The sequence below is a fragment of the Miniopterus schreibersii genome, assembly GCF_964146895.1.
Source record: "Miniopterus schreibersii genome assembly, chromosome: 5".
Lineage (NCBI taxonomy): Eukaryota > Metazoa > Chordata > Mammalia > Chiroptera > Miniopteridae > Miniopterus > Miniopterus schreibersii.
The window spans coordinates 60,479,345-60,767,579 of record NC_138106.1 but is presented as its reverse complement, the minus strand read 5'-3'; the positions used below and the strand labels follow the sequence as shown (position 1 = coordinate 60,767,579).

At 37.4% G+C, this 288,235-nt stretch overlaps 1 protein-coding gene across 2 annotated transcripts; it reads right to left on the bottom strand.

Moving 5' to 3' along the window:
* Positions 1 to 71,017: 71,017 nt before the first annotated feature.
* On the bottom strand, positions 71,018 to 260,685 carry CBLB (Cbl proto-oncogene B). 2 transcript variants are annotated; one of them, XM_081138560.1, is made up of 19 exons: positions 260,557 to 260,685; positions 259,112 to 259,293; positions 244,906 to 245,156; positions 173,678 to 173,824; positions 155,094 to 155,250; positions 150,034 to 150,155; positions 147,183 to 147,320; positions 144,283 to 144,370; positions 141,084 to 141,215; positions 130,142 to 130,345; positions 114,484 to 114,669; positions 112,408 to 112,761; positions 105,618 to 105,712; positions 94,640 to 94,783; positions 91,565 to 91,662; positions 91,318 to 91,449; positions 88,702 to 88,842; positions 79,172 to 79,291; positions 71,018 to 71,763 (listed from the first exon to the last, which is right to left on the bottom strand). In XM_081138560.1, the coding sequence occupies exons 2-19, from the start codon at positions 259,277 to 259,279 to the stop codon at positions 71,507 to 71,509; spliced, it is 2,934 nt and encodes a 977-aa protein (XP_080994686.1). In that variant the 5' UTR covers positions 259,280 to 259,293; positions 260,557 to 260,685; the 3' UTR covers positions 71,018 to 71,506. The 2 variants fall into 2 exon arrangements, with proteins under 2 accessions (XP_080994686.1, XP_080994687.1); XM_081138561.1 differs by lacking the exon at positions 260,557 to 260,685 and adding an exon at positions 259,978 to 260,054.
* Positions 260,686 to 288,235: the final 27,550 nt, after the last annotated feature.

Genomic DNA, 288,235 nt, shown 5'->3' with positions numbered 1-288,235 from the left:
GTCCTAGATTTCACCCGTAATTGGTTCTATAATGTATGTGAGAGGATCATCCTCACTGCGTGGGTGTCCCCTGTGGCTCTCCTGGGAACTCAGTTACGAGGACACACTCGTATCTTTACTTCCATCAACACACCATTCGGTTTACTACTGGAAATTACCTAAGCATGACCTTTCATAGAAATTCTTTACCTTTAAAATAAGGTAAAGTCGGCTATGTACATCAGATAAGAAAAATAATATTTATTAAGCCCATACTATGTGCTAAGGCCCACCATACATTATTTTATTTATTCCTTACTAGTTGAAAATAGTATTAAATATCCCCCCATTTAATAGCTGAAAACTAAGGTTCAGAGAGGTTTCGTAACTCCCAAGTGCATTTAGCTTCTTAGTAGGTAAGTTGGGTATCAAACCAGATCTGCTTCTAAAAGCCACGCTTGCCCCAATCTACTATAGTTTCCAAACTTCATTGATCAAGAAACCCTCCATTTTATAACATGTAAAATTGGAAAATATTGACACATGAACTGGTTATATAAATTCATCTATAAAGGATTATTCTAAGATGTTCAAATAATAGAATAGACCAATATTATAATATAATTTACAGCTGTGTTTGGATGATTAGATACCTTATTAGAAATTATATATATATAATTACATATGTGTTTGTTTAAAACACATATGTTTAAAATGTGATGTGGATATGTGATACATTTTTAAGCACACTTTGCTGTCCTACACTAAGTACCTATAGCAGTATGTTGGGGTGTTATTTACCCTTTCATTTGAATCCTTTCAATATCCTGCCACAGGAGGCACTATCTCCATTTTATAGATCAAGACAATAGCTTAGTCTTCAATCACAGACATGGGACGTGGGTGAGCCTGGACCTGTGCTCAAGACGCCAAAGTCCAAGTTCTATTCACTATATTGTTTACCTTCCCTGTTAAGAATATACATCTATTTATGGTTGGGAACGCTACCAAAAAGATAGATGTGCATTGAATAACTTATTTGATCCCCTTAGGAATTCATGTCATTCACCTTCAAAGAAAGATGTGAAAACTGCTTTGAAAAAAATTATTATATAAATATTAGTTCTGTATTTTATGTCTAAAGAATCAAATGGAAAATCTCTACTATTAAAAAAATCAGTACAGTAGATTTGACTTTAGAAGTATCGTACATTAACAATAAAAATACTTCAGTTAAACAGAGAATGAATATTTTTCATCTGAGCTTCTTAATAAAAAATATTTTTTAAATGTGCTGTGTTTGGGAAACACAAAGTCAAAACACCGGAGCTCACTGTTTCCCAGCATGCTTTCTTCACCCATTCATTATCCCTATTCTAACCCAATTTGCTTTCTTTCCCACACCGTCCCTCGCTCGTTTTCCCTTATAAACGTTTCCTACTCACGCCCGAGCGCACTGGGCAGCGAGCACGCAGGCTCCACAGCTGGTCCATTCTCAAGGTATCTGCTTCGTTCGTTTTTATTAGCTCGGGAAAGGTTTCACCTTGTGATGGCCAAGCAGCTGAATGAATGAGAGAAAGGTATCCAGTTACATAGGTGTGTGTGTGCAGGCACGCACATTGTGGGCTGGTGCACCCCGCTTTCCTTATTTAAAAAGTGATTGCTTGAATAAATACAAAATATTTGTCAAGTAATAAGCAGCTATAGGGTGAAAGTATCCATGGTACTTCGATGTGAGGCATTCATCAGTGATACAGTTCCAATAGCACATAGTAGCCTCAATAATTGCAATGAAATTTGAATGAATAACGTAACTGTATAAACTCCATAATACCAGGAAGTAAATGAGGGCCTCAACATCACAGAGGCTCAAAATAAATTATTAGATTTTTGAGAAAACTTGTATATTCAGAGAGCAGAGACTGTGGTCTCCAGAAGGTACAGCATTTGATAAAATGTGCCTTTGGAAGCTGACAGCAACTCAGTTTAGGCTACTTGAAAGATAAATCAAAATTAAATATCAGCTCCCCATAAATAGTTTCTTTCTGATTTTATTTTCCCGGGTAGGTCAGATTAAACTGAGTTTCAAATAACAGTTTAAACTGATGGTTTGATTCATATACCATCTGAGATGTTCACTTCCACAGAAATAACAGCTGAAATTTGGGCAGCCCTATATAATTCTTTGAATTCTCATCAGTAAGAAATAATATGTAGTGAAATATTAGTGAAATGAGATATAGTTACTGCTTGAAAGACCTCTCCCTGGATGACATATTAAGGAAACTGAATATTTCTGTTAAAAAAAGGATTATGACTAAGTATTAGAGTCATTCCTTGGAAGCTAAATTGTTACTAAAAACCCAATTTACCCAGAAATTCTCGGCTTCTACATTGTTGGCAATAACAATTAAGTTCCATTTCCTTAGCTTGATTAGAATTGTCCACCAAAAGCTTTAAAACAGTCTTTGTATTGAGAGACAAAAAGATACTACCCATTGTTGAGTCTGATTCCAAAGGGAAAGCTTAATGTTTTAAACTTTTGCAGGTTCATTTAAAGGAGTCATCTTCGTGAGTTTTCTTAATTTGGAGAGCTTTCCTTTTCATATATAACAGTTGCACACAAGCTGTTTAAGAGATGATGAATTTTTGGTCACATTGGCAATACCACAAAAACAACCGCTAGACCTTCCAGCTCATTCCTAACTGGTAATCCGTTAAAAAGTTGCCAGTAGTGACTTTGTCACTCATTCACTGTTTTGAGCTATTTTTTTCTTGAATGTAATAAAATGCCATAAAATAGAATTATTAAAATATCAACCATGCACTTCATAGTTACCATGACAGGACTCCCATTTTCTGTTGTCCTGATGATAATGGCAATGTATGGAATCAGTGTTCAGTTCAAAGATTGTGCACATTCATAAGTATTAACACTGTTGTTTTTATGGGATTTCTGCAACAGAGATGGAGTTAAAGTGACATTAGTACCCACAGCATCAAAACCCAGTGACTCTTGGCATTGCACTGAAGAGGAACTGGCGCTGAGGCAGATTTGGTTGGCTCACCCTCACCATTCCCTACTCTTACTGTTGAAAGCAGGGTATGTGTGTGTGTAAAGATTGGGGGTGAGAAATTTACTTCTCAATTTCTCTTTTGAAATTATTTTTCCAAGCATTTGATCCAATGAGGAAATCATGTGGTTGGGAGCAAAGTCGAATGGTCTTTACCAAAATTGTTTACATTTCAACTTAGAAATGAAAGACCAGACCGAAGCAGCAGAGGTTTAGCAAGTTGGGTGAGCACAGGAAGCTGCTCAGTTATGATATGTTTTGCATATTAGCTGGAGTTTCCAGATTTAAAGCATATATATTTATAATTGCAGTTTGGCTAAAAGATGACTTTAAGGGAGGAAGCATGTCAGCAATAGTTCACACAGTCTTTGATTTTGTTCTTGGCTCATATTTTCTTCTTAGACAAAGCCACTACAGCGATACCACAGTGTAAGTCCCTTATACCACAGTACAGGCCCTTTCCTCCCAGCTCCCTCTGTGTGTGTTTCCGAGATGCTTCCTAAAGTTAAATGCTTTTGCAAAGAGCATCCCTGCTCCTGTTTCTCTCATGGCCCATTTTTTGCATTAGATGCCCTAATTCTTTACCTCTATCTGTCTCCATACCCTTTGCATGTGACTTTGCAGTTCTTCCCACAAGAGGGTTAGAGCATATTTTCCCATCCTTGACACTAGGATCATCCAGATGATTTTCTTTAGCCAATAAAAAAATGTGAAAGTAGAGGTTTTCAGTTCTGACTCTGGGTCTCACGTGGCCTACCATGTTTCTTCTTGACCTCTTGTACTTCCCTAATCGCCCTGGGAAGGACAAGCCGACGCAGGCCTGTTCATACCAAGAGAAGGTTAAAGGCACGGAGCAGATCCGCACCAGGTCAGGTGCCTCCTACAAGCCCAGGCTGGCGCAAAGCAAGCCTAGCCAAGGTCACCGGGTCCAGTCTGCGTCAGCTGTCAATCAGATGATCCACAGATTCATGGGCTAGAATAATAAAGGAGTGTTTTAAGCCACTAAGCTTTGAGATTGTTGTTATGCAACTATAGCTAACTGGTACACCTCCTCAGGGGCAACGGCTTCCTGATTGGCCTATTAGGTCAGGATAATAGCAAAAACATTCCTTGCACACAAAAATAATCAGATATGCTTTATTAAAGCTGTAAGGACTAAACTTTTGTACTTTTGAAATGTCCCCCTCTTCCCTGACGTTTCTGGGATCAATATTCACTACCCAGGGCCCCCAACCCCGCTGTATGCTATTAAATATACCTTAGCATCAACATATACGACTTATTTGTACTAATTCCAGGTAGCCGTTTAGAGATGCTTCTTGAGCATATAAATCATATACAAGTCTCTTGGCAGTCTGGGCACATGCTGAGTTCTGTCTGGCACTGGTCCCCATTTGTCCTTTCTCATTGTTCTGAAAGTTCAGCATTCATGACAGGTTCATATAATTGCTCTCTGTATGTCCACATAATTACATGCCAATACCTTTCCTCAAATTAGAAATTACATTCAGGCTGGATATTCTGCTGACACCACATTCCTCACCAAATGTCAGAGTCCCTTAAAAATATTCTAGGCTCAAAAGGCCTAATTAGATTTTCAACTATCCATGTCATTGGTCATTAGGGCAATCATGCAAATCAACAAGCACTCAGGTGTCCAGGTACTAACTAAATCAGCATATCCTAAAAGAAAGCAACGTTTTCTACCTGCATTTATTAACCTTTTCCTTGTGTTTTTACATTTCAACCATAGGTTCCCTAGACCTATAAAACTGCTCAGCAGGAAGTTTCCCAGTAAAAAGAGGGAAATATGAGTAGAACTATTTAAATAAGAAACAACTGGGAAGGAGTCATTAAACAAACCTACACATACATACACCCTCAGCAACTTTTCCTGCAAGCGGTGCAGGTCCCCTCTGTCCACTCCACCCCGGATGAAGCAAGGGCGGGAATGGTGCGAGGGCAGACGTGGGTACTTCATTTTTTGTGTCCCTCAAATGACACAGGGCATTCCTGAGGGAAAGAGGTACTTACTGGTTTAATGAAAAATGACAGTCTTTAGAAACAAGCAGACTTTGAATGATGGAAAAGAATGGGGATCTGCAATTCATTAGCACTGAGGCCTTGAGCATAACAGGAAAACCCTTGAGCCTCAGTTACCTCATCTGTAAAATGGCACTAATTAATTACATTAATTACAGCACTAATTACATTAGATCACATTGTCCTTAACAGAATAAAATGCACACAAGTTAAAGAGAAAATGCCTGGCTCCCACTGTTGAGTGCCAGTTAGAGATTACCGCAGGGCGGAGTAACCCGTGCAACAGAGCACAGGTTTCAAACGTAGGCGGCGAGCTAAGGAATAGGTATGTTTTTAAATATGAAAACGATATAAGCAGTACCTTTTCCCACACTGGGAAAGTGAAGTCTCTGAGAACCGCTGACTTGCTGGGGGCATTTGGTCTAATTCCTGAAGAGTCTTCTCCACGTATACGAAATGGTTCCTGCCTGTGGCTGAAGTCAGATCTGCGCTGCTCAGATGCTGCCGAAGGGGTCACAGTGCCCGGGCACAGCGAGTAGAGCTCGATGTAGGCTTGTCCATCTTCCTTCGTCCCGTCGAGGACAGTTCGCAGCCATGCGGAGGTAGGTGACCCCATCCCCCTAAAACTGACTGAGATGTTTGGGCTGAGGTCGCCTCTCCCAACTCAGTTTAGTTACTTGCTTCCTTTGTCTATTAGTCTGTTTCAGCTTTGTGAGCTGGTGCGCTGTGGTGCAGAAAAAGAATTATAATAAAATAATTAAAAGAGACAACTTTAAATATTTTCCAATGCCAGAGACTTTGAAGCCGTCAGCAAATAAAAACCTTTCTACCTCCCTGGGCTTTTCTTTCCTCCTTTCCCACGCCCCAGGTCCAGAGCATCGAAACTGCAGACACCAAGCAAGGGGAGGGCAGGAGCGAAGAAAGCAAGCAGCCACACCTCACTTCTGGGCCCATGTCTTAGGACAAATCGGAAAAGGAAAGTCTGCCCTCGGGGTGAAGATTGAATTATTGATTAATATCTTGGGCTAGACACTCTTACTGAATTGAAACTGTTTTGTGATTTCAAGTGACAGTGGAACTGTCATCTCTCATGAGCCAAAAATTCCCGAGTCCTTCCCAAGTTCCTACCCAAGGACAGGGAACTTAAAAAATTCTCTTCACCCGGGTGTCTGGTTCTTTAGACTGAAACCATTGAGTAAACAGTACAGCAACCAACACAAGCGCCGGTTTTCCCTCATTACTGCGTGTATGCCTGTTTCCAGGCTTAACAAAGGGAAGATGATCGTGGGCCCCATGGAGCCCGTAAGTCAGGCTGCTGAAAGAAGTCAGGCGATTGTAGGTAAGGACTGTGTCACTGCTCATTTCTTTCTTACCATTCCTTCCACTTTTCTCCTCCTTCGCAAGTCTTACACACACATCAAAGACAGGATGACGCAAATTATCTCAGCACCATTACAGCTAATGAGATGAGTTTTCTATTGTACACAATTACAAATTCAATTTTGCTAACAAATCCATCTTCCGTTGTGTCCTGGTAGAAAACATCGTGAACAGTCTTATAGAATCCTCCCAATTACTGCCAGTGATAGTGGCTTTAAAGGATTTGAGGTCATCGATCTAAATTAATGTGTTGTCTGATTAGAAAGCACATTGCACTGCAATTTATCCTTTAAAGGCTCTTTTCCAAATTAAAATAACACATGGTTAGAGTATCATTTCCCTGAACTTCCTCAGTATCTCAGGCCCCTAATAATTAACATGCAAGGACAATCATTTCAAATGCAACCTTTAATACCACTGACAGGTTCCTCCCTTAGAAGCTAGCAATTTTAATCCCTTTATTATTAATTTGATTAATGCAAACCACTATATGCAGCTGCAAAGGAACAGAGGCAAATCAAAGTTAGCACATTGATTTATTTAAATTTAAATTGCAGAAAATGATATGCTCTTTAGCCTGTGATATCAAGCAAAGGGAAAATGTTTCCTGTACAAAAATAATAGGTTTGTTCCTTTATGAAGAATCCAGGGAAATATTTCAAATTGAAAATGACTGTGTGTGTTTTCGGAGGATATATAATTTCGTGGATTTAAAAGAGGGAAAACAAAACCTGCAACATATAAATGACAGCAAAGTACTCCAAAGGCAATTTAGTTAACCAAGAACTCATGCGCTAAATGAGAGGGTCACCTGGGCTGCACACAATACCTTAGAGAAATATAACCAAGATAATTTTATAAACCTCATTTATGTTTCATTTTCCATGCTGCTGCTCTTTTTGCATTTCACTGATCATTTTAGGAAGAAGTTTATTCTCCTTCACTTTGAAGAATGTGACACGTATTTGTTGTGTCTTTAGCAAACTGTGTGCGCCTACTATGTAGATATTCTGTAGAAGAGAGCTCTGTCTGCATTGTGATTTTAAAGTTTAACACACATAACACACAGACACACACAATTTATTCATGTAATATGTAAATAAAGAATTTGAAGGTCAGAAAAGTAATTTCTGAAGAGCCTAAGAGTAAGGAAAATACATTTTTATTTCAACTTTGTTGATTTACCTGTGATATTCCACTTATCTAAAATGTCTTTTTCTCTGCAATCATCAAATGCTTATCTTTTGAGCTTCTTTAAAATCAAGCTGCATAAAACTGTGATCCTTTTTATTTTCTAATGACTTGCAAGCACCTGTGCTAATGTCTAGTTCATGAAGGACACAACAAATATGTATAGGAAAGAAGGCGGGGAAGATGGTAGGGCAAGAGGGAAAGAGATTGCCACTGGACACAAATAAATAATTCAAGAGAGAATTAAACCCAGGCAGTCTACTAGCAAGCTACTCGGATTAGATTCTGTCTCCACACAAGCATAATGTTGAAGTGAAGCTTTTATTTTTAACTACCATATTTAGCAATCCTAAAGCCTGTGTTTTTCTTTCTCATATTTTAACATCTCAGTAATCAAGATACAAGTTATCATCGTCAATAACACCTCACTTTGCCTGGCAGCAGTCATGATATTGTTGTCATTTTATAAGAAAATATGTAAAGCTTCAGCATTGAAACTTGCAATATTAAATTTCAGTACATTGAAGGAAAACAAGTACTTTTTTAACTTGTAGGATATAAACAACTGCAGGAAGAGATGGGAAGGGCTTGGATTTAATGGGATGAGTAATTTCCAAATGGAACTCAAAGGTAAACTACCTCTATATCTTTTCAAAACCAACGTAAGAGCCCAGCACCAATGAACTTTAATTATATTCTGGCTCTCAACGGCCCAGAGGAAAAGGCATGAAAAAATATAGACCTTGATGAACTGAAAAGCAATGTGGAAAGGTCATACTCTGAATGGTAAGAAATTTCAGGAATTCTTAGCCAACATAGTTTGCTAATTGTTGATTTTCTGTATGATAGTAGTGATATATAATTCAAAATGAATAGCTTAATAATCCTATAGAAATTCCTTCATTAGGCCGCAAATAAAAATTCTAAATGATAAAACATTGTGCCATAGGTTAATCGACAGCATTTTTTTTCTTAGTACATAAAATAATTGTGAGTCTTGCAATTGAATCAATAAAAGGAAGTATATGACAACTAAAACAGCCAAGGACAAATCACAAAGGGTGATTTTTATTAGCTAGAGAGGTGCAAGCAAAACTCTCTCCAATGAATTTGCTATATACTACAATCAAGAAAGCGTTGACATTGAACTTACGAAACCTTCTGTTTGCATAAGTGTTGGGTGTCCTTGGGGAAGTTATTTAACCTTTCTTTATCTGTGAAACAATGAAAACAATGCCTCTCACCAAAGTTTGTTGTGAGAACTAAATGAGTAGAAGAAACTCAGTGCCTGGTCCCTAGCAAGCACGTATAAGGGATTTCAGTGTTTTATTTGTTTGTGTCTACACACCTGCCAGCCAGATATTCCAGGTCTTCCAGAACACAGCCCAATGCCTGTTATTTCCCATAGAAACTACTTGCTCCTCTTGCTCCTGTGGTTTGGTTTCTGCTTCATGCTTTCCTCTCACCGCTCCTTCCTTCTGTTAAACTTCAAAATGCTGCTTATCATCTCAAATTCAACTCATTTGTCACCCTGTACTCCTGGCAAACTGATAGCTAAATTTGGATTTAGGTGCAAAGTAAAGTTTGTACAGGATCAAAACAACAGATATCTGGTTTTTTCTTCCTCAGTTTTTGAAGAAATGACGTTGGGTCTGGACGTTAGTGATCTCCAAATGACGACCAAAGAGTGTTGTTTTTTTCCTTAAGAATCTTAATGAATTAAAGGATTTTTATATATTTTTTGTTTCAGTCCATGGTAGTCATTATTATTTTTGATGCTCACGTTGTCTCATTTTAGGCCAATAGGAAGGAGCCCTTTTCATTTCATTTATGTTTTCTTTTCATATAAGGCCACTGATACAGATATATTCCTTTTCTGGTTACAATAAGATGTTCTATGTTCACCTCTCCATTTTCTGCCCAGGTCTGACTGGAATCAGTTGCTTCATCAAGATTCCTAGAATATTTCAGTGGAAAATCATACTTACACACAAATTCTCATTGCTACTGGGCATTTTCTGTAGACAGAGTCAGGAAATATTTTTTTAATAGAAAAAATTCCCAATTCAAATGTAAGGTTGCAGGTTTTTGTTTTTGTTTTACTTCGGATAGGTATATCTTTCCTCTGTTTTCTCATGATGAAAATTTTTTTCCTTAACTACAGTAATGTAATTACTTATTTTTATCTTAAATATATCTATTGCTGTTTTAAAATAATATGTCTACTACTAAAAATAAAACTTGAAGTTTTTTTAACCTGAATAACTTTTGTCTCCTTGTCATTATACAATCAGCAGTTGAGTTCATTTGTTTCAGCTTTTTTTAATTTAATTTTTTCCTTCCTATTTAATATATTTTTCTCAATTACATATAAAATATTGACATGGTTCCAATGTAAAAATTGTAACACAAGTTCATAATGCAATCCTATCTCTTCCTCTGCCATTTATGTTTCCTTTCTGATAAATAGTCATTATTATCGGATTTTTAAAATTATCCTTCCATTGTTTCTTTTTGAAAATACTATAAATAAATAGGTATATATTATATATACAGGTATATACATATATATGCTCTCCATATTCCCTCCAGTTTTGCACAAAGGTAGCATACAATAAAGACTATTGTGCTCCTTGCCTTTTTCCACCTGACAAAATACCCTGACAATCACTCACTAAATAGAGGTCAGACTAATCCCTTTTTACACCTGCGTAATACTCCATTCTGTGACTGCACCACGATTGAGTCGATCAGCTCCCTCTTAGTGACTCTTTCGGTGTTTACGACTGTTTTGATATTACTAACAAAGCTTCAACAAGTAGTCTTGTGTACACTTTACATTTTTTTGCCAGTGTACCTCTGGAATATATTTCTAGAAGCGGTGCAGGCAGACTTCCTAAATATTACCATGCACCCGGCCACAGGGTTGGGTTTTTTGTTTGTTTTTTGGTTTGGTTTGGTTTGGTTTGTTTTTGCAACAACAGAAGAGACTGTTTCCCCACAACCAACGAGTGTGACCAAGCATTTCACTCTTTGTCATTATGATATGCAACCATTGTATCTTAATTTAGTTGTAATGCCAATTCTCTCATTTGAGCAACTTTAAATGTCTTTTGTGTTTCTTTTTCCGTGAACAGTTACAGAACAGTAACTTTCCTTTTCTTTGAGAAGTCTGTGCCTTTACGGGCCGGGCTGGCTGCTGGAGCAGAATGACGCGGGCGAAGCGGGTGGCGCGTGGCGCGTGGCCCCGACGCCAGTGCCAGACGGACGTGCGTCACGGGCTTGCGGGTGCTGGAGAGCTCGCCCAGGTAGCGGCCACCCTGCGGGCCTGAGTGCAGCTGGCGGGGGTCCCGCGGCTGCGGAGGTGCCCACGCCGCCCGCCCCCCGCGGCGGGGCGCACGTGGCCCACAGCTGCGCCTCCGCCTCCCGGGCGCCCGCTCCTTGGCTCCGCCCCCGGGGCCCCGCGCATGCGCGTCCGCGGCGAGGGCGGCGTCCTCCGCAGGCGGGTCGGCGCCGGCTGGTGGCGCTCGGCGCCCGCCGCTCCTGCGACACGCCCAGGGCTGGCCCGGGTCCACCGCAGGGTAGGTGCGTTTGCGGGACGTCCGCTGCTTCTGCTCTGCTCCCACTCCTTTTGTTCTCGGGTCGTTGGCCTTCCTCCATTTGGAATACTTTCTATTTTAGGGCTGTTGCGTGAGTCAGGAGTCTCTAGGGACACAGAACAGGGACCAGAGGACAGGAGAGACGGCGGCTCGGCTGCGGGGCTGCGGGGCTGCGGGCCCGCGGGGCGGGGGCGTCGGGGCCGCCGTCCTCAGGCCGAAAGCCGCGGGCGGGACGCGGGGTCTCCGGGCTGTGTTCTGCAGGCACGGTTGCTTCTTGGAGAAACCTGTCGCTGCTCTCAAAGGCTTCAGCTGGTTGGCTGGGGCTGCCCACATTAGGGAGAATAATCTGCTTTACTAAACCTACGGAATTAAGTATTAATCGCGTCTGAACAGTGTCTTCACAGCAAGAATGGTGCTTGACAAACAACTGAGCCCCGTTGTCTGGCCACACGGACACGTAAAAGTAACTGTCACAAATACTAAGGATGTTTCCCCAAGTTGTCAGCTATCTTTTGACATTGTCTAGCTCAAATCTTATACGTAAGAAGCAAGCATTCAAGTATTCGTTGAGTTAAATTGACATCTATTTACATATATTAGACATTTTTATAGAGCCTAAGATGTCCATCGTGAATTATTAAATCTTAGTCTTCTGTGAACTTCAGTTGAAATATTAATTTCTTTATGTGAGGGTTATGAATAAGTAATAGTTTGCATTAATTTTTTAATTGTAGGACTAAAGTTAAATGAAAACTTTTTACATATTCATAAAACACTGGCTATCTTTAAGAAGTATCTGTCACAAGATATTTCCACAAGAGGGAACATTATTTTATTTCTCAGATCTGTAGATATGTGGTTCTACGGTGAATGAAACATTTGAAAATCTGAAAATGTCTCACAAAATAGTCTCTATGTGTACATTTTGTCTCCTCAGAATCACACCTAAGCCTCTTCCCCCCCCCCCCCAGGAAATTTTTGTTGTTGTTTTCTTTTGTTTTTCCCCCTACTTTATGTTATACAAATGGTCCCCACTAGCATCTTATACACCCTGCCACTTGTTCCCAGTGATTGGTTCTGATCAAGACAGGATGACCAGTGTTCTTTCTTGGGACATAATTTGGGAATAGAGAAAACCAGTTTCATTTCCTCTCTACTATGCGTGATGTCATTGTCTGAGTCCATGCTCCCCACTGTGTTTCAGAGAGGCTGGTCAGCTGTGTAAAAGTCAGCAATGCCCACCTCAGGGAGAAACAGCCACTAGAAGGAGGGAGAAACTTGGCTCTATCCCAAGCCCTGGTTCCACCTGTTCCCAAGGTAGCCAGGTTTCCACCTGTACTTAATTTATTTAAGTTCCTTTTTGAATATGTTAGTATGAATTCAGTTTCTGCCACTTGCAACCCAGAGAGCCCTAACCTGTGCAGGCGCCAGGAAGTTTTGCACTTTGTTTCAGAGGATTCATGGACTTTCTGAAGAAACCCATCTTTGGATTCTTGGCCATAGTCCTCAGACAGGAACTTCTGTTCAAAGATACCCTTCAATTCTTTGAACACATGTCTCTCTGCTATTTTTCCAGGACAACACTAATATCAAAAACTTTTTCACCTGGTAGCTTTCATGTACTTGATCACATTCAGTTCTTATAAACCACAGTTCATCCTTGATCTATGCCTAAAGACACGAGGCTGGTCAGGTGAAATAATAATTTCTAAAGTGCTACAGCTAAACTAAACCTATTTCTGTCTCAAATCTAGAGTTCTTTCTCTTATACTAAAGTTGTTCATAAGCATGATTGACTGTTGGCTGTTTTTAATTATTGTTTTAAGTGACAACTTTGAAATTTGCCTTTAAAAAATAAATATAATTTAATTGAAACAGGAAAGTAATGTGCTGGTGGCAATATAAGAATGTAATAATGGAATCATGTATAAATGTAATTTAAAAAGAAAGTTTTAGATTGCTTATTAGCATATCAGCTCACTCCAATGTTTAAATAAATAAGCTGTGATGAATAGCAGTAGCCTTCTAAAGCTTGCTGAAATCAGAAAATCCTTACGAGAAAGGAGCCATAGTAATGAAAGTGTCATTATAAGTAATTAGAAATGCCTGTCACACATCCACCTTCAAAGGTTGTATAAAATGACTAACACGAAACCCACCTGGATTAATCTTCCCCCTTCAGTTTCGGTTTAGTTTCTACAAGAATTGAGATATCTTGGGGAGAGTGAAACCCACAGAAACAAACCATGAGAACAAAGCCCAGGACTGTGTGGAAGGACTTGGTTTTTTTCCGAAATGCGAGCACGTGAATCAGCCCTTGCAAGTTTGCATTTCAGAAATAACTGAGACGGCAGGGGAACTCGTGCTCCGCATTGTCTTCGAGTGGAACAGCCTGCTCTTCGGAGTGCTGCTCCCGCCAGGCAGAGGAGCGAGTCCACAGCAAAGCTGAACAGGCCCGCGCCAGGCCCCGGCCATCCCCAGCCCCTCTCTGGTGAAACGAGATTTTCCTTTTGATCAGGCAATATCCACAAATGACAAATCAGAAAATTTTAAAGGGACGGAGTAAATAAAGACAACAGGAGGACTTCAGCTGAGCTGTGTCTTTATTGTATCTGCTGTCCTAGTTTCTGTCCTGCGAAGAGATTGCACAGCATCTACCTTCACTCGGTTTACAAAAGGCTTCTGTGCACCTTTGTGGCTGGAACACATACTCTCACTGTTCTCAGCAGAGTTTTTAGGTTGTTCAGCAGCTCTGTGATTTACAGGGCCCCCTGGGTGCTCTGGATCTGGTTAACTCCCGATTCCCTGACTCCAGGAATGAATATTTCTGGGCTAACAGATAGAATACTTGCCAGTTTAAAATTAGCTCCTCTTGAGTAGAATGCATTGTGATGTGACATCCTTTCAGCTAACCTTGCCTCCCCTGCTTCCCTCAGACTTCTAAGCAGTTGGCAGACAGAGCAGCCACGCGGAAGGCCCATCCTCTCCTTCCTGTGTCATCCCTCACTGAGCCTAATCAGGTGCTTCGAGCCCAGTGGGTGCCCCAGAAATGTTCTTGTTTGGCAGGCCAACTGTGGTCTCACAGAAGGTGGGACCATAGTGTCACCCAGTCTTCCCAGGAAATCCCTATTCTCTTCCCCACAACCAAGGACTGAGGCTTTGGAATTACCTAGCTGGAGGTGTTCTCTAGCCTCTTGCTCACCTCCTGCATCTTTGAGGCTGTCACAGGGCTAGTTGAAATGGGCCATGGGTTCAGAGTAAGTTTTAATAGAAGGTGGGTCAAGAAGATAGGATGAGCAAGTCTGTGTGTCAAAAAAAAACCACATTAAAAAGCTAAGCATGAATTACGTGCCAGAAATTTCCCATTCATGCATTCGCTTCAGCATCAATAATTATTTACCAGAGTGCATTATCATCTCCGTTTCACAGTCAAGAGAATTAAAGCGTAACTGATGTTGGTCCCATAAAGATAGACAATAAGGACTGTTGCATACTGTAAAACCTGTGCCCTGGTCTACAAGATCACTCTGCCTCTGAAGAAGTACTGGTACAAGACTCGCATTAGTATCCACTTCAAATGTTATGGCCAAGGTCTGGGAGGAAATAGAGCAGGGAAGGGCTGTGGAAGGAGACGAAAAAGCTATATGATAGCTTAAATCCAGAGAGTGGCTCGAAATATCCTAGAAGGAAATTTGCAAAACAAATTTAGGAATAGATGATTGGCTTTAAGGATTCACATAAAAATGGGGGTATCTTTGGGGTGCAGTGATAATGAATGGGCATTTCGGTGCTGTGTGGGCAGGCAAAGTTGCTGGAAATGGGGTATTAAGGATGTCATCACTCTTGTATCCATCCAGGACCACATTCTGAATTGGTTGACAGCATTGGTTCACACACTTTATTTGGGTTTCTCACTCCTCCAGAGAAATGGTCAGCTGACCTTGGGCAATAAAGCATCACTATCTGCTAACAACACATTCTAGGGAACACTTGTGTGGCAGTCAAGAGCAGCTGCTGCTCGGAAAGAGATAACAGGTTTCCATCAATCACTCAGAGTAGGAAGGAATGTCTGGGGCTACAGTCCACGCTTTCAATCCTCTTGTCTAGAGTGGAGACTCTCATAGGGGAGGCTTAGGAGGAATTGGCAAAAGCATTGACATTTATCAGTTTTCTTCCACTTTCTAGTTACTTTACATTCATTCCTCACAACAATCCTGAGATAGATGTTACTGCCCCATTTTGCAGAGGAAGGACCAGAGACGCAGAGAGGTTGAGGTAGCCAAATCCTCGTGGTTGTAAGTGTTTCAAACCTAGGCTGATGTGATTTCAAGATCAGCTCTTTGCATTATACCACAACTGACTCATTTGCATAATTTTTAATACCTAAATGATATATTGCCTTGGAGCCAGACAGTAGCAGCAGCAGTAGCAATTTTTATGAGATTTCCATGTGCTAAGCATTTTATGAAGATTGGCTCATTTAATAATCAAAACAACCAAATGCGGTAAATATTTTTTAGTATGCTTCAAGACATGAAGAACTTTGTCTTTCTTCCCCTGAAGGCTGGTGTGTGTGTGTGTATGTGTGGGTGTGGGTGTGTGTTGAAGGGATACAGATGACTGCTTGGGCTGGTGCTGATAGCAATGGAGTGGATCTTATGAGATCCAGGCTCCAAGATTGAAAATTAAACAACAGGGGGATATCTTTTTATAAAAATTTGGGCTTCCAGTGAATCTGTGGAGCTTTTCTAACTTGGCATGTCTTTCTTGTCATGTAGGAAGGACAGTGATAGTCAGTTGGGTGTGTACATATCATGATCTTGTTCATTTTTTCCCTACATTCTGGGCTGTGTTCATTAACCTAAGATTCTTATTACTACAGATTATGTCTTCTGGCATTATCTTAGACCAGTGTATAAGCTTTAGAATAAATATATTTCTGAGGGCCATTTTCTATATAAACAGTACTCATTGAGCATACTCCTACAAGCTTTGACAGGCATGTATGAGAAAACCCAGGGGTTTTGTGAAGCTTTTCCCTAGTTTGAGAGACGGTAGAGATTCCCATCAATGGAGATAATCCCTCTCATGTAGCCCAGCTCATCACTGTAGTGGTCGCATTAGATCCCGTGCACAGTTAGGGCTCTGGCTGTCTTTCCCTTCCAGGTGTGTGACACTGAGAAAGCATCACTCTCTTTAGGTCACTTGTGTTTTTCTCAGCTAATGTAGCCGTAGATTTGCACTCAGTTGTGTCAGTTGTTACCCATTTAAAACTACACTATAGGTCGTGTCCTAAACATACACGTATCTGTCACTCTGCCCTAAATTTAGCATCTGCCTTCTGCTCAGAGATAGGAACTTTCCTGAAGGGACAGAGTCAATACCCCTCTGAGACTCGTTACAAAATTGACTTTTACTTCCATTCTCAGCTTGCCCTCGAAACACAGATGCTGTGCTTAAAAGTCTAATTGATCATTTTATTTCAATTGCACAGAAATGATGATGAAAAAGTAAGCAGACCTCAGGCCATTAGAGCTCAATATTGGCAAATAGCAATCGGCTTATCAATTATAATGAGAAACTCAAATCCCCACTGTTTCACTTGTCATGGTAATAAAGAAAAATGTACCCCCAAATGGTACAGTATCGACTACCAATTTAATTCTTATGAAACTATATCTAATGCAATGTTTATAATATTAGCATTGCCAATTACAGTAGAAACCTGCTGGCTCTAATAGCTAATAATTTATATGTATTCCCCTTCACCACAGTCCATAAGTTAAATGTGATATTTTTATATGCAATAGATTTCATTCCCCTTTCTACTATGTACTTTACATGAAACCATTTGCTGTTATCACTGGTGTAATTTAATAACTTCCTCCCCATCCCATTCTTTACATTTTACCAATGAAATGGCATTTGGGTCATTAGCAGTAAAAGAAGATCAGGAAATCCAAACTACTTAGAGCAAAAGGCAAGAAAATGGGACTTTCATGACTCAGTTATCACATCTCTTTTGTATTTAATTCCTACTTCCAGTCAACAATTACTCATGTGCCTTGTACTGTGCATAGCAAAGAAAATTAAGTCAAGGAGTGCAGATAGAAACAGATGTGAAAACTGAGCACAATAAAAGGTCAACTGAGCACAATTATAAGGTGGTTGTTGGAATGCAGAGGAAAGAGGGATTGCTTTTGACTAAAGGATGCTGACAGGATTCATGGAGAAAGTAATAGAATATAGTTAAGAAACAAGAGAAACTTGAATACATCAGAAAATTCACCAGGGTGTAGAAATGCAGCAGTGTTTGGGAAATGGGTTGGGAGCTCCTGGTCATTGGGCCAGGTGGCCTGGGAGCTGAGCTAGCCGATGAATCTGGAGAGGAAGGTTTGGCAGCTTTTGAATGGTTTTAGATGCCGTGGTAGATTGCAAAAGCAGTCACAAACTCTTCTCTTCCCTTTATACATACCCCCTCCTTTTTAAAATAAACTATTTATTAGAACATTTTAGGTTTAGAGAAAAATTGTGCAAAAACTTCCAGGTTTCCCATATTCTCCCTTGACTCCTTTTCTCACACACACAGACACATGCATGTGCACACATAGTTTCTCCTATTATTAACATCTTGCATTAGTGTGGTATAGGCGTTAAAATTGATGGACCAATGCTTAAATCTTACCTGAAGTCCATAGTTCACATTAAGGTTCACTCTGTGTGGTTTATTCTGTGCGTTTTGATAAATGGATATTATCACATGTTGACCATTGAGTATCGTACAGAACGTTTCAATGCTCTAAAATGCCCTGTGTGCCACTCACTCATTCCTCCGTGCTCATAAACCCCTGATATCCATTGATCTTTTACTGTTTCTGTAGCTTTGCCTTTTTAAGAATGTCATATATTAAAATCACACAGTATATAGCCTTTTCAGACAGGCTTCTTTCATTCAGCTGTATGCATTTAAGTTTCCTCCACGTATTTTCATGGTTTGATAGTTTATTTTTATCATTAAAAGCACTGCACTGTATGGATGTACCGTAGTTTGTTTATACATTCACCTATTGGAGGACACACTGTTTGCTTCCAGGATTTGGCAATATAATGTTGCTATACACATTCATGCATACCCCTTTCTAATGCCACTTTGCAGCTCCTCCCAGAAAGACATGATGTCTGCTTATCTCTTGAATCCAGGCTTGACCATTGACCAGTTTTGGCCTGTGGCCATTAGGAAACAGGACAGACACACACTGGGACGGGCCTACTTGCCTACTTCTTAGAGCCGTGCTGTGTCCTGCATGATAAGACATGAGGATCGATTGTCCTTGGCCGCCGTGGCTTACAGCTAGTGAGACCATCCGAAGTCATTCAGCCACAGGCTCATCTGCCAGCTGATTTCAGACATGTGAGAGATCGGCAGAGATTAGCAAAACTGGCTCAAACCAGAGGAGCCATTCAGCTGACATAAGAATCTTTTAATTAAATAAATGGTTGTATTTTTAATCACTACATGTTTTTTGGGGGTGGTCTCTTATATAGTGAAAGCAGATAGTTAACAGGCAGATAAATGGAATTGTGTTGGTGATCAGGTGACCTAGTTACTGAAAGCCCACCCACTGGGTCACTGGATCAGATACTGGGTCTGAGAGAATAGCTTAATCCTAAGTCCCACATGGCCTAAAATGCCTTCCTCCATGTATACACATGGGCACCTGCTTCTATTAAGTAGCCGCAGTGTCAGAGAAGGTCTCTGTGATGGGTGACTGTAGATTCTAAAATGTTCCCCACTCCCCACAGAGAAACCTCTTATCCTGTACCCTGCTCTCTTGCCTTTCACACATCACTTCTGGTACATTTTTTAAACTTTATCATTGAAAGTGTTACAGATGTCCCCCTTCCCCCCCCCCATTGACCCCTTCCACCCTGCATCCGCCCCACCCCAGGCCTTCTCCACACTATTGTCTCTGTCCATGGGTTATGCATATTCTGTTACATTTAAAAAAAAAATTTATTTTCTCCATCACATTGTACCCAAGAGAATACAGTATCCATGAAAGTAGGGGCAAGATCCTTTGGTGTATTCTCAGGGCCTAACAGAGTACTTGGTCTTAGGCATGCAATAAATATTTTTGAATTATTGAGTAAATGGAAGAATAGTAAGTTAATGAATAAGTGGGTTGAGTCCAAGTGTGGCAGGGCATGGAGTTCTGTCCTGCCTTAGTCATGAGGGGTCAGGTCCTGCGGGCCTTGCAAGCGCACATAGAGGCAGCATTTACAAGTCATGTATGATAAATTAAGGAAAACAGAGTCAGGGGCAGTTATGATAGTGAACAAGTAATGATAAACTTCTCACCAATTTTATTGATAATACACATTATGTGAAAAGGTGTGTGTGGAGGGCTATGCCTCAGATTGGATAAAATGCAGTGCTATCAACTTCATGATAATTGTCTTAGTTAATTATTATTAACCAAAGGTTGAAAATGGAGAGAGAATTGAGATAGAAATCAGGTACCCAGCTGAGACTCCTATTGTCCTATGCAATATCCGTTTTCCTGTCCTCCCTAGTGATTAATCCCTAAGTTTTTCCTTGGGCTCATTGCCTCTCATAATTGAAGACTACATTCCCCAGATTTCCCAGCTACCCTTATAGTGAGATGTAGTCATACTGGGTTCTGACCAGTGAAACCTGGATGGACGTGTTGTGAGGACTTCAGCAAGTATTGCTTAAAAAGAGCTGACTCCGTTAGGAAGGCACTCATTTTTAGTAGTAGTCTGCACTTCTCCATGTAATCTTCAGCTAGGAGGTGATGGTTAGAAACCCTGGGAATCCAGCAGTCCTCTTGGAATACAGACTGATATGGAGGAAGGAAGCCATGAGCTAAGATAGTGAGGAAGAAAGATAGGAGCCTGGTCCCTAATGATTTCACAGAGTTACCCTGGCAGCTCGAGTCTGCCCATCTCCAGATAGAAGCGTAAGTGAAATACAACTTCTCTCCCGTTGCTGCTGTTACTGTTGGTATGTGCAGCTGGACCTGATCCTAACTAACATACCTGGCTTCAAGAATTATAGCAAATAGATTATTAATGGCAAAAATACTGAATTTACATTCAGAAAACATGAGTTTCTGTTGCAGGTTTTCCTGACATCGTTGTCACAATTGGGAAAATAATTTAATCTTTCTGAGAATCTGTTCCTTCACTTTAAAATTTGGGAAAGCAATACATGCTTGTAAAGGCATTGTGAGAATTAAGTGTAAAAGTGTTTAAGATGTGTATAAGATGTTTTAGATACTTTAGAGTATTAATAGGAATTTTGAATAAAAAAGGAGTCCTCAATTCTGGTGGCCTATTTCAACATTCCTAAGAAGCAATGAATCAGTGCCCCATCATACCATTTAATTGACAATTAGAAACCACCTACTCTGTGCAAATCAGAATTGGATGCTCTGCTAAAAATACATAAATTATCTTCCAGACACCAATCACCTCTCATCTAAATAGAAAGGAGAAAAAACTTTAAACAACTATAACCCAGTCATGAATTACCACCCCTCACTAACAGAGTAAATAATGCCAGTAACAAAAATTAATTTTGGTTTCTATCCACCACAAATCTATCCCTGGCTAGCCCTTATCAAACCTTAGAATAAATGACTGGGACAGACCAAGAATCTGCTGGCTATTTTCTAACAATTCTCATGCAGGAAACTTTGCGACCACAATTTAGAGTGAATTTGGCGAAATTCCACATTTCAACCTCAGGCTCCCCTAGAGCAGCACATGGATAAAATATTTTGTTGGTAATATTTAGAAAAACACAGCTGGAGATTAAGAAGAGAAAAAAGGAGGTAATATGGATGGCAGAGTGTAAAATGCTGTTTTTGCAGTGCATCCTTGCAAGAAATAAAGTAGATGGACAAGGGATAAATAGTGCCAAAACCTTAGAGCTACACTTCTGCATTTTGTGGAGAAGAAAAATGAGAGGTGTGTCGAGAAGTTACTAACACACTGTGGTCATCAGTAGTGATGTTTGCAAGTGCTTGTGCCTTCCCACCTCCTGGGCTCATGGAATACTGTGCTTTTGGCCCCTTTGTGGATGGGTATGAGTTAGGGAAGAAGATATAGATCACTTCCAAGCCTCAGCGTTCGGTTATTGGTGCCAGACCTCCCAGCACTCTCTCTTCTTTTGCCAGGGTGACCAGCAGTGTTTTTATTTTAAAATACATATCTTTATTGATTTCAGAGAGAGAGGAAGGGAGAGAGAGAGAGTTGAAACATCAGTGATGAGTCGTCATTGATCGGCTCCCTCCTGCACGCCCCTAACTGGGGACCGAGCCCTCAACCTGGGCCCTCACCGCGGATCGAACTGTGATCTTCTGGATCCTCGGTCGATGCTCAACTGCTGAGCCACGCCCGGCCAGACACCCAGCAGTATTTTTAGATGGTGGTTGCTTCACCAGACTGGGTTCTGAAGGGTGAGGTGAAAGGCACAAAACCCCAGCTGATCCACATAGGTCTATGGAATGAGCAAGTCATATATTTGGATGTGTGTGTTTTTCTGTTGCTGAGATATTTTGGATTTCTTTGTTACTGCAACATAATCTAGCCTTTCCTGACTAATCTATAGAATACTAGAAAGTTTGCCATGATGTACCATGGAGAGGCCATAGGTGGAGCTAGGGCTATCAACTTTATAAGTAATGAAGGAAATAGAAAAAATATAACTGGTTGTCAGTAGAGATTTGCTCCATTAGTTATGTGAAGCTAAGTAGGTTTAAAATATGATAGAAAATTTATGACAAACTGTTTACTGACTTCTCAGATGAATGGGTTCTATAGGGAGGTTGTATTCTTTTTTATTATTATCATTGATTTCAGAGAGAGGAAGGGAGAGGGAGGAAGAGAGAAACATCAGTGATGAGAGTCATTGGTCGGCTGCCTCCTGCATGCCCCCGACTGGGGATCGAGCCCGCAACCGGGCCTTGAGTCCTGGCGGGGAATCGAACCGTGACCTCCTGGTTCATGGGTCGATCCTCGACCACTGAGCCACGCCGTGCCGTGTGGGAGGCTGTATCCTTTAGGCAAATCATGAGGCTGGGGAAGATTGTTAAATTGCTCTGTACCTAAGGAAAAATGAAAGGAAAAATTACAGCAAGACCTGAGGGTAGGAGTGGTGGGGAAAACTGAAGACAAGAGCTGGAAAAACGGTTCCAGGAGGGAGGGAGGGATGATGTGAGTAGATGAATTAGAGCTTTGGAGGCAGAGCAGAGATATCTGATGGAGGATTATATTAAGTGGTTTTGCCTGGCATGCAAATACAACTCTCCTTTTCCCCACAGAATTTTTACTTTTCCCCCCTCAAAGCAAATTTAATCTCACCAAGTCTTAAAGCGACTGTAGGTTATACTGAAGTAATAATTCCTTCTTTAAGCAAGGTGTGGGGTAAGACTATTAAGTTTCTGTGGAGCCCAGACCTAATTGAAATAGGGGTAAACAAACAATGTATCCCTGTCTCGAGCATCCACATTACTCTGTGCTTCCGGAACTGCACTGAGACTTTTCGAGGCTGCAAAAAATGAGCCAGGAGACTTATAACTACAGAGGTTGTCAAAGCGGCGGGAGAAGAATTTATAACTACCCTTTTTATAGTTTTCAAATACACTTTTCGGAAAACTTCGGTTGTCTCCCATTCTAAGTCAGTATTATTTTTTTAATGCAGCAGTGATCTCGCTCTCAGTAAAAACTTGGATAAACAGCGTTGGTTTTCGAACCAGTGGCAGCTTCAGGGTAAGGAGGAGACTAAGACAGGGGAGCTCTCAGCTTCCGTCATCCCTCCCATTCCATCAGAGTGCTTTTGCTTTTATGTATTTTATATAATTACAGATAAAAAATTCATAGTTTTTTAAAGAAGAGGTTTAAAAGTTCAGTTCTTTTGGGGAAGTTTGAATACTTCTGCGTGCATTCTCTCTACTAGATAAAACATAATAATATACAATGACACCCCAGTTTCAAATACTTGTCTGCCTGGTCTCTTCTGAAAAATCTACCTTGTAAGTTCTTTCTGTACCTTTTCTCCCAATCTACTCTACTCTGCCTGTCGTGAAGCTCCCTGGTACATTGTATTCTCAAGACAACTGCAAATCGGCCACGCTGACCTTTGTGCTCAGGACATCTGTGGCATTGATCTTGACTTGTGCCTCCCTCTCTATGTTCTACTAGCAATTTTTATTTCTTGTTTTGATTTTAGACTTTTATTCCAAGCTTGGCATTCTCTCGTGTGGCTCTGACTCCTTCAGCCTTTTGAGTGGTCAGTGAATTTCTCAAGTCAAGTACCACAACTTCAGATACCTCATCTTCGATTATAGAAACAAACAAAATCAAAATGTGATCTTAAAGCTTTAAAGCAGAAATAAATTATCAGTGGGTTCATACCTGTGTTTTATGGCTTAAGTTAGAGCTCTGAGAAGGGATTGTACTGTATTTGAATTATAAACAGTCCCCATGCCAGGGCAACTCTGCCAGGAGAAACAGCAGTGCAGGGACAGATCTTCTAAGAGAGCATCGGTAAAGCAGGCTGCCAATTTTTATTCTTTAGTCAACCTGTCATAGGGAACTTTCTCATGTAACCAAAAATGTGGATCAAGAGAGAAATGCGTGCATCAGGCTTAAGTGCACTATGAGGCTCAATCACCTGCATATTCAGGTTTCTTGTGCCATTAGGAGGTGCTCAAGCCCAATCTCATCTATACCCCTCCATTAAATAATGGGCTGCTGCTTCCCATGCCCAGAAATGTAAGGCGGGTAAAAGTTTCTGGTCACTTCTCCTATGGTGACTGACTTCTTCACTCTCTACCAGGACCGGCCAAAATCCAGAGCTATATCTCAGATGGAGAGTGGCTACTGAAGAGAGCATTCTACTGCCCAAAACTCTGAAACAGTCAAGTGGATGTTGTGTTAGGTTCCATTTAGCAAGCCAGTAGCCTACAGGAAGTTTAAGCACCATTAGATCAGCGGGGTGTTAAGGCTGACGTGAGAGAGCACTTGAAATGCAGCCCAGGACAGCTGGGAGGCCTTCTCTAGGCAGCATTTATAGCACCAAAACCTGGAGCTTCCCCTGCTGCTCTGTGTGGCATGCAGGGATCCCTTTTTCTAGGACCTGTGAGTGCAATAAACTTTGTTTTCTTTGTGTCAAAAAAAAAGTGTACAGGTTACTTGGTAAATGGTTAGAGCACCACATGCAAATATGATTTACGTTGCAGCCAAAATCAAAGAGGCCCACTACATAGTGAACGTTTTCCCTGGGGTTGGTAGGACAAAGTACCGCAGTTGTCACTCCTTTGAAGGCTATAACATGCCTGAAAACTAGACATACGGAAACTTTGTGGAACTGGCATGTCTTTGAAATTTCTTGGGATTTATATCCCATTATCTCGCATTCATTTTTCTCCCCAAGATATTATGTGCATCATGCCAGGTCCAATATGCATGATGTCTTTCATGCAGTGGACAGTGTAACGTTCTGTGGAAATGTGAGATGATCAGTATTCCTGTGCACTTAATTATGATAGAGAACCAGGAAGGTAATATAGAGGGAACTAAGATTATAAAAATCTGCTCCACTAGGTGAAAGAAAATTGATTCTGGTAGTCTTGGTTTATTATTATTATTATTATAAAAATAATTTGCCATCTCAAAAGCTTCATGTCAGTCACGAGGGCACCAGTTACATCTGGTAAGCCTTCTCCATTTGAAATTACCACCTGATCTGTTGAGATATCCAGTGTCACTCTCTAAAGCCCATCTAAATCTTTCAGTGATGAAACGGGGAAGGAATAGCACCTGTATCAGTTTCCTTGGCCTGCTGTAACAAAGTGCCATGAATTGGGTGGCTACAAACAACAGATGATTATCACATCACAGTCTTGGAGGCTGGAAGTCCAAAATTAAGATATTGGCAAGGCCACGCATCCTTTGAAATCTGTAGAGGGAAATCTTTGCCTTTTCCTACCTCTCAGTGGTGGCCGTCAATCTTTGACTCTCCTTAGCTTGCCGCTGAATCACTCCAGTCTCTGTCTACATTGTCACACGGTGCTCCACCTAAGTGTCTGTGTCTTAACATGGGATCCTCTTCTCTGTCTCTCTCCTCTTCTGACAAAGACACCAGTCATCTTGGATTAAGGACCCACCCTATACCAGTTCATCTTAATTTAACTAATTATATCTGCAACAACTTTATGTCCAAACAAGGTCACATTCTGAGGTACAGGGTGTTGAGACATTAACATGTCATTTGGGGGGGGCACAGTGTAACCCATAACACCATCCTTATATCTTCTCAAGACTTTGATGTTGGTAGTCATTTCTGAAATTTCCCTAAGAATTCAGTAATGTGTTTTGTGAATACGGATTACCTCAGCGGCTTCAAATATGTTCTGTCTTAATAGCCTTCATTCTATTGGTCATGGAGCTGTTAGTGACAGTTTATGTCACTAACTCTCTAAAGCCCATCTAAATTTATATACCAGTTATGTGCTCAGAAACATGGAAAAATAACCTCAGAGTGTATCTGCAAATTCACTTAGCCAATTCTGATATGGACTCAGGCTGAAATTGTATTTATCACCTGACCGCATGCCCTGAGCCCTCAATCTGACCTGTCTCACAGTGGTGTTCTGACACCCAGAACCATCTCTTGAGCTTTGATTGCCCTTTCCTAGTGCCCGGTAACTCTGGACCTTTGGGGCAAGGCCATAAAGAAACTTCATATTACATACTGTGACAATGTCAAAGGGACACGTTATCTCTTGATTCAAAGCTCTGTAGCCCAATTAGTCTAGGTAAAACAGGCCTGGGAATTGGGTGAGAGGCAATGACACTTCATTACAATGATAGGAATTGAAGTTAAATGTACTGTAAGTTTGCAGCCTTGGGAACTTCCTCAGTCTTTCCCCGCCTGTACACATTCCTAGGATAGGGGAGAGCGCAAAGAGCCTCAGGTTGCCCAGGTCCAGCTCACAGGTCAACTGGCGATCACATCCTCTCAGTGACCCCCTGTAACGTGTACATCGGCAAGACCTATAGTTTGATAGCTTTTGTTTGTTTTTACAAAAATCTATATGACAATAGGCTTCTCCCCTGATATTTGAGGCCACTGCCAATGATCCCTAATTATCAAAGCATCTTGATTAACAAATGGACTTGATTTCCATTACAGCGGCCATGCCTATTGATTCAGTGCTGTCATTTGTTGTCTTTCTACCAGAACCAGGAAGGGGGAGAGAGACAAAGAGGTATCAAAGAACTGGCTTCCCTGATTGTGGGAGCTGGAAAGGCCGCCAGGCTAGCCTCTCAGGCAGAAGCTAACTGCAGCCCATAGATGGAATTTCTTCTAACTCAGCGACACCGCAGTTTTGCTTTTTAAAAAAAATATTTTCCAATTTTATTGAGAAAATTGGCATATATCACTGTATAAGTTTAAGGCATACAGTAGGATGGTTTGATTTACATATATTGTTAAATTGTTACCACAACTGGTTCAGCTAACATCTATCATCTCACATAGATACATTATCAAGAAAATAAATAAGAAAATAAATTACATTGTAATGAGAATTCTTAGGATTAACTTTTAATTTTCCTGTGTGTCATACAGCAGTGTTATCTATAGTCATTATATGGTACAGGATATCCCTATTACTTATTTTTCTTATAACTAGAAGTTTGTACCTTTTGATGACCTACCTTCATTTCCCCCTCCCCTTACTCTCCTTCTCTGGGAACCAACCACAAACCTGATCTCTTTTTTTATGAGGTTTTGTTTTGTTTTAATTTCCACATATAAGTGAGATCATACAGTATTTGTCTTTCTCTTTCTGACTTATTTCATTTAGCATAATGCTTTTAAGGTCCATCTATGTTGTTGCAAATGGTAGGAATTCCTCATTTTTTTTTATGGCTGAATAACATTCTATTGCATGTATGTTAGCAGAACTTCTTTATTCATTCACTGATGGACACTTAGGTTGTTTCCATGTCTTAGCTATTATAAATAATGCTATTATGAACATGGGGGAGTGAATATCTTTTAAAGTTAGTGTTTTTGTTACTTTTGGATATCCCCAGAAGTCGAATTGCTGAATTATATGGCAATTCTATTCCTAATTTTTTGAGGATCCTCCATACTGGTTTTCATAGTGGCTGTGACAATTTATAATCCCACCAGCAGCGCACAAGGGTTCCCTTGAACACTTCCATGGTTTCCTTTGTTTCACTGAACTTCTTTTGTTCATGCATTTTTTAAAAATGTTTTGTCTGTGTGTCCTTGTAGTTCACTAAACTTAAGAGGATTATTCTGAATTCTTTGCCTGATAGTTCATATCTCCATTTCTTTAAGATTAGTTACTAGAGCTTTGTTAGTTTTCTTTGGTAATGTCATATTTACCTATTTTGGGTTGATGTTTTGTGTTTTTTCATTTTGATACTTGATTCCTTACATTGTTATCTGTGCATTTGAGTAATCTGGTTTCCTTTTCCAGAGTTTACAGGTTTGCTTTGGCAGAGACAGATCTTCACCAGCCAGCTCAGTATGGGTTTCTGGGCATGTCTGCTGGTAATGTCTTTGGGTGTGTGGGGCCAGTTATCATGGTCTACTTGGGGGGTGAGGCAATTATTTGAGCTCTGGGGTCAGGAGAGTAGAGAGGAGTGTACACTGGCTAAGAACGGTGCGATACGACCTAGATTTTCTGGCCAATCCTTCTGCTCAGATGCAGGGGGGCAGAGGACACAATAGGTGGGATTATGTCTTAGCTACCTTGCCTGGGTGGGGAGGGGAAGGGTTACTCCAGGCAACTTGCAATATCCCTAACCCGCTCTCTGGTGGGAGAGGCTGGGTGTTGCTCTCAGCTGTGGCTATGAATTAATCTCCTGCCTATGTGTAGCAGGGGAACTCCCCACCCCCAATACTGGCTTTTCTCTGGGGGCTGTCTGCTCTGCCTGCCAGCCTTTCGGCCTGAGCACTGCTGGGCTACACCACTTTTAGGAGTTGTCGCCATCCCTTCAGTCAGATTTGGCTGCGTGGAGCTGTGGTTCAACTCCTTGCATGGTCATAAGCAAACCAGGCTCAAGGGCCAGCAAAGCTGCTCCTTTGAGGATCTGAATCAGGTGGATCTGCACCCCAGCTAAATTTCCTGATCAGAGTGCACCCCTGTCTTGGTTGTGCAGATGAGCAAAGTTGTTGGTTGGGATTACTACCTGGGCACCGCAGGTATGAACTTGGTTTGCCAAGATCCATGTGCTAGTTGTTGCAAGACCCTCCCCCCTTCTACATGACAGTCAGATTCCCACTGGTTGAGCCCAGCAGATTCTCCTATAATCTCCATCAGTGAAATCAGATTAGAGGCTTCCACAAAGTGACCCACAATGCTGTGGGGGCTGGGAGTCCCCCTCCACACAGGTTCTTTTTTTGCCACCGAAGGAACTGGAGGCTCAGTGAGACCTGTCTGTATGGTGCTCTGCTGGCCTTGGGGAGAGGCAATGCTGTTAACATGTAGCCACTTCTCTTACCTTCTAATTCAGTTCATCTTGGCTCTGCAGTTCAGGGGGTTTCTTCAGCCTCACCCCCGTGTTCTAGGATTCCTTCCTTGGTGTGTTGTTCTTGAATAGTTGTTAGCTGTGGTTTTTTGTTGGGGGGGAGCAAAGTCAGGAACAACATATGATGTCATCTAGGTGGCATCATATTTCTCCAGTTTTGCTATTAAGGCTTTCAACTGATTAAGTGAGGTTCTTCCAGATTATGAAAGATAATCTCCTTCACTTAAAGTCAACTGATTATAGATGTTAACTTCATTTACAAAATACTCTCATAGCGACATCAAGATTAATGGTTAATTAAATAACTGAGCACTGTATCCTGGTGAACCTGACACACAAAGTTAACCATCACATTTCTCTTTCTGGGATCCATGACTCAGTGAAATAAGTCAGACCATTTAAATGGCAGGATTCCCCACTTTAATGCTGGCCTGTAAGGACAACCTCTGTAGAGCTTTATAATAACTTGGTGCTTCTCTCACTTAAGCATTTCTCAGTGCTTTGGTGAAAAGTGTGTTCTCCGGGTCCTCCTACAGACATAATTACAGTTTGAATGAGTAAGTTGTATATAATAAGTGTATTCCATCATCCCTGTCTTCCTAAGTCTTTAGATTCCTCTTTCTATAATACGCTAAGGATTTTCTGGAGTGGTTACATCAGTCCGTGTAAGTCGGTCTTGAGTCAGAAGCACTCCCGGGTACTTGTGCTGGCGCTGAATTACACCTCACTGGAAAACGTACACACATGTTGTGAAACTTGACCTAACCTAAAAATGTGCACCTTCTTTTCTATAGAAATCGGGATCCATTCTCACACATATTCTTCGGTATGCTGTCAAATAAAGTAGCAAAATCTTGATAATGTTGGCTATCAAGCTGTCCCATTCCATGTTGAATTTTGTTTTGGGCCCCTGGATATGTGGGTTGTGACTTATTCTAGGTCAAGAAGCAAGAAATTTGGGGCAGTGTCATGAGGACAGTTGGTTTTTGCTTGCAAGGTAACTACCTCATGTGAGGACTTACGGGATCTCCAAACAGAATTAGCCTTATAAGACGGAGATGAGGGAGCTCCTGCTGACATGGGAGGATTCGTAGGTTTGGAGAACCAGAAAACTCAGATTCCTTTGAATCTGCCTAAGTAGCTTCATTCCAACTGTGAGATTCCAGTTTTTTTTCCTGAAAAATTGCCCTAAATTACAGAGACTTGATAACACTGTATTCTATCTATAATTAATTTGGTAGCCTACGTGGTCAGACTGTGTCTTTCAGTTTTAGCTATTTTGTCCTGATAAGAGATCATTTTAGGGCAGTCACAAGCTAAAAATTTAACAATTTCATCATTTTTGTTGAAGCTCCTTTCCTCTTTCCCTCTATCCCTCGTTCTAGTTCTCCCCTTTCTCCCTCCGCCCTCCCTCCCTCCCTCCCTTACTCTTCCTTCCCCTCCCCCTTCTTTAGCTATTTCTTGTGTGATTACAAGCTCCCAGTCCAATTTGCAGTCTCTGCATTGCTCTTTGTCTCTATCAAGGTCCATTTTAGAAACCTGTCGATCTAACAAAGCCTAGCCTTTATTCCAGATGATAATGGACAATAATTTAAGTAACCTTTTTGTCATTTCATGCGGTCTGTTTTGCATACTCCAGTTTTCAGTTGTGCTATACTATCATTACTATCATTACTGCCATTCATCCAAACCAGGTTAGACAATCTCAGATGTTCATCCTTAAGTGTTAACTTCTTCAAATATTTTATTGGTGTTGGAAACAGAAACCACTTATGTTCAAAAGATAAAGTTTAATGAAGAATATTAGATGGTTAGAACATCATTTGAAGGGCTTCAGGAGAATGTTTTGGGTTTGGTCTATTGGAATGACTTTCAGATACATACAGGACTGACTCACAGGAGCATTATATCACCTCAGGTCAATACTAGAGCTAGGAGTTCAAGAACACCCTGGGGGTTCTGATTCAGGCTTCGTAAAATTGGAAATAAAAAGCTGTCATGGAAAGTGTCTCTTAACATGAAGGAAAAAAGAGATTCACACTTAAACACTGCCTCTCTTAAGTTTCCAAATCCTAAACCAGTCCATCTAACAAGTAGAATCCAATTCAGATTTTTAAAAATATCTAAGTTTCAAGATGGTCTGGAAAATAGTTTTCACCTTTCCAATCTAACTAATAGGATGATGGCATGAGGTTGAGTGAGCCCTTCTCTCAGTTTTTATCAGAAATGGAAATCTGGGCATCACCAAGATAGCGACATAGGAGGCTCCCAAATTTCCCTCCTCTCGCGGACACACCAAATGTAATACACAGCTACACATAGCAATTCCCTCTGAGAGAAATCCAGAAACTAGCTCGGTGACTCCTACACATCAGGCAGCTGAGAAAAACCCACATCAAAACAGGCTGTAAAGGCTGAGACACATTCTGGCCAAAAACCCCACCCCTACCACAGGGTCATAAAATCAGGAGGAAACCCCTACCTCCCAGCCTCCCCTCAAAGAGCAAGGAGTTCATTTAGCCCATACATATGAAACCCCAGCTTTTAAGGCTGTCATCCAAGAGGCGTATTCGCAAAACACCTACCTCTGAAAGTCAATGGGACTTGCATTCATGGGTCCCACAGAGCCATAGCAGACATAGCAGCAACTGCATGTGAGCACTGACTGTGGCTACCTCCCCAGGGCCAAGTGCAGAGGGATCAGGCAAAAACACCCATCTCCAGTCTTTTCCTGGAAGGAATTTGACTACATACTTTATAAACTGCTACCTGAGGGCTCGGCTTCTAATTAGAGTATATCTGGATGCTGACTGTGATCCTCCCAGGAGCCTGGTAGAGCCATGTGCACTTTCCTGCCTTCCCCTTCTGAATCACTCCAACACTAAAACCAGGGTTCCAGCTTCTCCCTGGAAGGAGCTTGTCCACACGTCTAGTACTCTTAACTTTTGAGGCAGCCACTTCAAATCACTTAGCTCTGATAGTTAACAAGCCTTGGCCTGGTCTCCACATATTAAATTTTTAAAAAGCAGTCTTCAAATGAGTAAACAAACACATTTGGCAGCTATTCCCCCAGGGCTAAGCACAGAGAGAGCAGGCAAAGATGCCTGTGTCCCAGTTTCTCCTTGGAAAGAATTTGCATACTTTCCCAGCTGCTATCTGAGGTTCTGGCTTCTAATCACTTCGTGTGCTGACTGTGATCCTCCCAGGAGCCTGATAGACCTGGTGGGCACATCCCTTGCTATTTCCCCCAGCTTGCTCTATCAATAATACTAGTGTCGAATTTCCCCCTGGAAAGAGCTTATTAACATATGGAGCACCCCAACTTTTATGGCCGTCATCCAACTGTTATTAGCTCCCAAATCACCTAGTGCTAGGAGCTGATAAGGGATTAACATTCATGAGTCCCCGGGGACCACACAAAACAAAGAGGCAGTTTTATTTGGGTGCATAAGCAATTCCAAGAGACTGTTCCCTCTGGCTCAAAGCAAGTGAATAGGCAAAACTACCCAGCTCCTTGCTGATAGGGGCTAGACCGCCTATCTAACATCCAGACTTTCCCAGCTGCTACTTGGAGGTTGAGCTTCTCATTAGCCTATATTTGGGAGCTAATGGGGCAAGCAGTTAGTAGTCATCCTGGATCCTGAGCAGACATATGGGTATCTCCTATGCCTGTAGGAAACCAACAGATCTTGGCACATTCTCAGTTTCTGGGAGCCACTAATAACAAATACAGCTGCTTGGACATAGGTTTGAGAGGCAACCAAGAGCTTTGGTTGGGCGTATTGAGGAAGTTTGTCTATATGAGGCCAGTCTCTCAAGTTAGATGTGCAGAAACCTACACACGTAGTTAAGGAAAATAAAGAAACAAGGGGATATGTCCCAAACAAAAGAATAATATAATCTCCAGAAACCAACCTTTAATGAAACAGAGAAATGATTTACCTAATAAAGAGTTTAGAATAACAATCATAAAGATGCTCACCAAGGTAAGGAGACTAATGCATGAACAAAGTAAGAATTTGAGCAAGGAAAAAAATATTAAAAGCTACCAAATATAAATAACAAAACTGAAGAATACAATAACTGAACTGAAAAATTTAATGAAGGGGTTCAACAGCAGACTAATTCAAGCAAAAGAAAGGATCATAGAACTCAGGATTATAGGGTAGGCTATAAAACATTTAAGAAGAATGAAATTATATCAAGTATCTTCTGCTATCAGGATGGTATCAAAGTAGAAATCAGTTATAAGAGGAAAACTGGAAAATTCACAAGTGTGTGTACAACCAGTTGGTCTAGGAAAAAAATCAAAAGGGAAATAAAAAAATATTTTGAGGTAAATGAAAATGGAAACACAACAAACCAAATTTATGGGATGCAGCAAAAGCAGTTCAAAGAGAAAAACTTGATAGTAATAAATGCCTACATTTTAAAAAGTTCTTAAATAAAAGCTTAACTTTAAACCTCAAGAAACTATAAAAAGAACAAATTAAGCCCAAAGTTAGTAGAAGGAAGAAAATAACAAAGAACAGAGTAGAAATAAATGACAAAGAGAGTAGAAACACAATAGAAATCACCAATGAAACCGAAAGCTGGTTTTTTTAAAAAGATAAACAAAATTGACAAAATTTAGCTAGACTAAGAAAAGAGAAGACAATATCAGAAATGAGAGTTGTAACTGATAAGAAATACTAAGATTCATAGAAACTACTATAAATATATGCCAAAAAATTAGATGACCTAGGAAAAAAAAGAAAAATAATAAATTCCTAAAAATATAGAAGTCTTAGTAAAGACTGAATCATGAAGGAATAGAAATTCTGAACAGATCAATTGTTAGTAATGAGATTGAGTCAGTAATCTAAAACTCCCCAAAAAACAAAAGTCCAGGACCAGAAAGCTTCCCTTGTGAATTCTATAAAACATTTAAAGAAGAATTAGTACCAACCCTTCTGAAACTTTTCCAAAAAATAGAAAAGGAAGAAACTTCCCAACTCATTTTATGAGGTCAGAATTACCATGATACTGAAGCCAGACAAAGATACTACAGGGAAAGAAAATTACAGGCCAATATCCTTTAGGAACATAGATAAAATAATTCTCAACAAAATTAAACAGTACATTAAAGCGATGGTTCAACATATGCAAATTAATACATGTGATACACCACAAAAACAAAATAGAGGATAAAAATCATATGATCATCTTAACAGATACAGAAAAAGCATTTGGCAAAATTCAGCATACAGTCATGACAAAAACTCCTAATAAGTTAGCTGTAGATGGAATGTATCTCAACATAATAAAGGCCTTGTATTATAATCTCACAGTTAACATTATACTCAAAGTTTCTAGATAAAAGCTGAAAGCTTTTCTCTAATATCAGGAACAAGACAAAATTGTCTACTCTTCCCATGTTTATGCAACAGAGTACTGGAAGTCCTAGCTAGAGCATTTAGGCAAGAAAACTAAATAAAAGGCATCCAATTGGAAAATCAGAAGTAAAATTGTTTGTTCACAGGTAACATGAGATTATATATAGAAAACACTAAAGTCTCTATCAAAAACCACTTTGAGAACTAATAAATTCAGTAAAGTTGCAGGATAAAAAATCAACACAAAAAAATCAGCTGTGTTTCTATATAACAATAATTACTGTTAGAAAAGGAAATTAAGAAAACAGTCCCATTTACAATAGCATGAAAAGAAAAAAAATATTTAGGAATAAATTTAACCAAGGAGGTGTAAGAACTGCATGTATAAAAATATAAAACATTGATGAAAGTAAAATAAAGAAGGCAAAAAGATAGTCTGTGTTCATGGATTGAAATAATATTATTTAAATGTCTGTGCTACCCAAAGTGATCTATAGACTCAATGCAATTCCTATCAAAATTCCAATGGCATTTTTTCACAGAAGTAAAATTCCTAAAATTTGAATGGAATTCATAAGACTCTACATAGCCAAAGTGATCTTGAGGAAGATAAAATTTGGGGGCATTGTACATCCTGGTTTCAAACTATGTTACAAAGCTATAGTAATGAAAATGGTATGGTATTGGCATAAAAACAGACACATAGATCAGGGAACAGAAGAGAGAGCCCAAAGATAAACCATGCATATATGGTCAATTAATTATTGACAAAGGCACAAAGAAAACACAAGAGGAAAGGATAGTCTCTTCAATAAATTGTGTGAGCAAAACTGGATATCCACACGTGGAAGACCCCTATCTTACACCATATGCAAAAGTCAACTCAAAATGATTAAAGACTTGAAGATAAGACCTGAACCTGTAAAACTAAAAAAAAAAAAAAAAAAAATGTGGTAAGATCCTTGTCATTGGTCTTGGCAATTGACTTTTTGGATTTGACACCAAAAGCAAAGGCAACAAGAGTAAAATCAACATAAAAGTCTCCTGTACAGCAAAGGAAATCATCAAAAAGTGAAACGGCAACATACCAAATGGGGAAAATATTTGCAAACCACATATCTGATAAGGGTTAATATATAAAATATACAAGGAACTCATAATTCAATAGCAAAACAAACAAACAAAATAACCCAACTTAAAAATGGGCAAAGGGCCTGATGAGACATTTTTCCAAAGAAGACATACAAATCACCAACAGGTATATGAAAAAGGGGCTCAACATCACAAATTGTCAGGGAACTACAAATCAAAACCACAATGAGATATCATCTCACATCTGTTAGAACAGCTGTTGTCAACACTTATTTCTAGTCTTTTTGGTAAAGATGTGGAGAAAAGGGACACATGCACTGTTCTTGGGGATGTAATCTGGTACAACCAGTTAAATAAAAACAGCATGTAGATTTCTTAAGAAATTAAAAATAGAACTACCATATCATCCAACAACCCTAGTTCTGGGTGTTTATCCAAAGGAAGCTAAATCCCCATCTCAAAGAGGTATCTGTTCTCCCACGTTTTTTGAGGCATAATCATAATAACACATACTAACAGCCTAAGTGTATGTTGACAGAAGAATGGGTAAAGAAATGGATAAAGAAAATGTTTATATGTATAAGATATTATATATAATATCTTTTATATATAATGGAATGTTATTCAGCCTTAAAAAAATTTTAGGAAATTCTGCCATTTGCAACAACATGGATGAATCCAGAGGGCACTGTGGAAGTGAAATAAACCAGATAGAGAAAGACAAACACTGAATGGTAGCACTTACATGTTAGAATAATAAAAATAAAATTAAAAACTCACACTCATAGAAATGAAGAGTAAAACGTTGGTTCCTGGGCCCTGAGGGGGCGGGTGTGTAAGAAATAGTGAGATGTTGGTGAAATGATACAAATTTTCAGTTATGAGAGACTGAGTATCTAATATATAACGTGGTGACCATAGTTGATAATATGAATTGAATAATTAAAATTTGCTTAGAGAATAGAACTTAAGAAAGTAGACTCACAAAAAAGTAAAATAAAAGCAGACATTTATGGAGTGGAGGACCCTCCTTATGAAATTGTTTTGCTGAGGACCTGTCCGGCAACCTTGATCATACGTGGAGCCTTCTGTGGTTAAAATCCTGCATTTTCTGTCATAGATTATAGATTACAAGATGTCTGGCCCTCATTCGGATAGTGATCCCAATTCTCTCTGTGCCCGGGAAGTGAGTAGACTGGAAGCCCTGGTTTGTAGTGTTTATTGCTTTCAGAGTGTAACTTCTCCTTCTGACATCATGGCTAATGTCAGGCTCCCAACCTGATGGCACTGACTTGGGAAGGGATGTGCATTCTCAGATCTGGGAAACCTGCAGGCGCGGGTTTCAGCACTTCCCCGGGCCTCTGGCTTCCTGGCGGAGGTGAGGGAGTGTTCCCTTAGGCACAGCTGTGGTCAGCCGGGAGGCCGCTGCGGCATGTTAGTGGACCTGCTCAGTCTAGTTCTGAGGCAGTTGCTGCTGCTGTGTCGTTCTGAAGCCCAGTGTATTTCTGAAGTGAAGCAGCGGGTTAGAAGGCCAGTCAGTGGTCCTTGATCCAGTCCTGGGACTCCTGTCTGAGGAGGGATAAAGCATGTGTCAGTCTGGGGTTCCAGAACTGGCTAAGTGAGCCACCTTTGGAAAGCTGCTGAGTACCCCACCTTCAATCCAGAACGGTGTTTCTTTCCCTCTCAGAACTTGCATCACTTTGTTATAGGTATTCACTAGCATGGCTGGCTGTATAGTGCCTGTCTAGGAAAGAGCCAGGAAAGTGGGAACACTGTATTTTCAGTGTCTAGCGATGGCATCCACACTGGCACAAACTGGGAATTTTCAAATAAATATTTGTTTAATTAAGGAATGGAAAAGTAAAACAGTGCATATTTTGAATATAAATAAAATGATGCTTAGTTTTCTTTGAAACGTGTGGAGTGCCCAGAGTAGTTCAATTCTTTCTTAAAGGTACTCGACCTGTTCCTTGACTCACCTGTGTGCCCATGAACTGCCCCCAGATGGTCCTGAATTATATTATAATAAAATAACTAAATTATATTTCTGAGCAATATTTAAATGCAGATACACTTTTTATGTGCTTTGCTAGGTCGACAACATGTGCCTTTTAAATCTTCCTTATAAATCAGGTATCACTCTTCTTTAGATACCGTGCAAATACTGAATGCAAAGAAATCGATCCTGGGTCTCAGTAAAGCAATATTTCTTTCTTTTATTTATGACAAATACCTTCATATTACTCACATCTAAGAACACAATAAAACCCCTAAAGAATGGGACAGAGAAATCATACCGGATTTATTATGATGATAAATGAGATGTATTTCAGTTGGGGACAGATTAAGAGATGCCTCCTAGTGAGACTCGAAACTTAAGAAGATGAAATCCTCTACTTCAGTGACTTTCTGCTTCCATTTCTAAATCAACCTGCCAATTTCATATTTGCAACTGAGATCATTCATTCATTCAAAACTGTATTATATAACTGTAGTCTCTGAAGTCCTCCTTGCCCACCTTTAAAATTGCTATGATGCGTAGCGGGCTATGAATTTTTTCAAAAGAGATAGAAATATAACCACAAGGAAACTGAAAATTAATTTCAAAAACATTTGGTGAAAAGAGTCAAAAGTAATAAAGAACACTGGAACAGTGGTGACAATACCTTTTTTATTGTCAATCTCATGAGCTTATCACAATTTAAAGATGCTAAGAAAAATTCAAAACATTTTTGGAAAGAAATGTAGCCTCACACACTAAATTCAAGAAACTCAGTCTGTGGGCTCAGCAGTCTCTTTCTTGTGCTATGTCCCCTAACAAAGGCAACAGTAATTAAGAAAATTTCCAGTTGTAGAAAAACTGTCAAAACAGGTAAAAATCTTACATTAAGAGTTGACCTAAAATGGAAGCCAAGTTAAACAGACTGGATTTCCACCAGATGTGAGCATTGGGGAAAATATTAAGTACTAGATGAGGGCTTGATCTAAATGTTTTATAAAGCACTCTCCTACCCTAAAATTTTATATCTGAAAAAAAAAAAAGAAAGAAAAAAGAAACAATGGATATTTCAGGCATTGGACTGTGTAATAGATTCCACTCAGTGCACAAGAAATTTTCCTGATTGTCCATATATCTTTTTTCTTTCTTTTATTTTTCAGTTACAGTTTACATAGTTTCCATGTACAGCAGAGTGGTTAGACGTTTATATAATTTACAGAGTGATCCCCCCAATAAGCCTCTTATCCACTTGGTAGGTACCATACATAGTTATTACAACATTATTGACTGTATTTTCTATGCTGTACTTTACATCCCCACAGCTGTTTTGCAATTACCAATTTGCACTTGATTGTCTATAAATACTGATGTCAACTTATAAGCTTCACAGAGCCATGGAGCGTCCAGCCCCCTTGTTAACACATGAGGAAACTGATTTACTCCTGCGTCGTATCACTACATTGGTGGTCCCTCAGGAAGCTGCTGTGTGTTGCACACGCAATTACAGTGGTAAACACTGACCAGACCTCCTGATTCTACCATAAGAAGTGTGATTTTTCTACCTTGTGTGTTAAGTTATGGCCCCTTGAGAAAAAGAGACCACATTTATTTAACTTTCCATGCTTTCAGAAAATAAATACACTTTAATATGTTTGCCACTCCTGCTGCTGCAAACATCAGTGTTTTTAAATTGTAGGGCTAGGAATTTTGAATAAGGCAAACACATACCCCTCTAAAGACTTAACCTAAAAAAGAACCTCGCTGAAAGGTGGTTTCACTGCACAGCAGCTGGGAGGCCAGGGCTAGCAGGAGAGTACGAAGTATTACGCACAGATAAGTTCCGCCATAAGAAATGGTTCCTGGTGAAATTTTCTTCTTTGTTTTGAATACTCTGAAAGAACAGTTTAGAAAGTTTGCCACTTGGTAAAAGATGCTTTTTAAATTCACTTTTAAAAATACATCGCACTGAGAGTTAAATCACCAGACAGTTTCAAACCAGAGGGCACAAATGAAACTACAAATTACATTTACAGGACACATTTTATCTGGAGGAATCTCAGAGCACTTTGTAACCTGATTAGAAAGCACACGTCTAAGAGCCGGAGCACCTACCACTGAAATACAGCTGCCCCTGGGGCCGGCCCGAGCAGCTCTGTAGGGAAAGAAGACCATGCCGCATGGGAAGGGCCACAGAGGCCCCTGCCTAACTGCACCACACACCGGCTCCTCATTCAGCACCACGGAGCTGCGCATTACAAAATTACAGTAGAACCAGCCACCCAGGAAATGGTGGTGCTTCTCTCGGAGGAGCAGAGTGAGTGGAGCATGAGCTTCGGAGGCGGACTGTCCTTGGGGGCAAAACCCAGCTTGACCATTTCGTAGCTGTGTAATCTTGGGCACGTTCTCCGCCTGCTGAGAGTCTCAGTTTTCTTATATACGTTATTTCTTGTAGTAAATTAGATGATATAAGACCTTAACCCAGTGCTTGGTACATAGCAGATGTTCAATAAACTCTTGTTTTCTTCTTTTGCTTACTGATTAGAGAATTAGCATTTTTTTTATTTTTATTTTTTAATATATCTTTATTGATTTCAGGGAGAGGAAAGGAGAGGGAGAGAGAGAGATAGAAACATCAATGATGAGAGAGTCACTGATGGAGCCCGCAACCCGGGCATGTGCCCTGACCAGGAATCGAACCCCGATCGCCTGGATCCTAGGTCGACGCTCAACCACTGAGCCACAGCCGGCCGGGCGAGAATTAACATTTTTTAAAAACATTATTATAGACCTAGGTTTGTTTCCTTACGCATATTGGTGTCATCCTCGACACCATTTAGATGCACACACACTCTCTACAATGTACGATATATGTATATCAATATAATATAATTTTCTATATACACATATAAAACATTATGCACACATATGGACATGGAGTGGACTTTGATTTGTGCTCTTGCCCGGCACCCACCGCCGTTAGCGGAAAACTTGGAAAGAAGATGAGCCTAGTGCACGTGTGAGGGGATTGACTTTCCATACGAGCGAAGGGAGCCCTCCTCTGCTGTTCGGTGGGGAGACTGAGGCTCAGTGCAGATGGTCAAGGTGGGTAGATGTGGGAGTGGGAGTCTTGTGGAGTTTTACTGATTGCTTCAATTTTTAGATTTTTTTCAGTAAAGCAGAAGCAAAATCGTCAGCTGAGAGTGAAGGCAGGGCAGGAAGTTTTGGACACTTGAGGAGAGAGAGGTGTTAAAATAGTCGTCTAGACGACAGTGAGAATAAATGGCTAGGATAGATGAGGGAGATTTCTGGCCAGCATTAAAGGCCTTCCTGAGGTTTGCGGTCATGATTTTAGAGTGAGACCAGTCAGCGTGTTTATGTTTTTCTTTTGCCATTTTCAGCCTCATGGCTGCAAGCATGGAGAAGGCAGAGGATTTGATTTAACCAGGATTTAAATTTCATCCAGGGTGTGGTATGGCCAAGAAAATACCATGACAAGAGAGGGGTAACAATGGAGAGGGTGTGCACTGAAGGGGTTATAACGGTCGGCCTAGAATTTTAGCTGTGACAGGAGAAGGGGGATACTAAGGTGTTACAGAGAGTGACAAGGTGCTAGGATCCGTAGACTGGAGGTTCTGGTAGGGTTGAGGGATCAGGAGTCAGGACACCAGATGGAGATAATGGTCAGAGAACTTGCTGCATGAAACTGAGATTATGGAGGGTGATAATTATTAGCAATGATAATAAAGTGTCAGATGTGACCATCGGAGTGAGTAGCTGAGGTAAAAGACAAGATGAATGCAGTAGAGAAGGTCAGAGTGCTAAGAGGCCACTACGTTGGATCATCAACTTCTCTATTAAAAGCACTAAGATTTACAATAGTAATAGTGTGAAAGACTTCTATTCACCCAGGACTTAACATATTGAGAAATGAAGGGGAAGACCCAGGAGTTGGGAAAATAAGGGAGAAGTCAGTGATTTAATAGGATCCCATGAAATTCAGAGCTGGTGGGACCTGAGGGTCTTTGTTGACATGTATAGATGGAAATAAAGAGATTGGGGGGGGGGGGGATGAAGAATAAAACATTATCTTGCCACCCAGAGATGATGGTATTTTAGAATGCATTTTTGTAGATTTTTTAAGTTACTTATCCATATTGAATAGGAAGAGTGGTAGAGTCAATAAAAAAGATGTGTGTCTGCTGACCTCTTTACCTTACTGGAGAATTCAAGGCACCTTCTAGTGATCGGAGAAAAACAGCTGGGGACCGATGAGATGGAAGAGCTGAGAAGAAGTGTAGGCCACCCTCTCTCTCAAGGAGGCCCACTTGGAACCTCCAGAGAAGTTCAACCACTTTCTTGTCTCAGATTTATAACCTGAAGCCAATTAAATTAGAGTATATATGTTGTGGGAATTTGGGAGTAATGTCTCTAGGCATATGTATCGAAGATATCTTTCCCAGTCTGTGATTGTTGATATTATTCTATCTAATTAGAATTATTAATTTTATCTGTTGGAGAGAACTTTGTTCCCCTTGCCCCAAGTTTCCACCAGAGAAAGAGACTTTCAAACCAGTATCTCATATGGTGAAGAGCAAACTGGCTGTGGAACAGGCATGTTCCTCAGCCACCTCTCTCAGGAATAAAACTGATCCGTTGATCTCCATCTTAAGGAGCTTTATTCCTCCAATAGTTCTGAAAGCGGGAAGGGAAAGTAGGGAGTTTATCCTTTATGTTTTATCCTTTATGTTTTCTTGTTTTAATGTCCTGCTTCAAAAGGTCTTCCTCTCAACAAGGTAATACGTTTTCCCACGTGGCATTCTAGCACATTTGTGGTTCTGTCTTTCATATTTAAGTCTCTACTCAAGTTCAAATTTATTGTTGTATGAAATAGCGATTTGTTAACGTAAAAGTCTTGGTTGTCTCAGAGCCATTTATTGAATAGCCTATATTTCCTCCCATTGAATTGAAATTATAACATATATAACCCAGATATCATAAAAGGTCACCTTGTTTTGGGGGCATCAAATGAAATGGTCTTGAACTAGAAACCTAGAATTTCTTCTACTCTGTGGATATTGTGGAATCTCAGCTTTTGTTTATCTGAAATAGGATTATATTTAGGTTGTGTGTGTTTTTTAAAGGTATGTAGATTCTAGATTGAGAGTGTATTTCTTTTATCATTCACTTTAAAAATGTGAGTTCTCTGTATGTAATATTTCTCTTCGGAGGGAGAGGGAAGCTGCTTATAAGATTCTTCTCTTAATATTTGTTTTTCAGAATTGAAAATTGTGTGATTTGTGGTTTGCTGAACATTTGTCTTACTTAGGGTTTGTTGAGATCCTATCAGTGTCTATAGTTTTCATCTAATTTCAAAATTTTCAAGCAATGTATTTTCATATAATTTTTCTATGTCCCTCTCCTTGTCCCTCATGAGTCTCCAATTATATGTATGTTAGAACATGTGGAATTAGATCACAGGTCACCGATGCTCCTTGTTTAGCCTATCTTTCTATACTTCATTTAGATATATGTTATCGAATGATCTTTAAATACTATGTTTAATTTGTTGTTAAATCAGTTCAGTGAAATTTTCAAACACTATGTTTCTCATCTTTAGAAGTTCCATTTGTTGCTTTCACTTTTTAAATATCTTACATTTCTCTAATTTTATTCCTATTTTAAATACATAAATAATATCATAGATAATGTTATAATAGCTATTGTAATATACTTTTATGCTTCTGTCATCTCTGGCATTTCTGCATCTGTTTCCATTGATCGAGTTTTCTCCTGGTTATGAGTTACATATTCCTGCTTCTTGGCACGTCTAGTAATTTGGGCAGAATGCTGGACATTATGGATGATTACTTTATTGAAGTCCTGGATTCTGTTGTCTAACTTTAAAGACTGTTGACTTCCTTTTAACATTATTTGCAGATCAGTTTGATCCCTTTGAGCCCTGCTTTTAAGCTTTCTTAAAGTGAGTCTAAGTAGCCTACATTCTAGGGATAGTGCAGCCCTACTGTGAGGCACGGTGCAGCTGGGTCTCCCCTGAATGACCTGATGACCCTGAGGACTTTACACTCTGGTTGAACTAAAATAAGCCCCTCTCCACTGTGAGCTCTGGAAACGGCTCTCCTTACAACTCCCTGATCGTTCTTTATTCTGGTTTGCGGTGTTTTACTCTAGGCATGTGTGGCACAGTCCTTAGCAAAGCTTCACGAAGAAGCCAATGCAGATACTGGGGGCACTTTTTCTGCACAACCCTCTCCATTTCTGGAACTCTGCCCACAAGCTTCACCTGCATTGGTCTCATTTAACACTGACCTCCAACTTCTCAACTCCGTAAGACTTCTCTGTCCAGGATCAAAACCTGCCTGTTGCCCAAGGTCTTAAAACACTTGTTTCCAAACATTTTTCAGACATGGAGGCTTCATTTTCTGGTTATTGATGTCAGGATGCTAAGTCTTGTGTCTTCATTACTGAAAGCAGAAGTAAAGATTTTCTATCAGTTTATTTATCCATTCGTATGTGATCTATTTTTCTGTAGAGTTTGCTCTCTTTCATGGGCCTTAAGAATCTCACTATAATATATCAGATGTGTCTTCCAGTTATTCAGTTTCTAGTTCTAGCGGTTCTAAATTGGTCCTTATTGAAATTTATATTATTATTTTAATTTTATGGGGTTTTTAAATTTTTTCTTATAAAATGTTATTCATATTTATTTTGTATTGTTTGGGGGGTTATAGTCTATCATTTCAAAGGTATTATTACAGTATTTCAAAATCTAAATATGCTGGATTTTTAAAACTCAGCTCTTCAAATTTTCAAGGAATACTTGTTTTCTCTCTAGAGGCTAGGTCAAGACAGGTAAATTTTCTTTTCAGTTCTCTGTGTTTATGTGTAAACTTTGCCATAACCTACCTTTTGCTGAGTTTTTTAGCCCTTTGAGATCCTAGTTTTATGTCGGAGTCTCAGTTTTAGCTCCTTCCTTGCAGGGGCCCACAGTCTTACCGACTCTCTCTGCACAAGCTTTATAAAACAAGCCCCCTCCTTAACTCAGAACAGTAACAGCCCCACGGGCAGCGACAACGTAAGTTCACATGTTTATTACCTTCGTTTTCAGTACACTATTTGTTTCTTGTACCTTGAGATTTTCTTTCCCTTTTTACAAGTTCTGTTATAAAATCAAAATTATTTTTTATTGTGTTCAGTTCTCTACTTACTTTTAGGAGGAAATGATTCAGTTCCGTAGACAATCGTATTGCCTGATCAGAAATTCTATATTATTTTCTAATGCACCAAAAATGAAAATTACTTCTCATTGGAATAAATATGGGTCTCAGTGGCCAAGAAAGATTTCTTCTCTTCTTGAGAATTATCTATTTAATTTTATTTGGGGAGGAATATACTCACTACATTTTGATTAATAAAATATCTGACTGCAGGTGAACCTGCAGGGGTGTTTTGTGTTCAATTTGAATGCCACTGTGCAAATTAAGAGGTGATAAGATGTAATTCCTAGTTTAAAACAGTGTTTTTAAACCTGGCTCTATGTCAGAAATGTTTATAAAGCTTAGGGAAAATAATTTGAGGTTGTGATTCAGTAAATCTGGGGTGCAATCATGTATAAATGGAGTTAAGTTTTAACCCTACTTCAAACATTCCCGAAAACCTCATGGCCTCAAAAATCTTGTGCTCTTCCAAGTCTAAAATGTTATTAAACAGCATTAAAAGAAAGCCCTAGAATTTGATAATAGGGGGAAAAAAGAAAGTACAGATAATTCTCATTTTAGCCCTAATGTTCTATTTAGGGCATGCAGACTGGTGTTTGCTGTCCAGCCACCCTGTGTGGTAAAGTGTACGTTGGCTGCATTTAGTTTTTGGAAGGTGAAGAAACTTAAAGTTTAATCCTGTTGATAGTTGGAACTGAATGTCTTGCTTGCTTATTTTATTTGCTTCAGCATATTTTAAATGGAGATAGATTTAAGCTCAATATATAGTTACTGAGTTCTACTTTGTACTTCTTTCAGAAATCTTGTTACTATTCTGAACTGCTACACAGAGCTTGAATTTTATTTACAATGTTCCATTTAATTGTGGGGTGGTTGTTTTGTTTTGTTTTGACCTGTAAGTACTTTTTCCCTTTTATTAAAGTATGTTTTACATACAATATTATATTAGTTTCAGGTGTACAACATAGTGCTTCAGCATTTATATACTTTGTGAAGTGATCACCGTGATAAGTCCAGTAACAATCTGTCATTTAATATTTTTCATTTCAAAAACACTATTAACTTGAGGGGGGCAAATACCCCAAGATAAATAGCCTTCAGTTCTACCACTGTGTCTAGAAAAGCACTAAATACCCAAGTACTCCATAAATGTTTAATTGACTTCATGGTCTTCACTTGACATGCATTTTCCAAATAATTACAAACCTCTTACTCTCTTCCAAGTTCACTTATTCACCCTTTCTCTCGCTGTACTCATTCTCAAAATCCTAGATACATGATTATCAAGCGGCTATTTCATGTATGTTGCGCCTAAGTACTGCCCTGTGGTCATAGCTATTGAAGATGTTCCCCAGAGCACAGCCAACGTCCATGAGACTTATCGCCATAGTACCAGAACTCACATTCATTAACATTGTTCGACCGAAGCAGTAAAGTCTATCTACTATTAAACTTCAAATCTAATCTGGGGGGAACCACGTGAATATTTTCAAAACAGTAGCCCAGAAGTAAGTACCTGTTCTGTTCATGACAAAGTAACTGCTATTGGATCAGCCCGCTGGACAATAAAAAACACAAGGACTGAAGTAGTGAGTGAGTGGGGGGGGTGGATACTGGAGAGCAACTGAACAGGGGAGTAGAGCAAAAACAAAAAAGCATCAGTTTCAGTGGGCTGAAGATGCAGACAAAAGGGTTGCCAAATGGAGAAGGGAGGAGAAAAACCCATGTATGATTTCCCCTGAAGGGACTGACTCCTAAGCTGCGCAAACGTAGAGAAATATTTCACAAAACCAAGAAGGTAGCAGCAGCTGGAGGTTGAAGAGCTGAGTGGAGACTGCAGGCCCGTGGGGGACTGGACGAGGGATGTTCAGGTCCTTTCGCATTAGACAGGCCCAGTAAACCTTAGGCCGCCCTTGAGGCCGGAAAGGATTATATCCTGGGACTAAGAGCAAAACCCAAATCGTCCAGGCCTATCAGAAACTGAATGTAATCTACAGGAGAATGTGTTCCACCTGAACTCTAGGTACCTTTAAAATATTTTAATACTTTTGGAGAAAGAAAATATCAGGAGCCTCTAATGGACTGGATACCAGGAAAAACAGTGGATAATATGAAGAGACACATCGATGATTCAGATATTTACATTTTCAGGAAAGAGTTTTAAATGAATACAACTAGTATATTCAAGAAAATAGAGGAAAATATTTGTAGTTTCAGAAGATACCCAGAGTTTATAAAAGCAAGTCAGAGAGAAATTCAGTTTTAATACAGGAAAACATAATTTTTTAATTACCCAGAAAATAATGAAAGACAGAATTAGTAAAACAGTGATAATGGAAAAAATCTGAATAATTTTAAAAAGCTTGATTTATTCCAAGGAAGGCAAAAAAAGAAAAAGAAACAAGAAACACAGAAACAAAAAAATATGAAAACAAATGGCAAGACAGTATACATAAGCCCAAGTATGTGAGTAATTAATTGAAATTCTCTGGACTAAATATTCCAGTTAAAAGACCAAGATGATCCTGTTGGCTAATAAGATAATTACAGATATTTATAGGAAAAACACTTTAAATATGTGCAGAAAGAAACATTGAAAGTAAAAGTATTGAAAAATGCATCATTAACATATTAACCAAAATAAAGTAGGTGTGGCTTTATTAATTTAAGAAAATTGCTTTAAAGGAAAATATTCACAGAGATAGTGCAACATTTTTTAATGATAAAAGTAAGTTCAGTAGGGACATGTAACAGCCCAAATTTATCTGCATCTAATCCCATAGTTTAAAAATATGTAAATAAGGTTAATAAAACAAAAAGGAAATAGAAAAAAAAAAGAATTAGCTGGAGACCGTAATAACCCCCCCCCAAAGAGGAAATAAATATAAGATATGAAAAAAACATGAGTAACCAACTTGACTCAATTGGCACTAATTGGCATTTGTATAGCATTGTACTATGCAACTGCAGAATAGACATTCTTTTCAAGTGAACATGGAATATTCATAAAAATAGACCATACATTGTCATCAAAGCAAATATCAACAAATGTTAAAGGATTGAAATAATTTAACACATATTTTCAAATGGCATTGGAATTAAACTAGAAATAAATAAGAAAAAGACACATGGAAAATTTCATTTGTTTGTAAATTAAGCAGTATACCTCTCAATAACCAATCCAATTAAAGAGAAGTGGATGCATATGTTCGATGAGAGAATGTCTGAGTGTGCATAGCAGCTTTATGCATAATACTCCCAAACAAAATAATTCAAATGCCTTTCATTGGGTAAATGAATAAATTGTGGTATGTTGATACATAGCAATTAAAAAGAACAAGCTATTGCAACATGGAAGGGAACAGATGGATTTTATAGATACAGTGTTGACTAAAAGAGGCTAGACACAAAGGAGTACACACAGTATCATTTCATTTATATGAAATTCAAGGACAGGCAAAATTTATCTATTATGATAGACATCAAAATAGTGGTTATTTCAGGAAGAGAAAATTGTAATGATTGCGAAGGCATATGATAGAGCATTTGGGGTAATGGAATAAAATTCTACATTATCTTCGAGGAGGTAGTCACGTAAATGTGAGTGTGTGTGAATGTGTGTGCATGTGAATTTAGTTTACTGTAAGCAGGTTATACCTCCTATTACTGACTGAATTGTGTCCCTCCAAAAATTCATATGTTGCAGTGTTAACCCCTACTACCTGAGAATGACTGTATTTGGAGATAGGGACTTTAAGGAGGTAAATAAGCTTAAATGAAGGTCGTGTGTAGGCAGTCATCAAATCTGACTGATGTCCTTATGAGAAGAGGAAATTTGGACACACAAAGAGACACCAAGGTCATTCGTGTACAGAGAAGACCCTGTGAAGACTTGGCAAAAGGGTGGCCCTTTGCAAGCCAAGGAGGCAGCCCTGCTGGCACTTTGATCTTGGACTTCCAGCATCCATTGACTGGGAAAATCAGTGTCTGTTGTTTAAGCCGCTCAGTCTGTGGTGTTTTGTTACGGCAGCTCTGGCAAACTAATACTACCCCTTAAGTAGAAAATAATAGCTAACCTGTTAAGTGTTTATTATACGATCATTTAATCCTTTCAACAATACTATGAAATAAATACAATTATTAACCTTATTTTACAGATAGTACTTAAAAAGAATGAGTAACTTGTCAAAATCATGAATGTAGTATGATGCAGCCAGTGATTTGACTCCATGCTGCCTGACTCCAAAGTCCATATATTTAATTCCTAGATTATATGTTTAATTTCTAGATTATAATGCAGAGGGTTTTTTTTGTTGTTGTTGTTGTTTTAACATAGTTATCTAGCAAACAGCAATGGTGGTGCAGAAATTTCCAGGAATGTTCTTGGACATGGGCATTGAGACAGAGAAAATTCTAGAGCATGGGGCATTATCAAGAAGAGTAGGGGTAAAAGGACCTCTAGCATGGAGGGGGGGGGAGGTGCCCTGGAGTGCCTGCCGTCTTCTGAATTAAGTGTCAGCAATGGCAAAAAGGCTGTTCACACTTGTAGGTAGATGCTTAATTTATTTCATTCTAACTAGTTACGAATGTTTCCCTCCGTAACCCCAGACCCTGGACTCCTTGAAGTCAGGACTGCATCTGATTTCCATTCTTCGATATAAAATGGGACACTGGATGGACAGTCGACACATGTTGAATTAAATGGAAAGGACCGACAGATTCCCAAATGACCTTGCTCTACTTCACACTTTTTCCTTGAAACTGGTCCTACGCTCATCTCCGATCTCTAACGGTGGAAAATGAATTTCAGGCTCACATTCTACTCCCCAAGTTCTGTTAGGTTTTATTTATTAATGCTAATCAAATATGCTAAATCTACCAAATGTGCCTGTTGAAAATAAAATGGGATTCAGCTGTGAATGTTTGGTGCCATATTTCCTCTGTCATTTAAAAACCTTTATTCTTCTCTAGAGCTTTGTTTTATCTCTGTTCCTCGCATTGCCCTGCTCCCTTCCTCTCTGCGCAGTTGTCTCCCTGTCTTTTTCTCTCTGATTTACTCTCTTTTTGGGGGGCTGTCACTGGAACTGCGTCTAGAGATTGATAATAATGTCTTGATCTTGCACTGTAATTGCTGTGTCAAGACGGCAGGCGCAGCAGGCTGCCGCATTTTTAACACTGACTAAAGAGCAGATTTGCTGCATGCTGATTAATTTCAGAGCACGATGGGATGGGGAACTCAAACCAGGATGCGACTCTCAGAAAATGCCCCCTGCCCTCCCACTTCAGTGACAGAATCACTCACCGTGCACTTGTGCGTTCACTCACAGTGGTCAAGGCATTGTATCTTTATATTAGTAATTGGTTTTGAATAATCTTTTCAGAACTTTTCAAGATCATGCTTATTTAATTTTTCCCAAGTTCTTTTAGATAAATGAGAGGCCGTGCTACCATTCTTCCTTACAGATAAGGAAACTGGTTTCTCAATAAAGATCTTTGTGTGCAGTTTTGGGGGGCAAGGCACACATTCCATTCCATTAGACAGTGAACCCCAATTGCCTTTGGGGCCCTCAGTGGAACCTGCGTCTGCAGAAATGACGCGTGGGGTTGCAACTGGCATCATGTCATACTCGTAACTGGAACTAAAGTTTGAACATTTACTGGTATTTGAATTATAGGTGGCCAGTGTATTTTTAACCTAAGGAAAACTTACTTGCGTCTAAATACACGTTAAAACCTTGCACTCAACCAGAATGTTGGGTAGTCTCGCAGCATGACAAGAATATGTATTTGCTTTCAATTTCTGTAACTGAAAAATATTGTGAGTGCTTTAAACTCTCCTTTAGAGTTGAAATATATGTTATGACGCGACTAAGAATAGCAAACAGCTCTTAGTCAAACGTGGGGAAGGTTGGATTTGGATTGCACATGGTATGTATGCATCTCAAGATATCAAGGACAAAGCAATGAGGTCGGGAAGTCGAACAGGGTGAGCTCTGAGGGCCAGTCCAGGCCAACCCATCTATGAAAATAGCTCATCTGTAATGCCCTGAATAGGTTCACATTTAGCACATGAGCTTTTAAGGTTTCTTCAAGTGGGTAGGTTTTGTAGTATGTGCTGTGGGCATCTTCAGATAACAGGAGAGAATGCAAAGCCCTCAGCAGCTGCTTATCTCTAGGTTTCCAAAATTTAACACTCAGGGATTTATAGCAAACCCACGACCCTAATGGAAACAAAGGTCACCCATCTTGCTCAGAACTAAACCAGTACGTGCTTAAAGTTAATCTCCCTAATATACCAAAGACAGCAGTGTAGCGAGCTGAAAGCTGTTGCAGAATCTCCCAGCAGTTCTGCCTGAAAATGTGATGGCTTCCAAATTCCTGAATTGCTGAAGTTTAACTGAAAGTATAGTGTTATGTGAAAAGTTTTACACTTACTGCTTCAAACAGACACGCAGATTTATGTGTATATGACTCACAGGTCACTAAGCTGACTCCACCAGCTCTCTAATAAAAAGGGAATGCACACCCTGGCTGCTGTGGCTTGGTTGAGTGTTGCCCTGTGCACCAAAAGGTTGCTGGTTCAGTTCCCGGTCAGAGCACATGCCCAGGTTGTGGGCTCAATCCCCTGTAGGGGGCTTGTAGGAGGCAACCAATCCATGTTTTGCTATCACATCAATGTTTCTCTCCCCCTCTCCTTTCCCCCCTCTCTGCAAATGTCAATAAAAATACTAAATAAAGGAAATACAACTTTTAACCTCAAAGAAATAGAAGGCTTGATTGTCTTCACAGTCCTAATTATGAGGTTAAATAGTAAATGTAGAATACTGTTTCCATATTTTCCCCCCAGTTTTACTTTATTTTATGTCATACGTTTTTATTTACATTTTCTTTTTTCTTTATTGTTGAAAATATTACAGATGTCCCCTTTTTACTTGCATTGATCCCCTCTACCCAAAATCCCCCCCTCCCCCAGGCTTTCCCCATACCAATGTCTGTGTCCATAGGTTATGCTTATAAACATATAAGTTCTTTGATTAATCTCTCCCCACTCACTCCCCCCTCCCCACCTTCCCTCTGAGATCCCTCAGTCTGTTCCATGCGTCTATGTCTCTGGGTTCATTGTGTTCATCAGTTTATTTTGCTTATTACATTCCACATATAAGTGAGATCATGTGGTACTTGTCTTTCTCTTCCTGGCTTATTTCACTCAGCATAATACTCTCCAGGTCCATCCATGCTGTCCCAAAGGATAAGAGGGCCTTCTTCTTTACAGCTGCATAGTACTCCATGGTGTGAATGTGCCACAGCTTTTTTATCCACTCATCTACTGATGGGCACTTGGGCTGTTTCCAGATCTTAGCTATAGTAAATTGTGCTGCTATGAACATAGAGGTGCGTAAGTTCTTTCTAATTGGTGTTTGGGGTTCCTTAGGATATATTCCTAGAAGTGGGATCACTGGGTCAAATGGCAGTTCAATTTTTAATCTCTTGAGGAACCTCCATACTGTTTTCCACAGTGGCTGCCCCAGTCTGCATTCCCACCAGCAGTGTACTAGGGAGCCCTTTCCCCACACCCTCGCCAGCACATGTTGTTTGTTGATTTATTGATGGCAGCCATTCTGACAGGTGTGAAGTGATACCTCATTGTGGTTTTAATTTGCATCTCTCTGATGATTAGCGACATTGAGCATTTTTTCATATGTCTCTTGGCCGTTTGTATGTCCTCTTTGGAGAAGAGTCTATTTAGGTCCTTTGCTCATTTTTAAATTGGATTGTTTGTCTTCCTTTTGTTAAGTTGTATGAGTTCCTTATACAGTTTGGATATTAACCCTTTATCAGATGTGTTGTTGGCAAATACGTTCTCCCATATAGTGGGCTCCCTTTTCATTTTGTTGATGGTTTCTTTTGCTGTGCAGAAGCTCTTTATTTCGATGCAGTCCCATTTGTTCATTTTCTCCTTAGTTTCTCTTGCCCTAGGAGATGTATCAGCAAACATATTGCTATGACAGATGTCTGAGATTTTGCTGCCTATGTTTTCTTCTAGGATTTTTATGGTTTCACTTCTTACATTTAAGTTTTTCATCCATTTTGAGTTTATTTTTGTGTATGGTGTAAGGTGGTGGTCTAGTTTCATTTTTTTTGCACGTACGTGTCTGATTTTCTCAGCACCATTTATTGAAGAGACTGTCTCTACTCCATGGTATGTTCTTGCCTCCTTTGTAAAATATTAACTCACCATAATGGCATGGGTCAATTTCTGGGTTCTCTGTTCTGTTCTACTGATCTCTATGTCTGTTCTTGTGCCAGTATCAGGCTGTTTTGATTACAGTGGCTTTGTAGTATAACTTGATATCTGGTATTGTGATCCCTCCAACTTTGTTCTTTTCTCTCAAGATTGCTGTGGCTATTTGGGGTCATTTTTGGCTCCATATAAATTTTCAAAGTGTTCTTTTAGATATGTGAAATATGCTGTTGGTATTTTAATAGGGATTGCATTAAATCTATAGATTGCTTTGGGTAGTATAGACATTTTAATGATGTTAATTCTTCTAATCCATGAACATGGTATATTTTTCCATTTGTTTATATCTTCATTTATTTCTTTTTTCAGTGTCCTGTAGTTTTCCGAGTGCAGGTCTTTTACATCTTCGGTTAAGTTTATTCCTAGGTATCTTATTTTTTTAGTTGCAATGGTAAATGGGATTGTTTTTTTAGTTTCTCTTTCTGAGAGTACATCATTGGTGTATAAAAATGTCATCGATTTCTGGGTGTTAATTTTGTATCTTGCTACCTTGCTGAATTCATTTATTGAATCTAGTAGTTTTTTGGTGGAGCCTTTAGAATTTTCTATATACAATATCGTGTCATCTGCAAATAACAACAGTTTTACTTCCTCCTTTCCAATTTGGATGCCTTTTATGTTTTCTTCTTGCCTGATTACTGTGGCTAGTACTTCCAGTACTATGCTGAATAAGAGTGGTGAAAGTGGACATTCCTGTCTTGTTCCAGATATTAAGGGAAATGTTTTAGTTTTTGCCTGCTGAATATGATGTTGGCTGTGGGTTTGTCATATATGGCCTTTATTATGTTGAGGTATGATCCCTCTATTCCTACTTGGCTGAGAGTTTTTAATCATAAATGGGTGCTGGATTTTATCAAATGCTCTTTCTGCATCTATTGATATGATCATGTGATTTTTATCCTTCATTTTATTTGTGGTGTATCACGTTTATTGACTTGTGGATATTTTACTGACTTTGCATCCCCAAAGTAAATCCCACTTGATCGTGGTTCATCTTTTTAATGTACTGCTGGATTTGGTTTGCTAATAAATATTTTGTTGAAGATTTTAGCATCTATGTTCATTAGGGATATTGGCTTATAATTTTCTTTCTTTGTAGTTTCTTTATCTGGTTTTGGAATTAGGATATGCTGGCCTCATAAAATGAGCTTGGAAGCATTCCCTCCTGTTGAATTTCTTGTAATATTTTCGTTTGAGGGGGAGAGATGGTAGTTTTTCTTTCAATGTTAAAGTTCACCTGTGAAGCCTTCTAATCCAGAACTTTTGTTTGTTGGGAGTATTTTGAATACTGCTTCAATTTCATTAGTTGTAATTGTTCTATTCATATTTTATGATTCTTCCTGATTCAATTTTGGAAGATCGTATGTTTCTAGGAGTTTATCCATTCCATCCAGATCATCCAATTTGTTGCCATATAGTTGTAATATTTTCTTACAATCCTTTGTATATCTGTAGTGTCAGTTGTTGCTTCTCTTCTTTCATTTCTGATTTTATTTTGGTCCTCTCTCTTTTTTTCTTGATGAGTCTGGTTAAACATTTGTCAATCCTGTTTATCTTTTCAAACAACCAGCTATTGTTTTTTTAGACTCTATTTTGTTTATTTATGCTCTGGTCTCATAAATTTGGGGTTGTTCTGTTCTCATTTTAATTTGTTTCAAGGTAGCTTTAAACTTCTTTCTTGATCTCATTGTTAACCCATTCATTGTTTAGTAACATGTTACTTAGCTCCCATGTCTTTGTGTGTTTTTCAGTATTTTTATGTGATTGATTTCTAGTTTCATACCATTATGGTCAGAAAAGATGCTTGATATGATTTCAGTCTTCATAAATTTATTGATACTTGTTTTGTATCCTGACACATGATCTAATCTAAACAGTGTTACATGTGCACTTGCAAATATATGTTCTGCTGCTTTAGGGTGAAATGCTCTGAAGATATTAACTAATTCCATCTGGTCTGGTGTGTCATTTAAGGCTGCTGTTTCCTTGTTGATTTTCTGTATGGAAGATCTATTCATTGATGTCAATGGGGGTGTTAAAATCCCCTACTATGACTGTATTATTGTCGATCTTTCTCTTTATGTTCATCTCTCCCTTTATGTTTAACAGTATTTGCTTTATTTATTTAGGGGCTCCTATGTTGGGTGCATAAATGTTTACAAGGGCTTTATCCTCTTGTTGGATTGTTTTCTTTATCATTATGTAGTATCCTTCTTTTTCTCTTATTATAACCTTTGTTTTAAAGTCTATTTTGTCTGATATAAACATTGCTACTCCAGCTTTCTTTTTTCCATTTCCATGAAATATCTTTTTCTATCCTTTTACCTTTAGTGTGTATGTATCTTTTGTGCTGAGGTGGGTCTCTTGTAAACAGCATACATACAGGTCTCTTTTAATCCATTCATCAACCTTATGTCTTATGATTGGTGAACATTTAAATCATTTACATTTACATATTTATAGGTACATATTTATTGCCGTTTTATTCTTTATAACTGTGTTTCTCTGTGGGTTTTTTTCTTATTATTATTTTTAAAGAAGACCATTTAGCATTTCTTGTATTACTGGCCTGATTGTAATGATCTCCGTTAGCTTATTCTTTTCTGGGAAGCTCTTTATTTTGCCTTCAATTTTAAATTATAGCCTTGCTGGGTAAAGTAGTCTTGGTTGTAGGTCTCTCTTTTTCATCACTTGGAATATTTCATGCCACTCCCTTCTGGCCTAAAATGTTTCTGTTGAGAAATCAGCTGACAGTCTATGGGAGCTTTCTTGTAGGTAACTATCTGTCTTTTTCTTGCTGCTTTTAAGAGTCCTCTTTGTCGTTAACATTTGCCATTTGAATTATGCTGTGTCTTGGTGTGGACGTCTTTGGGTTCATCTTGTTTGGGACTCTCTGCACTTCCTGGACTTGTGTGTCTTTTTCCTTTACCAGGTTAGGGAAGTTTTCAGCCATTATTTTTTTCAAATAAGTTCTCAATCCCTTGCTCTCTCTGTCTTCCTTCTTTTACCCCTATGATACAAATGTTGTTATACTTCATGTTGTCCCAATGGTTCCTTAAACTCTCATTTTTAAAGAAATATTTTTTTCTTTTGCTCCTCTAATTGGGTGTTTTCTGCTACCTTGTCTTTGAAATCACTGATTCAGTCCTCTGCTTCGTCCAACCTACTATTTATTCCTTCCAATATATTCTTGATGTGAGGTGGTGTATTTTTCATTTCAGACTGGTTCTTTTTCATGGTTTCTAGGTTCTTTTTCATTCTGTTGAAGTTCTCACTATGTTTCTTATAGTTCTCACTAAGTTCCTTCAGCATTCTTATAAGCATTTTTAAAAATTCTATATCTGGTAAATTGCTTGCCTCCATTTTATTTAGCCTTTTTTCTGGAGATTTCTCCTGTTCTTTCATTTGAGGCATGTTTCTTTGTCTTCCCATTTGGGCTTCCTCTTTGTGTTTGTTTCTGTGTATTTTATAGATCTGCCATGTCTCCCAGTCTTGATAGGTTGGCCTTAGGTAGGAGGTGTCCTGTGTGAACAGATTTTGATTAATGGTGGAGGGTTTGAATGCTTCTCAATTTTCCAAGTGGAGCAATTGTGTGTGATCTCTAAAGGGAAGCCATGCTCTTGTTCTAATCTTCAACTCTGAGTTTAATTTAAATTGTTCATACCACAAAAGTTTGACAAGTCATGCGGTGATGTGGTAGAGGTCCTCTGAGAGATAAACAAGAACATTGGTCTTCGGAAGGCACTGAAGTGATGATAAGAGGCATAAGTGTCCTTACATGCCATTAATGTGAAAAGCAAAGTATATTAAAACTGAATTTTCCGTGTTCTTAATATGAAAAATTTATGGCCACTTAGAGATTAATAGCATGGTGGCCAAAAGTGCTTCTGTGTTACACATCAGAGCTTCACAAATGAAACAGATGCTTTTTAATGTAACCTGTAATAATATTTATTTGTTCTCCTTTGCTATTTATTGGCTTTTCACTGAATCAAGCAATTATCCACTTTTCTTTTGCTGAGAAATTGCACATAGTAATGTAATTTTTTTCTTTTCCACTTTTTAATATACACAGTAAGTTAATAACAAAATAGGTAGGTAGTCACATTGAAAATGGCTAACTGGAATGCCCCATAGTGCAGAGCCACTTAAGAACACAGATTGATTGACTCCTGCACATTTTCAATTTAATAATCACTTCATAGAATTTGCAATGTGTATTTCAGATTCCACTACATGGTTGTATTTACTTTACACGATAGTGTTGTGTTGGCCAATTACCAATCTATTCTTAATAAAAACAACTGGTCAATAAGTAACCATGTTTAATCTTTCTGGTCTACACTACAATATGCAATAATGGTAATAGGTAAAAGTTACTTGCTTATTTTCAATTCCCTTTCTTGCTCACAAAAGGATTGCTTAGATCTTGCCTAATTGTTTTTAGGTCTATTTTTCATATCTAATGTTTAGCCGGGGGATAATTGATGGATTATAATTCTAGCTTGTGAATTGTTGAGTGACCCAGGGAAAGTTATTTTTGTTCTCCAGGTTATAAATTCTTTTGACGTGCAAAGAAAAGGTACCAAGTGTAATGTACCTATTTCAAAAAAGTTTTGAGAAATGTAACTGAAAATGCAATATAAAACTTCCCCCAATCCAAAGTACTATAGATGTTTAATTATGTTAGCACTGCTTAAAAAGCACAATAGAAATACATTAGTCTTCGGTTCAGCCATCTATTCTCCCTTATTTTGCAAGAAATTCCAAATAAATAACACTGCACATCCCTCTTGATTAAACGTTTATACAAATAAGTGCCTCGGTACTGCTGTTTTTGATTCATGTCTGAATGGCCTAGGGTCTAGGTACTTGTGGTTAAGTTTAATTTTCTTCAAAGTTATTTTGCATCTTGCATTGGAACATATCTTCAGGGAAACATAGTGTTCCTTTTGAGAGTAATTTCAGCACAGTCACTGATATTCTAGGTAAGTTGCTGCCAGATGTTTTATTTCATGCTCCTCATATTTACTTTATAAACAAGCTAACAAATGAGATTTGAATAGTTTACTGGAGGAGGAATGCCTGCAGGGATGAGAGAGTTGGGAATGAGATTTGACCCTGTACTGTTAGGTGACAAAGAGGAGGTGGTTTCTGCTGAAGAGACTGTGGGAGGGTGAGCCAACTTGAGGGCTGCATAGAACTGAGTTTGCCAGGCTGGGAGTTTTTCCAGAGAAACAAGCTGAATCTCACAGCATCTTTCCAGAGGAGGAGATTTTAATGATGGGCATCCGACTTGAATCCTTTTTTATTTTTTAATCTAAGGAAACCACCAAACTCCTATTGAAATGAAATGATTTGTTTTCTTTTTAGTATCCAATTTACTGAACACTGTGAACCTCATGGGCTCCTAACATGGTACAGTGTGATGTTTTTTCTCTAATCATTACTTTTGAACTTTGAATTTCTCTTTTCTTGTCTGGTCACCAAAACTCTAATCCAGTCTAGCCAATCCACTGTCTCCCAGCCCTGGGCAGGCTTCAACCTGGGGCCCAGGAGGACAGAAGGGGCAAGAGTTGCTTTCCTTCCATTATTCTTCACTCTTACATTTCTGCTGCTTCAAGATTGGGACTGGGGAGGAAGAGTTAAAGAAAGGGTCCAAAATTATTTTTACCTCACTGGTGCTATTGTACTGCATCCTTGATTTTTAATTTCATCTGCGTAGTATGCCCCTAAATGTGGACTCTGTCATCGACCATGTGCAAGTTCTTTAGGAGATCACTTGCTAGGTTATTGTCTGACAAATAAGAGATCCACTGGCTGGACTCCCCGATTCCTGATTCAATGATGCACACCCCAAAGTCTGTTGCTGCCTCAGTTATAATGCCTAGAAGGTGGCCTTCTTAGGTCCTGTTAAGATGGCTCAACCTCACCTGCTTTGACAGGGGTCCACATGGCTCATGGGAATGGGATGTATCCTTGACTTCCCAGTGGTGGGCTGCTTGTCAGGTGATTCACTGGAGACTCCTCTTGATCACTTTTTCACTCAGCTCAGTTACTCACAGACGGCAGAGCAGTAAGTCTACTGTGCAGGTAGATAGCCAACAGAATCAAATGACTGTTTACTAATCTCTGTAATGGGCTCGCTTCTGGAGATGTCATTACTTGGACTGAGAGAGGTGGATTCAGTCCCTAACATTCTCACCCATCACTCACTTCTCCAGGGCAACCCTAAAATCCATCTTCTTTTGTCTATACACTTTGGGGGCTGTGGAAGAGAGTTCTGCCAGCAGCTCATAGTGGTTTCTGCAGAGGTTTCCTAAGTAGGATTTTAGAATATGGAAGCATGTAGTTAGCATCTGTTTTCAGCTTTGGAGCTTTAGTCTCGTTCTAGGAAAAAAGGAAAAGTCCTCTTTAACAACTGGTTACATTTGGTATGAGGGGACTAAAGGAACCCACATGCTATGCCACTAACCACTATACCCCAAAGGCAAAATTATTTTTTGTGCCTAAACTAGATTTTAAACACAAAAAAAGCCTTTCACCTATTAATAAAATAGAGCTTCCAAATATTTGGTCTAGGTAGTGATCAATGAGGAGAAAAGCAGCTCTCAAGGAATCCACACTGGCCTTTGGTGGTCCACCCAGCTCACCATCTTTAATCTCTACCGTCATTGCATTGGGCTTTAAGTAGCAAGCATAGAAACAGTGCACCATGTAGGAAAGCTTTAATGTTAAAACTCAACTCTGAAAATTTGTTGGCAGAATTTGTAGCTCATTACCCTTCAGAATTTCAGTTTCTAATTTTAGCCAGAAGAATCTTATTTTACTATGGTCTGACCCTTGCTATTGAAGTAATAGGGAAAATCAAACATGCTTTTCTTTGCTGTCTACTCGGGATTCGGATAGATGAAATGTGGCTAGGGCCCCTGAGTAGGGTACACAGTAATGAGAGTTGCCATTTATTGATCATTTAATGGTACCAGGTATGTTCTAAGTTCTTTATCTGTATATACTCATTGAATGCCTCTATCAATTTTTTTTTTTTCATTATAGATATGGTAGCTATTCCCATTTTACAGATGAGACAACTAAAGCACAGAGAGGTTAGGACACTTTCCCAAGGTCACACAGCTTGGAAGTAGCAGAGGTAGGAATTGATCTTTAGGCATTCTGGTTACAGAGCCTGCACTCTTAATTTTTTTAGTTAATATTTTATTGAATCAAGAAAAATTTTCAATTACTACTATCTGGAAGACATGCTGATTACTTCTTTTTAATTGTAGTTGACATAGAGTATTATATTCGCTTCAGGTGTACAACATTTTGATTAGACATATACTTTACAAAGTGATTTCCACAGTAAGTCTAGTACCCATCTGGCACCATACATAGTTATTAAAATACTGGCTATAGTCCCTATGCTTTACTTTACATTCCTATGACTACTTTTATAACTGGCAGTATGTACTTCTTAATTCTCTTTTTCATTCATTACCCTACCCTTCTCCCCTCTGGCAACCATGAGTTTATTCTCTGTATTTGTGAGTTTGTTCATTTATTTTGTTTTTTAGATTCAACATATAAGTGAATTCATATGGTATTTTTCTTTCTCTGCCTGACTTATTTCACTTAGCATAATAGTGTGTAGGTCCATCCATGTTGTAGCAAATGGCAGGATTTCATTCTTTTTTATGGTTGAGTAATATTTCATGGTATATCTGTACACTTCCTCTTTATGTATTCATCTATTGATGGAAACCTAGGTTGCTTCCATATTTTGGCTATTATAAATCTGCAAAGAACATGAATTCATTTATCTTTGCAAATTAGTCTTTTCAATCAAATAAATACCCAGAAGTGGAATTGCTGAATCATATGGTAGCTCTATTTTTAACTTTTGAAGAATCTCCATACTTTTTTCATAGTGGCTGCACCAGTTTACAATCTCACCAACCGTGCACCACGGTTCCTTTTCTCCACATTTTCACCAACACTAACCTTTATCTTTTTGATAATAGTGATTCTGATGGATGTGAGATGATAGTTCACTGTGGTTTTGATTGGCATATCCCTGATGATTAGTGATGCTGAGTATCTTTTTATGTGTCTGTTGACCATCTGTATGTCCTCCTTGGAAAAATTTATATTCAGGTACTTCACCCATTTTGTAATAAGATTAGATTTTTTGTTGTTGTTGTTTTTTGTTTTTGAGTTCAGTTATACGAGTTCTTCATCTGTTTTGGATATTAACTCTTTATCAGATATATCATTGCAAATACTTTTTTCCATTCAGTAGGTTGACTTTCTGTTTTTATAAATGTTTCTTTCACTGTGCAAAAGCTTTTTAGTTTGATATAGTCCCATTTGTTTATTTTTTTCTTTTGCCTTTGACCCAAGAGACATAACCAAAACAATATTGCTAAGACCAATGTCAAATTTTATTGCCTATATTTACTTCTAGGAGATTTATGGTTTCAGGTCTCACATTTAAGCCTTTAATACACTTTGAGTTTATTTTTGTGTATGATACCAGAAAGTAGTGTAGTGTCATTTTTTCACATGTATCTGTCTAGTTTTCCCAACACCATTTATTGAAGAGACTGTCTTTACCAACATTGTATATTTCTATTTCATTCATCATAGATTAACTGACCATCTTAGCATGGGTTTATTTTTCTATTCTGTTACATTGATAAATGTGTCTATTTTTTGTGCCAGTACCATACTGTTTTGATTATTATATTTGTGTAGTATAGTTTGAAATCAGGTAGGATGATACCTGCAATTTGTTCTTGCTTCTCAAGGTTTCTTTTCCTATTTGGGTTTTTTTGTGGTCCCATATAAATTATATGATTATTTGTTCTAGTTCTGTGAAAAATGCCATTGACATATTGATAGAAATTGCATTGAATTTGTACATTGCTTTGGGTAATATGGGCATTTTAACAATGTTAATCCTTCCAGTCCATGAATTTGATTAAATCTTCCTATTTATTTGTGTTTTTTTCAATTTTTTGTAATCAATGTTTTATAATTTTCTGAGAACTTTTACCTCCTGGTTAAATTAATTATTAGGTATTTTATTCCTTTTGATGCAATAGTAAATTGGATTGTTTTCTTAATTTCTGTGTCTGATAGTTCAGCAGATAGAAAACGCAGCAGATTTTTGAATAATAGTTTTTTATCCTGAAATTTTACTGAATTCACTTATTAGTTCTAATTTTTGGTTGAATTTGGAGGGTTTTCTAGATATAGTATTATGTTATCTTCAAATAGTGACTAAAGTTTTACTTCTTCCTTTCCAACTTGGATGCCTTTTATTTCTTTTTCTTGTCTGATTGCTGTGGCTAGGACTTCAAATACTATTTTGAATAAAAGTGGAGAGAGTGGGCATCCTAGTCTTGTTCATAATCTTAGAGATAAAGCTTTCAGCTTTGCACCATTCTGTATGATGTTAGCTGTGCATTCGTCATATACGGACTTTATTATGTTGAAGTATGTTCCCTCTATCCCCACTTCGCTGAGAGATTTTATCATAAATGGATGTTGGATTTTGTCAAATGTTTTTCTGTATGTATTGAAATGATCATATGATTTTTATCCCTCATTTTGTTTATGTGGTGCATTACACTGATTGATTTGCAGATACGGACACAACATTGCATCTTGGGACTAAATCCCACTTGATGATAGTGTATGTTTTTTAAATGTATTTCTGAATTTGTATTGCTACTATTTGGTTGAAGATTTATATTGGCTTATGATTTCCTTCCTTGTAGTACCTTTATCTGGTTTGGGTATCAGGATAATGCTGGCTTTGTAGAATGAGTTTGGGAGCTTTCCCTCTTCTTCCATCTTTTTTTTTTTTTGTATGTGTGTGTGTAATAGTTTGAGGCTAGGTATTAATTATTCTTTGAATATTTTGTAGAATTCACCTGTGAATCCATCTGGTCCAGGACTTTGTTTGATGGGAGTTTTTGATTATTGATATAATTTTATCACAAGTATTTGTACCCTTCCAATTTTATGTTTCTTCTGATTCAGTCTTGGAAGCTTACATATTTCTAGTTGTTTATTTTTTTTCTAGGTTGTCCAATTTATTGGTATACAGTTGTTTGTAGCATTTCCTTATAATCCTTTATATTTCCATGATGCTGGTTGTCACTTATCCTCTTTCATTTTTTATTTTAGTTTTTAGGGCTGTTCCCCAATTTTTCTTGATGAGTCTGGCTAAAGATTTGTCAACTTTATCTTTTCAAAAACTATCAAGTATCATTGATCTTTTCTGTTGTGTTTTTTTTTAAATCTCTATCTCACGATTTTGGGTGTGATCCTTATTCTATCCTTCCTTCCACTGACTTTGGGCTTTGTTTATATTTCTCTTTGTGGTTCTTTTAGGTGTAAGATTAGAATGTTTATTTGAGATTTTATTTTCTGTTAATTGAGGTAGACCTGTATTGCTGTGGATTTCCTTCTTAAATTTGCTTTTGCTGTCCTGTAGATTTTTGCTCATTGTGTTTCTATTTTGTCTAAAAATATCTTTTGATTTCTTCTTTGACTTCTTTGTAAACATACTGATTGTAAACATACTGATTGTTTAGTAACATGTTGTTTAGCCTCCATGTGTTCATGTTTTTCCATTTTTCTTCTTGTAATTGATCTCTAGTTTCATAACATTGTGATCAGAGAAGATGCTTGTTATGATTTCAGTCTTCCTAAATTTATTAAGACTTGTTTTGTGGCCTAACATGTGGTCTGTCCTAGAAAAATACTCTTTGTGCACTTAAAAAGAATGCATTTTCTGCTTTTTGGGGTGGAGTGTTCTTTAATATTTATTAAGTCCATCTCCTCTAATGTGTCATTTAAGGCCACTGTTTCCTTGTTTTCTGTCTGGTGATTTGTCCATTGATGTAAGTGGGTTGTTAAAGTTTCCAACTTTTATTATACTACTGTTGCTCTCTGTTTCTATTAATATCTCTTTTATGTATTTAGGTGTACCAACATTGTATGCATAAATATTTACAAGAGTTATATACTCTTGTTGAATTGATCCCTTTGTCATCATGAAATGCCCCTCTTTGTCTCTTGTGATAGCCTTTGTTTGAAAGTCTTTTGTCTGGCATAAATATGGCTACCTCATATATTTTTTTTCATCGGCATGAAATATCTTTTTTCAACCCTTAACATTCAGTGTATGTGTGTGTGTCATTTGATTTGAAGTGAGTCTCTTGTAGGCAGCATATGTATGGGATTTTTTTAAATTCATTCAAGCACCTTATATCTTTTGATTGGCATGTTTTGTCCATTTACATTTACAGTAATTATTAGTAAGCATGTAGTTATTGCCATTTTATTAATTTTTTGTTTATATTTTTTGTGGGATTTTTTTCTGTTCCTTTCTCCTTTTCTTGCTCCCTTCTGTTGTATATTGATAACTTTCTATAAAGACTTGTTTAGATTCCTTTTTTTTTATTTTTTGTGTATCTATTATAGGTTTTTAGTTTTTGATTACAAAGAGATTCATATATAACAAGCTGTGTTTATGGAAGACTAATTAAGTTTATAGTCACTTATGTTCAAACATTCTAAGAACAATACATTTTTTTACTCATCTTTCCAAATTTATGTCTTGTAATCATATTTTGCATCTCTGTGTGTCTATCTCTTAATATATTGTATTTACACAGGCTCTTACTACTTTTTTTTTTTTCTAACCTCCACACTAGCTTTATAATTGTTTGATCCATGACTTATACTGTTTGCCTTTATTGGCGTAATTTTTTCCTGTGTTTTCTTATTTTTAGTTTTGAACTTTTCCACTTAAAGAATTGCCTTTAACATTTCTTGCAATACCAATTTAATTTTAATACCTCAACTTTTGCTTGTCTGAGAAACTCTTTATATCGCCTTCAATGCTGAATGATAACCTTGTGGGTTAGAATAATCTTAGTTGTAGGCTTTTCCCTTTTTATCATTTTGAATATATGGTGCCATTCCCTTCTGGCCTGCAAAGTTCTGTTGAAAAGTGAGCTGATAGTTTTATGCCCTGCCTCCCTTGTATGTAACTAACTTCTTTCCTTATACCACTTTTAAGATTCTCCCTCATCTTTTTAACTTTTGCTATTTTATTTATGATGTGCCTTGGTGTGGGCTTCTTTGAGTTCATCTTTTTGGGACTCTGTATTTACTGGACTTGTAGGTCTATTTCCCTTGCCAGGGTGGGAAAGTTTTTAGTTAATATTTTTTAAAATAGGTTTTCTAGCCCTTTCTTTCTTCTCCTTTTGAAACACCTATGATGCATATGTTAACACACTTTATATTGTCCCAGAAGTCTCTTAAACGTCCTCATTTATTTTTTTTTTTTGCTGTTCTGATTGGGTGATTTCCAGTACCTTGTCTTCTAGATCAGCAATTCATTCTTCTGCATCATGTAATCTATTTTGATTCCCTCTAGTGTATATTTTAATTTCAGTTACTGTATTCAGCTCTGATTGGTTTTTTTATATTATCTGTCTCTTTGGTGAAGCTCTAAGTCATCTGTTTTTCTCCTGAGTTCATTGAGCATGTTTATAACCATTGTTTTAAACTTTGTATCTTGTAGATTGTTTATCTCCTCTTCATTTAGTTGTTGTTGTTATTATTATTATTATTGGAGTTTTGTCCTGTTTTTTCAGCTGGAACATATTTCTCTGTCTTCCATTTTGGCTGTTTTTTTGTTTGTTTCTATATATTAGGTAGATCCTCTACATCTCCTGGTCTTTAAAGAGTGGTCTGATGTAGAAGGTGTTCTGTGGGGCCCGGTGGCAGAGTTCCCCCTACCAGAGCTGGGTGCACCTTGGGTGTCCCATATGGATTTCACCTGCCCTTCTGTTGGAGTTGGGCTGTGATTGCTGCAGTCATGTCAGTGCATGGGGTTGACCTCAGGCTGACTGTGAGGACTGGCCACAACTGCAGATGTGTGGAGTGGAATTGGCCCCACATAGTGGGATTTGCTTTAGCAGGGTGCTGGCACCAGCTTAGGCCATTGTCAGATGCGTTGGTTGTGGAGCTGCTTTAGTTGGGCTCTGGTACAATCCAAGGATGGCCACCTGGTATGTTGGTTCAGAGTCTCTTTGAAGGGACTCTGGTGCAGGATAAGGTGGGTCTCCAGTTGTGTCGGGCTTGGGACCATTTGGTGGGAGCTATGATGTAAGCAAAGTCTGGCTGCCACTTGTGGCCATGTGGTTGGAGCTACATTGTGAGCTGAGGCCAGTGTTGCTTGTGCTGGGCTTGGGGTCACTTGGTAGGAACTACAGTGTGGCCCACAAATGATGTTATAAATATCCAACTGGCCCTTGGCAGAAAAAAGGTTCGCCACCCCTGTTCTAGTCCATGGGTGGAGAAAGCAGGGTTAAAGGCAGGATGCTATTCCACACAGGTAGCTGGTGGCAGAGCTGAAATCAAACTCCAGACGGTTTCCACTACTTGCTCTTTAAATGTGCAATTTTTATTTGAAACAGTGTACTGTGTCCTGGGCTCAATATTAGGAGCTTGGGACACCGACATAAATGAAACATCTTCCTCTACTACAGAAATTCAGTCTAGTTGGGGCCATCTAAGGAATGAAGTAATTGCAGAAGCACACGTGAAGTGTTATGTTTTTCTGCTGAAAAACAGAAAGGATGCCATGCTCAAGTCAACCTGTGGGGTAAGGTAGGACATGCTTCACAGAGCCAGGGGGCAGGCTCTGAAGAAAAAGACTTGGCCTGGCTGGAAAATGGGAAAGAAAGATACAGAAGGACTAACATGTGCAAATGACATAGAGCACATCTGGGCAGCTGCAAGCTCAGCAGAAGTGAAGGGGCTGGGCTGGGAAGTATGTATCAAGAGGAATGCAGGCAAGGAATCCCTACCTTAGAAAGCCATTCAGGGTTGTAGATGGAGGAGTAATTTGGGATTTGAATTTCAGAAACTTCATTCTGTCTTTCACTAGAGCAATGGAGGTCAGTTAGAGGCAATTTAAAATTCTAGGGAGTCCTAATTGAGATCCAAAAGATGGTAGTGGCACTAGGAATGAGAGAGCAGCAGAAACAGACAGTTAAGAATACTGTCCAAGTTTCGCTTGGAAATCAAGATAGACATTAAGCAGCATGAAAATTAAGTTTCCTTTAGCCTGTTGCCCAACTGTCATCTGACGTGGCAATTCCTGTCAGGCACACCCTCATGCCACTGAGTACTTTCATGGTTATTGTCATCTCTCACCTCCAGCAAGTGTTTTCTAATCCTGTGGTTCCTAGATCTTAGGATATTGGAGTGGCTTGTACTGTCCTTCCCCTTTGGGTACCACATACCCTCCTGGGGCTCTTCAGACCTCACTACTTCTTGCATTTGCCTAAATAACTATTTTTATCATGTGTGCTGTTCCTAGTTGAAAAGCTCTGCTTCTGGAGTTCTTTCTTAGCAACAACAACCCAGCTCCTCTCTCAGGCTGACAAAATGCTCTTCAGCCTTGTCACTTGTCAAACTTTCCAGAAGGGATGTATCACACCCTGCTTTCTGTCCACAGACCCTAGAAGAGGCATGATGGTGGCTGAAAGGATTAAATGCTTTAATACTAAGTTCCATGCATATAGTAAGGGCCCAGTAAAAGTTCTTAAACACGATGGTAAGCTTAGAATTCCGTTAGTGTGACAAGTCATGTACAGCACTTATTATATTGGAATTACTTGCTACTGTGTATCTCCCATTAATTGTATGTGCTTTGAGGGTATAATTATCACTACTCTGCATGGGATTTTACTTTTACAACATCCTGCTATGGTTCATGATTTTTTGATTTTTTATTTGTTTTTTGCCCTGATGGGAAATGAACTGGAAACCTTTTGGTGCACGTGTGGATGCCCAACCGTCACATGGACCAGGGCTTGGTTCTTGATTTAAAAGCAGTTACTCATATTGTTTTTATCCCCATTGTTCCCTCCCCACTATATTCTGGCCAGTAACAATGATTAGAAAAATAAAGAATTAGAAAACAGAGGTTACTGTTGATTAGGAATTATCAATTATATGGTATGCCGTCCTCCAGCCTTTCCCAGATGTATATTTCTTACTTGGGAGCTTCTAATATAGCTTTGACTTCCAGCTCTAAAACATGGGAGTAGCTTATCGATGCAAATATCTTAAAATGACATGGGATGGGTACTTTGCATTACTTTTTCCAGTTAGCTCTTAACTGTCTTTTGCTTAACATGAAGAAGAAAAATTACAACACAGAAATGCTCTGAGAGAAATGTGTGTGTTCATTTGAAAAGAAGATACCAACTCTTCATTTAGTTAACATTCACTTTATAAAATACCTTAAAAGAACAGGTAAAGTACTTGAGTTTACATAGTAACCGGAATTGGAAAAGGGTGAATACAGTATAAATTAATTGAACACACAGCTATTTTGCCACATTAGACAAATTTTAAAAAGGCATTTAAAAAATAAAATAGTAACTGGGAAGAAAACCCTTCACTCTATTGCTTTTTCTGGAAACTTTTCCTAGAAGCCCTAAAATTCCAGGTTAACAGGCAGTACCTGTATTGTTGAAAACATACGGTAATTTGCTTCCAAATCTGTTAGCTTAAGAGAAATAATTAAAATTTTAACCAGGTTGGATAATTCAGTGCAAATTAAAGCTTTAAGTTGAAAATCCGAGAGGAAACATAATGTCCAAACTGTAGGAAATATTTCTGAAACAAAAAAAAGAAAAAAAATTCACATTATGAAGAAATCTTTGCAAGTGTTCTTGTGTGTGAAATGTTAACAAATGGGCCCTTTGAAGTTGCAATTTGGGGTTTATTACTAAGACTATTTGCAGTGTGGGCAAGGTCATCATTTGGAAGGAAGTTCAGGTGAACCATAAGCACTGCTCTGATCCAATTCCAGAACATTTGGCCAGGATATTACAGACATCGAGGGGAGAAAAGTTGATGGAAATTAATTTACTTCACTATCATTGAGGATAAATACTTGTACCCTAGGACATGTTGGGGGTTGGGGGAGAGCAGGTTAATGCTGTCCATGATTTGCTTGAATTTTTAGGGATAATATAGCATACTGGCTGAAAAATTATACTGCCAAGTCTTGAGAAATGGGAGGAATGTCTAAACTTTTTGTATCACAGTGAAACCAAGTCAGGATCATTACCAACCATTAATGGACAGTCATTTTTATAACTAAAAATATTTGGGTTTAATTATTTCCTCAAAAATTTTTCTTGGAGTGTGATAACTCATAGGTCGCAGTGGGCTTTTCATGACAGTGTTTGGTAAAAAGTTTCCTCCTTCCATTCCATTCCGTACAGGTTTGTGGTCCATTTTTTTAAATGATAAAACCAGTGGTTGCTATTGAATCCAAGATGTGGAGATTTTGGTGGAGGCTAGTAAGTTTTCTTTGCAAAATAGATTTAAAAAAAGTTTTCTGGTCTAATTTACTATATTGCCATAAGTCTCTTTTCTAGTTCTCACTAGAAATTTTTGCACATTATTAAGAAATTGAGAATGTAGTTTTCTGACGTTTGCATTTTGCATCTTTCCCTAATCATAACAATATTATCACAGCGAAGTCGTGACTTAGATTTTAGACTGTACCTATGATCAGCAAGTCATAAAAAAGCCAAAATATTACAGTGCTATTCCAATGTGACATCCGAAACCTGATAAAACAACTGCAAAGCCATGGTGACATAACATGGAGTTCATAAAGCAATGCAGAATTAGCCAGTATAATTTTTAAAGGTGTAAGAAAACTGCAGTCATATACCTAACACAGGAAGAACATCTAAGGCAAATTCAAAATCCCCTTCCAGGGACATTAATCGGCTCAGAATCACCTGAAGATATTAAAACACAAGCACAAACTCTCCAAGGCCCGTGACTCCTCCAACACCTCACAGCACGACGCGAAACTGTGGAGTACGGGCCGTTCCCCTCGCAGCGAGCCTGGCCGCTCCAAGTCCCCAGCAGCCTGCCTCCCCGTGGGACCTGCCAGCTGCTGGCCTGTCCTTCCTCACCCTCAGGAGCGGCTCAGCACCAGAAGCATCTTTTTACATCGCACTGCGTGTGTGTCAACTGAGTGGGAGAAGCAGGCCCAGTCCTGCAGTCAGTCTGTATTTAGAACACCTTCTGTGGGCTTTACACAGCCCTGGTTTCGTCTCATTTCTCCACTACTCGTTAGGAAAGAGTCAAACAGATTGCCTGAAAATCTGATGCTTTGCTGGAAGCCTTCCAGACCTTGTCCATCAGAGAGACTTTCACCATCAAAAGCACAAAGAACTAGACATTATTACCGAAACCGGCTTGCAACAGTTTGTGCTTTAAAAACAGTGCCGAGCACATCACAGATGCACAATAAATATTTGTAGAGTTATTAAAGGTATCAACATGGTTTCTGAAGAACCAACCTCCATTTTGCAAAAAAGGTAAAACTATGCAAATTTCTTTCACCTGACTGGATGGAGCTATGTGAAGCAATGAATGAATCTACAAATTTAATATGAACTGTAATTTGATTCCAAAGAGAAAATTATGCAAAAAAAAACACAACAAACCCAGAAAACACAAACATTGCCACAGTAGCATTAGCACTTAGCAGTGCATCAAAGATTTAATGTTTCCACTGCAAAATGAACTGGCTCCTAAACCTGTTATGTACCAGAGTGTAATCACTCAAACAGGAAATGAACTCTACTTGGGAGAGGTATGGCAGTAATTCTATCTGAAAATTGTTAATGTATTTCAGGGAGACAGCCCCTTATTCAGCATGCCTCACGGAAATGCAGGCATACGTATCAGGGGACCTTGTTATATAACTTCAGTACGGCACTGTCACGTGCAAGTGTATTTTCCCCACATCTGCAGTAGTTGCTTTCTAATATTTTAGGTTTTTACAGTCATGACACCCCTGGGATGACAAAGGTGAGAATACAGGAGATTAAAGATCCCAAAACTTACACTAAAAAGGGAAGCTCTTCTATGTTATATGAAAACACCTTATCAAATGCAGTTCACTGACCAAAAAAAAATGCTTTATACATTCAGATTTTCCCCATCTCTCCTCAACGATGGTTTCCAAAAAAAGACTCAGTAGTGAAGGCCACGCTTTTTTTTTTTTTTTTGCATTAGTTTGATACATTGAAAATCAGAACCTTTTAAAACAGCTTGTAAATGGGAGAGATGCAATTGGTGGGGCTGTGAGGGGAGAGATCAAAATGAGTATGTGACTTAGCTGTTTGGTGTGGACAGCAACGGAGTTGGTGGAAAATGTTACAGCAGACCTGACCGCTCTGCAAAGGGTCCGTCAAGAACACAGTACAAGTATAAAAAACCAACCAAACAAAAAACCTAAAAACGAACTGCAACTTCGCCAACTTGTAAACAAGGAAAAGCATTTCACAGATTCAAAGTTCAAGGGAAGTAAACGTCTTTAAATTACTTTTGTCAGTTCAACCCTGATTTAAAAGTATGGCTAGCAAAAATAAGGAAGGCGCAGCCGGCCCCCCGAGCCCTCCAGGCGCCACGTCGGGGGCAGCCTCTCCCTTCAGTTCCACGCACGTCTCCCGTCCTCCTGGAATAGGCGCCAGCTGCTCCTCACGTGGGTGGCAGTCCTGGCCGCTATAGATTTAGACGCGGGGACACTGGAGGGGGGAAGGCAAATTCTCGGAGGATGCTCCGGGCCACTTCGACGTTATTCTGGGCGATCTCTAAGGCTCTCTTCACCTCTTCAAACGCATAACCCTCTCCCATGAGTTTCGCGATTTTCCCATCGACGTTTTCCGCTGCCTCGGGCCCGTGGGGCTTTCTGTGGTGAATTTCTGGGGCAGTCCTGCGGGGCCGCGGTTTAGGAGGTCTGGCTGGTGCTTGTGAACCATCTGTGTGGGTTTTAAAGATCAACATCATTTAAATAATGAGACAAAAGTAAAGACAAAATGACATTAGTATGACCTCATTATTTTATATGAAAACCTGTTTTTCATTGTCTCTGTTTTTCTGTTTTTTCTACTGTAGGGGAGGTTACATTGTCCCCATTTTGAACATTAGAAAACTGAGGTAGAATGTGTGAGACATTAACACAAATTTATTTCCAATTCCACATATTACTCTTCAAGCCTTATGAAATAAGAGCTACAGAAGGAAAAAACTGTGTGAAAGACGGGCTTTCACTTTGGCAAACAGCTCGCCCTTCTTGGCTGCGGTGGAGGGAGTTTCTTGGGAAGTTTCTACGAGATGAAACTGTCACACGCTCGCAGACATTCCTTGCAGGACACCCACCCGTCCTCCATCCCACCACCCACGTCCCAGCGGCACTGCTCTGAGAAACGCTTTGTACTGACGCTAACAGACAGCGATGCCTCACCGATGGCAGGCGGAAAAGGAACGGAAGTGCGGGCGCCCCGGGTCCCTGCGGCAGGCGGCTGGGCAGAAGCGCCCCGCTCGGACGCGTTCCCCAGGTTCCTGCCGGGGCTCTGCTGGGAGAGCAACGCCAGCGGAGACACTGGCAGGGGCCGGGCGGCTCCAGGTCAGTCCCCTGCTGAGAGGACTTTCTCGGAGTTAAACTAAATGGCACTGGTGCCCATGAGTAGAGGGCAGTTTTAGTGAGACAAAGAGAATTACAGCCACCCCCCTATACAGACCGCCCGGGCCTGAGCTAGTAACTTGAGAGGGTAGGTACACTCGTTCATGGATTTCCGTATGTCTCTACCCAGCACTTTAATTCAGATGCCTAGATTTTTAAGAAGATTACAATAAAAACTGTCAAACATATGTGATGAAACACATTGTGGATTTAACACTATGTAGACATCAACATTTATTTAATATATTTTCTCTTAGGCCATGCACAAATGCCAAATGATAAATCCAAGGACACAGTTAAGTAAATGAGGAAGGTGAGGCTAGGACCCAAACGCCTCCTGCCTCCTGTCCGGCCACATTTCCCAATGGCTTGAGGAGATACTGTAAGTAGATATTTTTAATAATAAAATCTAAATCATAAAAATTATCTGATATAACTCCTATTCACAATTCTAGCAATAGCTATAGAACATACATAAAAGCATCCAGGATGAAACTACTTGGTTCCACACCAAACTCAATAACAGTCTTGATTTTTATTTTTTTCTTTCTTATAGGATAATACTCAGTTTGAAAAATAAATTATAGTGGTAGATAAAGCTTATTAAATTCTGCCCATATATAGAACATTAATTTCTGGTTCTTGCTAAGTCTGTTCTTTCTTGCTGTAACTAAACATCTAAAATATTTATTGTCTGCTAAACTGCACTGTTTACTGTGTTTTGAGATTCCATTTATTTTTCTATTAAGTATTTCCATTATGTCATGCAGAGATGAACAATGAATTATACTTTGCTTCTAATCATTTCCAAAAAACCATTAAGAAATTCTAGCAAACCTTCCTTTAATCAATTACCATAGAATTTATACATTGAAATCTCCTCTGTTCTGATTTAACTGAGAAAAGTACCTAAACATAAGTCTAAATTCCTTGTATTCTGCTGGTAATTTTGTAAGATTTTTTTCTACTATTGTTATTTTGTTTCTGTCCAAAATACTGAGAAGGGCACATGAATGTCAAGCACCTGTGGAAAGAACAGGTATGTGTATGCATGTTCTGCTAAAGTGGACGGACACTATGGCAACCAGAGATGCGGCAAATAGGGTAACTGGCAATAAAGTCTTAAGATTTAGAGCTTTTAGATTTAATAGACATATGTATCTTTGATCTTGGTAGATGGCACCTATTAAAAACCCCAGGAAACCTATCCACTCTGTGAGGCTGCTATAATGAATACTGGCCAAAGGCAATGGAATGCAGATGACTAATTTTATTTAAGAGAAAGCTTTTCTTTGCTTAGAAAAAAGTAAGTGTTAAGCAGAATTTAGGAAACCTAAGTTAGCAGGGAAAAACACACGCACATACGCACTACGATGAAATCAAATCTCTAGTCAAGAATGGTGAAGGCCTCTCATTCTGGAATTGGTTTGTTTCTTTTTGCACACAAACTATATTGGAAGTATCAACTAGAGAAAATGATTCAGATCCCCTCTGGATGGAATCATGACAGATTTTAAAACATTTCAATAAAAATAAAACCTTCTTGAAGCAAAGATTTATTTTTTCAATACATAGATTTCCCTTTAAATCCAAAACTCATAGATCCCAACTCACTTAATCCTAGCCATCATTGCCCTAACTCAAAATGTTTCCCCCAAACAGTGCTGACATCTCTTCAGACTCTTACAGGTGCCCTGAAGTTGAGCTGTATCATATATTAGAGTCTACAAATGGAAGTAAAATGGAATCTCAGTTACAACTTTTTGCCACCTGTTATATATAAATTTCTCCTTATCGCTGTATTATATTCAGTTTTGAGTATCTTAATTTTTTTGTTCAACTGTTTTGGTCAGATGCATCTCACTCAGTGTGGCCTCTAAGATTTTGAGTAACTCTGATTTAAGCAATTTACTTTTATAATTCTCTCTCTAAATCTTGTGTATCTCCATTTTCAGAGTTATTATTTATCCCTTCTCAGTCAGGTAGTATGTGAATTAATTAAGGGAATGCTCAGGACAATGAGTTCACATTTATAATGACCACTGCTCCCCTGAAAACAGCACTTGCTGTTGTTAAGGGACGTGGGAGAGGTCCGGAAGGAGGTGAAAACGTGGAATTGTTGGGAGTGCATAACTCTATAGAAAGCTTTTAATTTTAAGCAAGATCTCTTACAACCTGAATAGTGGGAGCTGTTTTTTTTTAAAAAAGGCAGACCATTTCTATGTTGATCATTAAGAGCAAAATGCTTAAAAATGAATCCCTCCCTCTTTTGACACATTTCTTCCCAAAGCTCATAATCAGCCTTCCCTGTCCCCACAGCGTCTAACAGCGGGAGACACCAGGTGCTTACTCACTTCAGAATGTGTGGGCAATAGAAGGGAGCAGTGAAACAGAAGATGAAACGACCTCACATCCCCCCACGGCGTTATGCTGGAGTTCGGGAGGGCATGGCACGGGGTGGCATCTTACCAACTCTGGGAATTTCTACCCGAACGATGCCACCCTTAAGAACAGTTACTGGAGGGCACGTGTTTATTCTAGCGCTGCTGTCCATGCTCAAGGCATTTTTCAAGTCCCATGAGCAATAGCAACAATATCAAAATAAGTGCAAGAATAGGAAAATAGTACATTTTCCTGGAGCAGCAATTTTACTCGAGGGTGTGAGATTAATAGTTTTTAATACTGAAATGAATGCAGGTATACCAAAGAGTAAAATGCAAAATTTGCATATATTTTTGAGATTAAACAGACTTTGAAGCAATTTCCTGCATGTGACTGTCCACTTTTAGTTAGAGCCTTACTCCATGTGTTGATTAGACTTAACTATTTGGTGTGGAGAAAGATTTTAGAAGCATTGGTTTAAGGGTAAATCTTATTCAATTTTCATTTTCTGAGCCTATAAAAGAGCAAAGAGACATAAAAATTTTTTTAAAAAGCCCTAGATGGCATGAGAATTAATCTGATGACAACAGGATCAGAATAATCCCTTGAATGATTACTGTACATCAAGCATATTTGAGGGACAAAAACAATCTTAGATCCTATAAGGGTTTGTGGCCCTCCCAAGGGCCACAGTACATGGAACTATGTAGTATATCTTTGGTAGCAAACTTTCACTGTTGTAGAGGGGGTCAGAATTGAATAGTAGGAAAAGGTCTAAAAAGGCCTTAGGTGGACTATGATTAAAAAAAAAAAAAAAAAAGAGACACACTGCTGTATGTCTACATCTATGGGAGTGGATGGTACGTATACTTCAGTGGCTACCAACTGTTTTGCCACAAGAGGGCCTTCATTATCTAAACTTTGGTGGGATTTTTTTTAGTCAATATTTAGAAAGATGTATTTAACAAGCAAATGTCATAATTAATGAGTATGTTTTCCTACTTCCTATTTCTGTTAAGCCGTATTTAACAATACCTACAACACCAAGTTTCTGTATTTTAGACAAAAGAAAAGGCACTTAATGTGTTAGAATTTGTTAGACTTTTAAAATATTAGTGTTTGACAATACATAAAAATGATGGACCATCATACCATAATTTAAAATGACATTTATTTAAAAATTATACTTATGATAACTATGTTAAATGGAATTGAAGAATTGACATATTAAGTATGATTTCAACTATGTGAGCATGTGCATGGAAAAAACAAAGAAATGCTCTAAAATGGCAATAATCATTATTAGTGATGGGATTATAAGTGACTTTTTCTTATTGTTTTTAAATTCTATTGTTTTATACATGCCTATCAGTGACAACACTCCCGACATCAAGACCCTTAGACTACTTATTTTCTCAACTATATCTGAGAATGACAAAAATAATATAAATTTAACTGATTAAGGCATAAAAGAAATCTTGAACACATCAATCATCATTAAGACAGTTATTCTAATTTGTATCAATTCTGGAACTCATCTATACCATAAACTTGAATTGCTGTCAATATGGACACACCATCTAAATACAGTTTTCACTAAATTACAAAAAAATAAAACATCTTCATATATACTGTAATAGATAATTATGAGAGTTAAGGTTATAACATACCATTTTTAAATGGTTATTAAAGAGCATTGGTATTAGATTTATAAGAAAAAAGACTTCAGGTAGTTCAACTGTGTAAACTATAACACCGCGATTTTCTTTGTTGAAACACAAAACAAAATCTTTATTGAAGACATCACTAATGACAATATACAATTTCATCCTTTGTGAAGTAACTGAGATCTTAGTGGGGATAACTATAGAATATTTGGTCTTAATATAAAATTCATTCAATACTCAATTACTTTTCCTTGAAGCTAGTAAAGGAAATGCAGTATTGGAATTAATTGCTTTTATAATGAGACCTCCTTTATTTTGTGTATTTGGCAATAAGATCTTTTAGCAGTTACAATAATTTCAGCATATAACTTGTATTAAATCTACTTGTATTTTCAAGTGTTGCTCTGAACTGCCTTCTAAATACTAAGAACATGGAAAATCTCCAGCGCTAACACTGCCCTTCCTCAGCACGAGCACAGACACATCATCATTGTGACTGTTTTACTACAAGTTGGACTCCCTGGGCTTTTAAAGAATGGCATTCAAACTGTAGCAAATTTTATCTTATAACAGGAGAAAACTGTAAAATTTGTAAAACTCAAAAATAGCTAGTAATAGACATGAACACCATGTGAATAATGTACCCATGTGAAGAAATAAGATTAGCAAAAAATGCTTGCCTCATATACAGGTATATTTGAATTTAACACAGACTGGTTAAATCCACTTATTTCTGATGAACCATCATTAGATATCAAGTGTTACATCTGAAAAGCTTTACTCCTCTCCCCCACATTTGTGTAACTGTCTTAAACACTTGGAAGGCTCTTTGTATATGCAGATATACATATGCACACATCCTTCATCAATAAAATCATAGTTTTGAATTCTTTAGAAACATTTATGTATAAAATTTCTATGCAAAGACTAAGTCACGATCAGTCATTTAGATCACCATAAAGACCAGAGAAATTGAATTTATACAGTGTAGCAATTATATCAGAATCCTCAATGGCCATCTTAGGCCTTAATAAAAGCACATTACTGCAAAATAAGGGCTATTAGAATCTTAAAGGCACATAGCATACAGTCTCAAGTTTTGGATAAAAAGACCAAATCCAGGAGGCAAGCCCAGGCCCTCTGCTGGTGTGAAATTAACAAGTGGACAGCTTGGTAGCCCTGTGAACAAATATCTTGTTGGGAAAAGTATGTGTTTTCTGTGGCTTGACCTTGTTTGTAAAGAGTGTTCAGGGAGTAGGTTGAAATATTTGATGTTGCAGCTAGCTGAAGCTCTCAGAGTAATAATCAGGCCTATTTTATCACTCAGGTAAAAGCTGGTTCAGGCTTCTGGTAAATGCCTATTTGGGGATATTTCAAAAGGTTTGTGACTCAAAGTTTATCCTTAGAATTTCTAGTGTAATGCTAATTGGAATTCCTATCAGTTGAAATCATACATGTGAATGATTTCCTCTGGGCTTGACAATACCCACATATTAAGAAAAAAACTGTAAAGAAGCTGTGAAAATAGAACATTTTGGCCACAACTCTTTCCATAACTTGAGTATATGATTCTTTAATCCAGAGCTGGTGCTACTGAATATGTTATTTTAAATCAGTCATGGTCCTCTCCTCAAAGTTGTATTTTAACATTATTTCCTTAAGGGATTTGCTTCCTTCTTTTATATAGAGGCTGTCAGATACTGTCTCCCCTTGTTCTTGACTTTCACATTTTTTTACCAATCTGGAAATCTATCTACCCTTTTGACTATAGTGCTTCGTTGGCTAACCATGGGGTATATCTAAAACCTTGTAAAGACCAGAAGTAAACAGGTAAGAGAGCATGGACCAAAATTTGAAAAGGCTAGTAAAATTTTCTATGTTCTCCTGAGTTTTATTCAAGTGTTCAAACTTACAGAAGAATTTTAGCATCTCCCAAGCATGTCATCAAGCATATAAGAACTAGGTTGGTAATTCTCAAATCAGCCATTACTTATTTTGATTCAGAAGTTACAGAATATAAGGTGTCCCCCAAAATGTATACACACACTTTGAATAATTATAAAGGCAGTGTTTATTAAAATACATTTCATTTTCAAAACTGAGCTATCAGCTGTTAAAGCGTGTACATTTTTGGGGACACCGTGTATATGGCTATCACGAATAACAAACCTGTGAACTGAGGTTTGAGCTGGACAAAAATATTGTTCATATGAGTATGGCCTGTTCTTCTACTTGCGGCCAGCAGTGGAGCGGAGCACTGCAAGGTAGCCCTAAATAAGCTATGAAAATTATAGTTTGGTGCTAATATTAATTCTAAAGAGATTTTGTCCTTTATGGAGAAATAAGAGAATGTGGCATTACAGTGTATGTAGAGATTTCTCCCTTGTCTCTAAGGCAAGACAAAAGTTAGAGAATGAATAAATTTTGCACCACAGAACACACTTTACTAACTGATCAAAGATGACACTACGGCTTTTCTTATTTTCCATGAGGTGATTTTGTAGGTGTTCCTCTCATAATACAAGCTTTAAAAGCAACAAAGGTGATAAAAATACTTTCTTAGGCTGGCGGTGCTCCTTGAATTATATAATAAAAAGGTGCTCCCCAAAGCACCACGTAAACGGAAGGTAGTGCTACTGTGGTCAGCCAGCTCACCTGAGGACGGAGGAAGCTGATCATAATCCTGTGAGGTTCTGTTGGCTTTGACGGTCTCACCTGGCAACCTCCTTGCAGGAGGCAGAGGAACTTGGCCGCTTGCAGGGTCAAAAAAGGGATCTTAAAAAACAAAGATAATTTTCAGATTAGAATGACTGTCTCTGCTGGTTGACTGAAGAGAAAAATTCTAGAAAGTCTCTATAAAGATCCAGTTTTGGAAAATTACTTTTTAAATTTATTTTATGACTCATATTAACAATTTTTAATCTGCCACCCTGCTTTTCCCATTTATTCCTAGATAATAAAGACAATTTTATATTTATATTCTCAGATCTCATTTGATTGTAAAATTGTTGTTAAAACTTCTAATTTTTATTTTCTCTCCCAATTTTTCCTGTACAATGAATAGAAACTTATAAAAGTAATAAAAAAAAAACACAAAAAAGTATGTTGAATTTTGCTATAAGAATATTTGAAATCAGTTAATCACTCTAATTCACAGGCAGACAGTGTATAAATTGGACATTACATTTAGGATTTGTGAGGATTAAATGAATTTATGTACGTGATATCTGTACATATAAGGTACTTTTTAAAATAACACTACATTGGGCATCCTACGTAAAAACTGTTAAATGGCTCACTGAATAGTAAATTTAATTGTTAAAAGTTGTACTATTAGTAAGGTTTGAACATATAGTAATATGTGATTTTTTAATTTTTTTTACTACCTTGGCAGTCAGAGAGGAGGCATTTGAAATAGTGAAAAATATAAACTGTAGACAAAATTTACTATTCATAATGGTATTTATAAACTGGAACTAAAGACAGAAAGAGATTTTGTCAATGCTACTGTATCAAATTGTTAGGACCATAAACTTAACTGGTTTAAATCCACAGAAGATTCCTTTCCTGCCTGGAGGAATATTTCCTCCGCAATCTTTGGCTCCCTGGTAACTTAGGTGGCCACCTCTTCCATAGCGGGCCCGCTTCTCTCCCTCGCCTTTCTTCCTTTCATGTCCGCCAGGGACCTCATCTTATCCTGTTTGAATTTTCTCTCCCAGCACACACGCAGTACCAAGAACACTGCCTCGCAAATTAGCTTGGACTTCATAAGTGTTTACTCTTAAGTATAAAAAGTAAATGCAAACAGATTGATTTTTCAGAAATTCAAAATCAAACACCTGAATTTCACTGACAAATCCGTGAAATCTGAATTGCTAACATAAGGCTAAAATTATAAATATTAAGGACCTAATTATATTTCATTGTTTTAACTTCCATTAAGAATATGTAGGAGTTTGATTATTTAAGAAGGTAATGCATGATTTATATCAATTTTTGACTAGATAATGTAAGGCAAGAGTTGAAGTCCTTAATTATTTTTTCTCCTATTTGAGTACAGTAATTATCCCCAGCTTTGCTGGAGACTTTCTGGCTAAGCAAGGCTACTTAACTTGCTTTCATTAATTTCAAGATTAAAATGAGTCTTAGGTTTTGAGCTTTCAATATTTGAAGAGCCAGTGATTCAACCTCATTAATTCTGCTGAAATGTTCTAAGAAGATAAATCAAATTCCATGCAACAAATGTTAATCTTTAATTAGGAAGAGGAACCAAATGTAATTTCTACACAAATTTAGAAATTTCCCTAGGATTTAGATTTGTTCAATAAAATTTACTTTCAGTTCTTGTGCAATCTAAAACATCACTGATATAACAGGTTAGAAGAAAGACTACTTTTACAATTCATACACGTTTATTTCCTTAGGGGTAATTTATAGGCTTGTCAGATATCCTTATGCTATTTCTAATCATTTACTTATTTAAGGCTAAACATTAGATTCTGAATACACTGGAGAGTCATAAATAGACTACTCAATACACAGTTGTATGGTATTTCACTTAAAAAGTCACTAGATACACTAATATTATTACCATAAATAATAAAAATATTTATAGTTCAGTTCTGAATCAGTCCATGTTCTGTCACACTTTTATAGCAAGTTGTAAAGTTGGAACATTCGTGCTTCAATGAAAAAAGATATACACAGAATACAATAATTAACTGTCTCCTGATATGGAAAAATTGAAAAGCAATAAAGTTTTTAAAAGTAACCCTTCAAAAAGTAATTACAGTAAAATTTTATATCCACACTTAGGATTAAAACATACAAATTGAAAATACCACAGCCAGTGTACCATTATATAGTAATAAATGTTTGAGAAATGAGAACAAACATTATGGGATTAATCTGTTTTAAAAAGCAAAGTACTACTGCCTGTGAGTTATAGTATGTAATGCTAAATTTAAAATTTAATACTTATTTTGAAGATTATAAAAAACTAAGGAAAGACTATAAGTGAAAGATTTGCAAATTATAAAAGAAGTGGGAAAGATATCTGGTAAAGATGGCAGAGTAGGTAAACACTGTGTTTGCCTCCTCCCACATCAAGGTTACAATTAAATTACACAACCACCATCACCGAGAACCACCTGAAATTAGCTGCACAGAAGTCCTTAACCAAGAACACAAAGGAGCCATGTGGAGACTGGTGGGAGCGGTGGAGACGCGGAACAGGCAGGTCTCACACCCGTGGGGTGGCAATTAAGAAGTCAGGAGGGATTATCTCAGCTGCAGAGGTGACCCTGAGGGTCAAGGGGTCCCAGCCCCATTCTGAGCCCCTAAACCAGTGCTCGGAGGAGGAGTCCTCATAACACCTGGCTGTAAAAGCCAGCCTGGGATTGCATCCGAGGGAGGGCGGGCCGCTGGAGAAAAGGTGCTGCAGGTCTTAGAGCAAACGGACTCACGCTGGGCTCCAGGGCAGAGGCAGCGCTCGAGACGTGCCAGGGACCCACGGGGAGAAACTGGCTGGCTGGCGCCGGGGCCGGGGTCGGGCCAGCCCTCTCTGAGGCTGGCAGTGCTGGCACGTGCCACTGTACTTTCGTGGAGTGCTCCCCCTACCCAGCCAGCCTGGCTCACTATATGCCCACCCTGGGGACGTCCTGAGACCCTGCCTTATCCTACCATCATCCTGGCTCAGCCTCTTCCGGTGGCTTCCACACAAGCCCCTGCCTCAGCTCATGCTGCAGACTTTCCTGAAACCTCCCAAAGGTTTGCAAAAACAAGCAAGCAGTAAGTATCTGCTTGGTGTGCCCAGTACCTCTTGCTAAGCTACCCCAAGACAGGCACCATCAGTGACCAGTCTCACCTTGGCAATGTAACTCCCATTAGGCAGCCAGTCTTGGGTGGGGATGTGGCCTCAACTCATATCATAGTGCCCACCACCAGTGGCTGCCAGTCTTGGTTTGTAAAACAGCGTCTCTCAAGAACCTCCAAGGCCAGCAGAAGTAGGAACTAACCACAGATCAATCAGTCACTTTATAGCTCCTACCAGATGACCCCAAGCTGGGAACAATCAGTAGATGTACCTAACCTTGGGTGGGGCACTGTAGCCCCACCCAAGAGGCTTCAGAACAAACACACTTGGTGGCCAGTATCAGACCACACCAGAGCCCAACCAACCAGCTTCACAAATGACAAACCAGAAGGGCAGACTTGGCTGACACTAGAGTCTCACCAAAGTGACTCCTGCTCTGTGGGGTCAGCCCCTGCACAACAGCTTGTCCACTATAGTCAGAGCCCACCCTCAGACCCAGTCAGCCTGAAGGTCAAACCTACCCACTGACATGAAAACAGTAAACAAGCCCTGGCCTGCTGGCTCCGTGGGTTGGGGCATCATCCCCTACACCAAAAGGTTGCAGGTTTGGGGCATGTACAGGAGGCAACTGATTGACGTTTTTCTCTCAGATTAATGTCTCTCTCTCCTTTCCTCTCTCTCTAAAAATATCAATAAAAACATACCCTTGGGTGAGGATAAAAAAACAAACAACAAGAAAACAGTAACCAAGGCTCAACTACAACAGGAAGGCACATACAACCCACACAAGGGACATCTTTGGAGCACCAGCTCAGGTGACCAGGGAGACTGCACCACTGGGTCCCACAGAACAGCTACATAAGGCCACACTGCAAAGACTAGGCGATGAAGCAGATCTACCTAATACATAGAAACAAGCACAGGAAGTCAGCCAAAATGACGACACAAACATGTCTCAAATAAAAGAACAGGACAAAACTATAGACAAAGTACTACATGAAAAGCAGACAAGCAACCTACCAGATACAGAGTTCAAAACACTGGTTATAAGGATGGTCAATGAACACAGATGAAGAATAGATGATCTCAGTGAGAACTTCAACAGTGAGGTAGAAAAGGTAAAAATGGGTTAGAAAACAATAAAGAATGAGTCAAAATGAAGAACACAGTAACTGAAATGAAATATATATTAGAGCAGAGGATCAAATCTGCCATGTGGAAGACAAGCTAGTGAAAAGCACCCAATCAGAACAGCAAAAGGAAAAATGAATTTTAAAAAATGAGGACAGTTTAAGGGACCTCTGGGACAACATCAATGGTAACAACATTTACATCAAAGAGGCACTAGAAGAAGAAAAATAGCAAGTGATTTAAAAACAATTTGAAGAAATAATGACCCCAAACTTCCCTAATATAACAAAAGAAACAGACATACAAATCCACGAAGTACAGAGAGCCCCAAACAGACACACCCAAAGAGGCCTGCACCAAGACACATCATATTGAAAATGCCAAAGGTTAAAGACAGGGAGAATCTTAAATGCAGCAGGAGAAAAGCAGTCACATAAAAGGGAGCTCCCATTAGATAATCAGCTGTTTTTCCAACAGAAACTCTGCACACCAGAAGGGAATGGCATAAAATAGTCAAAGCGATGAAAAACAAGGCTTTCATTTAGAATCAGAGGAGTGGTCAAGAGTTTCCCAGACAAGAAAAAGCTAAAGGAGTTCATCACCACTAAGTCAGTATTACAAGAAATGTTAAAGGCCTGCTTCAAGTAGAAAAGAAAAGATAAAAAATATGAATAAGAAAATATAGGAAAGAAAAAAATTCTCACTGACAAAGGCAAACACTTAGGAAAAGCCATGGATCAACCAACTGTAAAGCTTGTACAAACATTAAATGACAAAAGTAAGATCATGCATAATTACAACAATAAATTAAGGGATACACACAAATATATGCACAAAAGTAGTGAAAAATAATGACAAAATATAAGCATGTAGGGCTGAGTAAAAATGATAGTGATTTTAGAATGCATTCAAACTTAAGCAACCATAAACTTAAAACAGACTTATAAATATAGCTTGGTTATAGCCTGTTATAAATATGAAGCACATGGTAACCACAAACCAAAAATCTACAAGAGATAAAGAAAAAGGAATCCAAATACAACACTATAGAAAGTTATCACCATACAAGAGAGAAAAACAAGAGAATAAGGAGCATATAAAACTATAAAAACAGAAAACAATTAAATAGCAGTATCTACATAACTATCAATAATTAATTTAAGTGTAAGTGGACTAAATGCTCCAATCAAAAGACATAGTGTGGGTGAATAGATAATATATCCATACATATGCTGCCTACAAGAGACAGATTAAAAGATACAGAGACTGAAAGGGATATTTCATGCAAATGGAAACCAAAAAAAAGCTGGAGTAGCAATAATTATATCAGACAAAATAAACTTTAAAACAAGGGCTGTAACAAGAGAGAAAAAGGACATTCCATAATGATAAAGGGATCAATTCAACAAGAAGGTATAAAACTCTTGTGAACATCTACACATGTAACATAGTTACACCTAAATATAAAGTAAATACGAAGGACATAAAGGGAGAGATCAAGAGTAATGCAGTAATGGTAAGGGACTTTTTAACTTCCCATTTACATCAATGGGTACATCATCCAGGCAGAAAATCTACACGGAAACAGTGGCCTTAAATGGCAAATCATACCAGAGGGCTTAATTGATATTTTTAGGACACTTCACCTAAAAGCATAAGAATATACATTCTTTTTAAGTGCACATGGAACGTTTTCCAGGACAGATCAAATGCTAGGCCACAAAATAACTCTCAATAAATTGAAGACGACTAAAGTCCAATAAAGCATCTTCTATCACAATAGTATGAAACTAGGAATCAATTACAAGAAGAAAATTGAAAAGCACACAAATACACTGGAGGATAAATAACATGCTACTACACAATGAATGGGTTAACAATGAGATAAAGGAAGAAATCAAAAGGCGCCTGGAGACAAATGAAAACACAATGACCGCAAAATCTATGGAACACAGCCAAAGCAGTTCTGAGGGAAATATATAGCAACACAGGCCTAACTCAGGAAACATAAACAACCTCAAATAATCTAACGTTACAACTAAAAGAACTAGAAAAAGATGAACAAAGCCCAAAGTGAGTAGATCACAGTGGAATAATCTAAACAGTCTAAAAAACAATATAAAGAGGTTCTTCGAAACGACTAATAAAATTGATAAACCTTTAACCAGACTCACTAAGAAAAAAACAGAGAAGACCCAAATAAATAGAATTGAAAGAGGAGCAGTGACAACAGACACTATAGAAATACAAAGAATTATAAGAAAATACAAATACATTCCAACAAACTGAACAACCTGGAAGAAACAGATAAATTCCTAGAAACATACGATCCTACAAGACAGAATCAAGAAGACAGAAAATCTATGCAGATTGATATCTACTATGAAATCAAATCAGTAATCTAAAAACTCCCTATAATCAACACACCTGATTGGCTTGTCAGTTTCACAGGTAAATTTCCCAAACTTTCAAAAATAATTGAATGCCTATGCTTCTCAAACTGTTCCAAAAAACTGAAGAGAACGGAAGGCTCCCAAACTCATTTACGAGGCCAGAATTACCCTGTTACCAAAACCAGACAAAGACACTTAAAAAAAAAAAAATTATAGGCCAATATCCCAGATGAACATAGATGAAAAATCTTCAACAAAATATTAGCTAACCAAATTCAGCAATACATTAAAAAGATCACCCATCATGATCAACTGAGATTTATTCCTGGGATACAAGGCGGTTCAGATCCAAAAGCCAATTGCTATGATACGCCACATGAACAAAATGGATAAAATGTACAAAGTCATACTGATAGATGCAGAAAAAAGATCTGACAGAATACAACATGCTTTTGTGACAAAAATGCTCAGCAAAGAAGGGATAAAGGGAACATACCTCAACTATATAATGAAGGACAGATATGACAAACACACAGCTAACACATCATGCTCAGGAATAAGACAAGGATGCCCACTTTCATTGGTTGTCCTAGCCACAGTAATCAGACAAAAAAAATGAATAAAAGGCATCCAAATTGGAAAGGAGGAACTAAAACTGTCATCATTTGTAGATGATTTGATGCTCTATATAAAGAACTCTATAAAGATTCCACCAAAGACACCTATCAGAACTAATAAATAACTTTAATAAAGAAGGATTCAAATTAATATTCAGAAATTGGCTGCATTTTCATATACCAGTAACAAAGTATCAGAAAGAAAAATTAAGAAAGCAATCTAATTTACAATTACATCAAAAAGAATGAAATAGCTAAGAATAAATTTAACTAAGTAGGTAAAATACCGGTTCTCTGAAAACTATAAGGCACTGAAGAACAAAACTGAAAACATGAATAGATGGAAGCATATACTATGTTCATGGATAGGAAGAATGAACATCATTCAAATGCCCATACTACCCAAAGCAATCTATAGATTCAGTGCAATTGCCATGATAATACCAATAACATTTTTCACAGAGCTAGAAGACATAACCTTAAAATTTATATGGAACCACAGAAGACCCTGAATAGCTAAAGGAATCTTAAGAGAACAAAGTTGGGGGTATTATGCTACCTGATATCAATCTATATGTACTACAAGGCTATATAATCAAAACAGCATGGCACTGGCATAAAAACAGACATAGATCAATTGAACAGAATAAAGAGCCCAGAAATAAATCCATGCCTTTATGGTCAGTTAACCTATGACAAAGGAGGCAAGTACATAGAATGGGGTAAACACAGTCTATTCAATAAACGGTGTTGGGAAAACTGGACAGATACATGCAAACAAATGAAACTAGACCACTTTCTTACACCACATATAAGAAAAAACTTTAAATGGATTAAAGCCTTAAATGTAAGACCTAAAACCATAAACTAGAAGAAAACATAAGCAAACTCTATAACATTGATCTTAGCAATAATTTTTTGAATATGTCTCCTCAGGCAAGGGAAACAAAAGAAAATTAAACAAATGGGACTACAGCAAACTGATAAGTTTCTGCACAGGGAAGGAAACCATCAAGCTAATGAAAAGACAACTTACTGAATAGCAATATATATTCACGTACGATATACAAATATAAGGAACTCATATAACTTAACACCAAAAAAAGAAATCATATTTAAAAATGAGCAGAAGACCTGGAAGGACTCTAATCCTTCTTTCACCAATACTATAATCGAAGACAACTCTAATAAATAAATATCCAAGGTCTTCTCTTTTCTTGGACAAACATCCTCAGCTCCTTTAACTTATTGTAGTTTACATGGTGTGGTTTGAATTCCCTTTACTATACTGGCTGCACACTTCTAGGAATATCCCCACCCAGTGATTCTTAAAATTGAGCATGCATCAGACCATGAGGGAGGCTTATGAAAACAAATTGCTGGGTCTTACTCCCAGATTTAGTAAATCCTGGGTGGATCCTATGAATCTGCATTTTAAAGATGTCCCCAGGTGATACTGACGCTGCTGGGCTGAAGACCACAATTTCAGAAGCACTGCTTTAGCCCCTCACTCAATCTTTCAACACCTGAACACAGTGGTCTCCAGGCCTCTGAGCACTGGGAAGGACCTCACCTCACTCCTTGGATCTGAACTCTGTGAGGGTGCAATCTTCAAACAGCATGAGCTTCCTTGGCAGCCACAACATGATAATGCTTTATAAAGGTCACAGTCAACAAATCCCCGTGAATACTTTTCAATACTGTTACTAATGATCTGATTTTTCTTTACATTTTACTTAAAAATAGTAACAAAACAATAAAATGAAGATATTTCAGAAAAACTTATCAGTGTTATTTATAACAATGTAATTTACCAAGATATTATGTTTTTGAACAAAATCATGCTCCTAAATATATGTAGCAAAATTTTTAAAGGTTACTAGAAAAAATTACTCAGAATCAGACACCAAGTCTAAACGTTGTCCCCATCACTATTAGACCAATACAGAGCCCTTCTAGTTCTCAGGGATGCCTTTGCACTATAAGGGTGATATTTGGACTGGATGATGTCTGCAGCACCATTTCTAAATTCTATTATTCCTTATTGCTTTTGCCATTTTTGTAATCCTTTTGCAACCGAACCAATCAAGTGACAAACAAACCTACCCAACTGCTATTTCCCCCACCCTGTTTTTTTTTCTGCCAGAGAGAGAGAAAGCTGTTTGACAGTATGACCTTAGAAATATTTTTGCATTAAGTGAAAAGTTTTCCTTGGCTTTTCTCTCCTACCTGAAGGAAGAAGGAAAAGGTCTTGTCCTGAGGATGGCCGGCTACCGGAGCCAGGAGGTTTTGAATGTTCGATGAGACTATGTCTTGCAGGAGGTGGGGGAGGTGGGAGGGATGGGGGGAGGGCATCAAAAGCACCTTCACCTGCATTTAAAGAAAGGTTAGTTATCAAGAGCAGAACTTTCATTGGTCAAAACACAGTATCAGGCCAAAGTAATGATTGATTTTCTCTTGCTGCTTATAAAGAACTTCACCTGCAGTGTTTATCCAGCTGTTCACCAATTTTGATAATGGGCACTAATTATTTTGTGGGAGTTTGGAGAGCAGCAAGCCAGACACAAACACACATGTGCATACAAACTTTTTCTATCTCCCAGGTCTTTCTATTAAAAAGCACTGCAGGTTATGAAACAGCTTATTATTCACCTGTGAACTTTATAATATTAAGACACTAGAATTTCAACTAAAAATTGTAAGTCACACCATCAAAACATAATTCTTTGTGTAACAGCCTCTAATTAGAAAATCACACTGTGCACAAAAAATTTAATGTCACTGAATAGATTATCTTTCAAAGTTTATTCCACTAGATTTTAATTTATTGAAGCTAACACTCCATATATTTCATTGTAAAAATATACAGCAAATGCACCTACAGGAGGATAGTATCTCTAAAGAGGAACAGTTAAATATAGAACTACCTTTTGTGATCCCAAAGATATTTCTCATTATTTGCGTATTTCCCAGTTTTTAGTAACTACAGAAAGAGCACCGCAGCATGCTTTGTCTATTTTTCCCCTGCCACATACACTATTCTACTCATATTTTCCTTATATTGATTCCTTAAAAAATATAAAAGTTGCAGTGTAAGCAATCTCAAATACTTTGTGAATGAAACAGTATATAAATAAACAGCTACATATTCCAGTAATAAAAACACACATGTATTTAAATTTAATGACAAACATAGAGGTATACTTAAAGAAAACAGTTTTACCACTCATCCAGCTTGCTTTTCAAAAAATACTGAAAATATTTTCTCTAATGATCATAAATATTTTTCTAACAAGATATCTAAAGGTATAGGAGAGGTAGTTCTGCTATCACTTCACCCTTCAGCTATCTGCTAAATTATCTTACTCATTCAAATCCTTTTTCAGCCTCTAAGTATCAGGCACCATGCTAGGCACATAGATAATGTGAAGATCAAAGTCATAAGGCCCTGACCCAAGGAGCTCAGATTCCACAAGGAGATCTAAGAAAAGTTCACAAATGATTCAAGGCCCCACAGATAGATATATTCATTTTAAGAGGGAAGAGAAAGAAACTAGCATTCAGCAAGGTGTTACCAAGAACAGAAAGGTCTGGGCTATCAGTGGCTCAAAAATATTTCTCAAATGGGAAGGTGGTATTTTCTAGAGAGCGCAAACAGTACGAATAAAGCATGAGATACACGAAGGCAGGGTTAAAAAGACAGGCTGGAGCATTTGTCTGCATTGTCTAATATGGTAGTCACCATCCACATGTAGCTCTTTAGTATAAATTGAACTAAAACTCAGTTCCACGATCACATATGTGAATGTAAAGATCCCTTACACCACCACGGAAAGTTCTGCCGGACAGTGCTGATCTAGATCCTGAAGGCCTGGGTAAGAGGTGAAAATCAGGGTGTAGCAGGAAGAAGGCAGAAGGCTCGCAGTCCCCCAGGTGAGAACAAAGCAGTGAACGACGGGGAGGACCGAGGGGCCTCAAGTGCAAAACAGAAAGAAAGGCGAGTAGAAGACACCGCAGTCGTATAGCTGGAAACACTGGCTGATGGTGTTTGAGGAAAAAAGCTAAAGGTTCATGTCACATTTCTGGAGTATAGTAATTCAGAGAAGCTTATAAAGGGACCTCATCATACATTATTTTACGTTATGGTGACTTGTTACTGTGAAGCCTTAGTGTGTGTGAAGGTTCTAATTGTCTTCCTCTAAAAATAGGGTGAGCAGCTTCCCACCTAGAATGAATGAACTCAGCCAGCCAACTTTAACATACATACACAGCTGTGTGTACCTCCACACAAGTACACACACCAAACACACAATAGTTTACTTCTTCGTATTAAAATCTGAAACAAAGAAATTTAGATTCTTTGCATGTGCTTTTTGCAATTCTTTGCAATGATTATAAGACAGATCTTATATGTGTGTGTGTGTGTATAATTTTCCATAATGTAACAAGTGGGACTGCGTCGTTTTACGCTGAAGTTAACAATACATACTCGTTAAGAGTTGTGTGCTGAAGATAAAGTCATGTGAACACTTCCAATCTACGAGAACACAAGTGCCTGAGCAGTGCTCCCACAGACTTCTGAAGACTACATTTAGTACATGAAGATACAACTTGATAAAGTCTTGACTGATGGCCAGCTATTAACAACACTGCTTCAACCATCTAGACGGAATAATGGTCACACGAATTTGAGAGCGACCATCACCCGAAGAATCCGTTCTAATTCAGACGGATTCAGAGCCTAGTGAGTCTGCATTACATTGAACTCTGATTTCTGATAACTCAGATATTAAAGCGAAAGAGGAGGCAGGGTGGCTCGTTAGAAAAATTTTTAAAGGTTTCAACCTAATGGAGGGATGAGAAGATCATAATCAGAGGGCGTCCTGTTGAGTGAAGAGCCATGCTTTGGATTGTCCCGGGTTGGAGGCCTGGCAGGTGGCAATGGCACTGGATCAGAGGCTGAATCAAAAACATCTCCTAGAGGATAACACAAAATCTTAATGTATTTTCAGTTCAACATTGGCAGGGAATTTTGCCTTTAAATTCTGACCATTAAGATGCAGAACACAGAGAGAATATTTATTATACATACCCTTTACATATAAGCCTAACTCAGGGATGTGTAATTTCTTCATCTCTGAAGTTGTACCATGTGTTCCATTCAATATACAATGACCGTTATCATAAGACCTAAAGCGGAGATCAGAGGATAAGAGTCATAAGGGTAATCACTTTCCACGCAAACGTCATTTGGGAGGGTGATGGGAACTAGCAACCCAGCTCATATTCTAAAGTTTGAAAATAAATATAATTAAATTGCTTTTTTGGAAAAAGCACAAGTAATATTATTTAGATACTCTTAAATATTTTTATAAAGCAGAAGTAACCCATTGAAAACATATAAATCTCTTTTTTAGTATAACCAAAGATTACAATGATCACAAAAATTGTTGCTACTCAAAATACACCTTTGAAATTAACATGTTTTGAAAGAGTTCACTAATACTTTAACTTTTTAAAGAAAAAAAATGTAATAAAGCAGAAAACATGTTAACAGTCCCAATGATTTCATATGTTGATAATAAAATATTTTTATCTCTGTAATTTAAGCTCTCCTTATGCTACACTAGAGCCCATCAAAAATGGAGAATTATTAAATGATCAGTAATTGCATTAAAATTCTGATAGGCATATTCAGATACCTAGAGTCTATAATTTCTCTGCTGCCATGAACAAAACGCTGGCACTTCTGACAACTGTACAAAAATTACTTTAGCAAAAGTCTTGAGTACACAACAAATATTTTGATCTAGGTGTCTATAAAAGATACTTACTAAAAAGTATTTCTGTTGCTGAAATCCTACTACGAACATAATGGATAAAATTGGGGTTTGGGAAGACAGCACCAGGAAGAGAAAACACAGAGCATGTTTTGTCTTCAGAACATAGCTGTGTAACAATGAACTCTGCTCATTAACTTCTCACAAAGAGCTATATAGAAAGCAGAGTTTATATTTTACTTTTCTCTAGTTTACTCCGAATTCTTGGGGCAAAGTAGAAGTACATACATAATGAGGAGATAGTGGATATTTGAATAGTTATTTCAAGAGTGCTTCATCTGAAATTCATTTCCATTCTCTCTGGTGGCCACCTCTCTTCAAGGGGCCAGAGATGGTTCATTTAAAAATAGTTAGCATGTACTGAATTTTCGTAATGATGGATTTTTACTGAAACTGAACTGAATTATTCATCTACTGTTTAACTTTTTCCACTTATTGACAATTTACCTCTCCTGATGTTCCAAAGGGTAGGGGAGGGTGGAACAGAGGAGAAAGAACTGTTTAAGCTTAAAAAGTGCTTTGTAGAGGACATAAGAAGATACTTCATCCATCAGCTTCCAAGAACAAATTAGATAAAAAATGTGCTCCAATTAAGTTTAGGGATTATCAACATTTATTACTTCTCTATAACAGTACAAAGATGGTAATAGTGGTCATAATTCAAATTTATTTTCTAGAATTGGGAGGCCTGCCACCAAATAGCTCATCCAATATGATGTGACAATTAAAATTTAAAGTATTAAAATTATACCCCTCACTTCTCCAGCAATGAAAAATAATGAGATACCATGTGGACAGAAAAAGCTCATCTTATTTCAGTTTTTAAACATTACTTCACATTTGTAAGAGTCAAAGGAACCGAAAATTGTAACAAGTTGTATTTGATGTAATGGAAAAACTTTTTCTCTAATACAAGCAGACATTTGGTTCTTCTGATACAACAAATTGCCTCTCAGTTATTTGTCTTCTCAATGATACTATTTTAGAAGCAAATGTCTTAAACACCAGCAATTAACAAGAAATACTTTGGTCCTTGCTTTGAAATATGAAGTCCTGGACTTCAGAATATTAATAATCCCAGTTAATATCTCTAGAATGTTGATAATTCTAACCAGGATCACTCATTAAGACAGATTTCTAGTTAAAATGAAGATTTGGTTCTCTTTTTCCAAGCACTGCATTTTCTACCTCAGTATGATACTCGAAGGCATTAAAACATTTTTAGATTTCTCATCTGAAAAGGGAACACTACACACATAAAATGCTTTCCGTTGATTAACTTGACCTCAAAAGGAAATGGTACACTAAGTAAAGATGACAGAGATGACTGAAGTGTTCAACGGCTCTCCTATCTCTCAGTCTATCAAGAGATACTAGAAGGCAGAAGGCTGGGCCACCCGCAGCAGCTGAACCCTAGTCTATGTTCCCAGCATGGCTCCAGGGATATTATTATACAAAGAAAACTGGGGCTTAGAAAGTACGTTTTGAAACTGCGATTTCACTTATTGAGTACATCACATATGTCAGTCTTCTAAAAAATAAACAATATTATGTTATGGCTTACTAATTCAGTTACATAAATGCAGAATTATCCCTCTACCTATAGACAAACTAATATTTCAATACACAACACCCATTTTTAATAACTTACATCAATGAAACTGCTATTTCAAAGATCAAGAATGTCTCTATTATAGTAAAATAAATAACTGACAAGAAAAAATACTATTCCTCACATTCTTATTTGATTCAAGCAAAAGTAAAATAGGACCTGATAAAAAGCAGTTAAGAGAAACAATTTCAGTGTGTTTTTTTCCTTCAAGATCTGACTAGAAGGAGGTAGCATATCAAGTTGGGAAATGATCATAAATTATAGTAACCTTTTTACATTATGACGAAAAATTCTAAGGATGGTTGGCAAAATACCTCAGTTTCTAAGCCGTAATCTTTCTTCATGAGATATGCACTTTAAACTGATAAAATGGGTTGAAAATAGCTTATTGAAAATTCATGCATTAATCACCACTATAGGTAACCTACAGCAAAGTTTTATCAGAGTATGATTTGTTTTTGGGGCGAGAGAGGGGCAATAAAGTGTCACAATAGACTTACTAGTCAACTAATTTAGTCAAATGACTTCCTGAAAAATCTGTACCTTTTAGTTTTCTCTGAAAGTAATTCAGAAAACAGTATATAGAAAGAAGAGGCTTTGAGCAAAAAATCAAGGATTTTTAATAAACAGATATGATTTAATTGCTTAGAAACAAACACCATAATGATGATGCTGATGCAGATGTGAGGTGATTAAAAGGTGCCCACAGTCTTACCTAAGAGGTTTTACATTATGACAAGGAGATGGTTGTGAACTCGGGGAAACAGGATGGGATGAAGGAATCTTATATTCATCGTCATCTTCCTCTGCCGGCTCTCTTGTTTTCTCTGAAAGAGAATTTGCTAATGGACCAGTACACCTACCAGAGGGGAAAAAAAATCCAGTCTAGTGTAAGCATTGTAATTTAGAACAAGTCCAATATGACATACTCAAGTTAAAGAAGCTACGCTGTCATATGTATTCATTTTTCAATTACAGGGTAACATCAGAAGGGCTGTTCTTAAGCTAAGTACAAATGAAAGGATTTGCAATCTTCTGTTAAAACTCCATTGTTGAAATAAAAGAATTGTTATATTCAAAATTTTAAATGGCATGGTAAGAAAAACTAGTAAACCTGTCAAATGAAATGGTCTTGGAGTTGTAAGAGAAAATGCATAAAATTATTCAAAACAAAACTACTAAAATATTAACATTTTGTTCCAGTAAGTTAAGATATATATATATATAATCATATATGCATGGTAGGTTTTATATATTAATGAAGTTTTTACAGAAAGGTCAAACTTTCTGTCTCTTTTGAATATTACCTATAGTTGAAAAAAATTCAGCTTAATTAAATGAAACAATTCTTCCTGTGAAGTCATAATTCTAATTGTTAATTTTTCCCCCCAAATACAACAAGAACTAAAAATGACTGAAAGAATTGGAAGTAGATAATGAGAGGACTGATTAAGTTGTTGAGGTACAGTACATTTATTTTTTCTGGCTTACATTCCCTGGCTAAGTAAGACGAACACCTAACATTAAAAGAAATGTTCAAGCATCCATGAGAGTAAATAAATAAAACAAAGCCAAGCAAACAAAAACCTACTATTTTTCATAGGTGGTGTTACTAGAGCTTAACCCTTGCCGATGCAAGAGAAAAATACCAAATTAGAAACGCACAAACCTATCAACTTTAGGACAACCAACCAGTTTACAAGACATTGGAGATACACATGGAGCCAGAGCTTTCAGTTAATCAACATGAACCTCATGACAAATCTATTTCATTAAATTAAAAAAAAAAAAAAAAAAATCTTTGTGACTGCAATTTTCAAGCACCTTCTGTAGAGGGAGCATGAGGCCTTTGGTACATCAGCCATCAAGCAAGCCTGAAATCACTTTTCCATTTTGATATCTTCCCACAGTTAGAATGAAAACAATTTTAAGGGCTTTCTTTGTGCCCATTACAAGACGAAATTTTGAAAAACCTTAAGGTTTTCAAATTTCAGTAACATAACTGAGTCTCTAGGAAGTTGAGAGATTAAAGAAACATTTCTTATAAGATTTTCAAAAGTGTATTTTACCCATTTTTGGAGACTTTTTCAGTGCCGATTTTGAATTCTTGTTTGAGCGACCTTGGAATTCAAATGACAGTTCACGGGGTGAAAGCACAGTGATGCTGTGGCAATGTCCACTGTCAGTGCCCAGAGCACAAGCTAATGACCTTAGTAATAAACTAAGGATGAGCCCTTCCATGGTGTAACCTTGGCAAATGAACATTCTAAATGAAGGCCTGTGAGGAAATGGGCTGCAAAGCGATGACTCCATGGACCGGAGGAGGTATTCCAAACACTACCTTTCCACAAACTCTTATAAACAGGAATATGTTAATTTAGCTAACTCAAGGCCCAGAACGAGTGTTATTAGCAAATGAAATGAGAAAAATACATACCCTTTCTATGCCCTAATATACTTTCATTCGTAATGAAACTTGGTCCTATGCAATTCAAATATATATACTGTATAAGAGAAAAAGACCTATTCGCCAAATATGCACCAACCGCATCAACGTCAGGGATATTCTACCACCTGCCTGTTTCAGGTGACTTCCAAAGATTCCAGTTTCTAAACAAGCACTGCCTGGTGAGGCTACAACAGATAACTTTGAAATCACATCTGCTGTGTCTGACTGTATGTTCCCTTCAGTGGTAAAGAATCTCACCCGGGTAACTTGCCCCTACTCTTCCTCTTTGCTGCAGATCAGCAGAGGGAGTATTTCTGGAGGAATGGAAACCAAAGCCGGGAAGGCCAGGCGCACGACAGGGAGGGGCTACGGGAAACCCCTGCACCCTCTCCTCAATTTTGCGCTCAGTCTAAAACTCCTCTAAAAAAATAAAGTCTTAATAATAAATGTGATGGAAGAGGAAGGTATGAGTAAGATAAAGAAGTTGAATACGAAACACGGAAAGAGAAATCTCAATTCACGCGGACCATCACAGTGCGTTTCATTGCACGTGGGCTCTTTTCCCCCCTCACAAACCCATCCAAGAAGCAGGTTCAATTTCAGCTGCAGCTAAACACGTGGCAGGATAATTAGCTTAAGAATATTCACTAGTTATCATGTACGTTCACTTTTGGCAGCGGAGAAAATATCTAAGTTTGGGACGTGGGCAAACCTGCAGTCGGTGCTTTGGCTCACGGGAGATCTTCAGGATCCCGAGGGGTAAAATGAGCAGTGCCGTTCGCCTGGTTCGCACTGAGGCTCCCGCAGGCCATCGACCGCTCACACCCGCCACCCAGCTCTGCAGGACCATCCTGCGTCCACGGGCGCCCTGCGCTGGGCCGTCGTCCCCGGGGCAGGGCACTGGGAATGCGCAGCCGGCCTCCCCGCACCTGCACCGTCACTCGCTGTGTGCCAGCTACCTGAGCCCTCAGCGAGTGACATGCATTTGTCATGCGCGCCTTTGACCTAACGCCGGTCTTAGGGAGTTTTACATTTTGAAACTGAAGGCTCGCAGGTGCTGCATTCCTACTGTGAGGCATCCAGGTGGGGCGAAAGTAGGTTTACAGTTGTATGTGAAACGGAGTTTATGCTTGCATTATTACTTATTAGTTATTGTGTTATTTTCCACACGAATAACTGTGAACCTTCTTCTGCCCAACCTGTGTACTCTGAGGGGTGACCCTCTACGTATCCCATTGGCTTCACCTATATAACATCCTCCAAACATCACCCTACCAGTTCTTTATTTGAGCAATTCTTTTATTTACTGGGGTGACATTGGTTAATAAAATTACATAGGTTTCAGTTGAACAATTCTTAATACCTCAGTCCACCAGCTTTTCCAGAAGAAAAAAAAAAGCAAAGTAGAAACTTCCAGCTTTATTTTCTCTACATGAATCCCTGTGACATTGTCCCATGACACAACCATGTCCCTTCTATTGTGTGTATTCAGTGTATGCTTGTCCACTGACATTGTATTTTTTATATATTCATCTATGTCTCACTTTTATTTCTGTCGTGAATTGCAAAATACTTAAGGGTAGACCATGAGTCAACAAAGGCCTGCCATGGTATGTGTCCGGGCGAGAGCCCACTAGCTTTTAGAGGAAAATTAATGAGTGCTTATTAGAGAGAAATACATGGCCAAGCAGTTAAGGGAAAGAGAACGATCATTTTTAGGATCCTTTCATAACCTAGAAAAGCATTTTAAATATATTACTTTGCTTGTTTTCAACATGTAAGTTTCTTTATTTAAGAATATCTGAAAAGAGGGTATTAAAGAATATTTTATTAAAACAGAATCTTTAGAACCTTCAATGGATATTAGTCTATCTTTTTTTGTAGCTATCCCAGTCCTAACAGAGGAAACACCTAACTCGGAGAAATCACAGTCCAGAGAAGTGGTAACACAAATAGAGCTGTATGTGAAATGACTGCACATGAGCCACATGTAAGTCATCTCCCCAGTATATCAGAGTGAGGCATGTAATATATGTACTGATTTTGAGGGTTCTTTCATGACATCAAGGAAAGTAAATGTGGTATATTATTAGGTTTAATAATATATTTTAATCATAAGCATTTTCACTGACTTGTTTTTAAATTGGAGAATCAAATTTCATGTTACATTTTTAAATTTACTTATTCAGGACCAGTATTATTTCTAACACCTTTAGGGGCTTGTGTTAGCAATCAAAAAGATAAATGCCAAGGAAACTTATACCTTTCTTGAGAATCTAATTTTCCAATACACATCAAACGTTAAAGACTTCATGATGATATTTAAAGTGGCATTAGTTGCAATAGCCAAAAAATGGGATCTGTCCTAATGTTCCTCAGTGGAGGTGTGTTTTCCATGAAATACTTACTCTGAGCAATAAAATGAACAAACTATAGATACACCCGACAGCATGGATAAATCTCAGATGCATCACCCTCACGAGAAAGAAGCCACATTCAAAAGGCTGCATACTGTATGATTCTACTTATATGACCTCCTGGGGAAAAAACAACTCTGTGAACATAAATCAGATTGGTAATGTCCAGGAGTTTGGGTGAGAAGAGAAATTCACACAAGATGGGGATGTTTACTGAGTGATGAGTTCTATATCTTGATTGTGGTGGCAATTACATGACTATGCATTTGTTAAAACTCACAAAATTGTACATTAAACAGGGTGAGTTTTATGGTGTATAAATTATGCTTTAACAACTGGAAGTTTATTTTAAAATTTAAAACTTATTTTAACTCATTTAAGATATTGCCCATAAACATCTTTCACAAACAAATATGCCTTCAAAACCTTATTTAATTCTAGTTTGAGCCTATAGAGAAATGTTACATAAACATAAGAAATGCTTGAATGTGGAGGAATATGTGAAGATGCCCTTAATATGAAAATAAAATTACTTTCTTCTAAGCCTACACATTTTCTATCAATTGGATCAATATGTTCATGGAGAGATGGAGAATATATGGTAGGTATATGCCTCTGTGGGACAAGAGAGGGACACTGTAAGGAATATAATTTAGATTGCATCTTTAAATAGAATCCAGTGGCTCACGTGTCTGTCTAAGGCTACCTAGTTGTTTGTGATCATAAATTACAGGTAACAGATTTGTCAGACTTCTGGGGTTAATGTTAAAATCAGTTCCCATCATAGCTTTTAGTCAGAGAAAAGGAAAGATTAGTGGAATTAGTGGCATTCCCCCACCCAGATTATAGCCATCCTCCAAATGTCATTTTCCTACAAAAGAAGAGGGGGGGATAACAATTCTATCTGAACTTAGAAATTATAATACTAAAATAAAAAGAAGTATAATGCCCATAATTATTTTGTACCCTTTCCACACACTACTAGTTTAAGACTAGTTTAAAATGATATAGTTGCAGCCCTCAATTCTTTTTATCAACATGTCAACAGTAGGTTCCAGAGATTCACCCACAAAACACTAGAAAACCTATGTTAGGACAGTCAAGCTGTTCTGTGGGAGATGTAAACAAAACTTAAGTTTTTTTCTGCATAATCACTTTGATTTATAAATTAAGTCTGAGTTTCAAATACTGAATCATACCCAAATGCACAAACATTTCTACATGATCCACCAACGAAAGAAGAATTCCATCGCTGTCACAATGAACAAAGTGAAAAGAAGGACCCATTCCACACCATCCTCTATACCATGTCAACTGTTATTTACAGGGGACTGCTATCCTTGATAACAGTGCGCCTTTCCATCTACCAAAGGCAAAGTAATAAAAATAGTGCATCATCTTAGCATGTCTTAAAAAGATTTTAAGGTAATAGAATGAAAGCTGGTTCAAAGACAAAAAGGCAACAATGTTCATTCCCTATGGTTGACTAAGGTTAATAAAATTGGGTTCTTAATTACAGCTTTCCCTTCCATTAAAAACGTTTCTACCACATTATATTTAACTCAGTGATACTAATTTCTTATTGAACATAAACTGGATTAATGTAAAACTAAGTACACATTGCCTACAGAAATCCTCAGGTAAACAACAATAGAAAATGCTTTGCTGCTCTTTTGGCTTTAAGCATGAGAAAGGAAGCCTGGTGTGCACCATATACAAGATGAAGAAAGCCCATCAGGCTCATTACCCTTAAGTTTTTAAAAATTACCGTGTGATACTTGTTTTAATAGATTCTGTGGCTTAGTACTTTTTCCTTTTTCTGTTATTTAAGCTCTAGTTAAAAATAAAGCAAAATAAAACAAAAACTTTACTTTTTATGATGAATTTGCCCATCATTTCAATCAAATTGGTCTAACTACAGTTTTACACTCTATGGACCATTTTGGCCACTATTTACAGACAACCACACACCCAGGTGTGGACCCCTTAGATGACTCTCACTAGAAGGGGGCAGGAGTTGAGGCTGCATTCACAAATCTACACTTCTAGTTTATTTTCCCCAGCAGTTTGGTATATAAAAGAAAATCATAATAACCAATAACAGATAATGTTTACTAAAGTTTTGCTAGACAGAAATGTTCTAAACATGTTTTCTACAATACCAACATTTCAGGGATAAACGGTATATAGTTATCTTGAAGGTGATACTTTAAATATATATGTCCCTACATTGTTAAAAATCTCACTGAGTTACATTCATATGTCTAAGAATGTAACCAATCTACTAAATTTGGCACAGGCCATGTAGAAGTGAATTTATCAGCTTTAGATACTACTACTGAAATGTTTCCCTGCAAGGTGTTTACATGTCATAGGCATTTGGTGACTTGTTACACCACGAACCTTAGCACACATGTCAGGACTTAATGGGCAGCAGAAGTCAAACCACTACTGCATTTTCTTTCCCAGTCTTCATTTTCCTCTACCTTTCTTACCTTTAAAACCCTAAGATGAGACTGTTCACTCATTCATAAGGGTGCCAGAATTGGAGCCAACTTGACAGTAACAACTGAAATATTTACCTGAATACAATATAAAGTTTAAAACTTAGATGGTATGGCCAGCCAACATCTCTGTTTGGATATGTGTTGCGTAATAGGCATCCCAAACTCAAAAGATCTTTATCTCATAATTTTACCACCTCTGCCCATGCCTACACATGCCCCTTCTCTGATCTTCACTTTGGTAAATGGCACCAACCATTCACCTAGTTTTTTTAGCCAAAAACCTACGTAAGTGTCATACCTCACAGACATCCAATTTATTAGCAGGTATTGCTGAATCCAAATGGAACCCAAAGCTGACCCTGTGACTCCCTCAGCATCGTGCCCATCAGAGCCCTGCTGTCTCACTGGCCTAGCACATCAGATGACGGCAAGTCTCCACTAGTCTCCCTGCTCCCACTTCTGCTTTCCTAAAGACAATTCTCCACAGAGCAGCCAGTGAAAATCTTCAAAAACAAACTGGCACCATGTCATAATGTTGATCAAAATCTTCCAATGGGTCCTAAAACTAACCAAGCCAAAGTTCTTAGCATGGCCTTAAAGGCAGCAGGCGATTTAGCTCCTGTGTATCTTATTCAACTCCAGCCACATGCCCTTCTTGCTGTTCTTCAAATATGTCTCACTTGCCTCACTGTTTCAGGTTATATTTAGTTTAATTTTTTAAATATCAAATTATTTCAAGATTAAATACAATTTAGTGAAAATTACACTACAAAGTAAAAATAATCCACATAGAATATTTTTACCCCCTCAACCAAAATTAATAATTACCTATATTTCAAGCTTTTATTAAAAACTTTATATTTATAGTAAATGGCAATGTTAATTAAATAGAATCCATTTAGAAAAAACATTTTTAAGAAAACATAAGTAAATCCATACACACTAGTACAGTTTTGGTTTTTATGACAATATTTTTAAAAGATAAATTATAGATTCTTTCAGGTCTCAAGATGTATTACATAATAAGAGTGACGTAACTGCAAACACAGCTTAACAAAAAAGTAAACACCATCACAGAGCAGCTTCATATCAACTAAATAGCATCAAATAATTTAACAATTACACCTCAGTAAACATTTACAAGAACACAGTATAGATTTAAAGGTAAATGCTAGCTTTGGCATTACTGAATTCAACATTGGGGCTTTCCACATTTGTGAGAACTTCAAAAGTCTATGTTAGGTAGTAATTTGTAGTTTTGATTTGGCCTGATTTTGAAACATGCCCTAAGAGTCCAATATGCAAATAGGTACTTGAACGTCCATCCAACTTCCCTATTTCAGTGAGTTACACTTTGCCAAGACCTCTGTTCTATGAGTAAAGACCCTCCAGAGCTGAGGGTCTTTACTCATTGTACTATGGTTATAAACTCTAATGAGGCCATAGTTGACAAAACATTAAAAAATAAGAATTAAAACAACCAGGACAGTAATCCAGTTCATACTAACTTCACCAATGGGACACAACTGACCAACTATAAATGAACATTCAAGCTGCCAAATATTTCATACACAATTAACAGTACAGATGAGTACCCTTTAAAAAAATATTGCATAAAACCTAAAAGGTTGAAGCTCAAAAGGATTTTGGAGATCATTTAAATAAATGGATCCCTTCATTTAGCAAATGGAGAAAGTGAGGCCCAGAGAAGTTACCTTGTTCAGAGACAGACAAGTACTTAATGCTGGAGTCAGGTATGGGACCAGGTCTGATTTTATTTTAATGTTCATTTTGGAATTCTATCCTGGTTTCAATAAATACAGTATGTGAAAGATTAAGAAAAATGCTTATTTAAATATTTAATGACAAAGGAGGGCATGAAATTATCTGTACCTATAATCTAAATCATGTAAAAAAGTCTTAAAGAAAAAAATGTCAAAATGTTAAAATTGAGCATTATTATTTGTGGTATGTATATACCTGTATTTATGTATTTGATTTTTTTCTTTCTTTTATATACTTTCCAAATTTTCTATAATGAACAACTACTACCTAATAGTAAGAATAAAAAAATAAATTGGAGCGGTAAATGTGCCATTAAAAGCCAACATTTGTATTATTAATATTAACTATGGTTAATTTGCAGCATGCAAAATACAAAACTAATTTGCAGTTAAGCATGCATTGCTAAAATATTTCTCTGGTCAAGTGAAGCAATTGCATTGTTTCTGAGGGAAAAACCAAGAGTAAATAGGGAGAAAGTATATCTATGCACACATAGAAACTGAAGTATTAATAAAAGTCAATAAATACATTTTACTACGAATTTTTTGTTCTTACTCTATAAAGAAACAGGTATTTACTGTTAAGTACAAATGGAGCAAACTGCAACCTCTTCCTCTTATCCCACTTCGCAAATAAGAATTTAATAAATAAATGTGAAAACTTAATCTTTAATTAGCAAGTTTCATTTACGTCTTTTTCTGGTGTTCTCTGAATTCTCAAAGGTAACTGAGCTTAGATGATTCAGCACATATACACATCTCCAGAGTTCATTTGAGGCTAGAGTATCACATGCTCTTACTGATTCACAGCCTACTACACAGAATATGTGTGTAAGCTTCCAGCTTCTATGTCTGCTACATATCTGGCAGTTCCAAGAAGAGTTGCCACTGGAGAATGGTCCAATTTGCTTTTTTCCACTGTCCCCTGAAAGATGTCCAATTTCATACTCTTGCTTTTTCTCAAGCACTCCGTCTTTCCAGCTGTGCCTACCCTCATGGTTCAGGAATACCCATCCTTTCTATAAAACATCCTTGACCTACAAAATCTGTGACAGCCTCTCCCCAAAGCTTTTATAAAAACTAAAAAGTGAAGAGTTGTACAATTTAGTGCATAATGTTCTCCTGTGATTTAATGTATGTCAACTTCATTTTAAAGTAGATTGTAAACTTTTGGGGCGCTGGTATCCAGCTTATCTTTCTTTTGCATTCATGTACAGTGGGAGTTCAGTGACCAGCAGAGAAAGGAGTACAGATGCTCTCAAAGTTTCACTTAGAAATGAGAATCTTAGCAGATAATAAAGTCAATCGACCAAGCAACAAGGTATTCTCGGTACTCACTATACAGCAAAAACAGTAGGTGTTATGGGCGAATCAGAGAATGCAAAAATAGGTTTTTGCCTTCAGAACCTTATAATCTTTTTAAAATTAGAAAAGAGTAGAGCAGAGTATATAATTAAATGTGAAGAAAATAAACTGTAGGAAGAGGAATGAGAATCGGTTTTACTAGTACCATGCCTGAAGAAGTCACGAGAACTTTCATAAAGAAACAGAGCCTGAGACACAGGCTTTTAGAATAAGATTCTGAAAAAGTCATGCATAGGAGGGAACAGAGTGAAAACTCACAAAGCCAGGAAAAGATCAAGACAAGGTTAGAGGCACGCACTGGGAATTATTGAACAATATTTAGGTGGGTAAAACTCCGTACATCTTACTGCTAGCAGAAGACCATAGAATAATTTAGAAGGAAAGAAAGAACAATGCTAGGTTTTCAATAGGAAAGTGATCTCGGGAAAGCAGAATTTAAATAAAATCAGCTGTGAGTACAAAAAATATTGGAGAAAAGGCAAGCAGCCTGATTTAATAAAGAGTAGGAAAATGGCAATCAGGAGACTCAGTTTTATCCTTGTTTGATTGGGTAGATATATGTAACTGTCCACTGTGCCTCTTGTTGTTCCCATATTTCAAATGAGACACCTGGGTTAACTCATTTTTCTAGTTTTAAAATCTATTGATATTGATTCTGAGATACTGTATGATCAGGTAAAGGCTTGTCCAGCGATGAGGTTAAGCTAGGGCAACAGGGAAGATCAGCTAAATATGAGAAACTTCAAAAGAACACCAGGACTGAATGGCTGAATGGATCTGGGAAATGATAAAATTTGGAAGAACCAAAGATCATTTTATGCCGTCAAACTGGGTAGCTGGGGAAAATGTGGGATCTCGGAGGAAGAGCGCGATACGGAAGGGAGAGCTTGCTGTGCTGTGCGCTACTCTACCTCTCTTGGATGCAGGGAAGACAGCTCTCTCCCCGCTGTGTGTGGAATCTCAGCTTAGGTTAGGGCTCGAAGATGCCGCGGCTACCAGCACGGAACCAGGAAGGTCCCTGATTCCTGGCACGTCAGTTTCTAAACCCAGCTGGACCATTTCCAGTGATGCATTTGTATTCACCCTACACGTCCTGTGCTGAGAACATCAAACCAGAACTGACGATATCTTTACGCACGGGCAAAAGGCCTCCACATTCAATACGACTCACTTGATGCTAGGGAGGAGGGCGGCAGCTGGCGGAGGGGGGGAGAGCCGAGGGGGGACATCATACTCTTCACTTCCCAGGTGGCCGTTGGAAAAGACCTGAAAGGAAAGCGAACGGTTAGTGCAGAACTTAACTTCTGGAGGGCCTTAAAACAGTAACAGCTTTAGAAAATGTGTAATTTTGAAAAGAATAGATAATTTCAGTTTATTTAAACAAGTGAAATATGTAATTTACATAAGAGTTAATAGCACCATGGTGATAATTCACATTGCCACCCCAAAGTAGCACCAAGTTATATGAAAGAAATCCACTACGACATGATTCTTAAGCATAGGAGAAGGAATGCTGTTATTTCTATAAATCAGCAATAGGGAGGTAGGTAAATAAAGAGTAAAATTCCCCAAACATGATCAGTTTTTACTGAAAAGGTAGAGTCTCTGTAAGGGTTCAGTAAAGAAAACAGCAGCACTGGTGCAATTCTTCTTTCAGTTCCCCCCAAGTAAGTGTTCTCAGTTATATTTCTCAGGGTTAACAACATCTGTAAACATCTTGATAACACACTACATGCGTATGATCAGAAATGCCTCTGTTCTTTCAAACTTCAGCACTACTGGTAACTAGAGACCTATTCTGGCTTTCAAAGTGCAGGCAAATTTATACATAGATTTCCGTGTGTAAACGACACAAAAATTGTTACCTTGCTCCTAAGGTACCACAGTCAATCACTGTTTAGTTACTCAGAATTTGGAAATTCTGGTTTCCAGGATGCTCAGTTATATTACAGGAATTGTCTGGACAACTTCTGTTTACTAATCCAACAACTTGAAATTAAAGTCACATAAAAAGAGAGAGAAAACTTTGCAAAGACACTCACAAGACAAACCTAAACATATTTTAAGATCTTTAAGCAAGTTTTAGTGTTTTATCATTGGCCTCTTTCCCAAACTCTTAATACTTAAAGGTGCAGGTGGGTGTGGGTGCAGGAAGAATGTAATATAACTTGAACAGTCCTAGGTCATCCAATCGATGACTACCGATTTCTTTTTGCCCCCTTCATATTTCTAAAGGGATGGTGAAGCTTTAGAATGGAAAATTGAGAAGGCCATACATATCCTTCTCTGTCACCTTAAAATAGGGAACATGTTTAAGGAATACATTTGAAATCTATCAGTATTTGCATTTCAAAGCTATACAATCTAAATTTTATAGCATTAAAGTTTCACTCTAAAAACTAGGCCCTGGCCCAGCCAGAGTGGCTCAGCAGTTGAGCATCCACCTAGGATCCAGGAGATAGCAGTTCACTTCCCAGTCAGGGCACATGCCCGGGTTGCGGGCTCGATCCCCAGTAGGGGGCGTGCTGGAGGCAGCCAATAAATGACTCTCTCTCATTGATGCTTCTCTCTCCCCCCTCCCTTCCTCTCTCTGAAATCAATAAAAATATATTTTAAAATAATAATTAAAATGAAAATAAAACCTAGGCCCTGTACTATAGTTCCACTTTCCCTTTTACATATCTGCTCTCATTAGATTCAATGTACTATAGTTATGCTATGACAAAATATATCTTTAAATAATGTTATCATAGACTACTGACTATGGACCAAATAACAGAACAAGGCACTCTTTGAACTTTGCTAGAGAGAGAGAAATGTCTAAGTACATACTAATCATTGCAAAGTTCATTAAAAACCTTTAACATAAAAAATGCTTTGTAACTAACAAATACATGTATCAAACCACAAATGCTTATTCTGATAATGAGCATTTAAAGTCATTCTTTTTTTTTGGAAAAAAACAACAGGTTTTTATTTATTTTAGAGAGAGAGGCGGGAGGCAAGAGAGAGAAAAAGAGAGAGGGAAACATCCACATGAGAAACACTGATTGGCTGCCTTCTGCACACCTCCTACTGGGGATTGAACCAGCAACCAGGGCATGTGCCCTGCCCAGGAATCGAACCTATGAGCTCTTGGTGCATGGGATGATGGTCAGCGAACTGAGCCACACTGGCCAGGGCAAAAGTCATTATTAACTGGAGTCTGTGCATGTTGCCAGGATCAGTACAATGTAAGACTTTTGCAATCCAATCTCCCTGATATTTCTGTCACACTTAAACTTTCACTCTGGAAAATGTAGTATGGATTTTACATGGAATAATTCATTTTATTAGGAGAAAGTAGCTAATGTATTGTTGATACCTAATAAAATTCCAGCAGTTATAAAAGGGAGATGTGGAAGTATTAGTTTCAGTTACATTGGCTGTAATCTAACAATCAGCCAATCGTAATTTTATAATCAGAACACTGTGAACATATATGAAAAGAAATATCAATATATGCAAACAATTATATTAAAAATGCTTTCATTTACACATTAGGTAAATGAAAGAATATTTATATTAATAATAGAGCATGCATGACATTTTGGGGGTACTACCATTAAATTTCAATGAGTCACACAGGCAAGCATGTCTATCATCAGTAAAACCGTGAAGCACAGTTGATGATGTAGTTTACATTCTAGGAACGCAAGAACCTAAGAGAGTTAAGGGACTTGCCCTAATTTTGTGACACAATCTATTAATATGCTTTAAGATGCTAGCGGCCCTCTCCTCCACTGCTTTAGACACACTGTCATTAACACGCAGTAACTCAAGGACTCCTCCTGCGTCTGCAGTGCCACAGTGTGTCTTTTCTGAATCACTCACTTGGTTCCTGGCATGTACTGATATTCTGCTTATGTTCTGTGTAGCTATGTTTTGTGGAAGAGCATTCAGGCCACACTGAGTCTCAGCACAAAGCCTCTCTGACTTCCTCATTTTATAGGACATTCCTTCAGTGCTTTACACACAGGAGGGCTGGAATGAAAGCTGACTGCTGATTGCCTTCGATGACATTAATGGAGGCATTAAGCAATGAAATGGCTTTCCCTCAGTACAGCTGGAAGAAACGCATGAGTTTACTGAAATTCTCTCAGCAAACCACAATTTATTTAATGGCTGGTGTTGTATACAAAATACACTTATACAAAACAAGTAATTCTTCGTAGTTTTTCCTATTTGATAGGCTGAGGTTACACATATGTACAAACAGCAAAAGACCTAAATAATGCAGGTACTAAGGTGATGTTCATATTTCTGTTCATCTAAAGTGCTTGGTTATGTTACCTGGTGATGGTGGAATGAAAACATTTAACATCATTTCATTCTGAATTCCATGTTCCCACTGTACCCATTTCATTAAACTGAAAATTATTTTAGCTGCCACTACCTGAGGGAGTGTAATAAGTAACACTTTTTTGAGTTAAAAATAAATATTTTATTTTTTCTGGAAACCTGACAGGCTTGCTTGCAAATAGAAAGCTAGTTCTTCAAATGCACAGATGGATAACGGTGACTGAAGCAGCTCACACTGAATCTCACTCGTTCAGGCCTCTTTGACGCTCAACTAAGGATCGCTTGCTTCTGCCCTCCTCGCTCACAGTCCTGAGCCCACCACAGTTCCACTGAACATGCCATCAACTGAAATATTCCGATTCAAGCACTCCTGTCAGAAAAACTTTGAACGCGCTTTCCTGTCCACCAAAGTAAAGACAGCTTTGTGTAGAACATAAGACGCTCCATAATTGTTTTCAATCTACAATGCCCTAGTTTTGCCTGTCACGCTCACTGCTGATGCCCATATTCGGTCCAAACTGACTTCCCACACTCGGCACGCTTTCCCACCTCCACTCGTCCTTCCTGCCATGCCTACAAAAACACCTGCTTGTCTTCCAGTGTCTACAGCCCGTGACCCTCTCGCATGACGCATTTTTACTTTCTTTTACCCCGCATCTCAACTAGAATGCTTTTGTCCTGGGGAGCCCACATTTTATTTTCTGGATACTACTCCTATGTCTTATCTTTTAGTTAATGGTATACCTGTCTCACTCTCACTATACTGTGCTGCATTCATTTTACATTCCCCACAGTGTGGTGAACATCCTCAGGACTCATATAGCTGAAACAGGCTGAAGGAACAGAAATACATTAGGGGAAGTCTAGACATGTGGAAGAAGTATAATCTGAGTTATCACATAATTTATTGTAAATTCTACGTTACTTATACTCTAGATTAATATTTTTATACAGCCTCAAGACAGCACTGGATCCTAATCTTGAAGTTTGAAATGCTTTCTTATGATTCAGATATTATCTAACAATTAAGGTTAAAGAATTTGGGACTCTTGAGAAACAGTGAAAACACTCACTCTTGTGATAATCTTGGCACAATTAAGAAAAACCTTTCTATTTGTACAGAATCCCTGATACACCTCATTTTTTTTACCCCACATATGTAATCCCACACAGACACTACTACCCCCAAAATGTTGCTATAATTTGTCATTCAACATCAGATTGGAAATAAAACCAGCAAGCATAGAGCTCTTGAGATATATAGATATGTTTAAGGTCGTTCATATAAGCATGAGACTCACCAAAAGAACAAAAGCCACAATCCCAAAAGTGAAATCATTCAATGTATTTATCTAGCAACATCTTCAACAGATTACTGTACATGGTCATTCTAGAATAATGTCACATGAAGTAACACGACAAGTCAGAGATAGTTTTTATCACATAAGAAACAGCACTAGTCTTTCTCTTTCAAGAGGAATGAACAAAGATAGTCGGACACAATGTTAGTATCTAGAAATAAGGAGATAAATTTCAAGTTTCCAATGGCATTTTAAAACACTGTAGTGCAAATAGTTTCACCACAGATAATTAACACCAACCAACCATCCATAAATATCTAGTCAACGAAATATTTATTAAGGAATGGGTTCATAATGTGACTAGAACCTGAGAATTTCAGAGAATGGAAATAGTGCTATAGGACAGACATATCTTGCCAGGAAAATAAAACACGATAAGTAATCCTAAAATTCTTAGTTTGCAGATTCATGTTGTAAGTATTATGCTAGCTGCCTGATTATGGTAAGTGGGAAGGGGAAGAGAAAGGGGAGTAAATGGAAGTCAAAGAAAAGTCTTACACTTCACTTTAACTATGAATTAGAGGGCCTTTTCCCACAGAGCTCTCTACAACTAGCAAATGGAGTAATTAGAATTTAATTTATTCTTGCTTCCCTTCCCATTTTTCTAGCGAAGATGCAACTAAAAAGGGCCAGTGGTTCTAATGGATGATGGAAACTGGCACACTGAGAGAAGACACATGATGACAGGGAGTGAGTTGTCACGCCATTTATAGGGTGTTTAGTTCTATGAATTCCCCTTCTGGTATTCCATATGTACATTTAATTTGCATTTAAACTTTCAAAACTTAGCCAAGTTTTCTTAGCTTAAAATGGGAAGACAATATTTAATTTGAAGCATTACCTCTAATTAAAATAAGTCTAAATAGTTGTTATATTCAACACAAAAATGTAACCTTTATACAAAAATTAATAGCTAGCCTAGGGCTTAGAAGAGCAGGTTTATATTAGGGCTAAAGCTGTATAACACAGTATCTAAAAGAAGCTTGAAGCAAGAGGTCTCCAGTGAGCTGGCTAATTATTATATTTTAAGTATCTCTGAAGTTCATTCAAGAAATTGTTACATGCTGCTTAACATATAACTAGTCAATTCATGTCAGAGACCATTTCAACACTCTTCTGAAGAGAAGTGTGATCATGTAGGAATGAAAAGTTAGAGAGACAGAAGGAAAAAAGGACATTAAAAAAAAAAGAATGGCAGGTCCCTCCAATAAGTGCTTTTATAAGTGCTTTTTCTTTCATATACATCATATTTAGGTGACATTGGAGGAAAGTATCATATTAAGAGATGAGAGACTGAAGGTACCAAGGACAGTCATTGGCAGAGTCATGGCAAACCACCACCACTCCTGCCTTGTGTTCAATGCTGTAGTAGACAGTACTGACTTCCCATTCTGGCCCCCACAGAGAGTCACAGAGGTCACCTGTTATATACAAAGTATTCATTACCCCTTTTCCATCACACACGAGTGCACAGGACTACATGCCATATTTCACACTTCTTTGTTTTCTGAATATATTATAGGGTGAACTCATCAACTGCAAGCCATTATTTTGAAGGATCAAGTTACTTCCTTAAAATAACAACTTAAGATCAACAGAGGTGGGCTCACTTTAATACTAGTCTTCGGAAGAGGCAAGCCTCCTTCAGCTGAGGGAAGATGGAGATTATCTGATCTCAGAGCCAAAAATACCATGGAAGCAAGTGCAGGAATCTAAGCAACTCTGCCAGGGGCCCACTGAGAGTTCCAACTAAACTCCGTGGTTCCCGCTGTTGCCCCTTTGGTTTCCTGTACACTTCAATTCTTTCCTGGACATATAAATGATAGTGGCGATATCCTTCAAGAACTCAACACCTGTGAGAGAGTCTCAGTTTTATGGAGAAACAGCTGGCTCTGTAACAGTGATGAGAAGTTTCATTTTACCTGGTTGCATAGGTGTTCTGTCCTAGGCAACAATTACAGTGCGGATTTATGATATGCTATAATTATACAATTTTTTTTTTCAAATTACAGAGAACTAGGAGAGTTGTGTTTTTTTTAAAGTGCTAATTCTCCCACCAACAAGTTACTAACAGGAAACAATTCTAGCAGATAAAATAAGGGAAGGTGAAGTAAACCTCTGGCAAACTGTCTAGTGTCTTGACATTAAAATTAAATCATCACTTCGAACCTGTCCCTGGACTGCTTCTAAGTTCAAGCGTTCCTGACCTTCGGCAGCCGGGGCGCAGTCCCAGCCCGCAGGCGGAGCCCCGCCTCTCACCTTGGCGCCCTCCAGCGGCGCGTCGTGGCGCCGGTGCTTCCTGGCGAGCGCGGGCTCGGCGCCCGCCCGGCCGTGCCTGCCGCTCCCCGCCGTGGCGCCGGCCTTCGGGGAGCCTTCCCCCAGCAGCCGGCAGCCGGCCGGCGCGCTCGGCCCGAAGACGTCGCGGGGGCACCAGGCCTCCGGGGGCGCGGGCTGGTCCCGGGGGGGCACGCCGTCCACGGGGAGCAGGTGGCGGCTCAGCCTGTTGTCGGGGGGCACCGGCGGCGGCCTCTCGGGCGGGGGCGGGGGGTCCCGCAGGGGCGGCGGCGGCGCCGGCAGCGGCTTATCCTGCTTCCTCGCCAGGCAGGGGGAGGCCTGCGGAGACAGGGGCACGGCGGGCACTGAGGCGGGCACTGAGGCGGGCACTGAGGCGGCACAGGGCCAGGCCGCAGCCCTGGCGCAGTCCCACGTCATCTTCCCCAAGCTCACGAGAGCTTTAAAAGTTAATGGAAGACTCACACAAATACATTTCATTAGAAACTGCTGTAGAAAGGAGCATATAAAAGGAAATGTTAAAAGTATAAAGACTGTATGAGAAAAAGCAGAATACCAAAATTATATGGTGATTTTGAAAGGCTGACATTAAAATAATACTGAGTCATTAACTGATTTATTTACACGTTTCTATGACTTAGCAGAGAGAAGAAACCAACATTGTTGTTTTACTTTTTAAAGAGCAACGTGATTTGTAACATCTCTGGAAGACTGAGAGTTGGTTCTGTTATTTTCGTCTTCCCTGCTGCAATATAAAGCAACTGATAAGGGGAAAATTTGCTCTGGTTCTTCATTTTACCAGTTAGTACCAGAATAGTAAAAACTCAGAAATAATATAGCAGCAGCATTTATAGCCCTCACCTGAATTTCGTGGACCCTTAAAATGAAAAAAAAAAAAAAAAATCAGTCTGATTCTTACATGGAAGTATCCTCGAAGGTATATATGCTCCTGAATTGAATCTGTGTATCCCACATAGCATTTACTAGTATATACTTGGTTCATCTGATGAATAATGTGTGCTTTTGAAAAAAATTTATTGATTTTTTTAGAGATAGAGAGAAAGGTGGGTGGGAGTGGGGGGGAATCAGTTTGCTGTTCCACTGGTTTATGCATTTATCGGTTGACTCTTGTCTGTGCCCTGACCAGAGATGGAGCCCACAATCTTTGTGCATCCGGACGATGCTCCAACCACTTGAGCTCCCCCGGCCAGGGCTGATTTGTGCTTTTGCTATTAGAGAGAAAAGGAATGTGTTGTGTGTTTACATAATTCTGCCTAAATAACATCCTAAGAAGTCTTAATATGATCTTAAAACCAAGCTAACTGTAATGTAGAGAAATACTAATAAAATATTGTGTGCCCAACTCATTTTAGACTGTAAAGCATATTACCAAATGGAATATTTTAAATCTTGTATTAAATATGGCAAAATACGTCCTTATCAAATTTTTAAAAAATCCACAGACTGTGCAGAACGAAAATAAACTGTAGGCTTAGGTTTACTGAATTAGAATTATGTCTTTAATATTAAACAGTAATGTAATTACTCTGCAAATATTGTAATTCTTTATAATTAATTGCTTCAGGTATAAAAAGTACATATAATTCCCTCTTCTGAGTCACCCTGAAACATGGGTGATAATTTATCACACCTTAATCCCTTATGCAAATATACTCCTGTCACATTTTTCTTGTCATGACACTATGAAACTGAGTGTAAAATATCATTTGATAAGAATATTTTAATACACATAATGACCTTTTAAATCCATTTTAAAGAAAAACTGTACTTACTCTGCTATTTATTTTAGCAAATCAGGGGGCTGTTACAGACATGTGCTCTCTCTGAATAATTATATAACTTTTACTATAAGAAAGCAAGGAATACGACAGTGGGCTCACCATATGCAAAATGAGAAACCCAGCAAAGCTGTTCAGGAACAATTAAGAGCACAAGAAATATGAGAAATGAAATTTAAAAGAGGCCAACCAAGCAATAACTGTCGTGTAAACTCATTATCTGTTTCTAATGAAGTCGATTTACCTTTGGTGAACCGGTTGGGCTGCCGCACGGAGACCGAACCATGCCTTTGTGAATCAGGTCCAGGCGGGGAGGCACCGGCGGCAGGCTGAGGTGTGGGATCTGCAGAGGGTCCTGCTGTGGCTTTCTTCGCTGTGCAATGGGCGACGACCCTGGGGAGGTGACTGGTGAATTCTGTCTCTCAGTGCACTAGGGCAAAAAAGATAATGATGCTGTTTATTTGATGTGTAAAGTGAAGGCCTTTCCTAAAGAAGACACTTGGTTTTGAGAAGGTGTCTGCCACTGAGCATCTCTTGAAATAAACTCACTCAGTTAACTCTGATTAACAGCTGGAAAGGGCTCATACTGTCCCTCAAGGGCAGTATTAGTAAAGAATAAATGGATAAGTTTCTCCTACATATTGCAGAACGGGCCTGAGAAAAAAGAACAGCAAAAGCGTAGTTTAAAAACATCAAATGCAGATATTGTTTTAGAGGAAAGGAGAAACAATGCAGTAATGGCATGTTGTTCCTGGATATCTATAATATAGAATTTTCTTTGATATTTGATTTAGAGCACATTCTGGAACTTAGAAACCATTTTGTTCCATACAAAATATGTATGAATCCAGTGTATAGTCTACTTTCCTACAAACCAATATAATCAGGCAAGTTTAAAAAAAATGTGTATTTAAAATAAATAGGTTTGAGCGGGTGGGTGGAGGGGGAGAGAGTAACCAAAGAACTTATATGCATATATGCACAACCCAAGGACACAGGCAATGGTGTGGAGAGGGACCAGGGAGGGGGATGCGACGGGGTAGAAGGGGTAAATCGGGAGAAACAGACACATCTGTAATATTTTGAAAAATTAAAAAATAAAATAATAAAATAGGTTTGAGCCCACGTATTTTCTTCCTCGGACTTCATATGGAAAAGGAATTCTCAAATTAAATGTGCCTGTGTTTTTTAATCAATTAACTAAATCTAGAAAAGTCTGTGCTGCTGCTAAAAACATATATTTCTATGTTACTACAGGTTTTCCATTTTGTCTGGTAGATAGCATCAAAAAGCCAATAGAAAGTACTTCTAATTCTATATAGATAATCTTTTCTAATTTGGAAGTTTTTTTTAATTTTTTGTTTTTTGTTCTTTTGTGTGTTTTTTAATGTGAGATAATCTGATTGCTACCTGGTATAAAAGCCATAGTAATTAATCAAATAGCCTCTCTAGGATAAACAACATTCTGTTCTGCAGTATTAGGCAGTTTCCTTTTCAAGACTGTTACTGGCTTTCTGGAGACCTAGGCTTAATTTTTAAACCCACTGCATCAATTTAGCATGCTTTGATATTCATCTGTTTCCTAAGGTTAGTATTTACAAAGAGTTTGAAGCTTGTGGTTAAGCCACTTCTCTCCTAACGTTATTCACCTTTATGAGAGAAGTCAATGTCAACAACTGACAATTTAATTCAAACTCTAGCACCAGTGAGAAAGACTTAGCCATTCTGTCTTTATCTGAGATGGGATAACAGATTTGTGTTCGCATCCACACTGAGTTACGTAAACATTTTTTTCTAATTCACTAAAGTTGGGTTTTGTCTTATGTTTTTCTCATGATTAGACAGGGATTGTTGGTTTATGGAAGGAAGACTTCATGTCAAGTGTCCTCACTATCAATAGGACTGGTCAGTGCTGATGTTGACCTTGATTATTTGGCTGATGTACTAACTGTCAAGGTTCCTTCACTGTAAACTGTAAAGTTACTCTTGTCTCCTCCTTTCCCTACTGTACTCTTTGCAAAGAAGTCATTATGCACAGCCCACACTTAAGGAGTGGGGAGTTATGCCCCCCTTATAAAGGTTTTTAAATAAATTTGAGTGGCTAAACAGAGCTTCCGGACCATAGCTCAGATAGGCCGGGATATTGTCATGACAGTGCTAAACTCTCAAGTCTTTGTCTCTGTCAACTGATGCCAAATAATTTAAAATAGGTCAATACTGCCCAGCTGGAGTGGCTCAGTGGTTGAGCGCCAACCTATGAGCTAGGAGGTCACAGTTCCATTCCCAGTCGGAGCCCACGCCCAGGGTTCAGGCTCGATCCCCGCTGTGGGGCGTGCAGGAGGCTGATCAATGACTCTCTCATCATTGACATTTCTGTCTCTCTCTCCCTCTCCCTTCCTCTCTCTGAAATCAATAAAAACATATTTTTAAAAATAATATAAAAATAAAAAATCAATAAAAACATTTTAAAATAAGTCAATACATTTAGACATAATTTTATGATAATTTTAAGAACCTTTTCTTTTTAGTAATTTCATGATTCTTTTCTATATCTGTTATAAGATAAAATATTTCCAACTGTTACTTAATTGAAAGAGAAAAAGTAGAAACTTTATAGTCATAAACTAATTTGAATGCAGTCAGTGATTCTTAACAAAATAACTATTCTACCCATACAGTCATGGGGTCTTACATGGTCATGAATTTGAACCTTATGGAATTCAACCTATCCAAAAATGACCATAGACAGAACGAAAAGAATTCCTAGTGTAAAGCTGTGTGCATGAGAGTATCACAGAATTTCAGATCAGGAGATGTCGCGGGACATCTAATTCTCCACAATTCCTTTTAGGATAAATTCTAATCTCTCAGAACTGGCAAGATTTAAGTGATAAAAATACCTTGTTGGTCTGGTTATTATCCTTAACAAAAAAGGCTGAAGAAGCAAAGCTATTCACACAATTCCCACCCCAGGCAAAATACACACACCACCACACACACACAATAGCACTTCATTAACTTGGGCATTTGCAGAGAACTGTTTCAGTGCTAGGTGCATACACTGCCGAGGCGAGGCTCCTGAACAGACCTAGGCTCCTCCAAGCACTTTTCTTCCACAACTATCTTCCTGCTTCCCCCACTATCAGACACAGGAAGAATCCTGACAGAGCCAACGGCCCACTACCATCAGAACTTGACTTCCACTTTAACTGATAATCTTTAAGTAGTTACCAAATTCCTAGTATGTTTAAATAATGGGGTGGGTTCTATTTGAGATGGGTGAATTATTAGACATTGAAAGGGTAGAGTGAAAGTCCTCGAGACAGTCATCCAAACCAACGTGTGTGGTGCGACAACTTTGACCTTCTAGATACTCCCAGACAAGCACAGCTCTGGGAATGTAACTGGAAGCAGACGTGCTTAGCACAATTCATGTTGTATTGTAAAGGTGATTACAGACTGTCCTTCTGAAGAACTAATTCCTTTTGAAGCATTCCAGTATCTGTAAGTTGGCTTAGGTGGAATTTTATGGAGGATATACCTGTAAGTAAAGGGATAGGAACGTTTTATCCTCATTGACTATGTGGATTAAATTCACAAATTACTCCTTTTTCTGAGTTCTCTGAAATCAAGGCAAAATTCCCATGTGAGAGTCGATAATTTAGCAATGCCCTTTAGATAAAAAAGCATTATTCTTTGCTTAACACTTAGCTATCTCTACGAACAACTCTGCAATTAGATGACTGAATCTTTGCATAAACTTTCATTGCTGGTAAAATTCAACGCTAACTATGAACATTTGTAAACATTTTTAGTAGATGGTCACATAAACGGTCATTTTTAATTTATTCAAATAATTACCATTTTTATTTCCTTCCTACTTGAAAGTCTAAGGAACAAAGAAGCCTAACACAACACTTCACACCCCAGGCACATAATTAAATTTTTAGATGAGACATTAAAAATTCATGAAATCAAACTTATCAGTTCAACTTACAGAAAAGAATAGACAGCCATTTTCCCCTTCTGAAAATAAAGAGAAGCAAAATAGGTTGATTTAATGTAGCTCCAAATTATTTCTTCTTTAAACTACACCTGTCTTCTATATAATATTTGAATATTTAATGGTCTTTTAAACAACTTTAATTTCTAGAGAATCAGATTTTCCCTGTTATAGGAGGTAGTCATCAGGTGTGACAAAGGGATGTGTCCAGTCGTCTTTAGTCCATGGATTTATATTACTGTCTTCATAGACTCCACAAGCATCCCTCCCAGCCCTTCACTCTGCCGCCTTCTTCCACAGATCTAACCCTCACCCCCAAATCACTGAGGTCACTGATCCTTCCCTGCCTCTGACAGGTGATAAGGGAGTTGCTGGGGAGAAACAACAATGAATTACAGCACTGGGACCAACCCTCGGGTTTGAATTCCTAGACTGTAAGCTGTGCTAACCTCTTACTGATCAGTCCAGTATTCCTCAGAATCACTACCATTTTTATTCTGGCTGGAAGTGCAGATTTAAGACATATACATAAAACATCTTGAGTAGAGGAGTAGGAAATCATTTATTTAAATCTTGAACAATAACAGGTAAGCATTTTGTTGATAGGGATACACTTGATTGGAATGTGAATTTCAAGTGTGGCTGTCAAAACGAAGTTCTCAAACCAACAGGTTATAAAGAGTAAGTTTTAAAAAGGAAACCACACAATTAAGTGTATAATCTGACTTGATATGTACATATTTCCTATATGTAACATTTAAATTTCAGCTAGAACTTTAAATGCCATACACAAATCACCACCCATTGATACTGTTTCCGGTAGGTTACAGAATAAGGTTAATCCATTTTGTGGCGACTTTTTGAGTTAATAAAATTAAAGTGTGATAAAAGTTGCTTTTTATAAAACATTTATTTTTCATTTGGATGATATAGTTAGAAGTACTGACTCTTCTGATGCAGAAGTCCCAGATGCAACCTGTTACACCTCCAGACAAAGCTTGCTCAGTTTCACTACCGGAAGACAACTCTGTTGGAGATATCTTTAAACAAAATGCTCTCACTCTTCCTATTTCCTTTTTTGTCCTTCACAATCCTCTCACTACCAGGCCTAACCAAAGCAATGGTGACAAAATCAAATATCTAAACAAATAGCTATTTCTAGACTAAATTCTTACAATGCATTCAAAAGTCAAACAGAAATGCTGCTTGGAATTTTTGCTATTATTAACAATGACCATTAGCACAAAAATGTAGAATTGAATGTAATATTTTCGTTTTTGGGTACTGATCTAAAGAGTGTCTGAAATATAGAAATAACAAATTAGAGGAAGAAAAGTAGTTTAAGAGTAAGAGTGGCCTCAGGAGCTTAGGAGGATGCATGTTGTCAACTGTTCACCATAATAAATAGTTTTCCTGGCGTGGGCACTCCACTCCTTCTTTTCAATTGTGTTTTCATTTCATTTTTTCCCCTCCTCATTATTAAGAACATAATTTCACTGCATAAAATTCTGGAATTATATAAAAATATAAAGATGTTTTGAAAACATCTATATACAGTCATTGGTGATGGTTCCTAATTACATATACAAGTTTTAATCTACACTGGTTAACATTATAACAAAATAACCTAAACATTCTTCATAAATATAATTTTAAAGGCTGAATTATATGGATATCCCAACATTTACGTAACTATTCCCTTGCTATGAACACTTATGCTGTTTTCAACTTTTCTCAATTATAAAGTGATAACATGTAGATATCTTTGATCATGTACATTTTAATTTTTAAAGACAGAACCTTAGAACGTTTTGAGCCTAGAAAAGTAAGCTCATAACTAGGTAAAAGTTAGGGAAGATTCATAAGGTCCTTTTGATAGTTTGATGGTAAAACCAATTTATTCTTCTACCAGTCATGTGTGATTGTTACCATTGCAAAGACTTAACAAACACAGAGTATATTTAGTTTATAATTTCTGTTTACTTTGATACTTGATCGATATTTTAATGGCCTACTCTGATGTTTAAATTTGAATTTCTTTAACAAATAATTATAAAAAAATTACCACCTTTGTTTGCCATATGTATTTCTTCTCTTGGTTACTGGCTTTTTATGTCCTTTGTCCCACTATCTATCATATTATTTTATTTACCCCTCATTGATTTGTACGAGCATTTTATATATCAGGATAGTAAACCTCTCTATATTATAATTGTTAAAATACTTGTTTTCCCAGTCTAATTTACTTTTCTAATTATTTTATGGTAGAGATTTTACCTCTGCTTTTCTGGTTTTAATCTCCTATTGAATAACTAAAATTTAATTACTATAATAAAAGATCATTAATCAAGGGATTCTTAAAAGGATCCTATCCTTCCTGCCACTGCCTTACATGAATTCCTTTCTTTGTTACTCCTGCATCTTTAGCTACCCACTTCATTAAGTGAGGATGACAAAAGAGAAAGCGATGCAAAAGTGAACTAGTAAAACAGAGGAAATGGGGTGTGGACAGAATTTACTGCACAACATTGAAATTCATTTACACAGAGGTAGCTGCAGCAGCTGGGAAGCAGGGACCGTGCCTTTAAGTCACAGGGCAGCTGATGGGTGTAATTCCTTCATCCTTGTTTTAGGTGACACACAGTTTTCTAGTATTACACTTGCTTTCAGAACTTTAGAATACATTGTCTTTTTTTCATTTCAGCTCCTTTCAAAACACAAAAGCTGGGCACCTGTATTACCAGCGTATTAATCTAAGAATTTTTCGTAAGTTCTTTAATGCTAGTAGCTGATGAGTATGTTTTTAACAAACTGGAATCCTGGTGCTCTAGAGATTTAAATACGACATTTGATTCTTTTATGTCTACCTACTCACCAACTATTCCCAGGCCTCTGCTTCCTGAAAAGCATAAATGCTATTCTTTATTTCGCTGACAAAATTTACAGAATTCTTTAGCATTCACAATGGATGCTAATGACTACCATAAGGAGTAGAGAGACTGAATTTGCAATTTCAACAGAAAATTCTGAGAGAAAAAGTCCAAAAAGTAAAGTAGTCAAAAGCCTGTCTCAGCATGCTCAGCAATTACCAATAATAATCAGGGAATCATTCTATTTTAGTCACTCCTCATTTTATCCACACCTTTTAAAGAGTGGTTTTTCATAAAAGCTTTAATAAGATTCATTATGATGGAAATGGCAAAACATTTGGTAAGAAATTTCAAACCCAGCCAGGCTATTATTAAAAACGGGACAAGAGAAAACCTCACCAATTACTAATAAGATGAGATTTCTGACAATCCCAGAGATAATCAAAGTCAATTTTATGATATTTCTAACAAGATTTTACTTAATGAATTTTCATATCTGAACAAGATAGATACATGTATTATAGGAATGATGAGATGGGCTCTTAGAGGGTCAACATTTCTCTCTAAATGCATGAAAATTAATAAACGGCACTTATAAAACTCATCACAAAAAATATAATATTCTAAGTATATTTTCTTTTCTACTAACTATTGTCTTCATTCTTCTTTTCATAATTTGTGAACTTAACAAAATCTAAAGTCTTTAAAAAACAGCCTTACAGAATGTTATTCAGGAGTTATCCATCACAGAAACATTCACACACATCTATGTGTAACTTACATGATAAGTATACATTATTTATGTTCGTCTGTTTTCTAGTATCTGAACCATTGTCCCTTTTAAATAATAAACAAAAACTTATGTGGGAAATGTAGTATGAGAGCAATACAGTCATTTTCTGCTTATCCAGAAGCCCCAATCTACAGGAATTTAGGGAGAAACGCAAAGCGAAAAAGAAAAGTTCTCCCAACTTATCTATGGATTCAATGCAACCCCAGTCAAAATTCCAGCAAGTTGTTTTATGGATATCATCAAACTGATTCTAAAGTCTCTAGAGACAGAAGACCACAGTAGACAACATGATACTGAAGGAGAGGAATGAAACTGGAGAACTGACACTACCTGACATCAAGACTTACTATAAAACTACAGTAATCAAGACCATGTGGTGTTGGTAACGTAGAGCCAACTACATCAATGCAGCATAACAGAGCCCAGAAATAGACCCATAGAAAAACAGTCAACTGATATTTGATAAAGGAGCAAGGTAATACAATGGAGCAGAGATAGTCTTTTCAACAAATAGTGCTGAATCAACTGGGCATCCTCACGCAAAAGAATGAATCTACACACAGACTATACACTTTCACAAAAATTAGATCAACATGAATCAGAAACCTAAATGCAAAATCATCAAACTCCTAGAAGATAATGAAAGAATATATAGATGACCTTGGGTTTGGTTGGATCACTTTTTAAATGCAACACCAAAGGCATGATTCATGAGATAAATAATTGATGACATCATTAACATCATTTGCTCTCGAAAGACACTATCAAGAAAATAAAGGAAAAGCCACAGATTACAAGAAAATTTCTGTAAAGGACACACATCTAATAAAGGACTTTTATCCAAAAGATACAAAGAACTCTTAAAACTCAACAATAAGAAAACTAACAACTGGATTAAAAAGAGGGCTAAAGACCTTAACAGAAACTTCATCCAAGATACAGAGATGGCAAATAAACATGAGAAAATGCTGCACATCGTATGTCATGAGGAAAATATAAAGCAACAATGAGATACCACTGTACACCTTTTTGGCCAAAATCCAAAACACTGACACCACCGAATGCTGATGAGGATGTGGAGCCACGGGAACTCTCATTGGTTGGTAGTGGGAATGCAAAACAGTTACAGAATCTTTAGAAGGCCGTTTGGTGGTTTCTTACAAACTAAACATACTCTTACCATATAATTCAGTACTCATACTCCTTGGTATTTACCCAAAGGAGTTGAAAACTTTTGTCCACACAAAAACCTGCACACAGATATTTATCAGAATTATTATTAATTGACAAAACTTAGCAGCAACCAAGATATCCTTCAGTAGATAAATGAATAAATAAAATGTGCTACATCCAAACAATGAAATATCATTTAGTACGGAAACAAAATAATCCAAGTCAAGACATGAAAAGCCATGGAGGAATCTTAAATGTATATTAGTAAGTGAAAGAAGCCAATCTGAGAAGGGTATATATCATACAATTCCAACTATATGACATTCTGGAATAGGCAAAACTATAAAGACTGCAAAAAGAGCAATGGTTGCTGGGGACTGGGGTGGAGGGAGATGAAAAGGCAGAACGCAGAAGATGGGGCAGTGAAAATAATCCACATGATACTACAACGGATATGTATCACTATATATTTGTCCAAACTCATACAATGAGCAACACCAAAAGTGAACACTAATGTAAACTATGGGCTATGGATGGTAATGAGATGCCAATATAGACTTGTCAATTATAATGAATGTACCACTTTCGTGGGGGATATTGATAATTGGGCAGCCTATGCATGTACGGGGACAGGAGGTGCATGAGAAATCTCTGCATGGTCCCCTCAATTTTTCTGCCCTAAAAGCTCTAAAACTGCTCTAAAAGTCTTAAAATACAAAAACAACACAGAACAAAACAGATCAAAACCACCACCAACAAAAAGTCCTCTCAATAGGGAGATGGGGGGAATGAAGGAGATGTAGGCACCTTCCTGCTTTTACTAAGAACAAGGATGTGTGTTTGTGTGTAGAGTGAGGTTCACTATTTTAAATTATTCATGTTCCACTAATAAGCTCTGGAATTTTTTAGATACCACAAATTAGAAGTAATGAAGAATAGGAAAGCTGAAGTGTACCTGAAGAAATACTGACTGAATTAAGTCAATAAAATTGCCTATAGAGTCTACTTTAAAGAAGTGCAAACAGCCCCACAAGTGGAATAGCCCCAAGGGCACAGCTCCATTAAAATGTTAAACACTGTTAACTACACTGAGCTATACTGCTTCTCCTTGAAGTGCCTTTTATGAGAAGGACATAAGCTCCAGGTTCCATAACCCTGAAAATTCTTTGAAGTTTCACATTTTACTTTAAACATTTCTATGAATTTTGCATCCTGATCCAAAACCTATGTGATTTTAATTTAAATCTGAGGCTCCCCTCTTTTTGTGCAACCTCCCCTTAAATCTTGTAGCAAAATGTAAGCTTCAAGAAGTGTGTCCTGTTGATTGTAGTGGCTTCTTATACCCTTTGGTTCACTCAGCTGCATAGCCAATTTTGAGAAGTCAGGGAAGGGTGACATATAATTCAGAAATATTTCCATAAAAATGGCTGAGAAACAAGAATATCCTGAGAATTAAAGGAATAAACTTCAGTCGCTGAAAAATGCCCTCATGTGAAACCCCTAATGCTCCAAAATACCAGGTACAGCTGGTTTGAATAAGCAATCACTGTTTAGTTACTACTTTAGAGAATACTTAATCATTTCAATTTACATATGTAGAAAATAGGACTCGTAAGCTCAACTAAACTATTTAGTCCTTCAAATGTAATATCAGTTGACATGTTGGCAACTTCACATTTTCTCTGAGTTTTAAACATAGAAGATGGTTTTCAAGTACATTATTTTAATGTGGCCATGTAATGAAATCATAACCATGTATAGATATTGATACATTTAAAAAAATACAACCAACTGCTTGCTAAGCTAATATAGCCTTGGTGTCTAATTCTTCTTGAAGAATGATAGGTAACAGGATCTAAAAGGAAAAAACAACTTCCAAAAAAATCTAATATTTAATATACAGCAATATTTACTTAGGAGTCTTAAGTAACACTATATTAAAAAAATTTTAATGACAACTAACACCGCCCACTGTGTACCAGCAGCACTGTTCCAGTGGCTCACAGGTTAACTCATCTCAACCCTGAGGCAGGGTTTCACAGACAGGGTCCCTGATGCACAGGGGTAAATAACCAAGGCAAGGCGCACAGACACTAAGCGGCAAAACTAGAACATGAACCCAGGTTTATGAACTCCAGGGACCACAGCTTTAAGGAAAGTACAGTTAGGGACAGTGTCACCACTGAATACTAAGTAAAAACAAAACAGTAACCCTTCTCAACAGCATACTATGTGTCACACCATGCAGGCGTCTGACTGGCATGAGCCAGGAGCGGCCTCTGCCTCCAGGAGCTCACAGTCCGGCGCCGGAGGGAGGAGGGCTCCGTACAAGAGTTAGGTGCTTGCTTCTCCTCAACTACTATATATTCAAACTGTTTTGCGGAATAGATAACAAGTATCTTCAGGGTCTCATAACATCACATAACACTTGGACAAGGCAGTGTTTTGCTTCGTTAATCACATACTAATGCAGAAAATGCTACTATTTTGCACAGAGAGCTCTAAGAAAATCCGTAAACTGAATGCAATTAAATGGCAAACGTGACCCTGTGGCTCTGGACTGCTTACTGTCATCCCTCACTATACCTGTGTGGCACAGTGGGGGAAGTGAGGACGATGGCAGGTGGTTAGAATGATTCTTCCTGGGTGGCGCTGTCCCGGGGGTTGCAGGATGTTTCCCATCTCTGGGCCCGCCCGCTAAATACCAGCAGTTTCCCCCACCCATCAGTCATCCTGAAAACCAAAAACGTCCCCACATATTTCTGAACACAGTCAGGAGGCAGACCTGCCCTAGTGGAGCCTCATGTCCTACACGGTGAATGTCTATTGCTAGTCCTGGTTTTCACCTTGGCTGTTATCTTCGTCATCACTGCTCCAGCACAGGCCCTAGTGCTGTGGCTGGAATCTAAGTCACGTGAAAAAGGCAACACTCTTCTAAAAACACTTCAAAGACCCTGATCTGCACACACAAACTCTTTCCTAAAGACTAGGAATACTATGAACCCTTTCTTTACACTCACTATTATTAGAAAAAGCAAGAATTAGATGATACGTTGTTTTTAATTAGCATTATGTATTTTAAGTGATGACAGCAACATTAGGAGAACATAAATAAAAATAAAAGACAAGTACTTCCCTTGACCTATGGCCACACCCATTGTTATTCTTTTATGGCAATTCATTTAGATTTTAAATACTGTTTTAAAAAAACATAATTTTTAGAACCAAATGAATTAATCCGGGTTCATATACTAGGTCTGTCTGTCAACATTATTATTTTGTATGTAAATCTTTATTTTGCTTGTGATTTTATGTATTTGGTGAATAATACATTCTATGAACGTAATTGCTAAGAACTATTAAGACTGCCCTTTACACACAAGCAAAATGAAACAAAATTCTGACTAGCAGCAGACACCTTTTCTAAGCTCTGATCTCACTGTAGTTAGAGAGGGATGTGATCCTCCCAGTCATGCCCTGGGATTCCTTTGAGGGCTCGCATCGGATCCAATTATCCTAGAAATTCTGACAGATCGAAAACACAGGAAATGGTACAATTTGAAGCAAAACCTAAAATATCTTCTAGTTAAAATCATAAAATAGCCTATATCAAGACAGGCGACCAATACACTGTATTATAGATTTATAAGTTCTATTTGCTTCTGTAAGATTAGCATTAAATATACTTAACTTGTAATAAAACAATCTATACGTTTAGTATGCCACTGTTAATAAACTCCAGTTGTGAGATAGCACCATGGTAACAGGAATGTACAAACAGCTCGATCCTCTGTGACATGATGGAAGCATTACTAATTTTTTGAAAATCTTTTTTATTTATTGACTTTAGAGAGAAGAAAGGAGAGAGAGAAAGAGAAAGAGAAAGAAAGAGAGCGAGCAAGTGCACGAGACACGGACCTGTTCTCTTATTTATGCATTCAGTGGCTGCTTCTGTTGTGTGCCCAGACCAGGGGCTGACCCTGCAACCTTGGCATGTTGGGACAATGCTCTAACTAACTGAGCAACCTGTCCAGGGCAAAGCATTACTAATTTAAAGAATGCAATATGCATAAGAGAGGCAGAAAGATTTCACAATATAATCATCAACCTATTCATAAAAGGAGAGAAAGATGAGTATTTGAAAAAGCAGATAAAAAAATGAATTATTCTGCTGATTAATGACTGACAGTTACTCCTAGAATTCAGGAAATGAAATGGTTTTAAAATGAATGAACAAATGAATGAGGCAACAGAATGAGTATAAAAACATAGAAGAGAAAAATTCCAGTAGAAGAACTATGATGTCAAAAGGACCTTGTGTTTATATATGTTTATCATCTCGGCTGTAAGACAGAACTGGATAAAACCTGTAATATGATGTACTGTACAAATATATTCAGTCTTCAGACTGGAACAGAGATTAAAAAGATATGTAAGACCAGGTCACTACCCTCCAAGAACGAGTGAGCCATGCATGCGTGCGTTTATTATTTCATTTAGTAAATATCACTGAGTGGGTTCAGTGCCAGGGAACACAAAGATAGTGAGACACTGGCCCTAGCCTTACGAATTAACAGTCCTCTAACAGAACTAACAATTCAGTGCTAGCTACTGAAATAGAAGTACATACACGGTGTTATGGGAGCACAAAGTCAGAAATATTTCTGACAGTTATTCAGGAAGAACTGATGCTTATATCTATACTTAAATGTAGGTTTTACTAAATGGCAGCGATTTACAAAATATTATAAAATCCACAAACTGTTTAACTGACTAGAGGCAGATCAGTGCACACAAAGACATTTTATTGAAATATGATTCAACTTAAAAACAAATAATTACAAGTTCTTTAAATGTCTCCAATATCTAACTGCCATAGGAATGTACAGAAATAACTGCTTGTAGTGAAAGCCTATGAAAGGATACTGCTGACTGCCAAATAAACCACTGAGGGACTTTTGGGACAATAATGTCTGAAAGTACCATTCTTTCTTTTGCATAAAAAGGAGATTAATGTAAAAATCTCTCAGGTCCCTTGAAAGCTCACAGGTGTGCCAGGGGGAACAAAACATGTATGGCCGTGACAGTGGGAAAAGATCAGGGAAAACCACTCGAGTCGCCTTCGAGCATTCTGTTCATTTCACGTTACGGGTGATTCCTTTCACTTGTCAGGGCTGCTTCCGAAAGAGAGCTCAGGCTTCCACACACTTCAGTGGAAAACAGGCCGAGACTGTAGCTTTCCTCCAAATCCTACAGGGAAATACTGTTTCCCCCAAGCAGTAAAGATACAAAATTCTTAAAGGAATTACTCTTAAGGCCCCACCCCCCTCCCTGACATAAATCACTGAAAGAAGAAAATCCATTTAGTAAAGAAAACTGAAATGCCTTTTTCCCAGCTGGAAAACATAACCACTTAAGTCACCTGAGCTATTTGAGCTGCTGTATGCTTCTCAAACACTGTTCTGCCATTCCCCATTACTCGTGCATTCAATAAACATTCTTTAAATGCTTAGAGTGCCCTAGACCTGGGGACTGCAGTCTTCTTCTTAAGGGCCAGATATTAAATATTTTAGGCTTTGCAAGCAAAGATGCAAAGTCAGGGAAATTATGTAGGTACTTACAAAATCACTTAAATATATAACCATTTAAAATGTAAAATCGTTCTTGGCTCACAGAAAAACAAACAAAACAGGCCATAGTTTGCTGATTCCACTGCGAGATCACATTCAAATATCCAGACAAAGCTAAGATCATTAGGCTATTAAATCTAAATGAAAGATCTTTTTGCACCAAGACCTAGCTTCTTCCATTAAAAGCCTGCAGGAATGATCTCATAAAGCTCTGTCTAGCAGAATTAGCTCTGGATAACAGATACTTCTATTATACCTACCTTCATTAGATATTTCAATACCTAGAGAAAATGTTCTCTATCTGCAGAGTTTAATATGGTAGCCATGACACAAGTGGCTATTGAGCATTTAAAATATGTCAAGTGTGTCTCAGGAATGAAATTTTAAAATTTTATTAAATTTTAATTATTTTAAATTTACATTTGAATAGCCACATATGTTCTCTGCACCAAGTGATTTCCTACCAGAGAGACAGATGCATATGGCAAGTACAACCTGATGTCATTACACATTATAGTCACTCCACCTACATGGCAAATGGGTTTCATGTTACCTGCCAAATCCTAATGAATTGCAGTGGAGGTCCCACAGGGCTGTGTAAGCCAAGTCTGAAGTCAGCGGGCATGAGTGCCGTGATTGATTAGCCATGTCTGCCCTGAGCCAGGAGGGAGGGGGGCACCTTCACATGGTGGTATTTGTAGGCCCTTTCATACCATTCATTGTCATTTTGCTGACATTGAGAGCACAAAAGTTCTGAGCATAATCTGAATTTCATGTACCTTACTGTACAGAGACTAGCTTGATATCTAGAGTCTAGCTCTCTTGATCATTACATTTCTGGCCTATAAATTACTCGGTTGGCATTCTGGCTCAGTGACTAGTCCCTTGTGAGCCTGGTTACATAAACTCCAACTGGGCAGTAGTATCCATTCTCAGTGAAAGTCAGTTTTATGAGTCAGCAACACTGATAAGCAAAGCACAGATTATGGTAAATGCACAAAGGTAAGTCTTGTGTGACCTCTTAGTACCCAACAGAAGGCTGGCTTCCCTGGGAAGTAAGTAACTTTGTCAGACATTTCTTTTAGACTCCAACAAAGACTATTTTTAATCAGTTTCATCATTTCCAATTTTAGTAATTTTCTTTTTAAAACTCTCCTTCACAGATCGGCTATTGCTAGTCTTAGATAACGCATAGTTCTGTACGGAAGCTCTCACCATCCCTCATTTTGAAGTTTAAAACCAGCAAGAGTGTACTCTGAGTCCGGAGTTCTATGAATTCATCGTCCTGCCAACATCACTTCCATCTGCACCTTCCCATTAATGCCTGAGTCTTCCGTTCCAAAACACGCTCGGCAAGACCCCATTTGTGACAGCAGCATTTCTTCTTCACGTCCACACACCACCCTAATTAGACCCGTGTCTTCTAGTTTTACCTTCCGAACATTGGCCAGCCGAGTCATCATCAGGGACTCCTCTCGGTCGTCGTCGTCGTCCAAGTCCAGCATCGGCATTCCGAAGGGGTCGATGATGCTGCAGCACCTGGAGCCTTCATCTCTTGGATCAAAGGGGTCCACAATTATGGGCTCTGTTCCTTTTATTTCACAGCGACAGAAGGGGCAGCCCTGGCCATCTGACTCCTGAACAAACACACACAAAAAATGTGCTCATTGGTCTTTGTTCAAATAAAACAGTCCTGGGAGGGGCCAAAGTTTTATAAGTAACAAATCAAGTTGCTAAAAGGTTTTAGGCTAATCAGAGGGGGTGGAGGAAGAGGTAGTGGGAGTAGAACAGAAAGCCTAAATATATGATAAACTTTCAGTATTTCAAATTTCAAAATTTTAAAGAAAAATTTCTTTTAAAAAAAGTTTGATTTGCCAAAAATAAAAGAGCCTAACCTAATTTTCCTGAATGTTCACTTATAATTTTAATGTATCAAAACTTTAATCCTGCAGAAAACTAGAAACTGAATCATGTCCCTCTTTACCAAAAGGCACCAGTGCTAATTAAACATTTATAAAAGAAACAGTTTGACAAAAGTTCACTATAAAGTAATAGTAGCAATTAGAACAATCCATTTTCAAATCCATTCTGGAAAAGTTCCTGGGCATATAACTATGGCAAAATATTGCCATTTTAGTTGCCTTGGTCTTTTAAAATATTGATCTATAAGTAATCGGTGGGGGGAAAATAAAGTATATCTATATTCAGAAGCCATAATCTGTTCCGAGAGCCTGCGTGCTGACACAGCTCACGTGGAATATAACACTATGTGACATAGTAAGCTTCGCCCCTCATCTTTCAAACTAGATGCTTCAGAAAGATCTGTGCAGATATTTTTGGGACAGAAATTTATTTATTGGCAATTATTAAAGGTTTTATTCAAAGTCTCCCAAGTCCATTTTCAAAAGAAACTGCCCTAAAAAGTCACAATTGCCAGGCAAATAAAACAAGACTGTTTTCTTGCCCTGTTGATTATGCTGCCTTAAAAAGATAAATGGCATAGGATATCCACCACCATATTTTTTTGTCTGCATTATACCCTGACTTTAGTAGTGTCATTTAAAAAACAGTAAAAATCATAAAATCATGTAAAGGCAGAAATGAGATGGATTAGAACCATTTTAGAGATGAGACAAGGGATGCAAAGGAAACTGACATCTTTAAGGAAACCATTCAGTATTTAACTCAAAACTGCCCCATGCCCTTGGTGTGATGGGAAACTGGTGATCTAGAGACATGCCCATCAGCAGTAGAGTAACTCTCACTCTCCTCTTGTGGGACAATGACTGAACATCCCTCTGTGGCAGATCCTGTGGTAGGTAGTTTATTCTTTCCCAAGTGTCACTCAGATTAACAAACTGAACATCTACATTGCCACAGAAATTGTCAAAATAAAGGAAAACAAACACTCTTTGGGTTGGTTAATGAAAAGAAATTGCAACATTCCCTTATTTATCTACTGTTACATAATTTGGGAAAGAAACTTGGAATGGTACAATAGTTGAACTAAAGTGCTGGGGAAAAAACAGACATGTTAATACAAAATCCTTTGACATGTATTGCCACACATGCTCAGGTCTGGTGGGCTTCGAGGCATCTTAAATATTTGCTCCACATTTTACGGATGATAAAATGGAGACTTAAATCTTCTATCTTACATTGATATTTTCTAATATGGAAGTAAATATTTAAGCAAAACTAAACCTTTCTCCTATGTTTCAATAATAAGAACATTAAGTTTAAGTGCATATTCAATATATGTTGTCATCTGGATAAAATCCCTATTATAAAAGTCAGAAGGGATCCATATTGTGTCCACTGCTGGAACTGTCTTGTAGATCTTCCTTAGATAATTTCCAAAAGGTAGTTCTAATACATAAGAGCAAGGTGTGAAGAGCTGATGTTCCCTGTGCTCTCACCGTGTGAAGGATGGGAAGCAGTACTCCGGCCCTAAGAGGACCCTTCACTCATTCATACATAAAAATGAAAAAATTACAGCCCAGCTAGTGTGGCTCAGAAGTTCAGTGTCAACACAGAAACTAAGAGCTCACTGGTTCGACTCCTGGTCCGGGCACATGCCCAGGTTATAGGCTCGATCCTCAGCAGGGGGGTGCAGGAGGCAGCCAATCAATGTCTCTCTCTCACTGATGTTTCTATCTCTCCTTCTCCCTTCCCGTCTCTCTGAAATCAGTAAAAAACCTATTACAGAGAATTTTCAACATATACAAAAGCAGAGAGAAAGTGTGATGGATCTGTATGCACCTGTCACCCAGTCTCAGCCATTATTAACTCACACCCGGTCCTGTTTCATCTGTGCTTTTGCTTACTCCCTCCACTCTTGGATTATCTGGAACTGCATCCTACACATTACATAAATTCATCTGTCAATGTTTTAGTATGTGTATCTAAAAATAGAAAATCTTTTAAGACCTAACTACAACACAATTATTACTAAAAATGAGTGCGCTCAGTCTAAAACATTAAAGTCATGAATGTTTGAGTGCACTGCCTAGAAGGTGAGCGCCACCGTGCTCTGCTCCAAAGGCTTCTCGCAGAGCCTCCGGGGTCAGTTTGCGTGTTGCTTCGGTTAAGGGCGACTTCGAGTTCTGTATTCCACTTCCTAATACAGGATGACTGTAAAGGTGACGTGTGGAAAGGGAAGGAGGTGGAAGTCAGTAATAGCACCTGGATGGTACAAGAAAAAGGCTGGGACAGGCTCATCTAAAGCCCAATTTAAATTTTGCTCCATCTCCTATCTGAAATGCAACACAAATTACTGATACGTGTTAGAGTCGCTGTTTTATGTATATATCACAAAGGATGTTTTCTGTTCAGCTTTATCTCTGTTGAGAATATTACTCACTAGATCAGAAAAACAGCTGCAATGTTAATCCTTTTTGATTTGCAAACAGATCACACTAAATGTGTCTTCTTAGCGGTATTTACTGTAATATGACTGCACCCATCACTCTTTCTCTGTAAACTGTCTACAGTCACATGCAAATTAAGGTTCATCATAAATTCTCAAATGCCACCTTGGTGCTCTGCCCTGGTTTCAGTTAGATGGTTGACTGAATACACATGAGGGATGTCTTCAACAGGCATATAACTCATCAGCATTGTGCCTCAGTAACTAAAATAGTGTTTCTGTCAACATATACTTAATGCAAGTTCAAGGAGCATATGTTAAAGGAAGACCAATAACTAACTCCTTTTCTAGCCTCCAACATATTGAAATTCTGAGAATGTTAAGAGGAAGTACTTGGGACTCCACCATTCTAATCGACTCAGATTTCACTTCCTCAAATAAGAAATACTCCCCAAACAAAAGATACAGAAGTTATTGGTGAGTACTATGTTCAACTGAAACTTAACTATGTATATGCTCACAATAAAATAATTCAGATATAGGTCAACCATTAAAAACATAAATCAGCGATTTCCAACCAGTATGCTGCAAGAATTTTTAAAACATGCAGTACCTCACTATGTAGTCAGGGGCTCTGACCTCTTTTCCCTTAGATTGTCAAATTTAAAAATGACAACAGCCAAACAATAGCCGGCTGGTGTGAATGAACAAAAATTATACCTGTCATTGAGTGTGTGTGTAAGATCGGCAAAAAAGGTATTTTTTGATGTGCTGCAGAATTTTAGTGATTAGTTTGTGTGTTCCATAAGATGAAAAAGGTTGAAAATTGCTGTTGTAAGTTAATGATACTGAATAGAAATATAACTTTAGGTAACCTGAGAACAAATCAATGTTGACAGAAAAACAGAAAAAAAATTTAATTACCATTCGTTAATAACACCCTACGCAAAAATCCTAATAAAGATTACCAGAATCGCATTATCATCATGTCAGTCACCTTCCATATTCTTTCTGTTTTAAATATTGTTCAGATGGATATTATCTCTTAAATACCTTCTTTTAATTTTTTTATGACAAACATGTAATACAATTTATCTGCTCTCAGGATGATTATTTGAAGACACACTTTAAGGTCAAACACTTCATCACATACACAATTTACATGGAGGGCCCGAGAGAAAACAAAGGACTTCGTGAGTCTCATATTTGAATGCATTTCATATTTTTACTGTGCATGTGTTTTCTGTATCAGTCTAATTTATATTACCTTGTTATATTTCATGTAGATTTGAAGTTTCCATAAATAATTTTTCTAAACATGGAACAATTAGAAATAAGTAGATAACTAGATACATACATACATACACTGAGAGTAAACTGAGTCCATACTAAGCATTTTCAGAGCATAATATTTCCAACAGAAACTTAGTAACCTCTTGTTAAAATAAATAAAAGAATGAATGAGGATCATTAATAGTAATCTTAGACTAAATAACCCAGAGGGGGAGAGATCTTTGGTTCTGTTGCTCTTTTATGATGGGCAAAGCAGAAGACACTGGTGAATCTAGATGCAGAATTTCTGGTTTTAATTTGGGAGGCCCATGAAAACAGTGAATCAGAAAAGGAGCACAGACTTTCTGAATCAGGTCAACTGCATTGGAATACTTCACCCACCAACTGCAGCTATGTGACACTGGGTAAGCCATTTCATTTTATTCGTAGGGTTTGGGAGAATGTAAATTTTAAGGGACATCTTAAAGACCGAGCAAAATAAAATATTTCAAAGCTTTCCAAAGTGCTATGTAAATTCCAGTTGGTATAATTACTATAAAAAATATTCTCAAGAACAAAGAAATATAGTAAGATAACGAAGGAAACATGTCTTAGCATCTGAAAAAAATTCTTAAGAATTCCATCTTATAATGAAATGAATTTAAAAGCTGGAGGCCTGATCAGGTGGCTCTGTTGGTTAGAGTGTCATCCCAATATGCCAAGGTTTGCATGTTCACTCCCCAGTCAGGGCGCATACAAGAATCAATGAATTAATGCATAAATAAGTGGAATAACAAATTGGTGTTTCTCTCTCCTCTCTCTTTCTCTCTCTTCTTCTCTAAAATCAATAAAAAACAAAATAAAAACTGCAGAATTATAAGTATGTATAAATTAAGAATAATCAGAAATATGAGATATCTTCCTAAAGTAATACTATCAGTTACTAAATTTGAAATGATACTAACTAAAATTCCAGGCACTGTTGTAAGCACTATTCATATAGTAACTCATTTAATCCTAAGAGATAGGTACAATTGTTAATCACATTTTACCAACAAGAAAATTGTGAGTTTACGTAATTTGGGGGAGGTCACACAGCTAAGCAGTACTGAATAAGAAATTACATCCCAGAAGTCTGTTTTAAAATCCTAATCTTTCATCACTACACTATCATTATGTTACACTATAATATCAGAATGCAGTAATTCCTCAATTTTGGATTCAAGGCCTAGGTTAAAATAAAGTTTAAAAATAGTTGCCTACTACTGATCATTCAAAAATGGAAAAAAATTTATTTTGTTCAAGCTGCAAGTTTCAAATTAAAGAAGCTACTATCATCAATAAATATTGTTTGTTCTAATTGAAAAGTTTCTATTTTTAATATGAAGATGCAAAACTTGTCCTAGTAATTATAGTATTCCTTGAGAAAGAGCTTTTCTTTCGAAAAATTTGTTGCTAGAATCCAATTTAAAACCTTAATGCATGAAGTTTATGAGAGTTTGCATTCTGAAGACATTTTATTCAATGGAGCAAACTTTTAAAACACCTATTATTAAAGGCCCTTGTTAGAGCCCACGGAAAAGGTTTCCCAAGTGCATCTGCTATTGTGCAGCAAGCACATCACAATACAGTGAGCGTCTATTCAGTGTAGTCACTAGATTCAGAGACGAGCTTTTGGCCTGCCAGATTTTATTTTTTCATACCTGTCTCATCCCTTTCATTCCTGTCATCTGTAGAATCATGAACTGGAGGTAGTTCATGATATCATTATAACATTTTTGGACAACTCAAGTAGCCCCTACATTATGCCCAAAGTGAAAAAGGAGCTCGCTCCAACATTTTATTGCATTCAAAAAGACACAGCTTGTAACCAAGACATACGTACCAACTTATAACAGGCAGATATCATTTATAGTGCCAGGGTTACAAAATTTCACTGAGGCTAAAAAGTGGTTGCTCTTGAAGGAGGATATGGCAAAAGATTATTATTATATCTATTTTTAAAATATATCTTTATTGATTTCAGAGATGAAGGAAGGAAGGAAGAAGGAGAGGGAGGGGGAGGGGGAGAGGGAGAGGGAGGGGGAGGGGGAGGGGGAGGGGGAGGGGGAGAGAGAGAGAGAGAGGGAGAGGGAGAGAGAGGGCGAGAGAGAGAAACATCAATGATGCCAGTCATTGATCGGCTGCCTCCTGCACGCCCCCGACTGGGGATCGAGCCCACAGCCTGGGCATGTGCCCTGACCAGGAATCAAACCAGGATCTCCGGGATCCTAGGTTGATGCTCAACCGCTGAGCCATGCTGGCCAGGCGAAAGAGTATTTCTTTTTTGTTTTTTTTTAAATATATCTTTATTGATTTCAGAGAGAGGAAAGGAGAGGGAGAGAGAGAGAGAGAAATATCAATGATGAGAGAGCCACTGATCGAGCCCGCAACCCGGGCATGTGCCCTGACCGGGAATCGAACCCTGATCGCCTGGATCCTAGGTCGATGCTCAACCGCTGAGCCACGCCTGGCCGGGCAAGAGTATTTCTTATTGACTTAAACGTAATGGTGTTGGCTACTCGCCTCTCCTAGAGAACCACACATTTTTCTTCCTCTGATAATTTATGGATGTCTAAATACAGGACACCCATAAATCTTTTAAATCACACGTCATATTAAAATCAGTGTGTGCTGATTTTCATCTACTGGCTTTTTTGTGAATTACTATTTTGAACACTCTTATATCTTTCCTTTAAATTATTCTGAAAAAGTATACCAAAGGAATAATTACAGGAAAAAACTAATTTTACTTTTAATTGAATTAAAGTTCTTAGCAGTAATGCAAAACAAGGCTGCAAATCCAACTGAAACACAAGTGTATCCATTTTTGTTTTGAAAGCAACATTTGAGGAACATGGGTTAGAGTTTGTGCCATTCATGAGCTCAGAAGCCATGTTCTAGATTCTGGAAAAAACACAGAATGAAAAAAGTTCCTTACTTTACACTCTATGTGGTAACCCTGCAATATCACTGATGCATAATACACTACTATGGCAAGGAAGATGTGGAGGAATTTGGGGTGAGGAACAAGGTTTTGTTAAAATCCGTGGCATAGTGTGGGGGTGAAAGGAAACCCTCCAAGTTTTACTGCCTCAGGTAACAAAAAAATGCCACACCCAGCATGATATTGTTTCAAAGAATGCCTCTAGAGGCAATTATTCAACTTATTTAGTATTCTGTGCAAACTGTGCCTTGCTTATTCAATTTATTAAATAACACAGATGTTTCAGAAGGAAAAAAGTATCTGACACCTCTTCAGAGGCATGACTAATGGGCCATTATGACAGCAATTAAAGAGTAACCGCTCGAAGCCTGTAACAACTGACACTACTGCTGTGCCTTTCTTAGGGTTTCTGTTAATTACATAAAATTTAAGTCTCCAATGAATTTCAATTAAAGCAAAGTAGGGCATCAAATGGAAAGAAAAGCTGGTGAAGAATGACTTGCTAAAAGTTCACACAGGCATAATGTTTTATAGTCAGGGTTTAATCTTTCCTATTGGACTCTGACTGATTTATCAGAGCTTCTTGGCAGACATGCAGCCTTTAAAATCCTTTCTCTATCAGCATGCCCAACCAAGGTAATAGAAAGTAACAAAAAATATCTCAGATTCATAATTAAATTTGAAGGATAACAGGATGTTCATTTCAAGTAATTATTAATAGCATGCCTCTTTATAAAACTTACAGATTTCATTTTAACTTCTTGAGGCTAGGGGCTGTTTCTTAATGTTCTTAGCTCAGATATTAGCACAGAACTTGGGACACAGCAACTGCTAAAGGAATGTTTCCTAAATAAATAAATGAATAAGTGAATGACTAGATTTGAGATCTTGCAGAATGATGCATGAAACAATTCATGTCTGCTCCTACCAAACCAGTTAGGAGAAGCAAAATAACAAAATTATTCCTGTGCATAATTAAGTTTAAAACCTAACTTTTTCTCCACAGGAAAAAAATCAAATAAGCATATAGAACAAAAGTGCTGGCTTTAAAGTCAGAAAATATGGACTCTAGCCCTGTACCATTTCGAATGAGAAAGTTGCAAAAGAGACATATTTTAACGACATGTACACATAACCAGAGACTTAATACTCATACATTTTCCTTTACATCTGTAGTTTAGATAGTGTTTGACAATATATTGCAAAACTATAGAAATGTTCAACAATTGTGTTCTTATATTAACCATCAATTAGGTTAAGTCCAATGAGCAGCTTTGAGGCTACAATGTGAGGATTTTAGCATAGCTAATGCTTTTCAACTGGATTAATTTTATGACTTATTTTTATTCAATAATGGGGGTATTTTGCAATCACATGTTTAATGATTGTCAAACACTGCTGTTCAAACAACAATATGAAAGCTGCCAAAACAGGATTTGTTGGTTAGCAGAAAGCACCAGTGTGAAATCTAAGACATTACAAGGGCTTTTCACAATTAATCTACACTATAAATGTCTTTTTATTTAATGTAATCTTAGCTCTCCTTTCCTTTACATATCCTCTAGCACGCAGTCATAAGAATTTACTAACTCCCAGTGTGCAGGTGGGTAGCACACTTGCTCAGTGAGGGACTGTGAAGGAGGTAAAGCAATCCACATCTAGAGAAGACACAGGTAGATATGTAAATATTTACAATATGAATACAATGAAGTAAGAGCTTATGGGAACATACATCAGAAAAGTGTTTATTCATCACTAACTGTCCTGGGTGGGAAGAATTAAAAACTAATGCTGAAACAATTCCTTAGCATATTTTTCATTAATCCATATGCAAAATTCTATGATCAGATTAAGTAAGATCTTAATAACTTTAACCACTAGTGCCCTGAGTGTGATTTCATCTGATTATTATTTCAACCCCTGCATACTTTTGAATTTGTCACTTTTTGTTACTGCTCTACTTAGTAAACCACTACTTTATTACTACTTTCTTACACAGCTTCTCCTAAAATTTTGCTCAGACTGTTTTCGGTGCTTGGCAATGTCCTCAGTTTCTGAAAGTAAAACTGAGAAGTACTTCAGAGTAAAACAGAAACACCGAATGTTAAATTATGGGTATGACTGGGTGTATCCTCATATAAGCGCACTAGACCAACATCAAAAATCATTAAGTGAAGCAAGGAACTGATCAGTGACTAGCAGGGGGAACTGCACCATCTGCAGAACGCACAGTAATACACAGGAACGGGCCACGGCCTACAGGGCGAAGAGTAACACAAGGCCAGTGCCAGCTGGGAATAGTCCCGTGTCCCCTGCACACGATATACCTACGGCAAATAGTTCGCAAACTTACTAAATAAAATATATAGTATTGGTGCTGAAATTTTAAAAGATGTATTTCTTTCAAGAAGTATACAGGAAGTAAAATAAAATCTTTTTTTGGTCCGTTTTATATCCAGCCATACTCTTTTATTCACCCGAGGCCACAGGTAGACAGCTATTTTGTACATTTTAAACAATAATCTTTATGAATTGAAGGTATCTGCCAAACTAATGGGAGCTGAGGTCACAAAGATACCAGGAGTTAGGAACGGCTCTGAAAAACCTCACTCAATTGTAATTAATTTCTTAGTTCTTCCTCTTTTTCTCCATCCATTTCTTAAATATCCCCAAAGGAAGAAGAAGCCTCTTTCTATAAGATTGCAAACAGGAGAAAACCATTATATTTTATTGCCAAGTGAAGAGCTCATCAGGCATCAAGGACCCCCAGTCTGCATTGCCCTCCCTGACCCAAGGCCACCCTTCCCCAGGCAAGCGGAGGCTGGGCGGAGAGAAGATCCAGGACCCAGAGGGCTCAGGAACAGGGGAGGGGTGCCAATCACATACGCAACTGCAATTTTTCAAAAAGGCTTGACATTTAATTATGTCCTTTCTAACTAAACCCCATCAACAACACTCACTTCAACACTGGCAGTGTTAAACAGCAGTTAAAAAATGGCCTGATCAAAATATTCTGAGAATCCTCCAAATACTCAAAATTGGAAATCTGTCCAAAGATCCGTTTTGAAATCTCACCCTTTATTACAGATAGATAAGTATAAGAAAGCCCTTGGGGAAACCAGTTGTTCTCTAGGTCTTACTCAAAACATTAAATCAATTTATACATTGAACATCTGCCTAGAGAGGGGAAGGTAGTTTATCTTCATTCTGCTTCTGTAATCTAAAAACTTTAATTTTAGATTAAATTAGTCCCCCGTTTCTGTGGGGACTATGAGTATTTGGGAGATGTTTCCTGTCTGATTTTCCCATATTAGCCTCACAGAGCAACCACAGACATACATGAGATGTGAGCCACACCTCCTCAGGAGAAGCAGGATGGTTGAAACATCAACATATGATTTATGTACTGGAGTTTACTCTGCTTTAGAATCTGATCTACAGTAAATCCTGTAAATGTAGTTAATTGGTAATATGCATAAGTGACTTTTTGAAATCAACAGTGTTATAGAAGAACTACTTGTGACTAATATAAAGTTATATATGTAAAAGAAACAAAATATAAAACAAAGCAATAAAATCAAATTAAATAAAAGAAACTCAAACACATGAGATATTTTTAAACAACTATTCAAACAAAGCACTCATCAGTATTATTTCCTGAATCAAGACAAAAAAAAACTGAAAAGACAGTGATAGGGAATATAAGGAAGATATTCACACTGCTAATTAAAGCTTAATTATTTTATACCTGCCACGCTGTAAGGCAAGAGGTGCACATCAAATGCCCACAAGGCTCAATCTTGACATCTTTATCATTCTCAGCACAGATTTTACAGAGCTGGAAAGTGGAGCCCATTTCACAATATAATTCATATTGTTCCTGGAATTTGGGGGGGAAAAAGTAATGTTAATGTATTTCTTGCATAAATTGTTAATACTGAATTTTCTCAAATACCATGACTTACAGTACATTCCCACACTTGATCCTGTCAGGATTATGTTGCCATTTGAAACATGTTTTAAATTGATAATGATGATTTGGTCTATAAAATATGTTTTTGAAAAATTTACGCTTTCATCAGCAGTTGTATAAGCTCCTTTACTACTTTGGATTATTTAATGCTTTGTACTATTCCTTTAGGACGGGACTTGCAAGAGTCATAGTGACACAAAAGAACAAACTTATGGTTGTAAAAAGCAATATAATTAATTTTATTTTCTTTGTAAATGCCACATACTCATCTAATTTTATTGGCAAATTACAAAAGTATATGAATAAACAGATTCTGGCTGAACATTAAATTTTATTTCTTAGATACCTATAGAAATTCCAGAATGGGAGAAAAGCATTTGCCACGCCATTCCAGCCCACATTTATCGTGTTATATAATCTCCAAAGCATAATAAGATATATTAAATTTTAAAAAATTTGAGGCTCAATAAGTTTAAATTTTCCTCAAATTCTGTATTAAATCTCTAACTAAATCGCATACTCTTTTCCCAATCCTAATCACTTCAGCAACCAAAAATTGTCTTATCAAAACTCCTTCTCTTGATTTACTATAGTTTAGAACCTTCTGACATGGTAAAATTTTCATTGTTCAAATACTGAAAAGATCTGTCACAAAGGAGATAGAAATATACTGGTGAATGTAAGGAAAATACCAAAAGAAAATAAATAAAATAAGTGCTATTTAATAAGGATACACAAAAAAAGAATTATAGAGATAAAATTTGTTTAAATAAGACAATGTTCTAATCTAGAAGGTGCCCATGTACCTGGTACTGGGTATGATAAATAAATGACAATACTTAATCCCTAACCTACTAAAAGATCTTACAGTCTTGGTGAGAAAAAAAATACATATATATACACATAATAGATACACATATATACACATACACATCCATATGTAAGTTATCTCTACCATAATGGGTGTATGTATGACTATATAAATAATTTTTTAAAAATAATTTAAGGAAAAAGACGAGAGAATGGATAAAGATGGAAAAAAATAAATAAATCTAAAGTAACTCCCCAAAACTATGAATTACTGGAGTCCCTAAAATAATAGGCAGCCCAGCTGGGCGTGGCTCAGTGGCTGAGCGTCGACCTAGGATCCAGGAGATCAGGGTTCGATTCCCGGTCAGGGCACATGATCTCGATCAATGACTCTCTCATCATTGATGTTTCTATCTCTCTCTCTCTCCCTCTCTTTTCCTCTCTCTGAAATCAATAAAGATATATTTTAAAAAATAAAATAAAAAATAAAATAATAGGCAAATACTTACATTGGTTATGACAAAGGACCAATTTGCAATTATAAAAAAAATTACCATAAGCTAAAAACCTAGATGAAGAATTTAATACAATGTAAGGGGTAAGATAGTCAAATATTTATGAGTCATTTAAGGGAATGATACCTGAATAGGTATTTTTAAACAACGGTTTTATAAAAAGGAATTTTATAAAATAAAAATTTTGTATATTTAAATATTGTATACCAGAGAATCACTACATAATTTAAAAACTGGAAATCATATATTAAATTTTAAAACTGCCCACAAACTGTACATATGTCAACAAGTGTGTTTCACATAATAATCAAGACCACTGGGACTAAAATCTAAAGAATTAGAAATAAACTAAAAAATTATCTATTGTCTTCCCCCAAACCTATAATTTGTTTTTTATTAGATTTTCATTTATTATACACATCACAAAAATGTTACAGGATATTTTAAAACTAGATTATATGGAAAATGATTCTTTAATTTTTTCCCAGATTCCCTAAATGTTTTTACTTCCTCAGTTAAAAACACTGTTACCACTTTAGTGTTTCTTAATTTTTATTTTTTAAAAGTATATTCATTCCTGGCCAGTGTTGCTCCGTGTTTAGAGCGTCAGCACAAGCACCAAAGGGTTGCGGATTCGGTTCCAGGTCAAGGGCAAGTACCTGGTTTTCAGGCTCCAGCCCCAGCCCTGGTTGGGGCGTGTGCGGGAGGCAACCAATTGATGTGTCTCTCTCACACTGATGTTTCTCTCTCTCCCCCCCTCTAAAAATCAATGGGGGAAAAAATATCCTCAGATGAGGATTAACAACAACAAAAAAGTATATTCGTATGTTCATATGTGGTGATTTCTTTATTTACAGAAATTAAACTTACATAATGTAATTTTACAAAATGAAATGTTACATAATTGAGCTTCCCATAGATGGAACATTTTTGCATAAAATGCAGAGGTGCCCATGTGAGTATGTAGAGCTACCATCCTCCTGCTAATGACTTTACAGTATGATACAGTACAGGTATAATACTTTTTTAACCTATGATAGAATATTTCAGTATTTTGTAAGTTTTCATTTTTATGAAAAATGCTAAAGTGAACACCCATGGTATAGATCTTTGTGTGTATATGCAAGTGATTTATATATGGAATCTAGAGTCAAAGACATTTTTATTTAGATTTTGATTATTACTGAATATCACCCTCAAGAGAGGCTTTGCCCAGTTATACTCCCACTCAATCTATGAGGCTGCCACAATGGATTTATAAGAATATAATTATTATCTTCAATACGCTTCACTTATTCATTCCAACTCTAAAAGCTAATGCCTATAATTATCCTGATCTGCTATGGGGTTTCCTAAACCTATGGCTTGGTCATATTTGTCTACCTACCTATAGATTTGCCTATCAATCTCCCCAAATAACTAACAAAATTATATTGGAAGCAAGAAGATTAACAGCAAAAATCTTTACTCAAAAAAATGGAAAAAGTAATGTATTTTCCTTTCAAATACCCTTAGAATTTCCTTATGTATCTTCTGCATTAAGTACCTTTACATGATTCTGGCTCTAGAATAAGTAGAGAATCTTATTTATGTCAAAAGCATTCTAGATACTTATTAATTATAAATACATTTGCACAAATTGTCCTTACCTGTGTAACTTTTATATGATCATGGGGTGTAGGTTCACATAATCCAGTTAAATCAGGATTATAACTCCTTCCATCGGGATAAAGGTAGCTGGATTATAAACAGAATTGTTATTACTAGAAACATATGTTTTAATTGCAGTTAGGTTATTTAATCAAATTCTTCTATATTCAAACACACATTTGTATATTTCCTTTTTATGTAACTTATATCAAGAACCTATTCTATCACTAATGCCATAATATTATAAGTTCTTTTTAAAACATTTAAAATCTAGAAATAATTTTCATATATGAAATGTATAATGAATAGGGACTCAGCCAATAAGCAACCATTTTCAAATAAATAACCTAACAGACATATACTAAAGATAAGTTAAAAATTTATTTTACTGGTCTCTCATGTTCTATTCCAGTCTACTTTGAATATATATATTTTTACAATTATTACATCTTTCATTTGAAGCACAGTTAATGTTAAAGGTATTTTACACAAATATATTTAACACCACAAAGAGAAAAACAGAATTAAATATTTCTCCCAAATGTTATTCAAACATTTGTATAGTGTTCTCATTTCTCTAGTTTCCCACTCTCTTTTTTTCCATCTCACTTTCTACTCACCCAACACAAGTTTAAAGAAATTAGAAAGTGTTATAAGTCCATCCTTCATTTACTTCAAATCAAGCTACAAACACAATGATTTATAAACATAAGGTTCATTATTAGAGAGAACTGAAATAAGAACTAACTCTCTAAAGTTATAGTAATGATGCCATCTTGCTGTGCTAAAAGAGTTTTTAGTAAGAAACTTATTAAAATGAAGTTTATTGTGTTGGTAAATACCTATTTAAAAATTTTTTTAACGGCAGTATTACTGTTGGATTTTGTCAACTCATTAAGTTATGGTTAATTTTGTTCAATATCTTTCTGTTCTAGACGGCTTAAATGAAAAATTAAGAATATACTATTACAATGGTGAATACTTTAAAGGGCGAACTATTAAAATTATTCTGTGAAGTAACAAAAACCATTTATCCTTAAATGAAGAGTCTATAAATATGTTAGTGTTAACTTTGAGAACAGACAATTCTCAAATGGTAAGGAACAAATCAATGAGATAATTTTTTTAAGATTTAGGAAAAGGAGTTGACTACATCTGAATATGATATAAATGTATAGTTCATTATGGGGATGGGATAAAATTCTACAAATATTAAATGAGGAGTGATAAGCAAAAGTTGATAAGTAAGTTTCTTTTTATACCCTGAAGTGTCCAATTTTAAAAATTATTATGTAAATTTTGATCACCACACTTCAAAAAAACATGTAGAAATTCTAGGAAGAAGTCAGAAATGAAAATTTACAAATATGACAATAAGACTGTTAGAGAAAAAGTTAAAGGTTCTCTTTATTTAGTGTATAAAGGGCAATTCAATTATAATTGTCCTCAGTAAACCAGGGTGAAAGACAGTGAAGGAGGAAAGCATCTTGGCTGGTTATCAAAATAAATTTATCACCTATGTAATACAATATTGGATTAAATATCAGGAAGAACTGCTGACCCTGATGATAGCTGGACTAGACAGGTGATTTCCCTTCTGTGCTTTTACTGATCTTAAAACGAAAAATGATCTAATATAGTATCTATTTTAATATAACCTAAAAATCTGATCTGCTTATCAGATTAAAATTCCATCTGATCTGTTTTTAACATAATTTACCCTAAAGTACAAATTCAATTCTTCACACTTCCCTGACGATGTGTATGTATGTGTGTTTGTGTAAATATTAAGTTAATTTATGTAGGTGTTCAGAAGCTACACTACTGATTACAAATCAGTGTTATTTTTATTGACTTTTGAAAAATAGATGGAAGGCATTGTAATAATATAAATAACTATATCAAATTACAGATTTGCCCACTCATAACCTCTATTTATAAATTAAAACTTTAAGGCACATTTTCTTAAAAACAAAAATCCTGCAATCATAGTGATTCAAAGCTACACATATGAATCTCTACTGCACTAGAGGAAAAGTATAACTGGGAACAGCAAATTTATCATAATTAAGAGAAAAAAAGAGAAGAGCACAGTACCACAGTTTACCATACAATTCTCCTGTAAGGATTTCTAGAAAGCTCACAACTATAAGAAAATGCACTTTTTCTTTACATAGATCCCATCACTTTTTTTTTGGCGATTATTTCTGGAAAGGTAAAACTTAAATCATTTGCTCTTTCCTGACTCTGGCAGACGTCCTCCTGCTCGGTTTCTATCACATTCCACGCTGCAGCAGGTGGAATCACCTGTCTCCAAGTTACTCAATAAGGCAAAGGGCAACAAAAAGTCAGTGTGGTGAAGAAACACTGAAAATATAACAAAAGAAGTGGAACGGGACTAAAATGAATGAGAGCTGTGTTTACTATGAAGGGGCTTATCAGGCTGCCTCAAATTTGTGGGTAGGCTAAAGTAGGTTTACAGTTATTCGTATGGAAAATACAGTAACTAATGAATAATAACACAATAATAAACTGCTTCCCATGTTCACAACTGTAAACCTACTTTTGCCCACCCCTGTGTGTGTGTATAGTTTTATACCTATTTTAAAACAACTTTTAAGTTGCAACTTATTTTCCTTTAAAAGATATAAACTAGTCATTTCATGTTGGAATTTATTTGCTATAACATATAGGTAAAATTCAAATAACTAGGATACCTTACAATAACTATTTTAGATTAGGAGATAAACAATAAAAATGAAGGAGAATCTATTTCTTAGTCTTGAAATAAAAACCAAGCAACCATGTCACCAGCCTCACTATCCATTTTCTCCATCTCAGAGCAGCCTGCACTTTTCACATTTGTGAATGTTCCCTGACACCCATTTCTCATACTCACAATCCTTCCCTGCTGCCATCAATCAGGGCTTGAAATAAGGGCTTGTTATGAGGTATGGTCTGTAAGATATTGCCATCCCCTGTCACATAGCCGATGGCCCACTGTCCCAATCTAGTGCAGCTTAACCGGAAAATGTAGCTGTAAAACACGAGGAAATTGTTTAATCACATTCAAAATGTATATAAGCACTATACAATTTGTTAATTTTTTAAAGCTAAAGAATAAACAGAATTATTTAGAATTCCTGATATAAATTTATTTCTTCTAAATTATTTTAACACTGTTGTACTCCTCCATGTACTGAACCGTAACAGAAGCAACGATCATTTTCCCTTAAATGTCGTCAGAGTTATATGAGAAAATAATTGACGTTGTAGACTATCAAGTGATTTATTGCCATTGCCATGGTGCCCTGGCTGGTGTTTCTCAGTGGTCAGAGCGCTGTCCTGTGTACCAAAGGGCTGTGTGTTCAGTTCCCGGTCAGGGCATATACCCAGGTTGCAGGTTTGATCCCTGGTCAGGGCGCATAGGGGAGGCAACCAATCAGTGTTTCTTTCGCTCTCCCCATCTCCCTTCTTCTCTCTCTAGAATCAATAAAGAAAACATATCTTCAGGTAAGGATTAAAAACAAAGAAGTGCTAGTGGTAAGAACCAGCTAGGACAAATCACTTTTGGAAAGTAAAAATAAAACAGGTAAGTAAAAATTTAATTTGTCCATCTTGGACATAAATTGAGCCAGTTTCTACTGTGGAATTCAATATGTAATTTTATAACTTAAAAAGTATGCAGTTTGGGTTAATAAGTTGTATTAATAATTAAAAATAACACTTTTTCTTTTGAATATTCCAGCCATACTATCTTTAAATAAGAGCTCTAAAGAGCTGACCTAGAAATATTAAGAACCTCACTCTGGTTACAGAGCCTTTGAAAATAAATTCTCAATAAAGTTTAAAAACATTCTCTTAGCCTGAAAACAGAAAATCAACTTTTCAATTATTGGCATCCTAATCAGATAAAAAAAAATCCCACACAGACTAATGCCTGCCTGTTGGATCCCAAATAAAGCACAACCTGAGGAACCCAACATCCCTGGAAAAGGCCCAACTATTTTCTTTACCATAAAGACAAAGAGATGGCCTTCCAAGACAAAGGGCCAGTTAAACAGACATATTTTATAAAACAAATCTGTATCAAAATTATTTGATTTGTGCATTAAGAGAGTTTTCCTAAACACATCTGCAAAGCCCCACCATACCTGACTTACTATAATTTACCACAGCTACACATTTCATCTTTAACTACCTAAAACTAAGTAGAATAAATTGCTTCAGGGCAAGTTGTGAAGAAAAGGAAGGCATCTTTTCAGAGAGCAATATCTTTTTATTAAGAAAACTATTCCAATAGTGATGAGACCCGGCTTTTGCTTCCAACACTGTCATTAACTTTCTCTGGATCTTGAAAAAGAGAACATAAGAGGGACTCAGTTTCCTTATTATATTTATAGAACCGAACAAGGTAATTTCCCAAATAACTTGTGTTAAATTGGTTTAACAAAGATTGCATGATCCCAACCATATCACATTTTTCAAAGCATACTCCAAGAACAAAAATATTTTGATGCCAATCTAGACAGTAAAAATTATGGAAAATCCCAGGTTAGATTCTTGGATGAAACAAAATGACTCATCTAAGCCACTGTCCATGTGCAAAATATCTGACCTGCTCTCATGGTCCCAATGAGAACCAGCTCTCCTTAACCTTAACAGAAGACCAGAACGTGAGGTACACTGTTTTCTGCACCCCAACCTTCTTTTTACATACCATACAGATTGTCAAATATAAAAAAAGGGGGAATTTTTCATTACAGCAAAGAAGAAAGGAATCAACAACATTGGCTTGTGCTTGAAAAGACTTTGTTAAAAGACAAGCACCATTTACACTACAAATCAAATAAAAATATTGGAAGAAAAAGGTAGACTTAAAAAAACACACACATCAAATTCCTTCCTAAAATGAAATGGCCTCTATGTGAAAATCAGCACACTCATGGACATAAAAATGGTGTCTCCTTACTAAAATGTGAGTGTGTGCAGACAGGTCTGCCAATACTGCCGTACCCAGCACGCCACCTGCCAGGGCACCAATGGCTAGTATATGCCTAATGCATTTCTAGATAAGTTGTGGGGAAATGCATTAATCAGGGAGCAGACATTTTCTGATGCCAGATTTGCCATTAACAAAGTGTGATTTCTTGGGCAAAGTGAGAGGGGCTGGCCAAACAGCCAACCTCTGTGCATCTCATTCAGTTTATCATCTGGAAGATAAACCAATTCTGTGGCTGTAAAGCAACGCGAGGTATAATGGAAGAAGTTCTTATGGATATGAAACTAGCTTGGTTTACAACAATGGGTTTATATATGTTCATGTACTTATATGTGTTTATATGTACATATGTATTTATCACAGGGCCAAGCTGAATGTCTTGAAAAATAATTTTTATAAGAACATGAATCTGATATTCAAATATACACATACAATTTTATACATAAACACAGGTGTCATGAAAACAGTCAGTATGCTATATCCTACTCCAACTTGAAAATCAGAACTCTGAGACCAAATGAACCTCCAAGTTCATCAAATTACACCACATTTTCTTTCACTTTATGACACTAAGTTTCAGAACAAGAGCAATGTATCATTTTAAAGGATTCACTTAAGAAGCACTGTTTTGGTCTATTAGCTTTCCCCTCCCTCCACCCCCATGGGCGTTACTGATTTATTTAGGAATGAATCATAAAGGACTTTCATCTTTATTACACCACAGAATGTGACTGCTGAAAAGTCCTACCTTCCAGGTTTGGTGCTGTACTTCTGCAGGCGTGCCTTCACTTCATCATAGGTGAGAAACGCCATGTAACCAGGATGTGTTACAGCCAAGAAATTCCAATTCCGCAGAATAGAGCCCCAAGGCTAAAAATATAAATGAAACATATTAACTACATAACATCATGTATACCAACCCATCACTTAAATACACTTCCTGAAATTCTCCTGTATATTTTCAAGGTGAATATGAGCTTATGTGGCTTAGGCTAACTTTTATTATCTAACAGTAAACATGCAAAAACTTTATCTTTTTGGAAAAATATAATTAGGCAGAAAACATTTCCTAGGAATAGAAAACAGAACAAAAAGGAAAACTAGATAATCTCTTTCTACAAATATTCCCAACAGTGCACCTGTGATCATTTTAAAACCTGAACCACATCACTCTTCTGTTCAAAGCCCTCCTACTAAGTAAAAGGCAAAGTCCTCGGGAATGGCCTCGACGGGCCTTGCAGCATTCGTCCCCAACTCCCTTTCTCCAGCACCTGCGGTGCATCCCCGCCTTCTGCCTCTTCTCCAGGCACGCTGGCCCCTCTGCTGTGGGCTTGAACACAACTGCACTCTCTCGCCTCGGAGCCTTTGCATTTGCCGATTCCTTTACCGGAATCCTTTCTCGAAATACCGTGATTCCTTTCTCCAAATGTCGCTTCCACAACAGAGCCTTCTCAGAGCACCATACTTAAAACTGTTTTCTCTCCTCGCATGACTTACCCCCGGGTGTCTGCTTTACTCACTAATGTACCTCTAGAATCTCATTTCGTAGGACAAGAAACTGTACCACAGGACGTAAGTGCAAAGGCAAAGTTTACACATTAGCCATAAGCTACGTCGCGAAGAACGTGCCTGTCTGTTCCCCAAAGGGACCCAGGCGCTGGCACCCGGTGTTGGAAGCAGCAGCGAGGCAGGGCCACCGCTGCTGCACAGCCCCGGCTGGGGCCTCACTCCCAATGTGGTGTCTGCCACACAACATGCCCCATACTCACACCGGTTTATCCCTGCATAGCTAGGGAATTAGAAATGGTTTTTGGTTTAGGAGGGAGTGATGCAACCACCTTTCCCAGAAGTACAAGCACAAGGTTTGTATTCTTCTCTCTTTAATGTGATTAGCTGTCCCCCAGTCAGTCACCATGGCAAGAGAAGAAAGGCAATCAGTGACAGACAATTTGGCTTGAGGGTGTGGCTGAACCATCTCAGCCAGATTTTGAAGGCCCAAGCTACATTTTCCCCAAGGAACTGGCAGCACACTGTATCTGATGTGCCAGATTATTAACTCACATCTACATGAAAGAAAAAAAAAAGGTCATTTCTTTTGCCAAGGGAAAGTCGTAGAAACAGTCATCTAGAAATGACTATTGGTAAGAGGGCTTCTGCTTTGTGTGTTTTGAGACATGTTCCTCAATACTGTTAAGCGTTTCAAATTCGCGAGGCCAAATTCTTCAAAGATCAAACCTATCCCTTGAGATCAGGGTACCGAGGGAAGGAATGATTTAGTAACAAAGAGCTTTTTAATCTTTCCTGACAAGAGAAAAATCTTTAAGGCATTTCCCCATCAAGCTGAAATATCCAACTGGGCAAAAAGCAGCTCTATAGAACACTGTTACGAGAGCCTTGTCTATGTACTGAAACAAAACATATTTTTAATTTTCTTCTTAAAGGCACGGCTAGACATTGCATAAACAATCCTTGGAAGAATAGCAGTGTATGTTTTAAAAAACTGAGAAAAAACTGCTATTACAGGCACTGGGATTTGTTTGGTTTTGATCTGCTTCCCTGTCTACAACAAAGACAGAAAGAATATAAAATATTTGGGTCGCTTCCATTGAAGTCCACACAAATTGATGGGACAGTTGTTTTTAAAAAATGCTGAACTTTATAGAGCGCCATTGTACAGATCAAAATACAAGCAAAAAAAATGAAGTTTGAGTCTTGAGCCAACTGCCGCAGTAGTTAGCAACCATTTCCTAGTACTAATCCAGAGGGCTAGCTCCTAGCTGCAAAAATATTTATGTAATAGAAAAAGTCTGTGTACTGTTTTCGTTATGAATACAACCCAGTCAGAAACACGTGGTAGTTATGTGTTATTGTTTTTTAAACTATTTTGCCCACTAATGGTTTAAAGAAGGGAAAATAAAGTGCTTTGGACAGTAAGAATTATTTTGCAATTGGTTTTTAGAGACTAAAGGAAATCTTTTCACACACACAAAAACAAATTTGGAAATGTTTAATGACTAATAATAAATTAATGAAGTGAATTAAGGAGACTAGTCCCTCCATTCTCCCCAAATTCGATTATTTTCAAAAATAGCCATTTACTAAGTTATAACTTATGTTGGTGGAGGGGCCTCAGCTGGTCTGCCCAGATACTTTTTCTTATTATTTGCAACAATGAGTGCCTTTCCTCCTATTTTTTTCCCTTATTCCATTGATGTTATGTATTCCATAGTATATTCCCCCAAATCATTCACCCCTTACCCTGCTGCTCCTCAAATTTATTGCCCGGTTTCTCAACAATCCAGTCTTCTCTACCGTGGGGAAAGTGGGGGAGAAGGGGAACAACAGCCCCCAAGAGAGGAAAGAGAGCAGCTAACCCCTGTACTCCACCCCAGGACTTAAGTACCTGCCGAGCCCAGGTCTCTGAAATACGTGGAGTTCGTCTCCTAGCCTCTGCCGACTCCTCCTTCAAACCCTTAGGCTCTCTCTAAATGTGAGACCCCATCCTGAGAGGGCACCTTGCCCACTTTCAGGCCCCACTCTGCTAAATACCCCATGTCCCACAGTGTAGAGCCAGAATTCACTGCCAGTTAACCACCAATATCACAGCTGCAGAAGACTATTCATGCAGTTAGTGTTCACAAACCTACATTTTCATGTTGAATACATAATTACAACTTAAAACTATTACTCAATTTTTAAAGTTGTGTAAAAAGAAAAGATCAGTAAAAGTTAATACACCCACTCTTCTATTCATAGAACCAACTTTTTTTCTTATTTAAAGTAGATGTATGATTACTCATTTGAATAATGAAACTGAAAGCAGTAAAAATCTAAGACACATACAGGGGCTAATGAGGGCTCTTTAGCTTCTTCTGTAATTAAGTGTTTGAAAAGAAACTATGCATTCTTTGGTCCATAAGGAAGAGTCGGTTTTATTACCTAAAACTTTTTACAGCAGCTCTGCTTAAAAAGCTTCTTTTCCTCTCCCTTCCTGATGAGCATAAATAAGATATACATAACAGTGTATTAAGACAAGTTGGGCTGTTTTAAAGTGAAACAGCTTATGAGAAAATACGTGCGCATATTAAATAGCAGTTTGGGTAAGTGTTTAACCAACATTAAGTTGCTCCTGTACTTTAACATATAACTCTGAGGTATTTTAGCATTTAACATGCACACTAACAGTCATCCAGGCTCCCCCTAAAACACACTTTTCCTAGAACGTTAGGTCTAAGGTATGAAAATAATCTTTGTTCTGTCCCTTCACAAGTGGAAGAGGCAAAGCTCCTACTACTTAGACTGTCTTCGTATCACATTCAAGTATCTGGAAAATTTTAAGACGCTGATTAGTATCAGGTAACACAACCTTTTTCTAAAATGTATCTTAAAATCATATAAGCTGGCAACCTATAGATACCAAGGGAGTAATCACAAAACTGCTGTAAACTGAAAATAAGCAAAAGCACATTTTGTGCAGTCACTTATCTAATTTCTTATCGTATATGCCCTAGGAAGGATTATAACTGTAAAGTTGTAATAAAGTAAAACATATTCGATGAGTATTGTTGACAAGAGTTAATTTGCCTTCTGTTAACAGGTTCTTTCATAAATTAGAAGTTAATCCCATGCAATCTTGTTTTCTTACATAAATCAGTCACCCAATCCTTGCAGGCTAGTGCAAAGCAGAGTCATAAATCACAGAGGCAAAAGACTTATAACATGGCAAACAGAAAAACCAATATTATACTCTTAACGTTTGTTGAAAGCATGTTTCAAACAATAAATCCTACTACACACTAAAGTAACAAAAAACTGCATCAGAATATAAGCAAGCCTGGTTTCTGATCAATTTGCCTCACTGACTATATCATTTATCCTGATGATTTTAGGTGGGACTCTTTCATTTCATGACTCCTAGAACTGAATCCCATAGATGAAACACAATTTAGTGGTAGGGCCAAATTCAAAACACAAATTTTAAGTCTTTATGTTTAGGGTAATGCCATTAAGACACACAAAAGAATACAATGTTAACACCGAACTTTCATCACATGATACCTGCTTTTCTGAATAGCTATGTAAAGACAATTATAAAGAAATGATTTAAAAAAAATAAAAATAACATGAGAAGGTTAATCTCAAAATGATATATATTAGGGAGAAAACAGGAAATAAAATACTAATTTTCCAAAAGAGAGATTTGTTAAGTGACCTATAATATTGATGGAATATGTATATAGCAACTGAAAATTGAAAATTATATTGATGAAAAATATTTTCTGACATGGAAAGATGTTTATAACATATGACTGAACGAGCAAAGCAAACGGTAGAACAGTACACAATGGAGTAATCTCCTATACAGAACGGGATACAATTTCTGTCTATTTCCACATATACTATTTACCTTCTCACCTAATGAATGTGGGAGGCAAAGGAGAAAAGTTAGGATACAACCAGCAAATGCCCACCTGCAAAAGCTGCATTATATCAGTTACTGGGCCAAAAAGACTAACAAAGTAAAGTGAGAAATTAAATAAGGAATTGAAAACAAAGCTCCTTTGCATGAATCTTCTCAAAGCTAACAAGCAACTCTTAGGCTCACAGCACCCGACAGTTGAAACAAACTCTAAACTTACAGCAATGACTAGTTTTAAAATTATGGACACCCAAAATGAGACTATAACCAATTTGTTTGTATGTGTGTGCATGTGTGTGTATGTGTGTAAAAGAGAGGTATACACATGTGTGCACACATGCACACTGCACACACACAAGGGAGGGAGGGTTAAGTGAATGGAAACTTACCTGAAATAGCCTGGTAAAAATATCAAATTCAAAAACCGAAATATAATCATTACATGTTAAATCAATTGTTGATTTTAGAGCCATTGCTTCCAGGCCAGAGCTAATTTGATGGACCTCATGAAGGCACTGTCTGAATACTTTCCATGGCACAATAGTTCTGCACAAGAAAAAAAATGAGTAAATTGAATCGAGTGTCATTTAAGAAATACCTTCCATTGAAACAGCACGATTCCATCATAACATTAATATAATTGCATTTGTACGAAAAGACAAATAGTTGAGAATATTGTCCATAATTCAAAACGCATGTAATGGGTTTTGCTAACTGGATTATTTTCCATTCACTAAGAACATGACAAAAACCTAAATCAATTTCTTCTCTCAAACAGTCCTTGGCTATCAAGATATTTCTAAAGATGCACGCGAAAGGAGGTATTAGGTCAAAGTCCTGTATGTCTGACCTCTTCGTGTATACAAGATTATGAAACTTAGAATCAAGTTAAACTCTCCCTATTTATTTTCTTAAAATAATTACAAGATGATGAATTCATATAATAGAATCCTTTGTTCTCTGCCCCATTCTCTACCATCTTGAGAAAGATCAGGTGGAAAGTCATTAATACATTTTAGCCATTACACCAATGTTTTCTGCAGAGATGAAAAGCACGTGTCATCTAACCTTTCATATGAATGCAAAGGGAAATCTTAGTATTTTTCAACCAACCACACACAATATCTATCACATAGAATTTTATTTATTAAACACTTATTCACTAATTTAAATATCATGCATCAAAAATTTTATTAGGTAATGCATTTATATGGTTCAAAAATTTAGAACAGCATAGAATGGTATCCAGGAAAAAGTCTCCTAACCTATCCCCTTCCTGACCAGTTTCCAACATTCACCCACTTCCTCCCCACCATGAAATTAAGTAACACTTGTTCATTCCTTAGTTAATGTTCCTCCTTTGGGATGTTAAATGCCTACACCACAAGAGGGGGAAGAAAGAAACCATTCATATTTTTAACATTTTAAAGTTGCAGTTTTCACAGTAACACAGCATAAGAGCTATACATACCCTTTTATAAGACTTCATGTATTTAAATCGTAGGCTTTTCTTTACCAGTATCTCTTGAGAAATAAGACTCAGGCAGAATAGACTAAATTGGCCCCATCCTAAACCAGTCCTCCCAGTGAAGCATCACCATAAATATACAACTTCCATATTCATTCAGTAATCATCTACTGTGTGGTTGTCAAATTTGAGCATGCGTCAGAATCACTGAAAGGATTGTTAATACAGAAATTGCTGATCCTCAACCTAAGATATTCTAATTCAAGATGACTGGGGTGGGGTCTGAGAACTTACAGTTCTAACAAGTTCCCAAAAAATGCTGATGCAGCCAGTCTGGGGCAACACACTGAGAGTCACTCATCTCGTACACCTAATAATTGCTAAGGCAAGGTCTATTTCTGTGGAGAAATCTAACTAAATGCCATCTCCTCCTTGCAGAGCACATTTTCAGGGTACAAGTAGGGGTGTAATGCTAAGGAATATGGAGGCAGGATATTTAAGGAAAAGCTGGAGGAATTACAAAAAAGGAGCGATCTGTGGCAAGATAAATAAACAAACGGTGAGCCAGGCTTACAGCAGTATGCTGCAGTTACAAGGCAGTTTAGGTTTGATATACCATCAAAAGAAAAACTATGAGGCTGATTACATCAAAAGGTTTTCTCTATGTATGAAAAAAACAGGAAACCACAGAGAGCAGAGAGACACCACATCAGATGCCATTTAGAAGAAACACGCATTGGGCTCTGATTAAGGTTACCAAAATGTTGCTGTTTTAAAAGAACAAGGAAAACTTTGATAATATTAGAAGGCTATTGATTTATAGTGCAGTGTAAACATGCATTTTGTCCAGCTTCGTTACAGCTGCTGTGGAAGAAGTGACGCCTAAGAAGCCCAGTCTCCTTTGCCAGATTAAAGTTCCAAATATTCAACACACAAAGGGGACATGAACCATGATATTCAATGTAAAAAACAATTAAAGAACTACTGATTTAAGAATGGTATATGTTTTAACTTTTGTATAGAAATGTTTAAAAATTTATCTTGTGTATAAAGTATAAAAAAGTAAATAAATTGACCAAATAGACACCTTTAATGTCTGTTATCCATAAAACTATCCGCATCCCAATAGTTAAGGTACATACATACAGATCATAATTCTTTTGAATATCCAATGATTTCCCAAGGCAAATTATTTTTTTTTTTAAAAGTACTAATTTCTAAAATTTTAGTCTAATATAGCATTTTGGAACAACAATTTACAGAGGGGCAAGCTATATTTCCACAGTAGTTGTGTAAATGAGACTTCCTCATAGTTCACTTGTGATAAACCTAATGTCCAAAGAAGCATTTGCTCAAACCTTAATTTAGAGTAGTGACAGGAATTAAGAAGAAAGGGCAAAATTTGGTTAACTTACTATATACAAAAGATTGTACAACAAATACCTTCCTTTGATCAGCTGAGCCAAACGCCCACCGTGAGAAGGTGAGGGGAATGGTAGGAAGGACAGAAACAGAGTACAATGACAGGTTTAAAAAAAATTGTTTTAGAACTATTGCACTAAGGATCTAGACTTTCCAAAGAGGTTTTCAAGTTGCTACCACATTTATTCCTGAGGTGTGCTGGGGTGGAGGCTGGGGGGTAACTTTTTACATCTTTAAATCAAACTATAGCAACAAGACAGAGTGGTAGTTTCTACTACCTCTCCCCCTAGAGATGAAGAAAGTGAGAGAAAATATTAATGACAAACTGTCTTACAAATACATAGAAACATCAGTGTGCTACCTGAGACCTGGGAAAGAAAAGAGGAAGAGAAAGAAAAGAAATACAGGCATAAAAAGAAAAAGAACATCTAAACTTTAAAATCTCACTAGTCCAGAAATATTCTAATCTGTCCTTTTGCCACTTAAATTATAAATCACTTTAATTATAAGTTGAATGAACTTTAAAATCCACTAAAAAGCAAAAGTAACTGTCAATCCCCAAAGAATGGAATATAAGACCAATGAGTAGTCACATACTTGTAATAATATGATTTCAGGATCTTTAGATTTCCAATAGGAACAAGAGCTGCCATTTACTGATGGCTTATTATCTGCCAATCTCCAAGTTCTTTATATATACAACTTGAGTTTGAAACAGTTTAACACTATGAGGCATATATTTATCTTTATGATACAGATAAAGTGAGGCTTAAAGAGGTTATGGGATTTGTCCAAGAAAGACCTTAGATGTGTCAGGTGTTGTGCTAGGTTCTGAATGTAAATATAAAGTCACAATCTAATAAGTGGAATTCTAAATAAATTATGGTATGCATGTGCCATGGGAACCCCATGGGATGGAGATCCATGAGAACAGAAATTGTATTTTATTCATCTTTGCCCTAGACAATTGAGGTATACAACTAAAATGAGTGTTTTCAAATTAAACTGTGTCTAGGGAAGTCAAGAGAGTGTTTCACGAGAGTGTTTCACAGAGAAGGAGCCTAGAAATTTGTGCTACCATCTGCCTGCTACACAGAAATCTTAAAAAAAATGATAGTAGGTTTATATTATGTCTGGAGACAGGAACTTGATAAATTATAAGGCTATATTATAATTCTGTTATTAGATAATAGTCCCTGGTCTATCACAAAAACAAAATAATTATATTTTAAAATCTTGAAAATAGTATCCTTTCAGAGAAAATAGGATCAAGTCCACACACACAAACAAAACTGCAAAGGGTTCAGCAGGTCGGCAGCTGACAAACCACTCAACTTTCCAGGCTTATCTATTCCTCTGTAAAGTGGAGGAGAGTATTAGATCTTTTCATTTGAAAATTCTGAAGTTTTAAGACAAAAGTATAAAGGAATGAAAGAAGGTTACAATAATAAATATGTTAGAATAAAAATGTTAGAAGATTGATACCCAAAGAAAGGCAAAACATTTTCAAGAAACCACAAGTTCAAAAAAATCTATACGTTTTATTTTTAACTCGCATGGGGGGGGATCATATACTTAAAGTGTGAATCTCAACGAAGGCCACGGTGTCTGAAAACAGGAACTGTAGTATACTTCTGGTGTGAACAAATGAGAATTTACACAGCATTTTTAGAAGGCAATTTGACAGCAGGTTTCAAAAGCCTATACATTTTAACCCAGAAAGCCTACTTCTAGGGATTTCACCTAAGAAAATTATGTCAATGGCCTATTATTAAATGGGAATAGCATTTTAAAAATTGTATGTCCTTCATCACCCAATGCTACAAACTATCTAGAACAGCTGCAAAGATCAACACAGATTTTAACTGATGATAACTGAACAATGGTAGGATTATAAGTGATTATTTTTTCTATATTTATAATAGGCTCTGATTGCTTAAAGGAACAAAAGATATACTACAACCATTTTAAAATATATTATGGAATCATAGGAAGAATAACAAATAAGAATAGTATTTTCCTATGATATGGTTTTATATGTAGGAAATACAAACGAATTTTCATATTGAACTATGAGAAGTAATAAGAGACCTCAACATGCTTGCTGAATACAAGCACAATATATATCAGTTGTATTTCTAAATATAAACCATATATAATTAGAAAATAAGACTTAAAAATACTTGACTTGTATAATAGCATCTGAAAGCCTCAAAAATAAATAGGAATAAAGTTAATAAAAGATAAGAAAAGCCACAACATAAACATACACATACACAATCAGAGATATGACACCAAGAAATATAACATTTATTTGAAAATTCTGCTGTTTTAAGACAAAAGTATAAGAAAGACAAAAATGTTAGAAGATTGATACCCAAAGAAAGGCAATATATTTTCATGAAATCACAAGTTCAAAAAAAGGCTATAAGTTCTATTTTTAACTCATATAGTAAAGGAGCAGATTTGATACTGTAAAGATGTGAATTCTCACTAAAATAATTCCTAGTCTTAATATTACCCCAATCAAAAATTCTAGAAGATATTTTTATAGTTGAAATTGACGAGGTGATTTTAAACTTTACAGAAAAATATCAAGAGCCAAGAATAATCAAGCCAATCATAAATAAGAACAACACTGACAAGTTTATACTCTTTAAGTTAATTAAGACAGCGTGGAGGGGGCATTGCGTGCCGGGTGACAACGGTGAAGGGATAAAGAGAAACCAAACTACAGAAAGAACCCTCACAGACACAGACAACGGTATGACGATTACCAAAGGGAAAGGGGTTGGGGTGAGTAAAAGAGGGAAAAGCAGGGATGAACGGTGATGGAAGGAGACTTGTCTTGGGGTGGCGAACACACAGTACAATACAGATGATGTATCATAGAATTATACACCTGAAACCTGTATGATTTTATTAACCAATGTCAACCCAATAAATTCAATTAAAAAAAAAAAAAAAAAAGACTGTGTGATATCGCACAAGGACATATAGATGAAACAAAACAGAAATTTTAGAAACAAATGGAACCATATCTGAACACTGGATATGTAACATCAATTATATGTAAACATCAGTGAGTGATGGATACTGTTTCCAATAAATGCTTGTTGATCAAATGGATATACATATGAAAGAAAATCAATCTTGACCTTACATAATACCACAGAAAAGTCAATTTAGATTAATCTTGTACCTAATTATGAAAGATAAAACAATAAAGTTTTTTAGAAGAAACACTGAGACTATCTACATTACTTTGGAGCAGGCAAACAATTTAAACAGGGCCCAAAATTCTCAAAAGATGAACAAAAAGATAAATTAAAAATCTATATTCATGAAAAGATACAATGACCAAAGTGAAAAAGAAAGCCACGTACTGGGAGAAGCTATTTAGAGATATATAATCAACATAAGATTCCCATCTATAATACATAAAAACATCTCAATAATAGTTACTCAAAAACTGGGCAAATAATTTCCACATACACACACAAAATCAAAATGTTCAATAAACATACAAAGATGTGTTCAACTTCACTGGTCATCAGGGAAATGTAAATTAAAAACATATTAAGATTCCACTCTGCCCCACCAGATGGCTTACGGGGGGGGGGGGGGGAGATGAATTATGAATTATATTATGAAGTATTGGTGAGGATACGGAGCAACGGAAATCTCTAGGCACTACTCATCCGTGATTAAACTGGCAAACCGCTTTGGAAAACTACTAAAAGCTAAAACTATGCATAAACTAGGAGAAAGCAACTACCCTCCTAGATATACACTCAACATAGATATATATGTTTCATTTAAATGTACAAAAAATAAGTCATAGCACTGCTGATAAAAACCCAAGGGAGGAAGAACCCGATGTCTGTCACCCACAGAATGAAGAGGTAAACTGGATTAGCCGTAGCGTGGAGCACGGAGAAGGAACACAGCTCCGCTACATGCAAGAGCGTGGATGCGTTCCGCAACACAGTAAAGAGGGAAAGCAGCCAGATTTTTTTGAAAGATTTTTAAATCTTGACTTTAACTACAGGATTCCATGAGGAGAGAAGTCAGGCTACCATGGGCGAGCAGTGGCTGCATGGGAAGAGCTGAAGGGCGGGGAAAGTGGGTTCTGAACTGCAGGTAATATATCATTACCTTATATGGGTGAAATTTACATTGGTGTGCTCACTTTATGAAAATTCCTCACCCTACAGTTATGATTTGTGTACTTTTCTGTATGTATATTAAACTTTAAACTTCAAAAATTTTCACATTAAAAAAATCTAAGATTAAAAAGAGACAAAGGAGTGTACCTGCCATAATATAAAAAAGGAAATGACCATGTGTGCTTTTTGGCCGTTGGTCTTGTTGCTGTGGTGGTGGTGATGGTGGTAACTGTCTAAGATCCATTCCAGCTCAGGGATATAAAATGTCATCTTGACTTTAAATAAAATGAAAATTTGTTCTCTCTCTATTAATGCATTTCTATTTTCAATTTCATCTGAATTTTGTCAGAAAAATTCACCTTGATCAACAAAGATGTGTTTGGTGTCAGTGCTTTTAAACTGAGAGCTAGCTTTGTTCATAATAGAGCATTCATAAAATATCTGATGTTTTTATTTTCATTATGGGATCAAAATATTAGTCCTGTGATTCCTAAGTATGTTGATATTTTACATACAGTTATTCCTTAAATCCAATCTTTCTTTGTAATGACTATTTGCTAAAGGACATGAAAATAATTTTTAACAGGCTATTATTACTGCTCTTGTTCTTCCATCACTAAGGGAAAAACAATTGTTTTCCAGAAACCGACAGAAAGTGGGTATCAAAACCACTCCGGTCCAACAGTCCCCTTACAGCTAGCTAATCATGGAGAGGGTGATAACCATGGTTACTAAAGACATACATAATTACATCTAACTATCCTTTCTCATAAGTCAAAATGCCTGACTCTCATACAGAAACACACAGATGCCGGGTATTTCTGATAGATTTTGTTCTTTGTCAAAAAGGGTCCTATCATTTTGTCTGTGTTGTAGTCAAGTATTACTTTTCTCTATAATGGACAAGTATTCTCATTTTCCAATTCCTAAACTTAAATTTAGAATCAAACATTTTTTAGAAGATTACAGAAACAAGAAAAATAGCTTCTTTAACATTATTCCTGATTTTCTCAATAGCCATGTGTGAGAGATTTGTTTTCTAAACTTCTAGTTTCATAGCCTAGCTTTTGAATGTAATGAACAGTAAATTTACTGTAGCCATGAAATTACTTTATATGTAATTCCATTTTTTCCTAGCTTTGAAAATAAAGTTTATTGGTAGAAAGGGATGGGAAGAGAAACTGCAAATACAATCCATAAAAATATGTCAAAATTTCATTTTTCATTTTTCCACTTAATAGCCATAACCATAGAACAACAGAAAGATTCTGGTCTGGTCTTAAAACAATGAATATTGCCCTTTTCTTTTTAACATACAACTGTTCTTCAGTATATTTCCTCCGAAAGGTCAGTGATACTTGGTGGGTCCATATACACATGAGGTACAATATCTCAAGGATAACAGCAAGATGCCTTTGATCTGCTGTGGTTGGATTAATCAAAATTAGGAAAGTATATACCTTAAAATTAGCAAATCCTGCCACAGAAAGGTGTAAATAAGGCTTTAAAATTGTCTTCCCTTTAGCATTAAGAGACCAACTTGCTTTATCAACAAATAAAAAATGTCAGTAATAAGACAAAATTCGTGCCCTCGCCCGTTTTGCTCAGTGGTTAGAGCGTTGGCCTGTGGACTGAAGGGTCCCAGGTTTAATTCCGGCCAAGGGCATGTACCTCGGTTGCAGGCTCACGCCTGGGTGTGTGGAAGGCAACCAACTGATGTGTCTAACATGATTCTCTCTCTCTGCCACTCTCTCTGAAAAGCAATGGAAAAAATATCCTCGGGTGAGCATTAAAATACAAAACAAAAAAATTTCCTTATAAATCTCTCTACAAATCTCTTTGCATAGGTCAACTAAAAAGAAATGGGCAAAGTCTGCTAGGTACATAAGTTAAATGGAGGCCAAAGAAATATACAACTTCCCATAACACTTCCAAAACCCTCAGACAAGAAAGTGTATATATACTATTGTGCATAAGTAGATCCCCCAAAATTCCTTATATTAAAGAGGAACTACTGATGACTGCAGCATAACAGCAAAAACAAAGCTTCACTGGAAAAGTTACTGTTGTTTCCCACTGATAGTCAATGTTCAGAATAAGATGGATGACAGTCTATTAATGAAAAATAAATCCCTACGTGTTAATTTTAAAAAGCTTTATTTACTTTGCTATTAAGTACAATTTCTCTACCAAGAGAAAATGGTACTTAGGAACTGTAGAGTCTGAGATCCTACCCTATTTGCAAGCTAACAAGTTAGCCTACCAGTTTCAGGAATGCTGACAGAAGACAGGGTTTGTGGACTTGGTTACTCATAGGAAGAGCCGTGGTCCAAATATCAGCATTTTCTGGGACTTGCTCCCTGAGCTTTAATTCCCATAGGACGATGCAAAGAGAGCCAGGTGACATCTGCACACACAGTGAGTTTTATAACTGGAGAGGAACCTAAAGCTTAGAGAGCTCAAATATTTTATATTGGTCAATACATATGCCTGGCATTTGACCTACAGAGAATTACTACCTCTTTCTTACAAGGCTGTAAGCAAAGATGGTTTTTTGCTCTAGAAGGAGAGAAATGGACTCTCTTTACCTACCAAGATACAAATATCTAGCAGAGAAGGAAAAATAGGTTCAAGAGGGATTAAGAAACAGGACCTTTTTGAATCCAGGGGCACATTATTAAATACTTAATAAGAAAGTAATTCTTTCTCTGAATATAATATGAAAATTTCTAAGAATGAGAATATATATATAGAAGTGGTTTAAAAATTTTGTTTCAATGTATTAAATACAACTGATCAGCTGGCTAAAACTAAAGAAATGGAGAGATCTGAAGTCTGATTTTTTTAAAAATAGGGCCCTGCACAAGAGAGCTTTTTAAATAATGTTTTAGGGGGGAAAAATGCAATTTCTGGAAGTTTGAGTGATTGGCTTAATATTCAGAATTATTCAGGAAACATTAATGGTCTCAGCAAATGGCCTGAATGTATCTTCCTCATTTGGCAGAGCAAACAAACAAAAAAAGTGAACTAACTGCTTCTGAAGATGGGGAAGTAAAATAAGAAGCCGAGATCTGGATACAAGAATAGGTTAGACTTTGGAGGACAGGTTACAATTTTATCTTATCATTAGGGAGTTTAGAAACTTCAAAATAAAAAGTTAAAAAGATACTTTTAGACTCTCCCATCTAGGGTGACTGGCTATAATTCACCAACAGTCTTAGTGGTGGATAAAAACACATTAACCTACCTATTCAGTGCACAGGAAATCCAATGCACCTATTCAGTGCACACCAAAAGCCCAACATACATACTCAGTGAAACACATGGAACGTATTTAAAGCAGTGGTTATAAGGAGACTTGCAGAATATTAAAACGAGAAAACAGACTATAAATGCCTTGTTGCTGCTACATACAATGAAAACTTTTAAGTCATTATCTAGTTGATCTTTAAGTAATACCATCTGGTTCATCTTTCTCTAAATCCTACCTTCCTGTAGCATCTATAATACTGCGCTCCCCAGATTTTCTCACTATTTTTCTGGTGATTCCTCCATTTGCTTAAATTTCCTCTGTGCATTCACCAGAATTCTTTAAGGATGTGCCCTCTTCATTCTTTCTACACAGTCTCCATAGTTTATGTCAATTAGCCCAATGACTTCAATAGCTTTCAGAGATCAGAAAGTCAAGTATCTGGGGACCAGGCAAATAATGTAAATGAATAAAGGGGTCCAGGTAAGGACTGCAGTAAATTGGAGGACAGCACACCTAAAATGGGTAACTGGCACCCACATCTAGCCAATTGTTGCCCTGTCAGGATTCAGATCTAATGTTGCCATCACTCCCAATTTTTCAATAAAATTCAATACAATATTTTTGTGTAAAATAAAAAAAAAAAATAAAGTTACCAACTTTTTTTTTCATTTCAATATTGCATGAGGCCAAGGAAAGCATTCCACAGGCAGTCTATCTGTGAAGTCTCACAAATGTACTCTCAGTTCTAGACTCTCTATCCTTACTCTATATTCTTTCTACAGCCTCAAGGTTGCATATCCCACCTACTAACAGCTATCACCATGTGGATTTATCCGGGTGCACAAAATCAAACATATGCCGAACTGAACTTATCTGGTTGCCAATCTCTTCTTCCTACTTTTCCTGTCTCAATGAATGGTGACCAGTTGTTCAAATCAAAAATTGAAGCATCGTACTTGACTCTGTTCTTTAACCTCAAGTATGGTTAACTGTACCTTCATATCATTCTTAAGTTCATGTACTTCTTTCTGGTATGAATATAGAGACATTATTTTGTATATTAACTATGTTTTATTTTATATACTGATCATTGTAAGGAATTATAATATCCACCTAGTTTTCTACAAGAGCCTCCTACCTCTCTCTCTCTCCAATTTCTCTTATAATTTATCAGTATCTAAAGTGGGGGGGGGGGGGGGGGCAGTCATAGTCACAGATTCCAGGGGTATAAAACATGATCCTTTTCAAGATGAGAATACTGAAATTCTACTTTCATTTTTATGTAACTTTAAATTTTTATATTACAATATATAATAAAAATAAAGAATACATGAAAATACACATTATCTGTATAGGAGTATATATGTATTTTATATATATATACATGTATGCAGATGACAGATAGTGACAAGATGAATATTCTAAGATGTCCTACATTAAATTACATCAGGCAGGAGAGTGAGAGGAAGAGACAATAATAATTAACCAGTTAATAGCTGTGAGCCAACTAACTAAAGACTGCTCACACTCCTGAGTATGTACTGGAACTTGGAATCAACTCCCATAAGGACTACTGGATGCTGCAGCATCCCACACATACATGGACTTTCAGAACTGTAGGCCATGGCCAAATAAAAGTACTTCTTACAGACTGTGCACCTATCATAAAATTGCCCTCACTGCACCTTTTCCCACTCCCCTTATCTGTAATCAATATAAATTCTTTCAAAACAACTTACACTTTTCTTCACTAAAACATAATGTACAAAAGTGCCCGTCGACTCCAAGGCAACAGATGTGTTTGTCTTTTCTACCTAGCCATGCTGCTGTGGTTTAGACCTCATGCCCCACCACCTGGTCCTTTTTTGGCTAGCATGTAGCTAAATAAACCTTTTCTTTTTTTAAATAAAAAACAAAACAAAAAACTTTCAGCCAGGCCAGCATGGCTCAGCGGTTGAGCATCAACCTATGATCCAGGAGATCGAAGTTCAGTTCCCGGTCAGGGCACATGCCCGGGTTGTGGGCTTGATCCCCAGCAGGGGTGTGCAGGAGGCAGCCCATCAATGACTCTCTCCATTGATGTTGCTCTCTCTCTCTCTCCCTCTCCCTTCTTCTCTCTGAAATTAATAAATACATATTAAAAAAAAATCTTTCAGTTGTGAAAGGTTTTTTTATTTAATAATGTATAGATACTAATAGATAATATGCTCAAAAAGTACTTAGTAATAAGGGATATAATTGAATGGGTTTAGAAACCACTGCTCTAATTCATTACCCATGCTTTAGCTACAGTGACCCACCTAAAATGCAAGTGTGGCTACCTTCCTACTTAAAACCCATCAATGGTCCCCATTTTTCTCCGTCCTCCAAAGAACAGTTTCAAAAACGCAACTCTGCATATGGCAAAAGAAAGTCCAAAGGGGCAAAAGGGACAAATCTTTCAGAGCACAGTCCATGAGAGAGAACAACAATTTCAATTACCTAAGTCCTTGAGGCAGGGAATTCCTACAGCGGACTCCACGTTCACAAAACAATGTTCTGGATATGATATGGTTCCACATATAATTTATCTACAGTGACACAAGGATCACCATCTGCCTGACAGTAGCATTATCATGGTAAATTTTTTAAAAACATTTCTCTGGTTACAGATCAGTTTGTGAACTTTGCTAAACTGTGTCCATTCTCTAAACATATGCTTGGTTCTAATACAATCAGGTTTTAAGAATGAGAACCAGAGCTTAAATCATGGTGATCTGCAGAGGTAAATGTCACTTACTGCAGGGCTCAGAGACCAGAAGGAAAGGGGGGGGCAAACGAATGGCAATTATGTGACCTTGAAGTTACTTTGAACCTTCCTGCACAGCAGACACCAGAACAATTCAGTCCCAGTGACAGCACTCACTCTCCACTGAACAGACCGCTAGGCTCCTCATTAACGCATGTGCAGCCCACACACAACACCAGCTTCTCCAGGGGCCTGAGCATGCCTCTGACTCTAGTAAATCATTCCTTCAGCACTTTTCTAAAGGGACAAAACTGATTTTAAGTGTTTATCATTTTTTAATATACTGTCCTAAAATTAAATAAAAACTGCTTAAAAGACAGAGAATTATAATTTGGCATCTTATTTGCTTTTTGTATCTAGGATCTTGTTACAGTATGCTGAACAAAACAGACTTATAATTTTATTTTCCTTATTGATAAAAAGATACTTGGATTTTTTTAGAATAGGTAATAATATTTGACTAAATAGAAATATTGAAATGCATTCCTCAAGTTCTATTTTAGTTTTTTCCCTTTCTCTCTACAGCTCTTATGCAGTTTCCCTGTAACAGTCCTTGTTTTCTATTGTGCAACCCCTCCTTTAATTAAATATGACTAAGTTGCCTCTTCCGTGACTAGAGGGAAAACTGATCCACTTAATAAGCTAGAAAAACAAGTATCTCACTCACTGGAAGGTAAAGAAACCATTGTCCTTTGTCTCTTATTAAAAGTGAAAGGAAAATACAGGAAACCAAAGGAGGTCCATACCACTTCCCCAGGAAATCAAAGATAGAGGTAATGAACTGAGCTTTAAATAGATCATTTTTTTCCATGGTAAGCTTGACAGTTTCTTATGTTCTACCCTACTTTTATACAGGAATACATACAATTTTAGAAAACTTTATTTATTTTGGCTTTGGCTTTCAGACTTCTAGGGACTATAGAACCTCCATTACACAAAGTTGAATATTAACTATATTATTTGAGGTATTAATAATTAATAAATATACTCACTTTGAGTAGGATTAAAGTTTTAAATTGGTTCATTTTTGCCAGCGACTGTAGGTAGGTTTTTGCTCTTTTAACCTTCAGAGCCACCCTAGATAGCAGGTATTGTTATTGTCATCCACATTTTATAAGAAAGAAACTGATGCATGGGGAAACCAAGTAGTCTGCCCCTAGTCACAACGCTAGTAAACGTTGCAGTCAGAGCCTGAACACCGATGACCTCTAGGCATGCTGCCTCCTAATATATCCAGTAAACAAGCTCTCCATCTCTATCTCACACCTGCACACGATCACACACATTCCTCTACTCCTCAACTCATTTCAATTAGATGAACAACAGTTCCTGAAAGTCTAAACACGAGACACTGTGTTGAGCTACTTCAGGAAATGCAAAGATGAATAAATGTGATTTTTATGGAGCTTATAGTCTAACGGGAAATAAGATAACTAGACAAATATCTTAACGAAAGAACTAAAATAATTAATGTCAGGGGCTAAGCGAGAGCTTAGAGGAGTTTAAGAAGAGATCTAGTAACAGCAATAAGGAAACAATCAATCATAAGTGGCATAAACAGTGAAAGATTAGTAATAACTTTGATGCCAGAGATTATAAAAATCTTCACGTAGAAAAAGCAGTATGAGTAAGGACACAGAAACCTGCAACTGCTAATGTGTCAGGAATAATCCAGTACAGGACACAAATGAGAGAGAACTTAAATGCTGGGAAAATATGCCATGAACTCAATCAGCAATTACTGCTATATGTACAATACCCAAAGGACTCATTCAATAACCACTTGGAGAATGATTATACAGTATATTGAAAATAGAGCTAGCTTGTATGAAAGCAATGAACACAGAACTCAACATAAACTCTAATAAATTTATGCTTCCACTAATTTTTGGTTAAAAAAATCAACAAGAAGCTTCATAGTCAAGTGGAAAGGTCCATAGAGTAAACATACACTCAAGAATATAAATGTATTTAAAAACAGAGCAGGAACACAACACATGGAATAATTAAAGTTGAATGTGTAAGAGGGTGAATATTATTGAGAACTAAGAAACGGGGATTTATGAACTAGATCTGAAGAAGGGTCTCAAAATTTTGGGACGGTAAAAAAGCAAAAAGAGGGAAAGAGGCATTCCAGAGAGTAGAACTATAGGAACGGATGATAAAAAAAAAAAAAAAAAAAAAATCAATTTGTAGATAATAAACTCATTGAAAATTTTGAGCAGAAACAGACATCACCCATCCACCCACCCATTCAATTATTCATATAGTCTGTTAACATTTATTGGTGCCTACACATACCAGGCTCAGGCTGTGAGAAATAAAAATCAGTGAGGCATGGTCCCCACCTTCAAGGAATCCTCCTAGTCTACTGGGAAATGGGAACACATCAGCAGTTCACTGTGGTCCAGTAGGACAGCTGTGAGCACAGGTATCTGGAAGCATAGAACAGGGGTGTCCACCTAGGTTACGGTAATCAAGGAAAGCTTCCCAAGTGGCAACACTGGGTAGGGCATGGGAAACTGGCTTCCCATGCAGTGGATGCAATAAAGAGAAACAAAGACAATCCGGTGGGGGGGAGAGCGGAGGGGGGAGGAGGGCACATTAGGAAACAAGTACAGAGCGCTGAATTGTTTGTTTCTTTGAGGATGAGCTGAGTACAAAAAGCTGGGGGAAAAACGGTTCCTAAAGCTTGTCTTGTTGATGAGATTTTAGATTTTAACCCAGAATCAGTAAGGATTCACAGAAGCACTTCAGGCCAAAAAAAAAAAAAAGAATGATCAGTTCTTTTCAGAGAGGTCACTGGTTGTTACTGAAGATAGAGAGACTCATCAGAAAGCCAGGAAAGAATCTGAACTTGAAACTGAACAGAACCTGAAGCCAAGATGGGGAAGAGAGGACATATAAGAAGATTCAGGAGTTAGAATCCAAGGTTTTTATTGAATTATAATTTGGTTGGAAATGCATGTCTAAATCTCCTCGATGTCAAGAAGTACTTAGGGTGAGTAGGCCAGTAACTGCTATGTGACCTGATCAGAAAAGTGACTGTCACCCAGACTCTAATACATTAATGTGGCTTTTCTTTAATGGCTAGTAACACGTTTCTTGAGCCTCATGCTTAGTTTCTAGATTACAAATTACTCATCCACAGTACAAAAATTCCTACATATTTCTACTATCTCCTGGTCAACAGAACGTTCAATAAATTTGCATAGACATGTCTACCAAATCTAGTTTACTCTGACACAATATGTGTTACTGATTCCCTCAGGACTCCCTGCAGGTGTTGTCTCTTCACTCTGAGCTTGGGCCCCGAGCACAGACCTGGCCCTGACATGCCTTCACAAAGGTTGAGAAGCAGAGAAATTAAGCATTAGGCATATGACACCTAAAGATTTTATGTCTGCTGCCTGTTTTTATAAGGTCTGAATCCTAAAATTGCCTTTAGGGATTTCACAGTGTCCTTTGAAAAACAGCTTTTTCTCAATTTTAATTCAATATTAATATTTTATTCTTCTTGATAGTTCCTTTTCTTGGGGGGGGGGGGGGAGTCACAATAAAACTTCCTTAAGCTAAAAGCTGCTTTATAAAAATCACAGTCTGTTTGTTTTTAGAACTAACCCCTCAATGGTTCTGTTTTTTGGCAAAAAAGCTGCTTTAAGTTCAAAGGTGCTGGTTAGGTCAAATAAAAGTATTCTCACGTGACCTCCATGGGAAGCTAGATAAACGATAAATGACAGGAATGCTTCTGTATAAGAACTAAGTTATGTGAAAACACCAAATAGTATTAGAGCATAAGGAAGATAAAAGAATTCAACCTTTTGAAAGGCTGTATCATTCATTTATTTGTTCACTCTTTCAATAAAATACTGTGGGACAATAAGCTGAAAACCCACAGAGAATATAAAGATGGTTTCTCCAATGATCTATTAAAAGAATCATTAATTTTGATGACTGCAGAAGTATGTCTGAACTCCAGGAGGAGTTTTAAATTTGGCTCTCACGCAGAGTGAAAATGTTAAAGAAAAACGAAGCAGCTTTCTTAAGTAAGTGAAGACAGGACAACTAAGTACAAGGATTTGGGAGGCAGGGAGAGGATTCAATCAGTACTTCAAGAATCCCACTGATTTAGTACTGATTTCACTCACGTAGCAACTGAACAGAAACTTCAGCTGCTTGACATCTATGGCCATAAATACAAGGACATAAAGATGTCTCAAATGCATAATTCTCTGTGGCTTGAGGTGCCAGCAAAACAAACTCCTCTCAAAAAAATGTGTGAGCAATCTTTCCATTTTTTACTGACCTTCTGACAAGTAATTTTATGACTCAGTTTTCAGGAAGAAATACCACAATTTGTCCTATAGATTTTCTTACAATATTAAGATAAAGTTTATTTTGAAGGTAACCAACTGTTTACATTAGGTTCATAGTGTTAATATATGAACTGTGGCTTCCAGAAATCCTCTAAGTTCTTTCTCCCAGAACTCAGCAATACCCTCCTCTCCTTTCTAGTATTCACAAATATTTAATTAATACATTCTTGGCTGTCATTCTAATTCAGATGAGGATGAACCTTTTCTTTTTTTTAATTCCTCATTTGTGACTGGGTATCGGGGCACTGCAAATAGCTAGATTTCTGGAATACAGAATGTCCCTATTAATGGCAATAATGGCATTTCCTCCTTTAGTCCCTAAAATTAATGCAGAATATATTTTATTTAAGAAGTGGGGAAAGGCTTTCACATTTTCAAAGCCCCCAATTATGTATGTAATAAAATGTATATTGCTTTATGTAAGTGTACTCTAATCATGGTAGTAGCTATAGATAAACATAGCACTTCCTAAAGAAAAAACAACAAAATTCACCAGCAGCAGAAGACTAAGACCAAAAGCATGTATCCACATTTTATGTTTCATTTCACCAGTTAATGTATAAAAATAGACTTAACTACAGGATGAAACAATAATCCATGTGTAAGCAATCTCTCCTCCTCCTGAATACCCAGCGGGGGTTCCGCCTGCGTTCAAGGATGTTCTGAAGCACTCTCATCAAAGGGACTCTCTCAAGGTTACGGAAGAAACCATTTGCCTCCTGATGCCCGGTTCCTGATCATCCTCAGAGCTTCCCAACAATGCTTTCTTTTTTTTTAAGTTTTGTAAGTTTTAAGTTATGCTGGCTTCAAACATACAACTCCTATTATTTACCAAGCTCACCTGATTCAGGACAGGAAGTACCTAAAGGAAAACATCTTTGGCCATTTTGTGATATAATGAAACTTTGTGCTCATGTCATCCTCATTTCTATACCTTGTTTGCACATGTATACTTTCTGTGAAATGATACAAAGAAAGCCTGAATCGGGGCTCTAAGGCCTCCTCCCACCTTAATTTCAGATCTTAACCCAGCTTACAACTAACTCTGTTAAGAAGCAGTCCTCGATTCCTGAGATTCTGAAGCAACCGTTCCCCTCTGAACTGTCAGAGCAATTTATTTAGGCCATCTTTAAAGTACCTATCTCTTTTTGCCTCATTTCGTACATGTGTCTTGTATTTTTACTAAATTATAAGTTATGAGCATCTCATGTACAGAAACTCTGTCTCACATATGCCTGCTCCTTAAAGCAAACTAACTCAATGAATGATCATAAAGTAAATGCTATATAACTTATATTTATGATATAATAACATAAAACTATTCAGTTATTGAAATATACTTTTGGTGGCCAAACACAAAAATTAGCAATCAAACGCTTATCAGTAACACTCAAGCACATTCTCAAACTACCAAGTAAAATCTATACCAAATGGAAGTGGAGTAAGGACTAGGTAATTCTTCAAAGATGGAGCCAAACTATAAAATTTTTTACTTACTTGTCTCCAAAAAACTTTCTCCAGAATTCAGCAGCATCCGCTTTCGTGATACGAAAATTATCTCCCTGGAATTGCCCATTGGGAAAGATTGCTTTAATTTCTGCCAGCATGTGACTGAAGATAAGGGACAGTTTTGTCAGATTTCGCCTGTAGACACAAGGGGGTAAAAAAAGAAAAAGAAAGAAAGATATATATTATAATGGTACCATATATTATGAAAAATAAAATTATGTACAGTATCAAACTAGGTGTTGGTGATCACAAACCTCTATTTAATAATGACCCTAAAAATAATGTTCATAAAAAGCTGTACATTTAAATTCCTAACAGGTTTCTCATTTATTATTAATCCATATAGTCATTTAATATAAACAAAACAAGATAAATTACATGAATTTAATTGGAGAGATGGACACCGAAAAAAGTAATCAAATACAAATGATAAAGACAAAATATAGAGTGGCTAGTTTAACATGAGGGAGTAAGGAAAGATTTGTCATCAGAGGAGAATTTAGGAAAATTAGCAGCTGTTTGACAGATTTAAGACTCAGAATGGAGAGAAGGGGAGGGCTGGGAGAGAAGAAGGTACTTTGGAGAGTAAGAACAACATGTACAAAAGTATAGAGGTGTGGAGTAAAACTATTCATAAAGCACTTAAGTTTAGCATAGCTAGAGGAGAGCAGAAGATGACTGGAGGAAATGGCCTGAGACAGGTTGAGAAAATTTGGTTGCAACATGACACAAAGAGGCATCTGAAATAATAAAAAAAGTTTTTGTCAAACACACTTCCCACTCCTACAAAAAAATCAGAGTTCTGATGATGGGTTTCAGATACGTGCCCATTTTAGAAGCCCCTTGAGCAATTCCAATGTATTCCCCTTGTAAAGAGCTCCTGCTATAAGGAATGGGGAGACAAATGAATTAAACAGACTGAGGACATGATCAAATCTGTTTTAGAAATAAAAAGTTAAGATAGTATGGAAGAAATGGTTTGGAATGAAGGGCAATGCAGGTGTTGTCTCTATTCTTAATTACATGTTAAGTTTTGGGGATCCTGGCATGATTTAGGACATAATATAAAGCACGGCTCATAATTCAAAATAACAGTATCATCGGCACGCCTCCCCCCATTTCATGAGTTTACAACATTAGTTATGTTAGTCATAATTTCTGAACTGCACTTGCTTCTTTATATTCCTGCCTATGCGCTCAACAGGCACATCTACAATCTTTCCACCATGACGCTTCAGCTGCATTTGTGTTGAGGGGTCTGAAGGGCAGGGGTTGGAGGTGCAACAATTATTTTAGGACTAAAAGTAAACGTACAGGAAAGTTAACAGAGAAAGCCATCAAATCTGGAATGTATATAAAACCCTACGGTGTTCAACAGGACTTTGACATTGAAAGTTTTGGCTCTTTTCCTTCATTTTTCCTCATGTGCCTATGTTCAATGGCTCTCAAATAACAAGCAAAAAAGCAAATGTTAGGTACCAAACAGATCATATAATATACACCTGTCAGTAAAGTCAACGGGTGTCATCCTTTCTACAAGGTTTACAAAAAAACATATAACTTCTTATATAATACAAATACATAATAAATGAGGGTACCTTGTGATAAAAAGTGGAAAAAGAATGAAAACCAAGCAATCAAGTATAAAGTAATCTACATCTCAATAAACTCATCTCTCCTGGATAACCAAAAAGGCCCCAATTTCCATAACCTTTATTATCTATGAGAAGATTTAAGGAAGGGAAGGGTCAGGACTTAGACCTTCTTTTGGTGCTTGCCTGGCAACAATAAACAATCTGCAAAATCATTATCATTATGCATAATGTTCCATCATTTGCCTAAATTCAGCCACATTTCCGTACAACTCAGACTAATTCAAATGTAAAACTTCTTTAATTAGTTGAATCTTTGATCTTCTCATTTATGTCAACACATCCTCATTTAGACGATGGTAGATATAAGAAAGTCAGTCTTAGGAAATGAAAAGTAAACTGCTGAACTATATCAAAGGAAAGAATTGTGGCCAACACAAACTGCAACTGCCTTTTGAAATCTGAGTTTAAGGAAAAGCATAGTCACTTTAGAAAATCTGCACCGAATTTACTTCTATAATTAGGCAAAGGGTTAATTTTTGACTGAACTTCCAATTGATACACAGGGAAGAAAAAAGAAAATCAAGATGGCTATAATTAGGGCGAACCAACTGTTCCATATTTTCTGAATTGGTTGTTCTCCATCCCCTTGTTTCTTTGTTCTTTAATCATATCCAAATGTTTTCAGTTTTTATTTTTTAAGATCTAACGTCTGGAGCACAATGCCAATGATTACCCATTTTGGATATTTGACCCACTGGCTATGTAGACACTAAACTTTGAAATAGAAACAGTAACATTCTCTCTTTATAATTCACACTCCCAAAGCTCTAGTAATCACTAGTACCTAACTATCTAATCACTGCTTAATTATAAAATGTGTGCACAGTTCAATTTTCTTGTTCTTGCAAATGAGTCACCAAATTTTTATTCAACTTTTTGCATACTAAGGCAATGAGAGTGAATTTTGCCTTTAGTCTTTAACAAAACTCAAATTCAAGTGGTTAAATATACAGTACGTGAATGCAAGAGTTTCATGCTACCTTATTTTTCACATATAACAGACTGTATTTTATATCTAATTTTTAAATACACATATATACCATAAATATTTAAGTGATCATTTTGTAAATCCATTGTTTAAAAGACTGATATACAGAGCTTGCCATCAGCACCAAGATATAAAAAAAACTGAGATTATTCTACTATCGGATGTCATTTAAATTTATTATCATGGCAAATAGGTATTGTTTTTTATTTAATTGTGTAGGTTTCTCTTTTTGTTTGTTGTATTTTGCTACACATGATGTACTTTAATTCCCAGCCTTCTCTGCACACTTAGATATCCATTAAAATAATATATAGCTTCCCATTTTGAAAGTAAATTCCAAGAATACAGTCATCTCTAACCATCTAGACAATGGAAAAAGGAAAACTATACATCTTCTTTGTAGCTGAAATGTTTTTTCCTATTATAAAACTTTTCCATAATTGGCCAGTTCTCCCTAAGCTTACTAAATTACCCCTCATCATAAGACCAATAATAATGACTGCTTAATAAAGATTTGATGCTTACTAATTAAAAATGTTTCCATTACTAAAACTCCCTACCCCCAAACAATGAAAAAAAGTTTTTCTACAAAGATTCAATAATCTTATAATTGTAGATGTAATTAATTTTACAAGGAATTTAGCAATACTCATTCATTTTCAGTATATGAGCTACTTTATTTCGACTTATAACTAACACATATTTCCCATTAACCATCACAAGCTACACCCTTTTTAAAAATTTGTTTTGTGTGATTTTGTTTACAAGAAATAATTATGAAATAAAAGTATTTTGATAGACCAGGTAATCAAAAGTATCTTCTAGATTTCAATACTGGCTAAACCAGTAAAGATGTTAATATTAGAGGAGCCTTGAAGAAGAGGAATGGAGGAAAAGCGGAGAAAACAGAGGAGGAAGGGAAGGAAAGCTAGCTACATTAAAAAAAAAAAAAAGTATGAGCAATGTATGAGCAATGTCAAGAATATCACCTAAGGAGCAAAGTACCTCTTTTATCCTGGATTCAATCGCCTAACACTGTATTTCTTTAAAGTGGTATGAATCAATTTCGCCAAAAGTCAAGTTACATTACCGCACAGAATGTGAGGTTAACCAGAGTACATTAGCATGACTGGAAGTGATGGCGCTTCACTGCTCATGAATAAGTCTTTGCAGCTTAAGGTGGCTACAGCCAACATCATAAGGAGACTAGAGGTGCACAAGTTTTGATGAAGAATGACACAATTCTGCCCTTAATAAATTTATAACATAGTGTGGGACAAAAAGGCATGAGTAGATTATTACTATACAATATGGTGGAAGCAATGAACCAACTATAGCCATCTCGATGTAATATATTAAATCTAAAAAATAAAAAATAAATCAAGCTTTGATTAGTAGCCTCCACTAACCCATGGGGAGCACAAAAAGAAGACAATCTAATTAGACTACATGTAGTTTTTGCATTTTCTCTATTCTAAAAACAGCTGTGTTGTAAATCAAAGAAAAATAAAAAGCTTTAAATGCCGAATTAGTGAAAAGCTTTCAATTGACTTTATATCAAGTGAGGTCCAAAGTGTGTGAGAATGTACTGCTTTGGGGAGAAAAAAAAGAGGAGACCATTTTTTTAATTAAAAACTATTAATAATTCAATTCTCACATTCAAAAGCTAGAACATGTTCTTAATCTTTACAAGGTGAAACAAATACATTTTTTAAAAAGGCAGAACATAAAGAATATAAACAGTGGCACTTAAAATGAGACTCATATCCAGTTAAAGAGCAATTTCCATTCGCTGAATTTTTTTAATTTATCTTTATTATTGAAAGCATTACAGATGTCCCTCTCCCCACTTTTTTTTATGTAGTGGCCTCCAAGAAAAGTAAATAGAGTTACTTCAGACTGTTTTGACCTTATGAACATTATAGTTCCTAAGAATTTGAGGAGATTAGGCTGAAGGAAAAATGAAAGATAAGGTTTATCTCTTGGGAATGGACTTACTAAGATGGATCCTGAGAGTCTTAAATAAAAGTGGATCTCACCTGTTCCCTTGTCCACATGTTTTGAAGTTTTCAAAACTTCTAAGGGGAATACGAAAGCGCATCTTAAAAGTCCAAATACCAACAAAGACTGAGAGTGTACCCCAGTCATAAGAGAAGTCAGGAGTGTGCGCAGAAACGATCTAACCTGAGACACAAGCAGTAGGACAATTTTTTAAGCTGTTCCATGTCACCTCATCAAAATTGAACTGCTCTCTTAAAAAGAACTTAGCAAACTACGTCAGTCAAAAAACTTCACTGAAATAGGTAGCCAGTGAAGGTCTTTTTCTTTTGTTAAAGAAAACACAGACCACTAACATGACTAGGGAGGCAAAGCCCCAGAATTGTGGCTAGGAAAGATGAACCCTGCTCTCTGTAGTATGCTCTTCAAGATGTGGCCAACAAAGGTCTATCAAGACAAGAGGCTATCCCTCAAAGTAAGGATGCTGCCCTCCACGCAAATACATTTGCTTTCTACAATAAATAATTTTAAATGAAAAATTTACAAATGCCTTATTTAAGCATAACTCAACCATGAAATATACCTATAAAGTTCAATTGTAATATCCTTTGACAAGTTTCCAGGAGATATTCTAAAGATATTCCACTTAATTTATCAACTATCCTATGTTAAAAAGTTTTGCCCTGAAGCTTGATAGTACGGCGTTCACACCCTTACTCTGCTGATGGTCTTGAATAAGTTACTAACCTCTCTCTCTGAATCAGTTTCTCATCTTTAAAAATTTTAAACAAACATGCTCATCTCAGAGTTGTGAGAAATAAAACACGTAGGTAAAGCCTAACACATCTACTTTTAAAAACACTCAAATGAGTTACTATTATTATTTTTACCTACTACTTCTGTTTAAATATATAAATATTCATCATAGTAGTCTTTCTTCCTTTCCCCATAATACTGATAGCCATCTTAGTAAGGTAAAATCATCATCCTGACCTTATTGCTATGGAGGCGTTTCATAATTCCACAACAAACAACGGGCAAGTATTTGATTCATCCATTTAGTCACCTATTCTTCAAATCTTGACTATTATATACTAGGCTTTGATCTAGACACTGATAACACAAGGATGAAGATGACACAGTCCTACTCTTAATGAATTTAAGGGGCTTAGAGCTCTCCCAAGGTAGAGAAAATTATGGGAATAAAGCTGAGATAGAACCAGAACAAAGGTGGTAATTTGTGAGAGCAGTTTGTAATTTCTTGGGTGATACAGTTCTGACCAGAATGTGACCCTGCACTGGGTAGGCAGAGTGAAGGTGAAATGGGTGAGGAATTAGATGTGGTTGAATGGGGCCATGTGGATTTTAAAATCTACGATGATGACAGCAGTTTGCATGAAGAAAAGACTACATACAGTAAGCTGTATCTCAATATACTCAATAAAGCTTCCCAAATAATTTTTTAAATGCCAGTTATTTTAACTTTGTGGCAATGCCAAAGTAGGATTAACAACAGCCCTTTGATGATTTCAGCAAACAGTTTTATATGGAAAATTTATTATGAGAACCTACTACACTATGATATGATCGCTGGTACTTTCATCTGGTTTAAAAGCTTAACAATATCTACTTCAATAAAGAAAATTCTTTTGTCTTTAGTATTAGAGGTCTTTTGATTAAACCTAATCTATAACAAGTATCCCTTTGTAAAATAAATCTTAAAAATGCAGAGCAGTCTATTACTTGAAAGAGAAAAGAAAAAAAGACCTATTTCTACATTTCTTTTTATTTAAGATAAAATACAATGCAAGTTCTGTGAACTAAGTAGAAAGTCACCGTTGCTGTGAGATTCATATAGAAGCAACTAGAAGACAGAACTTTGTTTTCTTTTTTTCTATTTCTTTTGAAACATCAGAAGTTCAAACTATATTTTTATGGCCCAGGGTGATTTGATAAAAGAGGAGTCTCACCAACAAACAAAACAAACTTGACCTTGAAACAAAACAACAGTATTTCAAAAACTAGATTCACTTTTTTTCTTTGCAATTCCCAATAGGCTGCCATTTAATTTTTTATCCTAGTTGATTCTTCAAAGGTGGCTTTTGTTAGTTTTTTTTACTCAACAGAATATAGTTAAAAACTCTCCTGAAATAACATTTTCTTCAATGATGTCAACTTTCCATGGGACTGAGCTACCTTTCCACCACTCCTCACACCACTTCTCTGTGCTCCCCTCAAGCTATAGGTATGGTCTGCTTCTCCTGATCCATACCTTGGGTTCATCCATCTCTTTCTCCTCTCTGATACAAAGTTCTATGCCTCAGCCTGTTTAAGTGTCATCGGCACCTGTTCTATGTCGAAGTCCTCCCATGGTATCTTTTCCATACCCCTCCCAGAGATGTGTTCTCTCAGGCTCTTAAATGCCACATCACTTCTACCACTTCACAGGGCCTGCCACAGCCCCAAAATTCCTCTGAAGAGCATCATGGTTATCTTTTACTGCTTTTAACTTCTATCAGAGCAAGTCTTTGTTGGAGAAGAAAAAGTCTTATGTTACCTATAACAGCTTCTCACACATAATAGCCAACAAATGCTAATTTCTAGAACCATAAAAATATTTAAAGAACTATAAAGAACGGATATCTTCTGACCCCAAAACAGTGAATGAACACATAGATAGGAACAGTATATAAACACAGTTTACAGAAACCACAGGCACAGTAAGGCATCAACCTGCTAAACCTTGATGAAAAGTATTTTTTTTTTTTTTAAATATATCTTTATTGATTTCAGAGAGAGGAAAGGAGACGGGGAGAGAGAGAGAGAGAGAGAGAAACATCAATGATAAGAGAGTCACTGATCAACCCTGCAACCGGGCATGTGCCCTGACCGCGAATCGAGCCCCGATCGCCTCGGTGGCCTGGATCCTAGGTCGACGCTCAACCGCTGAGCCACGCCCGGCCGGGCGATGAAAAGTAATTTTAACAAAAACCATTTAAATAGAGGATTAAAAATCTAAGGTTTGATTCTAACTTACAGAAAAAACCTTTGTTGTGTGAGTTCTGAGATCTTTTCTTTCCCTTTTTGTAAATTTCTCCGTGAGTGGCAAAACAGAGCAAGCTAAAGGAAATTAATGCTATGTTCCCCACGAGTGGTTCCTAGAAGCTCAAGAAAACTGAACAAATTTGTCATACAATCCCGAGGAAGCATAACATAGTTTCCCATCACATTCATCACATTCTCTGTCCCCTCCCAGTTACTTCCCCCTTGCGGCTTTGGAAATTTCCCTTATTGATACCTTTGTTCTACTTCAACCCTGCTCCCTTGGAGTGGACGCAGCGAAAGAAAAGTGAACCACAGAAGGAGGAACGGATGGCTCCTCTCTCTCGTGCTCATGTTGTGTGTTACTAACAGAAGGAAACTAAAACCATGAGACACGTTCCCTCCATGCCCTGGAGTTAAAATTATTTTTATTTATACGGTGGGAGCAAATATAAAAGTAAAAGCAAACAGAAAGCCGCCAAGCAATTCTCACTGCCTTCAGGTATACTGACATGAAAGCCTCCTCCTGCGGTTCTGGGCGGGTGCGCACGGGGGGGGGGGAGAGACACGCATCTCGGGGGTTCTGGGCGGGTGCGCACGGGGTGGGGGTGGGGGGACGCACCGCGGGGGTTCTGGGCGTGTGCGCACAGGGGGGGACGCACCTCGGGGGTTCTGGGCGGGTGCGCACAGGGGGGGACGCACCTCGAGGGTTCTGGGCGGGTGCGCACAGGGGGGGACGCACCTCGGGGGTCCTGGGCGGGTGCGCACAGGGGGGGACGCACCTCGGGGGTCCTGGGCGGGTGCGCACAGGGGGGGACGCACCTCGGGGGTCCTGGGCGGGTGCGCACAGGGGGGGACGCATCTCGGGGGTCCTGGGCGGGTGCGCACAGGGGGGACGCACCGCGGGGGTTCTGGGCGGGTGCGGGGGAGCGGAGCGGGCGAGCCAGCGGTGTGCCACCCGGCGGGTGCCGTGGAGCTTACCGCCATGCTGCGGATGAGCAGCGCAACCACGGGCATGGATGTGAAAAGACAAGCAGTAGTAATCTCTGCTACTCGTTTATAAATAATTCGCTCTTCATTTTTTTCTTTAAACTTTCCTATTTTCAACAGGAAACAAAAATGTCATCAAAAGCCATTACACTGCTTTTCTCAGCAGGCCGACCTACAATGTGTCTGTAGGACAGTGAGTGGATTTCCGGACGCCACTACCCCAGTCCTCCAACAGCCCCACTGATACCAGGGTGCTTTGGCTTTCGAGTTGAGAAGGCATCTCTGGTGCGGTCACCCCAACCCACTTACTTTACCACTAATCCCCAATTTTCTAAAAAGCATCAGCCCTCCCCCCACAGGACATTCACCAATGGCGCACTGGTATTTTTCCCAGTCCTTCCCTAAAAGAAGGACTGAGCTATGATGTCACATTTTTATTTTATTTTTTTATTTTTTTAAAATATATCTTTAATAATTTCAGAGAGAGGAAAGGAGAGGGAGAGACAGAGAGAAACATCAATGATGAGAGAGTCACTGTTCAGCCGCCTCCTGCACGCCCGGACTGGCGATCGAGCCCACAACCCGGGCATGTGCCCTGACCGGGAATCCAACCACCATGCCCTGGATCCTGGGTCGACGCTCAACCGCTGAGCCACGCCCGGTGGGCTCATGTCACATTTTTAGAACATGAAGCAGGGAAGCAGAGGTCAAACAGTCCAGGAATTGCTCCAATGAAATGAGCAGCCTAATTCTAATTAAGGACTTTATCTCCTGCTTTTATAATAGTCCCCTAAAAACACGACTCGAGCTGAATTACTTTTAAGAGCAAGAAAGTCCTTGACGGTTATATAGATAAATTAGCACATCACATATATTCCTTATCATACAACGACATAAAATAAATTTATAATCACACATGACCAGAGGATTCAATCACCGACATTTCTTCTTCAGTTGACCAGATACATGATATGCACATATGATAATGGTTCCAGGGAAAGGAATAATTTAGATGCCTATGGTCCCACAGAGAAATGCTATTTTTTTTAAAGCAATAAGACTACATTGGGATTTTTTTCTTTCAAAATGAAAAACAAAAAGGTAAAGCAATCATAGAAAACCATGGCTGTTAATAATTTACCAGTTTTAGCAGTAAAATTTCCTTGGACCACTATAAAATTCTTAAATTTTCTGAATATAGCAACAACAACAAAGATATATTTAAAAAACCAGGTCTCAGATTTTCTTAAACTGGCAAAAGTTAAACTGGATGTAATTTATTCTGTAGCTCAATGGTGGTCATAGGACCTTCTAGAAAACTGCTTTCGACATTTCCAACAAGAAGCCTCATTAAGGAAATTCTGGAATATAGTGGAGAAAAATATGGCACTGGTAGCATAGGGTCCTAGACTCCAGTATACCTGTCTCATTGCTCTATAATATGAAAAGGAGTTGAAAGCTTCTCTTTATCCAAAGTTTGTCCCCTATAAAATGAGGTGATTGTGTACCTAAATTCTGCGGTCCCATATCATCCCATGGGGCTATCATCATGTTTATTCCGGCCAGTAGAAAGTGATTAGATTGTTCTGGCACTAAAAAGTCATATGCTTTCAAGCAAAAATTGTGAATCCATTTCCCAACCTGCAACTAATACGTAAGTACAACATGCTATGTAACATTTTCAGTTTACAGACGTTCCTCAATATTCTTCAGTCAGAGACTCCAGAAATCCTGTAGTCACGATATAAGAATCTAACATAAAAATTTGCAATTATACTAAGGATAAAAACTCACTGGTGTATCTGGAAGCCTTGATTTTTCTCTTTTTCTCTACCATAATAAGCATCTCTGACATTTTTTCTTTTTTCAACGAAGAAAAATCCTTGAATAACATTGACTCTCAAAACAAGGAAAACCACAAAGCAGCAGAAATAACAAAAAAATAATAAAAGGCAATTTTAAAAGTTCTGTGTTTCATGTTAATGAATAGTAAACACTAGAATATTGAAACCATATGAAAAATGTGGACTATCAGAACAAAGTATCCCCACTGGGAAACTTATAGTTTAGAAAGTCTGCCTTATTTACTTGTTCTTGGTAAGGAAATATGCTAACATACATAGTAGGCACAGAATAATCAGGTCTAAGAATTTTAACTTTGATCACAACCAAGAGTTTAGAAATATCAAAATTTAAGGAGACTGTTATGTTTACCACATGATAGCTGATCGATAATATGAATCAAATCCCTTAACTATTTCAGTCTGACTGCAGGTGGAAAAACCCTCACATCAATAAAACCACCCTCCGATATTGGCTCTGAAGTAGAAAGACAACTGCATCTAATCGGCCTAAACCCTGGAGGCAGAAAATTACTATAGTGAACTGCCCCAGCTCTAGAGTCGAACACCTAACTGGAGCTTCAACCACTTAGTAAATGAACAACCCTGGCTATCAAGTTAACCTCTCCAAGCCTTAGTTTCTTCTTATCCAAAGTATGAACTGTAACAGTACTTATCTCAAAGGATTCGTGGATGATTACAGGCGGCCAAACAATTTTTGACCCTCTTCCCATCATGGAGTGGAGTCTCTTTCCATTCCCTTGTACCCGGGCTAGGCTGCGCCTTGCTTTTGATCAGCAGAACGTGGTAGAAATGACACTGTGTAAGTTCTGAGACTAGGCCTTATAAGATCTGCAGTTTATGCCTTTAAATCTTGGAAAACACCCTTGGAATTTAACCACCATGCTGTGAGGAAACCCAAACAGTCATGCAAAAAAGGCCCTAGTGAGTCCCAGCTGCAAGACAGCAACAAACGCCAGGCATGTGAGTGAGGCCACTGGGCCCTCCGGCTGAACCTGAACCCCAGCCAACACCATATAAAATAGAAGCTGCTCTCAACCAAGAGAGGTTTTTATAAGAAATCTGGTCTATACTAATTGGAAAGCAGCCTACTACTACAGTGAAGTCCCAAAACATATTTATTTAGATGGCCAAACAACAAACTGAGCTGTGAAACATCATTAGACTAATCCACTGATTTATACTGACAACAGACTTAATTTCTACAAGCCTTAAATGCTCCATCAAAGGTAGAGAATCTCCTTAAAATCATATGCATGTAAAGTGTAAGCAAAAACCTGGAATGCTTATAGATGTTAAAGCAATCTTTTAATTGAGCTGCCATGTAAATCACTTGTGTGCTGAAGATGATTTAACCTAACTAGATTTGCCATATGTCTAGATAAGAAATCATCCCGAATGTTGGCTTGTCTACTTCTATTCACTGGGGTCTCTGTTTAAAAGTCAGACACTATTAATAATCCCTTACTTATCAACACTGAAGCAGACACACTGATTTTTAATCATAACTCCTTTAGCTCCCAGCTGTACCTAAACCATTACTATAGTCATCTTGAGAAGTCATTTTAAAATACTGCTGAAGGGATCAGTGTACCTGTCTACCCCTGTAAATGCTTTTAAGTGAAATGGTTGTTCAACAGATGAATTGCTACACCCAAGACTTATAGGATTTAACTTTTACACTAAGCACAAGAATCAGTCCTTATTCCTCTCCTGGAGATGCCTATCATTTAAAACTTAATAGAAATAAGAAAATCCATATATTTAAAAAGAAGCTGGTTTTGATATTTAGTTAAACCTCAGAATAATGGAAAAAGGATCATGTAATAATAGAAATTTTATTTCTGGCTTACCTATTTTCTGTTTAGTCAAGTACTTAAGGAATTAAACATTAAGTGAGAATGAAAAGCTACAAATAATCCGCAAAGATCAGGCTGTAAAAGCAGCACCAGTTCATCTTTTCCTTCCCTGACGCATCTTACCTCATGACGCAGCTTGTGCTTCTCTAAAAGTCTAGCTTCCTTGCACAAATGTCAGTTCTCCCTGTTTTTCAGAATGATTTTATATGCATAGAAACTGCCATCTACATATATGGAATTCCAGTGACTTTAATAAAGTTTTTTCACTCAACAAATATTTTTTGAGGCTCTGCTGTGATCTGTCACCATTCTAGGCAATGGGGATATGACCAAGAAACCAGTTATGTCTCTGCCCTCTGGGAGTTTATAATCTAAATGGGTAATTACATATAAAAACACACAATTACAGCCCTGGACAGTGTGGCTCAGCTGGAGCATCATCCCATAAACCAAAAGGTTGTGGGTTCCATTCCTGGTCAGGGCACAAACCTAAGTTGCAGGTTCAATCCCTGGTCAGGGCGCATATGGGAAGCAATAAATCAGTGTTTCTCTTTCACGTTGAGGTTTCTCTCCCCCTCCCTCCCTCCCCTCTTCATCCCTCCCTTCCTCTACCTCTCTCTCAAAGAAATCAATAAGCATATTCTTGAATGAGGATTCACACACACACACACACACACAATTACAACACAGTATCCTTGTATAGGGTGGGGCAAAAGGAGGTTTACACTTATTCATATAGAAAATAACACAATAATTAATAAATCATAATACAAGAATAAACAGTGTTTGGCATGCTCACAACTGTAAACCTACTCCTTCCCCACCCTGTATAATAGGTATACATTCAATGTGCCTCAGGAACATGGCGGCTAACAGGAGAAGGTGCTCAATTCTAGGCCTCCTAAAAAGGGTTGAGAGACAGTGGAAAGACAGGAGAAAAGCAGCAAGCCTGCTAGACAAAGACATGTGGGTGCAGATCAGTCTGGCAACATGACAGACTGCAGGGTCAGACTGATTTGTATTCAAGGGAGAGGCTGACAGGGTAGCAAGACCACAATGTCAATATTAAACCTGCTCCCTCTGCAACAGGCCTGCCCATCTGACCAGCAAGGGCCCACCATCCAGCACGACACACCAGGACAGAAGACCTACACGTCCAATCATGGTCCCGCCAGGGAGGACTGCACTAGGGGAGTCTGAAAAGGAAAACCACTTTCAATAAAATGTCTCACAAGACATAATTTAATCACTAGCAATTCTTAGATCTTGATCCAAATTTAAAAGTTTTTGTTGACGTTTTCTCTGTTGTAAGATAGTAATTGAATTTTGAGGGTTTCTTCCCTATTCCCTTGATGGAATATAACGTAAATTTAACAAATTGAGAAAACAAGCAAAAGAAAGTAACAGAGCACAGAGAAGAATGCACCAGAAGCCTATGTCTTAGAAGCAGATGTTCTGCTCTGGCAGACACTCATCCCCTGGTGGATTACCACTCAAAACAGACTCAGAGATCACATTGTTGATGCACATCTAAAAGGATGTGTTTCCATTTCAAAATACCACAGTAATTCCCTCACTTCCAGAAATAATTCACCACATAAATATTTAGTGCAGTAAAGAAATGTATCCTTTTTCCATGCTCTAAATAGAATGCTCAATATGGCCAACCCCCAACACCACATTATCAATAACCAATCAAATGCCATGCCACCAGGTGACATTCTCGCAGTTAATTCCCTGGATAGAAGGCTCTGCCAAAGCTCTCAGGAATAAGGCCTGTTTGATTCCACTGAATGCACTGCAATCTGTTCTTTAAAAATGGACTGTAGTTAAGCAATACATTCTTCCATTAAGTTTTATGGAGCCTGATGTATTTCCTGTGTCAAAATCTGCCACAAAAATCTGTTTCTCAGACATCTGTTTGGTGTAACGCACATGTGAATGTGGTTGTCTGCAGATAGCAGTGTAGGCCCTAGCATTTGGTTTCTGATCAGAAAGAATTTCCAGTATGTTGGTTGGTGGATTTAATTTGGATTACATTAATATTTATTACTGTTCATCCCATAATTCACCTATTACATATACTACTATATCTTTTTCATTGTGAATAGCATTTTTATAGTCAAGTATAAACAAAAAAAGACTAAACATGAATAAAAATGAATGATATTTATTTTGTGGACCTCAGATTTCAATTTGGCATTCAAGTTCTAGGGTAAGAACAAAAATAAATGTCTACCAATTATACACAAAATTCAATCCTTGGACTAGCAGCATAAACATCACTTCACAGCTTGAAAAAATGCAAAATCTCAGGCCCCACCCCAGAACTACTGAATCATACTGTGCACTTTAATAATGCAGATTCATAGATTTAGGTGATTCTATACATGTTTAACTGCTGAAAACCACTAGTTTAGCAGAAACCTCAAAAGATCTTTTCTTTTTCATTGTTCTAGGTAAAACTGCATGCAAAGCAGCCCCAAGATCTAAGGAACTATTTAAAGATCTGTGGAAGATTCCACTCTATGGTCCCAGACCTCCCCAATGTGCTAGTAGTCATGTAATGTCACCACAGGGCTGGAACACCATTGTTTTAGACTAGTTTAACCTCTCTTTCAGGACAGACCTCAAGGGCAGCTATTGATGGGGCTTTCATTTGTCAAACCTCTTGCTCAATAACCCTAAAGAACTTACCCCTTGTCCTTGACAGCCCAGGCAGTCCTGGGACAGTCTGTACTTTTCACATTTGTAAATAATAACATCAGACTGATGATAACCTCATCACCACACCCCAGTTCACCCCCACATCTCTATCCTGGGAGAACTCATTTCTTCTGGTTGGTTAAAACACTGCCAGAGGTCAGAGAGAGGGCCTGCTCCCTCCTCCTACAGGAAATGGAAGACACCACACACATCACTAATTCAGTGTAAGTGTGGCTCACCTGTGCCTAATTTGAGACAGGAGCAAATTAGTTTTCCATTCAATATCTCCCTCAATCACTATTATCCTTGAGATTCATAATGCAAGCAAGCGACCCATCTACCATGTTTGATTCTATCCTTAACAACAAAGTGGGTGGGTGGCTGGGGTGGGAGGGTAAGACCTGCCAGCTGAGAAATAAAAAATATCATCTCGAATGCCAAAAAGGTGCTTTTCCCACCTAAAACTGATTTTTATCACTGCTATATATCTCCTTGTAACTTAATAATTAAAGAGCAATCAGGGCCTCCCCCCGCTATCTGCCAGCATAAATATCCTTGGAAAATGTCAATCAAGCCTGGCTAACTAATTTTATCATGAGAACCTCTAATCAAAGAGAGAAGGATCTTGGCACAGCCTGCGGTGGAGTGATGAACGCAACACCACAGGCTGGAACCAAGCCAGGGACTGTCGAAGCTTGAAAGGAGCAGCTGCAGAATCCTGAGGGCGACGCTGCTCCATTCTGGCACCTGAGAGAAGAAAGTGAAAGGCAGAAAGGGACTCTTGGCAGAGCACAGAAGCATGCCCGACACTCTGAGAGGCAGCTCAGAGTGATAAATCAAGGGTAAAATTAACTAAGAGGCCCTGAAGAACGGTGACGCAGAGAAGCCGACCTTTTCAATATAAGGATTGATGGAGGAAGATGTTCTATAAACCACTGGTTTCCAGCTGCTTTGATTTAAAGGACCTTGAAATGTCTGACAACAAAAACAGGGGAAACTAACAGAGGATTCCTATTCACTTCACCAAATGCATTAACACAAAACCACTCATCTATTCAGTATTAAAGAATATTTGCACACCACAAGAACAAGAGGGACATAATTTCAGGGCAAAAAAAATGTATTCCTTTAAATTAAATAAATTTAACTTCAGGAAAGAGTCACCAAAACGCACGCGATAACTTCTAGTTCCCAGACGCAGACAGGTCTGAGGAGCGCCTGCCAGGAGCAGTTCAGAGAACCATGTGGAGTGTAGAAGTTTCACACTGTAGCACCTCCACGTACCTCTAACCACAGCTGAAGAACTGGGCTAGGCACACACTACAAGCTTCAAAAAAGAAACGAGGTAAAAAGTGTCACAAATGAATTACATATGGGCTGTCAATAATTAGTTATTATTCACCTACGAAATATCAGCACACTTTTTCCCAACTCTGAAACTGACTTACAGGCATGAGAAACCGATTATATAGGCCATGAGGGAAAAGAATGACTTTTAAAATATAACCAGCCAATACTAAAAACACAGAAGACAATGGTCCCCACTTATACCATTTAATTCAACTGAAAGTTTAACACAATGTAGAAAGATTTCTTTGGACATAAAACCCCCAGGGTTATCAAAGTATTTGGATAGTAAAACTTAGTGCTGTGAGTTAATTTCAAATATTCTGTTAAACTTCCTGACAACTGTTACCATGTAAAGAAACAGAAGTCAATATTATTTTAACATGAATCTTAAGTAAATTAGCCTATTACTGAGTCATGCCTGCTTACTGAAAAACCCAAAAAAATTTCTGCATGTCCCAATACTACTTAATTAGTGTGAAAATAATATGACCAGACATTCACCTTACTTGGTAGTTTTGTTCCCCAAGCTAGCACATATCACAAAAGCGTACTTTGGTAACATTCTTTTAGGACACTTCAAAATAACCACAGAAATATAGACATGAAGGTGCCTCAGAAATCATAATTATTTCTTTCTCATTTATAGAAGTAGAACCACAAACTCAAAAGGGCTCTGATGGGACCACTGCCACAGACCAATCAGGGGCTTGCGATTAAGCTTTGACCTCCTATTTATACTGAAACCACACTTGCATTTTGTCCGCAACATAAATAGGCAATACTTTCTTGTGGGCTAACCAATTAATCAGACATAACTCATGTTTAAATGACCAAAAACGTTAATAACAGATACCAAACAAATATATTAAAACATGTTAAAGATATATATATATTCTACTAAAACAGAATATAGGGATACCCCATGAAACAGAGATTCACTCTCAGGTATATGCATCCATCAGAAATGCATGTGTGCGTGCACAAAAGACACATCCTAGGACCTTCACAGCAGTTACTATTCAAACCAAAACTACCCAAATGTCCATCGAGAGCAGAATGGATAAACTGTGAAATGTTCACAAAGTGGAATAGTAAACATCAATGCAATGAGCAAACTGCAACAACATGAAGCAATAGGAAGACACTCTCAATCACAGGGCTGAGCAAAATAAACCGGACTCAAACTGAATACATTTAACTTCAGGAAAGAGTCACCAAAATGCACGTGGTAACTTCCAGTTCCCGGCCACAAACAGGACTCAAAAGTGTGCACCATATGATTTCAGTTCCTAAGTAATATTTACTTATTTAGATTAATGTGAGGATATGTTACCTATTAATGGATGTAGATGATCATAAACGTGGATAGGTACATATTCAGTACGTGTGTAAAATAGATAAGTGTATGTATTCCCCTCACCCCCTCCTCTGGGTAAAGGGGGAGGAAGAGGCTTGGGCTCTTTTCTTCATGTTCACTCCTTGGAACACAAGCTTATGAACCCAAGAAACTGACCTCCCCACTAGCTACTTTTCAGCCCAAGCTTACCCTGTTAAAACATGACATCAGGCTCAAAATGGAATCACGTATGCTAAGCATCGCATCATCAAACAGACTCAGTTCAACTACAATTTCAGCTCCCCCAGAAATGAAATCTCAAACCAGTGAATCAGGAATCACTTGATCAGCATTAGTTAGGGAGTCTGCCTCAGAGACCCCTGCAAACCCCTTTTAGGGAAGTAGCTCTGCACTGACCAACCCAAGTTTTTGCCAAGTGTAACTTCCTGTTCCCGTGCCCTTCTGCCTACAAAAGTCTTTCCTTTTGTACGGCTCCTTGGGGCTCCTTTCTTTTTGCTAGACTGAATGCTGCCAGATGAGAACCGATATTCCTTCAAATAAAATCTTAAGATATTTACTATGCCTCGGGTTATCTTTTAACACCCCTAAAGCTGAACCTGAAACTGCCAAAGTCCATGAACTGAGACTAATATCAGAAAGAAAGCTGTTTCATCATTTTTTCAACCAGCCATTGTGGATATCATAATACGATGTGTCCTTTTTAATCCATCTTCCTTCCATTAAAAAAAATCCAACTACCAAACTTCACATAATAAACTCTGGATTTCAATAAAAATTCAATTTTTCAATAAGATACTTTCAAACTTTTGATATAAATATGTATGTAAATCAATGTAGGTAAAATTAGGCCTAATTTAAGTTTGCAATTTATAAATTTAGATATCAGGACAACTCGATTTTCTTGGGTATGAATTCCTTTTCCTCAGGCATTCTCAAATTCTAAATGGGGAAGCAGGAAGAACAATAGAATAGAAAGTGGAAGCTCTGTCCTTTCATTAACCAGTTCAAGCTGGAGTAAGGCAGTTCTCACTGGTTATAACCATCATAACGATAAAAGCAGGCTGAGGGCCAATTACTGAGAGGCAGCTCAGGTGTCAGCTGAAGAGCAATCCAGACCATCCCATTTGGGTAATTCCAAATTTTAAGGTGCTGCCCATTATCTGATGCAGGGACTCAGTTTCTTTTAAGAAACAAGCTTAATGTACAGAGAAAGCTCAGAAAATTATTAAAAATATTTCCTTTTCAAAAATGCTACTTTAAAGTTGTTATAGTGAACAAAAAAGATGTAAAACCCTGGTTAAAATGTTTTAAAAAGTGGAGTTTCAAAAATACACAGATATCTCACAGCACCACTTGAATTCTGCCCATGTGAATTTATTACCTATTCAAAAGTTAAAGTAAATTAAAGTATAAAAGTAAAATACCATCAGTAGGTGAATTAAACATGTCTGGGTTTTGTTGTTGTTATGTCTCTAAAACAAGACAGAAATACATAGGGTTCAATAATAATTTATTTATTTCAAAGTTTCATTAACAGATAATTCAATTTAACACTATCCAGAGATTTGAAATGTCGGCATGTCACATTATAACCACTCAGAAAAATCTAACGCATTAGGCACAACCTTCAAGGCTGCTACAAGTCATTAGCCAAAGCATCTGACCCCACAGACCACAATGAACACAAAAATGTTATCAGAAATCAAACTGTTTGGGGTCAAGAGCAGGCTGAATTGGGGATTTAAGTCTCCCTCCCTCCCAGCTGTTGTCAACCAGATATTAGAGATAAGATTAGGGTAGAGAAAGAAACTTCCTCTTTGAAAACCCAAGAACTACCCCTTTTCCCCTCTTACTGCTTATTTTGAGTGACATGAGTTTATGCAAACATATAAGGTTTCAAATGAAAAGTTGCAGACTAGATTTCAAAATCTGTTAGTGAATGTGTGTTTGTGTGAGGAGGTCGGGAATTTAGAGAGGCATGTATGGGGTTTTTTTGTTTGGGTAAGGCACCACGGATAATGCCAAAACTGATTTTAAATTGTACTCCTCAAAAGAGCACCAAATAGTGGTAGGGCTCAGCAGCAAGGAAGGACTCACTTTCTTTCTAAAGAAATATCAATACTTCTAAAAAGAAGAAACGGTAAACAATAAAATGAGATCTCCAGGGTACTAATTTGTTGTTAATCTTCCAAGACCTAATAAACAATGTGTCTAGATAAAAAAAATTTAAAGTTTAAAAATGACCAGAGTAATAAAGATAAAAATGCAGGAAAGAAGAAAAACAGTGAGAGAAAAGAACACATGATAAATAAGAAAAAAGGAAAAGTCCCTCCAACTGAGAAAATGATGTAAAAAGGAAGAACATAAAGAGCAAATTAACAGAAAAATTCATTAACAAAATAAAGGGTAGGAAAACACAAGGAGTTTAATGTAGAAGTTATAAAAGAGAACATTTAAGCATGGAAAAGCTACCTTTTGGCAGTCTTTACATCTTTATTAACTACATATAATAGGCATAATTAGTATACATTTGTCAAACAGATGAGGCAATAGTAGTGAAGTTTTAGTACCTCATATATACAGACTACTCACATCCACAATTACAATACCTGCATATATAAGAAAAAAGCGCATTGCAATACTTGATACAGAAACAGCATTTGTGCTGTTATGTCTGGATGGTAAGAATATATATACGTGGTTTACTTTACTGTCCTGTTTATACTCATATTTCCAAATTTTCTATAATGAGTATGTATTCATCCTACGATCCAGACAAGATTAAAATACATTTTTAAAGATTCAGTTTTGAGGTCTGAGGTGCATACAGCATAAAAGAATGTTTTCCTAGCAACTAGTATTTTAGGACATACCTTGTTTGGTGTCTACACCAATCACCTGTTCTGCCCCCCATTCTCCACACACACACAACTTGAAATCGGGTGTGTACAGTCTTAAAGCTTTACTATGACTGATAAACCTACTCCAAGGAAGACCCCAACCAAGACTCCAAATTAAACATCCATATAATCACATTTTTAAGAGACAAAAATATGTTATATTGAAATAGTTCAAAATGTGAACCTGTCATTTATTGTGCCCGTTTTTGTTACAGATCCACAAATTTAAAAAAATAATAAAAATCATGTCCCCAGAGACCTTATTTCTGCAGAAGGCAGGAATAAAACAGTTCTACATGATGAAGGGGCAAGATGTTAAATAACCACAAAGGGAATTCTCTTTACATGTCCTATTTATTTTCAAAGGACATCTATCTTATAACTTTAGGTCATTAATATTCTATGAAGAATAAACGAGTTGAATTCATCAACAAATATTTACGGAATAAATTACAAAGCAGGTACAAATTCCTTCCATCCCTATATGCAAGCACCTCTGCAATGTGACTGCTGCCTCCAGGGAGAGGTGGAATCTCTGACTCCAGCTTTTTAATCAAGGTTTGGTCATGTGACTTGCTTAGGCCAATGAGCCATTAGTAAATGCAACAGCAGCAGAGGCTTACACAGCTCCTGTGCATTGCTAGGGCCTTTCTCTTGCTCCTGAGAAACATTATGCAATCATGTGAACGTGCCCAGACTATCCTCCTTGGGGATGAAAGACACACGGAGAGAACTCCAGCTGATACCATTGTAATTGGCTAGTTACTAGTAACAAGAAAGGAACAAAGGGAAGGTCGAGCATTATAGGCATGTTCCCTGCAAAACACTGGGAAAGGGAACCGCATAGGAAAGATAGACGCATGCCCAGCAAAGTTGGGGTGACATAGGAAAGATACCTGCCAGGACAGAGATGGTTGGCCAGATAGGGCATGGCCACTGCAAGCACAAGAAAATTTGGGATATATAATCCCGAGCAAAGGAGTTTGGGCTCTTGGGTTCTTGGTTCCTCTTGGCTCATGACTCACAGCTCACGACTGGCTTCCTGGCATTCTCCTGTGTGGCCCAGAGCCATGAGGACCCCCACACACAATGGACTTATAGACTGCAACTAGCCTGATGTTGTACTGGGCCCTGCTCCAAAATGGAACAGAAACTCTGGACACTGGCTCCGATTTTAGCTCTACTCAAACCCCATCTATACTTCTATGCCTGGACTAAGGGAAATGGTACTTTGGAAACCCAAGGATGTAATTCCACGAAAATAAAGCTTTCTACCATATCTCATCCTCCCATGGGGGCCTCTGGAAATGCTTATTCCAGGGGTACCCCCAAGAGCCCCACTTCTATGGATAACATAGCCATCCAGCTGAGGCCCCAGATAAACAAAGTGAGGCCACTCTAGGCTGTTGAGCCACAGTTGAGCGGCTCATACCACAGGAACCACCCGGCCAACCAAAAGACTTACGAGAAATAATTACTGCTCCCTTAAACCACTGGGTTCACTACACAGCAAAAGCCAACTGATATAAATACTAAGTGCTAAACACTGTGATAAAATCTGTAAAGTACACAGCATAGCACCTGGTATCTATGATTACTTTATAAATGCTTCCATCTTATTCTTTATTCTAGGTCCTTCAGAGATACAAATAAGGTATGGTAACTCTCACCTGTGGCAGTGAGTATCAGAAAATCAGGAGGCTCTTAAAACAATGATGACTGAGTTCCACCTCAGAGATCCTGATCAGTAAATGGGGACTGAGAATGTGCCTTTTTAACAAGCTTCCCAGGAGTTGCTGCTGCTGATTCTGGTGATACCCAGGTCATATTTTGCAAAACACCACCTTAAGAGTGCAGTGTACTTCATTCATTCAACAAATACTTCTTAAACACACTCTATGTTCATGAAGATGCTAAGCTAAACGCTACAGAAAGACAAGTGTAATAAGTAAAGCAAGGTGCAACTGTTATGGTGGCTGGTGGTATGCCTAGAGAAAGGCTTACCTGTGTATTTAGGGAAGTAATTAGATGGGGGCTGAAGGATAACACTACCCTTCCTCTGCCCTAAGTATCAAATACATATTTGTTCCCCAAATATCTATAGTCTATATTTTTGCAATACTTCCCCTTTTCTAACATTCTAAAAATTATACTTCTAAACCACCATCTAACTTCTACTTTACTATTAATATTGTTGATGAAATAAAATGTATATTGTAGTTGTAACGCTAACCATATAGACCTGTGCAACCTTCTCCTACAGCATGACTCATTTATAAACACAAGCATTGATAACTCTTGCCACAGAGATAATGACATGGGGTTAACCTGGTCTAATACATTTCAGTTGGGTTATTTTCCTTACCAGTTTGCTTCCAAATGATGTGTGAGAGTTGTAAAATAAATGTATGTATCTGATTCCTAGCTCCTACATAAAACCACAAACTCTAATCCAAAACTGTGAGCCAACTAATATTCCAAGGACACCTACTGATACTTCTAGCATAAATCCCTGGATGATCGGACTTACTGGGAAATGACAATTATAGTACACTGGCAGAGGTAAAAAGAAAAAGAAAAAAAAAAGTAAAGATATAATTTGGGTTTTAATAATCTACTGCACAAATCAAAATTATATAAACATAAACAAACTGTGAAAGATAGTAAAATGCATACTTTATTAAAAAAGCATGTTGACCCACTTGGCTTATTCAACACTTGGAGAGAGAAGGTATGGAGAGAAAGAGGGAGAAAATGCTACCTTGGCACGTTAAAAAAAAAATTCCTGAGAAGGGTTTTAAAACACAATTCTTGAATTTTTGACTGAGTTTTATTTAAAAAAAAATTTAATCACTCATGACTTGCGCAGGCTGAAAGCCAAATTTTAGACAGAATTTACCCTATGGCACTGAAATATTGGTTTATTAAAAAAATAATCTTTTTAAAGCACCCAGAAAAATAACATAAAAGGCAGCAGCAGCCATTATTAACACAAAAATGGTCTATAACTTTAATAGCTTGCAAAACCCAGATACAGGAAACTAAAATGATACGTAATCACTCTATTATATACCATACTTAAGAAAGGGGGAAGATATAACATTTTTAATGAGGAAGTATATTATATTCTTAATATTTTAATATATTATAGACTATTTAAAATATGTCTAGCTCTTTAAAAGATAATGAGTTCAAAGGCTAAAATGAGTAATTCTCTCCCAAATTGTCAAATTATTCATTTAGCCTCTAAGTAGGCATGAAGTATTAAGAGAGGTCTGAAGACTGAAATTTTCATTTAATAAAGAACCTTGCTGTGCTTTGCCACATCACTGAATTCATTTACATGAAATGGTCTCCTTCCCTCACTCCTTGTGGTGCAGCCAACAGCTAGGGGACTTCCCACACAGGCTGGGCCTTGCCAGCTGCCCACCTCAAAGGCGCCTTTGCGATCTGTTGTTGTTGTTGCTACTGTGTGTTGGCACCCGCAAGATACAATTCTAAACTAACCTATTGCTAACAACAAAACAAGTTTGTTAAAAATTCTAAGTGTAAGAATTACTAATAATAGGATTTCCTCAAAAACATGCTTCAGAAATGGTGACAAGCAAGGACACCTCTGTCAGCAGGACACTTTGAACTGCAACCTAGGACAGAATCCTGAGAGATCCCAAGGATGTCTGGGGGAAGATAAGGGGACTGCTTGGGTTGTAAGAGGGAACAAACATATTTCAATCAGAGAAGATAAAGCATATCAATTCACCAAAAATAATAAGCTGAATCATATTAATAATTTTCAAGATAATCCTGTAAACAAGCCATTAATGTGACATAAATCTAAAATACCTCAAGGAGAAACTCACACACCCACATCCGCCCACAAAGTGCTGGATATCAGGTTCCTGCCCTTCCTTCACAGACTGGCTCCAGCCTCCAGCCTCATTCGGCACTGGGACCTTCACACAGGATTTGCAGTTACCTAAACAAGCCATGCTGTTTCAGGTACCGGTGGCCCTTCTCACTTCCAGTCCTCCAGCTGGAACAGTTCCCAGTTTTCTTCTTAGTCTCACTCATTCCTCCCTGACCATATAAAAAATTGTTCATGTGTTTACATACATCTTTCTGGGGAAAAAGAATCCATAGATCTCTACTTGATTCTTAAAGGTGCCTGTGAGCCAAAAGAGGTTAGGAACCATTGCTCTCCAGAGTTGCTAACTAAAAATTTAAGTGGAAGTTCTATAATGTATGGGTGCCAAATACCAAACCAGTTTCAGACGCTAATGCTCGGTACCAATGCAGGTCCCAAATAGCTTCGAAGGGACTCACAGCCAGAACCAAAAGGTAAAAACAGTGGTCAAATCCTAAAAGTCTAGCCATAAAAATCATTCACTTGTCCCTATGTTTTGGGAGGAAATGTCAGAAGAAGGGAAGAGGAAGATGTTTAGCTGGTCCCACCTAGATAGACCTTCAATCTATACTTGATGAACCTATTACAGAAGCAGCTCAGACATTTTACAGGATCAGTAGACTACTATTAAATTAACTGCTTCCTAAAGCATTTAGAAGACAAAATTTTCATTTAATAATGGAAAAATTTTAAATTAAGTTAGCAAGGGGATTAACATATAAATAAAGTTAGTGTTTTCTTGGAATTTATAAATATATGTAGATATTTTAATATATTATTTGATTTCACCAGTCTAACTGCTTTATTTTAAGAATAGGATTCTGCTTGGCTTAGACAGGGAGGCAGGTAACATTTAAACCTGTAGTGTTGATGAAAAATAAATTAGAGAAATCAGTGAAGTCTTCACACCACCAAGTGCTAACAAGCACTCCATTATAAATAGCTCTCATGCATAATCACTCTATGTCCAAATTTTGGTTATTGGAAGATACTCCCTGAGCAAGCAATTCCAGGTAATTTGCTAGTTGTGATTACTGTAATGTATAATTTTTAGTTGTGATAATTACCCAGGAGATTTGGAATACACAATTTGTAGAATAATTATGGAACCTCTACTTATTTCTTTAGTCTCTGTATTAGAGGAGAGAGACTGAATTTATGAGACCTGAGATTTATTCTTCAGGCCCCCTCCTGAATTACCTTTGTATGGCATTTGTATGTCTCCAATTCTCTACCATAATCGCTATTGGCTATTAAGTACTGCTCCTTTCAAAGTATCAAGGGTACTGTAAAGACATCCAGGGAAACCTGGAGTGAACCGCCTCCTCAGCATCCTCAAAGCTCAGTAAAAAGGAGCCTACCTGGAAGCACTCCGTTCACGCCTCCCACCTTAGCTCAGGTGGGGCACAGAGTTGTGGCTCAGCCTGTGCCCTCCTCAGCTGTGTCCTCAAATTCTTTCATGTGCTAGTTTTAATTATTTGTTCTATTATTCCAACAGGCTGGGGGGTGGGGAGAGGGGAAGCAGTGCATTCTTAGTGGAAAATCAAATTTAAATAATCTAAAAGTTGATTGAAATGACAAATTAAACTGGGTATATATTCTTTAGGATAATGGAATAAACAAATTTATTATGTTCTACCCCTTAAATGGTTATACCTTTTCTCATCTTACTGTTTTTTTAAGTTACACTTTCCCCTCAAAATGTATTGCTGGCTTAATAATATCTGATAGTAGGATCGGTTATCGGAAATACCAAGACATTCCATTACAGGAGTGCTTTTTAAGGTAATGCTGAGAGATTTCTTCTATTCACCTAAGAGCCTGTTTTTCTCTTGAGTTACATACAACTTTATTCCATAAAATTACCAGTTCTCATATAGTACTCGGAATGCACACTTAAACTCCCTAACTCTAACATTTTAATAAACTGTACAAACTGTAGACAATTTAAAAAAATAAAATAAAGACTTCCTAAACCTTTAAAGACCAGTGCTTTACAGGCAGTCAGTAGGCACATCTGCTCTTCAGCACTTCAAATGTGGTTAGTCTAAATTAAGATCTGCCGTAAGTGCTAATGCAGACTACATTTCCAAGACTTAGTATTAAAAAAAAGAAAATTATTAAGAATTCGTTATATTGACTGAATGTTGAAATGACAATACTTCAGCCATTTTAGATTAAACAAAACATATTAAAGTTCATTTCATCTGCTTCTCTTTACTTTTTAATATGGCTCTAGATAACTTAAAACTGCATGTGCCTTCCATTAGATTTCTTGTGGGCACTGTTGTCCTTCAAGCTCATCCTCTCCCACCTTCTGCTGTATCTATTGCTTTGTTACTATTTTTTTCATTTTTTTCTCTTCAAGAATCCTTGAATCCACTTATACATTCCCTGTAGTAGAATTGCTGTTCCTCTATCCTCACTGTAGTGGGAGAGCATTCCATCTCTAATACCCTTCTCTACCAATATCTAAAAAAACATAACCAACATTATAGTTATCAGCGCCTCTTCCTGACCACACCATAGCTTCATCATCCACCACAATAACTATTCTTCAGGTCAGACTCTCACCAACTCTCGTCCAAAAGACAGCCACGGGCATCAACTGGTTCCCCTGCCTCCAATTTATCCCCTCTGATACATTCCCATACGTTGTTCATGATTATCTTTATAAAACACAGGTCAGAGCACTTCATTCACCTCCTGAAATAAATGTCAATGGTACCTTACTTTTATAAAGTCCACATTTCTGAACATGGCAGTCATTCTCTATAGCCTGAACTGACAACTCAGATACATTTTTCATGATATCTCTCCTTTAAACATCTGACCCAACTTCTTGTACTTGTACATGGAATTCTCTGGAATGCCAGGTACATTCAGAACCTGCTATTTTTGCTCAGCCATTGCTTCAGACTGCAAGACCCTTCCCTTGCACAGGTGCTTACCCAAGTCCTAGTGATCCTTAGTGAAGCTCTCTCTCCAGTCCCAGAAGCTGCAATTAATCCCTCTATTCTCTGAAGCCCAATACCACTTGCCAGTATCAATAGTGCAGTATTTACATTTTTTTCTTCCCTTGAATTGTATTTATCGATCTGTTTCCTCTGCTGTGATTCTTTTTTAAAAACAACAAAAGAATGAAAGGGAGGGAGGAGGGGGAAAAGTGGGGAGAAAAAAGACTCTTAAGGGTAGGGAGCAGGTCATGCTAGCCACTATGTTCCCACAGTACCTTTTGGAAAAGCCCAGGACCTGCATGTAGCAGGGACTGAATAGGATAAGTGTTTGCTAAATGAAGAACAATGTGAATGAAATTCATTACAGTTTTAAAAACTCAGAAATTCAAAGAGATTTTTAATTCTCACTTCAATGTGGCAATTACATATAGCATGTGTTGAGTGAATGAAGAATGAATTAACTTCTATATACCCTCAGCTAAATACCTTATGCCTGGAATGATCTCAAAAAACATATCCAATCTTTACCACACAAAGGAAATTTCAGGACAATGAACACAGCCCTCCAAGGGAAACTGCTTATATTTTGCAACATTCATCAAACTCCACTTCAAAGCAAAAGTAGAACTTGTATGGAGATTACCAGAAGGAGGGGGGGGGGCAGTGCGGCAGAAGAGGGTATGGGGGAATAAATGGTGATGGAAGAAGACTTGGGGTGGTGAACACACAGTACAATATACAGATGATGTGTTATAGAATTGTACACCTGAAACCTGTATAACTTTATTAACCAATATCACCCCAATAAATTCAATAAAAAAGAAAGAAAAGTGAACAGGGCAGGATGCAGGAAAAAGGCAGATTGTATTAAAACCAGAAAGGGGTCACAACAACTTAATTTTACATCTTGCTGAATAAAATTTGTTTCCAACAGGTCTTTAGGGTAAAAAGAGTACACTGAGATTTTAGAATACTTGATTTGGAGGGGTTTCAAAACCCAGATTATTAATCTTAGAGGCAACACTTTTGTGAGTGCAAATGCCTCCATTTTATGGATGGAAAAACCAGGATGCCAGGAATACTCACAATAAACAAACAAACAAACAATAAATTAACAAATAAAATAAATTTTAAAAGTAGGACTTGCTATTTATATGGTCTAATAAACCGACTCATTAAAACATCTCAAAAAAGGGAGAGATAGTAAGTATGAGATCCCTATCTATTATCAGCAAGCAGACATTCTTTTGAAAGGTCACTAAGATATGATGGGCCTGAACCCCTCCCACTAGGCTTTGCAAGTAGCTGGCTGAAAAGCAAGTCAAAGAAAACAGATCCGCCACAGGAAGCAGCATGAGTTACACCAAGTTATTTTTTATTTTTAAGTTAAAAATTAACGGGTAGAAATTTCCAAAAAAAAATGCAGGAAAAAAAATCTATAAATTGTTAAAATATAGATCAAAAATATAGAAATGTTTAGTAGTTAAATCTTAACAGAATTAAAGAAACAAATGAGGCCCATTCTAGCTATGAATTTATGTAAAACATTCACTACTGCTTACAAAAAAGAATTTTTTTTAATTAAGGAACCCATTTTCATTTATAAACCTAAAAATAGAACCACATGATTTACTAAGCTACTGTTATTAAACTGTTCAGAGACACAAATCAGGATTCTTTTAGACAAAAAAAAGGAAAAAGAATCAAATGCAATATGGTGAGAGAGTTAGTGTTGGCCCAGGATACTGATTATTTAGAAGTCTTGAATGAGCAAGTATTTTCTTAAAGGAGAGGTGAAACCAGTTAGAAGCATATCAGAATCAATCCCCTGCCTGCCTCCAAACTCTAGCAAGCCTCATCTGTAATTACTAATTTTAAAGAAGTCAATGCTAAATAGATTTCACTATTTATGATGATAATTTTGAAATGAAAATAATAAAGAGATTGGAAGTTGTTTCTCTGATAAAAAATAAAAAATATACAGCACTGAAACTTTAAAAAGCTGTCACAGTATTAGGAAAAATTGAAAACAAAATCATTTTGGAGATTGGTGGCATGGTGACAAGGGATTGAAATATTGTCTTATGCCTTTAAATTCACATTTTGGTCAACCACTTAGGCTGGTGACATATTAAAGTCTGTTAATCTCAAATAAAAGAAAAAAGATTCTTTTAGGCTTACTCGCTGTCTAACTAAGGCAATGAGTTAGTTTTCATTAGCAAAAATACCGAACTAAATATTTACACCAATCAGTACTTAGAACAGTTCATCACACATATATCTAATAGAATACCATTACACAAAGGGAAACTTTAACTTTTCTAAGTAAATGTCTACTGAAACATCTAAAGCTGCACTGAAATAAATCTTACCAGGCAAAATTTTGCAGAAAGATTATCACGTTTCTAAGGATTCTAGTTTTTATTATCGGCAATTATTGCACTAACTAGCCACATAATCCTGTAAAGAACGCTGAGAATTTGGTATGTGTCCTGTAGCATTTTAATAGTTATAGTTTTATTGGTGAAATGACATCACAATATTCAAAGAAACATGTACAATTAAGGAAAAACATAGCATAATAAAAATTTATAACAGAAACAAAATATCTTATTTGCTTTAAAGAAAAAATAATCAACTGCGATCCTTCTTAAGATTATGCTCAAAGATTATTCAAGATTACTGCTTTTAAAGTCCAATCTAATATATCAATATAGAGCTGGAAAGGACTTTAGAGATTATGTGGTGCAACTTCATGGATTTATAAAGTAAAAAGACCCAGAAAACTTGCCTGATGTCATACTAGCTGAAAACAGAACCAGGCCTAGAACTGGAATCTTAAGATACCTTAATCAGTACTCATTCATTATACTATTACTGTGTATGGAATAAGTATGTCACTGCTGTATGTAATAAAATCAGAAACTAAGTCACCAAGAAGAAACCTTTGTTTATAGAACTTTTCCCGAAAGATACTGTTGGTCCATTGTCTGTTTGGCCAGCTTGGCTATAAAGGTCTCAGTACTAACATCTTTCTTCTATTGAACCTTCTAAAATCTACTGGAAAATGATTTTCCATATGAATATAAAAAGAAAAAAATTAAATTCCCATCCTTCTACAAAAATTATTCAATTTTCATCTAAAATGTGTTTTTTTAGAAACTAAAAACAAGAAACCCAAAAAATAAACTTTATTTTAAACATCCTTAGCTTAGCATTAAAACTCTAAAAGACCAAGCTAAATTATTAATTTCATTCTCCCTTCCTCAACTTTATGTCATGACCTATCCCTGCCCCATACTCTTTAGTAATATTTGTTTTCCTAAGGATCTATCTGTAGGTGCATTTATTTGGAGTCTGTTTTAGTGGTAAACTGTTCAAGTAATCATTCATTCACCAGAGATCCCATCAGGACACTGTTTTTTTCATAATATAAACTTTACATCAGTTTCAGGCTATATTACAGACTTTCTTATGTTGTATTTATATAACTATATTCTTAGGTTTCTTGAAGACAGGACTCATAATTTCTATTTCTTTTTTTTTTCCCCTGCATGCTTTGTATATATTAAATGTATCACAACTGTCCTTAGTTAACATAAATAACAGAATCTAGAACTTATTTCTCACTCTTTGAGCCATGGACAATAACATACACTAAGATTAAAGTACTTTAAAGATGAGAATAACATTAGTAGATATTCACTGACAGTATTTTCCAAAAGCTGTTATTTGCTGTTTATTTGGTTGCTTTTGTTCCATTTACAGAAACTACTAACTACTGGTGCAAATACTTTCATGTCACAGCTTAATAGATCATTTTAAGACAAATCCAAGACTAAATTATATCCACACATTAGAAGCACAGAAAGTAAATTATGAAAAATTCCTAAAACTAAGTAATGTGATTAATTTAATTGTAGCAATTTTTAAGGTCAGATGCCAGCCATTTAAATAAAAACATAAAATAACCCACCATTTAAGTAGATTTATGCATTCATTCATGAAATATTTATTGAGTTCAACTATCTTCCCTGCACACATCCAGGCAATAGTGATATAGCAATGAATGTACAGAAATATACTTGGATAAACAAATGATAATCACAGGAGATTATTAATATAGTCTAGCTGAATGACGTGAATGGAATATCATTAGTAATCATTTGACCTCTACATGGAAGCCTAAAAGCTGATGAAGGTTCCAGGAGAGTGGACAGAGCTCAGCACAATGCTTCTATCACAAAGCCACGCTTAAGCTTACCAACAGCGACTTCAGAATTTTTCTTATTGGAAGCATATACCCATAATCTGTCAAGAATGACAAGTAAAAGAATAACTTAAGGCAAAAACTATGGAGATAGGAAAAAGATCAGTGGGTGCTAAGGGGTGGGGGTGGGGGGAATGAAGAGACTGAGAAGAGAAGATTTTTAAGGCAGTGAAATAACCTGTATGATACCATAATGATGCATACATGTCATTCCTTTGTACAAACCCACAGAGTATACAACGTCAACAGTGCACCACAGTGTAAACTATGGACTGTGGGTTATTATGATGAGGCAATGTAAGTTCATGAATTATAACAAATGTGCCACTCTGGTGGGAGAGGCTGATAGTGAGGGTGGCTACCTATGCATAAGGGCATATGTGGGAAATCTCTGTATCTTCGCCTCAAGTGCTGTGAAGCTAAAATGTTTCCAAAAAAGTACAGTCAATAACAAGAAAAAAATGACATCACAGTCACCTTGTGTTTCTTTCTTTTTAATTCCAATGTATCTAATAAAAGGTCTGCTTTATGTTCATTCTTGCCTTATGGTTATTTTAGTCATAAAATCAAGGACTGGGAGATAGGAATGTGTACAAATTCCAGGCAGACTCAACAACTGCCAAACACTGTTCTTTCTGTTTTCCTTTGCAAATCCTGGTTGGTTAACTGCTTTCTCAAACAAATGAGTGCTCAGATGGGGCAAAGGTCACACACACTGTTTAATGGTATGTAGCAAAACAACAAAGCAATGGTAAACTACACGCGTGGTTTTGATGTCCCACTATCATGCCTCTGAAATAAAGAGATTCAGTAAAAAATAAAGGTGAAATATTTAGCATTGAGAAACCAGAGCTCCCTAATAACTAAGTATAACCTACAATAGCAGAAATAGCAAGTCTAAAATTCCCAAAGAAACACATGTTTGTAGACATTAGAAGAAAAAAACAAAACTTTAATATTCTCCACTGACTTCAAGAAGAAGAAATATAAGCTAATGCTTCGCCAAGTACAAAAAGTATAGACCCAGAAACATGCTCTAAGCCTTGCGAGGAGTTCTACAAATAAGTGAAACTGGTTTTGCTATGGATTTCTGCCCATTCAAAATCGATGACTGCCTGGAAATAGTGCCAATCCAAAGACACCTTCTACTGGGAAATATTTTCCACTCATTTTTATTCAATGAAATTAATGCTATAGTTTACATTCTAATTATAATCACTCACCATTCTCTATTTAATTACTAAAATATAAAGTTCTTGGCCCAAAATCTTTAAAAATTTTTCTTATAAAAAATTTTAATATTCAATTAAAATATCCAGAATTCTTTTGTGAATCAGATTTATGTAAAGTGGCTTAATAGTATTTTAAATCCATAAGAATCACACATTTTAAAAGACAACCTATATTCCATAGCTTATCTAATGTAATGAAATTATTTTTAAAGATTAGAATCTACTTGACAGGTATAGGAAAGAAATAGCCAGTCCTGGTAAAACTTTTTATTTCTAAACCTCATAATTGTGTTGGTCCTGTCAAATGCTAGAAAACTTAACTCCCCCAATCAAAGGCACTGCATAGTTTGAGAAAGTAACCCATAGTTATAAACCATTTCTTTCTACAATCAGAAAGTGGAGAATGGCCTTTTTTAATAGAATTGCTTTCACACAAGAAGAAATTAGACTTTTTATTAGATTCCAAAAACAAATTAAACTCTTATATTAATTTCTTTATATTTCTTATTAGGAATAAAAGCCTGCTACTTCCAAGAATTCCTGAGGTTGCCAACTGACCAATTTTAAACCTTAAAGTAATTCATAGGTTTAAGTTTAAAACACTGTTCTCTGCATTAAGTATACATATTCTACAACATATATAGTTCAGAAAACACATGTTTAAAATCCATTGGGTCTCCACTTTTATTATTATCATTTTATTATCAAAGCAATTAGTTACTAGAAGAAAAGCACTGGCAGAAATGTATGTGATTAAAAGCATTTCTTTTTTATTTTAATCCAAGTGATTAAAGAATAGTTTCAGGAAGCCTTCATTAGGCCTTCCCTGAATATTAGAGGGCTCCTGCTGGGCAAAATCAAAAGCAGGGGTTTAATTCCAATATTCGACATAGATCCAAGTTGATAAAACTAAATGTTTTGAGTCTGTAAGAATATAGTTGGCTAAGAAGCATAGTTAATATCTTTCAGTATAAGATTAGTCAAATGCTAGCACTAATGCTAATGAACAGTCCTGATACTTAGAAAATTCTATGATAGAATTCATGGCTGGTGAACTGATAGCAACATGAAGTTAAAGAATCAATTATTTTTGTCTCATGAATTGGTGGGCGGATTTGAGCAAATCTCTGAAGCAAGTCTATAAACTTGCATTTTCTCATTAAAAATGCCCACCCCCCTCGGTCCTGCTCTCTCTCGAATGAGAGCATACATGTAACTGGAGAAATGTGAATGAGCTCTGTGAATGTCAATGTCAGTTTTCTGCTATTGATACTGTGCTACAGTTACGCAAGATGTTAACACTGAGGGAGGCTGGGTGGAGGTTAAAAATAAAAAGTTGAGCCCTAGCTGGTTTGGCTCAGTGGTTAGAGGGCTGGCCTCAGAACACAAGGGTCCAGGGTTCAATTCCCTGTCAAGGGCACGCACCTCTGTTACAGGGAGGTCCCCATCCCTGATGAGGGGGAATAGGGAAGGCAGCCAATCGATGTGTCTCTCTCACATCGATATTCCCCCACCCCAACTCCCCGCCCCCTTCCACTCTTTCTAGAAGTCAATGGGAAAAAAATCCTCAGGTGAGGATTAAAAAAAAAAAGTTGAGGAAAAAAAGATTTACCTAGATAAATTCCAATATCCCATCCAGCTCTGAAATCTATAACCCTGTAAAAATCACTTCCTTTTTTTCCTACTTGGTTTCCCTTCCTTCTTCCACTCCACTTCTTAAACTAGTTTACTGGTTTGCTGTTTTATTTAGCCTCCAATGACTTAGCCCTACCAGTAACTTCTGCATTACCACCTTGATAAAAGAAGACAATAGGTAAACACAGAAACTGACGAAGACGACTCGCTGATTATAAATGTTAAAAGACTCTAGTGGAAATTTCAGCAAAGACAGTTTCATACACCCATGCACTCACCTAACAAATGTTTACTGAGCACCCAATATGTCTCAGTGTCTACGCCAGTAACTGCACAATACAAGAGTGAATAGAAACAGGCCCAGACACAGCACAGTCATCTCACAGATTTTACAGGTCAGTGTGACAAAGGCAGCAATCAACCCATCATGCAAATGAAGTAACGCTGCAATGGTGCCTGGTGCTGTTCAGAGGAATTTCACCTGCCAAGTCGGGAACATCCTTCCCAAGGAAGGTCAGGTCTGAGAAGTGGGAGTTACTGATACCGAAAAGAATAGAGAGCAGCCACAGGCAAAACTGAACATGGTTTACCAACAGTTCTGTGGTAAAAGGGAACAGAGCAATTCCAAGGGACTGGAAAAAACGACAGGTGGATGCGGCAAAGAAACGTGGGAAATCCAGTGTGAGATGAAGCTAGAGGGGTAACAAGGGACAGACTCAGAATGCCTTGAAGGTTATGTTTAAGATTCGAGACCTATCAAAGATTTGAGACTCATATTCTTCGTTCTTCCTATTTTTATAAAAATTTTATGTAGGATAACTGCTGAGCTTCTCCTTGACTACTGTTCTAAATAAAATCAATATGTTAATTTCAGAATCTTAATTTCTTATTTCAATTTGTCATTTGGGACAGGTTACTTAAATTGACAGCCTATCACATGTTCTCCCTCTCAGGAGCACACCCACGCCTTTCCCTTCCCCACGCCTTTCCCTTATGCCTCTTCTTCCCCCAGGCCCATTACCTTTGCCCTTCTCTCTCCTAAGCTCCTAGGGCCCTTCTTCTGCCTCTGTAACTTGCTAAGTAAACATTCTCTTATAATTTGAAAAAAAAAACAAAAAACTGACGGGGTATCAATTTTCTCACCTATAAAATGTAAATAAGCCCAGCCGGGCATGGCTCAGCGGTTGAGCGTCGACCTAGGATCTAGGAGATCGGGGTTCGATTCCCGGTCAGGGCACATGCCCGGGTTCCGGACTGCAGCCATCAATGACTCTCTCATCATTGATGTTTCTATCTCTCTCTCCCCCTCTCCCTTCCTCTCTCTGAAATCAATAAAGATATATTAAAAAAAAAAAAAAAAAAATGTAAATAAAATCATCAAGCCCAGGTATGTCTATTCAGAGAATTAAATGGCAAAATGCATTTTAAAAGATAAAGCAAAGAATAAAATAGTATATGGATTCAAAAATGATATTTCAAGTACTATTAAAACTAACTGAGCACCCTTCTTATGCAAAATCCTTGAGTACCTACCTTATTCCCCTAATTTGAGAACTTCAGGATAGACAGCTTTAAACCTACGGAGAATGTCTTATATATCTATAGGTACCTATATGTTTCCTAAATGTGTGAAAAAAAATTTCTTTGTTTCCTCTGAGTGTAGTAAAAGGAGAGATTCAAAGAATGACAAGCAAAACCACAGGAAGGCTGTTAACAGCTTCACTTTACAATGGAATATCTGTAACTTTTGCCAGTTCCATTGAAACATACAGATTGCATGATGTCAGCTGATTTAATCTTGTTTTCCACTTTGCTAAACTATAAAGTTAAGAAGAGCAAATGGACTGCCCCAAAACCACTTGAAATAAACCTGTTAATTAATGCCATTTAAACCATTTAGACAACTACTAAGCAGGGCTGCCCAATCTTCATATTTGGCAGTTAAACATCTCTTCAAAAGCTTAATTTTGCTATTTTAATTCTCTTGGGTATACATAAGGTTACAGGTGCATTAATGGAACCTTTACAAATACTATTCATTATTCCCTATGCTAAAAAATACATTTTTAAGAAATAAAAGCACTCCAGGAAGTAGTCTACAAAAAAAGAGAAGCAAAAAGTATCTTTTAGAAGTACCTACAGGAGTAAATGGTGCATAAAATGAATTCTGCTTTATGTTATATACATGGGCTGTTCACCAAATGTCAAGGCAAGTGCTTTTAAGGCACAAAGTCTGTTTTTTTAAAAGTTGAATTATCACCTCCTTTATCAATTTATTGAGCATCAAAATATGGGCCCAGCATTATGAAAGTGAATACTGAAAAGTAAATGATCTTACCAAAGCAATCTATATGTCAACTGAAGTGACAAGTCTACCACATCTGTAAGCAAAGTAAAACAGAGTATCCTCCTGCATACACTGGTACCCAGCTCGTAAGAGCTAAGACAGGTTCAGGAAAAGGAGGAATCAGCAAGGCCAAAAGACTCATGGAAGAGCTGGGACAGGACCTGGGTGGGTAGAATGGATTTCAGACGGGTGGGAGCAGAAATTATGACCAAAGAGGCATAGAGACAAGAATTAGGTCCATAAGTAGAATCAAGAGGGAATGAAAAAGAGATGGAAACAAGTCTAGAGCAGTGACAAATGAGACAGGATATGAAAGTAAACCAGATTACAAAGATTTTTAATCTTCTGCAACTGAGGCAAATGCCCACCATGGGGACTAAAGCGTTAAAGGAGACCCCCCAGCGTTGGCACAGGGAAGAACAGGATACTAGGCGACCAGCCTTTAACAGGCATCTAGCCAGGAGCGAGGGGAGGCTGCAAAGCACAGCTGCAGGAACGGAGGACAAGAAGCAGCGGCAGAGATCACATTCAGTCGAACTCAGGACTAAAGGAAGGGGGGAAACAGAGGAAAAGGCACAGACGACCTGAAGCTTGCTGACACGAGCAGAAGCGAGGGTGGCGGGAGGCAAGAGGAAGAGTTCAGCTTCATTAGCTTGAGATAATGTTAGGAGTTCCCAGCATACGTGTTCTTAGACAACGTGGAACTAGAGCTAAGTTGAACAGAAACAGAGACAAGAGAAGCATAAACACGACGAGAGAAACTGGCAGTTAAATGAAATCACCAAGAAAAGGTGAGACTCGGGTCAAAGACAAAGCCTTGGGGAATGCTGGCTCTTAGGAGGAAGGGAACCCAACAAGGGCCATGCAGGAGAAATCGTTTGGAGGTAAGGAACGAACTGAGACAAATAATATTTCAAAAACCACTGGGAGGAGCAGCAGCAGCCAAGCCACGGAAGTAAACAATAAGTCAAAGGAAATCTTGGAGCAAGTTCTGAAAATGGGAAATACTGAAGCCCAAATCCAGGAAATAACAGAAGGCACCATTTAGGAAAAATTAAGGAGCTGTGCGCACCACCAACTTGGCAATAAAGGCAGGCAGAAAAGTGACTAACAAATTCTCAGGCTGATGTGCGAAGAAGCTGCTATTTAAGAAGCACTTTAAATGTCCAAGATACTAGACACATATACAATAAACAAGGTACATTGTCACAGCCAATAAAATCTAATTTGCATTAAGTTTGATGTCTATCATTTTAAATCGTTACGCTGAAACTTGTTTCCAGGAATAAAAATACACTTTTGAAAATAAACAACTATTATTTCAAAAGGTTTAATTATATTATCTCTTGTTTAAATATTCTGGTTTCCAGAAATCCATGTGCTTTCATTTAAATATGTCACAATACTACTAATGTGGCTTTTCAAAAAATACCAAAAACTTCATCAGAATTAGTGAAAACTTGTCCTGAAAATTTTTCAGACAATACTTATTCCAAAGAATGGAAACTAATAAATTGGTACTAATCAAATACATTTACAAACATAATCTTATAAAATCAGCTTCTAGACAAACACAAAACCCTTTATTCCACAGAAATTCAATTTAGTAAGTAAGTCATTAATTTTAATGGTTCATCGTCATCAACAATCAACATATACTGAGATTATATTCTTGTACTGATAATAGGAAGGCTTGAGACATAAAATCTCAATGTATTTATATGCAATTACAGAAACTGGAAAGACATTAGAAAGGTAATAAAATGGGGTTCATGGCAATAGTATTCCTACTAAAAGGGAACAATTTAAAAATGAGGCACAATGACTACACAGTTTTTTCACATCAATAAAAATGCTGAGAAACAGCACTGACATTTTTAAGGTAACAAACTAAATCTCAAAATTGAGTTAAAAGCAAAAAAAAAGTATGATTATGTTTACTTTTGATGACAGACCATAAATGCAACTGTGCATTGCCACTAAATGTAATGCAAATACTGCTCAAATAATTTTAAACATAACAAAATTCTTCAACCAATAAATTAAAATATGGAAAGCTGATTGAAATTTAGAAAATGATCATTGTGAAGGTTAGCTTTATTTAAACAACTACAAACAACAGATTATACAGCTATTTTAAGCTACTCTATCACTTCAAGACCTGTAGCAGTTTATGAAACAGAGAGTAAAGAAAAACGAAAGTCCAGAGATCTGGATTTAGAAAAGTGAGGGTTTGCCCTGTGCTACTGACTTGGGGGGGGGGGGGGATCCTCAGAGAAACTGGTTATGTCAGTGAGCAAAAGGAAAGTGAAAAAAAGTCTATTTCAACTCTATTCTCTCGGACTTAACTTCACAACTGCACCTGTCAATCTGTGAAACAGAAATTCCACTTTCATATAGACAAAAACCCCATTATGCTTCAAGCATACTTGGCAAAATGTTAGATATAACTTGACTAAGTCTAGACTCATATATCAGCTAAATATAGTCAACCACTGTGAAAAACACTTGAAATGTACAAATATAAATATTTAAGTTGGAGCATGAAATTCCTCTGAAAGTCAATTTAAAAGATTTCATCAAAATATATAATGAGGAGAAAGTAGGTAATACAACTTAGTTTCTATACTCAAATGCAGAAAATAATGGTTCTACAACTTAACTTCTGGTCAAAAGTAATCAATGGTATAGTTTTGTTATTGTTGTTGTTGTTTTGTTGTTTTGGAGATTTTTGTCCTGTTTCTTGTGTGTTCGATTCCTTGCTCCTGAAAAGTTTCAACGTTCATTTCTAGAAATACAATAACATCAGAACTTTACCTAACTGCTATACAGCAAAATTCTCTAAATGGATGCCCCATTTCCTTTCAGTTTTACTCACTCTAGAGATAGAATATTAAACAATTCCAAAATTCTATTGATATACTAATTAGCTATTACATAGAAAAAATTCCTAAAATGAAAATGTTACCTTTCTAAAAGAAATGCATTTATCCTAACTATAACAGGGTTAGGAAAGAAGAAGCTAACAGTTAAAAGTAAAAGCAAGATTTCAGGGTGGGGAGTACATTTAATTTGGTTTTAGGAAAAAAATTTATTATATATAATTAGCTAAGATATCAAAGTTCATGCTCATCAATTGGCAGTTCTCTTCCCCCACCCCAATTCTTTTTTTTGTCCTTATAGTGACCAAGGAAAATAACCCATTCCGGCTTAGAAAGAACAACTTGTTTGTTTTCAACCAGTCACCATAATTAAAAGCTTTATGAATTTCACATACATAAAAATTAAAAATGTGAAACCTCAAAGAGTACAGAAAGGAGTTTGTTAAGATAATTTTTAAGAATTCTATACCATAAAATCAAGAAAATACATACAGATAAAACAGAATCTGTTCCACTGTAAGGAAATCAACAGAACTGATGTCTTGAAAAAAAATTCATTTAGCTTCAAAAGTCCTAGAAAGTTTGTTTTCCATCTTTGCTACTACTCCTCAATCCATTTTGGTCTTGACTAGAGAAAGTGACATTTTAATTTTTTTAAAAACTAATGATCTAATAATTTTAATGAAGGTTCATCAGATCTGGTTTAAAGAAAATATTTTACCTATATCCTTAAAGAAAGGACAGGAAGTGGTGGTTGTGAGGTACAATAAGATGCTATGATTGCCAACATTTAAATTTTTATACAAATGCCAATGAGAACTAAATATTACATTCTTTTTATTTTCCTAATTTTATAGGATTCAGAAAATTGATCTAGGCACTCATTCGGTCCCTTACATGCAAACAAAATAATTTAGGTGCCTGACTATAACATTATTCAACAACCCTAGTCCCCTAAAGATCAGGCACAAAACCTATTCCAATGGTAAACATCTGCCTAAGAGAAGCATCAATATTTCAATGCCAAACAGTTCAAAGGTTTACACATTCACCTTCCTAAAAGTCAAGTGCCAGAGCAAATGATCTTACTACTAGTAACTCCTTTCTGGTTCTACCCATAAGTAGTACCCTATCGCAAAAAACAGTCTATAGGCAGGATGTTAACATTTCATAATAACAGTACAGACTCATATAAATGTTAAAGCAGGAAGAAAGAGAGAGGAGGTTAGATAAGGAAAGACAAGGGGAGGGGAAGAAGGGGGGGAAGGGAAGGAGGAAAGGAGGGGAGAGGAGGGGAGGAAGGGAGGGAGGAATTTATGCAAGGCAGGTAGAAAATGACCCTGACTACAAAGGTAAGGGACCCTTCAGCAGCCAGGGCCAAGTATGCAAGTGCACTCTTCTCCCTGAACACAGGAGGAAGCACTGCAATCATCCCACCAATGGCCCTGCTTTCTCAAGATGCCCAGATACTGAAGTGTGCATTCTAAAAAATATACAAAATGCTTCTCATTGACTTCCCTTCCTTTTTGCCTTAACTAATTTGTCATCATTTCAGTATTTCTCCATCTTTGCCCAAATTCTCCCCTCCTATCTCGGAAGAAGCAGGGCGTCTCATTTCTAAAGTAATGATTCCATCCTTTCTCACCTCTTCTCATGGTAAAAAATACAGGTGTCCCCAAAAAGTATATACACACTTTAACAGCTGATAGCGTAATTTTGAAAATGAAATGTATTTTAATAAACACTGCCTTTATAATTATTCAAAACATTTTGGGGGGGGACACACTATATAAACAAGCATAGATGTGAACGTGTGTGTCTGTATATATACCTGCTCATATCATGTTATCATACCAAATATACTTGTCTGCATTTTCTTGTTATTTTCTTTTTGTTTATGTAAAACCTTGAATATTGTTCCACATCAGCACATATAGATACAAGTCATTATTTTTACAAACAAAAATGTTCCACTGTGCAGATGTATAATTTATTTGATTCTCTGTCATTTGCTACTATGAATTACAATTACAATTTTATTTATAATTATTTTATTCATATGCCTTTATATATGAATACATTTGGTGCCTGTGCATGCATATACATGCCATAGCGACAGTGTTTAACCTATTTAACAACAAATTACACTTCTGAATGGGATAACATGTTATATATCTCCAAATGCAAGAGGCACAGGAAAGCTGCTCAAGAAAAGCTGGCAAATATGAAAGAAATAAAATGCTTAACAGTTCTCAGGTCTGCTAATTCTTAAACAATTCCAACAGTGCAGGTCCCTATGCTTATGATAAGCATGCTAAGCAGGCAAAGATTTTAAATCTTTCCATGGCTGGTTAATTCTGGAACAAACCAGTCCCCTGTATTTTGGGTACAGTGAATGAGATCCCCTCCCTTTAGAGTGAACTAAAATAAGGTTCTCACTCAGTTACATGTGCTGGGAAATGGGGGGAAGGGGGGGATATATCTCTTCAGGCACACTCAGAGCCAAAGTAAACAAACCAATTAAATCTAAAATAGAGAGAAGGGATAAGAGTAGGACCCTTTCAGAGGTGGACTGGAAATAAACCTCCCACGTGATAGGATTTAAAAATGTCTTCAAAGTCTCCTCCGCTATTCTTGGTACCCAACCAATTCTATCCATTTGGTTTTGCCTTTCCATCTTGTGGTTTCTATAAAAAACGTGTGTTTAATCAACATATAATATTATTCACATATCACTCAGAAGCACTGTCTAGGGACTGAATAATGGCGGTTAGGTATACCAGCATTTTCTGATTTATAACTTCACTGCTCCTTAAATCAGACAACAGAGTTGCTTCCCCAGCCTGGAGCAGAGAAAGCTCTCGGCCTTGTCCCTCTCATCACATCCCGTCTTGCTGACACGCTATCTTTTGCTGCTCATGTTCCTGCTTATGGCTCAGAAATATACTTGTTTATACAACCCGTTCAATGCCCTATTCATCCCCAGAAGTTAAATGTGTTGAAATTAAAAAGCTGTGCTTGCGTTTGATAAGTGAAATGACAGAGGACAGGAGGTCTAAACAGCTTTATCTTACGCCCTTATAAAAGGCCCTAAAATTCAAACATCACCTCTGACATTCTTCCTGCTTCTACTGAAAATAGATGGCAAGTCTGAACTTCACTGAAACAGCTGCTTCTGGCTACGATCAGTGTCACTGACAAACTAAACCACACAGAACAGACGGCTCACTGGCCTGATCTCATTTCTGCTTCTCTGGAGATCTCACATACACACCACTATAAGGGGAAAGGGCAAGGATCACTCCCCTCCAGACTGAAACGCTAGGTTTTGCATTTATCCTGCTACACCAGACTCCCTTCCAGGCCACAGCATTTCAACATAGACATTATCAGATTCACAAACTATTTTTACATTACAAGAAAATCTTGAGTTCAATGTAATCATTTTAAGAAGCACATAGGAGTTTCATGTTATTTAATTAGCTTATAGCCTACTTCCAAATCAATCATTCTATTCCAAGTTCCCCCATCCAGTCACCTGTACACTACTTTCCTTCTGGGTACTCTCCCTACTGAGAAACATGAACTGAGTGCTGCACCTCAGCAATCCTGACCTTTGGAAAGGAGGATGCTTCTCTCTTGGACACAATTACCCTCTCTTTCAAGTTGCAACAAATCTCTTGTGCTGAGCTCTAACTTACCAAGGTCCCCTAAACTCTGCACCCCAAAAATTCTCCCCTTCCTGGAGAAAAAAGCACCCTATAGGTCCCTTGAGTTCCAAGTCTCATTATTTCTCTATTACTCTCCTTCCTCTATGCCCCCTCCCCCTCCCCAATTCTGGCTCTACTACTAATTCTAAATAGCCAATTCTCAATCTCCCAACTATCCTTCACTAGCTTTAAAAAAATCCAGATAAGGCTCTTTCTCCCCATTCCTCCTCACACTGTCATGTTCCTGCTTCACCCTTTGAACTCAGAGGTTCTCTGAAACCCTCCCTCTTTCACAAATCTTCTCTCCATCATCAGTCCTCCTGAAGAGCAGAAAGTTCATTGGGAATCTCAGACTTAAGCCTACTGATATTTTCTTCCTACAGCCTCAGAATTTCCAAAACTTCAGTTTTACATGTTGTCAAATCCCTCAGGACTCCCTCTGCAGCCCCATTTCTGCTCAGGGATGACTGGGAGAGGGTACAGGCTTCTTTCTTTAAAGGGCAATGTTATGCATAAGAGGCCTTGTAAAGGGTACTATTGTGGTGACTGTTACCACAGCTTCAAATTCAAATGTCAAACACCAACCCTACTTACGCATGTAAAATGGACTACAGGCTGCTTTTCTGCTGCCCAAGCAAGATTACTTTAGTTAACAAAACATGTACACAGAACCTAAACCAAATGCCACAAGTTTCTGTCACATGAAGGGCTAACACCACAAACAGCCTTGGCTGCAGGGACCTGTGAAGCAGACAAAGGCTGTCTTTAGTAATTCCACCCTCCCCTCTCTGGGCCCCTTTCTTCTTTCTTTGTACCCTTCCCTGGTGCCCATCAAGTAGCACATTCCTGCTCACAACTGGCATAATAGCAATAACAAGTGAAAAGAGGATCGGGATGCAACTGTGGATGTCCGGGCGGTGAAATGGAGGAGGCCGCTGACAGCTCACCTGACACAGTAGCCTGGTAAGATGGGGAGAGCACTGAGCACAGGGGCAGTCTTCCAGCAGCCCTCCGCTTCACACCAGCCACCAAAAGGGCGATTTCAGTCCTCTCCCTTCTCCCTTTCAGACCCAGACCTGCAGGAAGAACCACCTCCACTCCTGGAATGTGCTGGGCAATGACAGAGCCGTGTGCCTAAGGCTAGCGTGAAACCAGAGCAGTACCTAGAGTATCACTGTAAAGCATCTTCTCCTTTCCTACCCTCTTACCCTAGACTGCTCTTCTTCACAGAACTCACCACTAGCCAGTCACAGCATTCTGAAAATGCTGATTTCACGGGCTGCCTCCCCCACTAGAACACAGCAGATCCTAGGGTTAGGTCCTTTAGTTCAAGGTTGTTTTGCTATAACACTGATGAAATGCTGTAGGAACTTAATGCTTGTTTGTATCCATCAGCCTGTGGTCAAATTGGTTTCCTTATACGTCGACTCACTTAGAGGTTCAGAACCCATTGATGACGTAAAGTAAGACTTACTATACACTCCAAGGGGACTGGAGGCACATCTGATCGATCACCACTGAAACCCTGGTGCCTGGAACATGGGTGGCACACTGAGAGCCCTCAACAGATAACAGTGCCATGAAGGACATGCTCTAGTCATTGTCCTCTCTTCCTTTCAGTTTTGCAGCCAATGTAGTATCAGACACTGTGCCAAGATTCAAACCCAGGGTGGGCAAAAAATTTCTTTAAACCAGTCTCCCACCAAAGTCCCATCTCCTCCTCTCCTTGAACCCTGAGATGGGCGAGAAAGGAGAAGCCCAAGTGGAAAGGAGAAGGGGAGGAGGGGGGAGAAAGGGAGGAAGAGAAGGGAAACCATTCCAAACAAAAGGTAGCTACTGTTTAGTTCTCTGTCTGCTTTCTAATCCACATGGAAGAGGAATCAAGCTAATTTTCCTGCATAACTACAAAAGGGCCAGGACAGACGTCATGTCCAGCAAATCATGTTGAAGGAACCAATGAATAAGTGAATTAATAAAAATTTAAGAGTAAGGTAAATTAACAGTAGCCGATTTTACTATCACATATCTCCTACCTCCATTTTCAGATTACAAACGCCTCCTCATTACATTGTTTTAAGGGTACGAAGTGCCCTGCCATTAGTTGAAATTTGTATCTGCCTTTGACTGACTGTTCCTGACAAAAACGTGTGAAGCCAGTAATTCATGAAGGCATTATGTCACCATCCTAATCTGGTGTCAAGTATTCACTTTCCAGTATAATAAACAGTAACCACATTATCAAGTGAACCATAATCTTTCCACTCATATTTCATTTCCAATCAGAATGGCATCTTTGAGAGTATTTTCATAACATAAAGTCATGGAAATTAGACAAAATCAATTTAATGAGGTTTAAATTCTTCAGAAGATTGCTTTAATTAAGCACCTACACAACAAATCCAAATGCTTCTGAAGTTTAAAGCCAAGCACTTTGGGCTTCTAAATGACTCTAGAATGATATATCTCCAGTTTTGTTTATGGAGACTCAAGTTCATTGTACAATTCTAAGTCAACAAGATGGTAGATACTTCCAAAGAAATCCATGATATTCTTGACCAGACAAATGAACTCACATTTACTACATACATAAAATGTTATCTCTCAAGTCATTCTTTAAAAAGTAATAAAACCATACAGTATGAAATGTCACAATACAGTATTAAAACATAATCTATGTTAAAAAGAGATAAAATATTAAACAAGACACAGTAACCTGGAAACACTATAGCTTCAGTATATAAACCAACAAATTTCCTACCCTGTTCTCTAGTCTTTAACACTATCACATAAACTGTATGAGAACCTTTCAGTTCATTGTAAATGGTGTCACCTCACCTACAATGGTTCTCCACAAGTATGTAAGATCAAATCTACATTCCTTTAACACTTAATGATTTTATCTCCAGCTTCTTTCACCTTTTCATCATCTTTTATCATTCTCTCAAATAATATCAATGATAAAAGCAGCTCACATTAATTTCATAACTAATTGCATTGACCTCTATTAGGCAGTTAACCAATGTTTTCCTATACACACTCAACCACTCCACTAGATGGATATTAAAATTCCCTTCTTACAAGTAAGAATGTTGAGACATGAGGCAAATTATCTAAGTTATAGAGTTAGTAACTTGGAGAGCCAGAGTTTGCACTCAGATCTGTCTGGCTAACGATTAATGTTCAAATTGGGTATGGAAATGAGTAAAGCCAGAAGAATGAATAACAGAAAATACCAAAGAAGTTTACTGATTTCAGAGAGAGGAAGGGAGAGAGAGATAGAAACATCAATGATGAGAGTTATTGATCAGCTGCCTCCTGCACGCCCCCTACTGGGGATCGAGCCCGCAACCCGGGCATGTGCCCTGACCAGAACTGAACCGTGATCTCCTGGTTCTTAGGCCGACGCTCAACCACTGAGCCACGCCAGCTGAGCACCAATGAAGTTTAAAAGCAGATTTCATGGGTAAAAGGAAATGAGAGATGGAAAGACTAGGGGTGTGTTTGCAGAATGAGATTTTAGAATTAAGGATTCCAAAAGAAAGCATGGTTTGGCCAGGGATGCAAATGGCTGAGTGGAATAATGGTGACAGTCTGACAGTACAGTCACTAAGGTGAGCTTTATGGTTGCCTAGCATGAAGTTAACACCTGCAATGCAAAACAACTGTGAAAAAGTTTCCTTCAAATGCTGGAGTATGCTATACTCATATTGACATCTACAAGGATGTGCCTGTTACAAGAGTCAGAAAACTGTGGAAGCCTTGACAGGAAGGTTTTTGAAAGTAATAAGAAGAGCAATGGTACACAGTGGTCCAGTTGTACCAGAGATTTCCAATGTTCGTCCAAGGATGAGAATATAAACTGTGGTGCTAAAAGGTTTTCTATCTATATTAATATGGAAGGAAATGTTCCCTCTACTTTTCCATTCATATATAAAATGAATTCTAAAATATGACAGAATCACAGGTAAGGAAGATTCCATGTAACCATTCCCTCGTTTTCTCTAAAATGCAAGATATCTGCCTGGTATTTGCATGCTTTATATTTATGCACACAGAATGTGATGGAATTTGCCACAGCCATAAATAGAGACCTTGGAAAGGGCACAAATACAAGAACATGCATTGTTCTTGCAGTATAATACTGCCCTTCTTTCAACGTGCCCACCTAGAGCATCACACAGTTTTCAATGATTCTGCAGGGGCAGACTGTTTCAATATAGGGGTGAGCAAAAGTAGGTTTATAGTTGCTCATATGGAAAAATAACCCATGCAGGTTATGATTACTACAACAGCTTTATCAGTTCTGTGTTTTGCATACTCACAACTGTAAAACTACCTTTGCCTAAAATGCAACATAACTAAATAACTTGGGGAGCAAACCATATCATTCAGTGAAGCTATATCCCATCCCCAGTGTGATGATGTAAGCTGCCTTTTAGACTGAAAATGACAAACTAAACAATGCTTTCTGAAAAGTTCTCACTCATCATTATGAAACTTTTTTTTTCCTAGTACTCATCTCCCACACAAAATTTGGTTCCTATAACATTTGCAATTTCTCGTAAGTGGTATTACTTAGTCTAAAAGGTTGCAAAGCAAAGGGCATTTTTCCATCCATTATAATGTGAGCCCACAAACTCTCCAAGCAAGTAACTGAATTTCCCCAGTGTGTGTGTTCAGGAATAATGCCAGGCACCTGGGCTCTATTAAAGCCCTAGAGCACTGGGGAATGGGCCAGGCAGGGCTGCACCACAGCTTCTTTCCCAGATACTGCCCAAAGGTCGAAAGGGAAGAGAAAGATGTGGGGGACACACATAAAGGGAAGCAGAGAAAGTCAGACATATACACCACAAACACAGAAATCTGGACTAGTAACAGATAATACCCTGTTTAACCTGGATGGGTCATAAAATCCAACGGAGTTCGGGATAGTCCCATAATGTTTTAATATAGAACAACATAATAGAAATCACAACAATAAAATATTAAAGGGCCTCATTAGCATGAATTCAGTGCTTGTTTTGAGCTAAGCAAGGCATAGTTAATAAAGCTTTATTTACATGACCATGGCTTCACTTATTATACAAATTTCAAACTTAAATCTCAAAATAACACAGCAGAAATAGTGAATACTCTCAACACAGTGGTGGATTTTAGCTCAAAACAGTAGTCTACAGTGATGTTTATTTCACTCTCACCTAAAAGTGCCACAGTCTAGTCTAAGACATCATGGTCAATGACCAAGGCTTCTTCTCATCTGCAGTTCTACCATTCCTATATCATCACTCTTCTCCATGTGGCCCAAGATGACTCATAACCATCCTCACCTTCTAGCCAACAGGCAGCAGGAAAAAGGGGGAAAGGAGGACATGTGGTCTCCCTTTAAGGGCATAATCTAGAAGCTGCACACCTCATTTCTACTCACATCCAATTAGTCAGAACTTACAGGGCCACACCAGCTGCATGCAAGCCCATGAAATACTCTTTACTATGGGTAGATAAAAATTGGGGGACAGATGATAAGAAATGAACAAAATGAGTTTTGGGGGACATTTAGCAACCTCTAATATACATGACAATGGAAACTACAAAATTATTTTTGTTACATATTAAATGATGTTTCACTAAGTGAATTAAGCCAAATTAGACCTTCTTTCCTTTAAGGAGAAAATATTAAGATAGAGCCAACCAACATTAAAAATAGGATTATATAAAATACTAAACATTTTTATAAATATAAAAATAAATATTCTTCCCATTTCAGCCTCAAACTTTTTATTAGTATAGAAAATAAATATGCCTCAATAAGTTTAATAAAATTACTCTCAACCCTGGGGCAAAATACTCTCCATTTTTCTTTGAGTGATAAATTTATAAGAGAGAGATGTTTATATATAAAATATAAATGGAAGTATTTTAATAAATAAACTTACATATCTGAATACCACCTACTTGATTTTTTAAGTAATTAGCAGGTCTAAGGTATCTTAGCCCTTCGTCCAGAAAAGGCCAAAGAAACTTTTACACTTTCTCTGGGTACATTTCAAGCTATCACCTATATCAGCAGTAATGAGGTAGTTCAAGAAGGTGAGAAAACATTTCAACCACAATGGAACAGAAGCTTCTAGGGAACTTCTATGCCACATTTCTACAACAGAAAGGTTAACATACACAATTTGCTGCAATTCTTTCTCAGTCCTCCCGAAAATAAAAAACAACTTAAGCAACAATCATTTTTTTAATCTTCTATCCCCCATGTAGTAGCAGCTAAAGAGAGACTATAATATCCTCTAATGTAATGATAAAATAACATTTTAAAATACCATTTTTATAAAACTCATGAAATAGGACCCCTTTAGGAAATACGGGTTACTTTTGCAATCTGGTTTTGTAGTTTATGACAAAATAATCATTTTAGTATGGAACACACAGGTAAAATAAATGTAATGAATACTGTTTGTCTATCTGTACAGTTGTTTTCTCACAGTGAAGGCAGAAGATCAACTTATACACACAAAACTGCAGCTCTCTTTATGATATGAAAGAACTCCTCTAAAATCAAAGGTTTCTATCTTTTCTTTCCCACTTCTATTGGAATAAGACCCAGTATCAGTAGCTCCTGTCCCTATGTCACATCACAATTCTCCCAATTATTTTCAGGATGAACCAAAATCTGAAAAAGAAAATCCTTTCAAGTTCATTAGCATTTACTTTAATTTAAAATTTCCTAACACTTAGTCTAGCATATCGCAAAAAATTTTTTAAAGATACATTATTATGATTTTGGAAACTTTTGTTCATATTTCTAAATGATTATCCCTCTGCAAGAGAAATTCCTGCTACTGAAAACCATTGTAAGAAGTAAAAATCATGTATTATTGCTGAAAATTTAATGTAATGCAGTCCTAATAACAATATGAAGGGAAATGTGCACTAACAGAGCCATTCAGTAGGTGTTCCAAAATTGCCTAATAAGGTTGTCCCTTGTTTATGTGACAGACATTTAGATCCTCGTACTTCATTTCCTAGAGGAAGCAACATTTCCTATCAAAGCCTTTTCCTCTGTAGGTAACATTTTCCCCTGAGTCAGCAATATGAAGATCTGAATGTTTTTCTCCTGTTAGGAAAAGTGTTGGCAACCTTGATACAAGATCAATCTTATGAAACTTCCTATAATAACAAGAAGAATCAATCAGATTTTGTTGTGAGAGATAGGAGACAGATGAGGACAACATATTCCTTCTTTTAAAAAACCATCTCTGTCTCTAAGAGCTTGTTAAAAAACAAAAACAAAAAAACCCTGCAGTCTCAGATTAAATTTTAAATTTGAAATTGTAAGATAGGACAATATTTGATGACATATTTTCAGAGACAAAGCCATTTTAGGGCATCAAAGTAAGGCACACGCCTGCATGTAATCAACTGCTTATCCATGAGCCTAATGTGAAACATGTCTACTACAACTTTAATTAGGGCACAATGAAGAAAAATCACCAAACTTAAAAGTCACACTGGTTCTCAAAAGTTGGTCGATTCTTTCAGATGCTAATTGAGTGCCCACTCTGCATAGAGCACATGGTCAAGTACAAAGCTAAAAGTATGAAGCACTGAAAATCAGTAGCACCAAACTTCAAAATGAACAGCTAAGGCGTGAAATATCCAAAATGCAAAACTTTGTCATTTAAATATGAAATGGTGTGGTACTCCACCAGAGTAACTTCCTTTCTTGTTATTTTTTTTATATATGTTCCTCATCCCAACCCCCATCAGAAACATAACCAACCTCATAGTCGAAAAGTCAGAGAACAGAAGAGATAAAGAAAAGTATAAGGAAATAGAAATCCCCAAATTTCTGCCCTGCTGAACCCCAACTACAGAACCAAAACTACAGAACCCCAACACAATAAGCTTTCACATACTTAGATAGGTGAGTTAAGTCCCATACCTTTCGAATGCCTTCCATGACACCCTCGCCCTGCCTATAGCTAAAACTGCTACTCAACCCTCGGGCATCAGCTCATATATAATTTCCATTTGAAGTCTTCCCTAACCCCCAAGTGAGTCCTGAGGACTCTGAGTATCCCCTTAACTAGATACAGGACATCTAAGAACCAATAGAGAACTCTGTTTCTACACTACCAACTAGAGTGTTTTGACAAATAGTAAAAGCTAAAAAAACTCAAATGCCAACCCTCAAATGTTCAAAAACTGCTTCAAGAGTAAGAACTTCAGCCTGGCCGGGCGTGGCTCAGCAGCTGAGCATAGATCCAGGATCCAGGAGATCGTGGTTCGATTTTTGGTCAGGACACATCCCCAGGTTGCGGGCTCGATCCCCAGTCGGGGGCATGCAGGAGGCAGCCAATCGGTGACTCTCTCATCATAGATGTTTCTCTCTCTCTCTCTTCCTCTCCCTTCCTCTCTCTGAAATCAATAGAGATATATTTTTTTAAAAAAGAGTAAGGACTTCAACTGTATCTTGAAAGGCGGGTAGCATAAAGGAAAAAAAGAAGAAACCATCAGCAAATATTAACAATACTAATTGAAATAAGTTATTTTAGTGGTCAAAGCAGACCCATGAGGTGATAGATACACTTGGATCTTTGTCCTTGGCCCAAAAATGTGAAGTGTCAGGAGACGAGCTTTTCAGGAAGGGGAAGCAATCTGAAGAGGCAACAAGGTGGAAAAGATCTTGGCTCAATCCAGGAACTGAAATTAGACAAATGAGGCTGAAGTTGAAATGTTCTTCAAGAATAAGCAAGAGAGAAACACGGTATTTTAAAAAATTATTTCAACTTATGGGAACCAAATAAAGCTGTAAGAAGGGAACAGTGTAGTATGGAATAATGAGTAACAGATGGAGGTACAGGGCATGGTTCAGAAAAGCAGGGTGAAGCCAAAACGCTAATCAAGGCAGTTTCAGGTTAATATAACTAGAAAAAAGGAACCATTAAAAAATTTCATGAAAATAATCTGGCATGATATAATTATTAAAATAAGGTGGGTGGGAAGAGATTAATCAAAGAACTTATATGCATAGCCCATGGACACAGACAATAGTGTGGTGAAGGCCTGGGGGGAAAGGTGTAGAGGGGAGGGGACCAATGGAAAAAGGGGACATGAACTATACAAAGACATTTCTTGGATTAACAAAAAAAAATTATTAAAATAAAGAATGGCAATTCTTTCAAGAAGGTATAAAGCAATGACTGAATATTATTCGCCTGTTTCAAGAAGATGTGTATCAAAAAACCCCATATATAATACATTCGTAATATTATGTTTATTAACTTAAGAGTTACTACCAAGAAACTACTCAACTGGCATTAAAAAGAAATATCTCATAGATGCAGTGGGTTCCAATTTCATGCATCTCGGTAAACTTTTAAATATGCTAAATTTTAAGCAGCAAAGTACAACAAATAGTTAAATATGTGGAAAGTGGTTTCACTTGTAATTTTGATGTTTCTATGCTATTTAGCTCTATACTAAAACACATTCTAGACAGTGGTTCTAATTAATGGACCAGCAGGCAAAAGAGAGATGCATATGGCTGCAAGGCCTTTTTCAACCTTTCTAAAATGTCACAGGAAAATACAATCCTTGGCTTTAAGGTTAAAAGAAATATCATATAAAATTAACAAGCCCAATTTAATTAAATTTCTCTGGTTTAATAATTATTAAATTTTTCCTTCCATCCCCAGGAAGAAAACAAAACAAAAACCAACCAACAACTGCTCCTGCCCACACAGAGGTATAATCACGCCTGCAGAGTTTTATGGTGCTCCCTAAATAGCATGTATCTTGAGATTAGTATACATTCATCCCTTAATACACAGTTATTGAGTACCTACTATGTGTAGAAACTGGATTAGGCGCTGGGGAGAGAATGGTGAAGAAAGAAAATTTTATGAATTATGACAGGTTCTGGAAAGAAGAGACCGGATTACCATGAGGGTAAATAATGTGCAGAGTAATACACAGTGATCGGTCAAGGAAGGCCTCTCTGAGGAGCTGACATCTAAGCTACGATCTGAAGGGTGAGCAAGAGTTAGAGAGCGGAAAAAATTATCAGGCAGATGAAGCTGTGGCTATGTGGAGGTTCTGAAGGCCTAAAAAAACTAAAAAATGTTAAGTGTCTGGAGCACCAAGACGTGAGCGAAACTGTCTTGAGATGGGGTTAGAAAGGCAGATAATGGAGAAATATAAGTGATAAGCCATTCATACGAATAAAATAGTGCTTTTTGTCACGTTATTTCTCAAAGTTATTGCCATCACAGTATCCATTCATTTCAACCATATGGTGTTATATAGTGAGAATAGATTCTGAGGCCAGAAATTAAAAACTACAGCTCATTTGGTTAATGGTTCTAGAGAGTGTGCCAGGGTCTTACTTCAAGCAGAGGAGTGAAAGCAGGCCTAATACCTTTCTCTGGGACAAACAGGCTTATTTGTTTCCGTGACCAGTTAAAACTAAAGACAAAAAGACTTCACTGTAAAATAAAAATTAGTGATTTTTACTTTTTTTACAACTCATTTGACTTATAGACACTCAGTACGATATTTTCTTTCTGCTTGAAATCAGTTTCATTTTCTGAATAAGAAATGCTATTAAGATTTGTTTTCAGTATCCAGGGGTATTATAAGTATGTTTGAGTTTAATTCTGATTTTAAACTCAAAAAGACTTAGATTCCAAGGCGTTTTCCCTAGAATTCAAATATTTTTATTATTCATGGAAATTTCAAAAACCTAGGATGTTTCTCTTTTAAATCCACTGAAATCAATAATGAATAATTTAGAGATAAGGCTTTTTAAAAAATCTTGGAGCAGCATAAATTTTAAAATGAAAATCCAGTTTTCTCTCAAACAGTTACACAATCACTAAAGACTAATATCCCAAAAGATTTAGAACTTGATAACTAAAATCTTTAATTAAAAAAAAACAAAAACCGAAAGTTACTATTTTTCTAGATCTTAAGGTTACCAGATCCAGAATAAATTTAACTTCTCAAATTATCCATTAAATAGCCCTTCTGTTTTGCTACTGATATTTTTTTCTTTCTGCAAAAGAGATCTTTAACTCCACATCCTTAAAACCTTCATCAAAACATCCCCACAGTATATTTAAATGAGCTCAAGAATTTAGAAACAAAATGTTTATGGACTAGGTTAAACCCTGACAATAAAAGAACAGGTTACACAGGGAAAATCTAACCTAAATAAGAATGTCAGGGCTCTGCACTTCCTTTATTCTCTTGATTTCGCTTGGAGAAACAATACTTAAAACCCCATAATACAATAGTACAACAGACTTCCTGATGGTAATTTTTTAGGGCTTTCACTCAGAGTCCAAGAAGCTGCTTCTTACATAGCTGTACACAGTAGTTGGTATTTTTCCAATAACACAATGCTAAATTCTATTTAAACCAACAAAAGAGCTAAAGGAAACACAAAAATATTTCTAGCAATTAAAGAGAAACCAGAAAATTAATACAGGCAAAAGAGGAAAGAGGGATGAGCTACATAACATTGATATCATGTTGTATTTAAAACAAATTTTAGGCCCGGCCGGGCGTGGCTCAGCGGTTAAGCGTCGACCTAGGATCCAGGCGATCAGGGTTCAGGGTTCAATTCCCGGTCAGGGCACATGCCCGGGTTGGGGGCTGCAGCCAATCAATGACTCTCTCATCATTGATGTTTCTATCTCTCTCTCTCCCTCTCCTTTCCTCTCTCTGAAATCAATAAAGATATATTTAAAAATAATAATAATAAAACAAATTTTAGCACAAAATTAACTATATAGGTTGATTACAAACGCAAAATGAGAAAGAAAGAAAAAGGACTCACTCGGGTTAAAAAAACAATACGCATAATGTGTGGTCTTTTTCAAAATTCTAATGTTATTTTGTCTAAGTTTATACCAATTAAGAAGGTTACCTTGCAATTTTAACTCTACTACAACCATATCACGAGAGACTACAGTCTCCATAAATGCTGTAATGTTGAGGAGAAAATCATCTATTCGACCTTTCATAAGAAGCTATTTTTATTCACCAAGTAAACCATGAATTCATGCCATCCTGAGTTGGTGAGTTATACAAACTGTGTAATGTTTTGCAACTGAAGGACAGTCTGCCTTTTGCGTATTACTTGTTAACCTACATGAACTAACAGCACCAGACATTTTTCAAGACTCTTTACTGTTATTTTAATGGTGAGAAGCAAATGTTTTTCTAATATCTTCATATTATTTGCACAAATGAAAAGAAATATGTAATTCTACAAAGAATAACCTTAGATAGCTTTATATATTAATTTATTTTCCTACACTGAAGAGTTCTAAAAACTAGCTTCAATCTGAAAAAAAAAAACAAAAAAACTCTGAAGTCATATTTTACAAAAATTCATTGTGAAAACTGAAAAACTGAATTTTGGATTATTTAACAACTACTCTCTCACAGTGAAGAAAATCTCCAGTAGAGCTGTGGGAAATAAAAAATAATCATAATCACCATGAAGAAAAATGAACATGAGCTTACTAAAAAGGAGGTAAGGTACCAGAAGAAATTTTTAAATGTTTATACCAACTTGATTCAGAACTCCCACTAGAAATTTAAAATGGCATTACTTAAATTAAGTAGAAAAAGAGTTTTACTCTACGGCACACTGGCACCCAGAAAAATTTTCACATTCTTAAAAATATAACCTCTAGTTCCAGATGAACTTTCAACCCCATGCAATAGATTGTTGACATATTAAAATACGTGGTGCACATTTTGCTCTGTCCAAGCTTCAATGACCTGCAGTGAATTGGAAACCTCTTAAAATAACATCTAATTAAAATTCTTTACTGTAGCTGGAGAATGTAATACAGCAAATAAAGTCTTTCGCCTTGTTTACTTGCCATCTGTCTCTTAATGCTAAATACTAAAAATGCTAAAAGAATTCTAGTTATTTTAATACCACATAAAGAGCTGTTTTAATTTTAATTCCACATAAATAAACTTAATCCCACATAAATAAAGTAAATAAAGAGCTGTTTGTTACACAATAGAATATTATCAGCAACCTAAGACAGCTACACTGATCTTTAAATATAATGGTTATCTTGAGTGACTAAAGGAAAACACTGTTTGCCTTTTGTATCTCATATATAAAGCTTTACTTTCCAACCTTAAAATCATGTCACAGATGTACTAGGACCACCATGTGCACAACTCCCTAGAGTGCTATTTCTCTTAGGAAACAATAAATGGGTAAACAGATCTGCTGGACCACCCTATCCTTGCTAATGGTTTCTAAAATCAGAAGACCCATTCCATCAGATCCAGGAGCTCCGTTTTCTCTTTCAGATGCTACCAAAGACTTCCTCACCCCTGATCAAAACACTCTGTCCCCATTCTCTGTATCTAAAACCAACTCTCCACAAATGAAATTTCAACTTAGGAGACTTCCTAATCTTGCCGTAATAAATAAAATTGAATTTCATTATGTAAGAAGAACTATGAAGATCAATTAAAAAGGATAATTCAAGGAGGTTCCCACATTAATTTACAGAAATATCATGAACACACCACAGAGGTAACATGAAACCAGAGAGAGCATACAGGGCAGGGAAAAGTAGGTTTACAGCTGTGAGAAAGCCAAACACAGTTTATTCTTATATTATTATTTATTAATTATTGTATTAGTTTCCATATGAACAACTGTGAAAAACCTACTTTTGTCCTACCCTGTGTATCTTAAGGATCAATTTTGACCTCCAGGGTAATTGGAAAAGAATAGCTATTTGGCAAATATTCTAGAGCAAGTTTTAGTACTAAAATGTGGCCTGGGAAAAGGGTGGATCGAGGCCAATCAAAATGGTAAAGTTGAGATTACTGACATCCCACACTAGTTAACTTACAAAAACACAGAAAACCACCCCCACCTTGGCATAGTGAGTCAAAACAAACTGCTGACAAATCCTCACAGCTATGTGAGGGGGCGCAACAATAACACACAGTGAGAACACACATGCCTCTGTTTTCCTTTAAAGTCTGTTTCTAAGTCTGCATGGCTGATAAAAGAGAACAGCCATTCCTTTCTTTAAAAGCCCTGTCTACATATTCAAAATGTCTCAGATGTCCCTTAGAGCTGGTATGCTCCTGCCAAAAAAAGAAAGAAAAAAAGCAGCATATATGGCAAGAATATCAGATCCAACCATCCAAGCTTGCCTTTAAGAAAAAGGAAGAGAGGTGGCAGTTAAGTAAATACATAAATACAAATAAAATGTTAGCTAAAATCTGAAGATTAATTTCCAAGTTTGGAAATCCTTATCTGTTTTGGGGAACCCCATCAATAAGAAGACAAGAGGCTTACCCTAATAAGCAGTTTTTTATTGGTGCACGTGTACTTATGCACTCCCTGAAGAGTCGTAAATGATATAAGGACCATCTGCTACACAGAAAGCTATAAAAATGAAGCACTTCTGTCAATAATATATGCCAAATGAAACTGGACTATTCAAGTCGAAAGCATAGATTTTTTTTGGAGGATTCCCCAGTTGCTGAAAAGTCCTGTGTATTCAGAGTCATAAATACAACACAGCAGAGAAACAAAAACGGTCTTTGAAGAAATGTTAAAATAAGAATAAGAGGAAGTGAAAACACTCATAAGAGCTCAGAAGGAGAACTAATCAGTCAGTAGAAGAGCCATGAAATATGCTCATTACCATGCATAATTTGTGGGAACAAGCAGGATGGTGAATTTTTCAGGGATTCATTTTATAGATATTAAGGGTAACCACAAGGACATTCCATTAAAAACGTGCTTCCAGTTCCAGTTTTAATTTTTTGAGGAACCTGCCTTTTGGTCCAGTGATCCCACTTCTAGGAATATATCCTAAGAATCCTGAAACACTAATCAGAAAGAATATATGCACCCCTATGTTCATAGCAGCACAATTTACACTACATAAGATCTGGAAAGAGCCCAAGTGCCCATCAGTAGATGAGTGGATAAAAAAGCTGTGGGACATTTACACCATGGAATACTACGCAGCTGTAAAGCGGAAGGATCTCGTACCATTCGGGACAGTATGGAAGGAACTGGAGAATATTATGGTAAGAGAAATAAGCCAGGCAGAGAATGACAAACATCACATGATCTCACTTATATGTGGAATCTAAAGAACATAATAAACTTATGAACAAAATAGATTCAGGGACACACAAGCACGGAACAGACTGACAAATCTCGGAGGGAAGGTGGAGGTGGGTGGGGAAAGATTAACCATGTGCATATATGCATAACCCATGGACACAGACATTAGTGTGGTGAAGGCCTACGGCAGGGAGTGGGTGTGGGGTGGAGGGGATCAATGGGGAAAAAAGGGACATCTCTAATACTTTCAACAATAAAGATAAATTTTTTAAAAAGATGTGCTTCCAAGTCAAGTAACTTCACCAACTTTATCCAAAAATGTCACTACATTAAGAACAGTTTGCATACACACAGAATTAAGAATTGTTTGAAAATATAATTACTCTAAATAATGGTACTAGTATGTTGATGGACGTTTTTTCCCTTCTAAAATCAGTGGCCCTCATTGGCAAATCTGAAGCTGATATTCAAAAATTCTACAAGGCAGCCTTTGGCCACTTTACTAAAGTTTCCCATGTGACGCTTTCATTTTCTCTTGTTTATAGGCCCTAGTAGATCATAATCAAGGAATAAAAAATCAGGATTTTCAAATAATCCTACAGCAATTCTAGAGAAATAATCATATATTTCTATGACTATTTGCCAACTATGGAATGCTGTTCTGGATACTGTCGGAGAAACATAGGAGAAAAAGTGAATTTTGTCTTTAAAGAACTTAGGAGACATTTAAAATGACCTTTCTTATCACCATTTTAAAAAGATAAAAATATCTGACAATATGTAGTTTAATGCCACATAAAGGACCTTGACAAATGCTATAGTCAGAGGAAAAAGATACATTTTGGCTAGGGTGTTCAGAAAATGAAACAAGACGGGGATGGGGCCAGAGTGGAAGCTTTACCTCTATCAATAATAAGAAAAAGGACCTGCATACACAGGCACATAGAAGAAGGGAAAATGGCAAGATGAAAGGCTAGCACACAAAGGTATTCTAAGAACAGGGGTTAGGCCAGCAATATTCAACCTTTTCACCTCATGGCACACATAAACTAATGAGTAAAATCCTGCGGCACACCAAAAACTATATATTTTGCAGATCTGACAAAAAAACAGGTATAATTTTGATTCATTCACACCAGGCGGACATTGTTGTGTTGGCTGTTGTCATTTTTTATGTGACAATCTAAGGGAAAAGAGGTCATTATCCCTAACTAACCAGTCAGGTACTGCATATTTTAAAAATTCTTGTGGCACACTGGCTGAAAATCGCTGGATTAAACCAATCTGAAATGGATATAAAAAGAGAAGTTCAATCTTTCTTTTCCAACAATATTCCTTCAAAGGCCTTACAGAAACTTATCTTTCTCAGGGATCCTTTACAATAACAGGAGTGGGAGTGGATCCCTGCAGTGATGACGGCAAGCTTAGTAAAGTGAAGAGAGTTCTGAACGGATCCAGGATTCTAGTCCCATCTGTGCCATCTCAATGATCCCTCATAACGTATATATAAAACATGATTTTACTTGGCAATTCTAAGAGCAGGCAGGTTATCAGAAATATCTAGGGCACTTTTAAAAAATGTGGCTACTCAGGTCCCAACTGGTAAAGACAGAAGTATTGTGGGAAGCCAGGGGTCTGTGCTTAATCATTCTAGAGAACCAGAATGCATCATCTGTTCCATGGACTATGCAGGGAAGCGTTACACTAGATGACTGCCAAAGACATTAGAGACATATCTTGTGTTCTAAAAAACCTACAAAAGAGTTTAAATTTATTGCACTTTAAAAAATTATCTTATACATCAGAAAACTGACATAAGATAGAAAATGGGGGTCTAAGAGGGCTTTAGCTCTCAATCATTACTACTTGCCATTAACTTTTTTTATTGCCCTTAGAGGATCACAATGGTGAGTAATTCCTAAGCAACACTGGCAGAAATAGGGGAGAAAAGAATATCAAGACAAAGAAAATGTTTAAGTTTATAAATGCCAAGTTTCTAAGACTGCGATAGAAGATTACATCGATAGTGCAGGAGTCAGTAAGTTATACAGTACCTGTGGCAACTACTCATTTCTGTCACTGTAGTCAGAATGGGCAAGTACACGTGCCACTGAAATTTTGTTTATAGAAAAAAGTGCATGCTGGATCTGGCCCACAGGCTGTAGTTTACCAAGTACTGATAAAGTGGAAAACTATGATTCATTAGCAACTTCAAGACTTCAGATGCTTTATAAAAACAACTTTTATATATCCAACTGTGGGGAGAACAAACTAAAATTAAAATTTTATAGGGAAAAACCCCCACAAAATTTGGTAAGGAGAATTTGCTGTTTCTCAGGCCTTGAATCCATGCAAACCTCCCTTAATCAGATAAATGAGAACTGGCTAACCAGAATGAAGTGTTTGCAGCATCTGCAAAATAAGCTAACATTTTATTTTCATTAATATATCTCAGGAAAAAAAGTAGGTAATCTTTCCTATTTCCTTAAAGGAAAAAACACCCTGCTTATCTAGAGAAATTAAAAGCTTAAAAAATCGCAGGCAACATTTCACAAGGGGCGGGGGAGAGGGAAGGAGAGAGGGAGGGAAGAAGGCATGCTTGAGAAATGAAGTTTTGTTTTTGTTTGTTTGTTTGTTTTTAATATATTTTTATTGATTTCACAGAGAGGAAAGGAGAGGGGGAGAGAGAGAGAAACATCAATGATGAGAGGGTCATTGATTGGCTGCAGCCCACAACTCGGGCATGTGCCCTGACCGGGAATCGAACCCCGATCGCCTGGATCATAGGTCAATGCTCAATCGCTGAGCCACGCCCAGCCAGGCGAGAAATGAAGTTTTAAATAATCCTGAATTTAATAAATTGAAGTTGTCTTGTTTAAAAAAAAAACAAAGCTGCATTTACTGACCATTTGACAGACAATATTAACACTGGTGTAAAGATGAGAAAACACACCTCATTCTCACAAGTATAAAATGCGCTAATTGTTCAAATGAGTCCTCCTGAAACAAACTTGAAAAAGGGTTTCCAATGCAGATACCGTCAGATGTGAACAGCTGCAGGCTCATGCACGCAAGTGGTAATGAAACATCATTAGAAATGTATCACATGTGAGTATACACTTCCTGTCAGTCATGTCACCTCCACTCAATTTCGCATCTCTAGATAGAAAATGGAATTGGAATATTTACCACTCGTCTCTGCGGTATAGACATTCATAACACAGATAACAATATAGTTCTTATAAAACAAAACTTCAGTCTTCCTAACTCACTAATAGTTTGTTTTCAGTTATTTGGGTCTAAAATGTAGTCAGGTTTAAGAATGAGGTAATACTCAAGGAAGAAAGAAAACAACTGCTCTTTTACGGGATAATGGGTTTGATACAACTATCTCAGTATATTTGTGCCTTCTTTTATTTTTGAATATTATTTTCCTAGAAGGCCAACAAGAATAGAAAACATTTACACTCCAGTTTTCACTATTTTTCTGGGTGTCCCATTTTTTCAGGCCTGAGATGACCTAAGAGGAGTCGGCTGGAGGGAGCAAGTCGGTGGCAAGGTTCCCGGGCAGCTTTTCAATTAAAGATAAAGAGGACAGGCATGTGTGGGGCTGCCCTTCTTCCCTCAGTCCTGGGGCCGCAGCAGGAATTCTACCACCATGAGGCGACCAGAATGATGACAAACCCAAATACTAAGAGAGGAGATTACAAAGCCAGAAAGAGCCTGGGTGTCTGATGGCACTGTTGAGAGATACACGGGGTGGGCAAAAACAGGTTTATAGTTGTTCATATGGAAGCAGACGTAGGTTATGATTATTACAGCACCTTTATTCACTCAGAAGAATGTCACTCACAACTGTAAACCTACTTTTGCCCACTCCGTATATCCCTGTATATAAGCTACTATTGGTTAGGTACTGGAACTTTTAGCCAAACACATTTCTAAGTCATGCAACTTACTCAGTCCATGTTGATAAAACACTTTTAAAATTTCACCCTCCAAAATTTAGGTTAACACTTTAGGCCAAGAGCTGGCAAACTATGGCCCACAGGACAAATTTGGTCTACCACATGTGTTTGTAAATAAAGTTTTATTAAAACACAGCCTTTCCAATTCATTTACATATTGTCTATGTCTCCTTTCCTACTATAAAAGCAGAAGTGAGCAGTTGCCAGAGGCGATCTGGCCAAGTGCAAAATGTTTACTATCCAGCTCTGATCAGTTTGCAGACCTCAGGTTTAAGCCAAGCAACACACCATTTTTAGCACAAATATTTACTCTTGTTTAAACTAAAAGCCCTGAACTGATTCTCTAACATCTTAATTTGAAATCAAACTTAAAATGCCTTTTACCTTACTATTCGAGAAACAAAAAGTGAATGTGCATTGTACCCTTTTCTATGCCACCAACACAGAAAACACCTCCGGCCTTTTTTTTATTATTTGCAATACAGAAAATTTTATAAACAGATTTAATGGTAATGATGTAAGTCATAATTAAATATTTTACTTAATCTTCCAGAGTTTATCACAAAATAAAAAAATAAAACAGAAATTCTTAATCAAGGATAATCAGGGCAATTAATATTATAACTTTTAATTAAATGTATACATTTATAGCATTAATAATTCCTAAAGAGATGGTATTTTACATATTAAAATCAGTAAGAACGCTTGTTATAACAAGATACTTATAAATTCAGTTATGTCAATATATATAAAAATTTTATTGGTAAAAGTTGAATTCACTATGCTATTCAATATTTACACAAAAATTAATTGATAAATTAATTCACCATGCTTATTATAAACCTGAAAAAAAAAAGCCTACAAAAATATTTAAGCTACAAGCCATTCAAAAAAATATATTTTAAGTACTTTTGTTTGGCATTATCTTCTACCAAGCAAAGTTTTCACACTTCCATGACACACATTCTAGTTTCAACTTTCTTCCCCTCCTTACTATAAATTTTACACTGCCATATTTGGTCACTTACAGTGAATTTTGTCCCTTAAAAAGATATATGGAAATCCTAACTTCCACCCTACCTGTGAATGTGACCTTATTTGGAAATAAGATCTTAGTAGATGTAATAAAGTTAAGACAGGGTCATCAGGCTAGGCCCTGGTCCAATATGACTGGTATTCTTATAAGAGAGAAATTTGGACACAGGTACATAGAGGAAAACACCAGGTGATAGATGACAGAGACTGAAGTTATGCTGCCACAAGCCAAGAAATGCCTGAGGCCACCAGAAGCTGAGAGTCCTGGAAGCATCCTCTGTTCCTCAGTGTTCCAACCAAACGACACAGGCAATCTCAATCTCTGCATTATCTGAATTCTGTAATAACCCCATGTGTGACTCCTGAAAACTATATGTGTATAAATGCAAACTCCAACAAGAACTCAAGCTTGAACTATGAATTTAAAGAGACCAAAGGTTAATATTAAAAACAAGTTTGAAAAAATGGGTATTTCTGAAGCACTGTACTGCAAAACAGTCAGAGAGGAATACATTTTTATGACCTACTCAATTAGTGTTCAATGCTAATCTGTTTGGATTTCTGGAAACTTCACTTTTTCATTAAATCACCAAAAAAACAAAAACAAAAAGATGCTTCTAGGGCTAGATTTCCAAGCATTCCTCTGGCTATAGGATTATCACTGCAGCTTGTCTGTTTTATAAACAGACTTTAATTTAGTTTTGTAAGAAACTGCCAAAGGAGCTTTCTTTAACTAAATAACAAATCTGCCACTTGAAAGACATCACTCATCAGCCTTCTCTGTGGGAGTATTGTTATTATGAAACTAAAAACAGGCATTCTTTCTTAAGTGCTTCTGGATTTTAATTATCAAATTTGAATGTCACCAGATATTTAGTGAAAGGAAAACATCAATTTTAATAAGCTGCCTTAAGACTGAAAACATAAAAGGTATTCAACCATAAAGCCAAGTTCACTTGAGTCTTGTGAGTTGGCTTACTGTCTTATAACACAACGGTTATCACTCTCAGGAATTTATAAACATTAGATGAACTCTATATTGCAAGAAAAAAAATTCTCCAATTTTAAAATCAAAATATCATGTGTGTATAATAGATAATTTGACTTGGAGGGAAATTAAATACATTGCAATAATAATTTTCACAGCTAATAAACCAGGAGTTGGGGGCTGAATGGTATTAACACAGGGCTGGAAAAAAAAAAAAAGGTAAATATAATAAATAGCAAATGAATGGATTAAATGTAATTGTTGTATTTAAAAACAGTGGATTTAGTTTAAAGTTATATCTGAATAATTTGTATTATTTTGTATTTTGAAATTGTAACCCAAAGAGGAAACTGCTGGGGAAACCCCTTTCACTTTTCACTTACATGAAAATCAACAAGAAAATTACATTGTATCTGGTTAGCAAAGAAGCATGGATAAGGTTAGCCATGAAGTCTTTAACAGTCAAAGGTCCTGCAAGTTCTCACCTGCCTCCTCTAACAGACTCCCTTTGTTTAACTTGAAAACATTTGTCTAAATAACTTTCTTGTGGCCTCTACTTTCACAGTGTGTTAAAGAAATAAGCTCCTTCATTTCCAAACTTTAGAAAAGTACATTCACATCTCCCAGATGTTTGAAATATGAATAAAGGCATTCTTATCAAAACTTAATAAACTTTTTATTCATTTACGATAAGTAAATCTCAGGAAGATGTTCAAATTTTCTTTAAAAAAATTCCATTTCCAGCCTGGCAGACACACTGCTACGTAAAAGGACTGACTACTATTTGTCCTCCGAATCCAAGTTATAAATTATCATTTTAAAATATTAAAAATTAAAATCTTTTAATTCCTCTAGTCTTCCACTGAAATGGGGGGAAAAAAGCCTAGAATGTAAAAAAATATATAGAGAAGAAAAGTTAAACAGCAACTGTGTATGTTTATATTAAAATACTTGTGTTCAAAAAAGATCAATAACCTATTTTGAATTATTTAGAAATCATGTTTTTCTACTTGGAAGTATCCCATGTCCTCATGAAATGCAAAAGAACTGCAATTTTCACCATTTGTAAATAAAGAGAAATAGACTAGATTAATTTTTTAAATGTAAGATTATTTTTTACAAAAACTATAAGCCATTCCATCATGTATCATTAAATAGATATTTCATAGAATGGAATGAACTTGATAGCGCACAAATTATTTACAAAAGACATAACCCCGTGATTAATTCTCCTGAAAATGATTACTGAGATAACAGAAATAATATTTTCACCATAAACTACTACTGAATTTGAAAAACTATTTAATAAACTATTGTAGCAATAGCAGCATTGGTCTGAAACAAACTACATATTCCTTCTATGATGTTGACATATTTGAGCCAAAAAATACTGTGAATATCCAGAAAATAATTTAAAAGCTGAAAAAAGAGATAGGAGTCAGAAAACCAACAAAGGTTAAAAAGAATACTTGGAGCAGAAATGGCATCAGACCATGATATTTTTGCACTCAGTTCAACAGCACTCTTTCCTCACTTCCTTCTCATATGTAAAGAGCTGCCTAGGAGAAAATGTGGAACTAAGTGACATTACAAACAAGGCTATTAAACAGAAAACCCATGAGGATTTTCAGAACTACTCTGATGACCATGTAACAACATGTTTTGTGTTTATACGTACATAAATATTTAAATTAATGCAACATTATTGTTTGGTCAAAGCAATGTTGTCATACAGTGCTACCGGGAAAGAATATAGGCTTGTTTGCAGCCTTGTGTTTTGTTGCTGCTTTAATTGTTGTTATTGTTGTAACTAATGTTGTTGCTCTTTAACTTTCAACTTAACCACGTATCTTTAATACATCACTTCCACAGTGTTCTTGGTACACTAGCTCATTCATTACAACAGACATAACAGCAGGCATAGTGATCTGTAGCTCTTTAGGAGGAAAGGCACTTGATTAATGGAACAGGTTATACATTGTTCTGTTCTTTCTTCAGTCCAATGTCAATGGAGAAAAGATCTTTTCCTGAAAGATTTTAAATAAAGGCAATCATCTTCTAGAACTAATCTTTTGATGTCAAAATACTTCTAAAAACACGTCTTAATTGGAATATTAGTATACAAGCTATACAAACTATGGTTTGTTTTGTACAATACATGTGCATAAGAAATGGCCCAGGGCTTTGAAATGACATTAATGATAACACAATAGCTATGTATTACTCTCTGGCACAAATATTTTAAAAGCCTTTATTTTCTTCACAGATAGGTTTTCAAACACAGAGCTATTTAACACCTCAGTTGACTTTTGTTTTTTTTTTCAGGGGTTGTAAACCAGTGTGTGGGAGGGAAAAAAATGGGTTATAGCGCTCTGGTTCACTGAAGCAGTTCTAAAACATGGAAAATGTGAATATTATTAGACCATCACCTCTGGGTGTTCTTAAAAACAGTGTCCCACACCAGGCCTTGCAGAGCCTGTGATTAATGCATAACTTTTTATATGAAAGAGTACAATTCACTAGTAAAATGGTCATCTGATGAAGCCACCACTGAAGTCACTGAAGGAAGGCACCTCCATCAGTGTTAGCATTTGTCAGCTACCACTGCCTACTTTCACACCCATTTTGCTTTTGCCACTAAAACTTGAAGCAATATGGTAAGTTTCTCTTCTCTGTGTTTCAAACTGTAAATTCTCCCTTCTCCACAGATCCCCAACCCCCACCCCAGAGATAGGCACAAAACTTTGTGTGCCAAAAATCACTGAATTACTCTTCCCAGAAATATCCGCTCAGAATGGTTTAGGCACTCAGCTGGGGAAGCACTAACTCAGTGTGAGGTTCAATTGCAGGTAGGGAGAAAACAAAAGAAACACTGGGGAAAAGTGAGCCTAGAGAAAGAAGAGCTTTACTGTAAAAGTCAAGCAAGGCACGCAGCCTGCCTCTACCACCCATTCTCAAAGCAAGAGGCTCGCACGGTGTGCCCTTCCTTCCTATCTCAGTAGTAAACACACTTCCCTGTAATTCCTGCCTCTTGCCTTCTATACAGGAAATACATTCTGTGCCATTTGCCATATTTATTTTTCTATTTGTTCATATTTTTATCACATGTATGTTGAACTGCTTCAAAAACTCAGGCTACTCATTAAAACAGAGCTGGTTCAAAATTGATACTTGAATTTTACCTATTTGCCCTTAATTTAAAACAAAGTCACAGTTTATTTTTCATACAAGAACATTAAAATAAACATTTTGATTCATGTACTCATCCAGCATAATTTTCTTCAATAAAGTACCAAATCACTAGAGAAAATACTGGTTTAGTCAATGAATTCCAAATTACTATTTCTACTATGACTGCCTTGTATTTTTAGCCTAATAGTACTAATGTCTTTAGTGACACTATTTGCATAATTAAAAAGATTGTTCAGGGAATTTATAATATTCCCAATAATTAGTGTGTCATACATGTTAGATAAGAGTCATTCTACTAACTAGAATACTCTGTTGCCTAACAACTATGATAACATTTTTAATAGTTTATTTTATATTCTATAGAGCAAAATGCCAAGAGCTCCATATACAATGGCACACTTTACCCTCAGCTCGCATTTGGAATTCTAAGGGAATCTGGAAGTGAATGTGTAAAAACGAATTTCTACCAAAAGATACCATAAATCAAAATGGTCCATATGAATTATGATTCGACGCTTATCAAATGTAAGTTTTGCATAAAAACAACTGGCCACAGAACATTATTAGAATATGGGACACGAATGACAGTAAAATCCAATTAGGAATGCTAGACCAGCACAGAAACTAATAAACTTTGTCTTAGGGTTGAATTTAAGAGAGTGACAAAATTTACTTGGACACTTAAACAACAGTATTTAAAAAGTAGTCTCAACATAGTCAGCATTATGCAATCTATCTTCATCTATGGAAATCTATACACAAGCAACTAAAATTTATAGAGCCCCCATGATATGCTCCTACACAAAAAGCCAAAAATATCAAAATTTATAAATGAAATGGTTGTTTACAAGACATCTAATGCGTGAAAAAATGTTTCAAGTTACTATAGAAGATGTAAAAGTGGAATACAAGTTTACCACATCATGTATTAATATAATAAATTAAAACACTGTATCAACTCAAATTCCTAGACCTAGAAGTTACACACTTTCTCACTGTCCTAACACCTTAAAATGTAAAATTTAATGGATTACCTTGCTGGACCAGGAAAAATTTCAAGGCTACTAAATCTGAATAAGAACTATAGAGATATTTCTAAAACAACTTAGTTTTTTTATTAGATCAATGGAAGATCTATCTACAAAGTGAAAATACAGTTTTAAACAAACATCTGGCTTCTGGTATCTTGGCCATCCTTGAAAGCTCTCTAAGAAGAAACAATCACTGCGCTGTGTCTTTACCTTACTTCTAGCTCCCTGTGGCAATCCAAATTCCCCTGGGTAGTCCTGGAGAGAGTCTTAAGAGCTTTAAAGCTAAAAGGCAATTGGATGATTTACCGCCCTCAAGATATGTAAACTGTGGTCCAAGAATATCAAGTGATGAACCCACAGTTCCATAATTGGTTAGACTCCTATGATTATGTTAGGGTTCATAACTAATTTAGAGAGCAAATTAGAAATAAGTAAATCTTTATGCCATTTTACATTTGGCAGAGGGTTTTTCTATGTTTGAACCACTCTAGGCTATTTGTTTGGCTAGTATTTACAGACAAATTCAGAGTCTGCATACCTAGATAAATGAATTTTTTCTTATACAATCCTATGTTTCATTGGGCTACTTTTTTCGATCTGAAAGAAAGAGATTTTTTAGAGATTTTTCTATATATATAAAAGAAAAATAAAATCCACAGAGATTACGCATCTTAAACTGAAATTCAACTTAACTATGTTAAGACATTATATATTTAAATTAATACTGTTTTTGTTTTTCAGTTTGAAAACTAAGGAAAGCAGCACTACCAGTGAATATCCTCAATATATTTAAAATATCCCAGAAATAAAAAGCTTTTATTATTTTCTTTATTTGGTTTAAGGTAGATCAGAAAATTTAACATTAAATTAGCCAAACAACAAATTTTAATGAGGAGTCTCTAAGTCAAGAGAATTATGACTACAAAATAAGGAGTCAGTTGATATCTCTTCCACCCCAGTCGTTTCTCACTTAATGGACAAGTATGAGAATTGAAGCTATATCTCCCACCTACATCTATCACACCCACACTTTCAATCAAGACTGTCTTAAAGACAGTGTCTCCAATATCAAATGGAAACAGGAACCCTCATTCACTACCGGCGGGGATGTAAAACTTGACAGCCACTTTGGAAGACAGTTTGGGAGTTTCTTACAAAGCTAACCATATGCTTACCATAAGATCAAGCAATCATGCCCCTAAGTATTTATTCAAATGAGTTAAAAGCTTATGTCCACACAAAAACCCATATATGAATATTTATAGCAGCTTTATCAATAATTGCCAAAAATTGGAACTGAGATGTCCGTCAACAGATATATGAGTAAGCAAACTGTGGCATACTCATGGAATTAGTATTCTTCAGTGATAAAAATAAATGAGCTGTCAAGCTATGAAGAGACATGGGGGAACTTTAAATGCAGATTGTTAAGTGAAAGAAGCCAGTCTGAAAATGTTACATTATTACGTGGTATCAACATCATATGACTTTTTTTTAATATATCTTTATTGATCTCAGAGAGAGGAAAGGAGAGGGAGAGAGAGAGGTAGAAACATCAATGATGAGAGAGTCATTGATCGAGCCCGCAACCCGGGCATGTGCCCTGACCGGGAATCGAACCCCGATTGCCTGGATCCCAGGTCAATGCTCAACCGCTGAGCCATGCCCGCCCGGGCTCAACATCATATGACTTTCTAAGAAGGTTAAACCATAGAGACGAGCACAGGGTATATTTAGAGCAGCGAAACTATCCTAATATGACACTGTAATAGAAGGTACATGACATTATACATTTGTCAAAACCCACAGAACTGTGCAACACAAAGAATGGACCCTAATATAAACCATGAACTTTAGTTAATAATTCTGTATCAATATTGGTTCATCAACTGTGACATATGTGCCACACTATGCAAGATATTAATAATAGGAATAACTGAATGTGGGAGGAAAGGGTATATGAAAACTCTGTACTTTCCAAGTCATTTTTCTGTAAATCTAAAACTGCTCTAAAATATAATATCTATTAAAGAACACTGTCTCACAAACGAGCTATTATCATAAGTTTTTGTAGAACTACAATAATGTGAGAAGCAAATACACAAATAAAATGACATTTCCCCAAGTACAAACATATGGTGACATTTATGACCTGTGAAACAAAGAGCAACACAGATGACCTTAAGGCTAAGAAGTAAAACCAGAAATATTCTCACCTGTCCTGCGACTGCTCCTCATACATCCTCTCCTTGCCCTCTTTGAAGAGTCGTATGGCCCGCTTTGACTTTTTCATTAGACTATCAATGTAGATTTTAAAATACTCGTTCTCACTGAGCTGGGCAAGTTTCTGGTTGTCATCGTATTTACTCAATATAAGTCGCAAATGCTGATAGGTATCAGGTAAAATGTCAAGTATATATGGTGGGCTGTTTTTCAACTGAAGCTTGGGATTTTGGCACAGTCTGACCTAAAAACAAAGACAAAAATAAAACATTCCATGTGAACCACAATACCTTCGTTCGCAGAAAAACTGAGCAACTTAGTGAACTATGTACAATTTCTTCACTTTCCATCATACAAATTTCGATCTTGAAATTACCAACCCCAATCGAAAAAGAGTTGACAAATATTTGCACCTATCTTAATACAAGTAATCCTATTTTCTTCTCCCATTTGGTTTTTTCCATTGAATTTATTGGGGTGACATTGGTTAATAAAATTATACAGGTTTCAGGAGTACGATTCTGTAATACATCATCTGTATACTGAACTGGGTGTTCACCACCCCATCAAGTCTCCTTCCACCACCGTTTATCCCTCCTTCACCTTCTCTTGCCTCCACCCACTCTACTTTCCCTCTGGTGATCACCATACTGTTGTGTGTGCATGAGATTTTTGGTTTCGGGGGTTTTTTGCTCAGTTTTCCTTTTTAATGTCATACCTTTACTTCCAAGCCCTAAAGTGGTCGTACTCCCTTCTACAGTGTCTCATTGTTCAGCGGCTTAATAGAACTCCAGGGTGCTCATTATTGAGTACCACTAACAGTCTCTTTTTGAAATAAAAATGAGGAAATGAGCCTCTTCTGCCGGTTACCAATGCCTCGCATTTATGTATTATTCTACCACAATGAACTCCTGGCTAAAATGCTTTCAGAGACTTTAATTAATGTTTTGGTGCATTGTTTCCAACCCTGAGGAGAATGAAACAAAGGGGTGCAGTTTTAACAGCTGAGTCACTAAGTGGTAAGTGGGTGTCGGGTTGGAACAAGTCTTTTCCACCTCCCCAGATTATCTCCCGTGCCTATAAACCTGCCACCGGGTAACGGTCTGGGCATTCCGTCAGGTGCCACACAACCACTGGGGTGTTTAGGGCCTGCAGAACTGAAAATACCTCCTGCTGGCAAGAAAACAGAGTAATTCAACTACTGTGCTCACTTCCACATGTTCATGTGACTCACTCAAAATTAACACATCTCATTCTTTACCCCTTGAACCAGGATATGAGGAACCATCCAATTAATTATTTAATGAAAGCACTGGGAATTGCACAAGACCATACAGGGCGTGAAGGTGTACACTCTTACAAAAGGCAAAATGGACACATACAGGCACATTTACTGAGAAGCCAGTGAGGCGTAAACTTGAGGGTCCCTCAGATACTTGGCTCTCTTCTAAGACCTTCATTTTGGGGGGTTTTTTTTGTAAAATTCTCAAGAGCAAGACATTTTAAACACAACTGGTTAAGATTGCCATCTTTTTCTAGTATGCCTTTCCTTCTATCACACTATCAGCTGGCACTGAAGTAGCCATGGGCATTTCTGGAATCTGGCTAGTTAGGTTTTGGGTTGGAGATACATTTGGTTTGGCTTTAGCGGAAGGTATGTGTGAAGTGCACCATCACTTCTGGAGCTGGTTAAATTATTGTCAGCAGTAGTGATAAAAGAATGGCTTCAAGAATGCTTCAAGTGCCCATGGTGCTGACTAGCCCAGCAACAGGACCAGGAAGGTCCAGGTCAAATCAGGTCATCTGAATGTGTCTGGTGGCACCCAGAGCTGGAAGAAGATGTGGACAACGGAAGAGAATCCAAGTATAAAGTGTACTCAGTTCCCTGATATGTGTGAATTTGTCATGTTTTTAAAGTATAACTTGCTGTAACTTTATTGTTCTAAGAAAATTCACCTTCATACCCAATTTTGTATTTATACTTTTGGTTTTTTTGTTGTATCTTTTTTTTAAAAAGTTTAATGGTTTTGTTTTTTGTTTTTGTTTTTTGGTTTTTTAAAATCTATCTTTATTGATTTGGAAGAGAGGAAGGGAGACGGAGAGAGAGAAACATCAATGATGAGAGAGTCGTCATTGATCCGCTGCCTCCTTCAGGCCCCTGACTGGGGATCAAGCCCACTACCTGGGCATGTGCCGGGATCAGGAATCGAATCACGATCTTCTGGATCCTAGGTTGATGCTCAACCACTGAGCAACACCCAGCCAGGCTATACTTTTGTTTTTGGTTTTTTTTGTGTGGTTTTTTTTTTTATTAAAAGGACCCTCCAACTTTCAGTTTCCACAAAACTTGGATCCACTGCTGGGTACTCATAAAAGTGCCTGGGCCAAATAGCAGTTGAACAATAATAGTTTCAAGAATCACAAACAAAATATCAAGGAGCCCTGGCTGGGGTGGCTCAGCTAGTAGGGCATTGTCCCGTGCACCAAAAGGTTGCTGGTTCGATTCCTGGTCAGGGCACATGCCCAGGTCTCAGGCTCGATCCCAGGTCGGAGGTGTGCAGGAGGCAGCCGATTGATGTTCCACTCTCACACTGATGTTTCTCTTTCTCTCTCTCCCTCCCTTCCTCTCTCTCTAAACAAAAAAATCAATAAAAATATTTTTTTAAATCAAGAAAACAACAAATCAAAAAAAGCACTCTTAAACTTGCTCTCTCACTTGCTTTTTTAAAATAAATAACCATATAATTTTTTTTGTGGGGAGAAGAATCTTGGTCAAACTATCAAGGATGAGCCCCAGATTTAAGACAACCATTTCTCACACTCACTGAAGGCCTTCTCATATCTTCCTCCTCTGTGCCTAAAACAGAAATGTCTAACATATAGCACAGAACTAATGAATGGATACACAGATGGTATGGCTGATTGATTATGGAATACTGCATACTACATATATATATACATAAAATACATAAATAGTATGATTATACTACTTCCTTATTTTCATGATTAAACTACACTGGTATTTAAATCAATAACCCAAAGGTATAGGCATAAACATTATTTTGATCTCCTAAACAAATAGAAAAGTTCACACAGCAAATAATTTATCAAATAATGCCAAATTGTTACAAAAGTACACTTGAAAAGGTTGCTGAAGCTTTTTCACACGTTTTATTTTTTATGACATTTTCATATAATCAGAGAAGTTCCTTCTCCCCTAAAGACTGAGGAAGTCACAAATATGTCAATGGTTTAACAAAACCTGGCTGAAATCGGATATAGTTTTTCAATTCTTAAAACTAAAACACGGTATCACAAGTATGCACAAATTTCAAAAATATCACGACCAACATCCTACATACAGCAGGAGCAGTTAAATTTCAGCAACACAAAACTTGGTACAACATGTCAATAAATTATTAACAACTTGTAGTTAGGGGACTAGGCAGTTTCAAATTCATTTCCTCCACTGTTGAATATTTTAACTGATAAATAAAAAATTTCTCCCAGGTACTTTTTTTCAGACATTCCAAATAACTGTTCTTTAATAGATTCTTTTAAATGTTACACATTTTTAATTTACTATTATCTACCTGACCTTTTTCTCATTTGCTTTATTTAACTCATAATTCTCTCTGGGAATTTATCGTTTTATTCAGTAACATTGTTTGAACAACTACTATACCAAGTACTGAGGTTGTGCCAGGAAATTATAGATGATTAGAACATACTTCCTGCCTCAAGGAGCCTGGCAGAAGAGACCTAGTTCTCTATAATTAACTTAGGAGCAAGGCAATTCTTGCTCTAAGAGATCTCAGTAAAGATCCTGTCCAATCCATTCATTTTCAGATAAAGAAACTAAGAACTACAAAGATTAAGGGACTATTAAAAAGTCATTAATCCAACACAAGAGCCTGCATCCTCTGAATTTCAGGCTGCTCTTTTTTTCTAACTATATCACAATTTAATTAGAATCAGGCATATAATTAATGATCCCTAGCTAAACTCATTTACATTTTTATTTTATCCCATTTGCAAATTTACATGAACTTCAGGACCCATTTTTTAATTCTACAAATGTTTGTGTCAGGCACTATTTCAGGTCCTAGAGGATACAGAAAAAGAGAAATCACAGACCTGTCCTCCAAGAGTTTTCTAGTGAAAAAGACTAGTAGCTCAGGAAAGAATTACAGGAGAATTTGAGCACTGCAAAACAGGATATACAGAGGGCTACATGGGAGTGTTAAGAAAGGCATACGGAATGTGTAAAAGAAATATTCCAGGCAAAGGGGTGTGCAAAGCTTTGAGAGGAACCAGAGAGTGCAGTGTGTGAAGAACAGAGTCAACGCAGTCATTCAAAAACGTGGGGACACAGGATACCCATGGGTGAGTGGTACAAGTAGATTTGAAATCAGCTAGAGGTCAGTTCATCAAGGCCCTTAAAGGTCACATAGTTTTCTCAGTTTGCACTGAGGAACGTGCAACATTCAATGCTGAGCTACCATATGCCGCTGAGCGTGTAGTTCATCAGGTGGATTAGTATTAAACTCTGTGATTTATGACACCTCCTGCCGAAAATGAATAACCCTACACCAGGACTGTGCCTTCTAAGCAGGTCAAATTCAATTCAATTCAATAAATATTTATTGAGTGCCTGTTATGTGCAAGGAGCTGCTAAGGCCAGGGAAAGAAAAATTGCTTTTCAAAAAGCAGTATATTAAGGAGAAAAATCAAGCTCACCACAGGGTTCAAGTTCAGATTCAAGCAACTTAGACCTCTTCTAGAAAGAACTAAGTCACTCTCTAGAATGAAAGTGAGTCCCAACACAGAACTTACACAAAAAACAAACCTGCAGTCACATTTTATGATAAGCTTTTTAGGGCAACGACTGGTGCATGAAAGCATTGGTTCATTAGCAGTATTACTCTGCTTTTTAACTAAAAGGCAAAACACTTAGTATTGGAATTAGGCTAAAAATTCCATTATAGTCACTTACTCAAAGGATTTTAGAGCAAGCTAAAGAGGACCCTGGAGATCACTAAGACCAACTCCCTCCTTTTGAGATGACAATACTAAAATAAAGATATAGAACCTAGTTCAGAGTCAGGCATTCTCTCCATTACAGTAAACAAGTACCTGGTGTATCTGTAGAAATATATTTCAAGACTTTTAAGCAGATCTCTCTGTATATGTCTGCATTGTTTGACATACATAAAAATATATGTCTAACCTATACCTACTGTATATGTATTCAATAAATACATGGATATGTATGCATATGCATAAAAATATATATTCAACCATATCACAGCAAAAGCACAAATATAAACATAGAATTTACTTGGCTTTTCAAAGCCATTAATTATTCTTGGAGCGCTCTTGCATTTAAATTTTCCTGACTACGTCTTATTTAAAATTTCCAGCCAAAAGATAACAAAGAGGTATTAGGTCACCTAACATATTTCTTGCAAACAACGTCAAACCAGCCCCTAAAATGTATGAAAGAAAGTCCACTGAAGCAAATGGAAACTTCAACAGTGAGGACTTGTGTCTATACTGCAGCAGACTTTCATTATGAAACACACCTCACTTCATGGAGCATTCAGCTATATTAACTCAAGTAATGCACCAGGGAAGTGAAATATCCCATTTTAAAAGACAATACAGAAAGCCTGAAAGAATGCCTTGTCTCTGCTTCTCACGTAAATGTTTTAAGAGGTTCCTTATTACAGTTACATAAAAGTACATCATCACAATAAAAAGTGTCTATGAGTAGTTTGGGTTTGTGGTAGGCAGTGAGACAGACATGAGCTGAGCAAGGATGATGGGCCAGGTACAGACGGTCACCAAGGCGGAAAGTCCCAGGAGCCTAGCAATGGGCAAAACTGGGAAAACAAGGACCTCACCCCAGGGTACCCTTTCCTCCCCTAGCATATCCTGGTCATGTGGTTTGGACCCTCCCCTGACCTTTCCCCCCTGGCCTGTTACCAGTCGGTGGTGTTAGACCACCTTAGAGAGGGAACAAGGAGCAAGAGAATAGCCCCATACAAGCCCTGGCCCTTGCACTAACCCCAAGGGATAACATCTAGGCCTCAGTTGTGTTTCAGCTCCAGGCCCAGAAAAGCAGCAAAACTGGACAAGCAATGCATGGCTGACATCAGAAACAGCTGCACTGACTAATGACCCCGTGTCGTGGCCATACCAGTCACTGAAGCCACAACCCTGAAAGGAGACACCTGGAAAGTTTATGAATATTCTATTGAGATCCTCCCCTGGGAACACCCCTAAAATCTCCACCCTTAAAAGCCCTTAGGACAGAGGACCCATCTGGCTAGCCCTCCCGGGGTCACACCCCGGTGCCTTCTCTGCTTCCCTTCTATTCCCCCAGGTGTGTTACCTTTACCTTTATCTCTCTTAAGCTCCAAGGGCCCTTCTTCTGCCTCACTAACTTATTTCCCGAGCCATTTCTTCTACAGCTCACTGCTTCTTCCTCCGTGACTTTCTAAATAAATGTTCTCTTACAGCTTGGCTCTGAATTCTTTCTTAGCCAGAACTCAAGGACCAAGGCTGCTGAACTGAGGTCTGCTCTGACTCCAGGGGTCTGACAGCCGGTATGGTTATCACTGCCAACAGGGTCCTTCCATTTGAATCCAGCAACTCATCACTGAGTGTAGAAAAGGACAGGTAAAATGCATAAAGTATAAAAACAATAGGAACTCTTCCTACACAGAATATCAGTCGGACAAAATGAGAAAGTTAGCATATAAAATTGGATTTGGAGGAAACTACCAATTCCTTCATGGTTTTCAATGAAGATTTCCTCAGAAGACTGATATAAGAAGCACGATTAAATAACTGATTAGTCGTAATTAAAATGTCAACTGTTCACAATCTTTCTTCCACATAAGAATGGAACTTCCTTAAGGGTGGAGAACATCTCTATCCCACTGGTCTCTCTCCACCACCTAATGTGTACGATATGCAATAAATATGTGATGAAGGGAAGGAGGAGTACAAGGAAAGGAACAAAGGAAGAACCTCTCAGAAGAAGCAAGCTCATAATACAAAGAGGAGGTCTATCGTATATTGATCAACCTGTCTAAAAAAATTAGTACAAAATTTGGAAAAGAACTTGATCTTATCAAAATATAGGGGGTAAAGGTACTTTTTCTTCTCATGGAAGAAGGCAAGGTCTTATTACTCCCTGGAGCAGTGTGCTTGAATCTGCATACTATGGACACAGACATTAGATCAAAGCTGGGATGTGGCCCTGCCACTTACTAGCTTTACAACCTGGGACCAGTTTTTTCTTCTGGAAACTTCTTAGGATATTCTAATTCTTAGAAGAGGAAATGTAAAGTGCTCTGCACAGGACCTGGCACATAGTTGGCACTCAGTACTTTTTAGTATTTCTTCTCCTTCCATATTTTATATTATACCACAACATGGCAAAGTCCCTGCAGGTTTTGCAAAGGTATGAGAATTAAACCAATGGTACTGACCACTTCGTTGATCATTAAGAGCTCTTTTACCTCCTAAAGTTCTTTATACTACCTGAAACTCTTAAAAAGTATGGAATGTTCTATGCAGGAGAGCAGCAAACAAGGCTAATAAGCCCAAAGCAATCCTTCTGAGTACACCTTGATAAAAAAATTTTAACAGGTAAAACGTTTACTTTAATAATTATTTTTGTTATTGCTATTGGAAGATAATATGAGCACAACAATTCTTTAAATATTTAGACAGTAAAAAGATATTTTCAAAATGCTTCTTTCATTACTAGGGGGAAAAAATCTGCAACTTACAAATATACAAAAAAATTAAAAACCCTTAAATATATGCCCAAACAGAGCAGATAAAAATAGGATCCTGGCATCATTTAAGTCACAGCATGTTTCTAAGATGACTTTAATGTACAGGGTGAGAAATGTTCCATTTCAATGTTTTACTTATTTACCCATTTAATTGCTAGAAGATGGGTTAAAATATATATTGTTTATTTTAAAACATACAATTCTAAAACATGGTTTAAACATTACAAATGTTATACCTTAAGTCACTTCCTGATAACCCAACATAAAATTTACAAATGCCCTCAAAGCTTCTGTGTTTATTTCCTTATTTCCCTTCTGTCTAAGTGGAAATTAGTTATCTACCAAGGGTTTACTCTTCTACGTGTTCTTAGTCCTTCCCTTTCACCCTTGTAATCAAGGATGCTACTTTATCAATGATTTCTACTTTCTTTACATCTTAAATCATTCCCTACCTACATCCCTTCCCCAGCATCTACTACATCTCCTATAACACCCACACACACACAGTTATGCTCTGCTCAAACAGTTAAGCCATCATAACTTAATTTCCTTCACTAGTTGTTGCAATTTTAGAGCAATTTCTAAATAATCCACATACTCTTTTTTTTACTTTGGCCCCATAGCATAAGTGAAACTACTCTGAAAGATCAAGTGGTCTCTACTCATGAAATTCAATGACTTCTTACATTTTCATCATACCTGGTTTTCTCCACTTGAGTTTGAGTTTCTCAGAATCTGAAACTATCTCCTTATTGAAGTTGTCTCTACCCAAGAAATCAAAATGCTCTAATTCTTTTCCCACCTCTCTCATCGTTTTCTGAAGCATTCTTTTTCCACCATTGCCATCTAATTACAGATACAACCTGACACACAGCCAAAAGTTCCCATCTCTGACTTCTTCTCTGACTTTCATTTACTCTGCCCTGCACATCTCTTACTGTTCTATAGCTTGAAATGCTACCTCTATGGGCATATCTACCAAACATATGTCTCTACTTTCAACTTCTCTCTTGACCGTACAATTTTCTGACTTCAAAATGGATTTCACTCTGGCATATCAAACTCAACATGGTCAAAAACAAATTTATCATGCACCAACTCCCAAGCTTCCTCTTTTCTTCTTATGTTCCTTTTATCATTAAAGGCATCACTGCCTTCAGAGTCAACTAGGCTGAAAACCTCAAGGGTCACTTTCACTTCATCTTCTCTTTCATTCTCTGTATCTGAAGGATCACCAGGACCTGTGGATTTTACCTCCAAAATGCCTCCGACGTTTGAACCAACACCATGCCTACTGTCCATTCTCACGCTTAGCCTTTCACTATTTCCTGCCCCATCTGTTTTAATTTCTCTTGATCACTGTTACTACTTTTAAGTTTCTTTTCTTTTAATCTTCCTTTGTGGAGTCGAGGGAATAATCTATCGCACCATAGCCTTGACTTTTTCTCTGCTCGAAGACTTCAATGGTCCTTTGTCTACCAAATAAAGTTCAAATTCCATGAGAAAGTGGCCAAATTTCCTCTAAGGTAACTTCTCTCCTCCACAATCTCCCTCTACCCATCATTCCTTCAACCTGATATGTCCTCCACCTCACTGGAACCCAAAATGTATAAATTAATAGCTGATAGCACCTCCACCACGCTGCATTCTACACCAACTTTTCACCTCCCCCGCACACTACCTCACAGTGCTTTATTTATACTACGTTATGGCACTTACCACATTTTACAGGATGGTATGATTAATTATAAATCTCTATCTCTACAGCTGGGATATAAATGAATGAGGAAATCAATAGACAGTATATAAAGCAACTTTGAAAGAAAGAAGTTGATTCAAAATCTGAATGATTAAAATTTTATACCAGTTAAAAGATTACTAAGTGACTAAGGCTTCTGCTACACGTATGCCCTATAGAAACAAGGATAAGCCACAGCAACTCTTGGGAGGATTCCTTTAAATCTTTTATTTTATCAAAAGCTTTTTCTAAACGTGACAAGTAACACAGAATGGGTGGGCCTGGAGAGTATTATGCTAAGTGAAACAGGCCAGTCAGAGAAAGACAAGTACCATATGATTTCACTTATATGTGGAATCTAATGAACAAAATAAACAAACAAAATAGAAAAGACATAGACACAGAGAACAGACTGACAGCTGTCAGAGGGGAGAGGGCTTGGAGGGCTGTGTAAAAAAGATAAAGGGATTAAGCAAAAAACACAAACAACAACAAAAACTCATGCACACAGACGACAGTATGGTGAGTCCCAGAGGAAGAGGGTGTAGCAAGGGGAGGTAGGAGAGGGTGCAGGGGGATAAACGGTGATGGAAGAGGCTTGACTTGGGGTGGTGAGCACACACTGAAATATACAGATGGTATATTATAGGCCTGTACAGCTGAAACCTATATAATTTTATTAACCAGTGTCACCCCAATAAATTCAATAAAAATGTTTTTAAAGAAAGAATAAAAATACTAAAAGTGGCAAGTAGCAAACTGTGGGATCACTTCATTTATTTAAGAGAAATTCAAAACCTGATTCAGTACTAAACAAAACTGACCACATGCTTAGCATCTATCTAGGCCTACTTGGGCCCATGATTCTGCTAACACAGAATAACTTCACTAAGGAAATAAGATAAGTGAAGAATTATTTAAATATATGGTACTTCTTGTCCCAAGGGACCAAGGAAGATGATATTCTCAAACTCAACAAATAGCTGTATATAATCCAAGCTTCTTTGACTGACAAACTGTAAAATATATTATGGTCACAATGAAATTATAAAGAGAGAGAATGAGTTATTTTCCAAGCTTGACAAATGTACTGAGGGTAAAAGGTGCAAAAGGCTGTTTGGCATCACCTTTTAAAGGCTTTTAAAACTCTTTCAGTAATGTAATTTCGAATAAATGACAAGGACAGTAAGACAAAAATGCAGGCAGGTACTCAATGTGCTCTGCTCTTGGCCATCAATTAATTACTTCTTAATTTCCTGAGCTGCCACACATGCTCAGTACATTTAGTATCTATTAGATAGAAAATTGTTTCCTCCGTTTTTCATCACCTGGCTAAGGCGCTTGTGAAAATCATGCTCAAGAACCTCACATTAATAAATTATCATTCCTACAGTACTGATTAGCAATCATTTCCTTATCTTCACCTCAGCATTTCTAACGAGCGTACAATAATGCTGTCTAAGGCAGTGGCCAGCAGAATCCAGACAGACAACTGTCTGGGCAGTGGCCAGAAAACCAGGGGGTCGTTCTCTACTTTGCTGCCACTGTACTTTGTATGAGTCTGCACAACAGCCCTTTCCACACCACATGGCAATTACACATTTTTATGCCTGGTTCTGCTGCTGGTCTCTGAATTCCTTGATAGGTCACGGGCAGAGTTACATCTTTTCTAGCTTTGAATTCCCAGTAATAAGCACTTAGTAGGAACACAGTAGGCCCTCAATAAGTGTTTATTAAGTGTTGAAGAAACCCCACCTCTACAATAGCTTTGGAAGGCACTCCACGTTTTGGGGGTATCTGAACCTAGATGTGTATTCATGAGTAATTTAGTTCTCTCACTATATCAAAGAGACATGAACTGACTTGAAAGAGTTTAGAGTCAGCTACTGACAACATAGAACTAAGGTCAAAAAATTTGAGATGCTTTGGGATATGCTGCTAATCCTTTTTCTCAGTAAATTTGCTATGCTAATTCTATGCAACTGAAGTTTTGTTACAAAACACTTGACATCTTATAAGGAACACAACTGAGCAATTCCTCCCTCCTACTCTCAGTGACCTTGCATAGAAAGCCTTTCTTCTGAAAACAAAACAATTAGTTGGAACTAGAATCTCAGTTGACCATTTTAAATTCTAGAGGCCAGGGAAAACTACACACTTATTGGACGCTTCATATCCCCTGTAAAATAAGTTATTATATTTTGTATGTAGGTGAGACAGACTGAACTGAAATTTACACTTCTAAGATCTGCCCTTAAAGAGGCTTCATTAAAAAAAAAAAAAAAAAATGCTAGCTAAACACTTAACCCTGCCTTTTACATAACTACCAGTTAAACCTGAAATTATGATTTTCTGTTATTCACAAGCTAAACTCATACTATTGCAGTTACTTTACAAAACAGTTAGGTGACGTGTCAAGGGATTAACTTTTGGATTAATAATAAAGTTCCTGATGTAATTACTAGGACAATGTTGAGATTATGAACCACTTCCTTCATCACTGACAAAGAAAGAAGAAAAAATAAACACACGTGGGGAGTGCTTCTGTATCACACAATTAAAAACAATACATTTTCAATTAGTAATTATCAATGCCTTTTTATTACTGTGTAATAGAATAGTAACAAACATACTGAACTCTTTTATAATGATTTACTTAATTTCCCTCCACAAAGCCCACCAATGCATTCATAAGTGAACAGAACAATTTTCTTCACTGATCGGTAATGAAGACAAATGGGGTAAAATTATACAATGCACTTTTGCCAACACCCGCACCCACATTCCACTAAGTAGAGACTTGAGATAATAGATTTCCTTATAAGTCAAGTTTCTCAAATGAAGAGGCTAAACCCCAATCCACAAAAGGGTTAATAAAATAGATAATGGCAGACGCTTAACTATCAAATATCTACCTACTTTACCATAACCAATGGTGAAATAATTAAAAGTGGACAAAACTTATGTTAACAATCAATTACAGACCAAAATTATGCATATATTTTCTAATATTTCAAAAGGAATAACTTTATATTAACTATAGCTCACCACTTCCTTACATAAATCTTTTTCATTAGATGTTCTGTACAAATTCTGACCACTCAAGGAAGGGGGTGGAGTGGGAGGAGCAGCTAGCTCCCTGGCAGAACCTGACCCTTTTATGCCCACTCATATAACAGATAAGTTAGAGAAAAACCTTGCATTCCTTCTCTTAGGCCCAAATAGTGATTTAGGCAATGAGTGACCTCCAATTGCATACTCTTTAGAAAAGCAAAGACAGCTAGTATTGTGCCTGCCAAATACTTGCAATTTTTCTAACTGCATACTCCTCATTCTTAAGTACCCAATTCGAAAATCAAAACCTGACCTCAAGCAGCAAGTTGCAGTTCTGACACTATGACATCATTCTGTCTGGAGCACTTTAGTATCACAATCTGAATAAATTGGCAGAAGCTTAAATAGGTCACAGTGAAGCCCAAAACTGAGGATACTTATCTGGCAAAAATATTCTGGCCCTGCATCTAGCACCACCAGCCACAGAATGACAGGCCTATCATTCATCTAACCATCTGTACTTTCCATAAGGATAAATGAAAATAAAGTCAATTTTATCACTTTCCTGTATTTTCTAATACCACTGACAGTGGCTTTTTGTGGCAAATATTTGCACACAGTTACAAACCACAGTAAAGATGACTGATACCATCTGATTTCATGGAGGCTTTAGCATATTCCTACAAAGGAATACTTTTTACACCTCTAGCTCTGCAATTATAAAGATATCAAAAACCCTGAACCAAGTAAATTTATAATTAGTCCTGAATATCTATGAAATAAAACCATAAGGTGCTAAAACATTTAGCAACATGTTAGGGGACAGTACTACTACTTCAAAAGCAAGAACTATTAATTCTGGTCCTGACATCTAGCTTGATTTCTTCTTGTGAAATTGTAGTTCATCTGAAAGCAACATGCAGAAACCACAGTGGTTTCTGATACTCTCAGCCCCACACCTCCATCACAAATTTTCCTTTCACGATAAACAATGTGCAATCAAAAAGGTTTCCTGTTTCAAAATGGAATAGATGAAAGAAACTATAACTCTACCATTAACAACAACAAAAAAAAGTTTCTTAATGAAGATGAAGTCTCAAAGATGAAAATGGAAACTCTCTCAAATACTGCTTCCTCACTTAAGGACTAATCTGCTTTTTCCCTGGTAAATATTCTCAGCTTCATACATTGTGGTTGTTATGAGTGGTCCATGAAAGAGTTCTTAAATTACTTGTTTGCACTCTTTTGTTATCTGATAGCAACATAACTTCACATCAGACAGAACAAACACTTCCAAAGTACTCTATGGCCATGCACCAATAAAGAGCAGCCAACAGTAAAAACTTTGCATATCTGAGTCATATAGAGGAACTTTGAACCTTGAAGAGTAGGACAAAAGGTAAAAAAAACAAAACAAGTCTGCTCTGAATCCAACTTTTCAAAACACAGAGTGGATATAAGAAAAATAAAAGTAGTCAATCCAAATCAAAAGATTGTTGCCATAACAATAATTATTAATTAGCAGCATAAAACGGAAGAAACCATATCCAGGGTGACTAGGAATAAGTACCCGCACAATCAGACAGAACTTACCACTTTGTCCATGAGTTTCCAAGTTTTCTCCACAGTTCTGCGATCCGCTGCTGCTTGCTTAGGGGGTCCCACTGCATCCTGAATAGCATCAATAATGCCTAAAATTCTTCCTTTTCGGGGGTTTCCTCCTCGACCACCAGGGTTTCTGCCATTCATAGAATTTGCCATCTGGAATCTTAGTTCTTTGAGAGGAAAATTTTTAAAAAAGCAAAGTTAGTTGGTCATGAAAATACCCAACAGAAAGCTGACCTGGTTAACTTGAACCCACTACATGCTCCTCCATCAAGAAAAACAAAATCCAGGGGGCCAGATCCCACTTTTCAAGAGCCTGTGAACTCGCACCCTCAGTTTCTACACACCACAGGTTTGGGAGCGATGACCTTAGGTTTGCTTTTGGCACACTGAGAGTTAAAGATGCACCCTTCTCACATTTCAAGTGGGGAAGTCTCGATTAATACCCGAGTCACAACCACCAAAAACTTGCCTAGGTTTCCTCCAACTAGTTAAGGACATAATGTTCTTCACTCCCCCCCTCCCTGCCTGGATTCCAACTCAAAATGCTAGAACTGAAGCCCCTGGAAACAGTTTGGAGCGCCTCGCTCCACGGGCGCCCTTTCCCTCCGCGGGCTTTCGCCAAGTTATATAAACGTAAAGCTCGCTCCTCGGGAGCGCGAGGGGCAGGCGCGTCTGCGGTCAACAAAGGCTCCGCGCGTGGACCTTCCGCGCTGCAGCCGCCAAGCGCCGACACGGGGACCTGGACCCACGAACGCACAACCCTTTAAAGCAACGCGGCCCCAAGTTAAGAGCCAAAAAAAAAAAAAAATTTTTTTTTAAATCCCTTTTACAAGAGAGGGTGGGAAACTGACCAGAGCGGGCGCAGAAGGAAAAGAGTTCACTTCTTAAGCTCCTTGCCTCTCATCTCACCCGGGGGGGGTCGGTCCAAAGATTTGTCTCGGGGCGCCGGGGCCCCCGTCCCAGCTCAGGCCCCTCCCCTGTCACTTTCGGACCTTAGCGGGGGAGGAAGGCGGCGGCGACAGCACCCAGGGTCCCCTCGCGCCGCAGCCGCCCAGGGCGCCCCGAGTCCGGCCCCGCTCCCTCCGCCCCCCGGCGCGGCCCGGTTCCGGTCTTTAAACCCCTTCTTCAAACTGGGGCTGCGGCGGCCACCGCCGGGCGCCGGGCTGTCCCCTCTGCCTCAGTGGCCCGCGCCTGGCTGCGCCTGGCCCCCCTGGCCCGAGCGAAACGTCGAGCCTCCCAGGCACCCCCTTCCCTCCCGGCCTCCCGGCGCCGTGGCTGTCCGGAGACACGCGTGAGCGCGAGTCCGACTCCACGCGCACGAGCCCACGGCGCGCGGGGAGCCGGGGAGGGAGCAATCGCCGTAAACGCGAGCTCCGGAGGCAGGAGCAAGCCCGAGCGTAAGCCAACGAGACGGGAGACGCCGCAATTACCGTCCACACCAATCCACGCCCGCTCTCCCCTCCCGCCCGACTCGCGGGGAGGCCGCGGGACGCCGCAGCCGCGCTCGCTGGAGGGGAGACCACTCGCTGGACACTCCACCCCGGCGCGAGACACACACCGATCCCGGCGCGGGGCGGGGCCGCGGGCGGGGCCGCGCCGCGCCGGACCAATCCCGTGCGCCGGTGCGCTGCCAGACAGCGGGCGGCGCCAATGGGCGGGAGGTGCCCGTCCTCCCACTACCTCCCGGTCCACGTCTTCCACGGTACACAATGGTCCCGAAGGAAGGACCGCTGGTCGCGCGGCCCAAATGCAAAGAGGCTCCGAGGAAAATGGGGGGCCTGGCCTCACCCGAGAACAAAAGTGGCAAAGGGAAAAGAAATGGAAAAGACTCAAGGCGCCAGGGAAGTGGCCAATAAGGAGTGGGCGGGTGGGCGTGAGCTTGGGAGCTGGAGCCAAAGCCAACAGGGGCTGGAAGGCGGGACTTCCTGCTTCGCTCACCTTCCTCGTCTTTTGTTTCATAGCAACAGAGTAGTGGCTGGAGGGTGTCGCGGCTCTACCCGGGGCGTGTCCCAGCGAAGAATTTCATCTCCCGAGGGCTGCCAAACTCCTCCACCGGGACCGCGGCCAAGTAGGTCTCCGGCGCTGCTCCTTGCTGGCTATCAGAGCAGAGCAGCCGTCGCCCCGCTGCCGGGGTGGCCTGGAGACCTCACATGGAATAGACCCGGGCTGGCACGTGACTGCCCGAGAAAACTTCCCAAAGCTCTGCGTGCTTCTGCAGGGATTGCTGAGCAAATGAGGCCGGTGAGAAAGCAAATAGTTAACGACACTGGCCAAACAGTCCCCATAATCGTGCCAGGGCAGTGAAACAGATGATGGGAATTGCTAATGTATGCATCGCCCTTTCTATTTAGAAGAAGTTTCTTCATAAATGACTGAAGAGGAAACAGCTTTTGTAGTCTGTCCGAATCAACTTTATGTAGATTTCTCTCCATCTTAAAAACAGCCTGTCAAAGGTTCAGAAATAGCCAAAGTAAAACCAATCAATCACTGAAGTAGTAATTGGTAACAATTTATTGTGCACACCCCAAAAAGACAGTTTGCAAACCGGGAGCACTCACACCAAGACATGGAATTAGGCTTGGGGTATGCCATTACAAAGCAGCTTATGTAGTGAGAAAGCAGTGTCTTCACAGTGGCGGGTAATTAAGCTAAATTAATAGCCGAACTGATTTTGTCTGCTCAGAGAAGCTTCAAAGCTGTTCTCCATTTGCTTTTGATTTTAACAAACTACATTGTATCTGCTGTTCTCTCCCAGCATTTGTATTCTCTCTTTCTGTGGCTCCATATACCATTAAAAAGGCCCACATCTGGCTGGTCTTACACGGAAACAGCTACTGTGCTGGAACTCTTCTTTCAACAAGATTATAGATTAAACACATGCCTTCTATTTTTTTTTTTTTTTTTAATTTAACTTCAATCCTACCACAGGTGCTACTAAAAATTGCTCTAGATTGTCATGCTTTGGAATTTTCTTTGCACTACAGTTGGTAGTCTTAAATAAATTTTACACTGTAGGCTTCTCAGATGTGATATTTTGTTTGTCAATGGTTCGAACCACTTTCTGCCTAAATAACTATTTTAGTACTGTGATTATTACTGTCAAGGTTCTTGAGTTCTTATACTTTACAGCCCTAAATGCATATGGTTAAGATTTTTATTTGATTAAAACAGGCAAAACGTGTTCTTTGCAACTAGTAAGATGATAAAATGTGGTTCAGGAAGTAATTTTGTTTCTTTGCCATTATTTCTGTGCCGATAATTACAGAGTAGTTCCTTGTTTTCACATTGTGTTTATCTACAAAAGTGCTGGCCTCTCCATATCTCCTCTACCCATACCTATCTCCTTTACTCATAGTAGCAAACTACATTTACTAAGGGAAGGCTACAAAAGGAAAAAACTTATTGGGTCACCGTTTAAATAAATTCAAAATTACATAAGCTATATACAGAGAGTTTTCAGCATGTACAAAAACAGTGACTTAAGGTAATATTATAAGTGCATTACTCATATTTATATCTAGATAAATGTTGAATAAGTAAAATACATGTGATAGCATGTGGAATTCCTTTTACATTATTTTTGCAACTGCAAGAGATAAAAATTACAAATTATATGGGATATGGTAATACATATATTTATATACATACACATGTAAAACACATAATATCAATAAATTACAGCTTCATTCTCAACTAGCTCTTTTATCATGGCCATCTTGAGTCCACGTTAAGCTCTGGTGTAGCAGGCTTTCTCTTTGAGCCCGAAGTGGGAATTGGTTACGTCTGATGAACTAATGAGGCAGTAGTCCTCCCTGCAAACTATTAGCACGAGTTGACACACATGGGAGAATATAGAACTGTTGAGATAAAACTTCATACCCCATGTGCCTCCAATGAAGACACAAGGGATAGAGCATAATAAAGGAATGTATACTAAGGGGCTATAAAGAGCAAACAGAAATGCTTTCCTTGGAAATGTGATACTGAGAGCATCAGCAGTAGTACATCAAGGTGTCAGAGTTGGCAGAGAAATACTCTCCTCATTTCTAAACATAATAAGTCCATCTCCAACGCAGTGTGGTTTAGCATGAAAGTAGCCTCCTTTGGCAGCATGGTGATTTGTAACCTAGAGTGAACTTGGATTTGGCATTTTTACAGGAGACGAGTGTTCTCCTGCAAGATCCTTGCATGAGGCAGAATGGTGAGACAGCTACCTAGGAGTCTTGCAAGCAACATAGCAGCCAGCAGGTGATTAATACGAACAAACTGGTCATAAGGACATGTGAGACCCTTCCCCCATGACTCCCAGAAGAGATTGGGAGACTTTGCGGCAGGGGTACTGAGAAATTTTGTAATGGTAGCTGTAAACACTTGTAATTTGAGCATTAATACTTGATATTAATATTTTTATTCATGGGCTGGTGTAATCTGGGAGAATGTAGATTATAGTCCTGTCTTTAAATACAGGAAATTGTTTTTACAAGAACACAACTATTTAGGGCAAATATTTAGACTATTTTCGTTCGGTTTAATTTTTTTTCTTTTTTCTACTTTCTCCAAACTCACAGGTGACTTATGTAATATTGAACATGAGTTGACTGAAAAGCAAAGTGTTCCAATAATTTCCTTGATCTATAATAGCTAGTCAAAAAAATATTTGCTGAATGAATAAATGGACTGTTTAAGGGTATTTCCTAGGAAGACAAGGCTGTCCCTGTTCCTGTCCAAATTCACAGACTAAAGAAGTATAAGAGCATTATTACCTAGTCACATTTGGGTTTAGCAAGACATTCCACATTAAGAGGAATAAATTTCCAACTATCCAACTACCCTTAACAACACATACTAATAGCTGGCAGTGAAAGATGTTGATCTATGACCCATCAGATATAATCACGCTCTGTGTATTAGTTTGGGCTCAACTGGAATTCTTGCTTAACAATAACAATACAGAAATAACAATGACTTAAACCAGATAGAACCTTATCCTTCTCACACATAGAAAAAGTCTGTAAGTAGAAACTACTGGCAGAAATGTTGGCTCCACAATTTCCTCAAGGACCCAAGTTTCCATCTTTCTCCTGTATCATCCCAGCACCTTTCTACCCTCAGACTCACTTCATGCTCCAATATGGCTGTTGGCACTCCAGCTATCACCACTGATTTTGGGGCTAAAAGCTAAGAGGAAAGGTGGAAGGGTAATTGAACTTCCAGCTGAGTCAATTCTGTTTAAGCAATTTTTAGAAAACTCTCACAAGTATTTATCCTTAATATCTCAAAGCCAGAACTCAGTTCCATGGTCAAACTTAGTTGCAAAAATGTCTGGAAGACAATGTGCTTTATATTATAGGAAGCAATATAACCAGCTAAAAATTTGAGTTGTGTGTTTCTAAAGAGAAAGGGGTGAATAGATGTGTGGCAAGAAACTAGCAAATCCTATCACAAACTAGCAAACCCTATCACAAAGACCTTGTTCTAAGAATTAAGCTTGTGATCAATAAATTGGACAATATATGGTATATTATAATAGGTTATCAGTTCCTTAGCAGATACTAACATCTGCTATTACCAGACACATATATATGCTTAAAGTATGTCATATGTAAATATCTGTAGTAAATTATATACAATTTCATTACAGCACATAGGCTCAGTAATCCTGAACAATTCAATATCACAGGGTGCAAATTGGGCAAGATTAAATAAGCAACTGCCTTTATACATTCCATCCTAAAGTTTATATCAGATTAAACAATTACATATCTGGAAAAGAAATTTTAAAATCACATCTTTGTGATTTCCCCCCAGACAATTAATTCTCAGAAAATTATTTTCCACGTAATTATTTATTTGGCAGTTGTTCCTTGTAATAAAATAAAAGGATTTATACCAAAGTGTTAAAAATAGATACTTCAAAATTTGGAATAAACCTACCACTTTGTCTCAGTTTCGTATTCCTTTGCACCTCCGTTGCATTCTTCATGTTTCATAAAACATGTTACATGTTCACTTAACATGCCTTGATCCAGAAAAATAGGAATAATTTTCTTTCCTCTCAAACATTTGTGTGAAGAATGTAAAATTTAATAAAAGTTGTCACAATGCAATTTATCTATAGTCCTCACGCATTTTGAAGTATACATGTTAATAAAACATCGAATTTTTTATTTTTCAATTAAACAAAATATAAATTCCAAATTTCAAGGCTGAAAGGGATCTTGGTACTGATCACATCACTCAGTTTAGCAGATCTGGAATTTGGTAAATTTACCCAGGTTGATTGGACCCTAAAAAAATATAGATGATAAACTCAAATTCACAGGAGATTGATGTATAGTATAAAACTATGTAATTGTGTGAGAAACATAATTACTAATTAGACCAGTATTAATAGAGACCAGTTATATATTCATTTTTCTACAGAAGAAACCAAGTTAAGAGCAGAAAGTTCCAAAGTGAGTGTACAAATCAGATACAAATAGCACTAGTAATGTTAGTAGAGATCTAATATATCCTAAATCTAAAGAACATCTTCTCTACTGGTTTCCAAGTTCATCATTCTCAACGTACAGAAACTATCCCTTTCTATTTTAAATCTCTTGCTTGTTTCAGGACCCAACATCTATTAGGCATCCTACTTTATTTTATCACTTCTGACTAGACACCAGGGTATACAAAGGTGATTAAGCCACTCGTTGTTTCCAAAGAGAAAGCAGGCATAAAACAACATCATTATAAACTCAAGTGGTAAAAGCAACAATTTCTTTAGGCAGAGATCACTATGAGAAACTGGGGAAGGTGCTTAGCCCAGCTTTGAAAAAGTGCAAAGTCCATGCATGAGTTAAATAAGATTAACAGTTAATTATGAAAGGGTCATTCTAGTCAGAGGACACCTCATGATCAAAAGCATAAAAATAGAAAACACCTACATTTGCATAGGAATAAGTGGGTTCATTCTGTGGGAAGCAAAGAAAGGAGACAAAAATGGCAAGGGATGAGTAAATTAAAATAAGGCCCCAGGTGTCCAATTAAAAACCTTGGATTTGATTTTTTTTTTTTTTTAAGTGGGAAACCATTGAAATGTTAAGCCAGGACAGAGTACATAGGATTAGATTAGAAGAGCAAGGGAGAGGACATTGTAATATTTATATTTCAGATGTTCACCCTGATGACCAGATTGATACCGGATTGGAGAGGCATAAGACTGAAGGCAGGGTGGCCCTTAGGACATATGCAGTAAGTGATGATGGGAACCTAAAAGCTGAGCAGTTTATTAGAGGTAAAACACAAGTGACATATTTGAGGAATACTGGGAAAAGCAGTTTCTAATCCTCTCTGCCCCTTAGAATAACAAATTTCCAGGCCCCACTCATCCCAGAGATTTGCTCTGATCCATCTAGGATAGTGTTAAAGCTCCCCAGGTGAACCTAATTAGCAACTGAGTCTGAGAAGCAGATTAGTTAATTTAGTCACTGATAATTATAGGAATATGAAAAGTGCAGAAAGTGGAGGGGTAAAGAATGATAGTCAATATTCTAGCTTTAATGACTTGGCAAAAGATAACCTCAAAATTAGCATAGAGACTATCCAACAACAGTCTAGGGGAAAGAAGAATTAATTTTGTTTTTAAAAATAATAAAACAAGAATCTACCAAGTAAGCAGAGAAAATTTTAGTTAGATTATTGGACATATATGATCATAGGTTTGGCAACACTGAAAGTAATTCCTAAGAGTTATAAAGTCATGAAGGAAGGTTATATGGCGTAAGAAGAGCATAAATTGAACAGTTGAACCCTGAGGATCAAAATTCAAAGAAAAGCAGAGAAAAAAATAGATCACAAAAGACATCAGTTCGGTTTGGTATACTGGCAAATGGAAGTACAGCCATTTCCACTGAGTAAACAGCAGTTTCCAATGCAGCCGAGGGGCCCAATAAAATAAAAATGAAAGAAAGAAAGAGAGAGAGAGAGAGAGAGAGAGAGAGAGAGAGAAGAAAGAAAAAGAAAGAGAAAGAAAAGAAAGAAAGAAAGAAAGAAAGAAAGAAAGAAAGAAAGAAAGAAAGAAAGAAAGAAAGAGAAAGAAAGAAAAAGAAAGAAAGAAAGAAGAAAGAAAGAAAGAAAGAAAGAAAGAAAGAAAGAAAGAAAGAAAGAAAGAAAGAAAGAAAGAAAGAAAAGAAAAGAAAAGAAAGAAAAAGAAGAAAGAAGAAAGAAAGATTGCAAAATATTCATTGGAGTTAACAATCAAGAGACCATTTGTGACCTTAGTGGGGACAATGTCAATTGGAAAATGGGTTGAATAGAATGGGAGATGAGGAACTGAAAAGTAGAGATTGGTCTTTTAAGAAATCTGTACAGAGATGAAGACGAGATTTAGACAGTATCTATAGGCGAGTGCAGAAACCAGTGGACTTAGGGAGGGCAATATTTTGGAATGAGAGAAATTTGAGCATATGTGTATGTTGGGAGATACATTTTAAGAGGAGAGATTAAAGGGCGTCTTATCCTATGAGAATAGAAATAAGGAGACCACTGAGAATAAAAAGGGGGAGACATAGAACTATATACATAATAGTTTCTATAAAACCATATATACTTTAATTATAAATACATTTCTAGAGGTGGGGAGAAGCCGAGAGTGGTCGTGCTTGATGGCTTCCACCTCCAATAGGTGTAGTAGACAAAGTTGTCCTCTCAAATAGAAGGGGCCTTGAGGAGAGCGGTGAAGGTTTAAGTTGAAGAAAGCCAAAAGGGCAAGCAAGAGAAAGACTGAGAGCAGATTGTGGGGTACACTGGAGCTTGGAGACACAGCTGATGCCACGCTGGAAGGATTTATAAATATCTCTGTCAGGGTGCTGGGGAGGTAAGATTGTAGCTTCAAAACAAGTCTGTGTTTTTACTGAGCAGGTATTGCAGGAATACAAGAATGAAAGAAATCAAGGCTTTTGGTGAGAGGATAGTTCTGATGATCAACTATAGGGCTCAAGATGGGTCAGCAAGGAAGAGATACTGCACAGAAAAGAGGGTTATCTTTTTTAACATGGATGTTAATATGCTTCAGCCTACCAGGAAAGCCATGTAATAATGATCCAACCCCAAAAGAAAAGCTTGGACTTGGTCATGCAACTGTGCATGTGATTGTGTAAAATTTTACATGGTTGTGCATGGCATCATGTATCATTAAATATACTCTCAAATATAGTCTATGTGGAGTTAAATTTATTTATTTGTTTATTTTTAATTTCATCTTTGCTTTCTCCTAAAATACATTTCTAAGATTATGAGTGCAATGGACCCTTATTGCAAAAAGTCAGGAAAAAATTGAAAAATATGAAAGTGAAAATAAAAATTTCCCCTATTTCACCAATTGGAAATGATGACTATAAATATATAAATATTTAGTGTATTCCCTTTCAGTATTTTTTTAAATATATCTTTATTGATTTCAGAGAGAGCAAGGGAGAGGGAGAGAGGGAGATGGAAACATCAATGATGAGAGAGTTGTCATAGATCTGCCTCCTGCACGCCCTCTGACTGGGAATCGACCTGCGATCTTCTGGATCCTAGGTCGATGCTTAACTGCTGAGCCATGCCTGGCCGGGCCCTTCCTGTATTTTTTATAGAATTTATTGGGATGACATTGGTTAATAAAATTATACAGGTTTCAGGTGTATACTTCTACAATACATTATCTGTATATTGTAGTGTGTGTTTACCACCCCAATAGTTAAATATATTTAAATACTCCATTTCTTTTACAGGAATTTTTCTTTTCCAGTAACCAGAGTGGAATAGGAAATACGATATTTCCTCATATTTATTAAAAATAGATTTAAAATGTTTTTGGTAGTATATTTTTCACAAAATAATAAAACATTAAAAAAATTAAATTCCTTTTGCTATTTGTAAATTTATGGGTTGCCTCAGATTATAAGAGGGTCATTTGTTTTCATCCATTTGTATATAACCAGTAACTTTGTATTATGTGTCCTTTCACACTAAGCAAAATAATAATCATCTAGAAAAGCAAGTGGCCTTAGAAGGTGACATACAGAAACACAGGACACTCCAAGGACAAATTTCTGGACTGCAGCCTGCCCTACTCCATGCCATTTTAATCTTTCTCTCTGAGTAAAGATTATTATATATATTCATGAGTCGGGTTCATTTCCAATACTGGATGCTGCATGTTCAAGAATCAGAAAGGGGACTATCGAGCCCCAGCTCTCCTGTGCATCATCCAAAAGGATCAACGGTATTAGGTCCCATCACCAACGCTCTTGTCTCTGTCAGCTGTTGGCATCTCTCAGTAGACGTTTTATCAGACTATGCCATTTATGAACCAGATTTCCAGAGTTTTCCATCAGAGCTGATCCTTTTCAGTGGTTTCCCCTTTAGCAGTCCTTCTCACTTCATAGTGTTGCCTGCTACACATTTGCTTGAACGCACAGGAACACACGCACACACACACACACACACCCCTTTACCTAGTGCCCGACCAAGCCTGCCTTCCTTACTCAGCCTCAAGTTTCTAGGGCTCAGCCGTCTGCGCTCCTCATTGTTAAGTTTTCCCACATTCTACACATTGTATTCAGATCGCATTCAAGTGTTGCGGGCAAGCTCCTACCCTCTCCCCCTCCCCCGCTCTGTTTCCCCCTCCCCCACTTCCCAATTGCCTGGTTGAAAAATTATGACAAATTTTCTCACATGATAGGTATACGTTACCTTTTTCCCCATAGTCGCATGTATTCCAGGATAATAGATGTCTTCACGGGTGTGTTTTATGAAGTGTCAGGCTGGGGGGGGTTGATGCTTCTGGCTGCGTGCACCCCCCCGCCACAGCATCAAACAGCTCCCCAGCAGGACAGCGCCTGGTTCTCTTACACTACACATTCTCCTCACCCCCCATCACGTCTTGTTTTTGTTTTGCCTGTTGACTAGAAGAAAGTGTCCATTTCCAACATTAAAAGGGAAGATCAAGGAGGCTTCGTGTTTCTATGTAATCATTGGTATTAATTAAAAAGCAGATGTGCTTTTTAAATATAATATCATGACCGGCAAGCAAGGACAAGAGACAGAGACCTCAGTTAGGAGATATATGCAGCTTATATTTCCTACAGTAATGGAAAGGGACATCCACAGGAGTAATACTTACCTAGGAAATATAGATCAAAGGCTTTCTTACCAGTTACAGTTGCATCTAAATATGAAGAAAAATGAATTTGAAAATACAAGGTGGCATTCTGGAAGGCATCCTCTGGGAAGGGACTGAGGTGATGAATATAATTGATTTTCTGCTCCCCCCCCCACCTATGCCTGCTCTCTAAATGACCTCTTTCCAATTTTCCATCTTACTCTCACAAGTCACCAGAAGATTTCTGAGAAGGCAATCAAAATTATGAACATTGATTATTTTAATGTACATACAAGAATAAATGAGGCGATTGTTTGAGTTGAATGTCAGTAGCAAAGAGAGAGAGCGAACTAGCTACCACCTGCTAGTTAGTTCAATTTTCTAAAGAAGCATTAAAAAATTTTTTTTAAAATCTTTTAGGAAATATAACCACCTCTATTCTTCCCAGCTGCTAAATCTCTGCTAAGTCTTCTTTTCCCCCAGTTACAAAATCAGTTTGCAAAAGAAAGAAAAACTGTTCATACCCTACAAGGCTCTTTTCCTTTTCTCATTTCTTCCTTACTTGGCTTTTAAAGCATTAAACAATTCTACTGTTGCATCAATGTATATAAAGAATAGCCAGAGAGTCTTTGCTCTGGGTCAGGCGCAAGGTAATTCTTGCATGAAATTAGATATTTCTTGGCAGAGCTAAAAATAACAAACTGCTTGAAATGCTCTCATGGCTCATCGCAGCTTTCAAGCATGCTTCTCTCTCGGTTCCGGTGTGGATGGCATATTCCCTGCCTCTCGGCTGCAGTGCACCAGATGGGAACATTCCCTCCTAGCCGTGGATATTCACAGAGAATTGCCACATATTTTCTCAGGGCCTAATGAATGGTGGTAGGAAACAAGTGTTACGGTGGAATCGAGATTGCATATGCACAATTAAGCCATATTATTAGTAGAAAGGGAGCAGGGCTACATTATGTATCTGGAATTTCTCTCCTACACACACTGTTAAATTGGCCGCTGCTGGTTTATTCAACGCGTATTTGATATAAACACATAATTACAGTGCTTACTATAAAAGTAAGGAAGAAATGGGTGTTTAATTTGGGCAAGAGAAGTGAGGGAGGAAGTAAGCTGGACCTTCAAGGATGTGGAACGAAGAGAATATAAATTCAGAGACGCCGGTTAAAGGTTGAGGAGTGGAGTGCACACGGGAAGCCTGACGAATCCTGAGGTCTGTATGTCCAAGGGGAGGAAAGGTGTCAGCTCCTATGCCAGCAAGTTCACATTGAAAATGACAAAATTCAAAAGATAATGAAAACTAGCCCGGCTGGTGTGGCTCAGTGGTTGAGCGTCAGCCTGTGAACCAGGAGGTCGCGGTTCAAATCCCGGTCAGGGCACAGTAATGAAAAGTAAATTATGAAACTTTTAAAATGATATAATTGGGAGTTTGTGCTAATTCAGTAGTTAAAGGGGATTTTAAGAGTTACTAAAAAAGGGTGAAGGTAAAATAAGATCAGTATTTGAGAGACATTATAATTAGTTTGGTGAACTACCTAACGAATATAAAAATGAGACTAGTAGCAGAAGTCTTGTGAGGAGAGTGTTGACCTGGTTTGGGTTGAACAGTTTAGAATCTGGGGTGATGTGGTGGCTTTAACAGTGGGAAGAAATTAAAAGGATAGATATTAGACATACTTTAAAGAAGGATCTTGACTTTGACTCTAATTGAATGTGATTTTAAAAAGAAGTAAAAGAATAGCGCATTTATCTCCTCATGTATGTGTCTGATAAAAATAGAGAAGTTAGGAAGGGGAACAGACTTGACTTGAGGTCATTTTTACACACAGGCTTGAGGCCATATTAGGTGATAAAGATTAGGTGGTTATCTTTTTCATGTAGGTTCCCTGTTTTCTGTATAAGAATGTCTAACAATATCTGGCTAAATAATCATCAGTTTGATAGATGGGACAACATTTTAGGGTAGAGGAAATCTCTGGAATAAAAAGGTCCAATGCTTCACAAATATATGACCCTGATAGGTGGACAAGAGCCTATTGTTAAACATACTAAGGGAAAGAAACTCCATTCCTACTGAGGCACTCGTGGTTGTGAAAGGAAAGCTCTTCCTTACTGAGGGCCCACGTCTGTGTAGTCAGACATACTTCAGCGACCTCAGTTCTGCCACTTGGGACCACGGAGTAAAATGCAATCTTCTTTTTGGTTGAAAGCTCTTCACAGTATATTAACATGACAACGTATATTCCTCTGAACCTTCTGTTCTTTAGATTAAATTCGTTTCTTAAACTGGTCCTCGAGTTATTGGGTTTCTATCCCTTCACTTTCTGGTGTTCCTTCTCTGGCCATACTCTAAATTGTATCACTTAAAATATGATGCTCACTTAAGATAAACAACAGACTTTAGGTGACTATAATGTGTCAATGCAGGTTTGTCAAATGTAACAAATGCACCAGTGTGGGGAGGGATGTTGATAGTATGTAAGGTTATGCATGCCTGGGGGCAGAAGATATATGGGCAATCTCTGTATCTTTTTTTCAATTTTGCTGTGAACCTAAAACAGCTCTAAAAAATATAAAGTCTTAAAAAAGCTGATGCTCGTTATGAATACTGTTGCAGATACGGTCTCGTTACAGAGTATAGTTGGACTTGGTTATTTTACAGACTGAGTTGATTAAGGCAGCCTTCTATACCATTAGAAGCGGCCTACCTGCTCATCTGTTTGTTTAAGCGCACATATACTTCATTCAAAATGCTCCTTGGGTATTTTTTTAATCTATCTTGTTGCTTGCATAAATAAACCTTGTCACCACCCATCAGTTAAAACATACATCCACACATCCGCACACACCCAAGCTCTCTGGAGAGACAGGACCATTTACCGCACAGCAGCCCCTAGCGCAAGAACGTTCTTCAAATGTACTTTAAAGGATTTCTTGTGAGGATCAAAGGGAGAGGCTCCAAATCCACTTCAGATAATTCCTCTTACCGATTAAATTTAACATTTCTGTAACACGAGACACCTGATGCCTGAAATGGGTAAGCCTATTAGAAATGCCGCAACAATTTTCTTGAGGTTTCATCAAACGGTAAGCTTTAATAAGAAAGATAAATTCAAGAGAAGAAGAGATTTTACGATAACGTCCATATAACACATAATTAGAGACATGTGCTGAATGAGGGTTTGATGACTCTTCTGATTCTGTACAGTTTCGGTTTATGTTTTTCATCCATAGCAGCTTCTAGGATGTAATACTTACCTAGTTAAGGAAGTTTATCCCTGTGGGGAAAAAACAAACACATTTGTTTGAAGTCTGAAATGGAATGGATGGGATTTATTCCAAAGATTTCTTAATAGTGTTTGTATCATAAAATCCATATTAAAAATAAAAAAGTTAATCATAGTCATTAAAGCACAATGTGTGAAAATAAGATTTTAATAAATGCTAGTTTGTCCAAATAGTGAAAAAAAAATGGGAAGGAGGCACTGAGAGTGAAGGAAACTGCTTTATATCAGTATAAATTTAATTAATAACTTGGTGTGAAAAAACAAAGTTGGACTAAATTAGGCCAGAAAAGTGCAAATAGAACTTGAATTAATAACTTTTGATGACACAAGAAAGACATTGCAGTAAAGGGTACGAGCGATGAGTGACTCAAGTTCACTGTAGAGGTTGGTAGTTCTTGGACTTCAGTGGAACCCACCCTGTTCATAACCAGAAACCAAAGTCATTTATAGTTTCTGATGTAAAGACATTAGAAGTCCAGAGAGTGCGGTAGATAGAATCAGAATGTTAATAATCCCTAGCGGAGGGCACTTACAAATAAAATTCCATAGAGTGCTAAAATTTCACTACCTCTGTTCTTAAGACAGTCCCAGAAAATAGTAGGTTACTTTCCCTCTGGTAATAAAAAAGAAAACAGTGTACGTAATTTCAGAAAGGGAAAAAGGTAGCACCAAAATAATGACCACAATATTCACAGTTGGATACAAAAGTCAGATTTTTCATTCTGACCCCAATGAAATGGGGAACAGCTGAAAATCCGATTTCATTTCCCACACAATGGAGGAGCCATACTTCTAATTATCTTCTCTCACAAAATAAATCAATATCGGTTTACAGAAGCAGAATTTTCAAGAGAACAACTGGGAAAAATAATAATTAGGTAACTGATTATATCAATAGACATAATAACATTAACATATATATTTTTCACAAGTTTAAAAGTTTATTTGCAATAAAGGGATACAAAAGGCATTATACTAAGCACTTAAAATAAGAACAAAGTTATCAAGTTGGACCTCAAGGGGCAGCAAGGGTAAAAAATAAGATAAATGTGATAGTACACTTTAAACTCTAGACAAAAATCAAATGAAACCAGCAGGAGAACATTGCCCTGAAATATTTGTCCAACCATAAAACTATGAAAATAAAAGGAAAGGGGAAAAAAGAGTGCTTTTAAATTTTAAAAAGTAATAATAATAAAAATAAAAACCTAAATTATTTCTTTCTCAAAGTGTTGACATTTTGAATAGACCAACAATTTGGTTGAAACTATTTTTCTCACATAACTGACTGTTTTTGAGTAGTAATGAGAAGAAAAGTGTTTAAAAACCTTTAATTTGTCTATGTTAAATAGCTAAACTGAAGGCTTAATTTAAAATCAAGGTATTATCATTAAACACTGGAATTTCAATTTATTTAACATATAGATGGAGGTACGCTGATATAAAAAATAAACCAAAAAAAAAAAAGCATTTTACTAGAAAATTTTTGGTTTCAAGTGGTAAAAACCCAGCTCAAATTAGCTTATGTAAAATCATGAGGAAGGGAGGTGCTGGGGGTGATGCGTTTGGCTCAGGCCCAACTGGGTTTCCAGGGGCTCAGACATTCATGTGTTGCTTCTGTGTCGGTCCTATTTGTAAGCAAGCTATCCCCGCGTGGTAGCAAGTCCGCCACTGGCAGTTCTAACCTTTCCTCATTTTCTCCCTGGACAGAATCTTCCTTTCCCAATACTTTGAGAAAACTCCCAGGGAGGTGGTGATTATCTTGGTTGCATCATTAACCCACCCTCCAAATGGTTACTGGAGCCAGAAGAGTGAAGGCTGAACAGGGGACCTCGTTCCAGCCACATGGAGTGAGAGTGGAGTGGGGAGGTCTGGGTGCTAAGCAGATGAAAACCAAGTGTCCCCTCAGATATCTCCTGGCTACAAGCGTTCTACATTTAAGAGGAAGCAGATCTATGTTTAGTCTTCATTCTGCTGACTACTGTCTTCTAACTAGTCACCCAATCACATCAAAACCTTCAATTTCTTATATAAAGTGGAAACATACATCTCTTTAAATGAACTCATCCACCCTCTTGGCCTTAAATACCACCTATATATACATTCTGAATATCTATCTGCAACTCTGATCTATCCCTGTAACACCAGACTCATCTACATGTAAATACCTATTTGACATTTCCACAGGAATGTTTAATAGGCCCCAAACAGAAATTTCAATATCATAAACTCTCAAACCCACTTCCTCCCTTGAGTCCCTCATATTAGTAAACCACATTGCAACTCATGCAAGTATTTAAGACAAAAATCTAGATATTATTCTTGATGCTGTTTTTGTTTTTAATTTCAATTTTACATTATGGGCAAATCGTATAAATTCAACTTTCATAATGTCCCAAATTCATCCCGTCTCTCTATTGCTACTATTAATAACTCTGCCCAAGAAACCATTGTCTCTTGGCTTGACTATGAATATGTTAATTGACCTCCCTTGCCTTTCTATATCCTATTCTCAACAGAACAGCCAGAGTATCCTGTTAAAATGTAACTTAGCTTGCATCACACAAAACTCTCATATTTCACTCAGCTTCCCATCTCATTTGGAGTAAAACCCCTCATCTCTTGTATGCCCTCCAAGGCCCTACTTGATCTGGCCGGAATTATCCCTCAGATCTCATCTGAGGCGGTTCCTATCTCCCACCTACACTAGCTCACTCTTGCCTTAGGGGCATCATTCCAGCCTCTCCTTTTGACTACTTTTCCCCCTTCATCTTCTCAGAATTGCTTTCTTCTAGTCAGTTATCAGTTTATACGTCATCTGTACAGAATGTTGTCTAGGAGGAACTCTCCTGTTATTTCTCTATTATTCTCTTCCTACTTCTGTACTCCAAGTGCACAAGAGTTTTCCCCCACATTAAACAATTCTCCAACTGTGATGGACACCAACTGGGTGTCCTACAATTCAATTTAGTTTCACACTGTGTACCTGAAGTTAGCACCAGACTCCACAGGTTAGAGGCTCAGCCCTACCGCACCCCCATTTAAGACACCAATCACAAGGCTTCTGACTGGCTAGAAAATAGATGTTCCCAGACCCCCTCCTTTGGTTTGATTAATTTGCTAAGGCAGCTCACAAAACTCGGATTAAACTATTTACTAGATTACCTGCTCATTATTACCAAAAAAAAAAAAAAGTCAAAGAATACAAATGAACAGTTAGATAAAGAGAACTATAAGGCAAGGTCTGGAAGGGTCTGAGCACATGAGCTCCTGTCTCTGTTGGAGCTGTGGGTATGGCAAACTTACAAACCTGGAGCTCTCCAAACTCCATGATTTGGGGGTTTTTAATGGAGGTTTTAAACATATAGGCATGGTTGATTACATCTTTGGCCATTGGTGATTAAGCCATTCGTTACCCTCCCTCCCCCACCTAGGAGGTCAGAGGGAGTTTGGGGTTGGACTGAAAGTTCCAACCCTCTAAACGCTTGGTTGGTTCCCTTGGGAATCAGCCCCCATCCTTAGGGACTTTCCAAAAGTGACTGAAAGGGTGGTTATGAATAATAAAAGACACCGTTATTGCTCTTAGAAAATTTCACTTAGAAAATTCCAAGAGTTTTAGGAGAAGTGTGCTAAGACAATGAACAGATATGTATTTGTCATAAATCTCAATATCACAAGTGTTCTACAATTGTTCAATCAAAAATGGCCACCCAATCTTACTCTATTACAGGAGCCTACAAATTTTTTTCTGTAAGGCCCAGATAGCAATATTTTAAGATTTGCTGGTCATATGTTTTTTGTTACAACTAATTGACTGGTGTTGCAGTGGGAAAGGAGCCACAGATGATATGTAAATAAATGTGGCTGTGTTCCAATAAAACTTTATTTGCAGAACCAGGCCAACATTGTTTGCCAGTTCTTGCTCAATTACATCAAACTGTTTTGAGTCTCTGTTTAACAGCCTCTTATTTGTGTACTATGTTTTCCCTAATTTGAATGAAAGTCTGTGAGAACAACAGTGACCTTGCTTATCTCACTATGTTTTCTTCCTAACACCTAATGATGGGAGCATAAAGGTGGCTTGGTAAATACTAATTGAATGAATGAATAAAACTGGTATGTAAATTCAAACACTACAGAAACAACAACAAAACCTCATCACCCTCAGAATGTTTACCTAATTTTTCAGTAAAACAATAAAGATTAGGCAATTATTACTGTAAAAAGATGATTTACTATTTAAAAGTTTCTATTTATTTTTAGGTAAATTATACCACATAATTATGAAAAGACAAGGGGAAATTTAAATTATGTTTCACAGTGTACAGGGGTGGGCAAAAGTAGATTTGCAGTTGTTCATATGGGAAATAATACAATAATGGATAAATAATAATGCAAGAATAAACTGTTTCGAGTACTCACAACTGTAAACCTGCTTTTGCCCATCCCTGTATATTATACAAATGCTGTTCATTTTTGCTGTACAATGAGTCACTTAGGTCAGCGGCTTGCAACTAGGGATGATTTTGCCCTCCAGGGGACCTTTGGCAATATCTAGAGATATTTTTGATTATCACAACTTAGAGGAGGGATACCATTGACATCTGGAAGATAGAAGAAGCCAGGGATGTTGCTAAATATTCTATAATGAACAGGACAAACCTCCACAACAAAGAATGCTGTGTTCCAAAATGCAATAGTGATGAGGTTAAGAAATCTTGCCCTAGGCTTATTTCCAGTAAGAATAAGTCTTTGCTTTTAAGGAAATTCTTATAAAATTTCAGGACGCTGCCTAAATCTGTAGACTACTTTAGAAAGCAAATTGTATTTCTTAAAGGCTATAACGTTTGTATGACATGCAAAACCATTCTGAAGGGTACATTTCAGCTGGGGGTAAAAAGACAAACCTCGCTGTCACATTTGTATTCCAAGAACATTCAGCCAATCTGATAACCTGCTCAGAGGAGTCAGACTTCAGGCGGCCTGCTCGCGGAGTCACACAAGGTTAAGTGCCTACCACACTTCATGATATTCATCGGCCAAATGACAACAATGACAGTAAATTCCAGCCGACATCCTATGGCAGCAACAAAACAGGAAAGGAAGGAAGGAGCGTTCCAAGGGCAAGAACAATGCAGCAAGTCTCCTTTTATAGCTTTCATGTCAGCCTGGGACTTTGTTGTTACATGCTGACACCGCCCATTGTTCAGTTAAACTGGCCCTATGCCACCACATCTTAACAACTTAAGCTCAAACAATAGCTATGGTTTCTTGATACTTAATGCTAGAGATAATTTTTCACTGACTTCTCATTTTTTTTTAGATCTTAATAGAATGCATCAAGAATCTGTTGGTCTAAATTCAGAGCTGTTATTGAGGACTATACAGAGTAACTTTCATAACCATTTATTCACCCTTACCTAACATAGCAGGGGAGCGTGTGTGTGTGTGTATGTGTGTGTGTGTGTGTGTGTGTGTGTGTGTGTAAAATGGTGGGGAAAGAGCATCGAGAAGACAACTAAGGGGAATATTGGCACTTTTTGACGCTGTTTATATCATTAAATAAATAACAGGGATTATATATGACCGATGTAAGTAATTATGTTTCCATGAAACTCTATGGTGTTTCATTATTCAGATTCTACTCATATCTCTGATTATTCCTTCCCTGTCGCCTTCCCAGGGATGCCTTCTTTCTGTTTTTTCATGTGAATATTTAAAGTTCTGTCTTTTGTCCCCCTCATCTCATTTTGTGTTTTATTTTTGGATTTTATCTACTCTAGCAGCTTCAACTATTAATTCCCTGCCAGTGACTTCCAAGTCTTTACCTCCATTTTTCATCTACCTCAGGAATATCTATTCAGGTTTTTTTAAATTTATCTTTATTGTTGAAAGAATTACAGATGTCCCTTTTTTCCCCTCGTTGATCCCCTCCAGCCAGCATCCACCCCACCTCCAGGCCTTCCCCATACCAATGTCTGTGTCCATGGGTTATACATATAAACATATAAGTTCTTTGGTTAATCTCTCCCCACCCACTCCTCCACCCCCACCTTCCCTCGGAGACCCCTCAGTCTGTTCCATGCTTCTATGTCTCTGGATCTATTTTGTTCATCAGTTTATTTTATTTATTGCATTCCACATATAAGTGAGATCATGTGGTACTTGTCTTTCTCTGACTGGCTTATTTCACTTAGCATAATGCTCTCCAGTTCCCTCTAGTTTTAATAGCTATAGATACATCTATTTGGAAATCCTCTTGGTACCCTAAATTGCTTACGTCCAAAACTCAGCTCATAGTTTCCTACTCTTATGTGGACCTTTTCCAGGTTCGCCATCTCATCCATCTAGCTGCATAATACAAAAATGTGGAAGTCACCCTGACCCCTCCTTTTCCCTAATTCACAATTTCTAATCCATCATAAAATTCTACTCTTTTTACTGCTGAAATATTTCTTAAACGTGTTCATTTCTCCCCTGCCTAGCTACTACCACACTAGTCTATGGTACCACCTCATACTCTGATTATGGTACTTTTATGCTTAAACATTTTCAAAGTCATCTTATTGCTCTTAAGGTAAAAGACCCTCTAAAATAAGCTACAAAAATTTGCATGGTTTAGCTCCTTCTTGCTGCTCTTGTCCAAGAACATGCTTCCCCTTTTCTCACTGTCAAACTCAGTGCCATGGCCATCTTCCTGTTTCTCACAAATGCTCCTTTTCTCTACAAGGTGCTGTAGCAGTGATGGCAGTTGTTTTTACCACACACACACACACAACTTTAGAAAGAAGGCCCTTTGCTGCCCTCTTTTATTTGACTCCCACTCTTTTATTTGACTCCCACTAGATTAAGAGAGTCATTTTAGTGGGAGAAGCAGTCCTCTAGAAACCTGAACACCACTCTTTTTATTGTAAAGTCAAATGTAACTCAGTGTCCCCCCTTCACAGTGCCGGTCACATTTGTCACACTTCTATGTTTGTATTTGTTTGCATCATCAAACAGCTCAATTGTCTTCCTCAAAAGACTGTTTGCACTCAGCATATTGGCCCCAGCTCTTAGCTTGGCTTCTGGCACACAATAGATCAATAAATATTTGTTAAAAGTACAAATAAAAATTAAACTCATAATTTCAACACATCATTTCACCCCCAAATGCTTACACTTCTGAAGTCTACAATCCTGTTGATGTTATGTCATCTCCTATACCCCAAGCCCAAAATTTCAGACTTCAGGGGTTTCTCTTTCTTTTTTGCTATTTACATCTAACTGTTTGCCAGGTATCATGGACTCTACTTCTAGTGTACAACTCCCATAAACCTTCTCAATGCCATTACTGCTCTTTCCTGGGGTGGGTCCACCCCATCCTATCTCTGGGCTATTGCAAAATCATCCAGTTGGATTTCACATCTAATCTCTTCTTGCCTCAATTTTCCTTCTAGTCTTTGGAAAACACTGTTCTGTTGCTCCTATGATAAACAACAATTATAGGGTTCCCAACTGTCTATTCAATATAGTATCCAGTATGCATGTTCTGTTGACTCAATGAATGTTTTCTCAATGGACTCTAAACATTTTTTTTAACATCTTATATTCCAACCTAACTGAAATATTTTGTGTATCCAGTGCATGCCTTGGTTTACCACATCCGAGACGTTATCTGTCCTACCTTCCCCCCAGAGCTCCTTGTCCTTCAAGCACAAATTCTACTTCCCTTTCCTCGACTACTTTCTTACATACAGGGACTCTTCCTTATTGATCATTGTATAGACTACAGTGATTAACATCAAAGCTTGGGACATAAATGATGTTCAGCAGATGCATTTAATGAATTGCCTCGTTTCTTTCTCTTCTTCTCTGTGTAGCTTCAGTTTATGAAAGGTAAATATTTTCTTGCATATTTTATAGTTTTCTTTCAGAGTTTTTCCATATCGTTTTTCAAAAAGACAGCCAAAAAACCAGATTTTTATGAAATCTTCTTCCTTTACCATTTAAGAATACTTCATTTTTTAAAAAAACTGACAAGAGCAGGGTTTTAAAATTTTTACCTAGGAACAATGACCACAAACACTTGTCAAAGATTTGTGCTTTTCTGTACTTGAAGATGACACACAATTCATAAACTGGTTAGAGACTGGAGAAAGATAAAGTTTATCTAAATTAATACTCTATACTGTAACTACTAAGAGAGTCACCCTGGAAAAGTTGGCTTTTACTGCAATAGTTATCTTTCATCTCAGGAAATATCTCAACTCTTTTAAGGAAGTTAAACATGTGTGTTCTCACTTAAGCTAAGACAACTTACCATATTATCGATTGTATTTATTTTCAATGTAGTCAACCTGAAAACTATGATTTTGATGGCAAACAGCATGCATGTATTTTTCTTTTCTGCAAAAACCAAATCTCAAGTTTATTAAATAGTATTTTAATAAATATTACATACACTCTACCAAGTGCTTTGAATATATTTTCTAGTAAAAGTCTTCTATATTTTAAAGCAGATTTATCTTCCATTCTTCAATATAAACCATGTGTTAAGATTTTTACTAAGCATGTAGTCACTTTTTTTTTAACCTTTAATGTTTTTTATATATAGATGTTCCTTGACTTACAATGTAGTTATATCCCAATAACCCCATTCGTAAGTTGAAATATTGTTAAGTTAAAAATGCATTTCATGTACCTAAGCTAGAGAAAATCATAGCTGGTTTAGACCTAGCTGGTTTCTACTGAATGTTATTGCTTTAGCACCATCGTAAAGTTGAAATAAATCAAACTATCCTATGTCAAAGACTGTCTGTAGTTCACTGAGCCAAGCCATATGTGTACACACAAACCCCTCTGTATGGCTAATAAAGTGCATAAAGCACAAAAGATATACAGATTAAAATGAGAATTGAAAGAATGTAGTATACAATTTAACTATCATCTTTAAAAAAATCTTCATATGTGAAAATCATGCAGGTAAAACTACAAACCAACCAATGCATAAAAATATATTTATTTTCCTTTTTCAAGACTTTTCCAAACAGAATTTGAAGTCATTGAAGGCTTTTATGTGGAGTAAGCTTAATGTGCATGTATGGAAGTGTCTAAAAATAAAATAATATCATCCTTGCACCATTTCGAAGTATAACTCTGTGGTCATGAGGCCTAGAATGAACGTCACGTGGTGTGGATGAGACGTGCTGTGGAAACAGCCCATTATCTGTCGCAATGCCTCAGTACACAGCAAGAGAAAAGCTTATTTACTTAGAAGTGAAATTACAATAAAGAAATCTTACTCGATTGAGTTTAACATTATCAGTTATTTATTAATTTCTTCTCATTTAGGTAAAGGTAGTTTAAGAAATGAAAGCATTATTTAAAACAGTGATGATCAGTAACATGTTGAGAAAAAGACTTATTTTAGCAACAGCTGAATATCTTACTCCTTAATAACAGCCGTCACAATGATCACTATTATTGTTACTTATGTGTTTGGCAGCATTTTATAGTTTTTACATTTTAGTTTGTGGAATTTATAAATGTTATTTTGTAGCATACAAATTTGCCTTGGGTAAGACAGGTAACTAACATTTTGAACACAATTATTAGCTTCCACTTTTTGAATATGTAGTGGGTACCATGCACTATGCAAAGTATTGTATTTTTCTCAGATAATTCTTTAATTCTGACAACACCTTTATGAGATAGGTGCCGATGTTTAGAAGATTAAGTAGTTTGCCTAAATCACACAGCTAGTAAGCACTAGAACTTGGATTCAAACCCAGGCCTTTCTGATTCCAGAGCCCAGTTCTCCGGACTCTCTCACAATACTGCTTCTCCTAAACTGGGCTTTCTTGACCTAATCACAACATTCAGTATAAACTGCAGTGACAAGAAGTGGAAAACATTATTTCTATATTAAAAATCAAAACTGTGGCTCAGATAAATAAGTTAGCTTGCAAGTAAGCATGATAGCTGAAGATACTAACCCAACTGTGTCTAAATTTAGAACCCGTGCCTTTTTCACTATACCAGTCCAACTGGACTTTCCCCAAAGATAGAAATGATCTCTCTTGGTTGTTCAAAAAGGTGGCTGCGAGCCACATGTGGCTATTAAACACTTGCAATATAGTTAATGATACTGAGGAACTACATTTTAAATTTTGCTTAATTAATTTATTTATTTTTATTTCTTTCACCTATTTCTCCCATCCCCTGCTTCTGGCAACCACCAATCTATGATATAAGTGGTGTTTTTTTTTGTTTCTGTTTTTTTTAAGATTCCACATAGATCCTTATTTCACTTAGCATAATGCCTTCATGGTGCATCCATGTTACTGCAAATGGCAAGATTTCATTCTGTTTTATGGATAAATAACGTTTCATTATTGTGGTATATATATATACCACAACTTCCTTATTCATTCATCCACTTTTGTACACTTGAGATTATTTCTATATTTTGGCTATTGTAAATAATGCTGCAATAAATGTGGGGATGCATTTATTTTCTTCAAGTTAGTGTTTTTATTTTCTTTGGATATATACCCAGAAGTGGAACTGCTGGATAATATGGTAGGTCTATTTTTAGTTTTTTGAGAATCCTCCTTAATGTTTTCCATAGTGGCTGTACCAATTTACATTCCTACCAGCAGTGCCCAAGGGTGCCCTTCTCTCCACATCCTTGCCAACACTGGTTTTTCTTATCTTTTTTATAATAGCCATTCCAACAGGTGTGAGGTGATATCTCATTACGGTTTTGATTTACGTTTTCCTGATGATTAATGATATTGAACATTTTTCATTCATTTTCATCAATTTTTAAAATTACTTAATTTTAATTCATTAACATTCGAATTTAAATGTCATATGTGGCTAATGGCCACCATACTGCACAGCAAAATATGAATGAACTCTATTATCTAGACCTCCTAAGCGATAAAGAGAACTTTATGAAAAAAAATTAAATAAACTTAATTATTAAATGAACTCAATTTTAAATAAATTAAATTTTTCATCAGTTGAGCTTTTAACTCAATATAAACTGGAATTTTCAAGTAAAGTAACCCAGCCATATAGAATGTAGAACTTAAAATTTTTTTTCTCGATTCTTGCTCTAAGGTGACTTTTTTCTCTGGTTGTTTTATTTCCACTTTAACTTCTTTTCTAATTGGTTAAAGGTTAAAAAAAAATTACACATTTTAAATCATATTGGAAAAAATATTTTACCATGCATCCTTTATAGCCTCCCCCTTTATTTTCTCCCTCTAGAAAATGTGAACTCAGTCTCCAGCCTTTCTGCAGCAAATCTGTTTTGTATTTTACTGGTTATGTTGTGACATTCACAGATCAGTGAGTTCAAATTTAGAGGACTAGGCGTCAGAGATGAGGCATTTAAGTCAAAGGGGGATTGAGTTTAATGGGCGAACAACCCAAAGGCTTACAAAATGAAGTGTCTCCCTTGGTTAAGGTCTGCAACAAGTCACTGGCAGACAAGCTGCCTCAGTGCCAGCTTCATCTGCCTCCCTAAGACTGAGGACTCTGAAGCAGCCCCTGGCCCCCTTCCTGCGCTTGCAAACATTATAGGACCTGTGGCTGCATCAGGATGGTATTTGTCTTAGAACTGGTCTTAGAATCTGGTAGGATAATATCTGGACTTTCGAGAGTCAGCAAATAAAACAACTTCTCTTTAGCTTGTGAAATTGCTACAGATCCTTCCTATGTTACTTTCTTCTCTCGTCCAACTGCCTCTAAAATCCAGAGAGTACTCACAAAGACACCTGATTAGGAAAAGGAATGGATCTATATAAATGCACATTCATCCCTGCTGAACAGTTTCTAATATGCACATTTCCCTGATTTTTCTTAGAATTCAGATACCTTAATGCAAACTTTGACTAAAATCTGAAATCATTGGAGACAGCATTATTATCTGTCTTGTCTTCCTGATTCTCACTATCACAATTATTTCCTTAAGGTCATTTAAAAAAAAAACAACTTACATTATATAGTTCATATATCAACCGGATGGAGATCATTTGAAATCATCAGCTACATTTCTCATTTCTCGCCTCTTCTGACCTTGTGTGAATTTTATTATTAAATTAGACTGATTAGGTATACACTTTATAGGGTTTCTGCTTGTGTTGCAATCTTGACTCTGACTCCTGTAAGCCGTGGCCTTGGTCAAGATGTTTTAGCCTTCTCGCACTTGGTTTCTTTGTCTGGAAAATGGGTATAACAAGGGTACTTGCTGCATAGAGCTGTTGTGAGGATTGAATGAGATAATTTATGTGAAGTCCTTAACATAGGGCTTGACATATTGAAAACACTGAATGCATAGTATTATGGTCTTTGTATTGATATCCATGTAAATATATGTAAGGAATCGGAATCTAAGGACAACTAATAAGTACACAATTTATTCTATTTATACACAGAACAATGCACAGTAATGAATATTCAGTGAAAACGAGGGAAAATCTAAGTTGGCTAAAAAAAACAAGTTTAAATTTTCTCATAGTTCTAGGATTAATTTCTTACCTAAACTAGTAAAGAATATTTAAGTAATAGATGTGAAGATAAAACTTTGAGAGCATCTATAAAGAATTAAATCTGAAGACAGGCTGCTAATGGTTGAAAATACTTTTTTTCCTACTATTTAAGAATAATAAAACATGAATCAAAAATAATTACAATGGTTTTCCCTAATGTTTTACCTGGAGCTAGTTAATACCATTTGCATATTTTTAAGAAAGAAATAAAACTCAGAGTATAAAGCAGAAATGAAGTTTACATTATTGCTTTTATACATTTTAAAAACATTAACTTCTATGATGTTCCCTTATAAAACAAAATTATTTTTTGTGGGTTTGCTATTTAATTATTGAAGCCAGAGAATGAATTATGGAAACCATTATAATTTAAGATTTTTTTTTTTGTTTGCAAATGAATGGTCATAATGGAAATTTACAATTTAAAAACTAATTAAAAAGAATGTTCTAGTAATTTTGATGGTGAGCAAAATTTTGTTAATATAAGTTGGACCATCTTTCAATTTACATTTGCCTGAAATGATACTATCTGTGATTTTAGTTATGATATTATGATCAGAGCCAATACCTACTTCTTTTATATAAATAATTATAATTTTATTTTAAAACTTCTATAACTTAAGTAAAGTGGGCACAGTGTAAAAGTTGTGTTACTACCAAAAATCTCAGTGACCTTTCTATTTGAGGGATATTTATTCTTACATATTTTAAGATATGTTTAGAACCTTGAAAGCAGGGTTTCATATCTATCATCATCTATCATCATCTACCTACCTACTTGCCTACTTACCTACTTGTCTATCCATATGTATATATATATGTGTGTGTGTGTGTGTGTGTGTGTGTGTGTGTGTGTGTATTCACAGATAGTGTTTGGTTTTCCATCTGACTCCTACTCAGAGTATGGATATAAAATTTCTATAGTTTATTTGCTCAACTAAATCTTATTTATATACTTGTTCTTTTAAAAAATGAGCTCTGGGCTCGTACACGACATTAGCAGTATGTCTGTATGTGTTATGCATTTATGCCTCTGTGTGCATGATTGTACATTTATAGATGGAAAAGGTACATGAAGACTCTATTCAACCTGTCTGGGTGCCCCACCTTCTTGGAGACACTTGTTATGGAGAAGTGAAAAATGCGTGTCTCTGCCTGCAAATATCTTAAAGCATTAAGCCTTTTTGGAAAAATAATTAGTGCTCATTGTAAGGGTGTAATGATATGTTTGGTTTGGGTATTAACAACTCTTTTAATATAGAGTTTCACTGCCTTATTATGTTGAAAAGAGTCAATGGTTAAGTTATGTTTACTCAAGGAAAGAGATTTGTAACCTGTCTAGTTGCTATGGGAACTACATTCTTTTGTTTACAAAATTGATTTTTCCAAGAAAAAAATAGAAACATGGAAATGATTAAGGCAATATATGCTTATTAAATAAAATTTTGGAAAATAATAAGTAGTATTAAAAATGTCCCCTGGCCCGGCCGGGCATGGCTCAGAGGTTGAGCGTCGACCTAGGATCCGGGAGATCGGGGTTCGATTCCCAGTCAGGGCACATGCCCAGGTTGCAGGCTGCAGCTGATCAATGACTCTCCCATCATTGATGTTTCTATCTCTCTCTCTCCCTCTCCCTTCCTCTCTCTGAAATCAATAAAGATATATTTAAAAAAAAAAATTTTCCCTGTATTCTTTCCCCAAACATAGCCTGTTAATATTTTGAGATGTTTCTCTTTTACTTTGCTGCACACATTTTCTCTTGCATTGGTGGTATTTGAATCATTAACACACTGTTGCATCATTATTTTCCAGTTTACATGATATCATACTTTTTTCATTAAAGTTATGCTTCAAAAAGAAACGCATCCATAAGGCACACAGGATTCTTTAAATGTGATTTTGCCATATTGTATGTCAATGCTTTTAAAACAGTCTGTGATAAAGTGCATTTACATTCCTTCTCCTACTATGCTTTATAATACATTTTCCCTCAAAAATTACCCTGTTCTCTGCTTCAGAATTCATCTCATTCCAACACCACTTATCATATGGCCATATGTGGGCAGGTTTACCCAGGTCTGCTCATGGTTATGTGTCAGACTAACTTCTAGCACAAGCATACTGATCTGTGGTGGTTTTG

Excerpts from the sequence above, each read along its gene's own strand:
- CBLB (XM_081138560.1), bottom strand. The coding sequence starts at position 259,279 with ATGGCAAATTCTATGAATGGCAGAAACCCTGGTGGTCGAGGAGGAAAC. Across the intron at positions 112,762-114,483 it reads GCCCAACCGGTTCACCAAAG|GCCTCCCCCTGCCTGGCGAG; the intron begins GTAAATCGACTT and ends CTGTCTCCGCAG. Across the intron at positions 88,843-91,317 it reads TCTTCTCATCCCTCCATTAG|GTGAAGGTGCTTTTGATGCC; the intron begins GTTGAAACCTTT and ends CTTTAAATGCAG.